The 288,358-nt window shown below is 41.5% G+C and overlaps 2 protein-coding genes across 6 annotated transcripts; one reads left to right on the plus strand and one right to left on the minus strand.

The window, feature by feature from the left end:
* The first annotated feature begins 35,541 nt into the window (after positions 1–35,541).
* SHC3 (SHC adaptor protein 3) lies at positions 35,542–127,454 on the plus strand. Of its 4 annotated transcripts, none has more exons than XM_048850313.2 (14): positions 35,542–35,599; positions 36,425–36,558; positions 36,891–37,986; positions 73,602–73,672; positions 89,467–89,530; positions 91,817–91,936; positions 94,435–94,488; positions 98,904–98,955; positions 103,423–103,549; positions 105,223–105,376; positions 108,289–108,385; positions 111,058–111,252; positions 111,996–112,291; positions 116,493–127,454. In XM_048850313.2, the coding sequence occupies exons 3-14, from the start codon at positions 37,447–37,449 to the stop codon at positions 116,619–116,621; spliced, it is 1,899 nt and encodes a 632-aa protein (XP_048706270.1). In that variant the 5' UTR covers positions 35,542–35,599; positions 36,425–36,558; positions 36,891–37,446; the 3' UTR covers positions 116,622–127,454. The 4 variants fall into 4 exon arrangements, with proteins under 4 accessions (XP_048706270.1, XP_048706269.1, XP_048706271.1 ...); XM_048850312.2 differs by lacking the exon at positions 35,542–35,599 and adding an exon at positions 35,607–35,911; XM_048850314.2 differs by lacking the exon at positions 35,542–35,599 and adding an exon at positions 35,607–35,911 and having other exon boundaries at positions 36,468–36,558.
* A 3,492-nt stretch (positions 127,455–130,946) lies between these two features.
* Positions 130,947–141,789, minus strand: S1PR3 (sphingosine-1-phosphate receptor 3). Of its 2 annotated transcripts, XM_048851380.2 has the most exons (3): positions 141,432–141,789; positions 140,805–140,967; positions 130,947–134,609 (listed from the first exon to the last, which is right to left on the minus strand). In XM_048851380.2, the coding sequence occupies exon 3, from the start codon at positions 134,437–134,439 to the stop codon at positions 133,297–133,299; it is 1,143 nt and encodes a 380-aa protein (XP_048707337.1). In that variant the 5' UTR covers positions 134,440–134,609; positions 140,805–140,967; positions 141,432–141,789; the 3' UTR covers positions 130,947–133,296. The 2 variants fall into 2 exon arrangements, with proteins under 2 accessions (XP_048707337.1, XP_048707336.1); XM_048851379.2 differs by lacking the exon at positions 140,805–140,967.
* Between the last annotated feature and the right edge of the window lie 146,569 nt (positions 141,790–288,358).

The following is a 288,358-nucleotide window of genomic DNA, read 5'->3' on the forward strand; positions in this document are numbered from 1 at the left end:
AATAAACACCAAGGACCAGCTTGTCCCCTCTTGGGTAAAAGCCACAAGAGAGGACAGCCCTGCATCATTGTGTCAGGGTTTTCCTGCCCATGGAAAAGCTACCCCCAAATCTGGCAGACTGGCCCTTCCCTTTTATCACAGGATGGCTGCTGGCCCCTGTAAATGAAGCAGGTCCAGCTTCCTTGTGTCAGAACAGGTGCTGCCAGTCTGGTGAATTAAGAGGGTGGGGCTGCACCTGGGGCTATAAAGAACCAGGGAGAGCCCGAGGGCTGGTCTAGACTACAAAATTAGGTTGGCTTAACTACATGGATCAGGCATGTGAAAAATGTCATGTTCTGTGCAATGTAATTAAGCTGACCTAAGCCCTGCTGTAGATGCCTCAGAATTGACGGAGGAATTCTTCTGTTGACTTAGTTTACGCCTCTCAAGGAGGTGGATTTCTACAGTGGCAGAAAAGCTCCCTCCATCACTATAGTAAGTGTTCATACTAAATTGACACAGTTGTGCCACTGTAGCATTCCTAGTGTGAACATAGCCTGAGAGGGAGAAGACTAGCTGATTCAGAAGTCTGTGAAAATCATCAAGAAAAGGGAGCTGGCAGAGAGTCAGGAGCGTGGAGCAGGTCTCTGGGGATCTGGAATTCCTCCCTCCCCCTACCATTCTCTCCCTGAAAGAGGAAGGAATTATCAGGAAGCTAGAGGAGGGGCTAGCTTCTTATCCCCCTGAGCCAAAGAACCCAAGGGCAGAGAAGGCCCGTGAGAACTGAATGTTTAGAATAGCAGAGAGAGATGCCTGCTAGCTTTCAGAGCTGAAGGATGAGAGTGAGGCAGTACTGCAGAGCTGGGGCATGGTGAGGAGCTCTACGTGACGTACAGGACTACTTAGACTATTTGGACTACTTCTAGGGGCTCTGAAAGAGAAATTGAGTCAAACATGCCTGTTGTGCCCTGGCTCGCTGCACAAGAGTGCTCCAGGAAGGGATGCCTTCTGACACCCCTATTCTGAGCATGGCGCTAAAGTCAGCTTGGGCTCAAAGATGAGTCAGCCATTAGCAAACTGGTCCATTGCTGAAATAAGAGTCTGAGCGTGGAATTGAGGACTAATACATTACATCTCACTGTCAGTTTTTCCTAGTATTTTTGTACCCAATCCTGCTCTGGTTGAAGTTTAAGGGAATTTTGTTTCTGAAGGAAGAGTAATTGGAACCCCACTCAATCTTGCTTTTCCTAATTTAATTCCATTATTTCTTATTATACTTTTTACTTATACAAGCCTAAATTCCTGTCTGACCTTGGTGTTTATGCCCTTCTGGTATTGATTGTTATGTCCCCCATTTAATTAATTTAACCAAAGTATGCATATTTAGTGTCTTTAATCAGTACTCCTAGTTATTTTTAGTCTTCTTTGAGCTCCCTATAGTTTATCAACCTATTTCTGGTAATAACTTGTTCTGGAACTGAATACAATGTTGCACCAGAGCAGCACAGGGAAGGGACCATTTATTCTGTTCTTTGGGGCAATGCCTGTGTATGTATAATACCGCATAACTGTACTGCCATTTCTGCTGCCATATCTCATGGGAACTTGTTTAATTTATTGTTCTCTATGACCATGAGATAATTTTGAGTATTGCTCATTTGCAGGTGCCTTTCTTGCATTGAAGATCCATTTGAAATCTTTTTTTCCCAGTGTTGTATCTTGCATTTTTCATGTTAAATCTCCTTTTTGTCCTCCCATATTTCTCAACTTGTTAAGTCTCTTGTGGCTCCCTGCCTTTTCTTAGTTGCTAGAGCTGTCATCTCTTGTAGGAGAAATACAGAACCTTGAATTTATGCCTTGGAACCATTAGCAATTATTCTTTAAGAACTCATGGAGAACGGGTGAGGCCCCAGAGCACTGAAGAAGGGCAGCAGTAGTACATATCTTTAAAAAGGGGAACAAAGAGGACCTGGGAAATTATAGACCAGTTGGCCTAACTTCAATACCTGGAAAGATACTGGAAGAAATTATTGAACGATCAATTTTGTAAGTACCTTCAGGATAACAGGGATATAAGAAAGAGCCCACATGGATGTGTCAAGAACAAAAATGCCAAACCAACCTAATTTCCCTCTTTGAGAGGGTTACTGGCCTAGTGGATAGGGGTGAAGCAGTAGATGTGATATATCTTGATGTTTTTAGGAAGGCTTTGACACAGTCCTACATAACAGACTCACAAGCAAACTAGGTAAATGTGACAGGTTTCAGAGTAGCAGCCGTGTTAGTCTGTATTCATAAAAAGAAAAAGAGGACTTGTGGCACCTTAGGGACTAACAAATTTATTTGAGCATAAGCTTTCATGAGCTACAGCTCACTTCATCGGATGCATTCAGTGGAAAATACAGTGGGGAGATTTATATACATAGAGAACATGAAACAATGGGTGTTACCATACACCCTGTAACGAGAGTGATCACTTAAGGTGAGCTATTACCAGGAGCTCTCCTGCTGGTTATCAATGGCTTCATGTCAAACTGGGAGGGCATATACAGAGGTCAATCATAGGTCTGGTACTTGTCAATATTTTTATTAATTACTTGGATAATGGAGTGGAAAGTATGCTTATAAAATTTGTGGATAACACCAACCTGGGGGGTGTTGCAAGCCCTTTGGAGGACAGGATTAGAATTCAAAATCACCTAGACAATTTGGATAATTGGTCTGAAATAAACAAGATGAAATTCAGTAAAGACAAGTGTTAAGTACTTCACTTAGGAAGGAAAATATCAAATGCACAACTACAAAATGGGGAATAATTGACTAGCTGGTAGTACTACTGGAAAGGATCAGGTTATAATGGATCACAAATTGAATATAGGTCAACAATGTGATGCAGTTGCAAAAGGCTAACATCATTCTGGGGTGTATTAACAAGAGTGTCATATGTTGGACACAAGAGGTAACTGTCCCACTGTACTCAGCAGTGGTGAGGTCCCAGCTGGAGTATTATGTCCAGTTCTGGTTGCCACACTTTAAGAAAGATGTGGACAAGTTAGTGAGAGTCCAGAGGACAGCAACAAAAATGATAAAAGGTTTAGAAAACCTAACCTATGAGGAAAGGTTAAAAAAACTGGACATGCTTTTTCTTAAGAAAAGAAGGCTGAGGAAGGACCTGTTAAGTCTTCAGATATGTTAAGAGCTGTTATAAGAGGATGGTGATCAATTGTTCTCCATGGCCACTGAAGATAGGAAAAGAAGTAATCAACTTAATCTACAACAAGGGAGATTTAGGTGAGGTGTTAGAAAAAATTTTCTAACGATAAGGATAGATAAATACTGGAATAGGCTTCCAAGGAAGGCTGTGTAATCCCCATCATTGGAAGTTTTTAAGAACAGGTTTGACAAACACCTGTCAGGGATGGTCTTGGTGTCCTTGGTTCTGCTGAGCATAGAAGAGTGGACTAGATCAGTGGTTCTCAACCAGGAGTCTGGGTCACCCTGGGGGGCCACAAGCAGGTTTCAGGAGGGCCGCCAAGCAAGGCCAGCATTAGATTTGCTGAGGCCCAGAGCAGAAAGCTGAAGTCCCAGTGCATGGGGCTGAAGTCTGGGTCCCTGAGCCCCCCCAGGGCTGAAGCCAAAGCCTAAGCAATGTAGTTTGTGGGGGCCCCTGTGGCATGGGGCCCCAGGCAGTTGCCATGCTTGCTACCCCCTAATGCCGACCCTGGCTTTTATATGCAGAAAACCAGGTATTTTGGCCCATATGGAGTTTTTATAGAATGTAGGGGTGTGGGGGAGTCAGAAAGAAAAAGGTTGAGAATCTCTGGACTAAATGACCTCTCGAGGACCCTTCCAGACCTACATTTCTATGATGTCTCCCCTTCCCCCCTTTTTTGAGTCATTCTATGTAGACATCTGATTGAAATCTTACTTGATGGCGCTCTTCCAGTGGAGAACATCTACATATTTTCAGGATATATAGTAAACCTCTGTGTGGAATAGTCTGAATTTAATAAAAATTAAGCAATGCATAGTTCAGCAACGATTCAGACAAACTGATTCAGCTAGCTGTATAGGTATTAAAACTTAATGCCTTTGTCTTGTTTTTAGCAACACATCAGTGGAGTTGTCATGGATACTGAGTTGAGCCCTGGTTTTGCAACTTGCAGATGTGTTGAAAAATGTAGGGGTTTTTTATTTTCATTTTTGTTGCTGTTTTTTGGTGTGTTGGTCTTTTTGTTTTTTCTGCTCTAATCCTACAGTCATCCCAAGTTTATGGGCTTGATCCAAAGTCCCCTGAAGTAAATGGAAAGACTGTTCAACTTCAATGGGATTTGGAGAGGTCCCTACATGAACAGTACAATTCTGTAAACTTACTATTTTAGGGTAATTCCCAGAGATCTACCTAGTTTTACCATATCTTATTCCACTTTTGGAATACTAATATTTTTTATCTATGTTCAATTCTTTAGTGACAGGAGTTCATGAAGGGGAAGCATTCTGCTGTACTAGAACATCCCAAATTAAAACTGCTGGCATATTGAATTCTTTGTAGTACATCTCTTCCCCTAGTTTCCACAGATGGAGCACATGCAAATATATTAATCCACAGATTTCTACCCCAGTGTTACAAAAAAATAATTTAAAAATTAAATATTTGGCAATTATTTCCTTCTTTACTAACCTGTTCCATTCTCCGTATTAGAGATGTCACCAGCTGTTGTAGGAGAAACTCTGAGCCCTGAATTCAGGTCGTGGCAGATAAAATGCTTTCCATTTCATGTTTGAATTTTTTTTCTTTTATAACCTTGTCTATCCATTGTCATGTATATCAATGACAATATAAATAAACAATAAGCCACAATCCTACTGAAATCACAAATGCAAGAGTGGTATTCTACATAAAAACATTTGTATTTTTAGCAGTGAAAACCACATTGCATTTCTTCAAAGGAGAGACTGTTTAGAATAGCATTTCTCATATTAATGAACTACTGACATTTGTTTACAACGTTGCAAGGAGTAAATGCAAAGTCCAACTTCTAGCTTGAGTAGGTGGGCCAGGAGGAGAAATCCTCCCTCCAGTGGTTCCACTTGGCTGAGGTAGGCACTGTGGGACCTTTCATGCTTTTGCCTGCTTCCATCCAAGTAGGTCCGTTAATGTCATCTAGCCAGACAAGGTTCTGTTTCCTCCTCTCCATTGCCACACTCTGCTGCTGCTAAGGGGCATTCTGTGAAGAACAGGACTGAATTTGCCTTTAAATAACATGGGGAGTTGTGAACTGGTTGATGAGCACTGAGCTGTAAAGCCTAGGCATCAAAACTGTCAGTTCAAGCCACTGCAAGTTCTTGAATTTTATTTCAAACTGCAGGATTTAATACATTTTAAAAACACAAAACTGCATTTTGTTAAAGCAAGCTCATTTTTTCCCACTACATTGTCTTTTTAATTTAAAACAAAAAAATCAGTGGTATTTTTTTTCAAAGTAATCCTGCTCCAGGGTGTTTTTCTTAGTGTTTGTGCATGTTTGTATGTCTTAGTTATGCCTCATGAGTCTGAAATGTATTTCTTCAATACGTGTTATAGCATAGCAAGCGTTACCATGGTACCTTGTAACATTTCTTCAATCAGCAGATGGAGCTACATGGAGAAAAGGGTTTTGCTGGTGCAGAAATTTGAAACAGAATGCTAAAATAAATTTGTTACAAAAAATCATGCCTCATATGATTGATGATACATTACTGGATTATTTGCTTTAATGTATCATCTGGCAGTTAAACATGTTCCCTCATTTATCTGATATTACATGAGAAAATTCAATAAATCAAAATTAATATCAGAACGAATGACAAGCTTTTCTTAACCCTAAACAGCTTTCCCCAAAACATTTCTGGGAGGGTAAATTTCCCCTCCCCCCAAAGAAGAAGTTAAAAAGTATAGCTAGTGAACTGGATGGTTGAGGATAGGGGTAAAAGAGAGCTTTTTACCTATAGGTCAGTTCACATCCAGCTCAACTCAGAGTGTCTGAAAATTTTAATCTGTTTGGTGGTCATTTCCCATGGGACTGGGACCAAAACTAATCCCTACCGAAATTAGTGCTGTTATCGTTGTTGAGAGTGTCAGCAGAGAGGTCAAGATCTGAGTGGGCCTGGAGAATTAATTACTATTTAAAGAGACCCCTATGTCTCAGTTTTCTCGGGAGCATCGCATAATTTTTTATATGCTGTCTTGGTGTCTCAAGAACTTTTTGGAATGACCTGGTTTTTCATAAAATTTATCCAAAAGTTTGGATATTTATAACTACATAATGCTACACCACTACAGAAACTTTTGTATGTGCTGTTTCACTCTTGTTACGTAGTAAGCAGGTGTTCTGAACCATCCATTGTTCAAGGCCAAAGCTCGTCAGGCACCAACATTGCAAATTGTAAGATGAGTCAATGACACAGACTAGCCAGTGCAAAACCCCTGCTTTGGACCTCAAAAAAGAAGGGGAGGGAGTTGGACAGGAAGGTGGATAAGCACCTGGCAGTCCTTCTGTATCTCACTTTTTTCCTTTTCATGGTCACCAGAACCATAGATAGTATGGAGGTAGGAAAAGGGAGTGCAGAGCAAGAAATCAACCTTGCCTTGATCTATTCCATGGCTCCAGTTGGAGCTTTTTCTACCAGGTGAAGCAGATCACGGAAAGAGGCAGAATGCAGAGCACTTGAGTATTTTATACCTGTAAAAATGTTGCCATGAAACTGTCCTGGATTTTGGATTCGAAAAAAAGACTCCTTAATCTTATGCTTGGGAGGTGATCCTTTTAGGTGAGCGTTGAGGCCCTGTCAGATGGTGCAACTTGCATGTTTCACTGACAATGTTAAGTCTCTTCTATGGTTAAATAGAGGATTTCAGTTTCCAGGGCTGTTACTTAAACACCTTTCAAGAGTACTAAATATACACATGCACACATTAAATGGCAGAGGGTAATTACAAAGCTTTGCCTTGCCTTCAGTACCAGGAAAAAATGCTGGAAGCTGTTTGGATTAGAGATGAAACTGTCAAAATCAAGTGAAGTATCCTCAGTGCATACAGAGACTGGCCACAGCTCTCTAACCTTGTTAAGATTCACACTCATGAAATGCCAATGGCATCTCCGGTGAGGGACGCCCTCCTCAGCAGTAGCTGTGGAATGGTCTGTGGCTGATCCGCTCTGCCCATCCCTCCAGTGGCTGAGTCTATGGCTCTTCCCATTGACTGATCCATATGGTAGAAGCAGTGCCAGTGCTAGCCCATTGTGGGGGCCCTATGCAGGAATATGTCCCCCCTCCCCCGCAGAAGACATGCTAACAATTAAAAGGGGCCCTCTTCAGCTGGCTGGGGCCCTAAGCAATTGCTTAGTCTGCTTATGCCTCGCACTGGCTCTGGGTGGAGGAATTACCAGGGGAGTGACATTGTGGAGGAGGTGTCTCCCCACAACATCCCAACATGGGGGGCAGGCTCCCTTCTGTCTCTCTGCCAGGGAGACCCTAAGGGCTAAGAATGCCCACATCCAACCAGACCCGGAGCCAAATGAAAGCATCTGCCTCTTGAGAAAGGAACTGGTTGATCTCTTCCACAACCCAGGCAATTGGGAGGGGGAAAGCCATCACGTTTTCCACTTTCTTGACTTATCCAATTCCCTATCCTCCAATTAAGATTTGAAGGTACTGTCTGAACCCCTTTCCACTCTCAGCTGCCCAACCACTTGGTCCCTCTCTCTTTCCTAGACATGGATTTTAATTTGGGTTATTGCTGTCCTTCTGTGTATCTCTTCCGGATCTCTCTCCTGAAAAGTTCAGGATCTGTGGAGACCTGCTCAGGTGCAGATCATTTGAATAAATTGCCTGCACCCTTCTGGATCTTCATGAGTCTCTACTGCACTAGCCTGAGTGTCCTCTCAGAATAGATCAGGTCCCTATGGAGCTTCTTCTGAACAGGATTTACTTAAGATTGTAAGCTATTTGAAGAAGTGACTTTTTGTTCTGTTTGTACAGTACCAGTACAATGGGGTCCTGGTCCATGGCTGAGATCTCTAGGCACTACCACAATACAAATTAAAAAAAAATAACAATATGGATAAGGGACATCTGCAATTAGCAGGATTGGGCTCTTTGTGTTTCTATTTCTAATATTTCAGTGAATTTTAGTGCTTGTGTATGTTGCTGGACTGACAGCCCCGGGAAGTGATGTCCTCTTTTCATCCATAGTACAGGTGCAGAAAGGTATCTGAAGAACAGGCCTCCCTCACATTGCTCTGCTGATGAACATCAACCTTGACCTAGGGGGTGAAATTGAAAATGCAGGTCCTGATTCTCAATTACCTTGCACCTTATATAGTCATTTACACCTGAATAAAACAAGGCATAATGAGTGTAAAATTCTACCCAATGAGAATAGTAGCATCTTACACTCACAAGTGTAAATATCTACACAAAGTTAAGGTAGTGGAGAATCAGACTTTGTAGTCTTTATGCTCAACTTTTTCTTCATCTCTCTACAGAAATGGCCAACAAAGCTGCTAATTGTGAGAGACTTCTGAAAAAATGATCTTGTTGTTTCCTCAAGATGGTGACCAACGAGAAGGCTAAGGGTCTTTACAATGTACTTTAAAAATAAGCTTTCTAAAGCAAAAAGGATTCTGGTAAGCCTTCTACAGTTTGTGCATCAGCATCACTTTAATTGACTTCATTGGAGTGATTCCTGACTTTAAGTGAGAGGAGAACTAGGCCTAAAATGTACTTGTTCCCAATTTTCATTTTAGCTACATTTTAAGGAAAAGTGTTCTTTTCCTATTGTAACTCTTCTGCCAGTCAGAGTTGATAGCAAGGGCCGGATTCAGTATGTAGGGGTTCCTTTTCAACAATACACAAAACTGGCTTGAGCCCCCGCCCAGTGACTTGGGACAATTACACACCACCCCCTGGATGCCTCTAAGAGGCAATACTTCTCCTCTCGCACGCACAGAGTCTGAGTGTAGCAAAAAAATTTTTAATAAAAGGAGGGAAATAATGCAGCATTAATTTAGGGAAACACCACAAACAGGGTTTATAGACATAAACCATGAGCAAAAGACCCACCACCAAGTAAGTTGGGCAGTGTCCTTTTCCCCTCAGGTTCTTCAGTCCAGCAACCCAAAAGTCCCTTTAACGTACCTGTCCCTTCTCTGCACTCACAGTTGCTGTCCTTTGGACAGTGCAGACCCAGAGTTCAGAGATGCATCTGCAGAGTTCACCTCCCCACCCTGGGGGTGGGGTGGGGAAGATAAGGAGGCACCTTACTCATTCTGGTGCTCAGGCATTGACTCGCCACAAGTCTCTGCAGGGCTCTGCTCTGGTACTCTCCACCAGCCACCCTGCTGGCTGCACCTCTCTGCCAGCTGCCCTGCACCAAGGTGTCTTCAGGGCCCACCACTTAACACAGCTCTCTGTGATTTCAGCTGTTAGCAGGGGAGCCTCACTGCTGATGCACACTGGGCAGTCTCTTGCATCAGAGACACTATCCCAAAGTAGGTCTAATACTTAGACCTAGGTATCAGTGACTTTATTACTCCTGCCTCAATAACAAGGAGAAAGGGGATCCCACACTAGCCAAAAGTGACCAACTGGGCAAGCAATCCCATCATGCTGAGCACCTAGGCAGGGTGGGTGTGCCCATGCAAATGAGATCAGCTCCTGAAATCCCTTTCTACAGCTCACCACTAGATGCTAGGGGAGAGCTCATTCAGACTCTGCTTACACTATTTTACTGACAACAATAAGTAAATAAAATTAAAGTAAGGACTGAAATAACATACTGATTCGTGCTTGAGAGAAAGGTATTTTAAATTTTATTTCATTTCTTTGTATTACTATAGCTTCCAATACTTTTATTCACCTGAATATATGAACCTTCTGAAGAGATCATAATCTAAAGCCCTCAACCCACAGTGAACTGTGTACAGAACCCCAGTAAAGCCATTGAGTTTCTGTGTGAGTATGCAAGTCCACCTATGCATAGTTTATTGCAGGATTGGGGCTTAACTACATCCATGATACAAGAGGAGCAGGGGGGAGGGGATGGATAGGGGTTATATCTGTGAGAGTATGTGGTTATTCAGTAAGGACTAGTGTATAGCATGGTAGGCAGAATTTTTTTTAATATCTAAAAGAAATACCTGATATTTCTTACAGGCATTACAGCGTAAGTTGGTGTGGAGGTTTTAAGGAGTAGGTTAATCTGCATAGACTATGTAGTTTATGTAGAGCTCGAGCTGTGATGAACCTATCCTATCATCATAGGAAATTCACATTTTTTTTCTTCAGAATATAAATTTGAGTAGCTGGATAATTCCAGTGACTTAGTTTATCATGAGATAATTATATCTAAGGATATTAGAGTTCAGCAAGTTTTTGTTTCTTGAAGAGGCTCAGGGCTGTGTTTACAATAATCACAATCACTATTTTTGCCTTACTGTCTAATTATAAATTGGCTAAGAAAACATGTATTATATGCATCAACTGGTTAGTCTCCAATATTAAATCTTTTTTAAACTGTTGGTAGGTGAGTAGAACGGGTATAAAATATACGGCATTAAAGTTGACTATTTCTTGTTTCTTTCTTAGCATTTTCCAAGTCTGGCGATACCATCCTGTAATTCAGTATAACTTCCAACAGGCTGTTTGTCAGAGGTTCTTCAGACCCTCTCAATAAACTCTGTAGAATAAAGCTAGGCAACTGGTGGTGCTTTTATTTCCTGCCCTGTCTCTTCCTAGTGGGTGGGGGTTGAAGATCCCAGCAGATCCTCACCCCCAGAGTACACTGGTCTACTGACCGAGGTGGGTGGACAAGCTACTCACCCACTTGCAGATACCTGAGAAAAAACTTAAACAGGTCTACCTTGCTGCTCTCCCAGAGAAGCAAGGAGCTCATCACCAAGTTGCCACATAAGGAAGAGATAATGGGAAAAAACAGCCTTCTCTTGAAGACAACAAACATTGTAGGGAGAGGTGATTAGAAGACCGCTGGGCTACTTTCTGCAGAAAAAACTAAAGAGAAGTGCGCGTGGGAGGGAGATACTAATATGAAGGAGGATAGTATAATAGCTTATTTTAAAGATTGGATGGGATTTATACTTGGTGTTCTGAATATTCATATATTTGGACCCCAAATATGAAAATTATCTGAGTCTGAATTATGCATTAGGAGACAAGCTCAAACAAAACAACAGAAATACAACTTGAGCTTTGAACCTGGAAACCTCCCACATGCAGCATGTATATATAGCAACATGTCAGCCCTGAGTGGGCCTGGAGAATGAATTACTATTTCATGTAAGGAGACCCCCTATTTCTCAGTTTTCTCCTTTCCAGTTTTTTATTTGCTTGATATCTGAATAAGATTATGGGATGACCTGGTTTTTCATTTAATTTATCCAAAAGTTTGGATATTTATAACTACACAATGCTACACAACATATAGATTTGTAGCCACAAAAAACAGGTGAACATAACTAAAGTGTCATTCAGACACCTGGATTGTTATCCAGTTGCTTTGGTCTAAATCTTTTGGATAAGAAAATCAATGCACTAAATTTATATTTCAGTCCTGTTCGATTTCCACCCAGCATTTATTGAGGTCATTATGATGCCAGGTTGATAGTGATCTTAACTGAGCTGGCAAATATTTTAGTGAAATTGGTACTACCAATCCACCTTTTCGAGTGAGTTTACAGAGATTTTTGCTATTTGTTCTTGGGAACTTATTGTGCTATGCAAGTTTAACAATTCTTGTTTGAATTTCCGTTAGAGTTCTTTCTGGTATCCATATTGGTAGGGCTTGAAACAGGAAGTTATTTTTTGTTGACTAATTCATTTTTACCACAGCTATAGAGCCAGGACAAGACAAATATAGTTTTTTTCTGTTCAGAGAAATCATTTTTCTATTTTGAAATAATGAAAGGAAAATACATTTCATAGAACCAATGGCGGTTAGGAGAAATATTCAGTCCTAAGTGCTTATTTGTTTATACCACACAAACTCAAATGTATTTTGTAGTTATTTAATCATACATTCCTCCAGTCCTACATTTAATATTTCAGATTTAGTATAATTTTATAACATGATATATCACTGAGTTCATTATTAACATTCTGAATGCAAGTCATACATTGTAGTGGATTGGTTTCCATTAGAACTACATCATCTGCCTACAGCTCAATTTTAATGTTATCTTTTATTAATGGTAACCCCTGTTTTGCTATTATTCTGATGTATTTTTGGGTCAGAGGTTCAATAAAGAAGGTGAACAACAAGGGACATAAAGGACAACCTTGTCTGATTCTTCTTTATTTGTAGTTCTTTGCTATATTCTCCATTAACTTTTATCCTAGTAGAGAAAGAAAGTCATATAGTTACCCAAGATGTCATATCACCTCCAAAATCCGTCGTCAAATGCAGTGTCTTTAGGAAAGACCACCCTACTTTATCAAAGGCATTCTCAGTGTCAAAGGATAGCAGTAGTCCTTTTAAAAATTCTGTATATCATGAATTACTCTAATAATTTTTCTAATGTGATCACTCAGTTTTCTGTTACATATGAACCCTATTTGATCAATGTGTATGGACTGAGGATGGACTACTTCTGTTCTTAGAATCATAGAATATTAGGGTTGGAAGAGACCTCAGGAGGTCATCTAGTCCCCTGCTCAAAGCAGGACCAACACCAACTAAATCATCCCAGTGAGGGCTTTGTCAAGCCGGGCCTTAAAAACCTCTAAGGATGGAGATTCCACCACCTCCCTAGGTAACCCATTCCAGTGCTTCACCACCCTCCTAGTGAAATACTGTTTCCTAATATGCAGCCTAGACCACCCCCACTGCAACTTGAGACCATTGCTTCTTGTTCTGTCATCTGCCACCACTGAGAACAGCCTAGCTCCATCCTCTTTGGAACCCCCCCTTCAGGTAGTTGAAAGCAGCTATCAAATCCCCCCTCACTCTTCTTTTCTGCAGACTAAATAACCCCAGTTCCCTCAGCCTCTCCTAGTAAGTCACGTGCCCCAGCCCCCTAATCATTTTCTTTGCCCTCCTCTGGACTCTCTCCAATTTGTCCACATCCCTTCTGTAGCAGGGGGGACCAAAACTGGACACAATTCTCCAGATATGGCCTCACCAGTGCTGAATAGCAAGAATCTGGCAAGAGTCTCTGAAAATATTTTCATGTCTACATTAAGAAGCAAGATAGCAGCTTGTCTTTTTGTAGCATTGGTATTATTACTATATCTGCCTCTTTCAGTGTATATGGAACCTCCTTATTCTCTACAAATCATTACATAGAGTAGTTAATTTACCTGCAGTGATTTCTGATATTTTATAAAGCTCTACTTAGGATGCATCTGTCCTAAGAATTTGTGTGTTGACATTGATTTATTCACCTCTGTAACCTCCTCTTCCCCTATTTGTCTTTCTAAATCAATCAGTTGTTTCTGAATTAACCCTGGGATGTTATCTTCATTATTATATTCCTTAATTTTTCCCATAGGCTCTTTCTAGTTGAAGATATAAAGATTTGTATAAAACCTCCTGAATTCAACAATTTCTGTGATCTTATATTTTCCTTTTTTTATTTGCTTGTATTTGACTTTTCCTTTTCTTAATCTATAGGCGAGGAATTTATGAGCTTTATTCCACCACTCATAATACTCTGTTTCAGCCAGCTGAGAGACGCTTTAGTTTTATCAATAAGAATGGCATTTAGTTATCCCTCTGAGGAAGGGGAGAGGTGTTTAATATACTTCTTGACCCAGTTCTTGTATACAAAGGTTGCACTTTTTCAATTTCTTGTGTTTTTGCTTTTTCTGCTTCCCTTTCTTTTTTCCTCTTAGTTCTGTTTTATAAGCATCCTGGACAATGTTTGACCTTTATCATTAGTATCAAAATAGAACTGAGTTTCTGTTTACTACAGCATTGAAAATAACAATCTTTTGTTAGAGGTATTCAGTCTTTTCTCCAGGATCACCATTATTGATTTTTAAATAGGGTTGCAACCATTGCTTGGTCTGTCCAGACTTGGGATATAATATCTAAATCTATTACATATACTACCAAAGATGATGAAGCTGGATGTAGTCGAGCCTGGTATCTAAACTGCATAGTTAGGAAAAAAAGGTATAAATCTCTCAGAGTGGTGCTTTTGCCTCTGGGTATGTCAAAGCCTAGCTTGATGATATTTTTCCTTGACTTTGATCCTATATTATGGATTTTTAAAATTTGTATTAGCTGATTTAGTCATGTTGGGGGAGTTCATTTTTTCCCTTTGGTTTTAGAAGTAGGTAAGCAAACAACAATTATATCTGGAAAGACATACAATGAGAAGTGTTAACAAGGGCTATGATGTGTCATGTCAAAGATGGATATCCGAATGAGTAAAAGTGGTGTATATACCATGGAGTATATAGAGAAAAAAGGAACTATTTAAAGGACAGGAAGACTTTCAGCTTTTAAAAAAGACCCAACAGAGGTTTTTAAAGTTATAGTGCTAAGGTGCCTTGCTACAGGTTTTATATTTCACAATATAAGCTGCTCTTAGATAATATTTTCTCTTCATTTCTGTGTGAATTGTTGAATAGGTGATCAGCATCCATCTGTTAGGTTTTTTTTTTTAAAAGTCTGGAAGAGACTATTTAATCACAAATTTAAGAGAGAGAGGTTAAAAGAGAGGGAGAGTTTTCACTTTAAGGCAAATATTTGCAAGTCATATTGGAGAGTATGAAGAAAAACTATGACAAAGAATATACTTTTTTTATGAGCAGCTTCAATGTTAGTCATCAGAACTGTAACTCATCTCAGTATAACATTAACCACAGGCTGTATATACACCTACAGGGCAGCATTTTGTTCTTTTGTTTGAAATATTGTACTGGTACAGGTTTCAGAGTAGCAGCCGTATGAAGTGAGCTGTAGCTCACAAAAGCTTATGCTCAAATAAATTGGTTAGTCTCTAAGGTGCCACAAGTCCTCCTTTTCTTTGTACTGGTACAGTTACAGTTCTTTCCTTCTTGTCTAATGCAGTTCAGTTCAGCACTGGATGCTGCAGTCTCCTATTGTGGTGCAGGTCACGTAGCAGTGAATGAACAAGATTGCATGAATAATGCGTTCTTTATTCAGCGATTGGGTAAAAATGAATGCCCTCAACACCTACGTACATCCAATCTCCACTGCTTCCTGTGTGCTTATTCTTTCTGAAGCTTTAATTATTTATCCTTGGAGAGAATTTGACAGTTACAAGTAGTCACGACTCAGCAGATTAACCCTACAAGCACTGACTTTCATTTCCATATCAAGCAGACTCAAATGATAGTTTTGAAGTGACATGATTCCTAATTAAAATGAAAAGCAAGGCAGGCTTTAAAGGCTAGTTATTTGTAAGTGTATCAGGCTTCCTTTGATGAAATTAAAACTGATTTAATATTATTGCTAATTTTAATGTGCACACTTTAAAGAATTAAAAGAGTTTAATATGCTCTAAACACTGATATGGGCATTCTGCAGTGAATATGTATTTTAAGGAAGTAATGGGGAAAGCAGGGTTATATTTACTAGTCAAGTACAATATATTAACGAGAAAATAAACTGGATTACAGAAGAAAATGTTCACTAATTTTGCTATTCAGTTCCTTGTAATCGGAGCTCATAGATCACATCTTCGATCAAGCTATATGTATAATCGAGTCAGTTAATCAACATAGCTTAAAAGGAAAAGCTCTTAGAAATAAACTGGCAATATACTTTTTTAAACTGTATATTGTATAGTTGTTTTGAGTGAGAGAACCATTAAACCTACAGTAGATAACATGATCTTAAATGCTAACGTTTTATTTACAACAAGGATTTGTTATGACTGCATTTTAAAAAGCAATCCCCTAAAATGCCAATATTAGAATACACCGCCACAATTAGTTCTTTAGCAATAATAGGGTTTTTTCCCCCTCCAATAGTGCCTATGATACTTTCTGAAAAATTTCCATTCATTCTTTAGATATGATTTTTATATGTAACATGGAAGCCTTAAGTATTACTAGTACATTAAATGCCTTGATATACAGTAATCAGAAAACAACGGTAGCAAAATAAGATAGCACACATCCAAAACACAGAGACTAGTATCCTTTTTTACTTTTAGATTTTGTCCAAGTTCTGTTAACATACTATCGTCATTTGTCTGATGCAAGTGCATGAATCACTCGGGGTGGCCAACCTGTGGCTCTGGAGCCACACGCTGCTCTTCAGAAGTTAATATGTGGCTGATTGGCGGGGCTGAGCCGGTGGGAGCCAGGGTGGGGGAAGCTGATGGGGGGCTGCTGACGTATGACTGTGGTTCTTTGGCAATGTACATTGGTAAATTCTGGCTCCTTCTGAGGCTGGCCACCCCTGCACTAGATATACATCATTCTGCATCAAATGTCAACAAAAGATTTTCATATTAAAATGTTGTGAATATGATTGCCAGGTCATATTCTGAAGTCCTATTTTAGGTAAGATATACATATAAACAAAACAATGTAGTGGGGAACTAACCACTGGAAAATTTACCAAGGGCTGTGATAAATTCTCCATCACTGGCAGTTTTTAAACCAAGGTCCGGTGTTTTTTTTTTTTCCTCCCTTTCCTAAAGGGGATGCTCTAGTTCAAACAGGAAGTACTTTGGAGAAGTCTTGCGTTATGCAGATGGTCAGACTAGACCACCACCACACTCCCATCCGGACTTGGGATCTGTGAATTGAGAATATTAAGGTTAGGTTTTTAATCCTAGTGCTAAACTGTTGACTATATAATATCATATTTTGTTATTAGAGAATTCTCTCTTGGTGGTAGTCCGTTTGCCAGCAGTAACGGAAGTGCAACTGGATTACTGACTGGGTTTTGCCAAAACACTAAGGAATCCTGAGGTTTGAATACCAAACAGTAATCTTAGTATGGTTCTATGAATTTTTGACTGCCAGACAGAAATGGTTGGTAATAACTTTAATATGTGGAGCTTTGGGAACACAGTGCACACTAAAGACTTGTGCACATGGGTGGTTTAAACTAGATTAAGTGGAGTGAATCTGGTTTGAAAATGCTTGTGTACACATGACAATTCAATATAGCACAGACCCTGTGCTTGGACATAGCAGAACTTGATGAATGGTGCATTTGGTCTGTCTTCTGTGGGTTATTTGACTGTTTGTTCTCTAAGTACAGGCACTGATTAGAGTGATCTGGATTTCTCGGTGACCTGGACACAAGTGAACTATATGCTTTTGAATACAACTAAATGTAAAAGTGTACATCTAGGAACAAAGAACGTCAGCCATACTTACAGGATGGGGGACTATCCTGGGAAGCAGTGACTCTGAAAAAGATTTGGGGATTGGGGTGTTTAATCAGCTGAACATGAGCTCCCAGTGTGGTGCTGAGTCCAAAAGAGCTAATGCGATCCTAGAATGCATAAACATTGGAATCTCAAGGAGGAGTAGAGATTATTTTATCTCTGTATTTTGCATTGGTGCAACTGCTGCTGGAATATTTGTGTTCATTTCTGGTGCCCACAATTCAAAAAGGATGTTGATAAATTGGAGACGGTTCAGAGAAGAACCATGAAATTGAGTAAAGCATTAGAAAACAGACCTTATAGTGATAAACTAAATAGACTCAAAGAGCTCAGTCAAAAAGATTAAGGGGTGAGTTGATCACAGTCTATAAGTACATAGATGGGAAATAAGTATTTAATAATGGGCTCTTCAATCTAGCAGAGAAAGCCTGCTATCTGCTCTCTCTCTGTACCTCCATAAGCAGCAAGATTCATCAGAGGCTGAGCAGAAGGAGGCCAGTGAGGAGATTCCCCCTGGAAAGCTAGGATCTCTTCAGGACTCAGGACCCTGTGGCCAGGCAGGTAGAAGACAAGCCCAATCCTTGCTCCACAGCAACCAAAGTTGGGATTGAGGCAGAACCTCCTATGGAGGGAACCTTGACATGTAAGTATCTGTCTCTACCCTTTATTAGTGTGCTATGCTGCCATGTTAGCTTCTGTTCTGGGTGCCGCATGTCTGCAGCCATTTTCGGTGGATGTGAGCTAGGAGCCTTTCAGACTCCTAGGCCCCCCACTTTCCCTCCCTGCCTTGTCCCATACTGTCCATTTGGCACCACCATACAGGTTTCTAAAACGGCAGTTGCTCTGGCTGGGCAATTGGCCTCTGTCTCATGGTAAACTCCCCACATCTGACCATTTTTAGGCCTATGATATGTAAAGTATGTGCCCATTTATCCATTTTCCTTCCCCAGCCATCTTCTGTCCTGCCCAGCAAATGCATGTCCTCCTCCCTGCCAACCCTGTTCGTCAGTTCAAAATGACAGCTGGAAACATGGCACAGCTGCAGCCTCTACTTCATCCCCTTAATTGGGATAACAATTTTAAAACCAATAGGACAAAGGTTTAGAGATATGGTGAGACATATTCAAGTCAATTCTGTTTAGCACTTATAGCAGACTTATCCCACCTTTCAAGACAAGTAGAGGTAAAAATTTTTTTTTAAAAGATAGCCATATTTTATCAGCCAGATTATTAGCAATATTAGGATTTTAGAGCAAAGAAATGAGGTTTGAGGCCCCAACATTGTATCACAACTTAATGCAGTTTAAACCCTTAAATCTGAATACTATTTGATGTCGTGATGTGGTGTCACCACATTGCAACTCCATGACAACACCACTCATTGTTAACCCTATGTTGCTGATGTATTGTAACAGTCAGAATCACAGGACCGGAAGGGACCTCGAGAGGTCATCTAGTACAGTTGCCTAAACTCATGTCTGGATTAAGTATTATCTAGACCATCCCTGACAGATGTTTGTCTAACCTGCTTTTAAAAATCTCCAGGGATGGAGATTTCATAACCTTCCTAAGCAATTTATTCTAGTGCTTAACTATCCTGACAGTTAAGTTTTTCATAATGTCCAACCTAACCCTCTCTTGCTGCAATTTAAGCCTATTGCTTCTTGTCCTATCCTTAGAGGTTAAGGAGAACAATTTTTCTCCCTCCTCTTTGTTACAACTTTTCATGTACTTGAAAATTGTCATGTCCCCTCTGTCTTCTCCAGACTAAACAAACCCAATTTTTTCAATCCCTCATAGGTCATGTTTTCTAGACCTTTAATCATTGTTGTTGCTCTTCTCTGGACTTTCTCCAGTTTGTCCACATCTTTCATGAAATGTGGCATCCAGAACTGGACACAATACTCTAGTTGAAGGCTAATCAGCATGGAGTAGAGCAGAAGAATTACTTCTTGTGTGTTGCTTACAACACTCCTGCTAATACATCCCAGAAGGATGTTTGCTATTTTTGCAATAGTGTTACACTGTTGACTCATATATAGCTTATGACCCCCAGATCCCTTCTGCAGTACTCCTTCCTAGGCAGTCATTTCCCATTTTGTATGTGTGCAACTGATTGTTCCTTCCCAAGTGGAGTGCTTTGCATTTGTCCTTATTGAATTTCATCCTATTTACTTCAGACCATTTCTCCAGTTCATTTTAAAGTTTAATCCTATCCTCCAAAGGACTCGCAGCCCCTCCCAACTTGGTATCATTCACAAACTTTAAGTGTACACTCTATGCCATTATCTAAATCATTGATGAAGACATTGAACAGAAATGGACCCATATCTGATCCCTGCAGGACCCCATTTGATATGCCCTTCCAGCTTGACTGTGAACCACTGATAACTACTCTGGGAACAGTTTTTGAATGAGTAATGCACCCACCTTGTAGTAGCTCTATCTAGGCTGTATTTCCCTAGTTTGTTTATGAGATGGTCACGAGACTATCAAAAGCCTTACTTAAGTCAAGATGTAACACATCTATCACTTCTCCCCTATCATGTATCTCAGCTGGGTACCTCCATGGCCGAGAGTTTTGCGGTAGAGGTTGGACCACCCACAATAATAGAAAAGAAACATCTTCATAAAAAATGGCAGCACAAGAGGAAGGAAGAAAGATGGTAATGTAAGAACAGTCAAAGCGAAAATGCAAGAGGAGGGCATGGTGGCTAAGACATTAGGAAGAATAATTATTTTCTGCATAAAGAAGGATCAGAGAAGGAGGTTGAATGTTATTACAAGACCATTCATTAAGATTTGAGTCAAGGAAATGATGAAATTGTCCCTATGACTAACTTCAGGACAGGAACATTTATTTATTTTGACAACACACTTGTTTCAGGGGGAAAAAATCTGATAATCTATAGAAGTAGTGCAGGTCACATTAAGGACCTGAGCAACTATTTAAACAATATTATTTTATTGGGTCATTACTTTAGTAAAACTACTGACAACAGTAGGGCTGGACTACTTTTGGTAAACAACTTTTGTTATTTATTATTTGTATTACCCTGGTGCCTAGGAACCCTAGTAATGGACCAGGACTAGCCTATTGTACTAGGTACTATACAAATAGGGAACAGAAGATGGTCCCTGCCCCGAGGAGCTTACAGTTCAAGACAAGAGATGACAGAAACAATGCAACATTACTGGTGATAGGCAGTGCCACAACACACCAGCAGCCTAACCATTGTCAAGATTTGTAAGCAACATGGCAAAGAAGAGTTTGAGGAGGGATTAGAAGCTGCATAATGAAGTAGCTTTGCAGACATTTACTGGGAGCTTGTCCTAAGTGTGAGGGGCAGCATGGGAGAAAGCATGAAGGAGTTAGTTTGAAAACGTAACAAGTGGTTGGTGGAAGCTGGCATTATGGGCTGATCGGAGGGAGGGGTCCAACAGTTTGAGAGCGAATGAGAGAGGATAGGTTGGGTGGGGATAGGTTGTGGAGGTCCTTGAAACTGAAACAGTTTGTTTGGAGGAGTCTGTGGAGGTATGCAAAGAGGGCATGCCTTTCCTTAGTACATTGGCTAGTTTTGAATTTAAGACAGTAGGAGTTGAGGGTTCTCAAACTAAAGCACTTATTCAGGTAACAGATAAAACAGAACTCTTTCTCCCCAAGCTCTTCCCTCCTTTCTTGGTCCCCGTGGATACCACCACCATTCTGCCTGTGATTCAGGCCTGTAACTTTGGTGTCATCTTTGACTCAGACCTCTCTAGGTGCTCGCATCCAGGCTGCATCTAAATATTTTAGATTCTTTCAGTATAACATCTCTAAGACATGGCCTTTCCTATCCATTCACGCAGCTCAACCTGTCATCCACTCAGTCCGAGTCCCTCCATGGGCTCCCTCTCCTCTATCACACCAAACATAAGCTACTTATCTTCAGTTCTGAGGCCCTTCAAAACTAACCCCACTCTACCTATTTGCTCCCCTGCCTCTGACTGGCCCACAATACCAGCTTCCATCACCCACTTGTTAAATTTCCAAACAAGTACCTTTGTGCTTCCTCCAGTGTTACCCCCCCCACATTTGGAAGGAGCTCCCAGGAAATTTTTGCAAAATTAACTCATTTTCTATCTTCAAATCCTTCCTGAAAATGCTCGTTTTTTTGCCAGGATACCTACAGAATACTTGACCACAATTAGGCTATTACTGTGCTAAGACCACTGCCTATCATGTTGACTAGTATTGTCTCACTGATGGGGGAATACAAGGAGACAACCTGTCTGTATCCAGCTGTCTCTTTATGCTTGGATTGTAAGCTCCTTAGGGCAGTGACTGTCTTTTTGTTTTGTTTGTCCAGAGCATAGCACAATGGGATCTTGGTCCATGACTAGGGCTCCTAGGTACTAAAGTAATGCAAATAATTGATAATACTAATAAACCTTTAACCAACAGACCATTTCTCTCTTAAGGTACGTTCAGGGTGGCATTTGAGCTGGCCTTTGCTCCTAGCAGGCTAGAAGGAGTTAACCTACTCTGTAGCTAGCTGCCTGGATCCAAGCTTGGGCAGCTAGCCCCATCCACCACCAGTGCTGTAACATCCAGACTAAGGTCTGGTCTACACTGAGAGGGTAGGGGAAAAAAAAAGTCTAACTAAGTTACCCAACTTCAGCTACATGAATAACGTAGCTCAAGTCGACATACTTAGATCGACTTACCATAGTGTCCTCACTGTGGTAAGTAGACGGCTGATGCTCCCCCGCCGACTACGCCTGCGCCTCTCGCTCTGGTGGAGTACCGGATTTGACAGGAGAGCACTCGATTTATCGCATCTAGACTAGAAGCGATGCATCGACCCCTGCTGAATCTATTGCTGCCCGTCAATCCAGAGGGTAATGTAGATAAGTCCTAAGACTTTTAGCACTCTAGTCTGAGTTTAATTAGCACAAGTCTGTCCATCTGTGCTGGGAATCACACCTCCCAGTTGCAGTGTAGACACACCCAATCCCTATGCTTTCTTCCTCCTTTTACACAGCAGAGGGAGCAAGTAAGTCTTCTATGTTTGTATAAGTTTATTGGAATATGGAATGTCATCTTTTATCCATGAAAGGGAAGATGAAAGCACTTTTCAATTTTTGTGACTTCTGTAGGATGAAACCAGTTAAATACAATCTGCACTTTTTTTTTTGCAATCACCATTGCCATCATAGTAAAATAATTCTTGGGGTACTAAACTCTTCGTGTTTCTTTTGAAAGAGACATTTTTGGTCAGAAAACATTAAAACAAACTAAAATTTTATTAGCAAGGATAGAAGGAACAGTGATTGTAAGTGTTGCCAGTCCACCCACACATCATAGCCCTAGCCCCTTTTAATAGGTTTCCTTTCCATTAGATGATTGTGGTGTGCACAATGTACATTCCCAAGGTTATTTGAGTGTCCTGTCTCTGTGCATGCATTACACAGTCTTGTGCACCCAACCATTGTATATCTGACAGCAACCATGATAAATACTAATTTTAACATTGTTGTTTTCCCTGCTGTTTCAAGTAAAAATAAAGCTGCCTTCCATAAAGGATTCAGGCTGAAATGAGTAACTGAGGCACTTTTGAGTCTAAGAGGAACTTAGAGTAGGAATGAAAAGACATAATTTCATAAATCCAAAGGGGAGAATGCATTATCAGAACTTTCTGATGAAAGGAGAATGATGGTTGTGGGCAAAATCGCACATATTAGAACATTAAAAATGAGACTAAGCTAAACTTTTTGAAAAAAGGAGCTTAGGAGGTGAGTTTTAGATGCTCAATCAGGGTCCAGGTGGTCTGCTGAGGATAGATAGGGACTCAGCCTATTTACACGTATTAAAATGTGAGCAATCATGTTGATTATAGTCAGGCAGGAGATAGGCTCTCGTATCTCCAAACTGACATTGTTAATTAATGTGTTAAATGTCATTATTGCTCGGATACCATCAAAATGCATTTATCACCAGTCATAGGTTATTTCTCAATGAACTGAGCCTTGGAGCATAATTTTATACCTTAGGCAAGCACATAGGAATAATCAAATGTAGTCCATAAATCTATAAACCCTTTATACCTTTTATTTTTATTGACACAAAGGATTTGGGAGGACAATAACCACCTATCAGCTGCCAGTATCCTGGATCTCTCTGTCAGACTTTTGGAGAGGGCATCAGACAGACAACGCACTTGTTACTCTGGTGGATTACCTCCTCCTGTCCAAGAGCTGTGCTGCTATTGGCCACTCAGTAGCAGCACCAGAAGGAACACTAAGAATTAATGCTGTTTTTGCTCCTGCACAGTTTGAGGTCCACATGACTATTGCTTTCCCCTTCTACACAGCTCCTATGCAGGGGTGGGGGAGCGGCGGATCTCTGTTCTCATGCAGTTTAGGTTCTGGGAAGGAATAGAAATCACTGCAATCATGTGAAGCTCCTACACTGCTCACACTGCACTGGAATAGTACTTCTCTCTGGGAGTCTTAACTCTGCATAGTGGTTTTTTTTCCACATGCTAAGCCTCCCCTTCTCCATCCTGGTTCACTAGTGCTCTTGCTTCTTTAGGATCCCTTCCTGTTCTTTGCTCACAGATCCGCTTAGGAGCTTTGAGCACCTCTTCCTTCCTTGTCACAAACATTCCTCGTAACACAGCAGATTCCTCCTGCTCACTATCTGTCCTTCCAACTTAAAGGAGTGTCAGCCCCAGTCTCATGAGCCCTCAGCCAACCTCCCATAGTTTTACACTGGCTAGGCATACACCAGGAAGAGTATCTCTACTACATTGTAGATGTAGACTGTTAATATTTTCATATTGTGAAGTATTTTCAGAATTCTAGAAAAGTGTTGTAGCTGTGATGGTCCCAGGATATTAGAAAGACAAGGTGAGCGAGGTAATATCTTTTATTGGACCAACTTCTGTTGGTGAAAGATGAGCTTTTGAGCTTACACAGAGCTCTTCTTCAGGTCTGGGAAAGGTACTCAGGGTACCTGTGAAAGCTCCAAAACTGGTCTCTGAATGCAAATTCAGAAACATTTAAAATTTCTGTAGTTGTTACGTTATTACAGCACTAATATTGGTTGGTGTAAAAAGAACCAGGGTGAAATCCTGGCCCCACTGAAGTAAATGACAAAACTCCCATTGACTTGAGTGGGGCCAGGATTTTACTCCCAGTTTTAAAAGAGAGCAAATAGAACTGGACTAGTTTGTAAATATGTCAGACTACTTTTCAAACAAAAACAGGCTATAAACACAGAGGATAAAGAAAGTAAACAGGAATAGAGCAATGAAGCTGAACAGGGAATTACTGAATTATTTAATATATTTAATAAATAAAAAGGAATTGAATGGTGTGGACTTGACTACTAGAGAGAGTTATTTTTTTTCACTACACTTAAACAATAACCAGACTGCAAATATAATCACCTAATAGTTGCTTTTCTCACTAAAGCTAGTTTTTCTAAATCTAGGACATCTCAAGTGGTTTTACACCAAAATGGTCATATTGGAGTAGAGTAAGCCTCTGCACTAGGTTTCCAGAAGTAGCTTGGTTTCAGGGACATTGTCGTGGGGCAATGACTTACCAGTGCAGCACCTCCTGTTGGTCATCCTGGGAATTAGCTCTTCCAGCCAGGAGCACCCTCTGCAAGCCTGTGTCTCGCCTGCCCCCATGTCCCTCCCAGACCTCGGTGCCCTCCTCGTCAGAGTTCCACCCCAGCAGTAATCCACAATCCAAGTCTCCCCACCCAGGGTGTCCCCAAACCCTCTAGCCCCACCTTGTCTCAGTGGCCACTGCCAGTCACCCTCTAGCCTCCGCTCCTTGGGGCAGACTGTAGAATATGAACCACTCATCGGCAAGGGTGGGGTTGGACCAGCTGCCCTCTGCTTATCTCTGGTTTGCCCCTCTGCAGCCCCAGTACCCTTTCATAGGCCTTCAGCCTGGGGCTTTGCTAGGCTGGAGCTCCCTAGTTCCCTCTGCCCTTCCCCAGCACTACTCTACTTCAGGTACCCTGCTAGTACCTTTTGTGTGTCCTTAACTAGGCCTGCAGCCTGGGGGTTTGCTCAGCTGGAGCTCCCCAGCACTGTTCCATCTTAAGTACCCTTCTTAGCTTCCTAGGTAGCCAGATTGTTTTGCACTCGCTCACGCTCTCTCTCTCTCTCTCTGAAACTAAAGAGAGAGTCTGTCCTTGCTTCTAGCCCACAGCCCTCTTATAAGGGCCAGCTGGACCCTGATTAAGCTGGCCACAGCTGTGGCTGCTTTCCCAATCAGCCTGCTTTCCCTATTCACAGCCCTCTCCCAGGCTGCTTTAATCCCTTCAGGGCAGGAGTGGGGGTAGTCATCCTACTGCAGACATGTTTTAGCTCCAAGGCAGAATTTTACAAAAATCTAATGTTTTGTCTCAGTTGTTATCTTGCATCTTTTTGGCTTCTAAATTTTAATGCAAGTCAGGCAGTGTGGGCAGTACATGTCCTGTCTCTTTGACGATTGTGATAGTGGCTGATATTTAGCATATGAATACATATCTGCCCACATGGAACTACAATTTCCAGCAGGGTGAGAGGCTATGTAAGAGGAGGACACAGAATATGGGGTCATTATGAGGTTGTAGGGTGCAGCACCGACTGTGATCTTCATGACCTTAAGTTTATGAGTATAATGGGAGGCAAGGTAGAAGGAGAGACTCGAAAATCTGTGTTGCAACCAACAGAGCTCCCATCTAGTCTTAGATATCAACTTGGAGCCTGGAGCAGGAGACTTCCTGAAGTCTATGAAGTCTTGACTGGGCCTGCACTTGGAAAAGAAAGGAAGAGAATTTGAAAACTCATAAAAACAGGAAGACACAGTATAAAGGTCAGAACTCAAGAATAAAAAAACTAATAGGGATTTAAGAGTAACAGAGTAGGAGTAGGACCTATGGGGAAGGTAGGGAGGAAAATATTTCCTAATGGAATTTGGACTAGGGGAAGGAGGGAGAGACTCAATTAAGTAGTTTTGAGGGATGGAAGAAGACTGAGGAAAATGTGTTGCATCTTGTGGTTTGATTTTTGAAAATACGGTCTCCCTATATTGTTGATTCTTTTTTCTCCCCTCAATGGTTTGTGATGGAGCACGTAAGAGTTAAGAAAAGAAATTAATTCTTTATCAGAGATGGTCCTGTGCCACAAAATGCATATTTAGAGCTAGTTCTGGCCCATCTCTACTATTACCTTTTTACATAATAATGGCTTTTAACAATAGGACAATAAGAGAGGATCCACTAGTGGAGAACAATGAGTTACAGCTTTAATTTGCTTACCAATTTTCATAAGCCATCTCACAGAATTACTTGTCTTAAGAGTAAAAGTATTTCAATATCTTGCAACAAGAGCATTATCATGTAAAATACAAACTTTTTGAGGAAATACTCTGCATAGGAAGGAAAGCGATACTAATTTAGGGCCAACTTCTGATCTCAGACTGGTTTAAAATTTGAGTAACTCCACTGAAGCCAAATTACACTGCTGTGACTGAGATCAGAAGTTGGCCCTTAAATAACAATATTTCCACCAACCTGGCCTTCCACAGGATCAACTTACAAAGCTCTACACAGTACTCTGATGTATTCACAGGGCCCAACCTTAGCAACCAGGTTACCATGGAAACACAATGAAACTCTGGGAGGGGTGGGGGGAGTTTGCAGGAATTTTTCATTGAAGCAATTGAGTTTGAATTTGTGAAAGAGAAAATGCAAAAGGATATTTTTTGCTCTCATTTCCTTTTGGCATAGGGTAATATAAACATGATACTGTATTAGCTCTGCAACCACCAAATGCTCAGTATGGAAAATCTAAATGATGTGAACCCACACCATGTTTGTTTCCTGCAAAAAGAATTGAAATAGAGTACAGTCACCAGTTATTGCTTACAACACTGATGCGGACTGTGATTCCTCTGAATATTTACATCAGCTATCTGATTTGCCTTTGAAATTTCATAGGGTCGTGTGTTTCTGCGTGAGAGAGAAAGAATATGCTATATCAGAGATATACCCTTAGAATAGATACATTGAAGTTGTTGTGGGGTTTTTACTTTATTAAAAAAGCCACTTCTCTTCCCAAGAAGATGAGATCATAACATTCTTTTTCTTGGTTATAGCCATGCTACCTGAAGTTGTGATCTCATAAATTAAGTAGGACTGTACCTGGTTTGTACTTGGATAAGAGATAGCTGATCAACTCTAGGTAGGGTAGAAAATGGATTCAGTAAGTGGCATTTTTCCTTCTTGTTGTGAACCAATGTCCCCATAGGGTGCCAGAGGGCTCGGTAGCATTGGAAGTGCTGTCTTTTATTTGAGAAGTGAAACCGAGGCATTGAGCAATCATTTGTGGTCATTAAAAGTCCCATGAGACATTTTGCAAGAGTAGTGTGTTAACCTTAATGTCCTTGTCGGATTACAATTTGAAAATAACATTCTGTCTACTTAAATACTCTGCAGTCATACTTTCCTGAAATGCCAGGTATCGGCAAAAACTGCTCCCTACAAGAATGAAGCTATGGAAAAATAGGTAGTTTAACCAATGGTAAAAATATTTTGCAACAGTTTCGTATAAGAGCTCTAGCACTCCATTGTTTGGAGCAGGGACTTGAAATTTAGCAGAAATGGTACTGGGGTCAGAGAAGTATCTTTTACTGACCCAGGATAATAACTCAGATTTGGCTAAGTTATAAGTCCCTGAAAATCACCTCTTTCACATGCTCCGTAGAGCCTCTGAGGGTATTTCTACACAGCATTTTAGAGTGAGCCTCCCAGCCTGGGTCAACACACTTGGGCTAGCTGGGCTTGTGCTAGTGCTCTAAAGATAGCTGTACAAGACAGTGCTTGGAAGTTGTGGTTCAGGCTGGAGCTCCGGCTCTGAAGCCGAGTTATCTGGATGTTGCAACTTCAAAGCACTGGTTAAGCCCCACTACCCCAAGTTGACCTGGCCTGAGAGGTTCACTCCCACCCTCAAAGGTTTGCTGATAATCTCTCTGAATATTCCACCTGCACTGAGCATGCCCGTGGCCTCTCTTACTTTCTATCTGCATTGAACATACTCCCCGGCCTCACTGATCCATCATTTGCACTGAACATGCCTCGTGGAGCTTTAGCTCCAGAATGAACAGGGAAACAACAGCAGCTACCACTCTTTTGGCCTAGGGGATCGAGTGCTGTGCTGGGTGGCAGAAGGAGACCAGCTCTTCCACTGTCTGATATTAATAATTCTGTGCACTTCACATCCCTTATTGAGCAAGACCTCATATCCTTCATTTATGAGAAAGTTAAGTATTATTCCCCAAGGTGTACAAAGTCACATTTGATTGAGATGGGAATAGAACGCTCTCTCTAATATAGCAGATGGAAGTTTCATCTACAGCCACAGTGCCTTTCAGAATGAATGTGCCAAGTCTCTATGTACTTGGCTTCTCTTTGTAACCACTAGATCAGATTCCCTTAGAGAACCCAGAATAGAAATCAAGAATCCTTTTTGATTCTCAGCATACTACTGCTGTGTAGCAAATACTGGTGAAATGTGTTTCACCTCCATCTCTAGTTCCATAGTTTCATATTATAGAATTTGTTTGATCAGTTTTCTTTTAAAAATACATAGGAATTTACTAGAAAAACGTTATTCATAAAAGAATGTTAAGATTGCAAAGTCAGGCACTCAAAAGTTATGAAATGCTAGAATTAAAGTTGTCCATGCAACATTAATTTGGTTTCTCTTGTGGAGATGTATTATGATAATCTCTAATTACATGATCACATCCTATTGGTTCTACAGGGACCCCTGTCTTTCAGTGCACAGGATGGGCAGCAAATGAAGTAGAGAGCACTAAGAAGAGAACAGATGTTACTTAGGGCACTGGACTGGGCCCCAGGAAAGGTAAGTTCTATTCCTGGCTGTACCACAGACTTCCTGTGTGAGGTGCAACTAAGGCCAGTTTTAATTCTGAAATTTTTTGACAAAAGTACCATTTTTTGACATTTCACTATGCAATATTTTTATTCGTTTTAATGTAGATTTTTGTTTGTAATAGTGTCTATATGCATAATGGTAGAATTATCGTTAATCAGGTGGAAGTGTTCAATAAATATTTCTGGTGTGTGTGTGTGTGCAACAGATGATTTCATCATATCACATCACTGCAGTAAGTTGACAGCTGACCCTCTCCCGTCGACTCCGCTTGTGCTTCTCGTTCTGGTGGAGTACTGGAGTCAATGGGAGAGTGCTCAGCGGTTGATTTATTGTGTCTATACTAGACTAGATGTGATAAATCGACCCCTGCTGGATCAATCGCTGCCTGCCGATCCAGCGGGTAATGTAGACAAGCCCTAACTAAACTTACTACCAAAGTTTGATTAACTTTTGAAGTGCCTTGCGCTGTCGCTTGGACTTTCAGGTTGTCCTTGAAATATTGGTATTACTGTTGTCAGGAGCCCGTAAGTCCATTTGTTCTGGTGCTGTCATGTCCTAAGGCTTGGTTGTTTTGAACTGTTGTGGTTGTTGCCTAACTGAGACCTTCTCAGGCAAAGGGGCAAACTCAGTGCCCCTTATTTTTCTCCCTTCAGGAAGCTGGAGAAGGCATTGCCTATTCTTCCTCAGTACATGTCTATCTGGAATGACAATCTTGTAAGACACTGGGGCAACCTCATATGAAACCACTGCTGTTTGTGACCACTGATTTCCATGCGAGATGCACACTGCATTCTGATCATGAAGTACCAGCTTCCGGGATTCTAAATCATGTTGTTTTTTTGTTTAGCTGTATCTGTCTCTAATACTTTCGCACATCCCCAGTTCTTCTGATGTCAGTTTCTATCTTTACAGTTATTCTCATTCTCAGTTTTCTGTTAAACAAAATGTCTGTAGGTGACCAACCACATTTCATTGGTGCTATCCTGTAATTTCACAATGCTAAGTATTGATCAGAGTTTGACTCTGCAGCCATTTTTAGTAGCACTTTGTTATTTTAATATCATTTTCCACCAATCCATTGAACTGGGGATAATGGGGTCTTATGGTTACATGTCTAAACAAAATCTTAACTGTAAACTGCTTAAAATCATGCTCACTAAACTGTGTCCCATTGTCACACATTACTATGTCAGGAATATGTCTTGCAAAAACAGATATGATATGCTTGATCACCTATTTAGCCATAGTATCTTCTAGTAAAACTATCCCAGGAAAGTAAGAATATTAGTCTAGAATGAGTACATATTTTTTTCCAAACAACATAAACAAATCTACACCTACTTTGCTCCACAGGGCCAATTTTTCCTATGTCACCAACATGGGCTCTTTTGCTTCACTTGGCCTGTATTTTTGGTATGTGTGACAAGCCTTAATAATTTCCTCAATGGTGCTGTTCATTTGAGGCCAGTATAAAACATCACTTGTCCTTCTTGTAGATTTTCTATCTTAAGTGCCATCTATTTATGCTCTTTAACATATTTTGTCTTAACCTTTAGGGCTCACCATCTGATGTCTCTAAACAAAATCCCATCTAAGACTGAGAGCTCCCCCTTTAGTTGGTGATAGGGGCTGAGAACATGCTGTTCCACCTACTCTGTGCTAATGACCTTACTCCCTTTCTGAATGGTCTCATCCTGAGCTGTTGCAATCACAGTCAACGTTTTTTCTGAGTGGATAGGTTTTTTAAATCAAATTCATATATTCACTGTCTAACTCTGAACATTGCTCCACTGCTCTTTTGTCAAATGCTTTACAGTGTGTGTCTGCAGCCACCAAATCTCTACCAGATTTGCATTCAATTTGCAAATCATAAATTTGTCACCGAAAGAATATCTATATTCTCAGAGAGATGTTTGTTAGGCCCGTTTTGGCAATGATAATAAGTGGTTTATGCAGTGGCTTATGGGCTGGATCTGGCCCACAGGATGATTCTGGCTGACTCCTATGCAAGGTGCCATTCTGTAGGAAAAAATGGTGTCCTCTATGCAGCATGATCATGATGCCTGGAGGATGCCATTTTGGACCACCTAAGATATGCAAGAGAATTGTTGCATGCCTTACTAAAACTGTCCTGGCATGCCACTGGGTTTATGGTCAGAGCACTGTCCACCCTCAATAAATTTCATTCTGGACTGGGTGACTTGCATTGGTTGGCAAATTCTAATTGCCTTGTCAAGGTTTAATTCTGGGTCTCCCAGTAGCTTCTCTGAGGTTTTGAGGATTCCAATCAGAATCCAGTCTCTTATCATTAGGCTCTTATCAAAAGGTTAGATTTTTATTGGTAAACGTTGATAAATGTTGATTTCACCAACCACACACAAACTGATGAAAAAATTATTTTTGTAGATAATAATTGAATTTTTCAGATAGGCAAAGTAAGAAAAAAAATCTGCTTGAGGAGTTATTAGAGGGTGATTTAAGGTTGTTTTCTCTGAATATTTTGACATATGAGGTTGATCATTTGTTTTCAACTGTTACAAAGCTTTAATTTTTTGAATCCTAATGTCTAGCGTCATTAAATAATTATCTGATCCCAATTCCAAATGAAATTGGAATTCTGCCAGACTACTTATCATGAACTCAGGTATCCCCTTCCCCCTACAAAAAAATCAAGATTGGTTCTTAATCCTTCAATCAGTAAGAAAGACTTCTATCGTTTCACATTTCTTTTTGTACCCTCAGATTAAAAAAAAAACTCCAATTTTTTTTTTTTACATGTCAAGGAGTACTCCTCAAATTTTTGTAATACAGTTTCATGGTAAGCCTCCTCTGCCTGAGTTACATGAAAATTGTTAAATCTGCTATTGTCAGCAATAAGGTTACCTTCTGTCTTTGTGCTGGCACCTATTATTTGCAGTGAAGCATTGTTTTAAATCTCTTCCAGTTATTTTTCATATTGCCAGAGAGTTTCAGCCCTGGAGCTTTTAGCTGCTCCTTTCTTCCACTCACATTTTTTTCTTTAATTTCTGTTTACTCCCAATAGCATGTGGTGTTTAGTAATCACATTGGGACTAAGGTGCTTGAAAGAGAATCTCTTTATTCTGTGATGCAGTTTCCCAACTGCCTCTGCATTGTAGAATGCAGGCTTCTGTAGCGCACTCCCACAGACTTCCTGTCTGGGAAGCTAAACCACTTTAAGGTACAGTTCCCAACACCATGAGAGGTTGAGGAGAAAAGTAAGAGATTCGGTGATAGCAGGGGTAAGGGAGGTTAGAAGATGAGAGGGGATGGGGCCACCTGGGCAGAAAGAGGGGATGGAGGAAAATAGTGGATAGGAATTCTTAGTCATTGAAAGGAGAAAAGGAAGGGCATGTACTGGGGGAAAGGATAGAAGGGGAAAAGTGGAGGGGGAGGTCATGCTGGATCATATTAATTTTTTCTTTAAGAAATCAGCAGGATCCTTTGCAGAAAGGGAGGAGGGAATAAGATGTGGGTAGGGCACGAAGGGAGAGTCAAACATGTGAAGAGTTGGTTGGGGTTGTAGGTGTGTGATTCTACAAAGGAGAAGTAGAATACTTTGCCTAAGAAGATGGCAGAATTAAAGGGGGAATAAGTGTAATTTAGTGGAGAAAGTTAGTCTTCCAGTTTGATTTTTGGGGTGAAATTAGCATATCAATATTTACTTGCAGAGTTCTTTTGATTCTATATATTGTCATCTTTCCATAAGACCCTCTCCTTCTGGATGACTTTTGCACAAACATTCGCCCTTTGTGAAGAGTGTTTTTTGAATATTACAGATTTCAGAGTAGCAGCCGTGTTAGTCTGTATTCGCAAAAAGAAAAGAAGTACTTGTGGCACCTTAGAGACTAACAAATTTGTTTGAGCATAAGCTTTCGTGAGCTACAGCTCACTTCATCGGATGCATTCAGTGAATGCATTCAAAAACATAAATTTGTTAGTCTTTAAGGTGCCACAAGTACTCCTTTTCTTTTTGAATATTAATTATGTTCTCACCCCAAGTGGTCCCTATGTTTATTCAGTCAGAAATCTCAGGCATCCTGATTTTTATACACACATGAATTAAATTATTCATTGCTGTTTGTTTATCAGACAGAGATGACCCGTGCCTGCTGATGGGGGGACGGAAGCGGGGGCAGAGGGAGGGCATCTGGCTTCAGCAGTGTTACTGAGCATGCTCAGTACAAGCCAAGTAGCAAATTGGGGGGGGGGAGGTGTGACACCCCCCCAGGTTCCTTCCCATGTGTCGCCTCTGATATCAGATATGATTCACATTAGAGGGTAGCTCACTGTCACAAGTGAGTTGGAGCAAATCTATGGAGAATTCTGGAAATTAGGAGGGCAATTTAGAAATGAATTCAAAGACGAATAAGAAACCAATTAAAATGTCAGAGTGTGCAGACATACCAACTGTCATGCATCTTGTGTGACACGCACTTATACATTTAAAGTCACCATTCAGTGGTGCTGTGAGTATGCGAAAGGGCCATGGCTGTAATTTATCCTGGTTGAAGCAAGGAGTCACTGTGGTGCCTGAAGAGCAGGCAGCCAGATGTATCTCTCTTGTCTGTTCCCCACTTTTTCGGCTGGTTCTCAACCAGGTGGAGCCTCCCCCGGGTCCCAGCAGGGGAGGTGAGGAGTTACGGGGGAGAAAGGAGAGACAAGGGTTATTGAGAGGAAGGAAGGTGGGGCAGGAGCTACTGCCGCTGGTGGGAGGTAAGTGAGGAGCAGGAGCCATTATGTGGAGCAGAGGTAAATGAGGAATAGCAGGGGAGACAGGAGAGGGATAGTAACTAATAGAGAGGACCAGTGCTAAAGGGCCTAATGCCATCCCTTAGCAGCCACCTCTCAGGTTCCCTTCTGTCTGACATCTACACCCCCTCACTCTCCATAGGTTACCCCGAGCTTCCCCCAGGGTGCTTCTGCTTCCTGCCAAGTCCTTGCCTCCTCCTTTTGAGGGGTGCATGGAATAAGGTCCTACCACCCACTGTCAGGGAGCCCTATAAATGGAAATGTACTCTCAATCCAACTCCTTTCACTGGCACTGAAGCCACACAGTGTCTCCCAAACTGATGTTTATGGGCATAGGTAAATTATCACACATGGAACACCATAAAATGTGGCAGGTTATGAAGATGAGGGTAACAAATTACTGCTTCCTGGAGAGAGAATAGTTTAAACCAGTTAAACCATTAAACAGTTATTAAGACTTGCGTCTCATTTACAATAAAACTCCATTACACTGCTCTGTAAAGTGGTCTTACTTTAATTGTAATTGTAATTTATGCCCACTTGAAGGCCTCTTTATAGCACTGCCAGGGCAGTATACAGGATTCTTAGTGTAAATGAGAATCAGACCATCCTTCAGGAGTGACTTTAGATCACTATTCATCTGAACTGGATTAGAATCAATTGTGTGGTTGAAAGATTTATACAATTATCAGTCCCAGGAGCTAAGTGGGGACAGATTTTCAAAGTGCTCACTACTTATAATTGAGGCCAGATTTTCAAAAAGGCTCAGTTCCCATTCAACACTGAAATGAGGTCCAGACTTCCAAGTATTCAGCACTCAGCAGCTCTCAATGCAGCACCCAGGACCAGATTTTCAAAAGAGCTAGGCCTCCATTAGTTGCTTTGGTAGCATTTCTATACCTTCTAGGTCAGTTTCAGAAAAGGATCTTTGGTCACTGCATTAAAAGTCCATAAACTCTCCCTCTCTACCCCTTCCCCTGCCTCTCTCTTTCACTGGACTACAGATGACACTATTTTAAAATACCCAGTTTGCAAAAGGGTAAAATATTTAGCTCCATTTTTTCAAAGGGCTAATAAGAACCAGAGAATCTCTGAAGGCAAACCTGTAAAAATTGGAATCTGCCAATGTACATTTGTCGCAATCAAAAAAAATCAAACAAAATGTGTGCATTCATGTTGCTGTCCTAGATGTAAAAGAAACAGCTGAATGAATGTCTTGGGGTGAAATACACATTCAAGAAAACAGTTTTGCTCACACCCCCTTTCTAATAAAAATCCCTTACATTTAATTGTGAAATATCTTTACTGCAAAACAATTGTGCTAGTCATCTTTAGATCACTGTAAGCAGGCTTTTTTTCTCAGGTTGTTGTATGAAAGATCCCGCCTGTGTTTGAAATGGAATCTTCCACTATTTAGCAAGTCTTTGTTGAATGAGTCATCCAAGCTGTTTCTTATTGGCTGGGATGGTTAGCACCCAAGGGATTGCCTGGCAGAGGCTGCAAGGCCTTGCTTCATTCACAGAAATGTTGGTATGCTAGCCAGTCCTTTCATTCACATACACAGAATTTCATTCACATTTTGCAGGTTTTTTTTTATCTGCTTCTAATGAAGAGAGCCATTTGGAAATGACAGGGTTTTCTGTGTATTAGAGAACAGTAGAAATAATCTATGATGTGTATATTTGCTGTTGCTATGCTAGCAGGATGGAGAGAAAAATGAATGCTGTGTGGATACTGTAGCAGGTTTGCAGTGGGTGATGAAAGGCTATTCCGCAGATCACTAGAAATCTGTTTTTACACTGAATAGGACATTTCCATTATTCATCACTGCTGGGATAAGAGGTGCTGACTTAACTTAATGTGTCATAAATTATACTAATTAAATACCTGTATTTAAAGCTGTTTTAGTGTATTTGTACTTCATGCACTGCAGCCTTAGTCATGGGGGAAGGGAGGGAATCCCTCAAGATAATTCCTTCAAAGATATGCTGCAGCTATACTGATTCTTTTAAGAGAACTTGCACCGTTAAACTTCTTTTGTCTGAATTCCTTTTTTACAGTGCAGTATAATGTCCAAAATCCATAATTTGCAAAGCAGACCGACTGACAAAAAAGAGCCATATGGTTTATAATCTGCATTGTATTTTCATTATACTGTACATTTTGGATTTTTACAATAAAAGGGAAAAGAGATTCAAATTTTCAGTATTTATACCTATTTTCTTATTCCTCCTAGGTGTTTTTGACTGGCATTTATGCTTCACAGGAGCTAGTGCATTTTATATTCTTTACTGCAGGGCATCAGTATGCTGATATAAGGACTTTTGAATATTTCTCTGGTATTTAATTTTTCAGAGTTAAGCCAAATATTCAGCTCTACTGAAGATCCATTTTACAGTTTTTGCTTTAGAGTGAAGATCAGTGGTGAACGAAGGCATATTTCGTAAGCCTGCTGCCGTACATCAGAATTTTTTTTTCTTCAGACACAGGTATTTCATGTAACTGCATTAAAAAACAGAAAAAGCTTGCTCTTGAATAATATAGGGCAGAAAGATTTGTTTCTGTACAAAAACTGTGATGTAACAGTTTTTGTGAGAAACGGCATTGGCACAAAGGCATTTGTTAAGGCTGTTAGGCTGCTTTTGTGAAAGAAAATGAGTATAGTCTTTAGTGTAGTATGTCCACCCAATTTTTTGAATGCTGTTGTATGTCAAGATTTTCTGAAAGCCTTCAAGATATATGAATCCTGTTTTGTTTGTATATGTTGAAGCATTGTTATAATATCTGATACCTAACTGTGACCTTTTTTTTTTTTTAACAGATTGACGAATATGTGATATGGAAGAATGTTTTAACAGAAGAATAGAGTGGAGTGGTTTTCTTTTAAAGTTAGTCCAGATATTTAGAGGTATTTGTTTTTGGTAACAAAAAGGGGAAAAATTAAAGATTGGAAGGAAATATCTGTTTGAGAAGACAGGAAAAGGAAATTTGAGAATTGATTGGTGCTAGTGTGCTGTAAGTGGGTGGATTTTTTTTTTTTTTTTTTGCTACAGGAAGTGATTTGCAGTGTTCACTGAGCCTTTTGTTGAAAAGGGTCCTTCTCATTTGTGTGAGTCATGCTTTTGCTGTGAGCGACTTGGCAGCTCTAAGCAGGACTGGGATCTCTGTCATAGAAAACTATTACTTCACCCAACCTTAACGTGGAACCATACATTTATTTCAAAATTATTTTGCACTTCCTTATACTCTTTATTCTTTTTAAGCCAAAATTTACTCTCTATCCTCATTATTATGAATCTCCTGCTATGTTAGCACAGGCATCTCCTGCACTGGCATCAGATTTGCCAGAACATATGCAGGAAACCAGATAGAAGGGCATGCTTCAGCGTACCAAGTATAACCGCTTCAGGAATGATTCCGTGACATCAGTTGATGATCTTATTCACAATTTGTCCATGAACAGCAAAGTCTCAGCAGTTGCTACGACCTCAACAGCACCTTCATACCTGGTCTCGCCTGAAGTTCTCCGCAAAGACCAAGAAGATGGACCCACCACCTTTTGTACCCTCATCCATAAGGTGTCCCACTTGAAACTCTCCAACACAGGCAGCCTTTTGGGTATCAAAAATCTCTCCTCTGCAGTGAAGGAGCTTGCTGTCTCCAAATTGCAGGGAAGCTCGAGTGCTTCTAGCTCAGCAGCAGGGGCTTCAGACAACACATGTAACCTTGTCTCTGCCACTCCGTGTTCTCAGCAGGACATGAGCAAGATGAGTACAGGAAAAAAAACACGGTCAGAGGAAATGCACCTGGGAGGTGAAGACTGGAATCAAAGTAGCAGCTTTGTCAATAAACCCTCCCGAGGGTGGCTGCACTCGAATGAGAAGATCCTGGGACCTGGTGTGACGTACATTGTGAAGGTTGGTCTGCTTTCCTTCCATTCTCTTTTTTTAATCAATGAAAATTTCTCTGCAGGTTTTGATGACAGACTAGTGAAGCTGAAAGGATCTCTATGTGTATGTTCTTTTTTCTGTGGAATGCATGGAATGTAAATGTAGAAAGGCAGGATTAGAAAGCAGTGTTAATTTGTTATATTAGAGAAGAGGAAACAGGCACGTTGGCTCTATCAGTTAGCATGTTTTACAGCTATGAAGAAGATCTTTTTTCTCAAGATAAAAAGCTGTTTTTCTTACATTCGGTATTTTTCTTAATTCAGATTTTTGATTTTATCTGCCATATTGTGTATGTCTCCGATACATAGATTTTCAATATGTCTGGTGCAATCTGTAATACAGGAGGAATGAGAAACACCTTTACGTGAGACCTGTTTATCATGCACCACATTTCAAACTAAAAATTACTTCAAAGAAAAGTGCATTTTTGAGTGAAGTTGTATTTGCAATCTCATGGTGAGAAATCCACAGATTACCGTTTTGTCTCATTCCATAAATAGGAATATTGTTTATCTCAGTAGTGCAGACAAAATGCAGACTTGTTTTACGTAACAGGGATTTGGCTACCTTAAACATTATTTCTCTTTTCAGTTCATTGATGCTTTATGTCGAGAGCAGTGAACCATAGATGTCCAGGCTAATACTGTTGTATTTTTGAAAGCATTTAAAATGTGCAGTAAAAAGGATGGTACCTTTGGTAAGAAGGGGGTGCATGCAGTTTCTCTGTCATGGAAGATTCCAGTTGATGTTGTCAAATATAGCATATAGTAGGTATAAAAATAATTATACTGTTCAAAATTCCCTCTTAAATCACAAATTCTTACATATGTAACAGCTCTGATGCTTAAGAGTTAAATTACTATGTAACAGTGTTAAGCAGAAGGTAGATCTATTTTTATCTCAGTTTTTTCAGCGTGTAAAAAATTACAGCATAAAATTTAATCCACAGTGTTTTAAATGAGTTAAAGCAACACTAAATTTAGAGTAATGTGAGGTAAACAATATTAAAAACAGAGCACGTTTTTAACAATTGGAGTTTTGAGAAGTAGGTTTTTGATTGATGATAGATTTAACAAGAGATTTAACAGTTCAAAACCCTTTTTTAAAAGTACTGTCATTCTTTGTCAGTCTCAAACTTATCATGAGACATAAAGGAAAATGAATTAGTATCAGCTTTTTGAATGCACACTGCTTTTCTGTTACTATACAAGAAGTCTCTTGGTAAAATTGACACCTGGATGTTGGGTGTTAAAGTAGCGGGCCTCTGTTGTTCTCTTGCATTACAATATTCTGGTTAACAAAAGGTCATATACTGTCCTCACTTTTGCTCATGAAACTTATTCCATTTTTTTCTGCTTAAGACATCATCAGAAGCATGCAGTTACTGGCTTTTGGAATTCACTGTTACAAGTGCAATCAAAAGTAACAATTATGAAGCAGAACAAATACTTATTTTCTTGAGCTAATATGTTGATTGATTGACCACAAACATGCTAGAAGAACCTGAAAAGTTTGAGTTTGATTGAAAAGAGATGAAAGAAATGATTTTTTAAAATAAAAGTGAACTCTAAAAAACTAACCAATATTTAATGTTGGAACTATGCAAAGATTTCTCTCTATGCAATGAGTATCACATGCTTTAACCAGTCTATTGGGATATTTAAAAAAAATAGCTTTAGCATTAAACAGCCTATATTTCAATTGGGTTTTACATGTAATCAGAATGTATAACATTATGATGTTTAGCATTTATTTTAAAAATAGGATGATGAGATCTTTAACTTTTTGCTGTCTGGAATACTCACTTATAGATACAAATGTATTGTAAATGTCAAAACCAAAGTTTAAAAATGGTATAAATAACAAAGGATAACGTATGAATGAAATTAAAACCCATCATAGTTAGTTAATAATTTGCCTGTTCATTAAGTCTCTCTGAATTTTTTCCTCAGCAACTGCAGTATTCACATAAATAAGAACAGAAGTGCAGTTCCCACATCATTAAACACTGTTAGTTCCCCGGGCTTTTGTGCATTCAAAACATCAAATCAATACATAGATAATGTACATTGAAGGGAAACAGTCTTTGGATACCTCATGGCTATATTGAATGTCTGGGGGACTTGTACAGTGTTTAATTAGTACCATATGCCTTGCTGAGCATTCCATATGTCATTTGTTAAATGAAACAAAAATTTGATTTGCTGTTAACCAGAAAAGCTTTTATCATTGTATGTGTGTACTGGCATAGGGTTAGTATTTTTCATTAACTCACATCAGAAATGTGGAAATTATTCACGGAGGAGGGCAAAATGTCACCAGTGGACAGTTTGATGTAAACCATGTTGGAACATCTCCAAGTAGACTGAGCAATATTCCTATGTTGACTTGAACTGTACATGTGTATTATATACAATATAAAATATATGCCCTTTCCTCAATTTCCTTTTTTTCAAGTCCACAATTATAAACAACATATAATTTGCAAAAGAAAAATGGGCAAATATTTTCCTCAGTTATGACAGTGGTCATTTTTTTGCCAGACTTTATTGCTATCTCAGTTTTTTAAGCTTGAGCACATTGTCCATTTTGAGATGGACTACGTAAATGCAATATTTAAAAGTGGGTAGGATATATATTGCACAGGAGTTGTGATACAATATTCTGTTGCGGTGGAATTTTTTTGGACCTAAAATTACAGGTGCTATCTATAATCTGTTTTTCCTGTGAATTTCATGTGGATTATGGATTTTTTATGGTAAAATTTCATCACAAACACAGTGAAAAGGTTGTGTAACAAATTATAATTGTTCAAACTATATTTGACTTTTTAGTTCATTTGCTTGACATCAGACGTGTATGGAGACAGAATACTGAAGGGTGCTGGTATTCTACTTACACCATTGGTGAACAATTTGACAACTTGTGGATTAATGAAAACAATGAAAGAGAAAATGGCTTGTAGTAATAGATGTCCTTGAAGATCTCAATTGTTTGTTACAGAGCCTACATTTAATATAGAGTGATTATAAATGTTCGTGTTGTTAGAAAAATAAATCCATGCAATAAAACAGTGTAAAACTGCATAATCTAACAACTAACAGCAGTTAAGTGTTTCAATGAAACTCATTTGTTTCAAATTATAGAAGTCTGCTGATTATCTTAACTGTGATAATGGCATCGGTGTTTTGTTTATTTGTAGATTTAACTGACAACACAGTCAACAATCATGATAGGAAGTAAATAGACGTTAGCCTTTAAATAACCTGTGGTTCAGTCTTGTAATAAGTACCGATGAGATTAAAATAGTGACCTTCAGCAGTTTTAAAGTAAAACAAAACAAAAATGCTATTATATTGCAATATAATCCATTCTTATATTCAAAACATTTCATGCAGTGCACGCAAAAGTGCTTTGCTAGGCATAAAAACAAGCCAGTTAATGTGGATAAACCATAGAAAAAGCAGTACGTAAACCAGGTCTTTAAAAAAAATAAATATACAATCAGTCTTTCAGATCAAGGGACAAGAATTCCAGATATAAAGAGCATGACACCACAAACAAAAATTTGAATGATAAAACATTGTAAAGTACATTAAAATCATATTGCAAAAATACGTACGTGCAATACCTAATTGGCAAGGATATCTAATAAATTTGGTCATCACTCACACTGCAGTCTTGAGTGGGAGAAAATTTTTAAATCTGATAAGGAAACTGGTGGATACTTTTTTGTGTAGCAATTTGAGAGTGTAACCAAATTTAGGTCCCAATCCTACGCACACTATTACACACATGCTTAACTTTACTTACAGGAGTGGGTCCCAGTGAAATCAACGTGACTACTCTCATACGAAAAATTAAAGCTATGTGTATGTGTATGTGTTTAGAGGACGGGTAATGCTTATACATCATCGTCCATTTAGATGTTATTGGAGCATCCATGTCAGACCACAGGCAGGTTATATGAGATTTTAACAGCATTCTGCAGGCAGTTGTTGAATTTAAGGAATTATTTCCGTCTTTTGGGACTAAATCATAGCTTTAAGCACAGCTCTGAAAAGGGATTGATGTGTAAACTGCACCACCCATTGCATTTCCATGGGAGGCGTTGTACTTAAGGGCTCACTTCTGAGGCACAATTCCCTCTCTTCTTCCCCTATGCTATAGTGGGCAATAATTTGCCAATGGCCTACACCAGCAGCAGATTATAACAGCTTCTGTAGCCATTTAGTTGTTCTGGTGAGTCTTTGCCCATTAGGAAGCTCACGCAGCAAGGGAAGGGGTATTCTTACTCTCCCTTGCTGGGGCATATAATCAAAGTTACAATCTAGCCCTTAGTTTTATTTGTAGAGTAGTAAAATTAAAACATGACTTTTTGGTTTGCTTTTGTTTGTTGCAGCCTGCTGTATATGGCTGATGATAAATTTGTTTCCCTCCTTTATAACAGTATTGTTTGGGGTGGTTTTTTTTTTTATTTTTGGTCAGCTTTTCATTGCTCCTTATGTCCAACATGATGCACCTGTACTAACTACAGAATAACTAGTACTAAGCATGTTAACTATAGATCCAGTTTTCAGTGGTGGCCTCTAAATTATTACAAGCCAGATTTGTTTATTTGTGTATTCAATAGGCATTTGTACATGTAATTCAAGTAATTAGGCACATAATTCCCAAATATCCAATTTGCAAATCCAAATGTGGGGTTTGTGTGCATGTTTACAGGCCAAGTTTTAAATGTGTCCTTATGATAATAACAGGGATGAAAGTGAATTCCTTATATTTAAATTCCACTATTGCCACCCCCTAAGCTTTGAAAAATCGTGAGCCAGGACTCAAAAAAAAAATCGTGAGTTTGACTTTAAAATCATGACATTCAAATATGTTTTGGGTGCTTTTTGTCTTCTGTTTTTTGAGTCTTTAGGGTTCATGTTTTCAAGTTTTTCTCAGCAACCATGAGAACTAGAAACTTACATGAGAATCTCAGCTTTCACTTAAAGAAAAACTTTATCACATGACTCCAGGTGCTGGAGCTTTATGAAAAACATCAGAAGGGTGGCAACTCAGTTTGTTTTCTGAATTCAAAAACTTGGGTGGGGGATAAGGCAGAATTAAAAAAGAACTACTTTGATCTCAGAGATTAATTTTTCTAATGTTCTACAACCCTTTTGTGGTCAGTCTGTAGTCTTTGCTTTTGCTGGAATGGCAAGACTGTCTACAGTTAAGTAAACCCTGTGTTTCTTGCTCAGTCCAAATTCCCATTGAGTTTATTGATTCTGATCTAGTGTCTATGGACCTGATATGAAGATTATTGAAGTCAATGGAAAGATGACCACTGAGTTTGGATCAGGCCCTATGGGCAGAAATCATAGATGATAGCCCATAATGGTAGGGTTGTTTTTATTCCATCAATCAGATATTATTACACACTAGGGACCTTTGCTAACAGCCATTTAGGTCAATAGCAAAGCACGCAGAGACTTCATTAATGCAGGATCAGGTCTCCAGTGAGAACTTTTGATTCACAAAATGCTGTAGAAGTTTCAGCATGTTTCTTCATATTTATGATTCTTTTTACAGGTGGTGTTAATATTTATTTGATTAGTGAAGTCTCAATTATATATGTTTAAAGAAAGGTCAGTAGAAAATCCTGCTGATTATTTACAATATAAACTACCCAAATTTACTAACTAGTTTAGGTGGCAAATCGGCACTCAGCTGCCCTTTCACCCCCCCCTTTGGAAATTAGACTTTTGATTACTTTCACTACATTCAGATAACATCACAAACACAAGAGTAATTCTGTGCAGGTTATTTAAATATCTGTTGCTAAAAATTAAAAGAGGCACAGCCCTCCACTTATATGAATGAACCAAGATCTTTAGGGATATGGACCATGGAGCTTTCATGCAGAGTCCCTTCCTTTCCTCAGTACCACTGAAGGACCCATGCCCTTGTCCCCTGGCAACATACCCCATTGAGGAGCCCACTTAGATTGGCAGACTACCTATACCTTATTCTCACTCCATTTTAAGGCATAGAGTGGAAGCTAATGCTGAAAATGTCAGTGTTAAATCCTTCTGACGTTTCCACTGGAAATGCTGCAGGTTTGCCAGAAGATGTTATCACACAGTGCAGATATCTTACCAACTCTTACGTTTTTTCAAAACTGACACAGCCGACCCTGTCCATGGAGACTCAACTGCATGATGCTACCAGGGAATGAATTTCAGAGGTCTGAAGGAGAGTAGGTTGGCACTGCTCCTACCTCCACCTATTCCAGCCAGATCTAGTGTAGATTCCATTCATTCTGTGCGATTGAAGATCTGATCTGTCCCAGTATAACCACATGGCACGTATCATTTTGCTATGGCTTAATATCTGACTAACTATTTGGAAAGTGTGCTTTAAAAGGGGCCTAAAGGAATTAGGCCCCCCAAATCCCACTGAAAGTCAATAGGAGTTAGGTGCCTAACTTCATCAGCCTGCTTTAAGAATCCTAGCCAGCACTGAAATGTATATAGTGAAATCAGCGTAAACATTTAAAGATCGCTACCTTGCGGCAAACAAGATACATTAAGATAAAGGGCAGACAAAGACAAGGAGCAGATCTAAAGATGATAATGTAAGAGATAAGAAAATCATTAAAAATCTCTTCCCCTTGACATCATCACATTTATATTTGCACAGAAGTTAGGGATTTATTTTTGTTTTTTTTTATTTTAAATCAAATCTAGGAAATACATTAAATTATACAAATCCAGGAAGTAAGAAAAACAAGAACAAAAAAGAAAATAAATCCTATCTGTTCTCTGAAGGACTTCTAAATGCCAGACACTATATAGTATGCATGCTGCATGTACCTCGATGCTGATCTGCTTTTATTACCCTTTTATTTGTTAGTACAGAATTATATTCCAAGAAATGCCTTTATTGTTTGTAAAGTTTAATATCTTCACTATCTCCGACACCATATCACCACAATAAGGTAATTGTAAAAAGCAAAACTCTTTTTGTTGACTTGCACGGGAACCTTGTAAGCAGCACAGGTACTGTAGTCCAAGCATTTTGAATAGATCCTTTTCTCTTTACCGCCTCCGAAACCTGAATGATTCATACTGAGGGCAGATGCCATGTTTTATAGTAAAATAAGACATCAGCCATTTTAACTTAATACTATCTAAAATCTAAGCAGCAGTCAGGAGAAAAAGATCAAACAATTAAACTGCACATCTGTGAGTCTCCTTCTAAAAAAAGTTATTAAATGAAGAATTGTGTTGCAAGCACTATACAATGTAGTTAAAACAGTAGCAGCTTGATGTTGTGTTGAGTAGCAGAACCCAGTCTTCTGAGACTTAATTCACAGTGCTCTATCCACTAGGCCACAGTGCTCTCTAAGTTTTCTTATACTGCCAGAATAGAGAAGAGTGGTTTTATTGTAAATGAGAATCAGGCTCAAAGATATTCTCATGGCAGAGAAGGAAAAGCTAAATACTTCTAGTGTTTCACTGAAGTCTGAATTAGATTTGGGCCCAGGATAGATAACTTCTCCTAAATGTTATTTATTTTATTTAATTCATGTTAAGATCAGTTTTATTTGCACATCTGTGTGTGTGTGTGTGCGCGTGTGCACTTACGTGTACTGAAAGCACTTGATTGTTAGCATATCAGACTGACGTTGGTGTAAGAACTGGTGACTGGTTCTAACACATCGAAAAAGACAAAAAGGCAAGTTCACCTAGCCAGGGTGGATTTGATTTAAATCATGATTTAAATCACTAGTCAGGAAGACTCAATTTAATCATGGATTTCTACATAAAAGTGCATTCCTGGTGGTTGTTATAACCTTAAGACACATTCTTCACAACTCAGAGATGGATATGGGTTTCATTTTTAGAAGGTACACACTATATATTTTTAAAGTGATGTATTTTGAAAATTTTTCAGATTAGTTTTACAGCTATATCAGAAAATGAATGATTGTTTGGTTATTTCATTTACGAAAGGTAATTGAAGCAGATATCTATGAAGTCATTGGGAGGTGAACTATCTCCAATTCAACAGGTTAATCATTAATATTTGGAGGATTTTCTTGCCATGCTGTATTAGGAGGAGAACATCACCAGACATACATTTAAATTGTTTTATTTAACTAAAACAATGTTATGTATTTTGGATTTTTTTTCTTTTTCTTCAACGGCAAACATAATATTTTAACAAAACAAGCATGAATTTTTGAATGTAGTTAAACATTCAAGTTTTTTAAAATCAGGTTTGTTTTTGTTAGAATTGTTTTTAACTAAAATAGTTAAATAAAATATTTAAAAAAATCAAAAATCGACTATATCAGCCAGGTCAACATGAGAAACTTAAAATATTGGCTTCTGCCGCTAACTCAGTCGTCTTCACCTTCATTTTCCTGTTTGTTCATAATCTGGAACATTTAAAGACATTTAAATTTTTTTCCACAGTGTGTTATATCTTTTACTGCTACTTCTTGTAAGTATTCTGCTGGGTGTGCATTTCCTGTTGTACCAATTGTTTCTGTAAGGAAGACATTCCCTTCTTCTGTTGTCACACAAGCACATAAAACAGGATCATTGTGGACATTGCTCCACCCATCAAGACTCAGGTTAACAATTTCACCCTCTAGATCTTTTGCACACTGCTCAATTTCTCTTTCATACACTTTATCCAACAATTTGCCTGCGACATCTGCTCTGTTGGGTGGACTGTATCATGGTCTTAATGACTGAACCATGTTAATGAAGTGTGGGTCTCAATCATATGGAAAGGAGAGTTTGTTTCATAAACAAACCAGGCAATTTTTTCATCAATTACCTCTTTTTGTAATCTGCTGGTTCTTATCACAAATTTATCTGTGGTTGTTTCTGGATGATAGAGATGTTTTTTTTCTTTTTGCTGCAGGTGATATACTGTGGCTATGTGACATACATGATGTGGCAGATAACTCTGAAACTATAGAAAATGATGGTGATCTTGAAGGTAGATAGTCTTCAGAATCCTGTATGTTGAGGATGGATTCTCCTAAACAAAATAAGTCAATGCAGTTATTTAATTATTATTACCATACTGCTCATTTAGTAGTACTCACTGCATTCACTGACACTCAGTACTACTTTAAAGGTGAAATTGTAAAAGGAAGATCTGCCTATTTCAGCTATTTATTTTTTATCAGAACTGCATCTAAAATGATAGTAACATAGCATAACAACTATATTTTTTGCTTAACCATGAGAATTCAAGAATAGTCCAGAAGGAAGACAGGCAGTCCTTAAGAAAAAAGTATGAAATAAAAAAAAGTTTACCAACCTGAAGATCCTGCATGTTCAGACATGTTCCTTTCACCATCTTCAACACAGCTTCCTCCTGAGAAGGAACACTTTTCATGATGTTATTTCATTTGGGCAACCAGGCGTTGCATTTCTTTGTTGCACTGTTTGCATTTTGCACGCATGCCTGTCTTACCCACAGGCAGAGGAACTTCATTAAAATATTCCCAAACTGAGTTTCTTTTACGACCTGCTGCCATTATAGGTTTTCCCTTCTAGTGAGAATGGTATGGTAGATAACAAATCAATGAAGGCTACACTCAGAAAGACCTCAAGACTTCTGGAATATGCTGCTCAAACAGTTTCACTTTTGTTTCTACTGCCTGTCCCTCCCTTCTCACATTTATCTCCAGACCAGGTCTATTCTGCCCCCAACAATCTACTTTTTGAAACTTTGCACTTTTAGAGAGAGGTAAGGGATTGACTCTGTGTACACAAATTTGCAGAGGGACAATAGAGTTGAGGTCCATTATTTCTCACATCTATATATTAATTTATTTAAAAACAAGTTTGCTGTTAACAAGAATGCGATCTCTGGAGAACTGTAAAACTAAGCATCTCTGATGGTATCTTCTTGACTGAGCACTGAGTCCCATTGGGTAGATAGAAAGATTAACCTAAATAATCTATACAGAAGACTTTGGAGCCCCATAAGATTGGGTCCCTAATCCATGAACTATTGGCACTCATTTACAAGACTTTTCTTAAACATTTACATGAATATATTGTCTCATACTATAGAATTAGAATTTATAATCCCTATTCCATAATGAGATATCTTTGAGCTATAATGTATCTTAATTAAAACTATCTTTAGATAGATTTTTTCCTCAAAAAGCATTTTATAAAAAAAATCCATTTTTAATCTTTTTTTTAAAACCATTGATTTTTATCCAACCATGACCCAGCGTAAATTGGTTTAATGCCATTGAATTTAATAGGGTTTCAACAGCTTACACTAGAGCAGTGAATTTGGCCAAAGGTATACAGCCAAGTTGTTGTGATGTGGAACTAAAATTTTTGACTGCCCTACATGGGTAACACATTAAAAAGGCGTGCTCTCTAACAATTTTTGTTTTTGCCAAATGAAGAAAACTGACAAGAATTTTGCAAACCATCTGAAGTATGAGTACAGGCTGGATTTACATATCTACATTTGAGCTGCATCTATGCTGGCACTTTCAGGATCCAAAATTAATGATGACCTTTGAAGCTACCTTGAAAGTAAAAGTGGGAGAGATTGTAGCACAGATAGGACTCAGGCATTTTTGCCACTGTATTGTCTGATGATGTTCAGAATAACAAGTTTATATTAGAGCAATACCAACTTTTTGTTTTGTCTTTGTACATCGCCTAGCACAATAGGGTCCAGGTCCATGAATAGGGCTGCCCGGTACTACGGCAATACTAATACTAAATACATCTAGATATACTGTACACTATTTGTGGTTTGACATATGTCATTAGGATCTTCTATTGTAGCAAAATGTTTTGGTTGCAGAAGCTTTTGCATGTTCATATTAAAGGATTCCTGATGCGTGACAAGTTGCTAGAACTAATCTACACAGTGCTTTTAAGAAAATATATCTTGTCAGAGATGGTTGGTGGGCAACAAAATACTCTGACAAGTGTGGCAGAGTAGTTCATCTTATTTAAGTATGCATTAATGAAGAATAAACAATGCACTGCGATACAGTATTGCATAGGGCATATATTTTCATTTACACTCATTGATAATCAGAGTGATGTGAAAATTGCATCAGTAACTTGGTACATTAAAGTTTTTTGCATGTGCAGTTTTCCACAGGTGATATTTGTGCAGAAAAACTTGGATGCATGATGCAAAATGCATTTGCTTACATAAAATAAAATAGGTAGATCTATAGCTGTCCAATGTATGCATGTCAAACTCTACACTAAGTTTTTCCAGGCAAAAACGGGTGAAAAAATGCACAAACAAAAGTTTGCACATGCAAAATCGTGAGTGCAGTTATAGAAGCAGCTAGTGAAATTGTGACCCATTACTTTTTGTACTGCATGTGTATTTTTGAGCTATAGTGATAGTGATTTTAATTCATGGACACAAGCATAGGAAATACAAAAAGATTAGAATCTGGTTCTGAAGCGTTCCTGCCAAATTTTTTTTTAACATGTATTTATCCACACTAATGAAGATTAGAAATTTTTCAGAACTGGGAGCTGAAATTTGCTTCTTAGCAGTACTTCATCTCTAACATGCCAGAAATGAAACCTTAGTGTTGACTTAGAGGAATTGCCCTTTTGGGATGAGACAAAATGTACTCTCCATCCATTAACCGACTCCATGGCCTTGCTCTTTTAAGTGGTACTGAATTATTATATGTGTTGGTTTTGAGATGGTGTTAGAACTTTTCACTGGGGACAAATCTAAAACCACTAACTCATTATAAAGACCTGAGGTTGTAATTAGAGTTGCAGAGATATACTAGTTGGTAAAGGGTCTCCGCAGTTCTTGAGGTTTACTGGATAGCCCTTTTGTTCCCTGATAAGCCTCTGCTCGTGTGCGATGTAGTGACTTCCTTAACCAGTCTGTTCTCCCCTGTCTGCATCTGCTGACACAAGAAATGAAGGACAGGATTTAAATTTCAGCAGTTAAGAGCACAGCCAGGTGTGGAAGAAATGAGTAAACAGCCTGACAACATGGGGGAAAATGTATTCAAATGTATGGTGAAAATATTCTACATCACTGCGCAACAATTCTTATGGGAACTTTTCCCCCAGTAAATGGAAAGGTTCTACTGAATAAAATCCTTTATGCCTGATTATTCATGAACCATATTACCAGACATGAAAAGTATTATTTATTAAGCATACAAAACTGCCACTGGCATGTCCTGTTGACATTGAACTATGTGCTGTACCTACCTCTTTATTATCCAGTGCCCAGTTCTGTGAGGTGTGCTGTATTTCCTTTTTGCACTCTCTTCTCCCATTGAAGTCAGCGAGAGTTAGAGTCACTCAGTACCTTGCAAGAGGTGCTCACTTTCTCCGGTGCACACAATTTTATATGAATTATCACGTATAGCGGAAGGAGTGTACAGATTAGCTAAATTCCATGGAACAAAATAGCAATTTTGAGCGTGCTTTTGCATCCTGGCCCATCCTGGCTAATAGCCACTGATGGACCTATCCTCCATGAGCTTATCTAGTTCTTTTTTGAACCCTGTTATAGTCTTGGCGTTCACAACATCCCCTGGCAATGAGTTCCACAGGTTGACTGTGCGTTGTGTGAAGAAATACTTCCTTTAGTTTGTTTTAAACCTGCTGCCTATTAATTTCATTTGGTGATCCCTAGTTCTTGTGTTATGAGAAGGAGTAAATAACACTTCCTTATTTACTTTCTCGACACCAGTCATGATTTTATAGACCTCTATCATATCCCCCCTTAGTCGTCTCTTTTCCAAACTGAAAAGTCCCAGTCTTATTAATCTGTCCTCATATGGAAGTTGTTCCATACCCCTAATCATTTTGTTGCCCTTTTCTGTACCTTTTCCAAGTCCTATATACCTTTCTTGAGATTGGGCCACCAGATCTGCACACAGTATTCAAGATGTGGGCATACCATGGATTTATATAGAGGCAATATGGTATTTTCTGTTTTATCTATCCCTTTCCTAATGAGTCCCAACATTCTGTTAGCTTTTTTGACTGCCGCTGCACATTGAATGAATGTTTTCAGAGAAGATCTCTTTCTTGAGTGATAAAAGCTAATTTGGACCCCCATCATTTTATATGTATAGTTAGGATTATGTTTTCCAATGTGCATTACTTTGCATTTATCAGCATTGAATTTCATCCGCCATTTTGTTGCCTAGTCACCCAGTTTTGTGAGATCCCTTTGTAACTCTTTGCAGTCTGCTTTGGAATTAACTATCTTGAGTAGTTTTGTATCATCTGCAAATTTTGCCACCTTACTGTTTACCCCTTTTTCCAGGTCATTTATGAATATGTTGACTAGGACTGGTCCCAGTACAGACCCTTGGGGGATACCACTATTGACCTCTCTCCATTCTGAAAACTGACCATTTATACCTCCCCTTTGTTTCCTATCTTTTAACCAGTTACTGATCCACGAGAAGACCTTCCCTCTTTTCCCATGACAGTTTATTTGATTATTTTGATCCTCTTTAGGGTTTTAGTAAATCTTGATTTCTTAATAAGTGGATATCTCACTTATTAGTACCAAGACATAGCTTTCTCTCAAATAGTAAGATAGTTATATATATTTATGTCTATTTTAGAAGGACAAAAAATAGTTCTGTTACTCACAAAATTATTCTTAATAAGCTTTTTTAGGATCCATGACATAATTTTTTAAGATACCTGACATCATTTGTGTGTGTGTGTGTGGAAGTCCATATATTAATTGAAGGAACTTATAGTTTATTTATGATAACTTTTTGCATTGTCATAGGAGGCTGAATCTTTTTATCATTTAAGCAACTAAACCTGCAGGGTTTGTATGTAAGATAGGACAAAATGGTTGTCATTCTTTGGTCAGAAGCTGTTTCAGTAGATTAGTCATAAGGTAGATTTATCTCGACAAAACCATTGTCTAGTCATTCAGTATCTATTATTATTGATATCATTCTTATTGAATATTTATATTCTAGTAGAGTCCGGAGATCCAAGTCAGGATCAGAGCCCTATGGTACCTGAACAAACGCGTATGAAGACAAGGTTCCCATCCAAAAGAGTTCACAGGAAATTAATTGTAGAAGCTTTAAAGCTATTTAAAGCACAGCCTCAAATAATATACAGTGACTCACAGTCATGCAGAGAAAATTTTAAAACTGGCACTGATTTTTTTTTTAAAGAATTTGCACATTGAGTATTAAACAAATACTAAAGTTCCTAGTGCTGTTGTCTAGATCCACTGTTTTATAAAGTGAATTTAAAAAATATTTTGGACTGATTCAAAAAAAATTTGGAATCTCTCTTTTTTTCTCTGCAGTCCATTATGAAAAGGCTGTCTGTTTCTACTGTGCTAATTAAATCTAGAGCTTATGAAGCATACCTCTTATCCATAACAATTTTAACAATATAATTTTAGCAATGACCTCATTATCAGAAAACGAAGCAAATAGTTCAGAGAACAAAATGGAGAAAGTGTTGAATTGTAGACTTCACAGAAAACCCAAATGAAATTAATGAGGTACCATTTAAAAAAAAAAGCATACATACACTATGGAACGTTTGCAGCAATTGATTTTTTAAAAAGTGATTTCTGGGAGGCATTGAACTCATCCACAGGACATGCATCTATGTCCCTGTAGCGGGGTCGTTACCCACAGTGGCCCTGACAGGGCTGGGGCTGTGGTGAAAAGCCCAGGCTGATTAAGGGAGCAGCTGCAGCTGTGGCCAGCTCAATCAGGCCCAGCTGCCCCTATAAGAGGCTGTGAGCCAGGAGTCCCCCCTCAATCTCCCTCTGCCTGTAGAAGAAGGGGCTGGCTGCAAGGTGCGGAGCAGAACACCCAGATTGGAGCAGGACTGGGGAAGGGCCAGAGGAGCTGGGAGCTCTGGCCTGGAAAGCCTCAAGCTGCATGCTTGACTATAGGCCGAATAGGTGCAGGGTTGCAGAGGGGCAGCCCACGAGTAGGCAGAGGCAGCAGGTCAAAACCCCCTTGCCTGTGATGAGTGGCGTACACACTGCAGTCTACCCCCGATACAAGGGGCTAAGTGGGGAATGGCAGTAGCCAAGGCTGAGGTGAAGTGGGGTTAGAGGGTGAGGGTTCCCCTGGGTGGGGAGACCCAGAACCTGAGAGTGTGGGAGTACTGCCAGGGGGGCAGCACCCCAGAGAAAGGGGCACCGGGTTCTGGGAGGGACATGGGGGCCAGCAGTAAGGCAGATCACCAGCCTGCAGAGGGAGCTCCGGTGGCTGGACGAGCTAATTCCTGATGACTATCAGCAGGAGGCGCTGCAGGGGTGAGTCTGAACCTTTACAGTCCCCGAAATCCATTTGCTATTACAGTTGTGCAGAACTACCCTGGCATTCAAATAGAATGTAGCAGTCAAACAATAGACTGTTATTCACCAATTAAGGATTAATAAAGCATGTGCCATATAGATTACATTCTTTCTAGCTGTAGTTAGCACAAGCTAGTAACTGTATTATGTACAACTTTAGTTAGTAATCAAAAACTAGTTCCCCTTTTCCAGACCTGCATCATCTGTTAGCTGACTGCATTTTTGTGATAGTTTTCTCCATTTAAGAGGCATGAAAAACTATTGACCATAATATTTAATGGTGGTTTAAACTAATGTAGAAGTACTGCAATATTGCATTATTTGTTTAGAGCAATTTGTGACCATAAATTCACAGCTGAAGGGGTCAAGTCTTATTTGTTGTTGAACTTTAAAGGCTACTTGTTTTCAGATTTTCTGTTCCATTTCTATTCAATCAATATTTACTTAGAGTTTTGTGTCTGGGATAGAACATGCATTCTGTACAGTTCTTAATGAGAAAAAGAAAATGAGAAATTGACTCATTGTAAACTTGTGTATGATTACATATTGCTCTAAAATTTACCAAAAACTGCAAACGTATGGCAACACTAAATAGTACTTTTTTGCATTTTCAACTACAGTGTGTTCCATGCTGCTATTTTTATACTGTAAATATATATGTTGACACTTGTTTTACTATTAAGCAAGGCCAAGATAAATGATTTTATCTCACCCAGAGTGAGGCTGTGAACATCTATTAATTAACACAATATTAGTGAGTGCATGGTTCAATGAGGTGCACAGGGAGGGAATGGGAATGCACAAGAAATCTCCCCCTATCCTGTGCAAGAGCCTGTCACAGTGCAGTCCCTATGCTTCCCCCAGTGTACTCTGTGGCACCCTATTCACCAAACAGGGAGGAAGTGGGATACAGCAAAGCCCCTGGAGTATGCTGCATTGCCTGAAGGAATGTAGCAGCCAGCTCCCTCTCCCGGTACCCTCTGTAGTTGCAGGAGGAATTCTGCCTGGAGCTCCCCTGGATTAGGTGCCCCTCTGCATTGCCCCCCAGAGCACAATGTGAATATAATGCATGGCTGAACCCTTCGAAAATATGCTGAAGTCTTGATATGAATACAAAAAAATGTCAAGTTAAAAAAAGTCGTAACTAATCAGCTCTCTTCAAATTTATACATTCCTTTACATGAGGCAGAGTGCATCTTTTTGAAGAGGGACCATTAGAAGTCAAGGAATCTGACTGCATGAATACTTTGTGTTACTATATAATGTACAGTGTGATAAAATATATATATATATAATTGGACTCAAAATAGGGGAGACTTCAATACCATCTCACTTAGAACCTAAATAGAACATTTAAAGCCAAATATTTACATCTTAAAGCACCAGAAAAACTAAATTCTAAGTGCTGACCTAAAACAGTCTGGCTATTACTCACCTGCATTTACTTCCTACTCTCAAACCTCCACTCTTACTTCTACCTGCAGTACTTTCTAGTGTTGTTGCATCATTTAGCATACATCACGTAATCAGTCTCAATAGGTCCAGTCACAATCTGGGTCTAGGCCCATATTCCGCCCACTTTAAAACATCCCAGATACAAATTCCTCCTAATTGTTATAGAACATTTGTTTCTGTTCCAAATGTAGCACCAGGTTGTGTGTGGGTTCACAAACGTGGGAGGTAAAGAAGAGTGCAGGGAGCTTTCTTCCCCTTACGCCTTGTGCGTGGGCTAGAGTGTGATGTAGAGTCACTGTTCCATGCTGCTAGTGGTACTAGCCATCATGGAGTCTAATGGCAAGGGACAGGGTGAAGGTGAGGCCATGTCACCTACTTCTTCACCAGAGGAGGTGCTAGCCAGATGCAGGGGAATGAACACTATCCATTTAAAGTGTGACAAAGTGTTGTTGCATCATACGTTCCCTAAGAACCTCAGGAGGGAGATTGAATGAATTAGCCAGAATTCTTCCTGGGGTTCCATAGCTCCTCCACATCTCATCCAACTCAGACATGCCTTTTAAGGCTCAATTTAGCTCTGAGGAGTGAGGGGACAAACTCCGACTTCCATGGGAGGTTGCCTAAGTAAGAACTTCACAATTTACCTGTTAAAGATTATTTCCCACAAAACCGATCAGAGATTCTCCTATTCTGCTTTATCTGGAGTGCCTGTAAAGCACGAGTTCTCATTCTAGGGGTCATGACCAATCTCTCTTTTTACACTGGCTGGATGGAAGTAGGGTCCCACAACTGTGGAGGAGGGAGTCCTAAAAATGTTCTTTTCTTATAACATAGGGTCACAGGATGGAAAATGTGGGGAACCAGTGCTTTAAGGCATATCTATGAGGAATCATCCAAGAAAAATGTGTCTCAAATAAATTAAATGGTTTTGGATAATCATTTGGGCCTGATTTGTGCACCCCCCCTCCCCCGTCACAGTGAGTAATGCTTTAATTCATGTGTCATCCCATTGATTTAAATGGGACTAATGCCAGAATAAGTTATTACTCAAGTAAGGATGCAGACTTGGCCACGTAAGAACTTAAAGCAATTACACATTCTTCCTTGAGACAATGGTGTACTCCCAAAGCTCTTTCAATCTGGAGTGAAAGAGGTATCTATTTTCATAAGTAGAGCAAAATACCCTGGAGGGAATAAAACGGGTCACCTCTTTGCTAATTATTTGAAATTTTAGAAATCCATTTCCAATATTATTGCCATCAAAACTGTCAAAGGATATATTGGCTCTGTCACAATCCCTCAGACAGAGACAAATACCTACAAGATCTTTATCAAGCATTCTTAAAACTACAATACCCACCTGAGGAAGTGAGGAAACAGATTGACAGAGCAAGACTGGTACCCAGTAGTCACCTACTACAGGACAGGCCCAACAAGAAAAATAACAGAACACCACTGACCATCACATACAGCCCCCAGCTAAAACCTCTCTAGCACATCAGCAATCTACAACGTATCCTGGAAAACTAACCCCCCACTCTCACAGGCCTTGGGAGGCAGGCCAGTCCTCGCTTACAGACAGCCCCCCAACCTGACGCAAATAGTCACCAACAACTACACACCACAGAAATACTAACCCAGGAACCAACCCCTGTAACAAACTTCGTTGCCTACTCTGTCCCCATATCTACTCTAGCGACACCATCAGCAGACCCAACCACATCAGCCAGTCCATCAGGGACTCATTCACCTGCACATCTACTAATGTGATATGCCATCATGTGCCAAGAATGCCCCTCTGCCATGTACATTGGCCAAACCAGACAGTCTCTATGTAAAAGAATAAATGGAAACAAATCAGACATCAGGAATGGTAACATACAAAAGCCAGTAGGAAAAAACTTCAATCTTCCTGGACATTCTATAACAGATTTAAAAGTAGTCGTACTTGAATCAAAAAACCTTCAGAAACAGACTTCAAAGAAAGAAAAGGAGGACTTGTGGCACCTGAGAGACTAACAAATTTATTTGAGCATAAGCTTTCGTGAGCTACAGCTCACTTCATCGGATGCATTCAGTGGAAAATACAGTGGGGAGATTTATATACATAGAGAACATGAAACAATGGGTGTTACCATACACACTAACCAGAGAGATCACTTAAGGTGAGCTATTATCAGCAGGAGAGTGGGGTTGGGGGGGACCTTTTGTAGTGATAATCAAGGTGGGCCATTTCCAGCAGTTGACAAGAACGTCTGAGGAATGGGGGAGGGGTAGGCATAAACATGGGCAAATAGTTTTACTTTGTGTAATGACCCATCCACTCCCAGTCTCTATTCAAGCCCAAGTTAATTGTATCCAGTTTGCAAATTAATTCCAATTCAGCAGTCTCTCGTTGGAGTCTGTTTTTACAGAAATCAGTGGTTTTCCCCCTAATTCTCCACAAGTTTAATTGCAATGGCTATAGAAGGGTTATGTTACTGAGACATCATTAGTTTTACAAATACGTTGCAGAGTTTTACTAGAAAGATATGCTATGAAGTATCATGAATATTTGAAACTAAGCAATGATCTGCTTGTGAAGTGAATGACCAAATGTATTTTGTGATCCATTAGCTCTACTTTTTTTATGTATTCTTACTAATTGGCTAAATTCAGTCACTTGCAATGTATTTCCCAATTGCCATCAGTACAAATTAGTGAGATGTTCAACATAATAAATGTTAAGTTAAAACAACAATTTAAAAACATTAATTACCAAAATAGTTTTGTGGCTTGAGTACAAAAAGGGTGGCAACCTGTTGACTATGCTTCCAGGGTGGTGGTCTAGGCAGGACGCACTTTAAGCGCAGTTGTACTATGAAAAGGGTCTGTAAAAATGGCATTGCATGGCAGTAAGCTTATTGTTTCTCAATGACATCAAGGAGAAATATGCTCATTATATAAGATGTTTGTAACTGCTCAACCTGGGACCTGAGAATTAGTCTGGATTCGCTTATTCTCGTGTATCAACACCAGCTGTAAAATGCATACTGCCCAAATTAACAGGTTTCAGAGTAACAGCCATGTTAGTCTGTATCCACAAAAAGAAAAGGAGTACTTGTGGCACCTTAGAGACTAACCAATTTATTTGAGCATAAGCTTTCGTGAGCTACAGCTCACTTCATCGGAGCTGTAGCTCACGAAAGCTTATGCTCAAATAAATTGGTTAGTCTCTAAGGTGCCACAAGTACTCCTTTTCTTTTTTCCCAAATTAGGCTCTCAGTTACACCTGGTCAACCCTGTAGCCTTTAAATTATGCCCTGAGTTACACACTTATAAGCCTTTTTTCAGATTATGCACTGCCCCCTTTGTGACCTTTTCACAACCCCGTTGCCTTTTAACTATTCATGATGGTCCCTGCAGCTAGAATTTAGTGAACAATCTTGTTGATGCACAAAAAGGAAGCAAATCCTTTTCATTCACTTAGTCATATTGTGTAGTACTAATAAGAATAAAATGCAGCACAAGCTCAATTTAATAATGAAAGTCAAGTGATATCACTTTGACTACACACAAGGAACAGATGTGGTGAGTACGTATGTGCCATTTTTACAGTATTTTCCAAAATAGAAATATGCTTTAAGCCTGAGCATCAAGAACTTGTGCTTCTAGTGGGCTTATTACAGAATCTGTTCCAATATATTTTAGACCTTTCTTCTTTCAAATATTAGATGTAGTTCAACCCAGAACCCAAGAACATTGAGGCTACTTCACATCACCACAGAGCTATCGTCAGTAGTTTACACAACTATAGCAGCCTCTACATGTGTTAGGATCTGAAGGCACTGGGGTGCTTAAAGGCTATATATGGCAGGTGCACGTATTATTTGCTAACACAACCATGCTATCTCGGACATAGTTTGTACATGGTGTTGTGTACTGTTGGTGCAATCTGTAATGTCATGAGCTATGGGACTTCATTGAGGACAATCCTCTTCTTAAGCAAATGTTGCTAGTCCATTTTAGCTCATTAGGAAGACCTGTATAGTACTGGTGAGCTAGGTATTGATGTCCCAGTAGTTCAGCTGCAGAGGTTGGGAGTTCTAACCCTGTTTCGGACTGATTGAAGGGGGTTGCTCAACATTTGTGAGACAGGTATGCAATATATAGTCTGCCACCTGCTATTCGAAAATCTGGTAGCAGCTATGGGCAGGCAAGCTTTATCCATCTATGTATGGCCAGGAGGCTCTGGGTATTTTTCAGGTTCAGATGTTGCACCTGTCGTCCGTGTCTTTGTCACTGCCAGACTAGACTGTTGCAATCCACTCTATGTGGGGCTACATCTTTGTATATTTTTATTAACAATACTGGTATTTCTAATGCCAGATTCTGACTCAACAGTAACGTGCATATTTCTTGGAGTGGAGGATTTCTTCCAGAAATGTAGTGTGATTAAGCCTATGAAACACGGAATAATAATTTTTAACATTCACTTTGAGCAAAAACTGGCTGATAGTGCTTACACTCTTTTCTCTTCACTCCAAACACTTGATTACACTGAACATTCATTCCATGGAACCGTTTTTTCCCCGTAAACACAGAAAACTCTACCCTGTCTAGCAATAAGTCTTGACTAAACATTTTCTAGTTAGTTAAAAAACATTGATGTAAAAAAAGAGATACTTCAGGTGGCCTTAAAGAAGTTCTGAGACATATGGCCACTCTTTAAAATCTATCCAGAAATTACAGCTTGTTTGTATCCATTAGCAAGCAAGCTGTTGAATTCTATCTTTCCAGCAACATGAGATGTCATGTTTTGGGATCTGTACTAGCTACCTTCTAGGTACTGGGTAGAATTTAAGGTGTTGATTTTGATTTACAAAGCCCTAAGTGGGTTGGGACCTATCTATTTGAAAGGATGCTTCTTTCTCCAGGCCAAACTGCCACAGTTGCTTGACAGAGGGGCCAGCCAGCATCACATTGTTCACAAGAGTCCCATAGCTTTGGAACATGCTCTTTGCTAGTTCAGAAATAATCTTACTCCAGTATGTGCTGCAAGACCCATGAGCTTTCCTGAGTTGTAAAGTATTGGGAAGACTGGTGGAAGCTTGTTAAGGTTATCCGTATGTTTTAGCTGCTAAGTATTGGGTGAAGGGTGGAGGTTACAGGATAGTCTGTTTTTTATAACTGCATTTTTTAAGTGTTTCATTGAGTGCTGGGAGCAAATGATAGGCTCTTCTTTTCAGTGAAAGTACAAATGAAAATGTTTTGTCTTTGGTTTTTTTTGTTGACTATATCTTTTGGTGGATCTTTGTATGTATATTTCAAGTGGATATTTCTCAGAGGTCAATATTAGTGTTGGAGTGGTTTGAGGATGACCACATATGAGAGATACATACATCCTGCTGTTGGCTTTGGGGACTTTATCTGTACTTTCTGGTGGCAGTTAGTTAGTATTTACAGCCATCTTGTTGTTTGCAAACGTGATGTTTAAGGGTTGGCATCTTCTGATTTTAAAAAAAAAAGTTGGGTTGCCATCTTAGTGTAACCCTTCTGCCCGTCAGAGTTGGCAGCAACAAGGGCCGGGTTCAATATCTAGGGGTTCCATTCCAATAACACAATGCAAACCGGCTCGAGCCCCCACCCAGTGACCTGGGACAAATATATACCACCCCCGCTGGGCGCCTCCAAGAGGCAATACTTCCCCTCTCGCAAGCACATAGTCTGAGTGTAGCAAAAGCCTTTTAATAACAGAGAGAAACAATGGGGCATTATGTTGGGGAAACACCACCAACAGGATTCATAACACAACCCATGAGCAAAAAAAAAAGAACCCACCCCAGGCAAATTGGGGCATGCCCTTTTCCCTTTGGTTCTTGAGTCCAGCAACCCCAAATCACCCAAAGTCCCAAAAGTCCAATGCCCCAAAAGTCTCTGTCCCTGGTCAGGGCAGCCCCAGAGTTCGAAAGTTTATCTGCGGAGCTTTACCTCCCAACCTGGGTGGAAATGGGACGGGGGTAAGAGGCACCTTACGTGATCTGAAGCTGACTGCTCCATAGCGGCACTCCGCTCCGCCAGCCGCCCCACAAACTCCTTCGCTCAGCTGCACTCCGCTCCGCCAGCCGCCCCACGAACTCCTTCGCTCCGCTCCACTCTGCCAGCCGCACACTGCTCCGCATCGAACTGCTTCACCAGCCGTCCCGCAAACTGCTCCACAATATATCTTCAGGCTCCCCCACTACTTAACACAACACTCAGTGATTTCAGCTCTTAGGTGAATTCAGCTTGTAGTAGGGAAGCCCCAGTGCTGGTGCACTGTCAGCCCAAAGTGAGCTCAGCAGCCTATAACTAAACTTCTAATGAAATCAAAATTAGCTCTGATATTCCACAGTGGAGAGAGGAGGAAGTGCAATTAGCATGTAAGGCCCTCACCAAGGGGCCCATGCCACCAAGTATTAATACTTGTCCCCAGCCTCTCTCCATTCACACAGTTTTGGAACCCATGACCCTTGCCTAGCGAGTGCTACTTAGTTGATGGTGAATCCCTCCATCATAACAAAAGGCCACGTACAGTTCCAAGCACAGTTCCCATAATCAGGGTAATAACAATTTATTCTTCCTGCCCCAATAACAGAGACACTGGGGACCCCCACAGCAGCCAAAGTGACCATTTGGGCAGCTATGGTCTCATTCTAGGTGGGGTGGGTGTGCCTATGCAAATGAGATCGGCCCCTGAAGTTCTTTTCCACAACTTGCCACACCTCACCACCAGATGTCAGGGTGGAGCTCATCCTGACACTGCTTACATCCTCCCCCCAGCCGAGACTTTGTCGTCCCGACAAATCACACTCCCTTTATACCAACTCATTGGTTTCCTCCAAAGGGCCTCAGGAAGCCCACTTTAGCTTCCACAAGCCTGTGTGCTAAATGTATTGGCTCCTCACTAGTCACCCCAGGTGCATCATAAGTTAACCGTTTCACTGGTCTTATCACCCTGTCTCGTCTATTGAGAATCTCTGTTGTCGAGGTAGGGGGAACATCCTCTTGAGTGACGGATGGAGAGGTTTCCCTGGAGGGTCCCTCGGCTACTGGCGTAGGCCCCTGCACTCCTAGTTCTAACGCTGGAGGGTCCAAGGTGCCCAGGACATCCTCTACCTGTCTGTCCCCATTGTCCAATAACCTGTGTGTGTCATCACAGGGGGGTCTCATCAGCAGCACCGGGGTATCAGAAAGGGGCCTAAATAGTTCCGCCATTGGGTTTAGGGCGGAAGAGGGAAAACTCTCGTTTGGTTCAGCTGATCGAGACTGAAATCTTGTCTCCATCCCAGGATACACCAGGGTTGTGTCTTCCTCCTCAGACTCACTCTCAGATGTGCAGAGTAGGGGTAAGTTAGCTGCAGGGGGCCCACTGTCTGTGTTGGATGGCGGCTTTGGTCTAGCACCTCTGTTCTGCCCGGCGGCCCTGCCGTGGCCCATCTCACAAGGGGTGCTTACCAATTCCCCCACAGGGAGCAAAAGGTTTCTATGCACCGTCTTTATTTGCCCTGGACCGTCTTCAGGTTTGATCTTGTAGACCGGCAGATCTCCCAGCTTTTCCATCACCAGGTAAGGTATTGCCTTCCATCTGTCAGCTATCTTGTGTTTGCCAGCAATACCCAAATTTCGCAGCAGGACTCTGTCCCCCGGCTGGAGCTCCTGCGAACGCACTCTAGCATCATATCGATGTTTGTTGCGGTCTGCGTTCTTCCGAGCCGCAGCGGTAGCTAAGCGATAAGCATCCCGCAGCTTTTCTCTTAGTCGGGATACATATTGCTGATGAGTTTCATAGCTATCTCCATCCTCTGATACACCAAAGCACAAGTCTATGGGTAATCTTGGTTCTCGCCCAAACATCAAGAGATATGGGGTGACTCCCGTAGCATCGTTCTTTGTGGCATTGTAGGCATGCACCAGAAATGCGACATGCTGGCTCCAGGTTGCCTTCTGCTCTGGTCGCAAAGTTCCCAACATATCTAATAGGGTTCGATTGAACCTCTCTGGCTGAGGATCACCTTGGGGGTGATAAGGCGTTGTCCTAGACTTTTTAATTCCTGCTATCTTCAGCACCTCCTTCAGAAGGTGACTCTCAAAATCCCGCCCCTGATCAGAGTGTATCCGAGCCGGGAATCCATAGACTGAGAAATATTTGTCCCACAATACTCGAGCAACGGTGGTGGCCCTCTGATCACGTGTGGGATATGCTTGTGCATACCGTGTAAAATGGTCAGTCACTACTAGAATGTTTCCAACATTCCTCTTGTCTACCTCTACAGACAAGAAATCAATGCATACCAACTCCAAAGGTTTGTTGCTGGTGATGTTCTTGAGATATGCAGCCCTCGTGGGCAGAGTTTTCCTTTGAACACATCGAGCGCAAGTCTCACATTTCCTGCGAACATCTTCAGCCATTCGGGGCCAATAGAACCTACTACAAATAAGTTCCAGGGTCCTCTCCATCCCTAAATGCCCAAAGTCATCATGCAGGGCCCTCATGGCCAGGGCTCTGTACTTTTTTGGCAGTACTAGTTGTGCTCGTTGTTTTTGTAAAGGGTCAGTGGTCATTCGGTGTAGCACTCCCTGAATCAGTTTTAGTTTGGTCCATTCTCTCAATAGTAGTTTACCCTCCGGGTTAGGTGGGACAACCGCAGCTGGGCTTCGCCCCTCCCTTTTGGCAAGTAGTGTATCACGAATGTCAATATCTTGCCGCTGGGCTTCTTGCCAGTCAGCCGCATTGAGCATGGGCAAAGGAGATTGGTCTAATGCAATATAGTTCACCGAAGCAGAAGGCATGCATTCAGGGGGCAGGCCCAAAGCTTCTGCAACACATCCCTGAAAGCCCTCACGGGCCTCTGGCTCTCGGCGACTCACACTGCAAATAGCTCTCACTCCATCTGTGGGTATCACAGCAACTTCTGGAGCCTGCGGACGCCTGGACAATGCATCTGCATCTACATTGCTTCTCCCTGATCGGTACTGAATGCTGAACTCATAGCTAGCCAAGGCGGCCACCCATCTCTGCCCTGTAGCATCCAGCTTAGCACTTGTTAACACATAAGTCAGTGGATTGTTGTCTGTCCACACCTGGAACTGAGCACCATACAAGTAGTCTCGAAATTTCTCAGTGATGGCCCATTTCAAGGCCAAAAATTCCAGCTTGTGGGTGGGATAGCGAGTTTCACTATCAGACAATCCTCGGCTGGCAAAGGCTACAGGTTTACATTTGCCTTCCACTTCCTGGTACAGGACTGCTCCCAGACCCTCCAAACTGGCATCAGTATGCAGGATAAATGGTTTGCTTGGGTCAGCAAAAACTAGGACTGGAGCATGAGTTAGGCAAGTAATGATTTCTCGAAAAGCCCTTTCACATCTCTCATCCCACCGTGGCCCAAATGGTGCAAAGGGGCCATTGTGTCTCTGCACAGGAGGCTTTGGGGACCTCTCCTTATTCTTGGACTTAGATTTGTTCTTGCTGGACTGATGTCCCCTGGTAAGATCATTCAGAGGCTTTACAATCGTAGCATAGTTTTTCACAAATCTGCGGTAGTAGCCACTAAATCCAAGGAAGGTCTTGAGTTCTCTGTAGTTACTTGGACGTGGCCACGTAGTGAGTGCTTCTATTTTATCAGGATCAGTACTCACACCTTCTTGGGACACAATGTGACCCACATACTTCACTGAGGTTCTGCAGAACTGGCATTTGTCAATTGAAAGCTTCAGACCATAATCCTCCAACCTATCAAGCACTTTAAGAAGTCTTTCTTCATGCTCCTCTAAGGTTCTTCCAAACACAATCAGGTCATCCAAATAAACTAACACTTGCAGTAAATTCATGTCTCCCACAACTTTCTCCATGAGACGTTGAAAGGTGGCAGGTGCTCCAGAAATCCCTTGGGGCATGCGTTCGAACTGATAAAACCCTAATGGGCAGATGAAGGCTGTCTTCTCCTTATCTTCTTCTCCCAGAGGGATCTGGTAGTATCCACTTCGAAGATCCAACACAGAGAACCACTGGCTTCCCAGCAAACAGTCTAAGGCGTCTTGCACTCGAGGCATAGTGTACTGGTCGACCACAGTACGGCTGTTTAGGGTGCGGTAGTCAATACACATCCGGATTTTCCCATTCTTTTTGCGGACTACCACAATGGGTGAGGCGTATGGGCTGCGGGACTCTGTAATGATGCCATTCGCAGCCAGCTCCTGAAGATGATGTCGCACATCTTCCATCTCAGAGAGAGCAATCTTCCTAGATCTCTCCCTGAAAGGTCGAGAGTCATGTAGTCTGATATTGTGCTCTACTCCTTTTGCACATCCCACATCCCACTCATGCAGTGAGAACACCTTGGATCTTTCACAAAGTTTCTTCCTCAGGCGATCTTTCCAGTCCTCGGACACTGGTGAATCTCCAAAGTCAAACTTTGCTGGGTCTATTGTCGGAACTTGAGTTTCACACTGGGGTTTTACAATCGACTCAGGCTCAAAGAGGTCTGCTATCTTTTGTCCTTGCTTCACAAAAATATCACGACTCGTTTCATTAGCAATCAGTATAGTCACCCTTTCCTGGGCTTCAGCAGGTAGGGTTATGACTCCACTGGGGACCAGCACTCCTTCAGGGAGCTCTCCTCCCATTGGCTGCTCTATCATTGCTAACGTCCCTTTACTGCCTTTCAGACAGGTACTCATGACAAGCACTTCTTGCTCCGTCCTTGCAGGCACTACTAAGGGGGTTGTGCCCGCGTACTTCAGTGCCCCAAGCGGTAGCTCAGATGTGTCCCTTTTAGCGCTCTCAATTTTCCTATAGGCTTCAGCACAAAGCGTATGGATCATCAGGGTATTCAGGTATTGGTCCCCAGCCCGCCTTCTGCAGTAATCCGCCAGTACCTTGAAGAGACTGGAGTTGGTTCCTATCAGCACAGACACATCAGAAGTCCCTTTAGGGTCAGGGCATATTAAGGCAGCTGTGTCTACCTCTTCTCTTACCCCAGCAACCTCCTCTGGGAATTCCAGGTGCACGATGACATACCCTTGGTAGGGGTATTCATCCATGCTGAGGCCACACAGGCCAAGGCCAGTCAGTGGCTGTATAGGCAGGTGCCTAAGCATCTGTTGGTAGAATGACTGAAATATAATAGTCACTTGAGATCCAGTGTCAAGCACTGCTTTACACTCCACCCCTTCGATCCTCACCTTGACCTCTGCTCGAGGCCCTATCAGTCCTGCAGGGATCCCAGCTGGACAGTCTTTTCTGGGGGAATCTTCAAATCCTGCAGACCTGGGGGGTCCCCGTCCCCAGACCCTTTGGCAGCTACCGGATCTCTCCCAACTGATCCTCAGCTTTCCATACACTAAGGAGGGGTTTTCTTCATTACGGCACTTGGCAGCACTGTGTCCATCCTGACCACATCGGTAGCAGAAGAATTGACCTTTCCCCCTTCGCCTGGGGGGGATGGTGGCTCTAAGTGCGGGCTTCTCAATCGCCACAGTTTGAGGCTTCTTATTCCTGGAAGTCTTAACTCGGTCAACGGTACTTTGCAGCTCAGCTATCCGTTCTGTCAGGACCTGCATTTGTTGGGCAAGTTCCTCTCTGGTGCTCACCATCAGTACACTGGCCGTTTGCAGTGGTATTGTGCTGGCTGGATCCGATGTTTGGGCTTCCCAAAACTCACTGGCAGCCTGCCTTTCTTCCTCCTCTCGGACCTCTTTTATCAGCTGGGAGTAACTTGGGGGATGTTCCCGTCGTTCTCTTAGCTGGAGATGAAGTAGAATCGGGTTCTGATACTGAGTTCCTCTTACAATTTGAGCCAGTCTGGTCTGATCCATCTGCTCAGCAGTCACTGCTCCCCTCATGACAGCTCTCTGAAGCAGTCTCTCCAGTCTCTGTATGTAGGCTGAAGCCTTCTCGCCCTTTTGTTGTCGGGAATTAAGGAACTTACAGTAGCTGTCTTCAGGGCCCTCTACGCTCCCAAAGTTGTGTTCAAGGGCCTCTAGGCAGTCTTTCACACTGACCCCAGGGTCAATGAGCTTCAGGGTGCGAATCACATCTAATGCTGGGCCGCCAAGGCTCTCTATAAGACATCTTCGCTTTTCTGCATCTGGTACGGCCCACTCTTGCAGCATTTCAGTGGTATGCTCTAACCAGGGTTCAAACTCCTCCTCCCCAGCAAATAATCTTAACTTACGACAAGAGTCTGACTCAGCATGGGGCAGCACAACCTTTTCCAATATTTGCCCCAGAGCTTTTGTCCAATCATCAGCCGAGGCTGCAGCCTCTGAGCTAGAAGCTGCTGAGCCAGGGCCCAACAAACCTGACATATTAGCCATTATACAAACAGTAATTTCCTCAAAATATAAGCACAAACAAAAAAATATAAATTGTTTCCCAATGTAGTGGATCACTCAACAGGTGCTTGCGAGGGGTACTGACCCAGGCGATCCCGGACGAGCCCCCAAAAATGTAACCCTTCTGCCCGTCAGAGTTGGCAGCAACAAGGGCCGGGTTCAATATCTAGGGGTTCCATTCCAATAACACAATGCAAACCGGCTCGAGCCCCCACCCAGTGACCTGGGACAAATATATACCACCCCCGCTGGGCGCCTCCAAGAGGCAATACTTCCCCTCTCGCAAGCACATAGTCTGAGTGTAGCAAAAGCCTTTTAATAACAGAGAGAAACAATGGGGCATTATGTTGGGGAAACACCACCAACAGGATTCATAACACAACCCATGAGCAAAAAAAAAAGAACCCACCCCAGGCAAATTGGGGCATGCCCTTTTCCCTTTGGTTCTTGAGTCCAGCAACCCCAAATCACCCAAAGTCCCAAAAGTCCAATGCCCCAAAAGTCTCTGTCCCTGGTCAGGGCAGCCCCAGAGTTCGAAAGTTTATCTGCGGAGCTTTACCTCCCAACCTGGGTGGAAATGGGACGGGGGTAAGAGGCACCTTACGTGATCTGAAGCTGACTGCCCCATAGCTCCATAGCGGCACTCCGCTCCGCCAGCCGCCCCACAAACTCCTTCGCTCAGCTGCACTCCGCTCCGCCAGCCGCCCCACGAACTCCTTCGCTCCGCTCCACTCTGCCAGCCGCACACTGCTCCGCATCGAACTGCTTCACCAGCCGTCCCGCAAACTGCTCCACAATATATCTTCAGGCTCCCCCACTACTTAACACAACACTCAGTGATTTCAGCTCTTAGGTGAATTCAGCTTGTAGTAGGGAAGCCCCAGTGCTGGTGCACTGTCAGCCCAAAGTGAGCTCAGCAGCCTATAACTAAACTTCTAATGAAATCAAAATTAGCTCTGATATTCCACAGTGGAGAGAGGAGGAAGTGCAATTAGCATGTAAGGCCCTCACCAAGGGGCCCATGCCACCAAGTATTAATACTTGTCCCCAGCCTCTCTCCATTCACACAGTTTTGGAACCCATGACCCTTGCCTAGCGAGTGCTACTTAGTTGATGGTGAATCCCTCCATCATAACAAAAGGCCACGTACAGTTCCAAGCACAGTTCCCATAATCAGGGTAATAACAATTTATTCTTCCTGCCCCAATAACAGAGACACTGGGGACCCCCACAGCAGCCAAAGTGACCATTTGAGCAGCTATGGTCTCATTCTAGGTGGGGTGGGTGTGCCTATGCAAATGAGATCGGCCCCTGAAGTTCTTTTCCACAACTTGCCACACCTCACCACCAGATGTCAGGGTGGAGCTCATCCTGACACTGCTTACATCAGCTTAGATACATAGGGAATACTGCAAGTCTTACCATTTTGCTTTTAGTAGTCCCCATGATTTTCTATTACCATGCTGGTTTTCTGTGATTCAGGAAACGTCCAGTCATCTTTCTCGATTTTTCCCTTTTAGGTAGTTTATAAATAGATAAGCATCAGTGTATTGTAGAATCATCAGGCATAATTTGTAGAAAATAGAAAAACAAGTCCATTGAAGTAAGATACGCTACTTTATCGTTTGTTCCTACAGTGCCATGTGCTTGTTAATTTACACCTCAGAGTTTGGTTCTAAATAATTCCAGACACTCCTCAATATGCTGCACCAAAGATCTTTAGCTGGTGTATATTAGCATAGCTTCATTGAGATCAGCTGATTACTTGAATGGGTTTTAGGTGTTTGGCCCCCAGGAAAATCAAGCCACCTACAGAGGTATCTGAATATAAATTTAGCACCTTAACTTTATGCTCTAAAGCGTGAAAATGTTGTTGTAGGTGTCTGGGTTGCACATGCAAAATATGTGGATACAAACAGGTCATGGTAGAAACATGAAGTTGGGGTCTCAAATATATTTTGCATTTTTAATTTTAGGTGGTTAGGCCAGATCCTCAGTTCGTGTAAATCAGTGTAACTCCACTAAGTTCTGTAGAGCCTGCTCATTTAGAACAGCTGAGGATCTGACCTTTAAAGTTTGGCTTCATATTTGCTGACACCTTTTGCATCAAGATTTTAGAAACTTCAAAACCCAGAAGGTGAGATACAAGTGAAGTGAAAAAGGTTAAAAAAAAAATATTGAAACAAATCTATCCTCCAAACTGTAGTTTCTTATACTACAACAACAGAATCAACCAGCTCACAGTAGTCACTCAATCTTTCATTTTACTCCAAGCTACAATGACGCCAATAACATTTTATAGAGAAATTAAAAGACAATCTATGCTGGCATATGAAAACAAATAAACTCTCTATACTTGTATGCTCCTTTATAAGACACTTTGTCAAGATTCCAGATAATGTTAATAGCAACATAATAGGGCTGTCAAGCGATTAAAAAAATTAATCGCAATTAATCATGCAATTAATTGCGCTGTTAAATATTTTATTTATTTAAAAAACGTAAATAAATGTTTAAAAAACATTTATTTAAATATTTTTGGATGTTTTCTGCATTCTCAAATATATTGATTTCAGTTACAACACAGAATACAAAGTGTACAATGCTCACTTTATATTTTTGATTATAAATATTTGCACTGTAAAAAACAATAGTATTTTTCAATTCACCTACAAGTACTGTAGTGCAATCTCTTTGTCATGAATGTTGAACTTACAAATGTAGATTTTTTTTTGTTACATAACTGCACTCAAAAACAAAACAATCTAAAACTTTAGAGCCTACAAGTCCACTCAGTCCTACTTCTTGTTCAGCCAATCCTCGGACAAAAATGTTTGGTTACAATTTGCAGGAGAGAATGCTGCCCACTTTTTTTACAATGTCACCTGTAAGTGAGAATGGGCATTCGCATGGCACTATTATAGCTGGCATCGCAAGATATTTACGTGCCAGATGCGCTAAAGATTCATATGTCCTTTTGTCCTTAAACCACCATTCCAGAGATCATGCATCCATACTGATGATGGGTTCTGCTAGATAACGATCGAAAGCAGAGTGGACTAACGCATGTTCATTTTCATCATCTAAGTCAGATGCCACCAGCAGAAAGTTGATTTTCTTTTTTGGTGGTTCAGGTTCTGTAGCTTCTGCATTGGGGTGTTGCTCTTTTAAGACTTCTGAAAGCATGCTCCACACCTCATCCCTCTCAGATTTTGAAAGGCACTGCATATTTTTAAACACTGGGTCAAGTGCTGTAGCTATTTTTAGAAATCTCACATTGGTACCTTCTTTGTGTTTTGTCAAATCTGCTCTGAAAGTATTCTTAAAACGAACATGTGCTACGTCATCATCTGAGACCGCTATAACATGAAATATGTAGCAGAATGCGGGTAAAACAGAGCAGGAGGCCTTCAGTTCTCCCCCAAGGAGTTCAGTCAAATTTAATTAACACCATTTTTTTAACAAGCATCAGCATGGAAGCATGTCCTCTGGAACGGTGGTCAAAGCATAAAGGGGCATATGAATGTTTGCAATACCTTGCAACACCTACTACAAAACTGCCATGCGAACACCTGTTTTCACTTTCAGGTGACATTGTAAATAAGAAACAGGCAGAAGTATCTTCCATAAATGTAAACAAACTTGTTTGTCTTAGCAATTGGCTGAACAAGAAGTAGGACTGAGTGGACTTGTAGGCATTCAAGTTTTACATTGTTTTGGTTTTGAGTGCAGTTATGTAACTGTGACAAAGCTCTGTCCTTGCTTCCGTGGGTCCCACGTTTCCTGGTGGATTTCGCTAGCCTTAGAGGCTCACAGTGACCCTCCATGTAACCCTTCTTTCTCTAGAGACAAGGGTCACAGTCTACTGAGCCATTTTCATCATAAGCCAGCAAGGGAGGTGAGGAAGTTTATCCTTCCTTGCACAGTCTCTGTTGTCTCCGAGTCTCAGTGATTAATCAGGGGGCAAAGGTGGGGTGGCAAGCCCAGGCCCACCCTCTACTCCAGGCTCCAGCCCAGGGACCCTAATAGTATCAGCTATGGTAGCTGACCTTTTAGAAACATGACATGTACAATTCCCTGGGCTACTTCCCCCACAGCAGCCCTCACTTCCTCAAGCTCCACTTCACCCTTACCTCAGAGCCTCCTTCATTGTGCCTGATATGGTGTGTACTACTCAGCCTCTCCAACAGCACAACCTCCTCCCACAGCTCCTGACATGCACACCCACCTGACTGACTGGGAGGCTTTTAACTAGTTTCAGCCAGCCCCTGGTTGGCTTCAGGTGTCCCAATCAACCTAGCATTCTCCCTGCCTTCTGGAAAGTTCTTAATTGGCCCCAGGTGTCCTCATTGACCTGGAGCAGCTTCCATTTCACTTAACCTGGTACCAGGGATTTGTTTAGCCTGGAGCTAATATATCTATCTCCCACTAATTTTCTATAGCCATCTGGCCTTGCCCCGTCACAGTAACAAAAAAAAAAAATCTATATTTGTAAGTTACACTTCCATGATAGAGATTACACTACAGTACTAGTATGAGGTGAATTGAAAAATACTATTTCTTTTATCATTTTTACAGTGCTAATATTTGTAATAAAAAATAATAGTGAGCACTGTAAACTTTGTATTCTGTGTTGTAATAGAAATCAATCTATTTGAAAATGTAGAAAAACATCCAAAAATACCAATTGAAATTTATTAAATATTCTATCGTTTAACAGTACGATTAATCATGATTGTTTTTTTTATTGCGATTAATGTTTTTGAGTTAATGGCATGAGTTCACTGCAATTAATCGACAGCCCTACAACATAATCCTTTAATCAGACATTCATACAAAATTCTTGATTAGACTTTGGGACACCCATCTATCCATTATTCCAAAGAATGCGGGCCTAATTCTCTACTTTGTTACACCAGTTTAACACCAGCATACCTCAATTGACTTTACTGAAATTACACTGGTGTAAAAACAGTGTACTAGAGCAAAGGGGCAGGCCTGTTATCTATAGATCTCTCTTTAACTATGTATTTTTTTCAAAAAATCCGGTGGATAATTGTGCACTTAATGTCCATGTGCTGAGCAGGTGTTTGTTCATGCAAATAACTAATTATAGAAGTGGATTCTCCAGTCTGCTAAGGCCACTTTACTGCTTGTGCAAAGTAGCTTTAAACTGGCCAGAGATTTGCAGTGTATAATTCCCCCTGCGTAGGGGGAATTTATAGCCACCTCCCACCCCTGCTTCCTTTGCATTCCTAGCGTAAGAGGGAGGAGGTGGCGTATTGGGCTGGGGCAAGGTGGAACTGTGGAAGAACTGAGTTCTGTCATGCTCAGTCTTCCACTGGTGGGATACAGGTTGGATCTAATGGAGAATCAGAGCATCTATGTCTAACTGGTCACTTCCACATGGAAATACCTGATGTGGGTTTATAATAATTTGAGAGTTTTTCATGTACAATTATATGCTTTGCTTTCAATCAGGACCGTAATACTTTTTTGCATTTGTCTGAAAGTGATTGGCTTAGCATGACCATTTCCTATAACAGTTTTGAATTCCACCCGTTTTATTTTTTTCAGTTAGATTTCTTTTTAAAACATGATAGCAAGGCAGATTGTATTCAGACAGCCACGTGCTAGAATCTGCTTGAGTAAGATATTTCTAATTTTGCAGGATTATCTTTAGAACAATAGATAGACGGCTGTCCATATGTCTTTTCAGGGGTTTTCTGAGCTGAATTTGCAATCAGCTGATTAAAGGATGAACATGTTGCTTTTCACATCATCTGGTTTATAAAGAACCCCATATCTGTGACCATAAAATAGTTAGGAGTTTGGGAAAGGGCAGATAATGTGTACATCCACTTATTGCAATGGCATGTGCAGATCAGATGTTTGCACATGCAATACTCAATTGTCTTTCTCACTGACCATTTACTCTTCCAAATATCTGATTTGGGGTATAGTTACGTGAAGTTGTATGCCTGACTTTTTGATAATCTGGCCCATAATATATGGATTTGTTTATAACAAATTGATGATAAACATGACAATATCTTGGCATATGTTTCAATTTAACCCCTTTTTATATTGATTTTTTTATTTGTACTTCTTTGCATATCTTCAAGCTTAGTAAAGAATATGAATGTGAGTGAACTACTAAGTAGTACATTATGTACTGTGTATTATGATGAGATTAGGCATAAAAAGATATGTTGACTAAATTGTAAATGAAATGCAGTATTTATAGAGCAACTCTGTGATCCAAAGAACCTAGTTATGAAAAGCTAGCTTACAAACAATAAATCAGATGTAAAACAAAGATTGCACAGTAACTTTTATTGATTGTTCCTTCTCCTAGAGCTCAGTAATGTGTGTAATACATACTTTATAACTTTTCTTTCTTCCTGCAGTACTTGGGATGTATAGAGGTCTTACGCTCAATGAGATCTCTTGACTTCAACACAAGAACACAGATTACAAGGTAAGACTTTTTGCAAATAAATTCACATAGTTAACTCTTGTATTATCTCCAAACAGTCAAGCATATGACTGGAGAAGAGCAAATATGTAACTGAATGTTTAGACTCTTTGGTCCCATTCTTATATTTTGCATTTAAAGGTGGGCATCTTACATTAGTGTAGCTCCAAAGGGACTTAGAGTCTTTTTCTGCCTGTTCTTCTGCCCTTTCAGGCTGCAATTCAGCAAAGCATTTAAGCATGTGCTTAAGTACATTACCATTAAACAAATATTAATACTTCACTGAATAGGGACAGACTGCTGAATTGGGGCCTCAAGGCTTGAAATTCTAAAAAGCCTTCAGGAATTTTGTGTGTGTGTGTGTAATTTTAATTGTTCCTTGTGAAACTACAGAAAAGAAGGGTTAATATTTTTAAAAATTAAAAATCTATAGTACAGAAAATATAAATAGAAAGAAATCAGTAGAATGGTAATAGAAACAAATACAAGCCTATTATTCTTTCCAGAGAATCCATAATAAATAGTACATACGTACACATATATATACTGGGTTGACATTAGAATTTCTAAGCATAGCTTTTTTTAAATTAATCACTAAAAGATGATACTGCTTTGAAAACATTATCCATGAATAATTCTATTTATAAAGAGATTCTTTAGGGAGAAATACAGCAAATGTTTGTTTTTTATACATTCTAGTTTTAGGGCCTGATCCCATTCACTTTGAATCAGGCCCCCCAATGTGGCAAGTGTCTTCTAGCATTTGATAGTACAGCTTCCAAAAACCGTAGCCAAATCAGGCAGTAAACCATTCTGTTTGTTTGAAAAGGAAAAATATAAAATGGGATTAGTGGAGAAGGCTGTTGCCTTTTGAATTCAGGGAAATGGGTTGTGAATGGTGTTCTGGAAAACACCTCCCAGTTTCTAGTGGTCTATCTCAATCAAAAAGAAAAGGAGTACTTGTGGCACCTTAGAGACTAACCAATTTATTTGAGCATAAGCTTTCGTGAGCTACAGCTCACTTCATCAGATGCATACTGTGGAAACTGCAGAAGACATTATATACACAGAGACCATGAAACAATACCTCCTCCCACCCCACTCTCCTGCTGGTAATAGCTTATCTAAAGTGATCACTCTCATTACAATGAGTATGATAATCAAGGTGGGCCATTTCCAGCACAAATCTAGGTTTTCTCACCCCCCGCCCCTTTTTTCCAAAAATCACACACACACAGATTCACTCTCCTGCTGGTAATAGCTCATCCAAACTGACCACTCTCCTTACAATGTGTATGATAATCAAGGTGGGCCATTTCTAGCATAAATCCAAGTTTAACCAGAACGTCTGGGGGGGGGTAGGAAAAAACAAGGGGAAATAGGCTACCTTGCATAATGACTTAGCCACTCCCAGTCTCTATTTAAGCCTAAATTAATAGTATCCAATTTGCAAATGAATTCCAATTCAGCAGTTTCTCGCTGGAGTCTGGATTTGAAGTTTTTTTTGTTTTAAGATAGCGACCTTCATGTCTATCTTAAAACAAAAAAACTACAAAAAAACTTCAAATCCAGACTTGTTTCATGGTCTCTGTGTATATAATGTCTTCTGCAGTTTCCACAGTATGCATCCGATGAAGTGAGCTGTAGCTCACGAAAGCTCATGCTCAAATAAATTGGTTAGTCTCTAAGGTGCCACAAGTCCTCCTTTTCTTTTTGCGAAGACAGACTAACAGGGCTGTTCCTCTGAAACCTATCTCAATCAAAGAATTCATGATATATCTGTTATGAAACTAATACCTCTCGTGCTTGGATGTTCTTGTAGACTCCACGGACCAGATTCAGAGCTCTTGCACATGGGTGTAATTTCAGTGACTTACAAGAGTTGCACCTGCATGCACCAACTTCAAGTTTGCCGCCATGAGTAAGACTACACTGCAGTTGGAAGCTCACTAAAAGTAGCACCATGGCTGTTGTGACTCGAGCTCTCAAGCCTACCCAACCCCCTGGGTCTGAGCTTAGGTGGCTAGCCAGAGTCTTCGCCAGAGCCACAACTTCGGCACTGCTATTTTTAGCATGCTAGCTTGAGCTGAACTAGCATGAGTCCATCTACCTGGACTGGGAGGCTTGCTCCCAGTCCAGCTGCAGTGTAGGCATACCTTCTGAGTCCTTTAACTGGGTGCTCAGATACTATGAGGGTGAGTGGAATAGAGAGAGATGACAGAACATTATATTTTCCTGTCAAACATTCTAGGCCTTAGAAGACATTTGAGAATATTTCTTATAAGCTGTCTTCGTGGTCTCTGTCTGTGTTTCTACAGTATTCACAATAATGGCCTTTTTAAGCGACTTCATGCCAGACAGAATTTTAGTGCTGACACAGGTGGCACATTTGTACTTACCACTTGGAAAGTTAAGTGATACTGGCTTATAAAACAATTTGTAATAGTTGCTTACTTTGTTTTATATCTGAATATGAGCCACTTGTTGGTTGGTGTACACTTTCCTTGGCTTAGCATTGCTTTTTTCTCCAGTAACTAGTTTAAAGATCCACTCTGTCAGTAAAACTCAACCAAATTTGCCAGTCAGAAAGCAGTATAATCTGTGGTCATTTTTACATGCAAAATGTCACTGCTCCAGTGTTCTCTGAGTGCATGGTTATTTTTGGCTTTAACTGTGAAACATACATTTGGAAAGTGACGTTTTTCTGATGAAGTTGTAGCATAGCTGATCACATACTGGGCACTTCCTTGGCTCATATTCTTTTGACCACATCTAAAATGTAAGAAAAGTCACAGGCAGAAAACCTTATGTTGCTTGGGGTTTCTTTTCTTTTCCTTTTTTTTTTTTTTCTTTTTTTAAAATGATGCCACACAGACTCACTCCTCGGATTCATTCACAAGGTCTAATCCAAAGTCCACTGATGTCAGTGGGAGCATCTAGTTATAATGCAACCTTCCTGGCTGGCTGTAAGCATGGATTGCTCTTGCTTTAGTTGATGCCATTTTGGTGTGAGGTGTCCTTGCAAATCCTATAGACTTGAAAGAAGAAATAGCTCCACCTTTGGCCTGACATAACTTCTGACATCAGGTAATGTTTAGTAAGCACTCTAGAGGCCAGTTTGCGAATATGAGCCCAGTCAGAGTCTACAGGATTCTGGAAACCTCTATTTCCCGGGGCCATGCTGAAGGCTTGGTGTGCATGGACAGTAGCATAGTCACTCCCTTTCTAACATTACATCAACAGTTGCTCCCACAGCAGTACCATATCTGTCATTGCACACTCCTCTTCTCTGTGGGCAGATTTTCAAAAGATTTCAGCTCTTACAATTGGGGCCAGATTTCTGAGGAGCTCTGCTCCCATTTAGGCATCACCGTAAGTGGCCACACATTCAAAAGAGATGAGCTCGTTTGAAAAATCTGACCATGTAATTCCTTCCCCCTGACTTTTGCCAAGATCAATAATGAGTAAGGAGAGAAGAGATTCCCGAGGACCTGATCACAAGATTAAGGGGCCAAGGAGTAGCTTTATCTGAGGCACAATAACCAAGAGCTCAAAACATTTAAATTAAATATGTAACTCAGTTATTGCACATTTAAAATAACACAATGGGGTGGAATGGGGAGTGGGGGGGAGATAAAGTTCCTGGACAAGCCATCAGGTTAAAAGATTGTGTAAATGTCATATTTGATGTATATTGTTCAGGTGTCTAGAATTTATCTTTGGGCCAGATTGTGACTCGTTCTGTTGGCAAACTTTTGCTCACCTGAATAGTCCTATTGAAGTCTATGGCTTGTTTGAATAAGTGCTCATTATGATGGTTGTAAAGACTCCACAGTCTTGCTTGTAATCAAAGGAAAACAAAGTTGTAATTCACAGGGAGGTTCTGTTGATCTCAAGGGCAAAAATTTCTAAAGCAGCTTTTAAAATTGTGCCCACGATGTGACACATCTAAGTTTTTGTATATGCAAAATTATATATATTTGTGCATACCTGCTACATTGATGCATGCTTGCGGAGAGGAAGAAAGCTTTTTTAGCCAAACTGCAGAACTGAGTCAGACTCCTGGGTTCTATAGGTTCTGGCTTCTTGTCTCCTGGGACACACCACTTAATCTGTTTTGACCTCACAGGGTTGTGAGACTAAATGTTTGTAAAGTGCACTGAAATCTTTGGATGGAAAGGACTGTAGAAGTGCAAACAATTAATACTGGCTGAGATTTTCAAAGCTGCCTAATGGATTTAGATGCCCAAGTCCCATTAGAAATTAAGGGGACTTAGGTGTCCAAACTCCCTAGAAAGTATTGAAAATCATCCCACCTGTTATTATTTAATCAGTTATTTAGATACACAAATCCAAGTGTATGCTTGGGCAAAACCAAACACATGAAAAACTGGCAACTTTTGAAGGCCCAAAGTAAATACGATTTGCTTAGGGGTCTTCCTTCTCTTAAGGTCACTCGTAAAAAATATAAGGTATTTTCACTGTTTTGCTTGGCGCTTTGTGTGTCTAACACTTAACTTGAATTGTTTATCATTCTTAAAAATTAAAATGTTAAATATTTTAATAGTTAATATACTTTCTATGTAAGTGAAATCAATGAACAGATGCTTCCCTTTACCATGCTGTTAGTAGAAGGGTATCAACAGTTTCAGTGTTGCCCAGAAAAACGTGGTGGTATATTAGTCTGTGGCTATGGCTTATGGAGAAATGAAAAGGTAAGTATAAATAGTATGAGATTTTTCCTTGATCATTGTGAAATTTGAAGTTGCCAGAGGCTTTTACTACAGAACAAATGTGACAATTAGAGTGCTATTGTATTGTCACTTGTGAACCTATTCTTTTGTAATCTCCACATGAATCTTTGAATTTTTAAATGGAAGTGCAAGCAAAAGTGTCAGTAGGTATAGATAATGGTAAAATAAAAACTATCTGAATCCACAAATTGTATAATTAACTGTGCATTGGCAATTCTTGGCACACACCTGAAGTAATGCTAACTTGCTTGGGCAAAGGAAAGAACAGAAGTGTTTCATTCTCAACGTAGAGGAGGAGCCAGACAACTGAACTAACTGCAGCTGGCAACTGGTCCTAAATTCACCATGACTCCTTCCACCATCGCCACTGAAAGGGACCATCTTTAAAGTTTTTTTGGCCAGCCCATTTGTGTCCTCAAACTTTTTATTAAAAAAATATTCAGGTAAAATATTATTGCAACACGTGCAATGTTTACAGTTCATCTAATACACAAGTGTCTACATCTGTGTGCTTACCGTTAAATTTGTTACATTATAATGAGCTTTAGCTACCATGTTGCATGCACGGACCGAATTATAATTATGTTGCATGTACAGTTTTTCATACTACAGGTATCTGGATTACAAACCTGCATGTTCTGTGTTGTTGTTAGCTAATTGAGTGCAATTACTTTAGTGCATGCAGCGTCTGAAAGCCATCTCACCATACTGAGTGAAACATTATGTTGCATGTTCCGTTAATAAGTAGATCCCCATAGCGGAATAACTTATATTAGCGATGGGCCTGAATACAGTCCAGATCCTAGTCCCCCATGAACTTTGTGGGGATAAGGTGCTCAAACCCTGCTCACAGCCCAGATCTTGTGGTTGGACCCTCCCTTCATAAGGGGCTGAACCAAAACCATAAATACACACTTTTCCATCCATTCCCCCTGCCCCGACTTTTGGAAAGGAGGTGTTCAAAATCCAAATCCAAGGTACAGAACTAGGTTCAGGCCCACCACTAAATTGTATTGATGACGTTTCAATTCATATAGTATTTCTTTACATATTTTGTATTCTTTACAGAAACTTATTGCCAGCAAAGATCACCCGGAAGGAAGACATTGGGAGGGAAAAATGGCTCCATTATAGCGTATGAAGAAATTTAGGTAACATGTATTTATTTCAAACAATAAGTCTTATGTAGTCACTGAATTCCCCCTCACCCCTCAGCTATTTGAAAAATATTACTTTTGCTTGGAAAGCACCAGTGTTCTATAGTTTACCTGTGGTTAATGGACCATGGATTTTGCCATCTGGATGGTACTGTAGGGGTGTGTAATACATAGACTCAGATTGTAAGTAACCCCAGCACACCTGTGCATGGACAGAGGGTGATCAAGAAGCTGTGCAAAGGGAGAAAATCTACACAGGGGCGAGCTCTGGGGAGCACAGGGACTGCTTGCTATTACTCCCCTTTTCAGGGCAGGGAGGAGACAGGGCTGTGCTCGTAACCTGTAACAGCAAGCTGAGTAGGAGAGCATCTGCCCCATTTTTATGCAAGGAGGAGCTTTGGTTCTCCTCTTGGGGCAGTGGAGCTCCAGACAGACTGCCCCCTCCTCAGGTCTGTGACTCAAAAGTTACTGTCTAGCCCATGCTTTACATACTCTGAGAACCTTCAATGGATAGCAGATTAGTAGTAGTAGAAGTAGTAATTTATTGTTAATGAGTTTCATACCAGGAAATGTGCCCAGTAGGTGAATAACTGCTACTCATATGCACCAGAATTATGAATAATACCTGGATAATTAATTTATAATACCTGACACTCATGCTTAACAGAATAACAAATACCGATGGGGGAATAATTTACATCTGCCCACTTAGCTCCCATAAAGTAGCATGCAAATGTGTTGGAACAAACGGGCTTTTTAATGTGCTTTACATTGTAAGTATCTTTAATTTTAATTTATTATTATTAATGGAAACATTTTCAATAATGTTGGATTAATTTGATCTATGGTAGTTCAACAATAATGAACAAAAGAGGACAATAATAACTTATTAAGCCTGGGCAGCCTTCCCTGTCTCCTTTTTGCTAGCCTCTGTGAGTAAGAAAGAGCTACAGAGAGGACTGGGTTGGGAGAGAGTTGAAGACAAAATTGCCAGCTTCATGTCTTTGGCAACTCTCCTGTGGATGTAGCTGCACCCTATATTATCAGACAAGAGGTTGATGAACCTGAGCAGTTCTGTTGGCTTTTCTTAGCCGAGATAAATAAATTCAGTTCAAGAATAACTGTCTTTGTACTGAAGTATAAAATGCAAAATGTGTCCTGTCTGAGATATTGATTGTGTGTGTGTGTGTGTAAAGTTTGGAGTTTGTGGCAACTGTGGATTTAGCCAGAGGGAAGCAAAATAAGTGAGACTTCTCAGGGCTATAAGAGAACATCTGGGGACTCATTTCAGTAGTTAGTGTGAAGCAGAGGGGTTTTAGTCCTGCTTTTAAAGGCAAATCTCAGTGCAAAGTTAACTGTGGAGTCATTACTTGACAATTAGGAGAATGTCAAATTTTTAACAGCAGATGGGCCATGGGACTGCAAACACATGGAGAAAACCAAGGTGCAGGGAAGCTGAGTGACTCTTTTTTACACCATGCATAATTAGTCTGTGGAACTCATTGCCACAGGATGTTGTTGAGGCCAAGAATTTATCAGGCAGTAAAGAAGGGATTGGACACTTATATGAATAATAAGGCTAGCCAGTTTTATAATCACTAATCCAAACCCAAGAGATTTTGGAAGAGTTGTAAAAGCTCATGCTTCAGGATTTAAGATAATCTCTAGCAATTAGTGGGAGAGTCACTTGGGGCAAAGATTATCCCGTATCTGTCTAGCAAGCGCTCTGAAGTGACAGGTGTCTGCTCTTAGAGACAGGGTACTAGACTAGAAGAACTTTAGATCTGATCTAATATGACAATTCCTATGTTCCTGTGGCTACTGTGAGCCGATGGCTGAGCTAGGAATAGTTTGTCTTCTGTGTCTCAGTCCATTGTCCTGCCCACTGGTCTACACTTCCAGAGGCCATGCTGGAATAGAGAATGATGGCCTGCAAAGGAGGCTCGAGAATTATGGCTTCTTAACTAAACTGATCTAGACTTAGGTTCTTCCTTTAGTTCAGGGGAGGCCAACCTGTGGCTGAAGAGCCACATGCAGCTCTTCAGAAGTTAATATGCGGCTCCTCGTATAGGCACCGACTCCAGGGCTGGAGCTACAGGCGCCAACTTTCCAATGTGCCGGGGGGTGCTCACTGCTCAACCCCGGCTCTGCCACAGGCCCTGCCCACACTCCACCCCTTCCCGCCCCCTACCTGAGCCTGCTGTGCCTTTGCTCCTCCCCCCTCCGCCCCAGCCTCCTGCATGCCACAAAACAGCTGATTGGGAGGTGCTGGGAGTGGGTGGGGGCTGCTGACATATTACTGTGGCACTTTAGCAAGGTACATTGGTAAATTCTGGTTCCTTCTCAGGCTCAGGTTGGCTACCGCTGCTTTAGTTTGTTGGCATCACTGAACTTATCTTCCAAAAACAATCCCTAAATACAGGGTTTTGCACACACTATTTATGTACACTAAAAGGTGGGTTTTAGAAGCTTGTTTTGAAAATGTACCCCTTCTAATGGCAGAGCGTTTAGAGTCTGTGTGATGCTTAAACATAATGGGTGTTTTCAGAAATATGCACACAACTGTGTGCACAAAAATGAAGTTGTCTAATTGGCATGTACAGTTGCCATAGCTGTGCACAGAATCCAATATATATATAGGCTCCTAAGATGCCAGTTAGGTGCAAAACTGACCCTGTGTGTATGCAATTTTGTGGTTATAAATACAAATTAGGTGTGTAATTGCATGCACAATTCCGAAAATCATAACAGTCAGACTTTTTAACTAGCTTATTAGAAGTAGGTTTTAACAATATGTAATTCTCTGTGCTGCTGGTGTATAAAACAGTAGGATGTTCTGGAGCTCATATTAGCCTAAAGACTTCGGTTTTATAAATCTGCATTTTATTCACATTTTATGTGGAATTTAGTAAATATGTGACTAGATTCCCACAAAGGCTTGATAGGAGTGAAAGGTACTGGTTGTGCTAAGATCTTCTGCCTGGTGTATCGCTTAATAAATATGCATCTATGGAAGTTCAAAAATAAGTGAACACCACTAAACCAAATCAATGGGTGGTAAAAAATCTTTGGCAGTGAAGGGATTAAAAAAGCATCTAAGAATTGTTGACGCAGGGTGCTCTGAAATAGCACTAAGGCTTGAGTACACTGACTTTTGTCATTGATTTAGAAAACACTTTTCAAATGAATATAGAAAACTGAGTGCAAGAGTATTCTGCCAATGCCCTTGAATTACTATTGTGTAGTTCAACATACATCTAACCATATGTTATGTTCTGTAGCTAATCATTTCCAAAGATGTATTTCTCATTAGAGTTGATTACAAAGTCCTGACTGTGTATAGTTTATAAAATGTGTTAAGGATAGAATGGCCAGCTTGTTTTTGTTTTCCCCCTTACAGATCTGTCACACATAGAGAATCCCACATTGCAAGAAACAAACTGAGAAGCTGAAGGGAAGAAAGAAGAATGGTTTTATATCTTCCTGTATAAGTTCACCACCATTTGTCTGCCATATTCATCACCACCAACTTATTCTATAAATCCTCCCCTCTGCTCCATGCTTTCCGTGACCTGGAACAAGTTGGCTAGTTCACATTCCTCTTCTGTGAGTTCACTGTAACCATTTCACATCATTAGGTCCTTTCACCCCTTGTACAAGCAGCTCTGCTCCAGGATTATTCTTTACACCATTTATATCACGAAACCTGTCCACTATTCTTTCCTCATTCTCTTCCATACTCTCAGTTCTATGTTCATTAGCTACTTTTTCATTCCCACCTCTATCAAACCCCACCCATTTGCCTCTCTGCCTTTAAAGCACCACTAACTATCATATGTGAGCACCAGCCCTTAAGGCTTCTTAATCCTCCCTTAACCACTTCAAACACTACAAATTTATTGTGCCTGTTTTGTAAATGAACAAATATTCTGATTATTAAATATATTTCTGAAAGTTTACTTTTGGCCTCTGTGGGATTTATTCAGAATTAAGGTGTTAATATTTTAATATAGGCCATTTTTCTCCTTGGCAGGTGGTAGCTATATAACATGTTTGTTAAAAAGATTGGCAAAGATAGTGTTCAGAAATAAATAGGGGCAGACTGCACAGTTTGTCCAGAAATGTGCAGTTCTTTTTCTAAGTAAATTCATTGAATGTTTGTTGCATACAGTAGTTTCTTTGTTTCCTTTTTTAGTCTGTGGAGCCGCAGGTGTGAGATTCAGGCTGGCAAAGATACAGATGGAAGTGTGGGGTAACATGGATAGACAAGAGGAAAAACAGCAAGTTTTATGGCTGTGGCATGCAAGTCTTTTGTGTGCAAATTGGTCAAGGTTTCTAGTCTCAAAATTGACCTACCAGGTTTTTTTTAATTCAATTGAAAAGTCAATGCAACTTTTCCATGTCTGTCTTTTTCTACAAAACAATAGCTTCAGTACTCTTTTCATAAAAAGTAATAAATTTACATGAATTAAATTTTTAAAAATCCAAAACAAAACAAGCAAGGGTACATTCATGTGATTGTGAAAACAATGTTTATTAAAGAAACAGATTTCAGCTTCCTTAGGGCTAGAAGTGCTCACAAAGTATGATGGTTTAAAGTTATGAAAAACAGGACTATGGCCTTTTACATGGAACATGAAGCCAATATGAAAGGCATGCTTTTCTTTTTCACAATAATGTCAGATCATCATGGAGCACTGTAGGTAAGACTGGAGAAATTCAGTATTGCGTATAGACAACATTTCACTCAGTACACTTGCCATCTAAAATCTATACTGAAAGCGTAGAGTGTGTGTTGTGCTGAGAAAATGACTTCAGATATGACCATCTGCAAAGCAGAAAATATTTAGGGCCAGATTTGGAACTCAGTATGTGGTCCTTAATTGCAAGTCTGCACAGAAACAAATTTTACAAGATATCAAGATAGTACTGCACTATGTGGTACATACCTGAGATCAGTGCCTAGTTACCATAAGGGCATGGGGTGCAGAAAGATTTAAACATATTATTGAAAACCACTTTTCCACATCAAGCAAGAAATTACATTTATGTCAAATTTTTCAAAGTCTGTGCAATTGATTAGTCATGCAAATGTGCCATAAACCTCTATTTTCCTGTTCAGATGAGTGTTTGTATGCACAAGTCAGATAAGTGCATGCTCAAACTAGCAGCTGTATGCACAGTTAATCTGGTTTCATGTGTGCCTATACAGGGAATGGTGGGTGCAAAATTGGAGAGGATGATTAATATGAGAATCAAAAGGTGAGTAAGGAACTAGTTAAAGGGGAAACTACAATGAGGCATGCTGAAAAGAGCACTGTCAGGGTGGAAGGAGGTTATTGGTGGAATTCCTCAGGGACTGGTCTTGGGACCAATCTTACTTAATATTTTAATTAATGCCCTTGGCGCAAAAAGTGGAAGTGTGCTAATAAAATCTGTGGATGACACAAAGTTGGGAGGTATTGCCAATATGGAGGAGGACCGGAATATCATACAAGGAATTTTGGCGTAATAAAAATGGGATGGAATTTAATAGTGGAAGATCATGAACTTAGGGACTAACAAGAATGTTTGCTGTAAACTGCAGACTTATCAGTTGGAAGTGACAGAAGAGAAGACCTGGGTGTATTGGTTGATCACAGTATGACCATGAGCCCCCAATGTGATGTAGCTGTGAAAAAAGTCAATACAATCATGCATCAGGTGAGATGTTTCCAGTAGCTAGGAAGTGTTATTACCATTGCACAAGGCACCAGTGAGACCTCATCCAGATGAGGAATACTGTGTGCAATTCTGGTCTCCCATGTTTAAGAAAGACTAATTCAAACTGGAACAGATGCAGAGAAGGGCTACTAGGATGATCAGAGGAATGATCTTATGAGAGGAGACCTAAGGAGCTTGACTTGTTTAGCGTAACAAAATGAAGGCTGAGCGGAGATATAATTTCTCTCTATAAATATATCAGAGGGACAAACACCAGGGAGGGAGAGGAGTTATTTAAGTTAATGGCAACACTGGCACAAAAACAAATGGCTATAAACTGGCCAGCAGTGAGTTTAGGCTTCAAAGTAGGTGAAGGTTTCTAACCATTAGAGGAGAGAAATTCTGGAATACCTTCCCAAGGGGAGAAGTGGGGTCAAAAAACCTAATTTGTTTCAAGACTGAGCTTGATAAGTTTATGGAGTGGATGCTATAATGAGGTTGCAATGGCATATGGCCCATCTGTGACTGCTGTTAGCAAATATCTCCAATGGCTGGAAATGAGACACTAGATGAGAAGGGCTCTGAGTTACTACAGAGAATTATTTCCCAGGTGTCTAGCTGGTGGTTCTCACTCACACGCTCGGAGTCTAACTGATTTGCCATATTTGGGGTCAGGAAGGAATTTTTCTCCAGGTCAGACTGGCAGAGACCTTGGGGCACAGGAGCTTAATTTCTAACCTGCCGGGGGGTGTTCCCCCCCCCCCCCAGCCACAGCCAGGCCCTGCCCTCACTCCACCGCTTCCTCCAATGCCCCACCCCTGACCTGCTTCTTACTGCCTCCCCCCTCTTCCTAGGCCCAAAGTGGGGATGACCAGCCAGCTGTTTTCTTTCCATCTGTTTATCTAATCAAGGGTCTATATGAGCACCTCCGTACGTGAGCGCTTTCATGCCTACTGACCGAGTAAATGCTACACCTTTTTGCAGCAGCTCTAAGGATCGCTGGTGAGCAGCTGACCCCAGACTTCTCTGGGCTATCCTGTCTTGCACAGGAAAAATTGCTTGGAGAACTTCTTCTCTAGCTCCACTATATTCACCAGCATGCTTCAAAGATAAGCTAGTATGACATTCAAGGCTCCTAATATCACCACCAAAACCATTGTTCATTTTAGAGCTGAGGTTGCTCTCCTGTAGTTACTGAAAAACAAGGAACTTGCTAGTTAAAGCAATACTACAGTCCAGACTAGTTTCAAAATGTCTTATCAGCTCAATATCATAACACCCTAATGCACTCTCGTCCTCCTGAGATCCACAGCACACTGTTTTTCATTTCACACACTCAGACACACAACCTGAACTCCAAGCTCAGCAGGGTTAAGGTGTTTTATGAACAAATGTACCTGCAGTTGGAAGTCTGCAGTGTGTTATTACTGCCTAAGCTGATATGAATTCTGGCTCCCCATCTGTCCTCCATCCCCCTTTCCAGATCCACTTCCCAGCTAAAGTGTGCAGTGTTTCGACTGGCTGGCTATTCCAACAGGAGGCTGGTGATACGACCAGCCAATCCTTCAAGCTAGGTTTCTTCCTCTCATTCCAGTACATTCGCTTCCCCAACCTCAGACCTGATAAGGGTAGCCAGCAGGAGTCCCAATCTGATGGATTGACTGAGTTCCCTCAGTGTAGGGCTCCTCTCTTGACATTCAGTTGCCTGTTGGCAGAGAGGCCAGGCAACCAAAGAAGTACCTACCCTAGCTCAGCATCCAAGATGGAGATGTCTCCAATGCAAAGATGCAATCTATGCTTGGCAGGAAATTTGCCTGCAAACTCTCCCTGCCCCTCCATGCCTTCTGTTGCTGATAGTTGCTGGGAGATTGTAGGAGCAGGCAGGGAGAGGTGCAGGGAAATGTACCTGATAAGCGCAGGTTGTATCTCTGCAGTCAGAGTGGATGAGTAGCTGAAGAACGGCCCAGACCAGCTCTGAAGCACACTGGGAAGGGATAGGGAGTAAGTCTGGGGAGCCAGCCATGGGCTGGGAAGAAGGTCTCCCAGCTGCTGCCCAGTTCTCCTCACTGTTTTTGCAAGACCCAGGGCTTGCTGGGAGCCTGTCTGAGAAGCCAGAGGTGCTCATGGCTGGGCAGCATGGCTAAGGAGGCAGCACTGGATCATAGACATATGTGTTGGCTTTTCCTAGGGTTAATGAAAACAGTTCTTACGAGCAAGGGGAATATTTGCCAGCTGGCCTGATTGTTAACTGCTGTATCTGGGAGTGTTAGTAACAATTTTATGGAAAACACATTGCAGAAAATTCATTGGGCTTCTGAACTGAGGTAGATTTGGAGACTAAATTCAATCACTGGACAGTGAAATGGAGGGATTTAGTCTTGCTTTAAGGGCCTGATCCAAAATCTGTTGAAGTTAATGGGAGTCTTTCCACTGACTTCAGGTGCGTTGGTTTGGGCCCTAGGTCAGAAGTGCCACACAATCTGAACCGGGGGCATGTGCAAGAGGGGCAAGCAGGGGCACGACTCCCAAGTCAACAAAACCGAGGCACAGAACTCCATGGCAGGGAGAGTGAGCTCCTCCTGCCCCAGGCCGCGTGGGAGGTCTGGCTCCCACGGGGGAGGAGGGGGGAGCCAGCTCCTCCAGCCACCAGGGGAGAGCGAGCGCCACAGGCCCCAGGGTTATGGGGTGGAGGGGAGCCAGCACCGCAGGCCACGGGGGGCACAGAAAGTGCCCCTCCAAAAGTGGCCAAATTTTTATTTCTGTACATGCCCCAATCTTAACTATGGAGTCACTACTGATTCCTCCATAATAAATCAATAACTTTGTTCGTTAGGCCATTGTCCGTGTGTGCACTTGCACATACGTGTGCACCCCCTCCCATATGCACACTGGTCACATACCTTCACATAGACTATGGGTTGAAACAGTAACACGGATACTGTGTCAGAGTAGAATTAAAGTAATATTTTGGTTTTTAATGGTGCTTTAGGTTGGCTTTGCGACTTTGGTCATTTCTGGCTGTGTGGGCTTTTGAGTTTGCGGTGGGTTCCCTCCAGTTTTGTTATTTTTAAAAATATTTGGTTGTACAAAAGTAATTTGTCCACTTGGAAGCATACATAGACTATTCTGTTCAAGGCTAGATCCATTACAGCATTGATATTAACAGGACTAAGAAGGACGGTGTGCATGCACGTTTATGGATTTTCAAGAATTAACAATTTGGTTGTTGCATTTGACCTATTGTTTAAAACCTAAAGGGCTTAAAGACATTCACCTGTCGCTGCATGTTCAGCAAAATTTCATTTTGAAATGCAATCCTATTCTTCATTCAAATTCCTCCTGAGTGTATGTTTCTTTCACTTAGCCTGTCAGCATTAATTTACCAATGACACAAGTGTGATTAGAAAACAAAAACATAATGTTTGTGGTATAAAGATATTTGTAGTGATGAGGTCAGGCCACAAGTTATGTGGGTCATAATGAACAAATACCAGTAAAATCCTTACACCACAACACACGTCATATATCTTCTTTACAACATACATTTTACATCAAAATGATCGCAGAAATATTTTAGAGAGTTCTGATACTATGTGAAACCAGGCTGGCTTGGCTCTGCACAAGCCTCAGAGGGGGAGGAAAATAATCATCTCTATGTTCTAAATTTAGGAAAAAACCCCCCAAAATAAATACATATGCTAAAAATGGTCTCAAATGGTGTTTTATAATTAAGAGCTGCATTGTTTTAAGACCTGATATCTCACTAGGATAAAAAAAAAGAGAATTGTGCAGCACATACCAGCTCTCCAATGGTATAAAGAACCAATTTTTATCCTTAATGGTTCTCAAGTTATTGCACCTTGAACCAAAACTGAGTGTTGTACTTCAGAGCAGAGTAGTCTAAATTTGGAGAAAATTCCACATTTGGGAAGGAAGGTAGAAGGGAAATGTTTTTGGCTGGCTGTATTTTTTTTAAAAATGGAGTCTGTTTTAAAGCTGATCAGAGACGATATCTTTACAGGTGAGAAAAGAACTAATTGACTCACTAGTTATCAGGTCTTCACTTGTGACTGAATGCCATAAAGAACTAAGTTGTCAAATATTCCCCTTCAGTGCAATTTGAACATATAATGAAGAAACCAGCACATCCATTTGCTCTAAAGCTTATTTTCTGTCTCCACAGGGAAGCAATCAGCCGTGTTTGTGAAGCAGTACCTGGAGCCAAAGCAGCCTTCAAAAAAAGAAAGGTATTTTTCTTTCTTTCTTGTCAGAGACCCATATTTCCTTAGGTCAGCATAGTGGAAACCAGACACAGTGGGCAGGTGTGTTTTAAGCCAGCCTGAGAACTGCAGGTGCAGAATCTTCCAAAGTCTTGTCTGTGTGCAGCCACTGTTGATTGCACTTACTGCCTTTCCAGTCAGCATCGTTCATAGGAGTTCAAAGTAAGGGAGTGTAAAGATACTCCTTCCTCCCCTACATGGGATATCCACATCATGGCGAGTAGCATAGCTGGGTAGGGAAGTGGCTGGGGAGTGGGTGAAGTCTTGGCTCTGCCCCCACGTTACTGGCCACAGTAAAGGGGGAAGTACATTGTGCGAGGTTTCCAGCTACACAAACTGTTGCCCTCCTGGAGCAAGGAGACTGTGACTCTGAGTGCCAGTACGATCCCGGCTCTACCTCTGGAGCAGCACAACTATGAACTGCCCCAACTCAGGCTTGTGGTAAAGCCAAGTTTAGCTCTTAGGAAGTCTAGTTTGCAGTGACATGAGCTTGTATCTAAAATGGATAGCTGTTGTACTACCAACAGAAATAGAATGTATGAGGGAGGGTTCAGAACAAGAACCCACACACCGTCTTTGCTGAATGTAGCTTTTTCTTTTAGCTGAGAGCCATGTAATACATATTTAGCTCTCATGGTCACAAGGGGGTACTGTATTTAACTCCCAGTGAGACATATGCAAACACTCAAACAACAAATACCACAGTGACAGTGGAATCTGCTTCAGAACAGATTTGTTTTTTCAAAGAATTTCTTCCATATTCAGCCTTTTTAATGGGGGCTTTTAATCAGGAAGTAAAAGAAAGGCAAATGTCTTTTTTTCTTGAAAAACAAAATGCCACAAAATAACACTGGGAAAATGGATGAAAGGAAGTTCCTAGTGCCAAAGAGCCATCTTGCTGAATCAGGGTGTCTAAGAACAGTGTCTCTTGTTTAAATATTAGAATCCGAATACTCAGGTACATCAGTCTTGAAAAATTGGACAGAGATTTGGTTGTGGAAAGCAAAATATATCAACGAGTGTAAATTGTCCCACAGTAATTGAGAATTTAGGGTAGGTTGTCCATTTAGAAAATACAATCCATGAGGAAAGTATTTGTTACTTTACTGACTGTGCTTCTCATCTGCACTCCGGCTTATCCCTCCTGGTATTGTCGATGTCCGGTGATGTTCTATTTAGATGTCCCTCCACCACCTGATGGCGTCCAACACCATTAGTTGCCGCCTCAGCCGAGCGTAGCGTTGACTGATTTTGCATTTTCTCAGCACTCGCTCATACTACTTTTAAAATAAACCAACCCTTTGGGAAGGGAAATGGTGCTGGTAAATCTTAACAACAGCAACAAAAAACACATGAACTTTTGCAGGTCTGTGCTCCACCCTGTCTTCATGGTGACTCTAATATTTTTGTCAGTTTCCTCTCATGTATCTTAATTTACATGGCTAGGGCAAATTCTCGTCTCTAGTCTGTAATATGGATTTATTACATATTAATAAAAAAATTCTCCTATGTGAAGTACACTGGCTTAGTGTATGCAGTTATATCTCCTTCTATCGCTAATGAGAATAAGACTCTGCTTCTTACTTATAGATAACAAAGTTATTCCTTCATCTCAAGTAGTAAGAATATGTGCTTTTGGTGTTGCAAGTCCAGGGTTTGATCCCCACTGACTATTGTACAGTAATAACGTTTTGTAACCTATGGTTTGTTGCTATATTCCACACTTTAGCTTTAACCATTTTGTTAATCATGTTATGAGGAATGACCTACAGAGAAAAGTAGCTGCCCAAATGAAGTGATCACTAGTGTAGAGCAAAAGTTGTCATTCTTGAATAGCAGCCCTTAAGATGTCAGCTGAGCCTGCATGAAGTGTGTCATGTACCCCTTGTACAGGGGAGGTTGGAGGGCTGCTATTAGCAAGTCGGGCTCCTCTACTGGATATAGACTGGCTACAGAGCTTCCTTCTCAGAGGTACACCAGATATGAACCTTCCATAAAGATCCTTTAATGAACTGCCAGGAGTGGCTGAGGTTAGCTTAAATGGGATTTGTTACACACAGTGTCCCCATGTGGCTGAACAGTATAATACAGCAGCAAAGAGTCCTGTGGCACCTTATAGACTAACAGACGTATTGGAGCATAAGCTTTCGTATTGGAGCATAAGTGGGTGAATACCCACTTCGTCAGATGCATGCATGCATAACAGTGAGTTGTTATTGCAAATCAACTAAAATGCATTCCATTACTTCACAGCCACCAAGCAAAGTTCTCTCTAGCATCTTGGGAAAGAGCAATCTTCAGTTTGCAGGAATGAACATAACTCTGAATATATCCACCACCAGCTTAAATCTAATGACTCCTGATTCAAAGCAGGTTTGTGTATAAAAATCCCTAATAAGTCCATGGATGAAGAGTATACCATGTAAGGTTTGCTACTTGATAAAATGCTCCTGTGCTTAAAGTATTATTTCTTTATCAAATAAAAAAGAAATGAAAATATGAAGTGCAATAGATTAATTAGTTTGTTTACACATTTAACATAGATTGGTGAAAATAGTGTTCTCACAGTAATTCTGTCATTACCTCTCAAAAGGTTCACTTTACAATGTGAAATGGCCTTTTCTGGCAGAAAAAGGTCCAGTTCCAAACTCTGGCTGTGTTTGGTTCTGACCCATCTACAGAGATGAATGCCTATTCCCAGTGGTTTTTCTTTCTTTTTCTTATATTGTTTAGAGGGCATTCTATTCATAAGGTGATGTTAAAAATCCTGCTTTGGGGGTTTTGCACTTCAGTGAAATGTCTGCCTTTCAGAAGAAGGAAGCCTTGTCAACCAATCACTTTATTCTTCTCCTTTGCGCTGAAGGTATATACTGACTTTGGGGAATCACTGCAGTGGGTTGTGAATGATGTATGAGATGAGAAAAAATCTTGCTTGCTATGCATATAGAGAAAGCTGATAGTGTTGCATAATCACTGCTGTGCTGTTTGCTGTGAGCTACGTACCTAGATGTGCCTAGATACAGCGAGGGGAAAAAACTTGCTGTGCCACAAGATAAAAAATAAACTAGAAACACACACACCTGAAAGGTTTCTTACTTATTTGTCTGTTCCCCACCCTCTTCATATAAGATGCTGTCGTCTTCTACAGTACTAACTCAAGCACTGTAATAGCAGCACTATGGCATGCTGTAGTGTTTTGGACCATTATTAAAGAATCTGACAGTACTTTTTATAAGGGCATTTGTCCCAGCTTTCACTACTGGCACAGGGAGCCTTCCCTTAGTATGACCCATCTGCAAAACATACAAAAAACTGAAGGCATTTTAAAAGTAAGAAGTCATTTTAAATAAAGGGCCAGAGCCTCAGCTCTGGGTAAAGCAGCAGAGATTGGGGGATGTCAATGGAGCTCTGCTGATTCACATCAGCCCCAAACGTTTTGGCTTCTCTCCACAATATAGTCTCGTTAACTGGAACTAGAAGAGATGGCTGATATCATATGTATCTATATTCATTACACTGGCTATGATGATGGAGGGCTGTGAAACGAAGGGGTCTTTGACAAACCAGCACTCCGGTGGAGGTCTCCTTCATTTCTGGTTTATACTAGGAGTGTTGGATTACCCCAGAGTGCATTCCTGGAACAGATAAAAATGTGGTCTGCTTTCTGTGGCATACCTTTCAGAATACTGAAAACAAGGCTGGCCAAATGGCTTTGTGATTAGTTCTTTATGGTGCTATCCAAGAAAGACAGTCTTAATTCTTGTTCCTCATCTCTTGTTCCTGGATCAGCTTTGGACTGGAAACCATGGAAAAACAGCATTCTTAGTTTGGAGTAGGAAGGTAAGGGACCAATTGAGTTGCTCCATTGAGTTGACTATGTTAGTTAAGAGTGACACTGAGACATGGAGTGAATTACTGTTCAGTCCTCCTGGTACAAAGACCACCATGATGCAGGTCTTTGAGTGGTAGTGGGGAGAGAAACCCTCCTTTGGGGATAAAGAGGAATCCAATCCTCCTTTGAGAATAAAAAAAATTAAAGATCTATTTAAAGGTTACAGTTGGGTGAGCAGCAGGGGCTAAAAGTATTATTAAGGCAGCATGCCTGCGATGGAGGAAACACTTCATCTTATTCTCTAGTGACCCTTTCTAACTCAATGAAGGAACTCCAAGAGACACTCACATTCAGCCTCAAGAGGACAGGTACAGGTCTTTCAGGTGCAAGGGAAAAAGAGGAAAGGAAAATGAGTTGGCTCAGGGAATGCTTCTCTCTATGACTCCAACTCTCTTTCCACTGCTCTGACAGTTAACTCCATTGAGCTAGAGAGTCTATCTGGTGTCCACACTGTTCAAATCCACAGGAGGTTATGGAAGCCCCTAACATTTGCCTTTTATAGCCATGCAGGCTGTGGCAGCTATGTATTTTGGGTGAAGTGTACCTTTTTGCTATATTCATCACCACAGGTGACAAAAACTCACTTCAACAGATTAAAGTTTCTCCAAAATATCTTTAGGAAATTATATTTTCAGATAAGATACTGTATGGCAGGGCTATATAATTTACTTGAATGCTGGGCACATTTTTATGTTCATTCATTGCTATTCTAAAATGTCATTGTCCTTCAACTTAAGGAAAACCTGAATTAGGGATATCCAATATTCTTGAGCTTGTTTACATCAGCAGCATATTCTCTGTGACTAACTCCTCATAGACGAAAGGCAAGAATTAATTCTGATCTTGTTTTCGGCTTTTACTTCACTCTCACAAAAAAAAAAAAAAAGAAAGAAAACCAAAGGGGGTAATCTGCAAAAGAGAATACTGGCTCATACTTTTGGTCTGACTCATACTTTTGTTTTTTTTCTGATCCAAACAGATAATAGCAAATCATCATATGCAGTCTATTTCCTTTGCCTCTGGAGGTGATCCGGTAAGCATTTCTTTAGTCATTTTCTTCCATACATATTGCTATAGGAGGACCTTATACCAGGATTTATCTCATGTCTTACTCAAAGGAAAATATAAGCATGATAGCTTCTGTTTCTTATTTCATAAGCTCTTCTTGACCGTTGCCATCAAGCTCTTTTTGAGGGAAACCACTGACAGGCAGTCACAAATCCTCCTCTGTGAATGAGTGTCAGGAAAAGTGTCAAAGGGCCTGGAGCATTTCATATAAATCTTATAAATCCTGTAAGTAGGGCCCCGTGGTTTTCAAAGGAAGTGCAGTATTTTCATATGGATATCCTTTCACTTTTCATCTGGATTGTTATCCATTTTGCCCTTCCTGCAGAAAAGGACTGAGGATGCGGCTGTCTTTCTAGCATGGTAGCCCCAGGTAATTTTTCTTTCCTTTCTTTTCCCGCAACTCTATCTTATGAAAATGGAGAGCCAAATACTGCCCTCAGATATGTCCATTCCACTCATATGTTTGAGGAGAGGATGTGGCTTTTAGGAGAAGCCCAGTTCTGCATTTTTATACTTGCCATGTTTAGTTTTGCTCTCAGGTGCCTCTGTGCAACTCACATTCAATTCATGCATATCAGAGGGCAGATCTGGGGTTTTTTACTTATCTACATATTTGTTTCAGCTGTCCTCCCAATTTCATACTAAATACGCTTCAGAATATGTCCTATACATGAAGAATTGAAAGAATCTCAAAATAGTAAAAGTCCTTCCTGAGTCTTGAAAGCCTTTACTCTAGATTGATCAACCCAGTCCCTGTAGCCAGGGATAGGTCCACTTACATGGCACATATGGCCCTCTCTACGAACTAACTCTCCCACCTCAACTGCAAGATGAGTTAACTGCACCAGCTCTTCAGGGCAAAATATCCTTGACATGTTTGCAATCTAACTGTTATCCATATGCTAAATGGGTCAAATTCATCCATGATGTAACTCTGCTAAACTCAATGGGGATACAGCAGGGATGTATTTGGGCCATTGTAAAATAGTAATTCTGGGAGTAAAAAATTGATCAACAGCACTTCTGAAATACCACAGATTGCAACAGATGCTGGAAATGAACAATTCTTGCAGCGGGCAGAGGACTGAGTACAGTTGCCTGCCTCCATAAGAAAGTTCTTTGCCACTCCATCTGCCATCCCACATGCTAAGTCCTAGAAACACCACCACCCATTGGCGAGTGATTTACCAGGTGACAGCATTACCACCAGCAGCAGTAAGAGATTTGAATTGAAATAAATAAGGTCTATCAAATGTTTTAGTGAGATGAAAGTCATGCCACTGAGTCACTGAGAAATCAAATCTTACCAAGTACAGGAGCCAACAAGAGCTGGTGAAACTGTAAAGTAGCACAACAAGACCACTATATGATGATCTCATCCTGGGGGTGGAGAGGAGGGTAGGTGTGAGCATCCTTTGACATTCAGCAGGTTTGTCACAGTAGACACCTCGTTGGGAGAACTTTAAATAAAAGAAAGAGCTTGCTCATGTGGTTCCTGTCTCTCAGAACTAAACTTAATTACTGCTTGATACACCAAACGTACCAAACCAGCCTAGCATATATCGCAACATAAATGTGTTTTCTTTCCTCTTCAGGGATGAAATCCATCACCACCCGCACCAGTCATTCCCCATACATCAGGTCACTGGGAGTATTAGATATGCATGAACAGAGAGACAGGGCTATTCTGTTCTGTTCTATACACCTTCTTTTACTACCTTCATCACCGTGGTATCTGAGTGCACTCCAGTAGTGCATTAAGTGATGTGAGTGTCACAGTTTAGGGCAATTGCACCGGTATTCCCCCATGGTGGCCCCTTGAGGGCACTCACTCTAAACTCTCAGCTCCTCAGCCATCACCTCTCTTGGGAAGAGACCCACATCTCTCTCCCTCCTGACAGTGATTATTGCTGGCTGCACAGTTCCCTGCCTACACTGTGATATTTCTAAGCAAGCACATTTATTCTTAAGGTGGAAGCATTACAGAGAAAACTTTAAAATAACAAAAGAACCTACACACATTCTAATAAGTTTGCCAGAGATCACCCCTCCTAACTCCTCATGGCTCTGTTAAGAGTCAGTGCTTCAAACCCCACAATGGAGCTTTTCTGTGGTCACAAATTCATAACAGCCTTAGCTCAGAACTACCACCTCCACAAGCAGGTTAGTCTTTCCTGTATGCAGCTTGGGCCTTTGATCTTGAGACTCCAAGAACAGGTAATCTGCAGATAATGGCCCCTCTCCTCAGGGTGGAACTTCAAAAGACTGGTTTTTTGTATAACTGGAGGTGGGGAATTTGCATTCATCTCCCCTTAGAGATTCCACAGGTAAATCACTTGACAATGTTTGTCCCCAAAAGCCCATTCTTACACATTGTTCAGCAGAGTTCTTTGAAGTTCATAACACTTCCCAAGGTTCACATCATATCTCCCCCCTAGAGCGGTTACATACAATCCCGGCCCACGGTAATACATAACGTTTGCATTTAATACAGTGGACTCAAAAGACGCTTAAACTTAATCCATTAAGGTTTTTTTCAAGGATATTGTAGGAAATTGCCATATCTGTCACTGTGACTAACATCTGCCACAAGTGGTTTGTTCTTGCTCTCATCCTCTCCCCAGGAGAAGAACTGTGTATGCAATATAATGTTTTGTTTTGGTAGGCGAAGTTGAAGAAGTGTGACTTGCATTTGGAGTGGAAGGTGTTGAAGTCTGTGAGATCTTTACTTCTGTGGGATTTTGTTCCACAGTCTCAGACTGGCCCTCAAGAAGGCTCTGTCTCCCATACAGACAACCTTCACTCTTGTGGTGGGAAGTTCCATTGTTCCTGAGGACTGGAGTTGTCAACTATGGTCTTCATGCCAGAGCTTCAGGCATGGGTGGTGGGTGAACATGCTGTTGGGGGAGGCTAGCCTCCAGCCCCTCCCCCTCCCTTTTTGCTCCCTCTCCCCCACCGGAGCCAGGAGCACCCCCTCTGTGGTTGACAACCCCTCGTGCTCTGCCAGCCCCAGCATGCTGGGTGGACAGGCGGTGCAGATGGAGAGTCCACAGACCCAGCGCACCAGGCGGCCAGACTGCGTGGTCAGAGTGCCCTCAGCCCCGGAGTGTCCCCGGCCCCAGCTCCAGCACTGGACAGGTGGGCGGCAAGGCCAGAGCAGCCCCAGCACACCCGGCATGTGAGCAGCAGAGCCGGAGCGCCCCTAGCCCCAGTGCCCCCAGCTCCGGGCCTTGTGCACACCGGCCCCAGCCTCTCAGCCACAAAAGAGTGGGAAGGGAACTGGAAGCAGGCAGGAGGGAGCTTCAGGGTGGAGCGTGGGTGGGGCCACACAAGGCTGTTTGGGGAGGCACAACCTTCCCCTGTCTACGTTACTTGCTGCCCATGGCTTCAGGCAATCTTTTAGATATGCTGGGCCCAAGCCATTGAGTATCTTGGACAAGACCCTGATTCTTTTGTCAATCTGGGCCTCATCCAAAGCCCACTGATGTCAATGTAAGTTTTTTAATTGATTTCAAAGGGCTTTGGAAGAGGTCCTTGCACTAGTGTAAATTAAGGGCAATGGTTTGGAAGTCAGTGGAGTCACACTAGTGTGAAACCAGAGTGAGATCAGAACCAATCCTGTAAATGTTTTTGCAATAAAACAACAGTTGCTTTTGCACATGCTTGTCAGGTGTCTGAGTGGCAGGTGTTCAAACAGGATATTAATACGGTGCTCAACAGGGCATAGGTAGGCTCTGTCCATGTTAAAATTGAACAGATGCCAGCATTAGCTATGCTTAAGGGCAAGATGGAAGAGCTTTTTAAAAAGGAATTTGCTTACCTGGCCAGCATTCCCTAGCCTTATTTATCAGTTAAAGGTAGTCACAAAACATAAAAATGTAGCCTGGAAGACATGTGAAATAAAAATTTATTTTTCCTTATTCCCGTTTTATTTGCATACTTGTGTTAGGTTTGCCTGAGAGTTAGTCTGTAGCATGGTTTTATGTCATGGGTAAACTCTCATATAAGAAAGGACTGCAAAAACTGTCCACACTGGTCAGGAAAACCATGCTGGAAGCCTGCTACAGACTAGCATGCTTAAACATGGATATTGATGGCATCGTGTTAACTATATTGTGAACATGGTCTTCGGCGTGATTCCATACAGACGATGTACTCAGTCATATTGCTGTGTGTAAAATGGTGGGTTAGCTATCTGTCCGACCCTCACCACCAGGCTATCACTTCATGGGAAATACTTATGTGATATGCTCTGCTTTTTTGTTACAGCGTAAGAGCAAATTCATATATTCATTCATAATGAATATATGAATTTGCTTTTGCACTGTAACAAAAGAGCAGAGCATATCATATATATATATATGTCTCCATCTTTTACAGGATACAACAGACTATGTTGCATATGTAGCTAAGGACCCTGTTAATCGCAGAGGTAAGGTATTTTTTATATTTGGTGCCTTCCATTTAAAAATATAAATTCATGTTTTCATTTTATTGGATTTTTCCAGAAAAAGTAAATGCAACACAAAAAAAGTTGACATTAGGGATGATCACTGGAACAATCAGCACAGCAATAATCAGCAGCCACACATGTTACTCCAGCAGATTTTTTGCCATGATTAATATATTTCAAATCATGTGGATGCTCCTCATGCCTGGACTGGACCTTCCTAGCGTCTTTGCTGAATGTTGTGAGGAAGGAGATCATAACCCTCTTTGTCTCTGATCTTGTATTCAAGCTGTTACCTAGTTCTCCTTCTACTTTCCCTGAGATCAGACATTGGTTTCTCTCTAAGGCACCTGTTAGTGAGTGCCTCCAACAATCAGGATTTATGATCCAGTTATGATTCTCATACATAAAAGCAAATTATAGAAAGAGAGCGAAGAAATCATAATCTAGAAGGATAGGTACAAAAGGCTCCCATCTGCTTGTATTACAGAAAGCTTTGTGAGGTCTTAAGTTTAAGTTACAAAATATTATATAATATATTAATAATACATAGATTCTCAGGTAGTTTAAGGCCAGAAGGACCATTAGATCATCTAATCTGTCTTCCTGCATATCACAGGTGACTAAACTTCACTCAGTTACCCCTGTGTAAGTCCAGTAACTTGTGCTTGGCTATAGAATATCTTTCAGAAAAGCATCCAGCCTAGATTTGAAGACATCAGGAGATGGAGAATCCTCTACTTTCCAAGTTCCCAGGGTAGTTTGATCCAGTTGTTAATCACCCTCATTATTTAAAATATATGCCTAATTTCTAATTTGAATTTCTCTCGCTTCAGTTTCCAGTCATTGGTCCTTGTTCTGCCTTTCTCCACTAGATTAAAGAGCCCTTTACAGCTGGGCATTTTCTCCCCATGAAGGTACTTAATAACTGTAATCAAGTCACCTCTCAATCTTCTTTTTGATAAACTAAACAGACTGAACTCTGTAAGTCTCTCACTTTCAGGCATTTTCTCCAGCTCTCAAATCATTTTGTGGCTCTTTTCTACACTCTCTGCAATTTTTCAATAATCTTTTTAAAATGTAGACATTAGAACTTGACACTGAATTCCAGTATTGGCTTCACCAATACCATGTACAGGTGTAAAACCACCTCCTCGCTACTCCTTCTATTATACATCTGTAATGATGCGGTCTCACCTCAAGAGTGCCCCCTTGTGTCAGGAGGCAATATAGCAGGAGTTTTCATATCCAGCATCCCCTTCAGGCAATCACCACCCAGCTCTCTGGCTGAGAAGCAGCTAGTCCAAACCCATTCTAGGGTAACAAAATATCCAAGCGGAGTCCAAAGTATCCAGCTATCTTCTGGGTCCTGTGCTCCAGTGGTTTCACTGCCTTTCCCCAGCTCTGGTGTCAAGTCCTGTCCTAAGTCTTCCTGAGGCCTCTAGCTTCCAACAGCCTCTGTCAGGTGGAGTGAATGTGCCTAACTGGTCTTTAATCTTTTCTTGCCCGTGATGGGGTTCACCCCCTCACAATATCCAATTGACACACCTTTGCTTTAGGAGCTCATGTTCAGGTGTTTGCCCACTGTGACCCTTAAATCCTTTTTTGAATCACGTCTTCCCAGGTTACAATCCCCCATTCTGTAGGTATGACTTGCATTCCTTGATTCTAGATGTATAGCTTTGCATTTGGCTGTACTGAAAGACATGTTGTTTGAATTGGACCCAGTTTAACAAGTGATCTAGAGCGCTCTGTATGACTGTTCTGTTCTCCTTATTTACCACTCCCCCAGTCTTTGTGTCACCCACAAAATTTATCAGCAGTGATTTTATATGTACTTCTACATCACTGATGAAAATGTTTTTTGTTATTTAAAGTAGCACTCACAGCATGCTCCACATTATACACACATATAAGAAGACTTATTCTTTCCCTACAAAGATTAAATGGTACTTTTCCTCTCACAGCCTAATGCTCTCGCTCTTGTAGCATAGCGGTTGTCTGTCTTCCAGTCACCCAGTCTATAACAAACCCTAAAGAAATATCTCTGTGTGAGCCAAACTTCTCGTTCCTTTTATAAGAAACCTAAGGGTGTGATCCAACTTAGCAACTTAGATGCTTAAACTCCAGAGTTAGGTGCCTATGTCTCCATGCCCGTGATTCATGAAACTCCTGCTTGGCTGCCACCTAACCCTGTGGGTGCCTCAACTCACTCGTCACTTAACTTTCTGCTGTAAAAGTTCCCTAGGCGCCCAAGTATTAGACCCTGGGGCATATGCACTGCTGCCTCCCTTTAGGTACCCAGGTACCTATACTGCGTAAGCCCCAAAGTGATTCATGAATCAGGGGAAGACAGGCATTCAGCTGCCTAAGTCCCATGCAAAGCCTGACCTAGATTGCCCACCTCCAGGTGAGTGCTCAATCAGTGGGCTACACGTTGTAAGTTGTAAGTAAAGTGGGCTGCCCCCTTTTCCAGCCATTTTGTATGGAGCAAGGCAGGCACCTAGCTCATTACCACAACACCTCTTTATCACTGACTCCAGGTGGCTGGTACCTGTTTGTGGATCCCTAGTGGAGATAGGCACCTACCTTTGAGAGAGGGGTGGGGCTTAGCACACATCCCTGTTGTCAGTATCACCCATTGACTAGCATAGGTGGCTTCCTACCTAGCATAATGGTTTTTGTATTCCCATTCTTAGGCTCCTATCTCTCCCTATTCATTGTATAGGGAGCCCAAGGGCCTAACTTGGCTTTGTGGATCACAGTGTTATTCCTGTGATTTTCTAGGTACCTAAAAATTAAGCACTGCGATGCTGAGGGTTGCAACACCTAAGTCCCTTTGTGGATCTTGCCTCTACTTCTCACCTGCCCAGCAACCATCCGTGTATCCAAGGAGACAGTTTATCCATTACGTTATTTTTAAAATGACTTAAGTTTCTTTTCAGCTCCCAAATTGTTTAGCAGCAGGCAACATATTCTCTTTAAATACCCACTTCCACTATTGCATGCATACATACTATAGTCCTTTGTTCAGCTTCGCTTCTTTCAGTCCACACGTTTGGAGATGTCTGCACAATGATGCCGAATGCCTAACACAGCTGTTCGTATGGTTTATTCATGTATGGCAAATTCACTTCATAAGCCAGTGGCCTCAGTCTCAGTGTTTATGCAGGTGAAGTGTGCTGGGCTGGGGGAAAAATCCATCTGCAACCCAGGGCCAGGAACATTTGCCCTGCATGACATCACACAACTCTGTGGGCAGGAATAGCAGCCACTGTATCTGCGTAATTGCAGATCTCATGATGTCCTACCCTGGTCTATGCACAAATTCTTCCTGCATGCCAGCCTGTGTGGGGCCACTGTGTAGATGCTCTTCAAGTGCTGTGTGACTGTTACTAACATAATTGTACAACCACACACAAATGTCAGCATCATTCCTAATTTGTATTGCATTAGTCCCTAGAGGCTCCAATCCCCTTGTGGTAGGCACTGGACATGCAATTGTCTACATTGCAATGAGGAAGTGTGATTGCAGCATGTGTAGGCATACTCAAGCCACCTTTGATCCAGCTATATTTCAGGCACAGATTCGTATTGCTCCGTGGAAAGGGAGTGGGTTTCTCGGCCCCAGCAAGTGTAGAGGTGGTATAACCAGTCTCCCTCCACACAGTTCCAGAGTGTCAGCCTGGAAGAGTGCATAGAGGGGATCAGTGTCGAGCTTCTGTATTGGCTGTATGCCACCCAGGGATTTCCCAGCTAGCCAGTTACGCCAATACACCACACCTTTGTGTCACTGGAGCCATAGCAGGGCCAAAGATCTGGTTGGTATCCTGCATCTGAATACCTCCCTCACGCCTCATTTTGGGGAAGTTCAGAACCCCCAGTTGGAAACTTTATCGCACAGGCACACATCAAGATAAGTAGATTAGAAAATCAACTAAGATGGCGATAAAATTATGGAAAACAGATTAAAGAGAAATAAAGGTAAATTTAATTTGGAATGATCTGAAAATGTTCTCTAGTGTCTATCTCCTTATTTTAATAGAAAGCTCAGAATTCTCCTGTAACTTGCTGCACACAGTTACAGTCAGGTGATAATGAATGACATTCATTAAGGTTTCTCTTCTTGAAGGAGCTTTTCAAATTATGGGCCCTGATTCTGGTCTCACTTACACCAGTTTTACACTGTTGTACGATAATTCCATTGGATTGGAGTGGAATCACTCCTGATTTCAGATGGTGTGAGTACGAGGAGTATCAAGCCAATGTCTTAAGTTAGCTGTAGCTAATTGCTATTTTTGTTCATTCAGATTTTAATAAAATCTATACATCATGAAAAGAACAACTGTTCTTGGCCTGGAGGTCCTTGTGCCATTCATTACTGCATCACAATGAAGACTGTATAAATAATGGTGTGTAAATGTCAGCATCTCTCCTTCTTTCCTCTAGCGTGCCATATACTGGAATGCTGTGATGACCTGGCCCAGGATATTATCAGCACCATAGGGCAAGCTTTTGAACTACGATTTAAGCAATATTTACGGTGTCCCTCTAATATACCTGCTCTCCATGATAGGTGAGTAACATTGCAGTAGAATCTTTTCTAGTTCTGCAGTTTCCTTCACCAGCTGGTAAAGTGAGGGGTGAATCTATGGCTGTGCTGTGGATGAAACTGTCTTAGAAGAACTGGATTTTAAACACACTTTAAAACAGGTTCTGATAAATGAGTGAAACATGGTTTGCCTGATCAATGTGGATTGGCCACAATCATTTTAAAATCACGTTTAAACATGGCCTCTAGGCTAAACGGTTTTAAAATTATAACGTCCTGCCCATACTGGCTAGTCAAACGCTTGTTAGAGATAGAGACAGGCGGCCAGATTCAGAGGTGATGTATGCTATAGGAGGTATATGGCACATCGCTGAGTGAAACTAAGGGACACTAAATTGGTATAATTTACATAATGAGTGACCAGAACAAGTTGTAAATTACACCAGCTAAGAGTCATCTATTTGGCCCCACGTCAAAGCACTATTTTAAGCACGGGTTTTAAATGGTTATGCTCTGGCCCATATCCATACTGAAGGTCTTTAAGCCCTATTAGCCTAAATCTGTTTAAAATTTGTTTTTAAATACAGCTTTATACCCAGTGTTGATGGAGCCTTGAAGTAATGCAAATGGAGGAACTTCCCAGGGAGGTTGGAATCTATCCTGCAGGGTTTCTTTGTAAAGTTATGAATGTTCATGACAGATTTTGGTCTGCTCATTTTAGAGATTTTTCTTTTTTCTGCAAGTCATAAAGATCATCATAACCCTTATTTAAAGTCAAAGAAACAGGCTTTCTAAAAACACATAAATAGAGGTTAGGCTGCCCCTCCCATGAAAAAAGTGCACATTGAAGGGCAGAGTGGGAGGAAACCCTATGTGAGATTGTTCTAAAAGGGGAACTGGGTTTACCCCCTACCAAATTAGCCTATGGTTCTGCCTTCATACTGATTTTCACATCTCTTTCCCCCACCTCAGTCTCTGTCTACCGTAACATTTTTAGAAACTTTCCCACCAATGCTAGCACCATATCAGCTCCCTTGGTGTGAGCAACATTTTGGTTGGATGTATTCCTGAAGGTTTCATCACATGACATAATCTTTAATGAAAGATTAATCTTTAATTCCGGGAGACTCCAGGACAATCTTGGAGTTTTGGCAACCCTACGCATAGTGAGTGTGGGTTGCTACCATTCTGATTTGGAAGAATTTTACCTTCCCTTTGCACTGATGTAAATGATAGCTTGATGTGCAGTGAAACAGAAAATCAGGCCTATTGAATTCACCAAAGTCATTCCTGATTCACACCAGGGTTATTTAGATCAGAATTAGGCCCCAAGACATTATGAAGGATCCTTTTTTTTTTATCATCAGTTAATCAATCAATCACACAAATAATACTACAAATAACATGGTAAATGTAACTAGGAAAGGTGTTGTAAAGAAGTTTTTAATGGATGTCATTAATAGGGATATATATATAGGACCTGATCCAAAGCTCGCTGAAGTCAATGAGAAGGCTCCCATCAACTTCAGTGGGCTTTGGATCAGCCTCATTACAGGGATGGAGTGCTGCTTGGTTCATCCTATTTTACTTTGTAAATGTCACTTAATTGTCAAAGGGCTGGGTAGTATATGGCCCATGTAGCTAGTACTACAGTGCTTCGAGTGCTGCAAGATGAATAACGTAATCCCTTTCTACAGGATGCAGAGTTTTGATGAACCTTGGATGGAGGAAAATGGAGAGCCAGCAGAACATCCCTATTACAACAGCATTCCTAATAAAATGCCTCCTACTGGTGGCTTTATTGATGCTAGATTCAAAACTAGGATCCCAAATGCCGCAGATACTGCTCAGGTCAGTGAAATGTTACCTGCTTAGCTTTCTTATTCAATCAAAAATTTGAAAGCAGCATTTTATTTCCAGATCAATGCACTGACAATATTAAATACCTTGTAGCTTTTCATATAACTGAATTGTTCTGTGGCAACTTATTTATTATTGCTTCATGTTCATTCATGTATTTAAATAAGAAATGAAACATGACTCTGTATTGTTTATTATTAAATTCTGGCTTGTCCTGCAATGGTTGTGCTGGGGGAGAAGAGGCTAAAGATGACCTCTTACCTATCACACCTGCTCAGTAGACAGGTAAAATCATAGGCTTCCAGATCACAGAATGCTAGGTGGGAGGCCAACATTTATTGTTCTCAGTAGGACATGGCTAAGTAACTAGGGAGAAATTATAAGGTCCCCACTCCCTGTTAATACACAGAAGGAAAGATAGTGTACACTGTTTCCTTTTGGACCAGCCCTATGGAGCTTTCTGAAAGCCCTATTGTACTATAGATCATTTTCCCTCTTTCTCTGGCCCCATTAACATTTAATTATTCAATTATATAATTTCAGTGGAACAACTTCACTAAGAGCTCCTCATCAGGATATGCCCTGCTCAATGGTTAGAGGAACTCACCTAAGAAGTGGCAAATCCCTGTTCAAATCCCTTCTCTTCATCAGGCAGAGGTGACTTGAACCAGGGGTCTCCCACATCCCATGTAAGTACCCTAACCACTGGGCTAATGGTTATAAGGGAAGTCCTTCTCCTCCACGTCCCTTCCCTGTTGTTTTGTGTGGAGTTGGTGGCCTCTGAGTACACCTAGTGGATTGGGCCCTTCCTGTTAGTTAGGTGGAGTAGTGCCTATCTTCCCCTGGTTCGTGTATCACTAGCAGAGCTAGGTGCCTCCCTGCAGCCTGGGTTTAGGCACCTATCTCTGTGAGGGGGCGAGGCTTAATACCCATCCATTTTATCAGCCTCTCCTATTAGCTAGATTAGGTGGCTTTGTGTGTTGCATTCTAAGCTGCCTATCTCTCCCCATTCATTGAATAGGAGCCGAGGTGCCTAACTCAGCTTTGTGGGTTGTAGTGTTGTTCCTGTGATTTTTCTAGGCACCTAACAGTTAGGTATTGTGATGCTCAGTGTCACAGTTCCTACGTCGCTTTGTGGATCTGGGCCTGGCAGCCTGCAGAGCTATTCTCTTGGCTGACCTAGGCAGCTGGATCAGGTGGATCCTGTTAGCTCTAACCCAGGACATAAAAAAGGTTGAACCTCTGTATGAGGCGCAGGCAGCAGCAAATCCAGAAATAGCCGAGCTCAAGTACATGTCCTGATAGAAAGTTTATTTAAAGAGGTACCATTGCCTTATAAATCACATTCCACCCCCCCCCCCATGCCCCTCGTTATTATTACATGGAACACCTGAGAATGCTATAACTGAACATGCCTAGGGAGGGGACTTTTTTACATATTCTTCCATTTGCTTGCTTTGTGCAACTTATTTTTCGTATAGACAAACTTCGCTATTTCTCCTGTATAGTCACTATCCCCTGCTGTATGTATGACTCTTTCCCGCCACAATAGGGGAGAGAAACATTTTTTGAAACAGGATACTTTGATTCTAACCGAATCAATTGGCAGAGGGACTCATGGGCAGGGGTAGCACCTGAAACTACTTTTAGCTAGTTTTTTAATTGACTAATATTTCAACCTGGTGGTGCCCCCTTAAGTTAACAGTAAAGGAAACCCCAGGAAAGGGTAATTTGGATGCCATCCAGTTGTTTGTGTGCTGGGTTAAGAACAGGGCACTTCAACAGGGCTGCTTTCAACTACCTGAAGGGGGGGTTCCAAAGAGGATGGATCTAGACCTCTTTTCAGTGGTACCAGATGACAGAACAAGGAGTAATGGTCTCAAGTTGCAGTTGGAGAGGTTTAGGTTGGATGTTAGGAAAAACTTTTTCACTAGAAGGGTGATGAAGCACTGGAATGCGTTATCTAGGGAGGTGGTGGAATCTCCTTCCTTTGAGGTTTTTAAGGTCAGGCTTGGCAAAGCCCTGGCTGGGATGATTTAGTTGGGGATTGGTCCTGCTTTGAGAGCGGGTTGGACTAGATGACCTCCTGAGGTCCCTTCCAACCCTGATACTCTATGATTCTTACAGGCCAATCCTACTGTTCTCATTCAGGCAAAAATACAAGGATTGGGCTCAAAGTGTGTGCTCCTTCAAGCTGATTCATGAAGGCAGGTCCCTGCACCTATATGGAGTCCCATTGACTTCAGTGGGGATGAGCAACTATAAGAGGCTGCCCATATTGACCCTACTGAAATCAGTGTGGCTCTGCCGGTCTGAGTGGAACAGCACTCAACATCTGAGCCAAAGATCATAATGTTGGTGGCACATCTGTATTTAATTCCCAGAGATGCCTTGTCTGATGAGAACCCCCTCCCACCATACAGTCAGTAGTTTCCAGAGAGTGAATCTTTCTGTTAATCCTTTTGAAGACGCTTACTCATTCTTGTATTCCAGCTTCTGTTTCCTGCAGAGCATCCTCAATAGGTGGTCAGGGTTTGCCAATAAAGAAGGCTGCACTGGATGAGAATATTTTATAGACACACCTGATGTTGTCATTGAGGATTACAAGGGTGAATAAAAGCAGGAAGGAGTGAGATTTTCATGAAGGTCACTCACACTATCATGAGCTCTAGCTCACGAAAGCTTATGCTCAAATAAATTTGTTAGTCTCTAAGGTACCACAAGTCCTCCTGTTCTTTTTACAGTCAAGACAGAATACTCAATCATAGTGTCATGCATAAGGAATGAAAAGAAGACTAGGTTTAAGTAGAACAGAACCAAAAAAGCCTCAAAGATGCACACTGCATCACAGTGTTTTAAAGGAAGGAGTAGTTGAAGAATTGTTGTTTGTATGTCCACTGTAGTCTGCAACAGCAGCAGGAAGAGAACAAACATACTACCAGAGTCGACACTTTGGAGACAAATTCAGTGAAGATTGGCAGCCTGCTCCTGTTAAACAAGGTGAGTTAAACTTTAAAGTAATTATACTTCTCAAAGGGTATGTCTGCACTGCTGCTGCGTTGTTTTTTTTTTTTTTTTTTTTTTTTTTGAGAGTATCACAGGCTGGGTCAACTGACTCAGGATTATGGGGCTTGCACTACAGGACTAAAATGGCAGTGTAGATGTTCCTGCCAGGGCTGGAGCCTGGGCTCTGAAATCTGGCAAGTGGGGAGGATTTCAGAGCCTGGACTCCATCCCGAGCAGGAACTGTCGATACTGCTGTCTTTAATCCCACAGTGCAAGCCCGTGAGCCCAAGTCAGTTGACACAGGCTCTGAAACTCACTGAGGTGTTTTGTTTTATTTTTTAGTGTAGACATTATGTAGGCCCCAATCATAGAGTTTGACTTGATTGGGTGGATTGGGGCCATAAGGTGAAAGTCTGATACATGGAAATCTTGCAGCAAGACACTATAGTTAATTGATAGTTTCTCTCCTCCCTTAAAGTGAATTTTAGTGTCAGTGTTTGTGACAGGTATTGGATAAACAGCTCTGGGAACTGAAATCCAATGTATATCCTGAAAAACAAACACACACACACACACACTTGTGTGTGTGTGTTTCAGAATATACATTGGATTTCAGTTCCCAGAGCTGTTTATTTAATCAGTGATTTTGGATGCCTTAATCTTTGGCTGCCCAACTTGACACACCTTTAAGGGGCCTCATTTTCAGGAGGTGGGTGGTCAGCACTTTCTGAAAATCTGACCTTTTGAAGGTATCTCCAGTCGTGTCCTACAAATCAAATCAGGCAACCAAAATCAGTAGTTACTTCTGACAATGTAGGTGTGTGTGTGTGTGTGTTATACCCAGGGTACACTCTGGACTGGTGAATAGCTGTGACACCCATGCTTTCTAACCTTTACACTACTTTGCTGTTGCCTCCACTCCTGGACTGCTCACAAACAGCCAGCCTCCACCCTAAACCCCGCTTTGCATCCAGCATTTATAATGGTGTTAGATATATAAAAAAGTGTTTTTAATTTATAAGGGGGGTCGCACTCAGAGGCTAGCTATGTGAAAGGGGTCACCAGTAAAAAAGCTTGAGAACCACTGCTCTAGCATGTAAGTCACTCCCAGCTATGTCTGTGTGCACTTGCAACCTGCTGGTCACAGGCTTTCACTAACCTGATTTACACTGGAAGGTGACCACAGCACACCTCTGGTCCCAGACTTTTCCCCAGAACTGTACATCTTCTACTGCTCACTCCTCTCCTGGACAATACAAGCTAATATAAAGTCTGCTATTTTATTAATAGAAATGATATACACATATCCTGTTATCTCAAATGGAGTTTCCCAAACACTTCAATTCAAACACACTGGTCTATATAAAACAATAAAACAAGTTTATTAACTACAAAGATATAGGATTTTAAGTGAATTCAAGTAATGAGGCATAAAATGGTTACAAGAGAAATAAAGATAAAATGCCTAACTTAACAAACTATGTTATATTCAAAGCAAAGTTTCTGTCATCACATGCTCTCAGTAGTCTTGCTGGCCAAATTTCTAGACCAGGGCTCTCATCTTCTGTGTAATGGCTGCTTCCTTTGTTCCTTCACAGTCAATCAATGGACAGAGAGTAAGAGAGGAGGAGGAGGGGTGTCATTTTTATAGTCAGTCCCCCTCTTAGAAATGTTTCCAGCTGAGAGTCAGGAGACAAAAACTCTAAGGGTATTATATCTCCTGCTGGTTTTCCCACCCGTTGGAACTCCCTTTGTTTTCCGCTTAAATGCAGATTAAGCAGAGCACACATTCTTTTGTTTTAGACAGACCTGTTTGCCATTTTCTGTTTGGGCAGGGCTGTGGTTTGGAACATGGAACTGTACAGTGGAATTTTATAACTTTATGTACAATGTTGTTCAGGACAATTATTGGCCAGTAAATTATGAGTTTTTAAATTATACCTTACAAGGCATACTTTGTACAAAGATTATTACAATAATGGTCAAAGGGTGAATATAGGGGTACAGACCATCACAGTGTCTGTGCTTGCACATATGTGCATATATGAGCTGAGTTGAGCAAATTATATGTAACAAATAATTGATTTCTAAAATTTTCCTGTTTTGCTTTTTGTGAATGTCATGAACAAATCATAATATTCTGAAATATATTCATTATTCAGAATTTTTATGCACGTCTTCATGAAATTTTCCCCTCATTTGACTAGTTTGCAGTATTGTTTCAGATATTTGATATTTAAATTTCAAAACTGATGCTGTGTTGGTTGGTTCTCTGATTGCATGACATGAGTAACTAACCAATGCTGTCCCAGTTTTGAATATTCCAATCAAATACAGCCAGTAGTCAGGCTTAAAATTCACTTTCCTCCTGTATTTGTGCTAGTAAACAATAGGCAGAAAGTGAAGACAAAAGGACCATGAACGCAGTCAAATCAAAATCAGTTTTGAATTTGAATGACTATTCGAGAACGATTTTTCCAATGTGCCAAGCTCTAATAGACAGGCATGTTGTTTGTTGTTTGTCTTTTCATCTCTCTTTCCAGAGACTGTTGAGTCTGCACTTTGGTTAGTGGCACCTCCTATGTTTGTTCTAAACAATGCTGCTTTATCCTTCCAAATGCGATGTTAAAGAGAGGGAGGGGAAATAAGTCTTTTGAATTTTCCAGGGTCCTTGGACATTTACAGCGTGCCAGAAGGGAAGCCTCAGGTAACCCCAACGGGAGAGGTGCCAGCTTATGTGAACACCCAACATATAAACATGGAAGCTCTACTTGCACTTCAGGCAGATGCTGAAAGTGCATTCAGTGGAACAAAAGAGTGTACCAAAGACAGCAGTCCAAGAAAAGATCTGTTTGATATGAGTGAGTTCCCTTTTAACTCTCACCTCTAATAACAGATCTTACATAATTAGTCTTTTATTTTGGACCAATAGAATTGCCATTTATTCATTCCTAAAACGGGTTGAATTAATGAACATGATCCATATCTTTCTGAGTTTGAAATGATGGGTTCTTATAGTTTTGAAGCTAAACCAAGGTAAAAGGTGTTAACCTGCATCTACCCTAGGAAGAAGGCTGGGCTCTAACCTAGATCACACTGATCTAACCTAGACCTCTTTTCCTAATTTAGGATGTAGACTCATGGTCTTATCATAGCATGTAATTAAACATCAGGGATCTTTGTTAAATTAATACTCTGTTTTGAAAAGAGAGCAGATATCTGTGTAATATAAGTGACTATGCAGATTATGCAGTTCATTTAAAATGAATTCCTCCTAACTAACTGGCCAGACAATAAGAGAGATCTGGTCCTGTCCAGAACATACAAATACCAGCTACCTACAAATATATGACCATTAGCAATTACTCCAAAAATGTCAAAATTGTCTCTGATTTTAATATATTTGTTTACAAACAACGTTCTCTAAGTTCTTAATATATTATATAAACTAGTAATACACCATACTGTGTTTGTTCTTCTTAAGGATAAATGGAAGTGGCTATTACAAGAAAATAAACCAGGGTTAAAAAGACTGGAATTTTATTTTTTTGTAATGCAGTTTACCTGTGACTGATCTTGCACTTGTTTCTGTACCTGTAACCAGAACCTTTTGAAGATGCTCTCAAGAACCAGGCCACTGGGCCTGCGCTGAATAAGGCTACCTCGGTCGAGTGTACTAGTCCTCCGTTACCCAGAGCAGCTAACTGCGCTATAATGGATGAACTGCATACAGAGCCTTGGTATCAAGGAGAGATGAGTAGGAAAGAAGCAGAACAGCTGTTAAAGAAATGTGGAGACTTCCTGGTCAGGAAAAGCACCACAAATCCAGGCTCCTATGTGCTGACTGGTATGCACAATAGACAAGCCAAACATCTTCTTTTAGTGGATCCGGAAGGAACTGTAAGTATTGACTCCTGGATGACAGTAAAAAAGTGTCCGACTCTATATATTTTCTGTAAGCCAGAAAATGAACCCTATTTATAACACTTATTTGTTATTACAGGCATTTGTAAGGTTCCCATCACCTAACTTAAATCTCAACTCACGACGCTTAGCTGAAGAACGGCTGCAGCATTTCTACATGGATAGGTAGCTCTGACACCACTTCCTCTAGTCTAGTCCTCAGTGCAGTACAGGGGCGGTCAAAGGTATTAAGTTACTTTTGTGGCCCCCAGATCCCTTGGCTGTCTGGGGAGCAGTCTGGTCCCTTGCATTAGTTAGAACAGCCTTTGCACTGCTCTTATTTCCACCCAGCTGCCTGAGGCCCCAATCAGTTGTTCTGATAAAAGTGATCTCCAGAGAGTAGGGGCGTGACTTCCTTCTCTGGGACTAGGTTCTGACTCAGGCTTGGGAGAGAAATGGCATACTCTGTCTCTCTGCGACCTGAGGATTCCCTTAGCAGGTTAAATTGGCTTTCTAGCAGCAGAGCAATATAAAGTAGCCAGAGCTGGGTATGAAAACTGGTCCTTGGTATTTTTGTAGCTGCCCATCACTGAAAAAGTAAGCAGATGACACAAAAATAGGGGGAGTGGAAAATAATGAAGAGGACAGGTCATTGATTCAGAGATCTGGATCACTTGGTAAACTGGGTGCAAGGAAATAATATGTTTTAATACAGCTAAACTTAAATCTATATCTATATCTATCTAGGAACAAAGAATGAAGGCCATACCTACAAAATGGGGGACTATATTCTGGGAAGCAGTGACTCTGAAAAAGATTTCGGGGTTGTGGTGGATAATCAACTGAACATGAACTCCTAATGTAATGCTAGGGGCAAAAGATCTAATGCTATCGTTGGATGCATAAACCAGGGAATCTCAAAAAGGAGTAGAAAGGTTATATTTGGCACTGGTGCGACTGCTGCTGGAATACTGTGTCCAGTTCTGCTGTCCACAATTCAAGAAGGATGTTGGTAAATTAGAGAGGGTTCAGCGAACAGATTCAAGAATGATTAAAGGATTAGAAAACATGCCTTACAATGATAGACTTAAGGAGCAAAATCTATTTAGCTTAACAAAAAGACAGTTAAGGGGTGACATGGGTGCAGGCTATAACTCTCTTCATGGAGAGCAAATATTTAATAATGAGTTCCTCAGTCCGGCAGAGAAAAATATAACATGATCCAGTGTCTGGAAGTTGAAGCTAGCCAAATTCACTGGGAAGTAAGGTGCACATTTTTAACAGGTGAGAGTTATTAACCAATGGAACAATTTACCAAAGGTCATGGTGGATTCTCCATCACTGACCATTTTAAAATCAAGATTGGATGTTTTTCTAAAAAATCTGCTCTAGGAATTATTTTGGGGAAGTTCTCTGGCCTGTGTTCCACAGGAGGTCAGACAGATGATCACAATGGTCCTTTCTGGCTTTGGAATCTATGCATCTGTGAGTTTGTGAAGGGGCTCCACCTGATATGGGAGGGTGGAAAGCAACATATTTCAGTTCCCTGTTCTGAGTGGCTTACCCGTCTGGCACTTAATACAATACTTTCTATTCCTGTGTAAAATGCTAGTTTAAATAATAAGAATCAGAGCAACAGGTTCCTGACAAAATAGTGTATATGGTATACATACAGAAGGACCAATCCTACTGGGCCTTACTTCTACTGACTTCAACAGAGAAACTTGCATAAGGCCAGCAGGGTTTGATTCACAAAAGCTTTGACTAGAGAAGGCTGCTGTACGTGCTGTCATTGTATTTGCCACAGGAGGGCAGTCAAAGAATATTATTAAGATGTTTTCCATTATAACTGGATTACTCCTGAGGTTACATGTGCTTGTGTCAGCCTCGACAAGCCAGCGGAAATGAGTGCTGAATCTCTGAGATATGAACCTCTTTGACTCACTGACTGAAAGTTTACCAGTGTTTTGTGACTCCTGCAGAAGGGCCTTTTGGTTTATCATACAAATAGCTACCTTTCGAGTGGGATGCCATGAGGATTAAGTAGTAGGGTCCTATCATACCTTTAATGCACAAGCCTGCAATATGGCTGGTGCAGAGACGCAGTGTCCTGGTTGGAGTTCTGGTAGGCAGGGAGCATGGGGCCATTGCTACACAGGGGTGCACCACATATTCCCTTCTGTGCATGACCAGGATATTGGCCTCACATCCCTCCACTCCTTCCTCTTAAGGCAGCATGAGCCTGCTCCCCTCCCTGCATGAAGATCTCCTTGCATCACCTCTCTCACTTGAGTCCATTTGTAATACATCTCTGAGTCACAATGGCTATGCTGCTTCCTCCTTGCTCTGGGGCTGGGGGGAGTAGTAATTTACTGGTGGTCTATATGAATACTTAGCAAATTACAGCACTCACCCCCAGTCCCACCCCTGTGCTTAGTGCCAGCCAGCAAGAAGTGATGGAAGATCCAAGGATCCCTTCCCAACATACCTCCTGCAGGTGAGGAGTAGTTGAGATGTCTTACCTGGTATCTGCTACCCATTTGGGTTCAAGATCCATGTAACCTGTGCAGGGATGGAAGGAGGTTCTGATTTCTGTAACAGGGTAGCCTGCCTCTTTAAGGGCCAGGAGGGCTTGGGTCAGCCAGCTCTGTTCAGTTAGCCCCACTCCGTTGTGCTTATGCTGAGTGTGAGGTTTAAAAGGAGGAAAGCCAGTGGCTGCTTGCTGGCTGGGGAGGAGATTCCCTGAGCCAGAGATGGGTCTTTTCAAACTTGACTCCCCAAGTGGGAGGCCCTGGAATTGTTGCTTGACAGAAAGTGAGAGGCAACTGCAGAGTTGCAGGTGGTAAGAGAGTGGCAGTGAGCAGGAGGTTCCTGCAGCAGAACCTTGACCATGGGGGAGGGCTTGAGCCTAGAAGCCAGAGGCAGAGGGCTGAAGAAAGTTGAGGACCAGGGGAGTAGTAGAGGGGTTTGCCTGCTGACCTCCCAAGCTGGAGAATAGAGCGTGCTGAGAGAGTGCTGGACCCTCTCCTGGGGAAGAAAGGACTACAGATAGGAAGACTAGAAGGTTCCTTCTGGGAAGAGCAAGAGACAGACTCTAGCTAGAAGGGGCTGAAGTGGCTACTTCAGGGGTGAAAGTAACTTAAAGGACTTACTGGTATGCCTGAGTAGGGGGCGAGGCCTCAACCGGAAGGGGCGAGGCCTTTAAATCCCCGGGCCCTTTAAATCGAGATTTAAAGGGCCTGGGGCTGCAGCTGTGGTAGTGGCATCTGGGAGCCCCAGGCCCTTTAAATCATTGCCAGAGCTATCAGCTGCGAAGGCAGTTGGGAGCCCCGGGGCTCCCGGCCACTGTTGCTACCCCGGGGCTCCGACAGCGATTTAAAGGACCCGGGGCTTTGGCCGCTGCTACCACAGCAGAGCTCCAGGCCCTTTAAATCGCCGATGGAGCCCCCGGGGGGGTCCTGGCTGCCAGGGGCTCCAGCAGCGGGGCTCGGGACACCTTACTTTGGGATTAACCTCATTTAAATCAATGAGACTTCTCATGTGGTGATAGACAACTTGGGGTCTACTCAGAATGCAGTTGGTCAGAAAAATGTTTTTTTTGGTTGACAAACACCAAAATATTTCATTAATATTGCCTACATTTTCAGCAGACATGTTTAACTTTTTGATGAAAAACCAAACCCCAAATATTTTTCAGATTTTTGGCAACAACAAATGAAAAAATTTGGGCCAAAAATTGCCTATCCCCAGGAGGTTTGGATTTTGTTTGAAATGTTTTGGTTTCAATTTTTCAACAAAAAATTGAAAATGTTTGCAGAGAGCAGACACTATCTCCAAACTGTTTAATTTGATCAGAAGGTCAATGTTGTAAGTTGTGATGGAAAATCTTCAACAAGGCCTATTCAGAGTGAGTAAATGTGACCAATAAGAGAGCAGACAAAACAGAAGTTTGGAGAGAAGTGAGGGAGCAGGAGACAAAACAACTAATTTGTAGATGGAAAAACCTCCATTGACTCTAATGGGAGGAGGCTCAGACCCTTAAAAATGTGTGTGTGTGTGTGTGTGTGTGCGCGCGAGTGCGCGTGTAAACAGATATAAAAGGAAAATATTTTGTCTTATTTTCAGTTAACTTTCATTTAATGGTAAAGGAAAGATTGGTCTGTACTTAGCCTTTACTTTTCCATGCTCTTCTTTTAAGGTTCGTACAAAGGATCGTGTATTTGACAGCATAAGCCATCTCATCAACCATCATCTTGAGAACAATTTGCCAATAGTTTCTGCTGGAAGTGAACTCTGCCTCCAGCAGCCAGCTGAGAGGAAACAGTGACCCATGGTGACATGTTCAGCATTTGTAAGCTATAACCACTGCAGTGGACACTGCAAACCTAGAAACATGTACATTAAAAAATACACACATCTATCTATCTATCTATCTATCTATCTATCTATCTATCTATCTATCTATCTATCTATCTATCACCAATATGTTTTCTTGAGCTTTAAAAAGCCCCATCCCATACAGTACCATTTGAAATTTCTTACTGCTATATGCAGACATAAGTCTGATTAAAAACACAGACAGATTTCTTAAAATATAATTTCAATAAAATTATTCTGATTCTGTAATGTGAATATTGACACTGTATATACATACATTATATATAAATACAGTAATATATTTATATTTTTCAAGTCAGTCTGTTGAAGGTATGGAACTAATGTTCTGTGCCATGTGTTTTTAACTGAAAAAGATGCCCATTGTGATTGTTCAGATAAAAATAGAATTCAACAGTCTCATTTCCTTGAGAATACAATATTAGAAGTCTTATTTGTAGTTTTATCTAATAAGCACAATTATGGTGAGAACACAGGCGGATTACATTGGTTAAATACCAGTCGAGGGGATTAAATAGTATTCTAACATAGGAAATTTAGCTTGAAACAATTTTTAAAAGCATTATTCAGTGTCACTGAGTTCAAAAGCATTTTCTCTTTCTGATGTCCAGTTTGAATTCTTATATGATGCTACTCAAGATATTTGTAACTTGCTTTGACAATGATTTGGTGTGATCTCTGTGTACAAGGTGTATGCATTTGATTTTTCTAACCATAATATTATTGAACTAATATTCTGCAGCTTTGATTTATTAAATTCAACACTAAGATTATTTACAAATAGTTCACTTCTTGTGCTAAAGAATTAATTGTTTTTGACTGCCAGTCACCAATGAGATGTCATACATTGACTAAAAGGGTTCAAACTGGTTGCTTTTTTTAATATATTTGGTGCAAGATGCTTTGGTCAAAGACATGGCTGAAAAAAAATTTTTCTCATAGAACAATGACAAAAATGAATACCTAGAATGTTAGTCCATTTAAATGATCTAACTTGGATTCACTTAGTTTTTGTGTGTCTCTCCCTAAGGTACAGCTTCAAGTTAACCTTTAGCAAGTGATTGTTTTTATAGATGTATTGGTTGTCTCTAATGAGCAGTGTGGAAAAAACTGATATACATTAAGTTGCTTTTTAGCAGGTATTTCATTAACATTTGGTATTGGGGCGTGTACATTGAAAAGTGCATTCTGTCCAACACACACACACTTCATTAATTTGCCTTTCTTTTGGAATGGACTTTGTCTTTCAGTTATACATATCTAACTGAGGGCCAAATTCAGCTCTCTGTTAATGGATGCAACTCCCATAGACTTCAGTGAAGGTTGCACTGCTGTAACTGAGAGCAAAATTTAAACTTCAGTATTTCTAAGTCAGAAATTCAAACCAAGTTTCAGGATTTGATTAATAAAGGCCCTGATTAAGGAAGGTACTTACACGTATGTCTACCCTCAAGTATATTAGTTCAGTTGAAGTCAATAGGACCTGTCATGTCCTTAAAGTTAGACATGTGCCTAAGTATTTTGCTGAAATGGGGCCAAGTTGACTTCAGGATTTGCTTTAGAATCCATTCCTAGGATGGCAGTTTTAAAACTCCCAAATAATGTCCTCCTTGTGCCATGGACTACGCAAAGGACATTACTTTGCAAGTTTGTTTAGGATTAATCTCTAATTTCGAAAAGGAATCCCACAGCTGGTTTAGAGCTCACTACCTGAAAAGAGCTATCAGAGGAAGAACTGACTTTCAAAGATTTTTGAGAATTTAAAATTACATTTTCACCTCTAATCTCCCCATCTCAGCATGTTTCACTTCCCAATGCATTCCCACAACTAGCCCCTATTTCCCTGTCTACCAGAGGTGAAAGTAAGCCTGTACGGTCCAGTATGACATACTGGCAAGAGCCAGTACGCCGTGCCGGACTGGACCGGCTTCACCAGGCTGGCGCTTTAAAGGGCCCAGGGCTCCCCGCAGTGGCTGGAGCCCCGGGCCCTTTAGAGCACCGCCCAAACCCTGCTGCTGGAGCCCCAGGGTAGCAGCAGCAGGGCTCCAGTGGTGATTTAAAGGGCCCGGAGCTCTGCTGCGGTAGTGGTGGCCGGAGCCCGGGGCCCTTTAAATCGCCCCTGAGCCCTGGGGCTCCCAGCTGCTTCTGCAGCTGGGAGCTCCGGGGGTGATTTAAAGGCCTGGGGGCTTCCAGCCGCAGCTGGAGCCCTGGGGCCTTTAAATCTTGATTTAAAGGGCCCGGGTATTTAAAGGCCCTGCCTCTTCCGGTTGAGGCCATGCCTCTTCCAGTTGAGGCCATGCCCCCCTGCTCAGGAATCCGGAGTACTGGTAAGTCCTTTTAGTTACTTTCACCCATGCTGTCTACCTGAAACTTCCCAGCCTATGTTGATCCCTTCCTGGAACTCTTTCAGCCATTCAAGACGCACCCTAGCTGGTGTCTCACACTAAGTTACTCATCTGGCTTCTCTCTTGGATCCCCACTAATCACTTCCTGACACATCTTTACATCTAGGCTGCAGAGGCTGATTATCACAAGCACTTCCCCGTGCAGCTGTTGTTGCAGCTTCTCTGCATCAGACCACACCCAAATTTTCTTTCCTCACCCCTTCCTTATCTGTGGGAGGAATCAGTTCTTCTTTATGCCTCGTAGTAGGCAGGGAATTATGGCAGCATCTTTTCCTTCTCCTCCTTGCTGTGATGATATAGCTGTTTGCTTCAGTTCCCATCTCCTCTGCACAGAACAGTAGGTTTGGGTGAGAGCAGAGAGCACAGGAAAGGAGTCAGATGCATCAGAACACTCCCCACTGGCATGGATGGAGATCTTCAGCTTAGGTCTGCCCTATTCCATGCAGGAACACGGAATGCTGAAATATGGAGGTACTTAAGTAGCACCCTATCTGGTAGCCGTGACCATGATTTTAGGAAAGAAAAGTCTTGTTTTGCTTTTTCTGTGATTATACTGTGCAAAGTGACTCTGTAAAATTTGCATCTTGTGGTTAGGGCTAAATTAAGGCAATCCAAGGCCCCACGCACACACCCTCCAATGGGTTCCCTCTTTGGGGTAGCAGCAAGTGTCAGAGTGAAGACGTATGGAACAAGCACATCTCTGAGAGTTATTGTTTCAGGCTCTGTATAGACTCAGACAGGCACTGGTTACCTTTGGGTCACAATTTCAAGCTTTTCTTAGCGTTCATGAGGGCTATTTTTAAAATCAAATGAAAGCTGAGATTCTGACTTCCTTGTGTCACTCTAAGAGGTGGGACATGACCCTGATAGTACCTATGCTTTAATCTGGCACAGCCTGTGGTTCTATTTTTATCATCTTTCAATAATTCCATATCACATTTATGAGTTCATTTGTAAAACAATGTTGTCTCTAATTTGTGGCCCTGAAATCTCTAACTGAGATTGAAAGTCAAACTGGATTCTTTCTGGTCTGCGCATCACCGTGCATAGGAAAGATTCAACAGTGAGAATGGTTGAAACTTTCTCGATGAAAATTCTCCTGTCAGAAAATGTGGTTTTGTCTAAATTTCTGCAGAAAAATGTAGATTTAGACAGTTTTTTTGAATTTATGATTGGAGGAATCAAAGGGAAAAAAATTCACTTTGAGTTGACGTGTCAGAATGAAATGTTGGTTTGAAACTAAAAATGCCATTTCAAATGTTGATTTGTTTCATTTATATTAAAGTGTCGAAATTATCTGTTTCAACATTTCCAATTCAAATCTTTTCAAAAATTTTTGTTCCATGACACTTTTTGCTATTTTGACTTTCCGTTTGATGCAGAATGGAAACTTATTGTGAAATGTCAAAATTTCCTGAGGGATTTAGTTAGAATTTAGCTAGCAATTCTGTTTGGCTTATTCTGCTATAACAGAGTGTAACTAACTATCAAAACTAAAGTTGTTTGTACACAATTTGAAAGGAAAAACATGGACCCCAATCCTGCAAACTTTTAGGGCAGGTCTACAATACCACTTAAGTCAGCGGTTCCCAAACTGCAGGTCGGGACCCCAAAGTGGGTTGTCATTCCCTTTGAATGGGATCGCCGGGCTGGCTTAGACTTGCTGAAGCCCAAGCCCCACTGCCCAGGGCTAAAGCCAAAGCCCTAGGACTTCAGTCCTGGGCAGCAGAGTTCAGGTTGCAGCCCCCCCCCCCCTCCACCAGGGCGGTGGGGCTTGTTTGGGCTCAGGCTTTGGTCCTGGGGTCGTGAGTAATTTCTGTTGTCAGAAGGGTGCAATGAAGATTGAGAACCCCTGGCTTAAGTTGATCTAATTTACATCGCTCAGGGGTGTGAAAAAGCCCTCTCACCCCCAAGCGATGCAAGTTTTGCACTGTCCACACCAGCACTATGTCAGTGGGAGATGCTCTCCTGCCGACATAGCTTCTTGCCGAGGTGCAGTAATTATGCTGACAGGAGAGCGCTCTACTGTCAGCATAGTGCATCTTCACCAGACACACTACAGCATCAGTGCAGCCGCACTGATGTAGCACTGTAGTGTAGACTTGCCCTTAGTTATGTCAGTAGCACACAGGAGATAATGCATGGAGACTACTTGCATAAACGAACACTAATCATCTGAGTAAATGTTTGAAGTTCAGATTTCTAGTTTATTTAGCTTTTTTAAAAACAGTCTTTTCCCTCAAAACAACTGAATAGCAATCCATTTTTACATGTTTGTTTATTATTACTACAGCTGGGACACTAAAAGATTTTTACACATTTATTTCACTTTATTTAAAATGCACCGGTGTCTCAACATTTCCTTCTTTAGGTCTTAAGGACTTTGCATGAAACCGCAACACTTTGCACTTGGTACTTTGCACAAGTGTAAGATGATTGCAAAAGTTGTAAGGCTAAGGAGAATCAGGCCCCACCTACTTCCAGCCATCTCACAGGAGACTTTTAGCGTGCTACAACACAGGGAGAAGAGCGGCTTCTGTGGTACTTAAAAGCATACATGATTGCAGAGCTAGGCACCTGCTTAGGTGATTTTGAAAATCCCATTAGGTGTCTATCTGCATCCTTAGCTACCTAAATACCTTTGGAAATTTGGCCCACAGAATAAAGTGACAGGAGATGGTGCATGAATGAAAGCATTTTAAACGTATTAAAATAAACTTGTAAAAGAATCTTTTGCGTTGTCCCAGTTGTAGTCTTCATAAACTGGCAATCAATCAGCTGTATGTAACAGACCCTTTTCCTAACTTACCGTTTTTTAGATCAAATGGGTACAGTGAAAACATGAGAGATTTGCAGGAATATTGTAACCATGTAATTGTAATTGCACACGAACACAACCTTTACTTTATTTTCTGAAATTGTAAATAGGCCCTCTGAAAGCTTTAACACATGCTTTGAAAATCAGCCTTCAGATAGGTGGCAAGGAGACACAGAATGATGGGGTGCTTTTACTGAATTCTCAAGAATATGTTTCATGGGCTACATCTTCCACTATAATTAAGCTACTTTGAGCAGCTTTAGTGGCATGAAGAAGCTGGAAACTTGGCAAATCTGCCCAGCTCACAATTTCCCTTGGTGAGGTAGTACTGGGGTAGGGAGAATTACTAGAGAAAAGGGGGGGCCTGAGCTATGGTGATTCCCAGCTGCTGGAATGGATCCTTGTGTGATCCATCACCTGCTCTTGTTGCTGCTCATTGGATTTGGTCCTGTATGTGAAAATAACAGAATAAGGATATAAATAGATGAATGCAGGGCCCAGTCCTGCTCTCATTAAAATCAGCGAGCAGTTTGCTCATGACTTCTGTGGAGGGAGGCACGATTAAACCTTTCATGATGGGGAGAGTTCAATCCTGTGAAGTGTTTCCAGCCCCAAACATTCAAAAATTATGAGTCAGGCCCAAAAAATCAGGATATGGGCTTAAAATTATGAGATTTTTAAAAAATCATAATTGTGGGTTTTTTTTTCTTTCTGGTGTCTCAGGCTTTAGGTTTCATGTTTTCAAGCTCCCCCTCCCCTCTAAAAAGTCTACTTTTTAGAATGAAAGATGAGATTAGCACATCATCCCATGATTCAAGGAGCTGGGATTTTACAAAAACAAAAACAAACAAAAGAGAGCCAAATTTGTGAGACACATGATAAAACCATGAGTATTGCAACACTGGAGTGTCCTCAGTTTCTTCCTAAGGGGTAGTTGAGGATGTTCAGAACTATGTAGGAAGCTACGGGTACCTTGCAGTAACAGGCCTATTGTCTAGACGCATTCCAAATTATGTGTGAGGACAGCTAGAATCTGCCCATCAGTTTGGTTTTCATTTATGTTACAATTGTGCGAACCATGTGCAATAGACATGCCTTAGGGCCACGTTACTAACTCTTAAGTAAACCAAACGTTTCACATTAATTTTACTGTAGGTGTGCAAGAGTCGTTATTTGGTTGAAATCAATGCAAAATTTTCAGTGAAGTTGCCCTTATTAGTTCTGGCAGCTGAATTTCAGCCTTGTTTCCGAAGTTTCAATCAGACATTTTGGTTGCTGCAGAAATTTCAATCATGTAGATGGCACAAAGAAAAAAATACCATTAGCTCCTGACTTCAATGGGTGTTCTGCCCAAAAAAGTACTCCTGTGCTCATCTTCAATAATGCAAGCATGGGAGAGCTAGGCTGGCCATATCTGGGTGGAGAGCACAGAGGGAGACCCAGCTTCCACGGCATTCTGTCTCCTTGCCTGGGGAAGACCCTCAGCAGAGCTGAAACTTTGTAGGTCAGGTGATGGTGTGTGGCGCAGGAGAGGGCGGAGACCATCAGAATTCCACAGCATGCTGTCCTGCAGACCACACAGATACCACCAATGGGAGTTAATGCTGTCCCAAGCAGCACTAACTTCTACGGCATCTGTCCTAGGGTTTGTGTTAAGGAGCTGCATGGGAAACAGCCAATGGTGCCATTTTTCCTGGGATGGCTGAGCCAAAGCCCATTGAAATCAATGGAATCAGCCTGTAGGTTTGTAGGCCCATGACTTTTGCCTCTTCTACAGCCCCCAGACCTTTCCTCTCTGAGGAGAGTATTAGAAGGAAACTCCATAAGTGTCCTATCAGGGGGTTGCGTGGCCCTCTCATATAGGTTTTCTATGGGAGATTGCAATTTAGGACTGAACAAGGGCTACAAGGTATGAATAGAAAATAAAGCAGTGCACGAAGAAGATGTAGGTATGTACTAGAAATCTGGCAGGTATCACCTGCCAGTTTTATATGTTCTGTGTCTGGGGTTTATTATTTATTCCCCTCATGGAATGGTAGTCTCCTATTTCTTAGCATGATAGTCTCCAGGTTCCCTGCTATGCAGTTAGGAGAGGAGAATTAATAAATATTTATACCCTTGTACAATTATTGCTGGCAGACAAAATGCCAGATGCTAGCTTCAATTTATTCGTAATGGAATTTATACATATTTATATATTTGTAAGTAATAAATGCCCCATTTTAAAGCTGGCACATTTTTGCAGCGTCCAGGCAATTTGCAGCTTTATATCAGGACTTTGCAACTTGTGACTGTTTAATAACATTTAGTTACAAATCCATGTTCCAAACTTTTGTCCAGGGCATCAAGGCAGAGACCCTCAAAGGTATTTAGCTGTCCAACTAGTTACACACTTAAATACCTTTAAGGATCTGGACTCCACTGTCTACTTGATGCAGCGAATAGAACCAAATATGTACAGTAAGTGTAAATATATATAAACAATGCTGTACACTAAGGTGGAATTTTCAAACATGTGCAGCCTTCACCCAACTCTGCTGTCACTAAAGTCAAACTCCCATTGATTTTACTGGGAGCAGAGTTAGGCCAATGCTCAATGCTTTTGAAAATCCCACACCAGGAATACGAAATAAAAGAGCTCACCTCAAACACTTACCAACAATATTGAGTTTTTACTTCACATATTTTTCCAGTTAGAGTTTTGTGAAGGTTACTTACCTTGCTGCTGATCAAAGTAGGGGGAACTGTTCACTAAATCATATATTTGACTCTCACACTTGTGATACCTCAAAATTAAGAAATACAATGGCTAAATTTGAAATGTGTTCATGCCTAACATGAAGATCTATTCTACAACTTTCTCCCCCAGTTCCTCCTCTATCTTCAGTGAGGTTATAAAAAAAAACAACACCCAGGAAAAATTTCATTATAAACCAATGAAAATGCATTATAAACTAACAAAAAATAATGAATATAGTTGGTATGGGAAATAGATTTTTTTCCCGTGTGACTAGATTTGTGTAGTAATGTCTTCTGTTCCAAGTGAAGTTCTCTAGTCCAAACATAACTTAAAGCCTGGCACAAGCTGAGTTTTTTTGGAAGATGAATATGTTCCTTTCAGTCATGAATTTTTTTAAAAAAAACTTACTGCAGTAATTTTTTTTTTTCAAAAGTACATTCAAAATTTATTACTTTTTAGAAACATTTTTGATTGAGAATTGTACAAACTGGTCTCTCTGTAAAGATGAGTGGTGTGTGGAAATACTGTGGTTGTTTATTGTCCCTGGAACTTTTGTGAGTTCAAAATGAAATCTATTATGAAATGTTCTACTATGTCCCAAGATTTTTGCTAGTCCACTGCTAGTGTCCACTTTGTTTTTAGAGCTGAATCGACTCTTAGGAAATCCTTCAGCCACGGAATTTAGTCACTTAGCCCATTTTTGATTTTCCAGCTTGTGCAGGAAGTAATGAACTCACCACTACTTTTATCAGATCTAAGGACTTGTCTACATGGCACAACAAAGCACCCTAGAGAGGAACAGCAAATAGTGGAGTGCTGTAACATGTGGCGCTCTAACTGCCCCATGTAGACTCTTCTGGCATGAACTAAAAGGTAGCTGATTAACTAGGTGCCTTTCAGTTTGTGCCAGCACAACCTATATGGGGTAGTAAGAGCACAGACGATTAGACCACTCTACAAATCACACCCCTCTGGAGAACTTGGCCACGGCATACAGACAAACTCTAAATGTAGGCAGTGGGCCTGATTCTTATCCCCCTTCCACTCACTAGTTTAACTCATTTTTTACTTCATTGAAGTCATTCCTGATTTAGAGCAGAAACAGTGAGATCAGAATCAGGCCCAGTGTGAACCATGGCCAAATTCTACAGGACTTACTTCACTGAGGAAGTGAGTGATGTCAATGAACTGCTCATGTCAGCAGAGTAGGTGGAGTTTGACCCCAATTATTTTAGATTACAACATGCTAGGGAAATAAAATGACAGTTAGGGCCAAATAATGTGTTATGAGTTGGCCGCAGTTACACTGGAGTAGTTTCATTTGCTCCAACAGAGTTATTGTTGATCTACAAGAATCCATGTGAGAACTGAAACAAACCCCATTAATAAGATTTTGCCAGTTACCATTTTCATAACACAGATAATTGCTGCTATATGTCCTGATTCTGGGCCAGATAATATCCTGGTCTGTGTGCCGAGATTTTCCTCTCTCGTCTGCAAAAGGATGGAGTTGGTGGGTTAGCCAACTCTACAGTAACATCCTGTTCCGTCCTTGGACATGATGGACAGCACTCTGAGGGTTGGCATTCATGGAGGAGGAAGGGCACTGATTGGGTGTGCTTGTGGGGTGGGGAGTGGGCAGCCCCATGTTGGATCAGTGGGAGGCTGGGCTGATGCACATCAACCCAGCCTCCCTCTTATCCCACAGATTACTTGAGAAAGGCAGTACCTTGTATTAGCTTCCTTGTAGAATTTCCCTCTTTAAGGGGAGGTCAGAAGTAGCTGTGGCCAGGGATGCTCCTTGCTGCCATAGCCCCTAGGGAGTGTGGATGGGGAACTGGAGCTTTACAAACAGTGGAGGCAGCACTAATGTAGATGCTAGGGGAATCCTTAGGTTTGTGGGCAGGCCCCACAGCTCAGCTCATTCTGTGACTGGGCAAACGGTACTGGCAAAACTCAGAGAAAACTCTCCTTTGAGTTCTCTTCCAATTTAACCTGCTTCCATGGGGTTTACCACTGGAAAGGACTGTCCAGGCTCCTGAGAGAGGCTGAACCTACAGCTCCAGCTGAAGTCAATGGATGAAATTGTGCTCTGATTACATCAGTGTAAATCCCATGTAGTCCATTAAATTAAGTGATGCTACACCAGGTTTGCACTGGTGGAATTCAGCTCAAAGAATATGGTCCAGTGAGAGTTGATCAACCCCTCTCAGGATTTCATAGCTTTGTGGATTTTATGATAGCAGATGGAGTTGCGTGAACATTATTTGTTTTAATTTTTATTGTTATGGCAGGTGAAAATAATGAACTTTTAGGCAATGCTTCACTTCTAATTACAATTGGTTACTGGGAAATGTGCCTTTATTATGAAATAGCATAATTCTGCTTGTGTAGCAAACCCTTAGAGCATTTAACTTAATTACTAAGGATCTGAGCTTGTTCCCACTGAAATCAGAGGCCAAACTCCCTTTGACTGCAACAGAGTCAGAGCCTGTCATATTTGGTTGACATTGTATTTGTGTAGACACAGTGCTTTCAGACATGACTTTTATAATTTAACTAAGTTTTCTACACAAACACACACGCTTGTTCCATTTCTTTGAAAGGTGACTGCTACATCATAACTTTGGTTCAAAGGTTTGAGATTTAAAAAAAAGTTTTCTAAAAAGTTTAATGTATTTAATGATTTTAAAATACTGTAACGCTGTAAGACTGTTGGCAATAAAAACTCTTGTGAAAGCTCTTTTCCTTAGGTGGTTTCTTTTGTAGTCTGGAACAAAAATAAAGGCTCTGAAATAATGAGTGTGAAGCGTGTATTTCTTTTGTGTCTTTTCCTCTATGTACAACAAATCAGCTAGACTGAGGGTCTGATTCTGATCCCACATAAGTGCAACTTTTGGCCCAGTGCAGAACCAGTTATTTGGGCTGCATTCTAAGATATTCTTTGGTGTTTGTGGTGAAAGAATCAAGGATGGATACCCTCCACAGCACCTGTAGTCCCATCATCACTGTCAATCCCCTAGTTTCCCTGCCCCTCAATCCCCATTGTGTTTGCACTGCCAGGTGGGCTTTCTAAATCCAGGCTCCCCTTTCTACAGTAGAGCCATGCTGGTTCTGCAGTGGGCAGTGCTCTGAGTTCCCATGAAGAACAGAGCTAGATTTATCCATTTGTGTATAACTGCCTCATATATTGTAATATTGGCTATTGCACAGGCATGCACAAACTGAGTAGCTAGCTTTAAAATGAGCACAGTGCTGAGCTGCAGGAAGTGAATTCGAATGATGAGTTTCCTCTCCATTGGAATCCACTTCCAGAATGAAGGGGAGAGATCAGGGTTGGGTGGAAGGTTGCCATGTCAACCCAGAACCATGAGGCCCCAAACAGTTGAATGGCTTACATAGCTTGTAAATTGGGCTAACTCAAATAGTTTCTTAGAATGGAATGGGGCATTTAAGCTCAGGCTTATGGACATGTATGTGGGCTTTGGCTATGACAGTAGAACCTCAGAGTTATGAATACTAGAGTTACAAATTGACCAGTCAACCACACACCTCATTTGGAACCTGAAGTACACAATCAGGCAGTAGCAGAGCCAAAAAAAAAAAAGAAGCAAATACAGTATAGTTCTGTGTTTAAATGTAAACTACTAAGAAAAATAAAGGGAAAGCAGCATTTTTCTTCTGCATGGTAAAGTTTCAAAGCTGTATTAAGTCAATGTTCAGTTGTAAACTTTTGAAAGAACAACCGTAATGTTTTGTTCAGAGTTACAAACATTTCAGACTTATTAACAATCTCCATTCCCGAGGTTTTTGTAACTGAGGTTCTACTGCACGTATTTTCATTCTTATTTCAGATCTAAGTATGGAGACACACACATACCATTCTTAACTTGAGGCATGGGGTGAGTTTCACTGCCCTGCGCTTTAAGCAAGGGGGAGCATGTCTGGCTGGCTATGAGAAGAGAGCCAATGCTTTCTGGCTTCTGGGGAGGAGGGGAGATGTAAAACTGCTGGAAAAGCAGTCCGTGTGCTGGATGACTCACCACCTAGGAATGAGGGGTTTAAAAAGGTCAGCCTGGGCCTGGACTCCCCTCATCACTCCGAACAGGCTAGGTAGCACCCATCCTCCCTCCCTATTTAGGTCAGAAATATGCCAGGTAATTAGCTATATCTGCTGTGGGCATTACGCTAGCTGCCCTGTTAAGGGGGACTGGGAAGGAATTTTTCCCTCACCAACATAATGGCCAGGTACAGTGGGGATTTTTTGCCTTCCTCGCAGCAGGTTCAGGTGGGCTCTGTTCATGCACAGCATGATGGGCGGTAGGCCATATATCACAACTCTTTATTTAAGTGTATAGCGGATCTTCAGTTCAGGAACTCCATAATTTAAGGCACAAAAGAACGGATAAATGGCTTGGAAAAGGAATTAAGAAGAGGTGCTTGGTAACTGAGCAAGCCGGGGGCAGTTGGGGACTCCTCTGATTGGTAAAGCCGGGAGCCAACCCCCCCATCATTAGCGTCCACCTTAACCGGGGGTGGTTGGAAAGGTACCAGCAAGGGAATTGCTGGAGGGACCTGGATGAAAAGGGAAGGGGGGAGCTGGTGGAAGCTCCCCGCCCTGGAAATTGGCGGTTCCCGGCAGTGGATCTGCTGGAGGGACATGAACAGAAAAGTGTGTGTGTGTGGGGGGGGGTGCTTGAAAAAAGCACTCCCCACCTGTAGCCAGACAGCCAGCCAGCCCCCCCTCTCAGACAAGCATTGCTGGGAACACAAGGGAGCCAAAACAACAGGGCACTTAACATAAATTCCAGCACAGCCTTTGAAGCTGTGAGAAGCCCAGGTGTGCTGCTCCAATGTGCCTCTGGGAACATATACAACGATTAGGCTCACAGCAGACAGAGAAGCTGTGACAGACATGGCTCTTAGCCCCTACTAAATAGCGTGATGCACACACCCCAACATCCTAGGTGGGAAAATATTTACCCTGATAAAAGGAATGTCCAGTAGTCGACACTTATTGTTTCTCTCCCTTGCAAGTGTAAACTACTCTTGCGAGAGCTGGCATCATCGCCCAGACAGACCAGCCCCAATTTGGCATAAGAAAGGAGAAAGGGAATAAAGGAGTACAGAGGTATAAGTATGGGACCTACAGCACCATGATTTTTGAGTGCTTTTCACTATCTATCTGCTGGTCAGATAAGTGACTGCCTCCCAAGGCTTCTGCAGCTAAGAGGGTCCCTAAGCCTTGTCCCTTATTCGTCTTTCCGCGGAATTGAGTGACCGATCCTGGCTTGGCACCGCTGGAATCGAGAGATGCAAGGAGGGTAAGAAGCACCCACACCTGATCTCCTATCTTTAGTGTACACATATTTTGAAATAGAGCTCTATACTTTATTTTCTTTCTTTGGGATTGTGGCTTCAGTTTTGTAACTTGTTTGTGTGTGTAACATCTCTACATTTAAGTAAGTAGGCACTAGCAATTTTGTAACCACATGATTAGAATCTAGTTTAATAAATTTTGGTAACCATTTGTGCATAAGCCTGACTTGTTTCTCTGGTTTACTGTAAAGCAGCCAACACAATTAAAGAACCTCAAAAAAAAGAACCTCGTTTTGGCTATAAAGCCTGGCCATTAGGTGAGAGTACTAAGAGCCTAGCGTTGAGTTGTGCCGCCTCCACGGGGCAAACTCTTGGGGCGCCTGTCAGTCAATCCTGACTGCCCACTGCGAAGGAGCTCTGAGCTCTAGCAGTTAAAGTCACGGGTGTGGAGAGGCTCTTAGTGCTGCCATTGGGGCACCTGTCAGTCAGTGTTGACTGCCCACTGCGAAGGAGCTCTGAGCTCTAGCAGTTAAAGTCACGGGTGTTTAGGACCTTGGGGCATCCGTCAGCCTAGCCCGGGCTGCCCGCCGCGAAGGGACAGTGCGTCCTAGCGGTTAAAGTCACGGATGGTATAAAACGGGCATAGCTGGCACCTCACCAAACATCCTTGGCCATCGGCTAACACCACCCCCCAGTGAATTGTGGGGGTTTTCTCCTGCACTGCACATTTTATCTGCTGGGTTACTCCCAGACATCTACTAATAAAGTAGCGGCCTGATTAAACCCATATCTAATGTCTCCTGTCATTCTTTCGGCCTAGCCAGACAACAGCCACACTGCTTTCCCTCACACTAATGGGAGTTGAGTTGCTCAAGCCCTTCCTGTTTACAATAGCTGAGAATGAAGCTTTTGGGCTAGGGGAAGACTGGTCATTTAAACAAATCAAACATTTAGAAGAACAGGTAACAGAAGGACTTTAGCAAACATTTTTAATGACACTCCTGTCAAGAGAGCTGTCCAAGACTGGCGAGTATAACCACACATCACTCCAAGATGTAAAGAGATAAACCATGAAACTACAATATAGCCACAGTTCAGTTTATAACAAATACACATACAAATCCTACAGCTTTGATTCACTTCATAGCCACAGTTCAGTTTCCTATGTCAGTACACTTGTTTTCTTGCCACTCTTTGCCAAGATTTTCTTTCAAGTGGCTTATAAATTCTAACTCACTGCATTGGGAAGTCTCTGTTTTATACAAGTCATTTCATATTTATTGGTATCTTCACAGTTGCTGCAAAATCAGCCTCTTTCTTTTTACAGCTGTCAGAAGACTACTGACATTTTTACACGTAGACTCTTACCTTGCACTTGACAATGAAAAGGCAAAACGGTATGTGTCGAAAGGCTTTTGCTACATACATTACAGGGTTTATGCACTGTACATATTTGGACATATTCTTTAAACACAGCTGCTTTAATTAAGAGAAAGAAAACTAAGCACCAGTTTTTGTAAGTTGTGAATTAAGAAGAGTTATGATTTTTTGAGGATTACGATACCTTACTTAGTGATTTCCCTGCCATTGCAGGGGCTTCAGGCAGTGGTGTGCCCCTTTTTTCCCTACGGCACATAATAGTCTAGTCTCCTGTGGGCTGTAATACTTTGGTCTAATTTTGGTTGTTGGATTTAATGTGTGGGTGCTAGGTGGGGTGGGGGACTGTGATATACACTGAGACTAGATGATCTGGTGGTCCCTTCTGGTCTTAAACTCTATGACTCTAATGCTTGGTTTGATTCATTGAGTTTAGGCTGGTCTTTTCAAATGGGTCCAAGGGAGTTAGGTGCTCAACTGCTATTGAAAGTCAATGAGAGCTAATTTGAGCACCTGATTCACATAGGTCCCTTTGAAAAAATCCCAGCCTTAAAGCACAACTCCTTTATACTTGTGTGTAAATTAGGCATGCTGCACTGACTTCAAGCAAGCTATGCTGCTTTAGACCAGCTGAGGCTCTGGCCCCATGTATTTATGAGCTGTTAATCACAATTGACCAGACTACCTCCTCTTGGGATAACACATTTGGAAGGGGATTGCGGGGCAGGAAAAGTCCACAAAGTCCTCACAGGGGATAGATTTGGGGTGCCAACATGGGTGCAGAGGGCCAGGTCCCCAGTGGACTCATGGGGAGCCATTCCACATCCAGAGGAACAAACTGTAATATGCCTTCTCTTGTGCAGCATGACTCCAAATGAACAGTTCTGCATCAGCTGGATCTGTCCCTAGAAGATGTTAATACAGCTCCACGCTGTACTAGCTCCTGGATGGGACTCCAGAAGTTGTGCAAGGATTTTGTCAGGGTCCATTGCCTTTTTAAAGGAAGCCTGTTTTAACTGTGGAAGAATGCCACTTTGTAGAGACTTTCACAGGTTTGACATACTGTTTGCAATATATTTAAAAATGTAAGTAAAAATACATGCATTGGAAAAGTACCTACCCTTGATATATGTGTGAATTGTTAGATCATATTTTAACTACCTTGAATAACAAACATATATACTTACTTTTAGTGGTTATTCGATACAGTTTGCATAAAATAAACTGAAAAAATTTGGCCACAGCCCTAGTGATCATACTGTTACTATGTAAACATGAGCAATCTGTGATTACTGGTTGCAAGAAAAACTACTGAGTAGACATAGCATCTTTATCTGCTCAGTTCAGGATTACTACTTCATACATTTTCAAACATACAATTTGAAACTTCTACATACTTGTATAATCTGTATTATTGCATTATATACTGTAATACTATGCATAGCATAATACAAACTTTTGCTATACAATTACTATTTAATAAAGAAATGTACAAATATACAGTTATTTATACCACATACATGTAAGGCTATTAACATAACAGCAAAATATGTATAGAGAAATATAATGCACTTTGTATAATGTAAGTAACTTTTCTCCCAATTAACAATAAACAGGATAGTGGGATACGTATAATAGCTGATGTTTCTTATAGGTGATGTAGATGTACTGTAAGATCAGACTTTACCAAATACACTGATGTCATACATGTCATCATGACACAAGGATTTTGTGCAGACTGTTGGGTAGTAGAAAAAGCTTTCCTGAGTCAGATCTTTTACAGAATTAAAACCCAAAGCAAAACAAGTCATGTGATAAATAGACACTCAGTTAACTAAGTGGTTAGTATCTTCCCCTTGATTTAAGTTACAATTTAAGTGCATGAAAATGGAAAGCTTGTAATTGAATCCTACAAAGCCATAGATGAGTCCTTGACTTGCAGAGTCCTTCATTTGCACAAGTTTCCATTCTGAAATGATGATTTATCTTTTTCATTTATACTTGAGGGAACACTAATCTGTGGGAAATCATCCTTTGGTTTCTGTGCATTGCTGCTGCTAGACTTACTTCTGCTTTGATCTGGAGTGGGCTGAATAGGCAAAGATCTAGCCACATTGGTCTTCACTAGACAGCCACAAACAAGGCGAAAGAAAGCCCGACGCATTTCCTTGCTGGCTAAAGTGTAGATGATGGGATTCATCGCAGAATTGAGGACAGCCAAAGCAATGAACCAGTCAGCCTTGTATAAAATGGCACATTCTTTTACTCTGCAGGCTACATCTATAAGCAACAGAATAAATAATGGAGACCAACAAGCAATGAAAACACCAACTACAATAACAACTGTCCTAAGTAGTGCCATAGATCTCTCAGAGTTACTATGATTAGTGACGTTACGGCTACTGGATTTTACCAGTATGTAAATACGTGCATAAAGGATAACAATTGCCACCAAAATGGCTATGAAGATACTTATGCAAAATACAACATATTTCTTGGAATAAAGAGGCAAAATTGTTGAGCAGTCTGGTAAATTGCTGATACAGTTCCAGCCAAGGATTGGTAAGGCACCGAGGGAAACCGAGATAAGCCAACATGTTCCAATAAGAAGGAAGACCCTGTACTTTTTATTTGCATCATAAGGCCTCATTTTGATCATAGTTAAATGTCTCTCAATGGCTATGGCTAATAAGCTTAAAGTGGAAGCTCCTAGGGCAACAAACATACTTCCTTCCCTAATAAACCAGATTGTGTAGGACAGGCTCAGAGTTCTTTTTCCAGACATAAGAATGTTTACTTTGTAAACAATTCCAGCCAACAGATCACAGAGAGCTAGATTGCCAATAAAAAAGTACATACGGTTGTGAAATTTGTTATTTTTCCATATGGCAATCAACACCATCAAGTTTTCCAGGACTATGAAACTACATATGATCAGAAATGAAACAGTTGTTAACCCTATGCGATCAGTCGCCTTTTCTCTTAGAATAAGTTTTCCTGTATAATTATAATGTAGCACAATTACAGAGTCAGATTCTTCATTTCCTGGAGTGGTGAACGTAGCAACAAATGGCATAGTAACTGTCGCCATAATTTGTTTGTTTTGTTTTTTAAAATCATGAAAGTCTAATTCCAATATCTTTCCACAAGAGGGAACTCAAGTCACATTCCCCAAAGCAGTTCTCTGAGTCGTTTGAGGATGCCCCAGGCTTCAGTAGTTGTTGCATGTCAACATCCAGCAGTGGCAGTGAAACCAAGAACCTGGGGGAGAAAAAAAGTAAATAGAGTCAATATCACTGTCTTTATATAAAGCAAATCCTATGTATATGCCTTATAATAATTTAAAGGAACATTAAATTTGTGGGGAACATTAAATATATACCAAGGATTGATGTTACAGTGGGTTTGATCATTTGGAATCTGAAAGCCAACCACCTACTAACTAAAACTTTAGTCATATAATTTGATTATAATTCTACTGATGAAAAAAGAGGGAAATGGCAGGTATTGACTCCCTGTGTTGTCGGATCCAAAATAACTATTGCTGAGTAAACAAAGTACTTTACGCGGAACTGAGGAGTAGGGAGGAAGGTTTAGCACAAACACCCAACCAATCTCAGGGAGTTTAGTAACTACCTAATTTTGACTCTAAGCAGGAATAATTGTAAGTAGTTTTACTTGAAATCCTCCAAAGCCAACACAGTTTTTAAGATAACAAATCAGATCCTCAGCTCCTGTTATGCTCCCTGGGCCACTGAAGAGGTACAAAGTGACTTTGCACCATCTCTAAAGTGTTGATGAGCATGGGAGAATCCAGAGGTGATGATGAGGCAGTTTGGGATAGGGTGGAGATATTCTGGGGCAGGTCAGGAGTGTGACAGGGTCTAGGCAGCGGTGCTTGAATGCTATGTGCTCTGCTGATGTCAAACCAGTGGAACATCCCTGTGACTGTTAAAAGTGGCTGTGGGAGCTGTTTTGGTCCCTGGCAGCCCTAGGATTAGAAAAGGTATAAAGGTGGATTTTAGCCACTTGTGCTCAACTTGTCAGGTACCCAGGCCCCAGCTGCTACTGTAATAGATGTGTTATAAATGTCTAAAATAGTTTCTCTCTCTTAACATGGCAAAATTATACTATTTATAGTTAAGCTGGTGTCTGAAAACCCACGAGCTCAAAGACAATTCTACTAATTGGTTGCATTAGGTAACTTTTCCGTATCATTACTTTATATACAAATTAAGTCCAACCTTTATTTGTGCCATCTAATGAAAAGAAATCAGTAGTTCATAGCATGTAACTTCAGAACTACATTAGTTTCTCGATTTAATTATACGTGAAAGATTAATCAGACTTTATATTTTACTAATACTTTTAAATACAGCTTTGATTTTTCTTTCTCTGTCATGGCTTTGAATCATCACTAGTTTTTTCCATGAACTTTGATATAATATAAATTCACAATAGAGGACCCGAGGCTCATATTTTTTTATTATGGCATACAAATACTGCAAAAGGACTACATGACTATGCAAAAATAATATGTGATGATGTAAGTATGGTGGTGCTTCAGCCTTACGATTTTGCAGGAATTGTTAGAACTTAGATACTGCATGGTCAGACTGGTACCAGCACTTAGTTATTAGGTACTATAAAAAATACATACATTGTTCAATAACACTGTTATAACTTGGGCCTGATCCTTTTCCCACTGAAGATGGGAGGCAAAACTCCCACTGATGTCACTGGAATAGGATTGGACCATTAGGTTGCCAACAGTTTTTCTGAGGCCCTATAAATCTGAACCTTTTAAACAAAACAACTTTATTCTTAGCAGAGGCTGACTATCATAAATAATTTACAATCTGCACACTGTATTGCACTGAAACTTTTTGGATGTTTCTCCTTCACTATAAAAGTCATTTCACATTGTCCACATTCACTGTAAATGCCTTCCCACTATAATACATTTTTATGTGTGACCACAGAAGAAATCAGCTAGCCATAGTTCGATAGTTAGATCAAGAAAAGATATTCATCACTGGGCACACAACAAAATGATTAGTTGATGTTTACATATATGATATAATGGAAACCTACTTACAGTATCACAGGCAACAAAATAAATATTTCAGTAGTAACTATTTTGTGAGTAGAGCCATCATTTTGTTATGTAGAAGAACAAATATGTTGCTTTCTGTCCCCTGTGTGACCAATGAAATATTAAACTTTATCAACCAGAACCTCAGCTGGTGTAAATCAGCACAGCTCTATTAAAGCCAGTATTAGCTACACCAATTTACACCACCTGAGGACATGGACTATATATTTAATCAACAAAAAAGACACAGGATATCTTCCATTGTTCTTAACTACCTATTGTTAAAATTATGATCATATGCAGTATCACAATCAACGTAAATCTTTGCTTGCTTTGGACAGTGTATTGGACAATCAACAATAGAGTTTCCTGCTGAACGATGGATTTTATCAACATGATCTAAAGTAAGCAGTATTACCAGTTAGGACCTACAGAAAATAAATCTCACTGATGAACCTTTTCAATGTTTATATTAATAATAATGCAATAAATAATTTAGGAAAATGCTTGAAAATTAAAATTTAATCTGGAAGCAACATTTAAAAATAATGTTTTGGACCATATTATGCTATTGATTTTTAAGCAGAACTTCCTGTTTTTCTGCTTAAAAATCAATGGCATAATATGGCCTGCTAATTTTTTTTAATAGTTAGTTGAATATTACTATAAGAAGACATTGTCAGATAGAACATTTTACAGGACACTTCTTTGTCAACATAGCACTACAGATATAGACATTCTACAAAATGTCTTAATGTCAGTTACATACAAATGACTGGTCACTGCTTACTAATCCTTCTATTTCTCCTGTTGTCCATAGAATGTTCCAAGTAAAATAGGGTAGATGAGACCAACTTCTAATGTAACAAAGAAACAGGACTTTCCCACTCTCACTTCCTCTAAATAAAACAAAAGCCATTCAAGTCTTCTTCATACATCATAAATTAAAGAAACAAGAAAATCACAAAGCCCTAATATATTTCCAGGTCTCCTTTAAATTGCCCTAGCAGAAACTTGTTTCCAGCTAAACAATAACAGCAGGAAAGCTGTGAAACTTCTCTCTCTCCCATCATATTCACAACAATGTGATATCCACTCACCTTGAAAAACTGTATATGGAGATTCATGTGAACGTCTTACTGAGAACACTTAAATATCAAAGCTTCATCTACATGTCTGATTCAGCTGTTCTCAGTACAGACCTCAAGGCAGGGGGCAAAGATGGATGTATACCACCTTTACACCTCACTTTCTCCCCCAAACACCAGTGCTGCTGGGGGCCAGTTTGTCCCTATATACAAAGTATAGCAGCCTCCTTTGCTGCTCTAACTCACACCAGCAGAAATGGCTCCCCAGCACCCACTAAATTGGCCTGGGATCCCAAAGCACATCAGGGTTGCCCATATACTCTCTATGTTGAGAACAGAGGAAGTAGCATAGAGTCAGTAATGTGGCTGTGGTAGCTGGGGATTTTCCCAAGCCAGGGAAATACCTAACTGCCCAATTAATACACTTTGTGGTCTCAGTGTGCTGCTGGAGTGGTTCATGGGACTGTATGGAAGCCAAAGATCTGCTCCAACATTGTTGGTTCCAGTCTTGCACCACTGAAATCAATGGAGCAGGAGCTGGTCCATTACACATAAGTAATGTGTTGTTCTATCTTGCAAAGTGCTAAGCAACACCTGCAAGACTCCCATTGGGAACTGAGGGCTCTCAGCACCACAAAATAGACACTCAGCAACTTGCAGTAGACTGAAGAAATAGTCATCTAGGAGTTATATTATCTGGAACAACAACAGAATGACTTTGCTTTCTGTTACACCCACCCTGAAGGCAAAGAAGTGTTATGGGTATAAAGGAGAAAAGAGTTTGGCTCATTGTTTTTGTGTTCTCACTCTTACTTTTGTCTATACAAGGACATATTATATTACACAGTCACATTGATAACTGAATTATATCTCTATCCAGTCCACCACTGGAATTGACCTTTTCCTACATTCCAAGCAGCAACAAAAAACCCTCTTGAATAAAGGGACTGGAGAGACACTCCACACATTCCAGGTCTCCATCCTTCTCCATATGTAGCCATTTGCTTTACCCACAAATGACAATTTTAAGAAAGGAGAAGGAAAAGAAAAGAATATGTGTACGATGCCAAAGTTTCTTCTATTTTATTTATTTTTAAAGCTTTTCCAGATGATGAGTAAATGTGTGTAGTTTGTCAGGCATGCCCTGGGGGCATTAAATTTAAGAATATAAAAAGCTTTCTGGGAACATAGGTGAATTTTAATCTACATTCCCAGTTTGCAATTGAATGGCTCTAGCTGCAAATGGGATTTAGACAACAAACATCAGCTGCAGAACAATATTTCTTGGAAAGCACAAACAAATGAGAAATTTAAAAGTTTTTTTAAATAAATGTGCTGGCAGTTTTATGGCTTCGGCCAAAACCTTTAATAAAGAGTTATTTTTCTTGGCTTCTAGTTTTTAGACAACAGCATTTTGCATTAGTAATTCTTCCAAGTAGCAAGCGTGCAACTCTCATATAGGAGCTCTGGGTGTTTTGAAACTTGGCTTTAAGCATATTGGCAGAAGTTATCTTTACTCTTTTCTCCTCCTCACTCCCTCTAGCTGCCCTCCCTCCTTGGAAAGCATCCACTGTTCAGTTTCCAGATTCTAAAAGGTTGCAGTGACCCCGACTTTCACTCACTGTGGGTCAAAGATCTTTCTTTTCTAAACAAAGAACTAAAGGTATGCAGGGAGTCACTTTTCTAAACAGGAAGTAATTTTCTAATCGGGAACAACTCTCATAACTTTACCTGTTTAACCACTCTCCCGAAAATTCAATCAGTGTGACAGTGAGCCTTCACTTTATATATCAAACTAATTTCCTTTCAAGGATCTTTCCAAATAAAGTGGCAACAGATAAATCTAAAAAAGCAGCAAGTGGCACCAACATATACTTTTTTTCCAGGTTATCTAGTATCTATAGTAGTATAAGGAAACCTTAGAAATTACATTAAGTATAGTACATAGGACAAAGAATTGATTATAAAAGCTGACAAGGGAGTTGTATAACTTTAAAAAAGCCTCAAAGACTGATCACTACATGAGAGTATTGAGGAATAAAATATGACAGGTACTAAAATTTGCAAGAACAAAATTAAATAACTTTTAATGAAATGACCAGAGAAATGCAGCGTTCCCGCAGCATATAACTTTGCCCAAGCCAATGTAACAACCAGCTGTAGGTGGAGATCCACATTTGTAATTGACTCCAATATTACAAGCTCTTGGGCTGTAATGATATTTTCAGTTTCAGAACTTGCTCACCAACCTTGATACTGTACTAGCTCCTTCAGGACTGTTCACTGGAACTGCCCTATCACACAGCCCTCTTAAATCGTGTTCTTAGCACAATGGAGGTAAGGCTGGCTGGGGCTTGACTACTTCTTCAGGTGAAATTCGTGATAATTAATCAACATGGAAATAGGACAAATAATATGACGTCTTATAACTGGGACTAGCAAAAGTGACGGACTCGTTGTACCACAATTCCAGCCCTCTGACTTTAGTTGAAACGTTTAAATGCAAATTGGTCTAAAAATCAAGACTAAACAAATAGACTAAACAAATACGTCTGGATCTGCCCAAACTAGCCGATCTCTCTCTCTCTCTCTCTCTCACACACACACACACATACAAAATCCTTTCCTCGCAAAGCATATCGCAGCCATCAGACTAGTGCAAGTGACCTGAGCCCATAAATAGCAACGCTACCTCAGTGTCCTTCCGACACAGTACACCCACCATGGCGTAAAGGTCAGCCCCTGGCATTCAGGTTCAGGATAAAGTACTTGGTACGCCTCTACACCGCTAACTCCAGCTAGCTCAGAAGAGTGAGACTCCAGTGAAGAAGAGGTGGCATGCAATGTGCAGTTGTTGGCCCCACCTCTGTAATTGTCTATAATGTCTAGTTTCAGAGTAGCAGCCCTGTTAGTCTGTATTCGCAAAAAGAAAAGGAGTACTTGTGGCACCTTAGAGACTAACCAATTTATTTGAGCATGAGCTTTCGTGAGCTACAGCTCACTTCATCGGCTGTAGCTCACGAAAGCTTATGCTCAGATAAATTTGTTAGTCTCTAAGGTGCCACAAGTCCTCTTTTTCTTTTTATAATGTCTAGGTAGGTGTTTATTTCTGTAAGCACCACTTTATACATAAGTGCCTCCTCAGAGTCCTGTTTTCTGCTTCTACCCGTCAAAATAGCACGCTCCGCTTTAAACCCCCGCTCTGGATCGCCTGCCCTTTGTCTGACTAGAATCTACCCCGCGTCGCGTCCGCCTCCAGCTGGAGCAACAGACCTGAACGTTCGGATTCCGGAACGCGAGGGACCAGGTGACTCGAGAGCGACAGCGAGGGAGGTGGGTCCCGCGGTCGGGAGCTGGACCGCTCGCCAGAGCTCACTCTTGTGCATTCGTTAGAAGCCGACACAGGCTAGAAACCAGCCAGCTCGCACCCCGCCGCCTGCAGGGTTTGCAAGGAGAAGTGAGACCCGTTAGAAAAGCGCCAGGCGAGCCGCGAGTTTCCAGGAAAAGCCAATCGGAGACTCCAAAACTTTCCCAAACTCTGCAGCCGGCTCTCCGCAAGGGGAGGACTGAATGGACTCACAAAGCCGGGTGCGGGGATGTGCGGGGCTGAATTCCAGACAGGAATCAAGCATCACATCCCTCCCCCCCCCCTTTTTAAAAACACCCCTGCCCGAACCAGCGCCAAATAATCCAACCAGCCAACAGATACCTCACTACCGACCTATAGCCGGGCAATTAAAGACGATCGTGACTCTGATTGTGAGTCCTGTTGTTATTATTATAGACACCTCCCGACTAACAGCCCCTGCAGCGGGCAGTTGAGCGTAACCAGGTTTCCAAAGAGAGTTTCCTGTAGTTTAAAGGTGCGGAGATCCGCGGTTTAGCTTTGTTTGTACTCACGTTCTACACCCGAGCTATTGCCTGCACGCTCCCAGATCGCCTCTGCCGCTTGGGGGCATTCGGGTATCCAGCATCCTGGAGAAGATGGGGTGTCTCCGTGGGTGTCCTCCTAGTCCTCTGGGTGGGGATGACGGGTCTAGCGCGGCAGTAACTACACTGGTCTCAGGCAAATGCCCCCGAAGCCGCTTCTTTCCGGTTTCCTGCTTTCTCCACTCTCCGACTCTGTTCCGGGCCAAGCAGGGACCAGCCAGCAAACGCGTCAAGTCTAGCTGAACTTCCCCCCAGCCGCCCCATGTGACTCTCCCCTGCAGCGAGTCAGAGCTTTGCGGTGTCTCGGGGATGCTCAGCACACTTTTCGGGCTGCCTGGGAGGAGCCGCTGCACACCGCCCCGCTTCACAGCGCCTCCCCTCTGTGTCGCCCTCCTCCCATTCCCAGCTCTCTGGTCCTTCCACTCCCCTTTGTCCCTCTCAGCCGCTGTCCATCCCCCTCCTCTCTGCTCCTTCTACGTCCTGTGGCCCACTCCTACCTGGGCCTTCCACCTCTTGCCAATATTCTATTCCCCATCCTCCCGCCATCCCTGCCTCTCCTCTTTTCCACTCCACCTTGTCCCTCCTCTTTCTCTTTCTGCCAGCCCTTCATTCCCTGAGCCTAGCCTTGTCCCTTGACTCTTTCTTCCTAGGCTGGTCTTTTCATTCTCATTTCCCATTTCCTCCCACCCTGCCCCTCCACTCCTTTCTCCCTCTCAGTTTTCCTCCCCTGCCCTTCCTCTCCTCTTTCCTTCACCTTTCCCCTCCCCCGTTTCCTTCCAAGTCCCATTTCTAGACCTTTTCTCAGGTTTGTCTCAATATTGTGCTCTTGTGGTGAGGACTGAGGCTGGCTGGCTGCTGTCCCTACGGTCTTACTGCTGTCACTACCAGTGTCTGATGGGACAATGCCTGCCAGGGAAAGGTAGTGACAGGAATGGGAAAAACAGGTGTAAAGGAGGATGGCAGAGGAGAGCCTTGAAGCAGTGAACTGCATTGGAATCAAACAGTTTGGAGCAAAAAAAATGCTAATATTTTCCAAAAATATTGGATAGTCCTTACGATATTGGAGCTTTTGGCATTCTTGAGTCAGAGCCATACTCTCCTTTGCTCAGCCTGTCTATGTCACTATGTTATTTGTATTAGAGCAGCACCTACTGGAGCCAATAGGAGCAACACGAACATAATGTGAGGAACTGCTCTTCTCTAAGGAGGCTCACAGCAAGGATACTACACTGTCCACCTCTAACTTCCTCTAGAATAGGTTCTTACACAAGTCCACACTGACAATGGCAGGGATACTGACTGAGAAAAGGGAGTTCTGGGATCACAGAAATGAAGGACTGGAAGGGACTTTAGTATGTTATCTAGTCCAGTCCCCTGCAATGAGGCAGGATTAAGAATTATCTAGACCATCCCTGACAGGTGTTTGTCTAACCTGCTCTTAAAAATCTCCAATGATGGAGATTCCACAACCTCTCTAGGTAATTTGTTCTAGTGCTTAACTACCCTTACAGCTAAGAAGTTTTTCCTAATGTCCAACTGAAATCTCCCTTGCTGTAATTTAGAACCATTACTTTTTGTCCTATCCTCAGGGGTTAAGGAGAACAATTCATAGCCACATAACTTCTAGATGGCTCTATTACAATATGTGGAAGCAGCTGCTTTTGAAAATATGCAAACATCTGGTCAAGAGGTCCTGAGTACTTTAATGTATCAGGAGTTCCAAAAAGTACAAACATGCTTGTAAGGAGTCTGTGGATGCATCAAAACTGTTCTCCCAAAGACAGCATTGTTAGGTAGAGGTGCTGAACTTGTAAGAATGAGTGATGCAACAAACCACTTCCATCAATCAATTTCCCTGTAACAGGTCCATTGCTAAGTGCAGACAGTCCTGTAAGGTTGCCAACTCGTCTCAGCTACAGTAACTCAGTATTTTTCTTGGGAGTCTCCTCCCTGGAGTTGAGCAAAGCCACGCTGGGATTTGTGCCACATGCTCAGCCATGCAATACTTAGGTCTGTCGTGTTGTCTGCAGTTTTGTTACTGAGAAAGTAGAAAAGCAAATCCTGGAAAACAGAATAATTTTCAAGCATTGAGAAAGCTAGAAGCACAAACAGGGGTGGAGTGGCAGAACAAATGGCCTTTTCAAAGTCTGATTTTTATTTTCTAAATTCATAAAAAAATATGACAAATATAACTTTCCTCTAACACTAGGCATAATAACCCTTTGGGGTAATGGGACTATACAGCTGTACTTATATTTGGGCTCATTTGTTCACCTTACACAAAATTGAAACAATATTTGTTCCTCACATGATGGCCTATTACTTAGTCATTGTTTCTTAAGGCCTTACCCTGCCTCCAAACAGAACATTACAAACTTAGGCTCTGATCCAGCACCTGACTTCATGTGGGCAACACCTTATACTTTTTGTGGAGCCTCACTGATTTCATAGGGCTCTGTGGAGGTGCAGGGGTCCACATCATATTGTCACTTGCTAGACTGGGGATTTCATTGCTGCAGTGAAAATCCTACCTATCCTTCCTCTCTGTCAACCAATCCTTTGGTCATTTTTATGGGGCCAATGGTAGTTCATTCTTATTTTCGTCTTTTTGCCACTCCCACACTCACAGCCAGTCAGTGACTGACCTCTCAATAAACTGAGCAAAATAAATTGCCTGATGGGCAAAAGCATTGTCGTGCATGGTTTTGGGTACATGTCGTCAGGCTCCCCTCCCTCCCTCCGTTAAAGCAATGGCAGACAATTGTTTCATGCCTTTTGTCCTGGATTACCTGTGCAGACACCATAGCATGGCAAGCATGGAGCCCACTCAGCTCACCGCTGCTGTTGTGAGCATTGTAAACACCTTGCGCATTATCTTGCAGCATGTGCAGAACCAGGCTAAGAGAAGCCAGCACGAGGACAATTGTGAGGAGGACATGGACACAGATGTTCCTGAAAGCACGGGCTGTGGCAATTGGGCCATCATGGTGGCAGTGGGGCTGGCTGATACAGTGGAATGCCGATTCTGGGCCCGGCAAACAAACACAGACTAGTGGGTCCGCACAGTGTTGCAAGTATGGGATGATTCACTGTGGCTGCAAAACTTTTGCATGCGTAATTTCACTTTCCTTGAACTTTGTGAGTTGTTTTCCCTGCCCTGAAGCACAGGAATACCAAGGTGAGAGCTGCCCTGACAGTTGAGACATGAGTGGCGATAGCCCTGTGGAAGCTTGCAACGCCTGACTGCTACCTGTTAGTCGGGAATCAATTTGGAGTGGGCAAATCTACTGTGGGGACTGCTGTGATCCAAGTAGCCAATGCAATCACTGACATTCTGTTATCAAGGGTAGTGACTCTGGGAAATATGCAGGTCATACTGGATGGCTTTGCTGCAATGGGGTTCCCTAACTGTGATGGGGGGATAGATGGAATGCATATCCCTGTCTTGGCACTGGACCACCTTGCCAACCAGTACATAAACCGCAAGGGGTACTTCTCAATGGTGCTGCAAGCACTGGTGCATCAACGTGGGATGGTCGGGAAAGGTGCATGACACTCGCATCTTTAGGAACTCTGCGCTGTTCAAGCAGCTGCAAGAAGGGACTTACGTCCCAGACCAGAAAATTACCATTGGGGATGTTGAAATGCCAATAGTTATCCTTGGGGACCCAACCTACTCCTTGCTCCCATGGCTCATGAAGCTGTACACAGGCAGCCTGGACAGTAGTAAGGAGCAGTTCAACTGTAGGCTGAGCAATTGTAGAATGGAGGTAAAAGGTGCCTTTGGACGGTTAAAAGTTCGCTGGTGCTGTTTGCTGACTAGGTTAGACCTCAGCGCAACTAATATTGCCATTGTTATTGCTGCTTGCTGTGTGCTCCATAATATCTGTGAGAGTAAGGGGAGATGTTTATGGTGGGGTGGGATGTTGAGGCAAATTGCCTGGTGGATGATTTTGAGCAGGGCAATTAGAAGAGCACAGCTAGGCATGCTATGCATCAGAGAGGCTTTGAAAACCAGTTTCATGACTGGCCAGGCTACGGTATGACAGTTGTGTGTGTTTCTCCTTGCTGCAAACCCACCCCCTTTGTTGATTTTAATTCCCTGTAAGCCAACCACCCTCCCCCCTTCGATCACAGCTGGAATAGGAAATAAAGTAACCATTGTTTTGAAAGCATGCATTTTTCTCTATTAATTAAAAAAAAAGTGAGATAACTGACTTGTGACTCTACCTAGGGAGGTGGTAGAATCTCCTTCCTTAGAGGTTTTTAAGGTCAGGCTTGACAAAGCCCTGGCTGGGATGATTTAACTGGGAATTGGTCCTGCTTTGAGCAGGGGGTTGGACTAGATGACCTTCTGGGGTCCCTTCCAACCCTGATATTCTATGATTCTATGATTCTATGACAAGGTAGCCTGGGTGGGGTGGTGGAGGAGGGAAGGACAAGGCACATTGCTTATTGTAGCCACACTACAAATCAAAACTGTTTGAATGACAGCTTTCTGTTGCTTGGGCCATCCTCTGGAGTGGAGTGGCTGGGTGCCCAGAGCCACTTCCCTCCCCCCCCAACGCATTCTTGGGCATCTGGGTGAGGAGGATATGGAACTTGGGGAGGAGAGCAGGAGGTTATACAATGGAAGCAGCGGGGGTCTGTGCTCTTGATGTCTTTCCTGCAGCTCCACCAGATGCCTCATCATGTCAGTTTGCTCCCCCATTAGCCTCAGCATCGCCTCCTGACTCTGCTCATCGCAGTCACTTAATGCTTCCCTGGCCTCTGCCATTGAATGCCTCCATGCATTAAACTGTGCCCTATCAGTGTGGGAGGACTGCATGAGCTCAGAAAACATGTCATCGCAAGTGCGTTTTTTTTGCCTTCTAATCTGTGGTAACCTCAAGGATGGAGATGATAGGGGGAGCATAGAAACATTTGCACCTGGGGGGAGATAAAAAGGGAGAGTAAAATTTAAGATGATACATTTCTGAGAACAAGAGTGAGACTCTTTCACAGTGAATCAAGCAATTCAATCAAGTGAATCAAGCAATCACAGCAGACAGCACATGTGCTTTAGGTTCAAGGTCACATTTTGCCTTTTATGTTGAGTGCCTGCTGGTATGGTGACACATCACACACAGCTGGGCAACAGAATTCAGTTTCCAGGCAGCCAAATGGTACGTGGGCTTGGCTTCTTATGCCTTCATAACATGTGGGAATGGTTTCAAACTGCAGCACCCTCCTTTCCCATGGCAAGCAATGCCAGTTGGGTTTCACATTTAAAAGGAGGGGCTGCGGTTTTTGGGTGGATGTGCAGCACACACCTCCTTCCACCCCACCGTGTGGCTATTCTCTAGGATGATTCCTTTTAGCCAAGTGCAAACAGCCCAGCATGAACGGCATCCTTTTACTGTTCCCTTACAAAAATTTCCCTATTTCAACCAGGTGACCATGAATGATATCACTCTCCTGATGCTAACACAGAAAGATATAGACCAAATGTTGCTTGAATGTGACCAAAACCCAGGACCATTCACTGCCATGCTTTGTGCTTCAGTGATTCCAGTGATTCTACTTGCTACTGGCTTGGCATGGTAAAGTGTCCTACAGTGGAGGGTGAAATAAGGCAGCCCTCCCCAGAAACCTTCTGCAAAGGCTTTCAGAGCACCTCCAGGAGAGCTTCATGGAGATGTCCCTGGAGGATTCCCACTCCATCCCCAGGCACGTTAACAGACTTTTCCAGTAGCTGTATTGGCCACAAATGCATCCCAAATCTTCAGGGCAAATCAAACATTAAACACTATTGCTTTTAAACCCTGTACTGTACTTACAAATGTGCACTCACCAGAAGTGCCTTCTCCAGCTTCAGGGTTGGGGATCTCACCTTGGGAGGGTATTGGCTCAAGGCTGATTAAAAGGTCCTGGCTGCCGGGGAGAACAGATTTACTGCTTGCCTGCTGCGCATTCTCCTCCTCCTTCTCCTCCTCTTCCTCATCCACAAAATCGTCCTCCCTGTTGCATGAGACTCCCCCCTTGCAGGTGTCCACAGACAGTGGTGGGGTAGTGGTAGGGTCCCCCCTAGAATGCCATGCAGTTGATCATAGAAGCGGCATGTATGAGGCTGTGACCCGGAGCGACCATTTGCCTCCTTTGTCTTTTGGTAGGCTTGCCTGAGCTCCTTAACTTTCACATGGCACTGCTGTGTGTCCCTGTTGTAGCCTCTCTCCACCATGCCTTGTGTGATTTGGGCATATATATTAGCATTTCTTCTTTTTGATCGGAGTTCGGCCTGCACAGATTCTTCTCCCCATACAGCAATCAGATCCAGTGTCTCCCTTTCATTCCATGCTCGAGCTTGTTTGCGATTCTGTGGGGACTGCGTGGTCACCTGTGCTGCTGAGCTTGCCATGCTGACCAAACAGGAAATGAAATTCAAAATTTCCTGGGGCTTTTCCTGTGTACCTGGCTAGTGCATCCGAGTCCAAAGTGCTGTCCAGAGTGGTCACATTGGAGCACTCTGGGATAGCTCCCAGAGGCCAATACAGTCGAATTGCGTCTGCACTACCCCAAATTCGACCCAGCAAGGTTGATTTTAGCCCTACTTCCCTCATCAGGGAGGATTACAGAAGTTGATTTTAGAGCCCTGTCAAGGTTCCTTCCCCACTCTGAACTCTAGGGTACAGATGTGGGGACTTGCATGAAAGACCCCCTAAGCTTTTTCTTACCAGCCTAGGTTAAAAACTTCCCCAAGGTACAAACTTTGCCTTGTCCTTGGACCCTGTGCTGCCACCACCAAGCATGTTAAACAAAGAACAGGGAAAGAGCCCACTTGGAGATGTCTCCCCCCAGAATATCCCCCCAAGCCCTACACCCCCTTTCCTGGGGAAGGCTTGATAAAAATCCTCACCGATTTTCATAGGTGAACACAGACCCAAACCATTGGATCTTAAGAACAATGAAAAAGCAATCAGGATCTTAAAAGAAGAATTTTAATTAAAGCAAAAGTAAAAGAATCACCTCTGTAAAATCAGGATGGTAAATACCTTACAGGGTAATCAGATTCAAAACACAGAGAATCTCTCTAGGCAAAACCTTAAGTCACAAAAAGAGACAAAACCAGGAATATACATTCCATTCAGCACAGCTTATTTACCAGTCATTTAAACAAAAGGAAATCTAACGCATTTCTAGCTAGATTACTTACTAACAAGTTCTAATACGCGATTCCTGTTCTGTTCCCGGCAAAAGCATCACACAGACAGACAGACCCTTTGTCCCCCCACCCCCTCCAGCTTTGAAAGTAACTTGTCTCCTCATTGGTCATTTTGGTCAGGTGCCAGCAAGGTTATCCTAGCTTCTTAACACTTTACAGGTGAAAGGGTTTTGCTTCTGGCCAGGAGGGATTTTATAGTTCTGTATACAGAAAGGTGGTTACCCTTCCCTTTATATTTATGACAAGCCCTTTAGGTCAACAGAACAGGGTTGGTTGTGTGGATGCATTCATTTTAAAATCGACCTAACACGGCTAAATTCGACCTAACCCCTGTAGTGTAGACCAGGGCTTAGTCTCACTCCTCAGAATTACACTGGCTTGTTGCCTAGGATAGGTAAAACTCTCATTGGCACCAATAGCAGGTTTGCTATATAAGCAGACCACAAATTTAAACTGATCTCAGGACCTTGGAGGATTAGAAACAGGTGCTTTCTCCCATTTAGTGGTCATTCCCAGCTTCCCAATAGGAGCCAGCATTCACTTTTAGATCAGGAAATTCCTGAGATTTTGGACTTTAGACTGGGGACATTTGTATATTCAGAAAAGCTATTTCAGATCATTTTTAGAGGTTTCTGTTGCATTCCCCTGAGCCCTGAACACTCGGACTCATAGTACCATAGGATCCTGACTTTATATGGAGTGGGATACAAAAATAGTCCCAATGCATTTTTTTAAAACTCTCTAAATCATTCCTTACTTTGTTTTTCCTGTAATATGTATTATATACAATATACATGACGGCAAAACTTCCATTGACTTCAATGGGATGAGTATACAGAGACCGATAAAATGTTCACTGGAGTCAGTGGAACTCCTTGCATTCATTTCAGGTGTGTTTTGGCTACAATTCAGGAAAGCATCTCTGTTCAGCAAAGCATTTAAGCATGTGCTTAGATCCCTTTGAAGGAAATGAGACTTCAGCACATGCTTAAACAAGTGCTTACATGCTTTCCTGAATTGGAGCCCTGGTTTGTAGTTAATATGAAATTATCCTCAGATGACATTTATAGTAACATCCTATGATAGATAGAACAGCTCTTGCTGACTAATGATATCAGTTAACCTCCCCACACATTAGTTATGTCTAATGTATCACATATGAGGCTGTCCTCCTTAAATCCATTAACAGCTCCTTCTTTCCACAATCTGTTTAGGGCATGCTGACATATTTTTCATTTTCTTCTACCAACATTAAAAATTCATACCATCAGCATCTTAATAGTGTCTCAGTTATATTTTCCTCAGACTAACATTATTCAATCAAATGCTTCTAAAGGTTTGACATTGATTCTTTTCATCTATTGATTATATAGGTCTTTGTTCTTGACTGACTTTTCAGTGCACACGAGGTGTTCTCAAAAATTTTAAGTAGGTTAGCCTTGTCTATGACAGGGGACAGCTTGTAGGTGGTCGGACCTACTAGTCAGAGTCCAAATGCCAAAGATCAAGATAGGAATCAGAGCCAAAGGTCAGAACCAGATTACCAGGAGTCAGGGAAGGCCGGGGCAAGGCTGGGGCAGGACTGGAACCCGCTGGGTGCAGGCAGAGTCTAGGCTGGAGCAGTGGAGGAGCAGGGCTTAGTAAGAGAGATAAGCACAGAGAGGTAGAGAATCTTTGGACACATGGATTGAGCAAACTACTGCTGCAGATGGGCTTAAGAACCATTCTGATAGCTTTCCTCAGCCAATCGGGAAGGGCGGTCCGTCAGGCAGCATTAGGCTGTCAGGAAGACTTAACAGGCCCAGCTGCAGGGCTTTACTCCTAACAGTCGAAAACCAAAACAGTAATAATGTCATTTTTAAATTATAATTCAAAATAGAATGAAATTGACCAAACTATATTAAATAATATTTTAGTGCTCTACTACTTTTCATTGCTAATGATTTTATTCTTTTAAATCTTAACTATAAATAATAGGCATTGTTTTGTCTAAATAATGAATTATTGTGGCATATATGCTTTTCTAACATGTCGCCTATACTTATTGTCTGCAGTTTGCTTTTAATGTTACACTGTCTGCAACATGGTTTAATTCAGAAAGCTTCAATGAAGGACTTCTTTTGGATCCTAAAGTATGACAACCAAAATAAATTTGGTTAATATAGTGAGGCAATGAGGCCCCAAACAACTTTTGTCACAGGTTAGGTTTAAGAAAGGACCGTTTTGCAAATTGCAGAAATGATTAGCCCTTAACATTTGTCATCTGTATCCAATTATTTTGCACTTGCACAATTTTACTGTCTTCTGGCCAGCCTTCATTTGCTGTAAAATTTTGTGTTATTTTTTTCTTTCACAAAGCAATTAACTTTGATAGTTTACTTGCAGGAGCTCCCAAACTCCATTCCTGTATACCCCAAATTTCCATTAAATTCACCTGAGATTTTTGAGAATGCAAATAATGTAGGATTGCAGCCTAGGTCCACAAAATCCTACATATTTATTTTAAAAAATCCACTTAACGCTAACATTAATAGTAGCAGCTCACATTCTGACTATGTATTTTCAATGAATGTATTTATTTAGTGATTTCTAAAGAAATAAATATCTTTGATTTAGAGAACTTTAAAAATATGAATGTTGCTTTAGTGATCTAAGTTTTGATAATACTCTTAGAGCAATCTGTATATAGAGTATTCAATGACAGTTACATCTTTTGCCATTACTGGTGCTTCAGATTGTTATTTAGGATGTCCAAGCCAGGCTGCTATTATCTTAAAAGCTAAATGCAAGATCATGTGACTTTTGTGGCTTCTGTTATCCTTTTTATTATTCTGTGTGAATGTACTGACATTTCAAGGATATGCATAATATGTATTTGTCTACCTCAGTTACATACTTAGCTATGCCCAAGTATGGCTGCTTCTGCAGAGGTGCATTGGGGAGGGGCATAGGGTGCCGGCGGCCCTTCCCTTCAGTGCTCTTAAAGAAGACAGGCATTTTGTATTTATTATTATTCGTAACACTCACAGAGTCAAATCAGGGTAGAGACCCCATTGTACTATGTACTGTACAAACACATTGTGACATTTTGGGGTTCACCCAGGCCAGTAAGGGGTTTGTTCACTGTTTGCCTTGTAACTCTGGATATCTTGTGGCTGTGCAGTTTTGGTCCAGAGCTCTGACTCCCAAATGACTGCCAGCAGCCCAGAACCCTCACCATGGCTTTGCCCAGGCTAGTTACGCCTTGTAGACTAAACTTAGTACCCTTCCAGCCCCAGATTGTCCCCCAAATCATCCTGCTACAGAGACCAGTTCCTCCCACTGGACCCTCACAGAAATGGTAAAACACTCCAACCTGTCAGCATACTAGAAGTACACACGTTAGTGAATTTACACAGCACTGATGATTCAATGAAAGCAAAACAAGTTTACTGACAAAAGAACATGGATTAAGTGACACCAAGTAAAAGGGATAAAGGTAGAGATGGTTACAAGCAAATGAAAGAGGAAATACATATCTTTTGGACACAGTCTTTGTTCAAGATGGTTTTTCTCACTCACAGCCTCCTTTCCAACTTTTACTGGCCAGCCTGGACAGGATCCATAACACGTATACTAAGTGATAGTTGGTGTCATGAAGACCTTACAACAGTCACAGCAGACCTGAGGCAAAAAGTAATGCAACAAACAAAGGGAAGGGAATGGAGAGGGAAAGATGAGGGTACAATGAGACATCACATGGTTATTCAGGTTTCTTGTGTGTGGTTCTGTGGTTGAACAATATAAATACAAATTCTAGAAAGTCTCATCTATTTAATGTTTAGCTTTTCTTTTCCCCTTTCTCTCATTTTCATTTCTCCCCCAGCAGCCCATTGTCACTGAATTCTTGTCATACCCCTACATTTTGCCTCTGGGGGTAAAGACTCTGTCCTGTTCCATGTGGCTCTGAGATGGGAAGGGAGCATGGTAAGTGCCTTAGGAGCTCTCACTTTGGGGTCTGTGGGTGAGTGGAGTCCCCTAACATTCAAAGGGATTTGGATTCCAGGATTTGCTTTTGATTCACTTCTCATACTGTATGGATGGGATAGACTCTTGTTATTAATGTGTTTGTTTCTAATATTTTCCTCAAAACCTGATCTCTGGGGAAATCCCACAATATATGTTTATATAAGTCAGTTGCTTTATTTCATCACAATCATAGTTAAGCATGACTTCTTTCCCCAGAATAAAAATAGGACCAGATCCTCACCTGGTGTAAATTGGCATAGCTTCATTGAAGTGTTCATTAACTGAAGCTCCATTGATTTACACCAGGTGATATGGCCCATTTTGTTCAGCTCAGTAGCCTGAAAGTTCAAGTGGTAAGAAGCACTTCTCTGTATAAACAACCAGGAACCATATTGGAAAAGCACTCTTTAGTTACAAGCGATTTCTTGAGCCTAGTGTTACTTGAAGCCCTCATGCTAAAAATGGACAACCTTTAGTGCTAGTGAGGAAGCACGGTGCAAGAAACCAGAGTTTCCTTCTTGTTTTCATACTGACATAACAAATGATTAAAGGTATTGCAATATTTAAACAATGAATGTTTTATTGAAATATTAAACAACCATGTTTTCCTCATGATGTTTAAACCAGCAAGCACAGTATTAAATTACTACCATTATACTTTGAAACATTCTGCTGTAACAATGGCATCCTAGTGTCTATGTTTATTGTGTCTCAGTGACTCCATAACAAATTTTTCAGTTTATAAGTAGCATGTTTTTTTTCCAGCTGACATCATTGCAAGCTTACCCTGGGAACTGAAATTTAGGCTGTGCTCTTCAGGGCTTATTAACCGTGATCCACATAACAGTTATGGTAGATGTACAACTCAATTACACCCTGGGTAATCTTCAGCTGGGATAAAGTTACTAGTGATGATCATGAGCCAGAAAGGTCACAGCTTGACTTTCAGATCCTAGGTCAAGATTTTAGTGATAGTTGTCGGAGGGTAGGGGGAGATACCTTTGTTTGTAACTTGAGCAAATATGGGGCTCAATCCTTTGAGGTGCTGAGCATTCTCAGCTCTCATTGAAGTCAATGGGAGTTCAGGGTGCTCATAACCTTAAATGATTGAGCTCTGGATTTTGAGCCACTGAGACAGTAAATATGGAATTTACTTCAATTTTTCAGAGTAATTCTTTAGAATTCATTCATTCTTTAGAGCAGAATGATTTACGATCGGGGTTAGACTAGACTGTCAGTCACCCAGAAAATTGCCTTTGAGATGGGTACTAGCATGGACTGACGGACCATATGTTACTGCTGATTCCTCAGCAGCACCAACAGACACATTGTGTGGAGTGGTTCCTATGCCAAATCACAGTGTAAGGAAGAAAAAGTCAGTGAAGGAAGGGAAACAGGAAGGAGAAGGAAAAACAAAATCAAGGAAGACATTTTTTTAAGTGTATAGGCCTGATTTTCAGAGCTATTGAGCCTTTCTAATTCTCAGTGAAGTTAATGGGAGTTGTGGGTGCTCAGCGGCTTTGAAAATTAGGCATCTTTATTGATTTTTAAAATACTGATTCAAAATCATACATGAGTAACACAAAACAAGCACCTGTTGGAGTACAATTAAAAACAACTAAATATCAAGGTCCTAAAACTGAGACACACTCTCAAAATGCATTCACAGGAAAATGTATAATGAAGTTTTTTGTAGTGATTCACAAACAAAACTGGACTTTGAACAAAAAACCCATGTTTACAGAAGCTAAGAAGTGTTGACATTAAAGAATCATCATGGTCTTCATAACTCTCCTTCACTTTCTAACAGATTAAAGAGTAGAAGGGGATAACATATACTGATTTATAGCTCTGAAATATAAAATGAAGAATTGTTAATGGTAAAATTAAGAGATTTGATATCTATATTTTTAATTATGGATAGTGAATGAGTACAGACGAGGTAACACTTAGATCAAGGTCTTGCTGGCAAACGTGTGGTTTTGCCAATTTTGCTTTTATGTAGAATTGCTAATCTGCTTGAAGTGGTGATATTGCAGATGGAACAAAGATAATGGTTTCCTGGAAGTTTATGGGTGAAAATAAACAAATCTGTAACAAGAATCCTTTTTTACTGAGAAGACCTAGGGCAGGATGACACAAAAAAACAACATGACACCGAAACTGCAAAATCAGCAGACAAAATGCAGAAGTTGGATATCTGAATCTTGCCCATGCCTAATGTATGGGTTACCTAAAACCCAAAGGTTGATAAGTTAAAATCCAATTGGATAAAAATTAAGTAATCTGCAATGTAGAAATGAATAAAAGATCTAAGTTAACATGGGCCTAAATTGGAGAAACACCAGACCAGAAACTGAAGGATGGAACTGAAGATCAGACAAAGTGATCAGGGCAGACAACAACCATCAAGAAGTATAGGAGGACTTCCAGGTGCCTTGGAATATGGTAACTTGGGCCCTTTACCAATTCTGTCTTGTCTGTTATTATTTGTCTGCCCTAAATGTATGTCCAGACATTATAGCTGACAAATAATACTGTCTGAAATTGTACAAATAAAGGCAAAATTGATTAAGCCTAAATTGGCTGGATTTGTGACTCAGTTTCCCAACTTTTACCCCAACACACTGTACAAAAAACAGCCCCCTGATCTGCTACCCAACTTCCTAAGTGAACTCATGTCCAGAGCACTTGCACATCTGTTTTTCTTTATATAAGAGAGAAATTCTTCCCATAACACATGAAATTCTTTATTGTCATTACACAGAAACAAGATGCTCATGTGAAGCAACTTCTGCCAATTCAGTGCATCAATCTTTTAAAACATCTAAGCACTTAGGCAATGTTTGTTATTTTATAGAAAAATTAATGCCAAAATGTAATGATAAAAATACATGTAAATAACACACCGCTTATAATATGGGCCAGGTTCTGATGTCCTTAGCCACATTTAGTAACAACGTACTCCCTAACTAGTGCCATTGAAACCAATGAGATTGCTTATGGGGTAAGGTACTAATCAAGGAGAGCAAGGGTGTTACAATTTAAAGATTCAGCCGCCCACTGAACAGCTTGAGTCCTGGCCCCGTACCCAGGGGCAGCCTCCCCCCTTACCCTCAGTCTCCACTTGCGGAAAGCAGTAGCCCCTCTCTGCAGTGCCCAGCTGTTGCTCCTGCCTCTCCCTGAGGGGCACAGCTTGCAGTACAGCTCGCCTAGCCTCCAAGGTCACTTGATTGGCTCATCTGTGCCAGCTGCCGTGCAGGGAGAGGGCCTGGAGACATCATGTGACCGAGCAAGGCCGGCTGCTAGTCAACAGGAAACTCACATGTGGGTGTGGAAAAGCCCCACCCTGAGTCCCTGGAGGCTGGGTGATTTCTGGCTATGGCTTCGAAGGCCTCCCTGGCTGGGGTCTCCTGCACATTAGCCACCCCATGCCCTGGTTAAATTCCCCCAGGTCTCTGTGCGAGACTTGAACAAACCCTGGGGCAGGTACCTGGCCCCATGGGCCAGTTGTGACCTCACAGGAGGTCCAGCCCTGCAAGCCTTGGGCAGGTGCAGAATTTACCCTCAACGTGTGGCCCTGTTGGCCTGGCTCAGTGCTTAATATATGCCAGGGCTGAGCCCGGGCACCTCTAGGCGTGGTAGTTCATAGCTCTAGCACCTCTGGGCTTGCTGCATCAGTTATGAGTGTAATATAATTGCTTGAGCCCTGGCACCTAATTGCTTGAGCCCTGGGGCCTCTTTCATTATAAATTAAGCACTGGCCTGCTTGGAGGGTTGTGTGGGTCAGGCATGAAGGGAAAAGTAAGTTGGGGTTAAGTGGGGAAAGAGTAGATTGACAACCTCCGCATGCACTGACCAGTGTGAAGGGTGGTGTTATATGTTGCTGGCATAAACAAATAGCAAGTTATTGCTCCTTACCCCAAGCAAAGGGGAAGAAGGGAGGAAATTGTATGTCTCTGGGCACAATGTCTTTTGGCGTAGTGTAATTTATATCCCACCCCTTGCTCCAGGCTGTGTCTAAAAGGCCCGTCGAGGCTTAACTGAGCTTAAATGTAGAGATCTGTGGTTTTGGAACAGAAAAACTCTTCAGTTGTCTCTTCACTGATAGTCACATAGCCCATGTAGCCATAGAACTGGTACAATTACAAGGTGATTTCCTTAGTTTCTTTTCTTGGCCAGAGAGGGCCCTGGAGAGACAGAGAGAGAAAGAGACAGTAAAAAGAAAGATATTATTTTTATTACAGTTTATCTAAAACAAAATACTGTAAAACATACCAAAAGTATGTTTTAAAATCCAAACATTTTATGTTTATCTCCCAGTCAGCTGTCCATCATATTTAGATTCAGGTGGACCAGGGAAGAAATTAAAAGCCAAAGCAAAGGGCCCCTCACTGAAAATACCTTGCCACCAGCTCTCTCACATTTACATCAGGAAAATATTGCTGGCTGAAGTAGCTCAGATGACCTCAGCTGTTGTAATTACCCATTACTACACACAAACACACATAGAGGCAATCTCTCAAACAGCGGAACCCTAAGCTCCAACTCAGTTAAGTCATGTTTCACTGAATTCTTACATTGGCGTAGGTGACCTCAATAACACATCCCAGGCTTGCTGAAAGGTCTGTAAATCTTGGTGCTTCTGGCATGAGTTTTAGGTGTGGATTGCAACCCTAACAGTAGTATTTGGTGATCTTGCACATAGCACATCTTTGTCCAACCAACTCCTACTGAGCATTTGCTTACACCATGGGTGGCAGGAGCAACAAAAGAACAGAACCACCTTCATAAGAAACAGAAATAGCAATAAAATCAATAATGCACCCCTTTTTTGTATATTCAATCCTTAGTTCATGCACCTATCTACCCTTACTGGTGGGAACTACACATGCACATAGAGGGGGGTAAGTACCCTACCTCTTCAGATGCAAGAAAATGGTTATACCCATTCTTTTGCTTCAGCACGTACATTATTATATCATGTGGATCTCCAGACACAGTTCTCCTTCTCCTGCAAAGGAGCACAAAGTTACACTGGAAAACAATTTGCATCAGATCTTTGTATTTGGGTACTTTGGAGATTTGTTTAGATGTATTGGAATGCCAGTTTTGTGCAGTGAAATGAGTATATGGTTTTTATTTAATTTCCAAATTCTCTTTGTAGAAACAGAACACGATATGTTTTCCTTTTCACCAACCGGTTTGATTATAGTGTACAAATTATAGGTTCACTCTGTTTCGGGACCTGGAAAGGACCAAAATTATAGCCAAGACAGCATTCTTCCCTTTTCCCCCAGCCCAACAAATGCACCTTCATTTCCATTTGGAATCAGGAGACCTGGGTTCTACAGCTAGCTCTGTCGCTGACCTGTGATGTGACCTTAATTTCTGTGTGCATCAGTTTCTCTACCTGTAAAATGGGGATAAGAGTTTTCTATAGTAAAATGCTTTGAAAGCTATAGATGAAAAGTTCTATATGGAAGCTAAATGTTAGCATTAGTAGTAGTACTCTGCATATTCAGGACTTCATGGATCTTGGAGGGACAGGCCTGGGGTGGGTAAGCTTGAGGCAGGAGATAAGATACTCTCTGCTGCATGCTCCTTTAAGATCATGTGGATTTCCAAGAAATCTGAGCAGGTGATAATATTGCTAAAATAGCATTTCCTCTCACATATAATCTCCTCAGTAGCTTCCACTGTGCATTCATGCATAGGGGGAAATGTTATAAGATCTGTGTTGTTTAGCTCCCTGTTTGGTGTTTCTGATATTTAGTTAAATGGGAATTCTGGCCATAGTTTTACAAATGTCCATGTTATTTTTTTTTAATGAAATATTGCCACTATATTGGTTTTTATTGGTACATCTCTTCTCTGTATCTCCCTTCCTCATACAGTGGCTATTCCTACTGGCTAATGGACAGGCTGGCATCAAAATAGTATCATAGCCTGTTCTCATATTATTCCCAGGAGTGACTGGACCAGGAACACAAAATGAAAGTGGCCAGGAACTAGTCTATTTTGAAGAGAAGGATATCACATGAGCAGGGATGGAATGAGTCTGATTCAAATTAAAAACATTCTCTCCTCTTTACATTATAGTCCAGACTCCATCAATGTTCATATTACATATCTGAATTTTCAGGGTTTCACAGGGTTTTACAATTTGCTATGAGTTGAAACTTGAATTATTATATGGTCTTTTCAGCATAAGTCATAAAAATCAGAGCAAAAGTTGCTTTCTTCACATCAGTGTTAGCTAACAAGCACTATGAACATAACTTTGAGTTTCCTGACTTTGTTGGTTCTTGTCACAACTCTAATGTTATTTCAAAGCAGTTTGAAATGGTGCAAAATCTTCCTGTCGACTTCTCCTTTATAATTATTTTCTGAAAGATCTTGTAAAAGTAAAGAATTGTACATGAAAGCTTTTTGCCTAACAAAGAAATTCTGAATGCTACATAATTATTTGGAAGCTAGAATTGATTGAACTACCAGGTATTTAGATTTTCCAAACAAAGAGTGGAGTGCAGCACTAGGAGTTCCTGACTCCAAGCCCCACTACTCTAACTGCTCTACTGTTGCCTGACTCAGGAACAGCACTAAAAATGTGAGATCATTGTTTTTATGACACTGTAAAAGCAACCCACTGTCTCAACAGTGCTCTAAGAATTTAGCAGCAGTGCGTGCTCCTGTGAAAGCAAACTAGCATGGTAAAAATATAAGCCTCTGTACTTAGGTAGGTCCTTACTCTAGCATCATTCACGTCAATGGATTTCTACATCAGCTGAAGATTTGTACCATATATTTTATTTTAAAAAAAGAAAAATACACTGTTTTTCTTAGGATCTGTCACCCTCAGCTCTTGTGACCTTTGCCCAGGAAAGTTACAATGGATTCTTTTAGGTCTTACTTGATGGACATACCATATGAGAAGTAGTGGAAAGTGATGCATAATAATGAATGACAGACATATACATGATGGGGCAACACAATTGCCTAATGTTATCTGCCCTGAAACCCTTCATTATTGTAGTTTAAAAGCTGAGTTGTATGATCACAATTGTTATTCCCCCACTAGCTAATTGTTCACTCAAGCAGCGAAGCTTTCTACATTCCCCCAGTGATAAGAGGTTTGTAAAGGCTCATTTCTTGAACATTCAGTTAAACTTTTGACCTCATCATATCAGTTAAAGCTCTCTAATGTGTAGGCAATGCTTGTTTGGTGTATCTTAAAATAGGTTCTGTTTGAATCAAGTTTTGAATGGAAAACCAAAAATGATCTGCTAGTGCTGAAGAAAAGGACATGATCACTGATTTAAAAGCTCCTGTTTAATGTGGCACCACTCCAGATAGATCCATTTAGCAGCTGTTTAAAGGAAAATGAGCCTGAACCTTTGTTCAGGTGAATGCTGAACTGTAGATGCTGTGAAGCTGCAGGAGTATCATCCCTTTACACTTCAGGTATAAGTATTTTTCCCTCCAGGAGATTTAGGAAAATGTACCTCCCCTACTCAATTTCATTTTACCAAAGCATTCCCTTTCAAACCATCCTATGCAATGTCTCCGTTCTCCTAATGGGGCTGTTGCAGCATGTAAAATGAGGACAAGAGTGTCCATGGGGAGGACAGAACCATTTGAGGAGGGAGGAGGGAGGACTGAGACAGTAAGCTGCACAATTGTAGCTGTATCATGAAATAATTACAAGATGCACAAGGGAATATCTGTCAAATGACCATCACTCAAAAGAATGATCTGAATAACAGGTCCCTCCAGGCTCACGGACATGATACAGTTCTGTGGTGACCTAGAATCCTACTTTCGACGTCTCCGACTCAAAGAATATTTTCAACACACCTCTGAACAACATACTAACCCACAGAATCCTTTCTACCAACACTACAAAAAGAAGGATTCTGGGTGGACTCCTCCTGAAGGTCAAAACAACAGACTGGACTTCTACATAGAGTGCTTCTGCCGATGTGCACGGGCTGAAATTGTGGAAAAGCAGCATCACTTGCCCCATAACCTCAGCCATGCTGAGCACAACGCCATCAACAGCATCAGGAACAACTCTGACATCATAATCAAAAAGGCTGACAAAGGAGGTGCTGTCGTCATCATGAATAAGTTTGAATATGAACAAGAGGCTGCTAGGCAGCTCTCTAACTCCACATTCTACAGGCCCTTATCCTCTGATCCCACTGAGGATTACCAAAAGAAACTACACCTTCTGCTCAAGAAACTCCCTGAAAAAGCACAGGAACAGATCTGTGCAGACACATGCCTAGAACCCCAACCAGGGGTATTCTATTTGCTACCCAATATCCATAAAGCTGGAAATCCTGAATGCCCCATCATCTCAGGCATTGGCACCCTAACAGCAGGATTGTCTGGCTGTGTGGACTCTCTCCTCAGGTCCTACACTCCCAGAACTCCTAGCTATCTTCCAGACACCACTGACTTCCTGAGGAAACTACAATCCATCGGTGATCTTCCAGAAAACACCATCCTGGACACTATGGATGTAGAAGCCCTCTACACCAACATTCCACACAAAAAAGGACTACAAGCTATCAGGAACAGTATCCCCGATAATGTCATGGCAAACCTGGTGGCTGAACTTTGTGACTTTGTCCTCACCCACAACTATTTCACATTTGGGGACAATACATACCTTCAAGTCAGCGGCACTGCTATGGGTACCTGCATGGCCCCACAGTATGCCAACATTTTTATGGCTGACTTAGAATAACGCTTCCTTTGCTCTCGTCCCCTAATGCCCCTACTCTACTTGCATTACACTGATGACATCTTCATCATCTGGACCCAAGGGAAGGAGGCCCTTGAGGAATTCCACCTTGATTTCAACAATTTCCATCCCACCATCAACCTCAGCCTGGACCAGTCCACACAAGAGATCCACTTCCTGGACACTACTGTGCTAATAAGCGATGGTCACATAAACACCACCCTATACCGGAAACCTACTGACCGCTATACTTACGTACATGCCTCCAGCTTCCATCCAGGACACACCACATGATCCATTGTCTACAGCCAAGCTCTACGATACAACCGCATTTGCTCCAACCCCTCAGACAGAGACAAACACCTACAAGATCTCTATCAAGCATTCTTAAAACTACAATACCCACCTGCTGAAGTGAAGAAACAGATTGACAGAGCCAGAAGAGTACCCAGAAGTCATCTACTACAAGACAGGCCCAACAAAGAAAACAACAGAACGCCACTAGCTGTCACCTTCAGCCCCCAACTAAAACATCTCCAGCGCATCATCAAAGATCTGCAACCTATCCTGAAAAATGATCCCTCACTCTCACAGATCTTGGGAGACAGACCAGTCCTCGCTTACAGAAACCCCCCCAAGCTGAAGCAAATACTCTCCAGCAACCACACACCACACAACAAAAACACTAACCCAGGAACCTATCCTTGCAACAAAGCCCAATGACAACTCTGTCCACATATTTATTCAAGTAACACCATCATAGGACCTGATCACATTAGCCACGCCATCAGGGGCTCATTCACCTGCACATCTACCAATGTGATATATGCCATCATGTGCCAGCAATGCCCCTCTGCCATGTACATTGGCCAAACCAGACAGTCTCTATGCAAAAGAATAAATGGACACAAATCTGACATCAGGAATCATAACATTCAAAAACCGGTAGGAGAACACTTCAACCTCTCTGGCCATTCAGTAAAAGACTTAAGGGTGGCAATTCTGCACCAGAAAAGCTTCAAAAACAGACTGCAACGAGAAACTGCTGAGCTTGAATTAATATGCAAACTAGATACCATTAACTTGGGTTTGAATAGAGTCTGGGAGTGGCTGGGTCATTACATATATTGAATCTATTTCCCCATGTTAAGTATCCTCACACCTCCTTGTCAACTGTCTAAATGGGCCATCTTGATTATCACTACAAAAGTTTTTTTTCTCCTACTGGTGATAGTTCATCTTAATTAATTAGCCTCTTACAGTTTGTATGGCAAATTCCACCTTCTCTGTTTGTATATATATATCTTCTTACTATGTTCCTTTCAATGCATCCGATGAAGTGGGCTGTAGCCCACAAAAGCTTATGCTCTAATAAATTTGTTAGTCTCTAAGATGCTACAAGTACTCCTGTTTTTTTTTCAGAGTAACAGCCGTGTTAGTCTGTATTCGCAAAAAGAAAAGGAGTATTTTTGGCACCTTAGAGACTAACCAATTTATTTGAGCATGAGCTTTCGTGAGCTACAGCATCTGATGAAGTGAGCTGTAGCTCACGAAAGCTCATGCTCAAATAAATTGGTTAGTCTCTAAGGTGCCACAAGTACTCCTTTTCTTTTTGCTGTTTTTTTTTTTTTGCGAGTACTACAGATGTGAGGGAACTGGATGGCTTAGGTGGTTGACAATGGGGTGAAAGAGACTGTGCTGCAGAGGGCTACCAGCCGGCATGTATACCTGTCTTTCTCTCTATACGTCTGTTGGACAGTAGAGTGCCTCAAAGCATGGTGCTTGGAGGAGATTCTGTAGCTGTCTTTTCCTATGTTTTCTGTCCCTTTCGCATACTCTTTTACAGAAAAAGCTCAGCAGGCTTTGCTGGTGGGAATTGTCTTTTGATTTTCTCTCCCTTCCAGATGGTTCACTATCCTCTGCACCTATTCTGGTTCTGTGGAATTGTGTTGGTTTTCCAGTTCAAACGTTCATTCTTGTTTAGGATTTTCCTTATTCATTAGTACTGTAGCTGAAGCTCTGGAATGCTTCTAACTGAATGCAAAGCCCCTTCATGTTAGGCATTCTACATACACATAGTAAGGCAGTTCTTGCCCTGAAGAGTTTGTGGTGCTAATCTAATAGAAAAACTAATGCTGAATAAAAAATAATATGATAAGTAGGGTATAAATGAGAGAGATAGAGTGTAGTTTCAATTATTATTGTTTATTAGCATGTTTAGCATCTAGATCAGAAAGGACAAGACAAATAGACACTATGAGCCAGATCCTAACAAGTGCAAATCAGCGTAGCTGAATTGATTTCAGGGAAGCTATAGCCATTTACACCAGATGAGGATTTCACTTTATCTCATGAGAGATTTGAAATGCATCTTACACTAAAGTTCTTCTGGTTAGTGTATGAATACTGGGGGCTGAATTCACCTGTAGTTCCAACGTAATTGTTCATCTGAAAGCCAAAACTGTCTGAAGATTTTATTCCCCTCAGTCTATTTTGTTATTTGTGCTAAACAATTGGAAAGTCACAAAGTGTTTCATTTCCTTTCTGTTGTTTCCTATAGGCCTGTTAGATTTCTACTATGTACTAAAAAGCCAAAGACAGTTCTGGTGAGAGTTTTCAGGTCTATTTAGAGCAAATGACTTATATACTGGTTTGCAAGTTGGCTGAGGTGATAGAAATTTTCAAGATAATATGACATGAAAAATTAACTTACATTAGTTCTCATAGCATATATTTTAAAAAGTGATACAAACAAAGTCAAACCATCACAATCAATGATAAACATCTAGGTCTGAATATCTTTCACAATTACAAGAAGCCCCATAAAAATAATTGGAATTAGGCATATTGCAATTCTGGGGTGGGCCTAGTACCCTGTGGTGAGTGCTGCATACTGCCATATGAGAGAGACCTTTGTTCAGTTCTTGGATCTGGTTTACTGGTCCTTAAACTGTTGGGGATGTGAACTTGCCATAAAGGTAACTTGTTCAGTCTTTGCAGAGGAAATGCATGGTGCTACATGCAATGAATGACCTTTCTGGCCAAAATAGGAGTGATCTACATTAACGTGGATATCCCTTCCAACCAGCCCTCTTCACTTCCTTGAAGGATCAGATAGGATGTGGAAATGGACTGTGAGGAAGCAAAGCCTTGCTCAAACACAAATATATTCAGAAGTTAGCAAATGTGGCATCATGTGTAAAAGGTGTGAAAGATAAATAAAATTAAGTATGAGTTATTTTAAAGTTCTCCTCAGCGTAACAATTGTACTTCAGTTCTGTGTACTTCATAACCTGCCCTTGGATTAGCAGAGATGACTGAATAGGCACATGGTGGCACCATGTTGTTTATCACAATGATCTGCACAGAGCTCTGGTGCAGGAGAGAGTCTTGCCCTGGGAACTGTAAATTCTGACTTTTTGTTTGTGGAATTGGTGATCATTTTTATACACTTAGATATAAAGAGAAACAACTCCTCAAAATCATGGACCTTTGAACTTGATTTCATTTTAATACAAAAGAAGGGGAGGTTTGATTCAACAGTAGGTGTAGTCTTCATGTCTTAAACTCTGTTATTTGGGCGATAAATTTTGCCCTCTTGCAGGGTGTGCGGAATGTGGTTTGGAAGAATGCCTCTTCTCATCTGAACTCTGGACTCAGGCATTCAAATGTCTACATAAATGCCAATCTACAATAAATTTCAGACAGAATGCAATTACGTCTGAGCCTCTTTCTTCCTGGGAATGTGCTTGTGTTAAATATTTATGGAATTTGATCTCTCAATGAATCACAGATGTTAGAGATTTACCCTTTGCCTTAGATTCAGTGCTGGATGGGAACTAACAGGTTTGAATAACTCTCAAAAGCTGTTTTCATGTATGATGAGGACTATGGAATAAATGGCAAAGAAGAATATAAATCCCTTATGCATTTCAAATACTTACTGCAATGTGCTTCATTATGAGCAAGCAAAAAATTAATGGAAAGCACCAACAGCCCCTTCCAGGGAGTCCTGGCAAGAAGAATTTCCTTCCATGTTTTTGTAAGCTGACCTGGCTCTCATATAATGAAACCACAGCAGGTTTCTTTCCATTTGGGGATTCATTTGGGAAAATTTGGAATTGATTTGATTTGAAACAAATACAGATGGGACTGTTGCCTCTCAGTCTTCAGAGATACACAAAGAAATGATTGTGGTGATCAGTAACATGTAAAAGAATGCAACTGGAAAAGTTTCTTTTACATTTTTAATGTATTATGGATTTTAAAATGTATTATGGATTTAAGCTTGCAAGTATCCACCAGCTTTCAGACATATTTTCAATCATGTTAAACAGCACAGTTCCTAAATAATTCACCTCTTGTTTTACTCACCAGGATCATACTACAGAAAGGGCATGTCTTGACTAGGAAAATTGGTCGTGTTTAAAAATGTGCTGGTTAACTCATTTTAATTAACATGTTTTCACTACTAGTGAAGAGAACAGCAGTTCTCTTTAATACTTTTAACACATGTTAGCTGGTCATAGTTACCTTAGACTTCCACATTTTTAAGTTGCTGAACCCTGTCTACCAGAAAAGGGGGAGCCATGGCCATGGCCTCATCACTTTTAAAAATGGGTCGTGCGGGGGTGGGGGGTCACAGTTCAGGTGCTGGTGGCTCCCTCCACTTTTAGGAAGCCTCCGCCACTCCTGCCTGTCTACCCTAGTGTTTAAAAACATATTAGTTTAAATGAGTTAGCTAACATGTTTTTAAAGATGACCTAGTTTAGATAGGGCCCAACCAAACAGCCGCTGTCCTAGTAACCACGCAAACAGTGTGTGTTTTAATACAACTAAAAGTAAATGTATTCATCTAGGAATAAAAGAGCATAGGCCATACTTACAGAATGAGGGACTCTATCCTGGGAAGCAGAGACTCTGAAAAAGATTTGGGGAATCAGCTGAACATGAGCTCCCAATGCGACACTGTGGCAAAAAGAGCTAATGCAATCCTGGGATGAATAAATAGGGGAACCTTGAGTAGGAGTAGAGAAGTTACTTTACCTCTATATTTGGCATTGATGTGACTGCCCCTGGAATACAATGTCCATTCTGGTGCCCACAATTCAAGAAGGATGTTGATAAATTGGAGAGTGTTCAGAGAAGAGCTACAAGAATGATTAAAGGATTAGAAAACATACCTTATAGTGATAGACTCAAAGAGATCAATCAATTTAACTTAACAAAGAGAAGGTTAAGGGGTGACTTGATTACAATCTATAAATATCTACATGGGGAACAAATATTTAATAATGGGTTCTTCAATCTATCAAAGGTTTCAGAGTAACAGCCGTGTTAGTCTGTATTCGCAAAAAGAAAAGGAGTTCTTGTGGCACCTTAGAGACTAACCAATTTATTTGAGCATGAGCTTTCGTGAGCTACAGCTCACTTCATCGGATGCATACCGTGGAAACTGCAGCAGACTTTATATATACACAGAGAATATGAAACAATACCTCCTCCCACCCCACTGTCCTGCTGGTAATAGCTTATCTAAAGTGATCAACAGGTGGGCCATTTCCAGCACAAATCCAGGTTTTCTCACCCTCCACCCCCCCACACAAATTCACTCTCCTGCTGGTGCTAGCCCATCCAAAGTGACAACTCTTTACATAATCAAGTCGGGCTATTTCCTGCACAAATCCAGGTTTTCTCACATCCCCCCCACCCCCATACACACACAAACTCACTCTCCTGCTGGTTTCAGAGGAACAGCCGTGTTAGTCTGTATTCGCAAAAAGAAAAGGAGTACTTGTGGCACCTTAGAGACTAACCAATTTATTTGAGCATGAGCTTTCATGAGCTACAGCTCACTTCATCAGATGTATACCGTGGAAACTGCAGCAGACTTTATATACACACAGAGAATATGAAACAATACCTCCTCCCACCCCACTGTCCTGCTGGTAATAGCTTATCTAAAGTGATCAACAGGTGGGCCATTTCCAGCACAAATCCAGGTTTTCTCACCCTCCACCCCCCCACACAAATTCACTCTCCTGCTGGTGCTAGCCCATCCAAAGTGACAACTCTTTACATAATCAAGTCGGGCTATTTCCTGCATAGATCCAGGTTTTCTCACATCCCCCCCACCCCCATACACACACAAACTCACTCTCCTGCTGGTTTCAGAGGAACAGCCGTGTTAGTCTGCATTCGCAAAAAGAAAAGGAGTACTTGTGGCACCTTAGAGACTAACCAATTTATTTGAGCATGAGCTTTCGTGAGCTACAGCTCACTTCATCAGATGTTTACCGTGGAAACTGCAGCAGACTTTATATACACACAGAGAATATGTATTCGCAAAAAGAAAAGGAGTACTTGTGGCACCTTAGAGACTAACCAATTTATTTGAGCATGAGCTTTCGTGAGCTACAGCTCACTTCATCAGATGTTTACCGTGGAAACTGCAGCAGACTTTATATACACACAGAGAATATGTATTCGCAAAAAGAAAAGGAGTACTTGTGGCACCTTAGAGACTAACCAATTTATTTGAGCATGAGCTTTCGTGAGCTACAGCTCACTTCATCAGATGTTTACCGTGGAAACTGCAGCAGACTTTATATACACACAGAGAATATGTATTCGCATATGCTGGTAATAGCTCATCTAAACTGACCACTCTCCAAGTTTAAATCCAAGTTAAACCAGAACATCGGGGGGGGGGGTAGGAAAAAACAAGAGGAAACAGGCTACCTTGCATAATGACTTAGCCACTCCCAGTCTCTATTTAAGCCTAAATTAATAGTATCCAATTTGCAAATGAATTCCAATTCAGCAGTTTCTCGCTGGAGTCTGGATTTGAAGTTTTTTTGTTTTAAGATAGCGACCTTCATGTCTGTGATTGCGTGACCAGAGAGATTGAAGTGTTCTCCGACTGGTTTATGAATGTTATAATTCTTGACATCTGATTTGTGTCCATTTATTCTTTTACGTAGAGACTGTCCAGTTTGACCAATGTACATGGCAGAGGGGCATTGCTGGCACATGATGGCATATATCACATTGGTGGATGTGCAGGTGAACGAGCCTCTGATAGCATGGCTGATGTTATTAGGCCCTGTGATGGTGTCCCCTGAATAGATATGTGGGCACAATTGGCAACGGGCTTTGTTGCAAGGATAAGTTCCTGGGTTAGTGGTTCTGTTGTGTGGTATGTGGTTGTTGGTGAGTATTTGCTTCAGGTTGCGGGGCTGTCTGTAGGCAAGGACTGGCCTGTCTCCCAAGACTTGTGAGAGTGTTGGGTCATCCTTTAGGATAGGTTGTAGATCCTTAATAATGCGTTGGAGGGGTTTTAGTTGGGGGCTGAAGGTGACCGCTAGTGGCGTTCTGTTATTTTCTTTGTTAGGCCTGTCCTGTAGTAGGTAACTTCTGGGAACTCTTCTGGCTCTATCAATCTGTTTCTTTACTTCTGCAGGTGGGTATTGTAGTTGTAAGAAAGCTTGACAGAGATCTTGTAGGTGTTTGTCTCTGTCTGAGGGGTTGGAGCAAATGCGGTTGTATCGCAGAGCTTGGCTGTAGACGATGGATCGTGTGGTGTGGTCAGGGTGAAAGCTGGAGGCATGCAGGTAGGAATAGCGGTCAGTAGGTTTCCGGTATAGGGTGGTGTTTATGTGACCATTGTTTATTAGCACTGTAGTGTCCAGGAAGTGGATCTCTTGTGTGGACTGGACCAGGCTGAGGTTGGTGGTGGGATGGAAGTTGTTGAAATCATGGTGGAATTCCTCAAGGGCTTCTTTTCCATGGGTCCAGATGATGAAGATGTCATCAATATAGCGCAAGTAGAGTAGGGGCTTTAGGGGACGAGAGCTGAGGAAGCGTTGTTCAATCTATCAAAGAGAGGTATAACACAATCCGATGGCTGGAAGTTGAAGTTAGACAAATTCAAACTAGAAATAAGGTGTAAAAATTTTGACAGTGCAGGTAATTAACCACTGGAACAATTTACCAAGCGTTGTAGTAAATTCTCCATCAAGCATCAGTCATCAAACATCAATCAAGATTGGATGTTTTTCTAAAAACTCTAGGGATAAATTTGGAGAAATACTATGGCCTGTGTTATACAGAAGATCAGGCTAGATAATCACAATGGTCCCTTCTGCCTTGGAATCTATGAATCTATGTGATGCAGTTGCAAAAAAGGGTAATATGATTCTGGGAGGGGGTGTATTAACAATGCTGTCATATGTAAGACATGGGAGGTAATTGTCCCACTCTATTTGGCCTCAATAAGACCTCAGCTGGAGAACTGTGTCCAGTTCTGGGCACCACACTTTCAGAAAGATGTGGACAAATTACAGAGAATTCGGAGGACAGCAACAAAAATGATAAAAGTTTTAGAAAACCTGACTTATGAGGAAAGGTTTTAAAAAACTGGGCATGGTTAGTCTTGAGAAAAGGAGATTGAGGAAGGACCTGATAACAGTCTTCAAATATAGTAAGGGCTGTTATAAAGAGGGTGGTGATCAGTTGTTTTCCATGTCCACTGAAGTTAGAATAAGAAGTAATAGGTTTAATCTGCAGAAAAGAGATTTTGGGTATATATTAGGAAAAAAATTCTAATTATAAGGGTAGTTAAGTTGTGGAATAGGCTTCCAAGGGAGGTTGTGGAATCCCCATCATTGGAGGTTTTTAAAAATCAGTTTGGACAAACACCTGTCAGGGATGGTCTAGGTTTGCTTGGTCCTGCCACAGTGCAGGGGGCTGGACGAGATGACCTTTCAATGACCCTTCCAGCCTTACATTTCTTTCATGGTACCGAAGAATTATTTATAAAAGTAAAATGTTTGACAAATATCAGTCACAACTGAGACCATAAATCCCACTCTGTGACCTACAAAATGTCTCAGTTTCTGCATTTTGGATATGGCTAGTTAGTAGTTTGAAATTAGAAGTAGTCACTAAGCCGTGATTTTAAGAGTAATATTATTGCTAAAAATTCTTGGCTACACATCTCTTTGGTCTTTTATAGCTCTCCATCCTTGCCCACCTCTTTCTAACAAGACTGAGTAGGAATGGATTCATATATCTGGCAAATACATCCTCAATGGATATTTTAAAATACATCAGGCCACACTTTCCTCTGTTTCCCCATTAAAGTCAATGGGATTATTTTGGCATTGAGAGGATAATTTGACCCATCCTGATCATGTTAGGTTGAACTGGCAGTTTTCTGTCCTTCTCAGTTGCATTATTTGGATGGCATCTGAACACCATAAATGTGCAGCACAATCCCTCTACCTTAACAGCAGGGGATATGAGGACATGCAGAATGTATTGATACATGAAAATTACTTTGTTTTTCTGCTCTTAGATTCCATTGTATGCATTCTTACCTGTCTGCCTTTTGGTATTCAGTAATTGGCCCCAGCCAAACTACTTTGAAAGGTGAACTTTAATAACATACCACTGCGTATATCTCCCACAATCATCAGAAGCTCACCTGAAGGCAGAATGTGATGCAGTAAGACTACAAATCCAGAATTAATCCACCATCAAACCATCAGCATTGAGTAAGTTTCTAGGTTTCTTAAGATTTATATTAACAACTGCCGACAATCTGCCCTCCCTCTATCCCTGCTACACTGATTCTCTTGCCCACCCTTTCTCTCTCCTCTCCTCTCGCTATGCCTTCCTCCATTACTTTCCCTGTTTGAGATTCATGCCAAAGCACTGTCAGAGGTCTACAAAGGGACTTGTTAATCCTACGCAGGGGAGTGATGTCCACAAGCTCCATGAAGATAGCTGTCTTGATTCTGAACTATACCTAACTTAATAGAAGGCTGATCTGAACTCTACCATGCTGTTGCTGTCCCTGCCACCAGAGTACTGCAGCACAGGATAGCCAGAAAGCAAAACCTGCCTTTCTTGGTTTAATTTGATTTAATACACCTTCAATCACAAAGAAAAGATATAAAAGTGCCTCACACGTCACAAATCCACAGTAGTATCCACTTCTCTCTACATGAGAGCATTTTCTCACTGCTCGCTCAAGTTCAGAAATATTAAACTGTGTATAGTAATACTTTTGTTTGTTTTTCTTCAAATGAAAATACACAAAAACTGATAATTTTAGGGAACCAAAAAAAACCCCTTTAATTTTGCCAGCAATAATTGCAAATGGAAAATGGGTCCGATGATAGTCTTATATAATTAATGCAGGTTACAGGTCCTATTTGCTTTTCAGATTCATAGGGGGTTTACTGATGCTTCAAATGCTCTGCATACAAAATGTTAAATGAATGGATTTGGCAAAAGAAAGAAATTCTAACTGCATTTTAATTTTGATTCTTGACAGAAGATCTCACTCTCACAGCTTTGGGTGTCAGAGGCAAAGGTTAACATTTTCACAACCATCAATAGAACATAGGACCTTAAATCCCATTTTCCAAAGTGACTTAGACACTTTGGCCAAGTCCCTCAAAGGGATTTAGGTGCCCTACTGAGTGAAGTGCCTAAATCCCTTTGAGGATCTGGGCCTTGGGCCCAGATTTTTAAAGGTATTTAGACATCTAACTCTGATTGTTTTCAATGGGAGTTAGGTACCTTAATACCTTTAAAATTCTAGGCCTTACAAACCTACATCTCACTGAAGGACAATGAGATTTAGGTTCCTATGTGCCTAAGTCTCTTTTGAAAATGAACTTAGGTTCCCAAGTCACTGAAGTGCTCTTGAAAATTTTACCCCAAAACCATATAAGTAACACAGAGCCCCATTCTCCCCACCTGCTTGTTTTATATAAACTATGAGGGATCAGTTCCTATGAAATTATAATGTATCATGTATAAGTCGAACAGTTTTACAGTGAGATAGTTTTCTTCTACCTTTCCACAGATGGGTAAGCTATTACTTGTTGGAGAAGGTATCAATACCGTTATATGTCTATGGTAAACCACATAGACAGACTAATTTTAATAATCAGAGTTAGATTATTCTCAAACAGGGACTAAGCCATTATGAGAGGCATCAATTATGGAGCAAGACCCTGGAGGTTGGGGCAAGATACCTGGTCAGTGTCATAGTGACTGCTGGCCAATGGCAGCCCTCCTTTGTTAAAAGGTCTGCTATTGACAAACCCCAGCACTCTTGATATGGCATGATAGGCAGTGCTGTGTGGCCTCTTCCTACTTCACCCTCCATGCTGCTCTGGACATAGTTTGTTTAAATAAAAGCTTTGATAAAGCTGAAGTCATTTGGCCCAAAGTCTGGTCTTCATTCTCACTGGCCCATTGCCATTTGCAGACAGACATCAGGATTATGGGAGTTAGCGGTCATGTAAGGAGATCGTAGCTGCTCTCCGTTGCAGAGATGTTTATAAAAAAACATAATGCTTGAGCCATAGACCTTAAGCCATGACTGAGTTCATCTGGGAACTGCAACAGATACTGAACAGTCAGTATTTCTTTAGTTTTAACAATTGGTTTTAATCATGGAGTGGCAGGAAAGCGATAGATCCAGATAGTGATACTTTTCTGTTCTTTCAGTTTATAAAATCCCCCAAATGCTCATCCCACAAGGCTTTGGTCACCCTGACATCAATTTGACACCCTTCACAGTATAATTCACATGCCATACAAGGAACTCACTCTCCAGCCCCCCAAAAATAACAAACTCCTCCCCACAGAAGTGAAATCCATAGACCCACCAAAAGCCTCCCAAAAGCCACACAGTCCACACCGAGCCATCTGTCCAAAAGTACAGAAAACAAAGATGGGGTTACAAGGTTAATGAATCTTGTCTTGGCAGATAAAAAGAGGAGTTGATCTCAACTGAGGCCTGGTCTACATTACCGCTTAAGTTGATGTAACTTACATCGTCCCGGGGTGTGAAAAAGACACCCCCCCCCCCCCGAGAAAGGCAAGTTATAGCGACCTAAGTGCTGTCCGCACCAGCACTATGTTGATGGGAGATGCTCTCCCGCTGACACAGTTTCCACCTCTCATGGAGGTGGAGTAATTATGCCAAGGGGAAAGTGCTCTCCCAGATGTGCTATAGTGGCACAGCTGCATCAGTGCAGCTGTGCTGATGTAGTGCTGTAGTCTAGACTTGCTCTGAGCTATTAGGGCATATGAAGATCTCTAAAGCAGCCTGGTTCCAAACCAATTTAAGGCTTGATAGATCACAATCAACACCTTGGATATCATGGGCAGCCAGGGCACTAGAGTTATGTGCTCTTGCAATAAGCAATCACTTAATTGTCAGAGACAAACTGTATTATGATGGAGTTAAAGCTGTGAGTACATATCTGTAATTTAGGGTAAAATGCATTACAGGAATGTTGTATTATCCAAAAACAAAGCATCATAAAGCCAGGGAATTCCGAGTTAAGATTAAATTTAAAAGAAATCCAAACATGGAGCACCCAAACAACCTTAATTCTGCCCTAGAGCAATCCAATACCATGAACAGACAATTATCATTAATGAATAATAGTGTTTGTGGTACCAGATTATATGAAATAGATATTTAAAGACACATTTGATTTTTTTCATTTTTCCCCCTCGTGTCATTACAGAGCAGAGTTAAGGCTGCTTGTTTGCTCCAGAAACCTCTGCAGGACTTTGGAGGGCATATCCCATAGTCATTAGTTATTAAGTTTCTCTGCTTGAATCAATATTTCCCAAGCAACTTCACTGGGAGATTATTTTTTCTTCAGAAGGGAATGGAGTGGGTGGATGCCAGTTTATTTAATTATTCTCCATAAGCAATCCTCCACCCCACCCACTCCACCCAAAACAACTAAATAAAACATTCATCTGATATTAAAAACATGAAGGTTCCTCAATTATTCATTGAAAAGGTTAAGCTTTTGATTAATACGCAGAGTCTGTAATGAAGTGTACTTCCTCTGGCTATGTCTTAAAATGATGCAGACTGAGGGGTGATAACCACATCCTATCTGTAACAGTCTTTAGGTCTTTTGAGGTTTGTTTGAGACTCTTCATTGTGAATATATTTTTTCAAAATGAAAGTCTTCTGGCTTCCTTGCTTTGCTTAATGTTTACAAAAGTTGCAATTGTGTGACAGCGAGGGAACTCATTCATAAACAGTGTATCTGCATTGAAACTGAGCCAATATGTTTAACAAAGTTCTTGCAGAAAATGAGTAGAGCCATGTTGGTATGCAGCCCACTCAAATTAGCTACATATAGTTCACCAAGTTTCACATTCTTTCACACCTCTTTCTCATTCTCTTTGTTTTAGATGTCATAATTTCCCTGCTGTATAGGTCTACCTGAGTACTTCGTATGTAGCCATCAATGTACATTATGATATACAGCAATATGTGGTTTGCATTCACTTGTAGTTCACGGTTAGTGGTTTCACATATTTGTTTTCTGGTATTTGGATCATTTCTGGTTTTTATGTTCCAGGATGGGTTCCAGGCCTATTCTGTGAGGACCGCCACTGGGGAAAGACATGCAAATAGATGGGTCTGTAAACTGATGGAATGACTTAGCAAACAAACAAAAACAGAAATAAAAACCAAGCAAACAAAAAGGTTTTCAATAGGATCTTTGTCTTCAAGAGTTAATGTTTAGAGCAAGAAAATAAAATAATTTAACATAATCAGAAAGTAAATAGAAAAACACTCAAGTTTATAGCATGAGCCAGTCATCTGACCCTGGGTGTGGACTGTTGTGAAAATTGGGTAGGTGTTTGGGATGTTACTTTTGTATGGTCACAACATTAATTGTATTTTGGGTTAAGGGTTTGGTTGTGAGGGACTTGGATATTCTTGTTGTACATCAGCTTACAAAAGCTCTTCAACATTCATTCAACACTCATACAGAGAAAATAAAAAGTAAACACTTAAACTAGTTCAAAATAAAAAAATCCAGTAAATCAGAGTATTAACCATTTCCCTTACTTCCTTTCTCTATACTTCTATAAAAAACAAAAAGAAGTCCTTGTGGCACCTTAGAGACTAACAAATTTATTTGGGCATAAGCTTTCGTGGGCTATAACCCACTTCATCAGATGCATGGAGAGGAAAATACAGTAGGCTGGTATAATTACCCAGCACATGAAAACTTGGCAGTTGCCTTACCGAGTTGGGGGGGGGTCAGTGCTAACAAGGCCAATTCAGTTATTGTGAATGTGACCCATTTCCAACAGTTGACAAGAAGGGGTGAATATCAACTGAGGGGAAATTACTTTTTGTAGTGCTAAGGAGGCCAATTCAATCATGGTAGATGTGGCCCATTCCCAACAGTTGACAAGAAGGTGTGAGTATCAACAGAGGGAAAATTATTTTTTGTAGTGACCCAGCCACTCCCAGTCTTTATTCAGGCCTAATTTGATGGTGTCAAGTTTGTAAAGTAATTCCAGTTCTGCAGTTTCTCGTTGAAGTCCAAACACCACCCTATACCGGAAACCTACTGACCACTATACTTACCTACATGCCTCCAGCTTTCATCCAGAACACATCTCACGATCCATTGTCTACTGCCAAGCCCTCAGATACAACTGCATTTGCTCCAATCCCTCAGACAGAGACAAGCATCTACAGGATCTCTATCAAGTGTTCTTAAAACTTCAGTACTCACCTGCTGAAGTGAAGAAACAGATTGACAGAGCCAGAAGAGTACCCTGAAGTCACCTGCTACAGGGCAGGCCCAACAAAGAAAGTAACAGAACGCCACTAGCCATCACCTACAGCCCACAACTAAAACCTCTCTAGCGCATCATCAAGGATCTACAACTTATCCTGAAAAATGATCCCTCACTCTCACAGATCTTGGGAGACAGGCCAGTCCTCACTTACAGACAGCCCCCCAACCTGAAGCAAATACTCACCAGCAACCACACACCACACAACAGAACCACTAACCCAGGAACCTATCCTTGCAACAAAGCCCGTTGCCAACTGTGCCCACATGTCTATTCAAGGGACACCATCATAGGACCTAACCACATCAGAGACACCATCAGGGGCTCATTCACCTGCACATCTACCAGTGTGATATATGCCATCATGTGCCAGCAATGCCCCTCTGCCATATACATTGTCCAAACCGGACAGCCTCTACGCAAAAGAATAAATGGACACAAATCAGAGATCAAGAATTGTAACATTCAATAACCAGTATGAGAGCACTTTAATCTCCCTGGACACTCAGTAACAGACTTAAAACTGGCCATTCTTCAACAAAAAACCTTCAGAAACAGACTTCAATGAGAAACTGCAGAACTGGAATTAATTTGCAAACTTGACTCCATCACATTAGGCCTGAATAAAGACTAGGAGTGGCTGGGTCACTACAAAAAATAATTTTCCCTCTGTTGATACTCACACCTTCTTGTTAACTGTTGTGAATGGGCCACATCCACGATAATTGAATTGGCCTCATTAGCACTGACCCCCCACTCGGTAAGGCAACTCCCATGTTTTCATGTGCTGTATATTTATACCTGCCTACTGTATTTTCCACTCCATGCATCTGATGAAGTGGGTTCTAGCCCATGAAAGCTTATGCCCGAATAAATTTGTTAGTCTCTAACGTGCCACAAGGACGCCTCATTGTTTTTGCTGATACAAACTAACACAGCTAGTCCTCTGAAACCTATACTTCTATAGTCTTTCAGCCGGAAAATCTCCTGCTTGAGAATCTCTCAGAGGATATTAAATTTCCATGTTGGGAAAAAGAGAGGATCCATTTTATGTGGTTGCTTTTGGCTTTCAGATTTTATTATTACTGTTTAATATTTATATTGTAAGAGTGACTAGAGACCCAAAGCAAATTCAGGGGCCTACTGTGCTAGGCACAGAACAAAGACAAACAGTCCCAGCTCCTGGTGATTGAGGCTTTTGTTTGTTCTGTTTCATCTTAAAACAAAACAAGACAAATGCAGACAAAGAGGGAGAGAGAAAAGACTGGAGGAAAATGCAGCTTCTGTCTCTAATGCTTTCAGTTCATTTGCTGGATGAACACAGACCCAGCTTACAGGAAAGGCCAATTAGTCACTTTCAGAATTAGTATGGGGAAATGCTGAGCAAGGTTGCTCTTATTTTCCTGTTGCCAGGTTGTGGGAGGTAATTTTTTTTTTTTTTTAAACACAAGCCTGGCTGCTCAGAATGGCCTTTGATTTGCCAAATGGGCCACAGCAAAGTATTGCAAGTCAAACTCCCTAATGAACAGTTCAGACAACCTCGGCTGAGGCTATTCTTGGACCCCGTGCTGGGCTTTCTTTCAACAATTTTACATTACTTTGCTAATATGATTAAAAGATACGCTGTCATCTTTCACCCAGCTGGGACAATTTAAGATTTTAACTATGGCAGAGTTCAGCACAACAGGAGGCCCTCTTGCCATCCAAAAGGCATTTCTCCTCCTTATCTCCCAAGCAGCCATTCTTATAGCCCTTCCCCTGAACACCATGCAAAGTGAGGGGGAAGCTCATCTTGAATTAACCCTTTGTTCACCAGTAACTCCTTCACCCTGTCATGGGGTCCCGCCTGTAGCTCTGAAGATGGTGAGATTCAGATCATCCCAATATCTGTGAGGAAGGGAATTCCATAGTCAAGCATCTGCTGCTGAGGAAACCCTGCCTTCTCCCTGAGAGCTTCATCATTATCAGTTTCAGAATCCTCAGCAAATTCACCTGTTAAGGTAAGTTGCAGACAGAGAAGTGAACTTTGAGATAGCCAGGGGCCCTTTCCAAAGAGGGCTGCACAGGTTAGAAATCCTTCCCTTTGCTTTCATGATGCTTCTTCCTCCTCTTCCTGCACTGCTCAGCCTTGACTGGTGGCCAGTCATCATCTCTAGGACATGACTTTTGGGTCAGCCTCTCTTGATTATGGAAAAGAAATAACTGAAAGAAAACACTGAAGTGCATGATAAAGTTTTGGCTGAACAGACAATAATTTAAAAGGTAGAATTTTCTTTCAAATGATATTGTAGTACAATAGCTCACTCTGTCATCGGGAAAACTGCCTTTAGACTGAAATTGCAGCAGATCAGAAGCAGACTTGAATCATGAAGAAGCATGTGGGATGACATAAGCTATGGTCAACTAAAATATGTGTGGCTCCTCATTTACGGACTTGTGTGACTCTAAACTTTTTAGAATGGCCTGAAATATGTCTGCTAATGATTTCTTATATATGCATGTCTAAGAATAGATCTGAGTCCTCAGTGATGAATGTGTTATATATACTGTGACAAAGTTCCTCCTCTGCCTTGGTGGGTCCTGCGCTTATTGGTGGATTTGCTCACCTCACAGGTTCACGGCAGCCCTCAGTTTGGCCACTTTTGTGGCTCAAATCTGCCGTTCACTCAGTTAGCCTCATCACTAGCCAGCATGGGGAAAGGAAGAAAAACAATCCCCGCAGTCTCTGCTGATCCATCTAGTGGATCGGGGAACAGGCCAGAGACCTTCCCCTCTGGTGGAACCCACAGTCCAGGTCAACTCCTCCAGTATCAAGTAGGGAGTTGGGGGAATAGAGGGATAGGGGGAACCTGGGCCACCCTCTACTCTGGGTTCCAGCCCAGGGCCCTGTGGATTGCAGCTTTCTACAGTGACTCCTGTAACAGCTGGATGACAGCTACAACTCCCTGGGTTACTTCCCCATGACCTCCTCCCAACAGCTTCTTTATTCTGACCACAGGACCTTCCTCTTGATGTCTGATAATGCTTGTATTTCTCAGTCTTCCAGTAGTACGCCTTCTCACTCTCAGCTTCTTGCACCTCTTGCTCCCAGCTCCTCGCATGCACCACAAATTGAAGTGAGCTCCTTTTTAAACCCAGGTGCCCTGATTAGCCTGCCTTAATTGATTCTAGCAGCTTCTTGATTGGCTGCAGGTGTTCTAATCAGCCTGTCTGCCTTAATTGTTTCCAGAAAGTTCCTGATTGTTCTGGAACCTTCCCTGTTACCTTACCCAGGGAAAAGGGACCTACTTAACCTGGGGCTAATATATCTGCCTTCTGTCACTCTCCTGTAGCCATCTGGCCTGACCCTGTCACAATACATACAAATAAATAGCAGGATGGTGGGATTTAAAATTCTCCTCTAGGTTGCACCAACGCAACGCTAATGAAATGGGATTTCCCTTTATATTGATATGGAAGCCAATGGACTTGCATTGGTATAACCGAGAGCAGAATCTGGTCACCAAAATGGAGAGAAAGATAGAGATAAATATTAATGAAGAAGAATGAGGAAAGGATCTGGATGGATAATGAATTTGAAAGTCAGATAAAATTAAAGTTGATTAAATGGAAATTGCTTCACAGAGCACCTCCAATAATTGTGTGTCTCTATCTAAGGCTTTTTTATAGCCTGTCATAGAATCATAGAATCATAGACTATCAGGGTTGGAAGGGACCTCAGGAGGTCATCTAGTCCAACGCCCTGCTCAAAGCACGACCAATCCCCAACTAAATCATCCCAGCCAGGGATTTGTCAAGCCTGACCTTAAAAACCTCAAAGGAAGGAGATTCCACCACCTCCCTAGGTAACGCACTCCAGTGCTTCACCACCCTCCTAGTGAAAAAGTTTTTCCTAATATCCAACCTAAACCTCCCCCACTGCAACTTGAGACCATTACTCCTTGTTCTGTCATCTGCTACCACTCAGAAAAGTCTAGATCCATCTTCTTTGGAACTCCCTTTCAGGTAGTTGAAAGCAGCTATCAAATCCCCCCTCATTCTTCTCTTCTGCAGACTAAACAATCCCAGTTCCCTCAGCCTCTCCTCATAAGTCATGTGTTCCATGACTGTCATAAACATACAGCTAAGGGTAGCATAAAATCCCTCCTTTACCTGTAAGGGGTTAAGAAGCTCAAATAATCTGGTTGGCACCTGACCAAAAGGACCAATAAGGAAAGAAGATACTTTCAAATGGGGGAGGGGGCATGGAGGTTTTGTTTGTGCTCTCTTTGTTTGTTCTCTCTTGGACAGGGAGGGACCAGGGCAGGAAAAAAAAATCTCCTAAAACCCTACCTGAAATAAGCATATAAGATTACAAAAATTGTAAGTAAAGGCAAGAAAATGCATTAGATTATCTTTTGTTTTAGCTTGTGAATTTTCCCTGTGCTAAGAGGAAGGTTTATTCCTGTTTTTGTAACTTTGAAGTTGAGCCTAGAGGGGAATCCTCTGTGTTTTAAATCTTTATATTACCCTGTAAAATTACCTTCCTTCCTGATTTTACAGTGGTGCTTCTTTTACTTTTTTCTTTATTATAAAGTTCTTTTAGGAACCTGATTGATTTTAGTGTCCTAAAGAAAGGGTCTGGTCTGTACTTTTATTAAACACAATTGCTTGGTATATTATTCTCAAGCCTCCCCAGGAAAGGGGGTGAAATGGCTTGGGGAGATATTTTGGGGAAATAGGAACTCCAAGTGGTCCTTTTCCTGAATCTTTGTCTAAATCACTTGGTGGTGGCAGCAATACCATCCAAGGACAAGGAAAGGATTTGTTCCTTGGGGAAGTTTTAACCTAAACTGGTAAAAATAAGCTTAGGGGGTCTTTCAAGCGGGTCCCCACATCTGTACCCCAGAGTTCAGAGTGGGGAGGGAACCCTGACACAGGCCCATTGCCATAAAAGCTGAATGACTAATTCCTAAGGGAATATGTCAGGTGAATGCAGACTTGTTAATGCAAGTGAAAGTATCAAACAAGGGATTGTGTAATAGTACTGGGCTTGTGACTGTGGAAGTTCAAAGCAGCATCAGAACTCATCAAGGAAAAGATGGGACATCATTCTGTGTGGACCAATCCCAAAATACAGGATATTCTCCTAAATGCTAACACTGACTGTAGTAAGATATTACAAAGCCTCTGAAATCCCCACTGTGGGTGACTGCACAAGGATATTGACAGACATATCCAACAAGGAACTTGGGTTACACCACATACAGGAACTAACAAGATGTGAAAAAAGGGAACATGTTATCTATGCTGTTTGAAATGTGTCTTAAAGTATAACTTCTCTAGAAGATAGCTACAAAAAGGATAAAAATGGAAAACAATGTACTATCCAAACAGCACCTTTTTGGCTTAAAATCTGTAATGCTGGAATGTTTTTCTAAATCAATAGAGCTCAGAATGGAGCTTTAAACATTTTCTGAAAAGGAGCTGAATTAGGTGTGACCGATAATTTGATTTTACTTAGAAAATCACGTGGTCCCTAGTTCAAAGCTGGCAATAAGCAGACCTCAAACAAAACCTCTCTGTATGGCCAAAAGTGGCAGAAAATTCCATTCAGTTGCTTTGCGTTAGATAAAATCTATACAAAACTTTACTAACATGCATCTAACCACAACTTTATTGCAAACTTTAATACCTATGTATTTCTAGAGTTCTAGTGGAGGAGGATTCAGAGGGATCTTCAGTTGAGCTAATCAGGACTAGAGTCTACTAGAGACTACAGAAAAAAGAGGGGAGGGTTGGAAATACAACAACAGACTTCTACTTTTAAAAGAAAACAGAAAACTCAGACCACCAGGTTTGCTGTTCCCTATGTGCCTGGGAGACTTGGACTTTGTTAAAATATAAAAACATGGGAAATTTAGATGGGAGTTGGATTGCCTGGAGCTGCCAAACCAGACCCCCATTACATTGAACCACAAATGACCAGAATGCCAGTCATTTCATGACTACGCAGGGCACAACAAACCTTATGCCTCATTTCATTGTTACACAATAGTTCAAATGTTATGCGTAGTTTTCTTTGTGTTCAGACTTTATCACTCGGCCAGAAGCATGATAAAATTCCTTGGTTTCAAGCCTTCATAACTTAGCTACAGTTGTTGCTAAAACCCAGAACACAACTTGAGCAAGAGTTAAAAGCATATATAGTTTATTAACATTCCTTAAAATATTAAACAATTACTTTTATTACTAATTGTTATTATTATAAACAGCCCAGGCTCATGCTCAATGATATCTCTATGGATATTTGCCTGCACAATGAGATTAGTTCTTCTTTTCTCTGAACCTCCCTTATCATACTCCATATAGGACATAAAGTTGTGGACTTCTTCAGTGTTGCTAGCACTTGCAATTTTAATTACAGGTTTCAGAGGAACAGCCGTGTTAGTCTGTATTCGCAAAAAGAAAAGGAGTTCTTGTGGCACCTTAGAGACTAACCAATTTATTTGAGCATGAGCTTTCATGAGCTACAGCTCACTTCATCAGATGTATACCGTGGAAACTGCAGCAGACTTTATATACACACAGAGAATATGAAACAATACCTCCTCCCACCCCACTGTCCTGCTGGTAATAGCTTATCTAAAGTGATCAACAGGTGGGCCATTTCCAGCACAAATCCAGGTTTTCTCACCCTCCACCCCCCCACACAAATTCACTCTCCTGCTGGTGCTAGCCCATCCAAAGTGACAACTCTTTACATAATCAAGTCGGGCTATTTCCTGCATAGATCCAGGTTTTCTCACATCCCCCCCACCCCCATACACACACAAACTCACTCTCCTGCTGGTTTCAGAGGAACAGCCGTGTTAGTCTGTATTCGCAAAAAGAAAAGGAGTACTTGTGGCACCTTAGAGACTAACCAATTTATTTGAGCATGAGCTTTCATGAGCTACAGCTCACTTCATCAGATGTATACCGTGGAAACTGCAGCAGACTTTATATACACACAGAGAATATGAAACAATACCTCCTCCCACCCCACTGTCCTGCTGGTAATAGCTTATCTAAAGTGATCAACAGGTGGGCCATTTCCAGCACAAATCCAGGTTTTCTCACCCTCCACCCCCCCACACAAATTCACTCTCCTGCTGGTGCTAGCCCATCCAAAGTGACAACTCTTTACATAATCAAGTCGGGCTATTTCCTGCATAGATCCAGGTTTTCTCACATCCCCCCCACCCCCATACACACACAAACTCACTCTCCTGCTGGTTTCAGAGGAACAGCCGTGTTAGTCTGCATTCGCAAAAAGAAAAGGAGTACTTGTGGCACCTTAGAGACTAACCAATTTATTTGAGCATGAGCTTTCGTGAGCTACAGCTCACTTCATCAGATGTTTACCGTGGAAACTGCAGCAGACTTTATATACACACAGAGAATATGTATTCGCAAAAAGAAAAGGAGTACTTGTGGCACCTTAGAGACTAACCAATTTATTTGAGCATGAGCTTTCGTGAGCTACAGCTCACTTCATCAGATGTTTACCGTGGAAACTGCAGCAGACTTTATATACACACAGAGAATATGTATTCGCAAAAAGAAAAGGAGTACTTGTGGCACCTTAGAGACTAACCAATTTATTTGAGCATGAGCTTTCGTGAGCTACAGCTCACTTCATCAGATGTTTACCGTGGAAACTGCAGCAGACTTTATATACACACAGAGAATATGTATTCGCATATGCTGGTAATAGCTCATCTAAACTGACCACTCTCCAAGTTTAAATCCAAGTTAAACCAGAACATCGGGGGGGGGGGTAGGAAAAAACAAGAGGAAACAGGCTACCTTGCATAATGACTTAGCCACTCCCAGTCTCTATTTAAGCCTAAATTAATAGTATCCAATTTGCAAATGAATTCCAATTCAGCAGTTTCTCGCTGGAGTCTGGATTTGAAGTTTTTTTGTTTTAAGATAGTGACCTTCATGTCTGTGATTGCGTGACCAGAGAGATTGAAGTGTTCTCCGACTGGTTTATGAATGTTATAATTCTTGACATCTTATTTGTGTCCATTTATTCTTTTACGTAGAGACTGTCCAGTTTGACCAATGTACATGGCAGAGGGGCATTGCTGGCACATGATGGCATATATCACATTGGTGGATGTGCAGGTGAACGAGCCTCTGATAGCGTGGCTGATGTTATTAGGCCCTGTGATGGTGTCCCCTGAATAGATATGTGGGCACAATTGGCAACGGGCTTTGTTGCAAGGATAAGTTCCTGGGTTAGTGGTTCTGTTGTGTGGTATGTGGTTGTTGGTGAGTTTTAGTTGGGGGCTGAAGGTGACCGCTAGTGGCGTTCTGTTATTTTCTTTGTTAGGCCTGTCCTGTAGTAGGTAACTTCTGGGAACTCTTCTGGCTCTATCAATCTGTTTCTTTACTTCTGCAGGTGGGTATTGTAGTTGTAAGAAAGCTTGACAGAGATCTTGTAGGTGTTTGTCGTTCACCTGCACATCCACCAATGTGATATATGCCATCATGTGCCAGCAATGCCCCTCTGCCATGTACATTGGTCAAACTGGACAGTCTCTACGTAAAAGAATAAATGGACACAAATCAGACGTCAAGAATTATAACATTCATAAACCAGTCGGAGAACACTTCAATCTCTCTGGTCACGCAATCACAGACATGAAGGTTGCTATCTTAAAACAAAAAAACTTCAAATCCAGACTCCAGCGAGAAACTGCTGAATTGGAATTCATTTGCAAATTGGATACTATTAATTTAGGCTTAAATAGAGACTGGGAGTGGCTAAGTCATTATGCAAGGTAGCCTGTTTCCTCTTGTTTTTTCCTACCCCCCCCCCCCCCAGATGTTCTGGTTTAACTTGGATTTAAACTTGGAGAGTGGTCAGTTTAGATGAGCTATTACCAGCAGGAGAGTGAGTTTGTGTGTGTATGGGGGTGGGGGGGATGTGAGAAAACCTGGATCTATGCAGGAAATAGCCCGACTTGATTATGTAAAGAGTTGTCACTTTGGATGGGCTAGCACCAGCAGGAGAGTGAATTTGTGTGGGGGGGTGGAGGGTGAGAAAACCTGGATTTGTGCTGGAAATGGCCCACCTGTTGATCACTTTAGATAAGCTATTACCAGCAGGACAGTGGGGTGGGAGGAGGTATTGTTTCATATTCTCTGTGTGTATATAAAGTCTGCTGCAGTTTCCACGGTATACATCTGATGAAGTGAGCTGTAGCTCACGAAAGCTCATGCTCAAATAAATTGGTTAGTCTCTAAGGTGCCACAAGAACTCCTTTTCTTTTTGCAATTTTAATTGTGAGTCTCACAATATTTGGTGCTTTTTGTAAAGCCTTAGCTCCTGGAGATATGCAATCTCAGCTTTTATTTTTTTAAAAAGGACATTTTAGCCCTCATAGTTGCAGAAGCAAGTTTGAAAACACCACCTAATTGTATGTGAAAGGTTCGGAAACCAGAAGGTAAATAACAAGAACTCAAAAGGTATTATATTTTAAAAATCTCATGATTTTTAAGTCAATCTCATGACTATTTAGGGCCTAACTCATGAGTTTTGAATGCTTGGGGTTGGGAATGCTGTTTTTTGATTTACTGCTTTCTCTGAACAGGCATGTCTACACTAGACTTTTGTACCATGAGTTAATTGTTAATCATTTCACCTGAAGTACTTAATATGTTTGTAAAAGCTAGTGTGGATCACCTCACTCTCTCGCTCTTGTTTTGTTTTCACTAGAGATTTAACTCATTGTGCACCATGAATTTTCTTTTTAACCTGCTCCACTTTTAGCCACAAATCCTCCCCGGGCAAGCTATAGTTGTGCTGCACCACAAGGCAGCTGAGATGGCCTGAGGTGGAAGACAGACCACGAGTTATCTTGTCTCACTTTTTGCTAGCTCGAGGTGTCTGAAGTGTTTTGCTAACTCAAGGTGCCTGCAGTGAAAACACATGACCACAACCAATCACAACAACTGATGGATTACGGTCCTGCAGTCCCTTCCCACCAGCACCCAAGCACCCAGTTCTGTATCCTATCTTGCCATCTACCTCTGCTCTGTCCCCTAACTGGAAGTTGCTTACCTTCATATGCTTCCTCTCAGAGTCCTTGGTCCCTCGCTGCTTGCAGAACCTTCAGTTTTAGTCATCTCTGGTCTCCAAAACAGCCATGAGATGTGTGTCTGGCTAGAAGCCCATATGTCAGTATGGAGCAACTGGGCTGGAGGCTGATACCAAAGCCTTGGACAACCTTTTGGGCTGAAGTGAGCTAAACCTATGACTTTGGGACCCAGAGAAGGAATGCCTAGTACTATGATGATACTGCAGACCAATCCTGGGATCAATCAGACTGTACAACTGTGCAGGTGAAGCTATAAAGGGCCTCAAGGTAACCCCCTGGAGGGCCAAGAATAACAATTCAAAGTCTGATGCTGCTCCAAAAGATCTGTCTGTTTTACAGACAGCTGGACCATATGCTTAATACTACCCCAAGCCTGGATCCCAGTTTCAGCCTGGAATAATCTGTGGAGGCAGGCTGAGGGTGGATTCAGAGCTTTGATGTCTGTGAGGACTTGGAGCCCAACCACTCAGCTGTGGAGAGCTAGGCGGAGAGGACCTTTGCCCCACATCATGGGATCCCTTTGGTGAAATGCTTCCGGGACCCCAGGGAGCACGGTGAGGAGCCCCACACAGAAGAATGAGAAGAGGTCACAGCATCTCACCCAGGTAATCTGGGTGCAGCCATTATTGTTATTATTATAAAGGATATTATGAAATGTGTTCCTGGGTTTTAACGTCTAATCTCAGCTCTCACTTAAATTTTAGGTGGATGCAGCATAATTACAGAATTCCTCCTGACTGACCATGCTATTCAATATGGCAGACAAGCAGGGGGAAAAACTGTAAAGGAGTAATTTACAGCAGCTGATGAACGAAGCAGTTGTTGTTAAAAAAGCACTGCATGGGTGTTAAAAGCTTTGCAGCCATTACCCTGGCAAAATATAGTCTAACCAAATACAGCCCTCAAAGACTCTACCAAGAATATCCCAGGACTGGACAGCATGTTAATGGAACATGTGGAATTGCCCGCTCATTAGTGCTGCAGCTGGTTGATTGCAGATTTCATTTTGCTTCAGTCCTAAGTAGTGATAAATTAAATTTTTTCACTTTGTGGAAGTTCCAGAAGTCTATCAGATTTCAGTGCAGTGAAGTCTCCCTCTGCCTCCCCTGTAACTCAGAACCATCTCCAGTTCATCTGGTACAAGATACAGAAAGATTTCCCTGGCATAACCAGAAGGTCTCCATTCTGAGGTCTGGAATAACTGCTTTCTCTTCTATTCTGGGATCTTCACCCAGGATTATAATCATCGAAAGCTACCCACAGCAGTCTGGAATAAGTTTGAAATAGTCACCAATGCTGCCCTCGTTCACCCCCTCCACGCCTTTAAAAAAAGTCTCGCCTGTGAAAATAAATATTTTGGGGTGTGCAAAGGTTCTGGTTACACACCATCCTTTTCCTGGAAATATTCTGCAACTGAGCTTGGAATCCAGGAGAAGCTATAGGAATGGTATTTGAAATATAAGATATAATTTTTTCTTTCTGGCCACATGGAGAAAATATAAAACCATATGGGACTAACAGACATTCACAAACTTTTTTCATTTGTTTGGAACCTCTGAGTCAGCCTCAGATTCAGTCAGGGAAGGGAAGATGCCACAGAGACTGCTCTTTGTGACCCAAAGATTGCATGATGTGAGGGCCAAGTGACAGAGGACCGGGAACAATCTGCAGCTGGAGGTGCACAAGGACTGCTCCGGGAGGTCAAACCAGTTCCACAAAATAGAGCTCAGGCAGCAGCTGGAGGATCTCCAGATGGTTGCAAAGTGAAGAAAGGTGGCCCTTGAGTTGGAGGAGAAGTGAACCTGAGATGAAAGGGAGCTTGTCCGAGTAGCTTTGATATGATTGGCAGATGTAGGAATGAGACACGACGTTTCAGAAAGACAAGTTCAGAAGACTTTTTGAGATCTTGAGCCAGTTGGCAAAAAGGTCTTCTACCCAAACCCACCCATGTTCTGCCCACCCATGCCCTGTCCTGTTGCTTTGCCTCCACAGAACCAAGTCCACCAAGCTGTGGAAAGCTGTTGGAGGGAGCCAGTCAATGAGCCCTGGAACCCTGAACCACTAGCAGTATCTGCTGCATACTATGCCTGCTGTAATGAAGGGGAAAGAAACCAGATACCTAATTACGAGCAGCTCCATTATCTGTAACACCACATGTCATATTTTATTGTAGTTTGCTCTTTAGTGCTTGGAATGTTTTGCACTGTTAGACCTGTTGCTGTTTTGCACTTGTTTGTTTTACACACCTGTTCAACTTTGTAATGGTGACTTGACTGCCCAAATATGTTTACTTTATGTAAAGCTTTATTTGGTTTCAGACTGAGGTCTGGAGTTACAATAGATAACTGCAACAAATGGAAAATGACACGTCCACCATAGAGACAAGATGGATGAACCAGAACCTAATGTTAAGCACCTAAATCCATATTCTGAGACACTGAAACAAATGGCCTGATTTTCACAGATACTAAGCATCCACAGCTCCCACTATCGGTGCTTAAATATAGATTTAAATGCCTATATGTAGGCACCCAAGTTTGTAAATGTTGGCCAAAGTTTCCTTTTGATTACTTTGAAACAGCATATGGATAACTCAGCTATTGTAAATCAAGGTTCCTTTGTACTGGAACACAGTTTGAACATATTCATTGCTTTTTGACATACTTTCTATGGGCTAAACCATGAAGAATGTACTGAATTATTGTTACTCAGATAGAACTCTCACTTAGGCCAATAAGGACGTCAGGATTTGGCCCTGAGGGTTTTATTAAGCTAATATTTAACTTGAGACTATTTTTAACATGTGTGACTTTCACATTTTTTGGGGAAAACTATTTTAGTGATAAAAATAAATTAAAAATCTAAGTCCAGTGTCTGTTCCTATTTTAGAGATAAAAATAAGTTAAAAATCTATGTCCAGTGTCTGTTCCTACATTCTAAAGCTTCTGGGAGCTTTTCACCCAACAAGCCTTCCTTTGTGTTAGTGGTATTGGGGAAAAAATCCTTACACAGGCCTGGTTCTGCAGTGGTAATTGCTGCAGTGCCATACAAATCAACATGCTAGTTCAAAGACAGGTTAGGTGGTCAATATATGCCACCGTCTCACAGATGTCTGTGCTGGGATGAGAGGTATCCATTATTCTGGTTTTTTTGATCGCCAAACTATAGTCTTCATCAAATTACATTAACATAATTTCCTTTTGAATAACACACTGTGGTAACATGGTATCCAGAGATTTCCATTGGCCACATATTATTTCGTATCACATATCATCTGCAGAGTTATGCCTTAACAGATAACCCTGGGACCATACTAAGACTTACTCAGACTAGGGCTGTCAATCAGTCGCAGTTAACTCACGCAATTAACTCAAAAAATTAACGGTGATTAAAAAAATTAATTGTGATTAATCACACTGTTAAACAATAGAATACTAATTGAAATTTATTAAATATTTTTGAAAATTTTTCTACATTTTCAAATATATTGATTTCTATTACAACACAAAATAAAGTGTACAGTGCTCACTTTATATTATTTTTATTACAAATATTTGCACTGTAAAAATGATAAACAAAAGAAACAGTATTTTTCAATTCACCTCATACAAGTACTGTAGTGCAATCTCTTTGTCATGAAAATGTAACTTACAAATGTAGATTTTTTTTGTTACATAGCTGCACTCAAAAACAAAACAATATAAAACTTCAGAGCCTACAAGTTCACTCAGTCCTACTTCTTGTTCAGCCAACTGCTAAGACAAACAAGTTTGTTTACATTTATGGGAGATACTGCTGACAGCTTCTTATTTATGTCACCTGAAAGTGAGAACAGGCGTTCTCATGGCACTTTTGTATTTACGTGCCTGATATGCTAAACATTCATATGCCCTGTCATGCTTCGGCCACCATTCCAGAGGACCTGCTTCCATGCTGATGATGCTCGTTAAAAAAAATGCATTAATTAAATTTGTGATTGAACTCCTTAGGGGAGAACTGTAGGTCCCCTGCTCTGTTTTACCCACATTCTGCAATAAATTTCATGTTATGGCAGTCTCAGATGATTACCCAGCACATGTTCATTTTAAGAACACTTTCACAGCAGATTTGATAAAATGCAAAGAAGGTACCAATGTGAGATTTCTAAAAATACCTACAGCACTCAACCCAAGGTTTAAGAATATGAAGTGCCTTCCAAAATCTGAGAGGGATGAGGTGTGGAGCATGCTTTCAGAAGTCTTAAAAGAGCAACACTCTGGTGCGGAAACTACAGAACCTGAACCACCAAACAATAAAATAAACCTTCTGCTGGTGGCGTCTGACTCAGATGATGAAAATGAACATGTGTCAGTCCACTCTGCTTTGGATTGTTATCGAGCAGAACCTGTCATCAGCATGGCCACGTCTTCTGGAACAGTAGTTGAAGTGCGAAGGGCCATATGAATCGTTAGCGCATCTGGCACGTAAATATCTTGCGATGCCGGCTACAACAGTGCCATGCAAATGCCTGTTCTCACTTTCAGGTGACATTGTAAATAAGACGTGATTAATTTCAATTAGAACACAGAGTACAAAGTGTACAGTGTTCATTTTATATTTATTTTTATTACAACCTAATACAAGTACTGTAGTGCAATCTCTTTATAATAAAAGTTGAACTTACAACGTAGAATTATGTAGAAAAAATAACTGCATTCATTCAAAAATAAAACAATGTAAAACTTTAGAACCTGCAAGTCCACTCAGTCTTACTTCAGCCAATCACTCAGACAAACAAGTTTGGTTACAATTTGGAGGAGATAATGCTGCCCACGTCTTATTGTGTTTAACAGTGCGATTAATCGCGATTAATTTTTTTAATTGCTTGACAGCCCTAACTCAGACAAATAGTAAACTTTTCAAAACACACAACTACTCTTCTCAGAAGCTGAATCTCAGCTAGATTGACTGTTTAGAAGCAGTTTTGGTTTGATTCTTGAAACACTTACATGCACACACAACTAATTTTATGCAAGTGATTAGACCCAATACATTCAATGGGATTACTCACATATGCACAATTATTCAGGTGTATAAGTGTTTGCAGGATCATGACCATAGTTTGTACAGTACCATAAGATACTTTTCCATTATAAAGACTACTTTCTTACAAAACGTTTATTTAACAATACGAAATTTATGGTGTCAAGTTTAGGGAAAGTAGCATCTGATGCTGCAAGTCCAGTTTCCATCCATTTATTTGCAGCACTGAAAATAACAAAATACACTTCAACCATATCCTATAAAACCATAGCCTCTCCCTCTCCCAGAACAGAACAAATCAAATTACAACTACTGGCAACATTTCCTCCCACTGGACCTGAGTAAAGACTCAGGTAAAACTCTCACTGAAGTCAATGAAAGTTTGACATGAGTTAAGTATATTCAGTATCGTTCCTTGTGCTATTTGAAATGGCTCAGGAATTAAATCTTGCAAAGCAGGTTTAGTAATGAAAGTCAGCTCAACCTTTAACTCTTGAAACAATTGAAAGAGGGAAAAGTTAGCATCTCTCAGATGGATTATTCTTAAAGTGTATGACATTGCTAATGAATATAGATCAAACATCTAAAACTCTAACCCTAAGTGCTTTAGCTAATGGCTACAATGAGCTGTGCAAATCCTGGGGTTTGCAAGCAAAACCTTGGGAGTTCTGTCAACAAGGATGGCAGCAAAACATCCCCCATAGATTTGCTTGGAAGTTCAAGTTCAGTGAATTGACTCTAACCTGTCCTCTGCTGCTCTTTCTGCCAACACATCCCCAGAGAGCCCAACCTTAGTTCTGATGTGTATATGGGGGGGGGGGGGGGCTAACAGCCAGCTCTTATTCACTCTGGTCCTGGGGACAAGTGGCCTTTGCCACACTCCAGAGCTTTAATGAGACATTGGGTGGCCACTCCTTCTTCTACCAGGCTAACTGTCAATCAAGTGTGGGCCACTTCTCTTCTATGAGGGTCTTCTGGAAGTAGGATGTGCCCTCCATCACAGTGCAAGCAAGCAGCAGCAAATAGGCTCCTCTTGTTGTCTCTGCCTCAGGAACTGACTACAGAAACAGAGATGCCATATTATTTCTAGCTCAGTAGCTAGGAAACCTCAGGGGATTCCTTAGCAACCTTCCAGAGGGGATTATGGGCCATCTCTAAGTCCCAGATAGCTCATAATCATAGGTGTCATTTTCAGTGAGCATGCAGAGATTCCCTACTTACCATGGTTGTGAAGCTCCATCAAGTGCACAGGGTTGTCAAGCTTTATTAATGGAAGGTTGAGAAAAAAAGCCGCACTGAAACACAGCAAAATCTTTTTTCATAAGAAGGAGACCAACAAATGACTTCATTAAATGACCAACTAACAATTGGTCCTGTGCCCTTTTTGCTTCTTCATAGTGTATAAAGAAAGGTTCCTTCTTCTCAGTCCTGACAGTAGGTGCTGCTCCTTCTGTACTACGACACTGTAGCTGAGAAAGTGGAGTCCAGTAATCCTTTCTTCTTGCCCCCCCCCCAAATTGTTTTAGGATAGGAGGGGCATGAATATGTACCAAGTCCACTCCTACAAACAGCATCATAGTAGGAGAGGACAGCCACCTGGAATCCCTGATACATCAAAGATAAGAATATATGATCTCGGGTCTAGTAGGAGCTGGAGGGAGACCAGCTGTGGGTAGAGGGGTTGTGTGAATATGAACTTCAGCCCACGTTCATAAACTTTTTGAGAACATGAGGTAAGGTTTGCAAACACAGGAAACCCTGCACTCCAAGCTAAAGTAGAGTGGGTCTTGGGATCATTGTGAATGAGTCACACAGTCCTAGTTGTAGCAAAAAAGAGAAAAGGCATATGGAGCATGTATGAAAGGGGAAGAGAGTGAAAACAGAGGAACTGCCATACTGGATCAGACCAGTGGTCTATCCAGTGTAGTACCTGTCTCCAGCATTGGCCAGTATGTCAGGTAACTCAAAGTTTCCCAACTGAGTTCAAACTCAGTAAGATTTTCTAATCAAGACAAGCCATGCAATAAGCTGCTCAGCATGCTTTGGAGTGTGGGGTTTGTACAAGTGATTGCCGTCAGCTTGACTTTGTTTGATGTTGCCATGAAATATAAAGCTGTACACTTACAGCTCACCTTTTACCAGTGTATATAAAAGGGATCTGTTCACAGTTAGCTGACTGGATACCGAACGTACCTGACTGCTAAGTAATGCTTGGCACTGCGGCAGCTAACTCAACTGTTCACAACTGTGTTCAAACACTATAGGGTTTTGTAGTGTTCACCAGGCCTCAGTGTCTTCTTGCTGGGTTTTGATCAAGGCTACTGTGTAAGAGTAACAGTTTGAGGGTATTTACTGACCTGCAAGAACGTCACTTCCTTTTAAAGACAAAGGTCTCAAATACCTGTACTTTAAGAACAGGCCTACCTTGGGCCCTGTTAGTATTTTCAACCCTTCAACTAATTCAGATATAAAACATGATATCTTAAGTCAATCAATTTTGCTACTTCTGTGTAAAGTAGAATTCAGTATCTTCGCCCCTTCTTAGATGACTGTATGGCTGTTCCAGATTTTCTTTCCTATCTTCTACTTTTCTCCCCACTTCCATCCCATTACATAGTTATCCACAATTTCCATCTGTCAGTATTTTAACAGCTTGCAGAGCCTCTCTGTGTGATGCATCCTCACTCACAATATTAAGACCAGTAGCAAGAGGGAAGTAACTACTCCTTGCAAGTGCCTTTACGAGCTGTGCTTTCAAACCTAGATTGTTTGAGCAATGACACGAAAAATTGCACCTAGATTTAGTCACAGCATAAGAAGGCGAAAATAACATGAGACCTGACAGTAGTAAAAGCACTAAATCATACTAGAAGTCAGATAAGAGATACCATGCATCAAAATGCCAAAAGAACTTCAGAGACAAGGTATGTGAGGTAATATCTTTCAAGCTCGCAAGCTTGACTCTTTCACCAACAGAGGTTGGTCCAATAAAATATATTACCTCACCCACCTTGTCTCTCTAATATCCAGGAACCGACACTGCTACAACAACACGGCATAAAAGAAGTTGACACTGAGTGCTGTCTACTAATGCTACATTTTCCTCTCCTGTCTTTCTACAGGAAAGATGCAGTCAGGCTGGATGGCTGTAGTTTTATGACTTTAAAACAATGATATCCTGTTCCCATAAAAGATATTGCAACCCTTTCACCCTTAGGAAAATTCATACTGTATTTTTTTCTTAAGAGAGAAATCAGTGAGAGATTTATTATATCAGGATGACAAATACTGACACCCGCTACTCTAAGCTGGTGTCAGTTTAAAAAAAGGCAAATTTATCTCCTTTTTACTAAAATGGTTTATTTCACTACAATTCTCTGTAGGGTTTTCATCTGCCAATGGTCTTATTTGAGATCATTATTCATTCATAGCAAGTTGATTGAATGTATAATTCAGGAAATTACTTGCTCATGATATACCCTAGAAAGAATCACATATGAATTTAATGAAGCAAAAAATAATGCTGTTTGAGATATAGGGCCTGGCCCACTACAGTTCCTCACATTGTGCAGTCTTTTGCCCCAGTGCAAAGTTGGTGTAACTCATTACCATTCTGATGTAGTAGTATTTTATACACACTTTGCACTGGTGACTTTGCACATGGCATCCTAAAATAATGCTGGTTGAGAACACAGGTATTCTCCAGCTTGGAAGCTAGGACAATAGTTTAACCTTTACATGGTGTCTAGACAGAAGCAATTAGTAGCAATTAGTGGTTGCATCTACTGTCTGCTGTGTCCATAACAGCTCAATGTCAAGGAAATAGGGAAGTTCGCTGGATTTCACTGCTACACAGATACTTTTCACAGTAGACCACTGTCTTGCGTTTCTGTATTATAGGTGCCTATCTTGCTTTACGGTTCTGTTTTAAAGAAGTCTAAGAGACTCTTGCCTCAGCACTGGAGTCAAGTCAATAAATAAATACAATCAATTAACATTAAACAATTTAATGTGGAAAAAAACTTTTTGGCACTTTGCTGATTATTCTCACTAACAATGACATTCACGGTAAGCCCCAGTTCAACTGGATCACGTTTCACAGAATGTTCTCCAAAAGAACTTCATTATATATGTGCAACACTACTGCCATTGATGGGGTTGCACTGGTATAATTAACCCCAAAATACAGCTCCATTGAATAGACTCTATAGACTATGGCTCACATGTGGTTGCATGCTGTATTGTCTGTTCCTCATGGTAGAAAAGAGAGAGGACTCAGTTGTAAGGAATATAAAAGGGATTCTTTATTGAAATCGCGAATCTTAGGAAAGACCTTGTAATTTTCCCTGTAGCTCCAAGTTCCAAGTTAACTAAAGACAGCCTATGGTTCCAACTGTCATCACGTAGGCTCTTCTAAATCCGGGCCTGGACTATACAGTCATGGAAAGGACTGTTTACTACACTTCATACATGTATAATTGAAAGCAGAATATAAAAAAAACCCCTTTGAAATCTACTTTCAAATGCCTATAAATATACATACACATTTAGAATCGTGTACCCCATTTGCAGTGGCTTAAGTACGTTTAAGAATGTATTTGCAATATATTTGTTCATATTATAACTATTTAGTTACCTGATTAAAGAGACTTGTAATGGATTACAACTCCTGTCACTGGTGTCATTTATAGCTGTCTAGCATCAGAGTCTGGAGCTGGTTATGGCTTTCCTAACCCCTCACTCTCTCCTGAGCCAAGCGGAGCTCTAGAGAAGGAGAGAATCTGGCTGACTGCGTTTCTGTGGCATTCAGGAAGATGCATTCCAATGCTCTCACAGCTCATTTAATACCTGCACATTGTTAGTAATGGAAGATTCTGAAAGATGCTAGGTTCCCATCATACAAAGATATTCTTTAACTAAACGTTCTATTTTTTCCCCCATCAGACTGATTATAGATTTAGGCTCAAAAGCACCAAAGTGATCTCGAAGCCTGAGTCCCATTTTGAGACATGACTTAGGCTCAGATCCTTACAAGTATTCATAGATTCATAAATTCCAAGGCCAGAAGAGACCATTGTGATCATGGACTCTGACCTCCTGCATAACACAAGCCATAGAACTTCCCCAAAATAATTCCTAGAGCAGATCTTTTAGCTATGTCCATCTGCCTTTTTTGGTACCTAAGTCCCCTATTGAGGTGCCACTGACATTTTCGCAGTCGCTGCTCATCTGCTACCTAACCTTGAAGGTGCCTAAGTCCTTTAGGTGCCTCAATTTCCATTGGTTGGCATTTGCTTAAGCCCTGACACCACCCTACACCTAATGGACTTCTTGGAGCCCTTGCTCAAACCAAAGCCCCAGAGGCCCTGAAGTAGGATTCTCAAACTAAGTGTGGGGCTGTCTATCTCACCAGCAGGGCCCGATCACATAAGTGTGCTCTGAGCAGACCTAAGACCTGATACCTGTCAGGCCCCACAGCAAGAGGCCAGACGCAGGCCCTCAACGGTGGAAGGGGACAGGACTGCACCCACACAAAAGACAGTCATGGCAAGAGGTGAACATAAGGCGAGCATGAGACAGAGAGAGCTGGTTTTGGCTGCTAGGTGACCGGGTTATCTAAGCAGCTGACCTGACTTATGTGCCTAGCTCCAGGAGAGGGTTTGTGGCTGAGCATCCCAAGCAGAGGGAGGCACCTATCCCTGCCTCAGTGCAGCGGGTACGGTACTAGACTCAGTGACCTCTTGAGGTTCCTTCCAGCCTTATGTGTCAATGTTTCTGTGATTAGAATATTCTATACAGTAAATTAACAAAATTTAATTCCCACATTAATTCTGTATTGGACATTAGAAACAATGGTTGAAAACAGAGCTGGTCAAACAATGGCAATTGCTGACTGTGGGAAATTTTGAAAAAAAAACACCCTTTTCTTCTAAATTTGATGGATAAATGTTTTGGTTTTTCAATTTTAAAAAACTTAGTAAAAACAATTTGGTTTTCTAAAACCGAACCATTTTACCAAAAAATTTCATTTGGATTGAAAAGTCATTTGTTCTTGAAAAAATATTCAAAAAACCCCAAATCAGTCAGCTGTAGTTACAGCCCATGGATTGATTGCTAGTAGTCCAAGAAATCCTTTCAGGGGTCTGCTAAAATTATCATTCTGAGAGCCACGTGTGGAGGGACAGAGCTGATATTGGGAATGGCAGTGGAAATGTGAACCACAAAGGTCCTCAGGTGCCTAAATTCCATTTTTAGGCACCAGTGAGATCTACAAAACTCCCACTCGGCTACTGCCTAATGATGTAGGTGCTCAAACTTACGCCACACCTAAGTTTTTGCAGTAAAAATTCACTAGGCGCATATGTTTCTACCTCTGGGCACGCACAATGCTGCCTCCCTCTAGGGGTCTGGATGCATATCTCCCACTAAGCCCCAGAGGGATTCACAAACCAGGGAAAAGAGAAGTGTTCAGCTGTCGAAATCATGTGTGGGGGCCTGCTATGGTAGGTATGCTCAGAGGCCGCCTAACTCCACACAAAACAGTGGGGAAGAGGAGGGCTTCCCATATAACCTTTAGCCTAGTGGTTGAGGTACTCACCCAGGATGTGGGAGTTGCCCACTTCAAACCCCCAATGCCTGAGGAGAAGAGATTTGAACAGAGATCTGCTCTCTCTCAGGTGAGTGTCCTAACCACTGGACTATAGAGTCATTCTTACTCTTTCTCTGGCTCAATTAACATTTAATTATTCAATTATTTAATTTAAGGGGAACAATGTCAATAGGAGAGCTTGAGGGAGAATATCAGAATATCCCAAACCTTTTAGTAAGGCAACCCACCAACTGCACATTGTTCTTTTTTATGACTCACCAGGGTCCAGATTCATAGTTGAGAGAAGAAGGGGGCAAAATTATTAGGGCAGCATCCTTCTCCTCCTTGCCTCACCACGGGAGCACTGACCACCCACAGCAGCACCCTCCACCCTGGCACTGCAAACCCTAATCTCATTCCAGTGCAGAGGGGAGGCCCTGGGGGGAGAGGGTTGGAGAAGGAGCCTGCCCCACACTCACCCCACAGCAGTGGCTCCTGCCCCTGGGGGCTGGACTTGGGTCCCTGCTCTGGGTCCCTCTGTTATGATGGAGGGATGGCTGGGACAAATTTGAGCAAGTGGTGCTGCAAACCTGCATTCCATATTGCCACAACCGGAGTGAGGAGCTAGGCCAAGCCCCACAGGACAGGAGCCATCACTGCAGGATGTGGATGGGGACTCTCCAACCTCCACTCTGAGGGTTTCCCCCCTGCACCGGGCCGGTGACCCACTTAGAACGTGCCCAGGACTCACTGGTGGGTTGCAACGCACCATTTGGAACTGGATTAGGGCACTCACCTGAGAGGGTCAGATCCCTGTTCAAATCCCTTCTTCTCATCAGGCAGAAAGAGGACTTGAACTAGGGGTCTCCCACATCCCACGTGCATACTCTAATAACTGGCTAAAGGCTATAAGGGATGACCTTTTCTTCCTCCCCTCACCCCCCGCACCAATTTATGTGGATTTAGGCAGCCTGTGAGCACTCATACTGGATTGGGCCCTGACTGTGATTTAGGCAGATGAACACCTATCTTCCCCAGGTTCATGAATCACAAGCAGAGCTAGGCATCTCCCTATAGCTTGGACTTAGACACCACACTCTGAAAGAAAGGTGGGGTTTAGCACACATCCCTCTTGTCAATATCTCCCAATGGCTAATTTAGGTGGCTCTCTGCCTAGCAGGCTGGCTTTGTAGATCTCATTCAAGGACACCATTCACTCTATAGGAACTTAGGCACCTAACTTAGGCTTTGTGGGTCACAGTATTGTTCCTGTGATTTCCTTGGTGCCTGAAAGTTAGCTGTTGTGACATGCAGCATTGCAACACCTAAGTCCCTTTGTGGATCTGGGCCTGGGTCCTTAAAAGGAACTTCTATTTACAAGCTTGTCTGCACAGTGAAATTGCTGGAGATGATTGTGCTAGGCAAAAAGAAAAGGATTACTTGTGGCACCTTAGAGACTAACCAATTTATCTGAGCATAAGCTTTCGTGAGCTACAGCTCACTTCATCGGATGCATACTGTGGAAAATACAGAACATGTTTGTTTTTATACACACAAATCATGAAAAAATGGGTGTTTATCACTACAAAAGGTTTTCTCTCCCCCCACCCCACTCTCCTGCTGGTAATAGCTTATCTAAAGTGATCACTCTCCTTACAATGTGTATGATAATCAAGGTGGGCCATTTCCAGCACAAATCCAGGGTTTAACAAGAACCTCCGGGGAGGGTGGGTTAGGAAAACAAGGGGAAATAGGTTACCTTGAATAATGACTTAGCCACTCCCAGTTTCTATTCAAGCCTAAATTAGTTATATCCAATTTGCAAATGAATTCCAATTCAGCAGACTCTCGCTGGAGTCTGGATTTAAAGTTTTTCTATTGTAATATCGCAACTTTCATGTCTGTAATCGCGTGACCAGAGAGATTGAAGTGTTCTCCGACTGCTATATGAATGTTATAATTCTTGACATCTGTTTTGTGTCCATTTATTCTTTTATGTAGAGACTGTCCAGTTTGACCAATGTACATGGCAGAGGGGCATTGCTGGCACATGATGGCATATATCACATTGGTAGGGGTCGAACGAGCCTTTGATAGTGTGGCTGATGTTATTAGGCCCTTTGATGGTGTCCCCTGAATAGATATGTGGGCACAGTTGGCAACGGGCTTTGTTGCAAGGGTAGGTTCCTGGGTTAGTGGTTCTGTTGTGTGGTATGTGGTTGCTGGTGAGTATTCGCTTCAGGTTGGGGGGCTGTCTGTAGGGAAGGACTGGCCAGTCTCCCAAGATTTGTGAGAGTGTTGGGTCATCCTTCAGGATAGGTTGTAGATCCTTGATAATGCGTTGGAGAGGTTTTAGTTGGGGGCTGAAGGTGACGCTAGTAGCGTTTTGTTATTTTCTTTGTTAGGCCTGTCCTGTAGTAGGTGACTTCTGGAAACTCTTCTGGCTCCATCAATCTGTTTCTTCACTTCCGCAGGTGGTTATTGTAGTTGTAAGAATGCTTGATAGAGATCTTGTAGGTGTTTGTCTCTGTCTTAGGGGTTGGAGCAAATGCACATTGTAAGGAGAGTGATCACTTTAGACAAGCTATTACCAACAGGAGAGTGGGTTTGTTTGGGGTGTGTGTGTGTGTGGGGGGAGAAAACCTGGATTTGTGCTGGAAATGGCCCACCTTGATTATCATACACATTGTAAGGAGACACAATCTTAAATTATATTTAAGCATAGTTGGCGAGAAAGAAACAGAGAAGACAGGATGAGATTTTTCCAAACATTCAAATATCTGTTTTGGTCAGCAGCTCCCATTGGCCTCAGGGGAATGCATTCATTTGAAGCAGTTGTGGTCAGTTATATAAACATAAGATTTTTAATAGGACAGCATGGTCAAAGTTAATAGATCTGACCCACACTGAATCCATAGGACATTTTAGCTACAAACTGTAGTGTAGCATCCAGAGGCTCAAGAAACAATAATTGAGAATTTGATGAAATCTGGATGGGCAGTGGCTGTTTGCTAATTTGTGGCATATTTGATTCAACTGTGATTTTTTTGTTCACTTAGGGTGAAATTCACCCTGTCCAGAGAATCAGGACAGGGCTTATGCATCACTTAACAAGGGAACCGCCTCATTCCACATGAATTTCAAGTTCTGAGTTGATTTAATGGGTCATCTCATATAAAACACATTGTCGTAATCTAATCTCAGTGTGATGAGGCTTGGGTCATGTGAAATGGTCACAGATTTCTGGCCAGACAGATGAAAAAAACATTCTGGGCGTTGCTGTTATGTGACTATCTAAACAGCATCAGAGCACCCCAAATGCAACAGTATCCGCAGACTATGAAATATCATAACAAAAATAAGCACACAACCTCAATTAAAGGGGGCAAATATAATCTTCACTGAATAGTGCTTTCCTCCTTTTATATTAGCCCTGTGTTATATGCATAGAGTTCAAAGTGCAAAAAAAAATTGCTGAACACTTATGTTGTTCATAAGCCTTATGTTGGCCCAGATACTACAATGAATTTCACCCTTTGAACATTGACAAGGATCCATGGAATATATTTACTATACTCAACAAGCCAGGTCAGTATTAACTGTGAGGAAAAGGCTTGTATACAAACATCAGTGATTGGCTCTTCTTCGAAGGTTTAAAGAAAGTAATTCCAGCTGAGTTCCCTTTAATAAATATTCAAGTTCTTTTTTAGGGCACACACACACCACTGGAAAGCACTTGAGCAGAGCCAATCATTTTGGCTTTTCTTTCAATGGTGGATATCTGGTACATCATGTAGAAGCCTTAAAATAAATCAGTTTTGTGCAAAAAGAATTGCCTCTCAAGTGGCAAAGATGAACAAACCCATTAAAATCCGAAGTGGGAGGCAAACATTCATTCATCAACATTTCATCAAACACTTGGCTAATATTGGGAACGGAAACTGCCACAAACCGCAAAATGTAAGGAATTGGAGCACTCCTTATGGATATGTGATATATGCTGTACAGGACACAATTGGAGATGGGAAATGCGATTGCAACCCAGGAATCTTATTCCACCCAAAAATAAAATATTTATTATGGGCTCAGTTCTATGAAAACCACATCCACAACTCCCACTGAAAATAATGGGAGCTGACAGCTCTAAACAACTTGCAAGCTAGGGCCCTATTGGAGGAGTTTCCTCCAAATACAATGTTGGCAGTTTCACCAGCTATCCTTTACACTGTACTTTCCCCCTTCCAATATAGGATACATGTTTCTTTATTTCTAGTTCTTTGTTTTTCTCTTAATGACCCTGAAACCATTCTGTGTATAGCTGCTCAGAACAGTCTTCATTTGCTGAATGTATCCCACCTTATTCCTCTTTCAATAACTAGAACACAGCTTTGGTTCTTGATGTTTGTCTCTCTTCAGTCCTACACCTCCTCCTGCACCACCCATCTATTTTTACTCCTCCACAGCAAATCGAAACACTCTGTCTAATTTAAATTTTTTAATGCAATGTAGAGTTAGCATTATGTGGTTCATCCAAGCTGTAAGGTACTGTATAGAGTATACTCTTACCTTGGTCCAAACAAGACACACTAATTTATGGTCCTCATTTTGTCAAGACTTATGAATAGGACCTATGGTTGTAGATAATCAGATGAAGATACAGTTAGAATGGACATAGAACCAGAAATCATTGCTGGTTATTGTGCACCAGTTTCTTAAACCTTAACTTCCTGTGGGAAAAGATCCATGCTTTTTAATAAAAAGACTTATTCCTTCTGTGTAATATTTCTTGAGGTCTTGAACACTATCATTCCATAAAAGAGCAATAACTGTTTTTACAGCCTATAAAAGTTAACATTTCAGTGTGTAGACACATCTGCTGTTTGCAGTCTCTGGCAATTTTATTTCCCATGTGTGTCACATCGTTGCTTGAAGGCAGACAGGAATTATAAGTGGAGGAAGAGTTATAAAGCTGCATTAATTTCTTAATAGGGTCCCACTTACTGGACTGTAAAATATTCATGCAGTAAGTGTTAATCTTTGATTTACAGTGACTCCTGCAATGCTAAGAATATTTACTAAGACAGTACTAAAGACAAAAAGGAGTTGTTGTTTTTCTGAAAAGCGAGGACAAAAATTCTTATGTGTACATTTCTCTGTGCCCTGACTCTTCCCCTCAAAGTGAGCACACATACAGGTACAACAAAACACATGGTCTGGGGATGAGGTTTGCTTGAGGTTTTTTGATTGACATCTGCACATGATATTCTGAGTAAATGTCAGAAAAAGATTTTTTTTTAGGGGTGATCTAATTGCTACATTTCAGATTGTCTCAATAAAAAATCCAGATGATGTCAGTTACCTGGAAATTGACTAGTTCATTAGCAAAGACATCTGTGTCTAATGAGGTGACAAGTCAGACTGTTTACCAGCTGCTTGTTGAATGCCAGCTGCATTTTTTGTCTTGTGCCCTGACCTTACAATCGACTCCGCATGTGCAGACTGCTGTATCCCCCTGGAGTCAATTGCAGAATCAGGGCCTTAGTTTGTACCATGGATTCTTAGTTTCATGTTTCAGTAATAAAAAGAAAATAATAAACAGTAAGTGTTTAATACTGATCTAATAAAAAAGAAAAAGCACTCCAAACATTCACACCCTTATTTGGGGCTGCTTTATTTTCTCTCTCTCTGCCTCCTGTTCACTCACTCACCCCTCCCACCAATTCCTCGAGTTCCATGTGGTATATACGAAATGGGAAACAAGTTTGTGGGATAACATCCTGCTGCTGTTGCACAATCTTGAACACAGCCCCTCCTGGAATTGTTACTCTTGTTAGGCCCATAATGCATGTTCTCTGCCACGTAGTTTAGATCGCTTATTGTATGATACATATGCGGAAAGGAGTGACATAAAGGACTATTTTGAATTTGTAACCTTGTCTAGCTTTCTCTTTACAAAATTAACAGAAAACTTAACCACTTACAAAACGACAGGTTTCAGAGTGGTAGCCGTGTTAGTCTGCATCAGCAAAAAGAACAAGGAGTACTTGTGGCACCTTGGAGACTAACAAATTTATTTGAGCATAAGCTTACGTGGGCTACAACCCACTTCATCGGATGCATGCAGTGGCAAATACACTAGGAAGATAGACATATATATACACAGAGAACATGAAAAAATGGGTGTTGCCATATACACTATAAGGAGAGTGATCAGTGAAGGTGAGCTATTATCAGCAGGAGAAAAAAACCTTTTGTAGTGATAATCAGGATGGCCTATTTCCAACAGTTGACAAGAAGGTGTGAGTAACAGTGGGGGAGGGGAATAAACATGGGGAAATAGTTTTACTTTGTAATGACCCATCCACTCCCAGTCTTTATTCAAGCCTAATTTAATGGTGTCCAGTTTGCAATTTAATTCCAATTCAGCAGTCTCTCGTTGGAGTCTGTTTTTGAAGTTTTTTGTTGTTGTAATATTGTGACTTTTAGGTCTGTAATCGAGTGACCAGGGAGATTGAAGTGTTCTCTGACTGGTTTTGAATTTATTTCCCCATGCTTATTGAAGTGTTCTCTGACTGGTTTTGAATTTATTTCCCCATGCTTATTTCCACTATGTCTTTTGTCTTTCTGTGCCTCAGTTTCCCCAAAATGATTACAATCACATTTACTTAAAACAGTACCTCACCTGGGTGTTGTAAGGCTCAATAGATGAAGATTTCTAAAGCACCCTTAGAACTGGTTGAACTTGGATGAAAAGAATAGTAGAAGTGGAAAGCTTTTGAAGTTTTAGCTTCTTAATAAAGTTGCTCAGATGAGTAATTATAGTGACTGAAATGAAGAATGAAATTATGGTAAATGAAAACTGCTGGTGCAATAGGTATTTTAATAAGATCCTAGCATTTTGCAGCTCCACAGTAGTGTTATAAAACTCCAGGCAATTAGTATTATTTCGCAGAAAATGAATGGAAGTTTACGTGACTGTAACATTAAATGTGACAAAGCAGAAAGTCAACAGGCAAGTATTTTAAAAAGCACAGCCAGAACACAAAAAGGCAAATGCAGAGGTTACCACAGGATTTTTAGTGTTGACTGAGAGGAAGTTTTCTTCTTTGTTCAGGATGCCGCTACTCCTTCTTTTGCAGCCTCTATTTAGCTATTGTCATGACAGTAACAACTATTTTTGTATTCTAAATACAATCACCCTGATTCTCATCTCAAATACACTCGTGTAAAGGAGGCATAAAGCCACTGCAGCCAACAGTTACATTAGGGTAAAACTTTGGTGAGACCAGACTCAGGCCCAGTATGATACTTTCATAATTCTGTGTGTCGCAGTCTGATACTATAAGGCCAAATTCTGCCAGCTTTACTCATACTGAATAATATCTTACTCCTCCAAGAGTCCCATTGTGGCTCTTCTATGATTAAAAGTCAAATGACTTTGCTCTTGAGAAATGAAGTACTCTGAATAATCCTTCTGAGAAGGACAGCATAGATGTGAAAAGCATTGAATGTGGTATAGGTACTTTTCCTCTTCATGCCTACTGTACCTCATAACAAGCTTGGTCACCAATGGCTCAATCCTGTAAATGCTGAGCACGCCGCCCTTAATTCAGCACATGCTTAACTGTAAGCATGTGAGTTGTCTCATTCCTCTGTGACTAGGCAGAGGACTTTGCTGTCCCGAGACATCAAGCCAGCACCTTTCATGAGCACTACACTCTGACGAGCATCTCTGACAATTAGTTTACAAGAAATATTTAATTTTGCTATTTTAACAGTTGAGTCTCGCAAGATGTGGAGTAACATCAACATCCACTGACGGTGCTAGAGATTTAGGGCTGTCTGGTCAGCACCTTTCCAGAACTGCTCAGCCCCTCAAATGTCAGGCCCTAAGTGGGAGGAAAGAAAAGAACTAAATGTTCACTGTTGGGTAAAACGTGTTGGCATTAATGAATCTGCTTAGCAATACCACCTCCTCCCTAAGCAAATCAACAGATTCCAAACGGCCAGATCATCATTTACCGGGCCAGCTGGATCATATCCTGTGTCTGAGAAAAGTTCACTCCAACAAACAGCACAATTTATTTATAGTGAATACAACAATACGTTTATTATCGAAGATTCAAGAGATAGTAATTAGGGATAATGAAAACAAAAGGAGATGTATGTATGAAACAAAATCATAATATGCTGTCAAGAGACTAAACTTAACTCATCAAGCTAAACTCCTATCTAAAGAAGGATATTTCACCTCAAATGTCCTCTGTAGTGTTTCAACCAAGACTGGTTGAGATCCCATTTTCATAAGTGTAAAAATACTGCCTGTTTACTTCTAGGTGCAGGATAAAGGGATGTCTTTTTGCCTTCTTAAATCCCCAAAATTCATTGTCTGTCCTCTAAGTCAGGATAACCCTGTCTTATATTCCTGCATGCTGCTGCCCTGTTGATTTCACAACCCCCCTTGTGATTTCATATGTAGATGGATAGCCATTGTGTTGCTTTACAATGCTTAATTTGCACACTGACAGTGAGACAGGTGAATAAACATCTTTTGTCTAAAAGAAAACTTGTGTGTTGATGCTGTCTTTACACAGGCTTTAAAATACATTTTAGTATGTATACATAACTCCTTACATAGTATCTGTACGTACATTTCACAACAATATTAATGAACAACATGACCCTGGCTTTCTTTTAAGATGATATTGTTTGATTAACCTGAATGTACATACTAGGACCAGGATATTCTTGTAATCCCCTTGCAGTTGGCACTGAGTGGTTTTTGGGTCACACCGGCATGGTCACATTCCCTCTGCAGTCAATGTATGCAAGTGTCCTCATTGAGTTGTCTTGTTTTCATTTGCCAATTATTCAATTGCTTCTGTATTTCCTGAAAAGCTTTTCGCTGCAGGTCAGCAACTATTCTCCTAGGTTATTCACCAAGATTTTTCTAATTTGAACAGGAGAAAAAAAAAGATGTTTTTTTACAATGGGATTGGAAAATTGCCACCAATTTGTATGAGAAATCATTTAAAACTAAAAGCCTTTCGGAGAGTAGATGGGAGCAGTGGGTAATACATTAAAATATTCAATACAAAACCCAATACATCAATTAGCATGTAATAATAACCAAACAACAACAACAAAATGGGTTATGCAATCTGAAAAGGCATTAAACATTATAAATAGACTATTACATGTATTTAGAGTTACTATCCTTAATTAATAACTTACTTCTGTAGTGCAGTCTTGATGATCAAAACTACAATAGTCCACAACTTCCTATTATTGAAGACAGAGTTATGTTTTCCAGTGTTCATTAATTAGATTGAACATGTTGATTATCAGTTATAAAAGCAAATTCAGAGTCCCCCATGTTGATAATTAGAGTTTTACTGTGTATAGCAACTTTCATCCTACAAATTTCCAAGGTGCTTCATAGACTTAACAGATGACAAGAACTGGCTGGAACACAGAAAAGAAAAGTTCACCATGTTGATGTAAAGAGCATAGATGGGAATTTAAAGAATCAGATGATTATAGTGAAAATGATTGCAAAACAGACCAGTATTGGTGGAGTCTGTGTCAAAATATTACAAAGCCCTTCAAACTCCCTTCATAGCTGCGTCCAAGTGTTTCTCACTTGACTGAGATCATCTTTAGAGTGTTCTTTTCTCTCTGAGATTCTTTCAAGCATGAGGGAGGAATATAAAGAGAATATGTGGCAAGTAGTCATAGAATTTTAGATGTTAAAAATTAAAATGACCTATTAGGTCATTTCTGGTATACCTCCCAAAGGCCATATTAGAAATGTTCTTTACAGCTTATTCTCCAGTGTGTTTCCATTCCAGGTTTACATGACTCAGACGATGATGCTCCTATTCCTTCCCTTGAGATTGTTTTTCACCATGGTCTAATAGGCTTCGCTAATAGGGTTTTCAATGTAATATTTTCCTGTCTTTTTTCATCCCATTTCTTTTAGTAATGCCCCACCCTAAACAATTCCTGCTGGTGTTTACACACTTCAGACACTATTCTTGTATGTAGTTGTCATGTCCCTCTTAGCTGTCATTTAGCCAGCTATACATATTGAGTTATTTCAATCTTTCCTCACTGATTAGGGCCTAGTTCCTCAAAAAAACAAACAAACACTGAGTTAAACATCTAAATACCTTTTAGTATCCAGGCTTTGTGTCTCTGCTAACATTAGGTCTGTTTCATGTCTGGCTACCGATGGGCTATCAGAACCAGTGGTGGCTTTTTGAGGTGAGGCAAAAATCATAAGATAGCTATCCCCACCACAATGTATTAGTTAATAGCTATTAAAAGCTTATCTTATTGATAGTGAAGAAGCAGCGGAGGAATAAGGGAGCTGGAGCCATGGTACAGAGGGTGGAGCATGAGGCAGGCCCAGGGCTCAGCAACAGCTCCTCACGCACATACACATGGGGCATGCCCCATGGGGGAGGGAACTGGGGAGACACAGGGTGCAAGCCCCATCTGAAAACCCCCTACAGCCAAGCTTAACGGCTACAACCTTGCCCTGGCCTCACCAAGCAGGGATTACCATAGTAACACTTTTAAAAAGTGATTCCCGTGCATGGTTAATTGCCAGGATCACAAGGCAGCTTCTTGAGGCACTATTAGCTCTACCAACTTTTGAGCCTCACGTAGCACTACATTCTTCAAACTTTCCAGCATTGCCTTTTGCTATCGGAGAGAGTGAGTTGTGACATTGAAATCAAATCACAATTGGTCTTTAAATATATAATTAATCAACTAAATAAAAAAAATACTAGGCAACCTGTATATTGTAGCTTCTGGGAAGTCTTGGTTAGGCCATGCCTAACTGGGCTGATGAGCCTCCCATGATGAAACCAGTTATGCTAAATTGGCTCTACGTAGAAGAGAGATGGGTATCATTTTATCTGGGTAAAGAAAACAGGATCTAATGGTTGACAGAAAGAATATTTATCCCGTGAAATGGAATTTGTAGAAAATTACCTAGCATCAGCAATTTATATGGTTCTTTGGCTTATTTTTAAATCGGACCGTACCTACTTGCCCCCATCATTGGGTGACTTTAGTCTGCATTGCTGGTTCAGTTCTCTTAATTTCTAAATGTTTTCTTTATAGAGTCAGAGTCTCAAAATCCTCCCTAGTGTAACTCCAGCATTCCCACGCCTATGAAACTTACTCAGAAGACCAAAACACTTTAGTGGACAGTGAAAAGTTAAAGAACTACTTGTACGTTTACTGTCCTTAGCTATGTCTGTATATATTCCAGCCTCTGTTGTTTAATATACAGTACATATTGCTCAAGCAGTTTATAAAAATAAGTAAGATAAATTAATTCTGTGACCCAAGGGCCATGTGTTTTAGATGGATCTTATAATCCATGGATGTACTTGTTCAACAATAAATCACACTGGGCTGTTATATAAATGCTCCAAAAATTCTTGCAGTGGTTTCCTTATCAGATTTATGAAGATCCTTGGAAAAACAAATTCTATCTGGCGAAGTAGCTTCTTCAAAGATTCCTCATGATTTATTTAATTTATTTCCCTATTGTTTCAAACCCAGGGGACATTTTTTATAGTCATTATTACCATTGTATGTTGACTGTAATTGCTGGGTGGTGCTAATATACAAAAAAGTCAAAGACCACAGGGTTTGCTTGGTTTTATCCATGTCACAGATGCATTGTTTGGTGTTTGTGATACCTTCATTAACACTGACACAGGGAACAGAAAACCTTATATTCTGGACTTGGCAGCTAGCTGTTTTGAAGTGCACTATGCATTAGTCCTAAACCTAAAATCAATGATGATGCACAAGTTTTTATATTATTGTCCTGTTAAAGGCCCAAATGACGCAAAAAAGTTCAGCATCAGTATGTTCCAGCTGCTGTCAATATTGGTCAATCACCACACAACAAAAACACTAACCCAGGAACCTATCCTTGCAACAAAGCCCAATGACAACTCTGTCCACATATTTATTCAAGTGACACCATCATAGGACCTGATCACATTAGCCGCGCCATCAGGGGCTCGTTCACCTGCACATCTACCAATGTGATATATGCCATCATGTGCCAGCAATGCCCTTCTGCCATGTACATTGGCCAAAGCGGACAGTCTCTACACAAAAGAATAAATGGACACAAATCTGACATTAGGAATCATAACATTCAAAAACCGGTAGGAGAACACTTCAACCTCTCTGGCCACTCAGTAAAAGATTTAAGGGTGACCAATCTGCAACAGAAAAGCTTCAAAAACAGATTACAATCTGAGAAACTGCTGAGCTTGAATTAATATGCAAACTAGATACCATTAACTTGGGTTTGAATAGAGACTGGGAGTGGCTGGGTCATTACACATATTGAATCTATTTCCCTAAGTTAAGTATCCTCACACCTTCTTGTCAACTTTCTAAATGGGCCATCTTGATTATCACTACAAAATTTTTTTTCTCCTGTTGATAATAGCTCATCTTAATTAATTAGCCTCTTACAGTTTGTATGGCAACTTCCACCTTCTCTGTATGTAAATATCTACCTTCTTACTACAGCTCACTTCATCGGATGCATACCGTGGAAACTGCAGAAGACATTATATACACACAGAGACCATGAAACAATACCCCCTCCCACCCCACTGTCCTACTGGTAATAGCTTATCTAAAGTGATCATCAAGTTGGGCCATTTCCAGCACAAATCCAGGTTTTCTCTCCCTCCGCCCCCCACACACAAACTCACTCTCCTGCTAGTAATAGCTCATCCAAAGTGACCACTCTCTTCACAATGTGTATGATAATCAAGGTGGGCCATTTCCTGCACAAATCCAGGTTCTCTCACCCCCTCACCCCCCTCCAAAAACCACACACACAAACTCAATCTCCTGCTGGTAATAGCTTATCCAAAGTGACCACTGTCCCTACAATGTGCATGATAATCAAGGTGGGCCATTTCCAGCATAAATCCAGGTTCTCACGCCCCCCCCACCCCCATACACACACAAACTCACTCTCCTGCTGGTAATAGCTCATCCAAAGTGACCACTCGCCCTACAATGTGCATGGTAATCAAGGTGGGTCATTTCCAGCACAGATCTAGGCTTTCTCACCACCCCCCCCCCACCGGGGGGAACACACACACACACACACACACATAAACTCACTCTCCTGCTGGCAATAGCTCATCCAAACTATGAGTGGTCAGTTTGGATGATCTATTGCCAGCAGGAGAGTGAGTTTATGTGTGTGTGTGTTCCCCCGGGTGGGGGGGGGTGAGAAAGCCTAGATCTGTGCTGGAAATGACCCACCTTGATTACCATGCACATTGTAGGGAGAGTGGTCACTTTGGATGAGCTATTACCAGCAGGAGAGTGAGTTTGTGTGGGGTGGGGGGCGGGGGCGGAGGGTGAGAAAACCTGGATTTGTGCTGGAAATGGCCCAACTTGATGATCACTTTAGATAAGCTATTACCAGCAGGACAGTGGGGTGGGAGGGGGTATTGTTTCATGGTCTCTGTGTGTATATAATGTCTTCTGCAGTTTCCACAGTATGCATCCGATGAAGTGAGCTGTAGCTCACGAAAGCTCATGCTCAAATAAATTGGTTAGTCTCTAAGGTGCCGCAAGTACTCCTTTTCTTTTTGCAAAGACAGACTAACACGGCTGTTACTCTGAAACCTATCTTCTTATTATGTTCCATTCTATGCATTCAATGAAGTGGGCTGTAGCCCACGAAAGCTTATGCTCTAATAAATTTGTTAGTCTCGAAGGTGACACAAGTACTCCTGTTCTTTTTAAATGCGTTTCTGTTACTTTAGCTTTTAAGACTTTGAATGGATGCACTAAACATGATGCTATTGTCTTCCACCATCATTTTAACTGTATATGTATGTTCTGCTAAGGATTCATGTTGTGTTTCTTATTCAAGCAAAATTCCTGTTGACTTCAATAGGAAATTTATCTGAATAAAGACAACAGGATAGAACCCTTAAGGATTTTTAATCTTACATACCATTTTTTAAAAGCTTTTTCCACTACCTTTGTAGGGCATGACTTTTCAATATAAACCTTTTCCCAGGAGTTCCTTTTAAAACTGGAAAAATATCATCTGTAGCAGAGTATACATTCACCATAGAGCATTAGCCTCATTTTTGCCATCTCACTTATGAGAAGTAGTGGGGAAGAGAGGCTACTCGAAAGAAAAAATATTAATAGAACCACCAGATATGACTGAGCCTTGCTGAACCTATTAATGATCATCATTTCTTATGTCATGTCAAAGGTAGGCCCCAATCCTGAATTTGGATCTGTATGGGCACATGGATCTGCCTGTACAGATCCATTTGCAGGAATGGGTTCTGTGGCTGTAAGCTCTTTGGGGAGCTCTGTTCAGCAAAACTCTTAAGTATGTGATTAACTTTAAGCACTTGGAAAAGGCTCCACTCATTCCCTGGCTACCTGCTCTAGGAAGGGATTAAGTGGGTGAGTAGCCCTGCTCATTTCTAGGCACCTGGACCCGAGGACTGAGTAGCTGTGCAGGAGGTTGTAAGGTGGGGTGGTCTTGCTCTCTCGTATGGGCATATAATCCGAATCACAGTCTAGCCAAACATGAAGATTTAAGGCTAAATCAGCCAGAATGAAGGATGTGGTTGTTGGTTTTTTTGTTTATTTGTTTGTTTTACAAAACATTTAACTGAAATTCAGACAGCATTTAATTTGATTTTAGAAAAATGACAGCTTTGGTTTGTAGAAAGAGTCAGTATATATTTTATCTGGGAAAACAGTGATTTACAAATTTAGAAAACAGGAAAGCAAACATAAGTGTGAGACACTGTATCTTCCCACGCTTTTGGAATTAAAACTGCAAGCAAGCCAAGCAACCTGAGACATATAGTTAGCAATGAGGCAGAACATTGTGAGAAAGATCTTTTTTGTGGGTTGAGGAATAGGCTCACAGAATCTTTAAGGGGTGAATTCTGCAATTTTACACCTAGAGAAGGCACTTAAAAACCAGAAGAGTAGAGAAAAATGAAGGACCAGTATTTGCATGAGTATATATTATTTGTAAGTTATAGAAAAGAAATGTTCATCTTGTAGTATCTGTGGCTTTGAGAAAAAGGCAGGTTCCTTTTGGTCTTTTTAAAGAAACAGTTGGAGGTTTTATAGGCAAATTAAGGACCTCACTTAGGGTATGTCTACACTATGAAATTAGGTCGATTTTATAGAAGTCGATTTTTCGGAAGCGGTTTTATAGAGTTGATTGCGTGCATCCCCACTAAGTGCATTAAGTCGGCGCAGTGCATCCACAGTACCGTGGCTAGCGTAGACTTTTGGAGCAGTGCACTGTGGGTAGCTATCCCACAGTTCCCGCAGTCTCCATTGCCCATTGGAATTCTGGGTCGAGCTCCCAATGCCTGATGGGGCAAAAACATTGTCGTGGGTGGTTGTACATGTTGTCAGTCGCCCCTCCCTCTCTCCCTCCCTCCATGAAAGCAATGGCAGACAATTGTTTCGCAGCTTTTTTCCTGGGTTAACCACACAGATGCCATAGCACTGCAAGCGGGAGCCCACTCAGCTCACCATCACCACTGCTGTTGTGGGCAAGTCTACTGTGAGGGCTGCTGTGATCCAAGTAGCCAATGCAATCATTGACATTCTGTTATCAAGGGTAGTGACTCTGGGAAATGTGCAGGCCTTTTTAGATTTTAGGTGCATCATATTCCTGTCCTTTGTCACTGGCGAAGAAGTCTTGCTGGTACACATTCCACAGGAAACAGCTCCAGGGCACCTGCTCTTTTGCCTTGGCCACACAGCAGCAGCTCCTGGGTGCCTTCGCATCAATGGTGAACGGCTCCACTGCTTCCGCTGCAACTCTGCAGCAGACGGTGCAGTAGGACTGCTAGCCGTCCTCATCAATGGTGTTTTGCTCGCTCCACCGCTTCCGCTGCAACTCTGCTATCCTGATCTCCTGCGAGCTGGAGGCTTCTGCCTCAGGCTGGTCTCCCAGCCGGCAGCACCGTGCAGTTTCACCTACCCCAGCCTACCCCTTGCTCCCATGGCTCATGAAGCCTGGACAGTAGTAAGGAGCAATTCAACTATAGGCTGAGCAAGTGCAGAATGGTGGTAGAATGTGCCTTTGGACGTTTAAAAGCTCGCCGGCGTTGTTAGTCAGACCCCAGTGCAACCAACATTCCCATTGTTATTGCTGCTTGCTCTGTGCTCCATAATATCTGTGAGAGTAAGGGGTGGGGATGTTTATGGCAGGGTGGGATTTGAGGCAAATTGCCTGGCATCTGATTTTGAGCAGCCAGACACTGATTAGAAGAGCACAGCAAGGCACGCTGCGTATCACAAGAGACTGTGAAAACTAGTGTCATGACTGGCCAGGCTACGGTGTGACAGTTGTGCGTGTTTCTCCTTGATGCAAACCCGCCCCCTTTGTTGATTTTAATTCCCTGTAAGCCAACCACCCTCCCCCCCAAAATCAAGTAAAGATTGTTTTGAAACCATGCATTCTTTATTAATTAAAAAAATTGAGATAACAGACAAGGAAACTGCCAGTGGTTTTGGGTACGTGTCATCAGTGACCATTCCCTCACTCCCTCCCTCCGTGAAAGCAATGGCAGACAATCATTTCTCGCCGTTTTTTCCTGGATTGCCCGCGCATCTGCCATAGCACTGCAAGTGGGAGCCCGCTCCGCTCACCGCTGCAGTTGTGAGCATTGTAAACACCTCACATTTGCCCTTGGAGATTTTGGCATATTTATTGGCATTATGTCTTTTGGAACGGAGTTCTGATAGCACGGATTCATCTACCCATACAGCGATCAGATCCAGTTCCCCCCGCTTTCAGGGGACTGCATGGTCACCTGTGCTGATGAGCTCGCCATGCTGACCAAACAGGAAATGAAATTCAAAAGCTCCCGGGGCTTTTCCTGTGTACCTGACTAGTGCATCTGAGTTGAAAGTGCTGTCCAGAGTGATCACAATGGAGCACTCTGGGATAGCTCCCGGAGGCCAATACCGTTGAATTGTGTCCACACTACCCCAAATTCGACCCAGTGATGTTGATTTTAGTGCTAATCCCCTTGTTGGGGAGGAGTACCAAAATCGATTTTAAGAGCCCTTTAAGTCGACAAAAATAGCTTTGTCATGTGGACGGGTGTAGGGTTAAATCAACCTAATGCTGCTAAATTCGACCTAAACTCGTAGTGTAGACCAGGGCTTAGTTTTGAGTTGTTAAATAACTTGGAAAAAGTGGAGGACTGAGTATAAGAAGGCATTAGGGGCTTGATCCTGCCCCACTGAAGTCAATGGGGATTTATACATTTACTTCAATGGGAGCAGGATCAAACCCTAATTCCAATGCAAAGCTCTGCCTATGCATCTCAGTGCTGACATGCAGCTTCCCAGCTATTGTATTCCTAGTCCTCTCCTAAGGGGCAGTTGTCAATCAGGCTGTGTTATATGCTTTGTGATGTGAACAATTTCACAACACTGGCTATATTAACAAATAATGGTGAAATCCTTCTGGCCATGGAAAGTTTATAATGCAGCAAAACCATTGCAGAATGCAGATGAGATATACTGAAGGACTGACTCTTCAGAGTCTGCTGCACCATGGAGCTAAGCTCTATGTTGACTCCACAAAGATGCAGGATGGTGTGTGGTAAGGTCAGTGGGTCTGTAAACTGCATGGATCCACTGGCCACAGCTCTCACTTGGTGAGGAGCAGTAGTTTGAAGATTCTACAACAGTCCATAAACTGTAGCAGTGGCTGCAGACTGACTGCATGGTTTTCTTTGGCCTGGTCCTGGCCTTCAGGAGGATTTAATTCTCCTGAATGCCTGCATTGGTCCCCTATGACAAACCCATTCACTCTGGCTTTGTGCAAGGGGGAGCAGGATTTCACCCCATGTCCCAGTACGTTGCTTGTTGGAATACATGTTTAGGTGGATTTTGAAATTTCCTGAAATCTACGAAAAAATCAATCATCTGATAATTTGTGGGATTTAATTGATTTTTTTAAGTCAAGGTGACAAATAATAGTGCAACTTCATGTGACATTTCTATTCAAATGTGGAAGTGGAGGAGGGTAAAGGAGAACAGGCATTGCTGTCAACGTTATTATAAAATCAGTCTATTTGTGCTGAATTTAACTTACAGATTCACTGACCTACATTGCTGTAATTCATAGATACTAAGGTCAGAAGGGACCATTATGATCATCTAGTCCGACCTCCTGCACAACGCAGGCCACAGAATCTCACCCACCCACTCCTGTGAAAAACCTCTCACCTATGTCTGAGCTATTGAAGTCCTCAAATCCTGGTTTAAAGACTTCAAGGAGCAGAGAATCCTCCAGCAAGTGACCTGTGCCCCATGCTACAGAGAAAGGCGAAAAACCTCCAGGGCCTCTTCCAATCTGCCCTGGAGGAAAATTCCTTCCCGACCCCAAATATGGCGATCAGCTAAACCCTGAGCATATGGGCAAGATTCACCAGCCAGATACTACAGAAAATTCTTTCCTGGGTAACTCAGATCCCACCCTATCTAACATCCCATCACAGGCCATTAGGCCTATTTACCATGAATATTTAAAGATCAATTAATTACCAAAATCATGTTATCCCATCATACCATCTCCTCCATAAACTTATTGAGTTTAATCTTAAAGCCAGATAGATCTTTTGCCCCCACTGCTTCCCTTGGAAGGTTATTCCAAAACTTCACTCCTCTGATGGTTAGAAACCTTCGTCTAATTTCAAGTCTAAACTTCCTGATGGCCAGTTTATATCCATTTGTTCTTGTGTCCACATTGGTACGGAGCTTAAATAATTCCTCTCCCTGTCCGGTATTTATCCCTCTAATATATTTATAGAGAACAATCATATTTCCCCTCAACTTTCTTTTAGTTAGGCTAAACAAACCAAGCTCCTTGAGTCTCCTTTCATAAGGCAAGTTTTCCATTCCTCGGATCATCCTAGTAGCCCTTCTCTGTACCTGTTCCAGTTTGAATTCATCCTTCTTAAACATGGGAGACCAGAACTGCACATAGTATTCCAGGTGAGGTCTCACCAGTGCCTTGTATAACGGTACTAAAACCTCCTTATCTCTACTGGAAATACCTCTCCTGATGTATCCCAAGAACGCATTAGCTTTTTTCATGGCCGTATCACAATGGCGGCTCATAGTCATCCTATGATCAACCGATACTCCAAGGTCCTTTTTCTCCTCCATTACTTCTAATTGATGCGTCCCCAGCTTATAACTAAAATTCTTGTTATTAATCCCTAAATGCATAATCTTACACTTCTCACTATTAAATGTCATCCTATTACTATTACTCCAGTTTACAAGGTCTTCCAGATCCCCCTGTATGATACCCCGGTCTCTCTCTAAATTGGCAATACCTCCCAGCTTTGTATCATCTGCAAACTTTATTAGCACACTCCCACTTTTTGTGTTGAGGTCAGTAATAAAAAGATTAAATAAGATTGGTCCCAAAACCAATCCCTGAGGAACTCCACTAGTAACCTCCTTCCAGCCTGACAGTTCACCTTTCATTAGGACCCGTTGTACTCTCCCCTTTAACCAATTCCTTATCCACCTTTCAATTTTCATATTGATCCCCATCTTTTCCAATTTAACTAATAATTCCCCATGTGGCACAGTATCAAACGCCTTACTGAAATCTAGGTAAATTAGATCCACTCTGTTTCCTTTGTCTAAAAAATCTGTTACTTTCTCAAAGAAGGAGATCAGGTTGGTTTGGCAGAAGCTACCGTTTGTAAAACCATGTTGTATTTTGTCCCATTTACCATTGACCTCAATGTCCTTAACTACTTTCTCCTTCAAAATTTTTCCAAGATCTTGCATACTACAGATGTCAAACTAACAGGCCTGTAGTTACCCGGATCGCTATTTTTTCCCTTTCCTAAAAATAGGAACTATGTTAGCAATTTTCCAATCATACGGTACAACCCCTGAGTTTACAGATTCATTAAAAATTCTTGCTAATGGGCTTGCAATTTCAGGTGCCAATTCCTTTAATATTCTTGGATGAAGATTATCTGGGCCCCCCGATTTAGTCCCATTAAGCTCATTAAGTCCAGTCATGACTACTATTGTTTGAGTTTCGCTTCTACCTCAGATATGGTAATATCTACCTCCATATCCTCATTCCCATTTGTCATGCTACCATTATCCCCAAGATCCTCTTTAGCCTTATTAAAGACTGAGGCAAAGTATTTGTTTAGATATTGGGCCATGCCTAGATTATCCTTAACCTCCACTCCATCCTCAGTGTTTAGCGGTCCTACTTCTTCTTTCTTTGTTTTCTTCTTATTTATATGGCTATAGAACCTTTTACTATTGGTTTTAATTCCCTTTGCAAGGTCCAACTCTACTTGACTTTTAGCCTGTCTCACTTTATCCCTACATGTTCTGACCTCAATAAAGTAGCTTTCCTTGCTGATCCCTCCCATCTTCCACTCCCTGTAGGCTTTCTGCTTTTTCTTAATCGCCTCTCTGAGATGCTTGCTCATCCAGCTTGGTCTACAACTCCTGCTTATGAATTTTTTCCCCTTTCTTGGGATGCAGGCTTCTGATAGCTTCTGCAGCTTTGACTTAAAGTAATCCCAGGCCTCCTCTGCCTTTAGATCCATAAATTCTTCAGTCCAATCCACTTCCCTAACTAATTTCCTTAATTTTTGAAAGTCAGCCCTTTTCAAATCAAAAACCCTAGTTGCAGATTTATTTTTGTTAATCCTTCCATTCAGTTTGAACTGAATTAGCTCATGATCACTTGAACCAAGATTATCTCCTACAACCATTTCTTCTATGAGGTCCTCACTACTCACCAAAACCAAATCTAAAATGGCATCCCCTCTAGTCAGTTCAGCAACTTCTTGATGAAGGAATCTATCAGCTATCACATCTAGGAAAATCTGAGCCCTATTATTGTTATTATTACTAGCACTCGTCCTCCAGTCTATATCTGGGAAGTTAAAGTCTCCCATGATTGTGCAGTTTCCATTAGTATTTACTTCATTAAAAACATTAAAGAGGGCTCTATCCATATCCAAATTAGATCCCGTCGGTCTGTAGCACACCCCAAGCACTATCCCAGGGGAGGCTCTAATAGTTTTCTTCCCCAATGTAATTTTTGCCCAGACGGACTCTGTCTTATCCATTCCATTGCTTCTTATTTCTTTACATTCTACCTCATCATTGATATACAGTGCTACTCTACCACCTTTACCTTTATTTCGGTCTTTCCTAAACAGCACATACCCTTCAATACCTGTAGTCCAGTCATGACTACTATTCCACCAGGTTTCTGTTATCCCTATAATATCTGGTTTCACTTCCTGCACCAGTAGCTCTAGTTCCTCCGTTTTGTTACCTAGGCTCCTCGCATTGGTGTACAAACATCTTAATTTTTGCTGTTTGGCCTCGCTCACATTCTGTGCCCTATTAGGCACGGTCATTCTACAGCCAGTATAACCTGTTAGACTGGTATCCACACTGCCCTTCCTCCTTATATCCATTCTCCTACCCACGGCTATATCCTTTCTTACTTAGTTTTATTCCCTCTCAATGCTAAAATCTGGCGTGGAGATTACCTGGACATCTCCCAACCATCTCCCCCAGATTCCTAGTTTAAAGCTCTCTTAATCAGTTGTGCCAGCCTCCATCCTAGAAGTCTATTTCCTTCCCTACTCAGATGAAGTCCATCCCGAGAGAACGTCCTCTGTCCATGAATGCCTCCCAGTGGCCATACATCCCAAAGCCCTCCTTATAGCACCACTGCCTAAGCCATCTGTTGATATTCATAATCTTGTCACACCTTTGTTGCCCTTTTCTAGGAACAGTCAGAATCCCACTAAAGATTACCTGAGCCTCGATTTCCTTAAGCGTCTTCCCCAGCCTAGCATAGTCTCCCTTAATACTTTCCAGCGAGAATCTAGCCGTATCGTTTGTTCCCACATGAAGGATAATTAGGGAATCCTTTCCTGCTCCCTTTAGGATCCTTTTCTACCTCAGGTCTACATCCCGTATCTTAGCACCTGGAAGACAGCATACCCTTCTATTCTCTGGATCAGCTCTGGTTACAGGCCTGTCTATTCTTGTCAGTAAAGAGTCCCTGATCACATAGACCTGCCTTTTCCTGGTGACAGTGCTATTCTCCAGTCTATACCCTGTTCCCTCTGGCTGCAAGTTCTTTCCATTCCTATTCTCCCTTGTAATCCTCTTCAACCCATCCTGTAACCTCCTGGGGCTCATATTTGGTGTAGTCTCCATTGACTCTTCCCCTTTTCCTATAGGACTAGCCGCTCTTCTCTTCTTCCTTGCCCTTCCACCTTCAGTGACTACCTGCTGAGCCCCTTCTTCATTTTCCAACTCTGCAAATCTGTTCTTGAGCTCTATTTCTCCTTCACTAACCCGTCTTTTCCGCTGCCTGGTTCTTTTAGTCACATGCTTCCACTGACCACTTTCCTCACCCAGTCTCCCCTCAGAATTCCTCAGTCCTGCTTCCATCTGCAAGTCTAAACTTTTCCCTTGAGATACCTCATGTCTTTGCTCCATAATCTGCTCAAACCCCTTCCTAAACTCAATCAGACTTTCCACCTGCATCTCCAAACCTCGGATCTTTTCCTCCATCAGCTCTATCAGATAGCATTTCATCCAGACAAAACTCTTACCAGGTACCCCCTCCAGGATCGTGTACAGACCACAGCTTCCACATCCAGTCATCTTCATTGTGTCTTCCACGACATGAGTCACTCCCACTGCTGCCTCTGTATCTGTCATAGCCTTCCCACCTAAATCCTGTTAATCTGGGAAACACAAACCACACCTAACCACCACCACCCACAGCAAAAACAAACCCCAACAAGCACCACAATACAAACTCCCCTTTCAAACTCCCCTGTTTACAGCTCTGTTGGCTGGCTCCTGTGCTGCTGCCTGACTGGCTGGCTGGCTACCTTTATAGGACCCCTAGTCAGAGAAGCCCCGGCCCCTAATCAGGGCTCAGCTTCTCTCCCAGCACAAAGCCCCTACAAGCCTCTACACATACAAATACAAAACCAAATACAAATACCTTCTCCTCCAACAGAGCTTCCATGCAAACTCCCCTGTTTACAGCTCTGTTTGCTGGCTCCTGTGGTACCTCGCTTACTCAAACAAACATATAACCAAAAGTCAAAGTGACAGGACCAGAGTCTGTTTTGTTGTTTGAAAGGGTTTGATTTACTCTTTTGCTTGTCTTATGTTTTCATGGGCTTCGTGAGAGCTGCCATTTTAGCCCAACACCAAAGATTGAATCAGGGACCTATAGAGCCAAAAACACAAGATTTCACAGCTTGATCTAATGAGCCAGGCTCCCTAGCCAAGAGCGAAAACAGACTCACATCCTTTGTGAATCAGGCACACATAACACACACACTGAGCAATGGGTTCACTTCCACACTCCCTAGGTTTGGCAGGAATTATAAATACTAAAATTCTGTAACAAGTTATTCCTGGTATACTTGAGACTTGGCCAAAACTAGTAAGTACTGAGAGCCAGATCCTCAGTGTTTGTAAATCAGGGTGGCTCCATTGACTTAGCTGAGGATATGGCCCTGCAAGTCTAATGAGGAAGCTTATTCTTGGAAAATTCTCAGACTAACTTCTCAAACAAAGAATTTCAGAAAAGGTCAAGTAAATCTTTGGGTGCTTATCTGAACCCAACTTTGAAACCTTTGGAGTAGAGCTAGGTGCATTGTTCACTAGGGCTAATATTTTTTTATGAAGCAACCCCATTTTATGGTTAGTGAATTGTCTGAAAACTATTCCTGATTTTCTTTAAAGGTATTTATTGTTTGTAAGTATTCACCAAATAGTTTGGAGAAATAACTTTCAGACTTACCGGGCTAGGGTGTGGACATCTGAGCTCTGTTCCTGGAGGTACCAAAGACTCACTGGAAGACTTGGGCAAGTTACTTTACCATTCTGTGTTTCAGCTTTCCCCTATGTAAAATAGTGATTAAATTACTTAGACAGATTTGCTATGGCTTAACTAGTTAATGTTTGTGAATTGCGTTGATAGCCCCTGATGAAAGGTATTATCAGTGTGCAAAGAATTATTATATTAGTCATTGCAGTGTACTATTATACTCTCTAAAAGTAAGAAATTACATTTTCTCAATCATGGGTTGCTGAAGTTCCCAAACGGAATGGAAAGTGCTTACACACATATTATGGCAAAGTTTAATTTACATTTCATGTATGGTTCTATCTTTGATTCAGTGCTCAGCTCATTTAGAATTTCATTACTAAGTGGCAATATTAATAAAAGTCAATATTTATTTTGTGTTTCAGTTCACTTCCATATAAAGTCTTCTGGGGGAATGAGCCTGAAGCCAAATGATGTTTCGCCAGAAGTATCCTTATAGGTGCCAAAGTCTCAGATCCTTTCCAAGTTCCTTAGATAGAGGAATCCATGAAGAGTAAAAGCTGAATGAAAGGGTGAGCAGCAGACAAGGCCAGGAAAACAGTAGAGAAAACAAAAGAGTGAATGGAGAAGGGACAAGAATGGATGGTGGAGAATTGAGAATTGTGGACTAGTGCAGGCACAGAGAAGACTGGGAAATATTAAGAGACCCTGATAAATAGATGAAAGTAGCAACTGGGAATATTGGAGGGTTTAATACAATGTCAGAGCACCATGTGGAAGAGCTGGAGTAGTGGCCAACAGGTTCAGGAAAGCTTCAAAGAAGAGTTTTAGAAGGGTTCCAAATTCTGAACTAAGGTCTAGGATCCTCAAAAGTATTTATGATCTTAACTTCAGTAGAAGTTAGGAGCGTAATATCTTGGAGGATCTGTGCCTAAATCTCTACGTATGACTCTCTTTGGTGGGAATTTCTCAACCTGATAAGATCCTATAATTGTTTTAATATTATTTAAATGTAGAATTAAATGTAGGATACAAGCCTTTTAATGTATCTGTTATTGGCTTGATGTTGTCTGTTGGAAGCTCTTTAAAAACAACATTCTAGAATCTATGTATATAACAAAGGTGACCCAATAGTATCATCTTCTGTGAGTATATTTATTATAAGCCTCTGGCACCACTGAAAGCACAACTTGGTACATTTACGGTGGATGGTTACATTTTTTGTGGCCTCACCTGTACAATATATATTGTCCATTAATCAGGATGAGCACCCAACAATAGTTGAAAAAATAAATGCCGTTTAAAGGATGCTCTTCTTAACAGGAAATGTATGTTGGTGTGAACCTCTAAAGAGGGAGTGAGGAGAATCTTTCTAAAGGCCAGATTTTGCCTTTTGATTTGTACACAACTCACATCAAAGTCAACAGGAGTCATGGTATATAGTGTGGAGTGTAATCTAATTTCATAGAAGCTATGAGCTATAAGCATCTGGCCAGCAGAGTGTTCTGCAGATACACAGCATATGAGCTGGGCATGAAAGCTTTATTAATAGTTTAGTATTATCTTGCAAGGATTGAACAAATGAAAATATTAAAAGTATGCGGAAAAGCTTTCAGAACAAAACAAAAGCTTCAGTATCATCACAATTAGACAAAAAAGAGTACACTTATGCTTTCAGTCAATAATTGAGCCTTTTCCCATAAGCATGGGAAATGCTTAAGAATGGAATCATAATTCCCTTTGATAATGCAATTCAGCGGAAGGTGTGGTTGCATTTTAACTTCTTTTCTGGTAAGTTATTATACCCAGAAAGCCATTACATTGCTTTGTGTTTACGAAGTGGCTACAGCATGTAAAATTTCAGTGTTTATGTGGATTTCTGAAATAAATCACTTGATTCCTTGATGTGTAAACTTGGAAAGCTTGAAAATTTGCAATAGTTTACGTATGTGTCCAGCTGCTTGCATCACACTAGTGTACTTAGGGCATGAACGAAAACCCATTGAAATGAGTCAGAGTCTTTCCACTGATTTCAATGGGCTTTGGATCAGGCCTTCAGAGATCACAGATCAACAAACAGTGAAGGAGACTAAGGAAATCAATGAATGGGGGTGTAGCTAATTATATACAAACATGTCGTTCATCCCAGGCAGAGTTCAAACCCTGATCTTTTAGTTATTATTTTACCTATGAGAGTGTTGTGTTTGAAATGTTTAGTGACTGGCTGTATTTCAATTCTCTTGTAGTAAATGATGAGCTTGAAGTATAGGGATTTTCAAAATCACTCTGTTGCACAACCCTCTCATTCAAGTCAACGAGAGTTTTGTTACTGATTCCGCTGAGGCAGAATTGAGTTGCCACTGAGTGCTTTGGAAAATTCCACTCACACAGACTAATGTAGTAGTTTCTCTAAACAAAACCTACAATTCTTTCAGGAAACTATAAACAGAAACCAAGACAAACAGAAACAGTACATATCTTGGATGTTCAGAGGGATTGAGCTCTAAATGAGATCGTCTGAAGCTTTATCATGAGGCCCAGTACTGTATTCTTTGCACATCCATCTCTCCAATTGCACACAACATACCTCATCTTCTTCCTTGTTTTTTCCTAGTTCTCCTTTTACCTTTCTGTCTATTTCCTTAGCATCATTTTGGAGAGGTCTTCTATGGGGTCCTGAGCTTAGGCCTGAGCTCTCTCTGCAACCTCTCTTTGGATGACTTCATCTGCTCACATGGCTATAACTACACTATCTATGCCAAGAACTCATACATTTTCGTTTTCACTCCTACTCTGGCTCCCTCCATCTAATCCCACATCTCATCCTCCCTCTGACTTCTTCTCCTGGATGTCTTGCTATTAGCTTAAACTTAACATAGCCTAAAAAACCCCCACACTCATCTTTCTTCCCAAGCCCTCCTTATTCCCCCTCACACCCAATTATATATAATGGTTGACATCACAACCATAACCCTGGCCACTTTGTTATATCACCAAATTATTCCACGCCTCAGAAAGCACAATCTCTCTTAGGTCTTCTTAGTGTGCATGAGGGAGGGAAGGGTGGTCATGGGGTGAGGGGTGAGGTTTTTACTCTGCATCATCCATAAGGATGGCACAAATTGCTCCTTTTAGTCAGGCTTCAGAAGCCAATGCAAAATGGGACAGAAAAACAGCATCAGTCAAACACCTCCTCAAAACACCTCCTCAGTCCTTTCTGGGCACTTTGCTCTTATGCTCACATGGTCTGCTATTGTGATCTTTCTTTGCTGAGCAGGCACAAACATGGAGAGGCTTCTTTTGTACTCACTCTTTTCCTACCTTCCCCTCCATCCTATTACACAGCATGCAAGGGTAGATTACATATGATCTTGAGAAAACTAGAGGGATTCAGAAATAAATTGTTGGAGAGATGACCAGCCTGGAGTTAGGGGCAGGTCCAAAACCTGGTCTAAAAAGGCAGTTCAAATCTGGACCAGCCTCTGATTCAAACTTTTCATAGAATGGTTATTTTCAGGCATTCCAGTCCTGCGCTGGGATATTCAGAGACACAATGCAGTAAGCGTAGCTATTGTTTCATTGTTCTCACGTCCCTATCCCCACAGTATGAGAGAAATGTCATAAAAATACATTTGATGGCAACGTAAAAGGACGTGTAATTACTCCATCACCATTCCCGCAGAATGAAGGCCCAGGGGTGGGCAATGAAGGAGCACGGGATGAGGTATGCACAGTCATAACCATACATTGCCGTACTCTGGAATCTGAAAATTACTACTACCCAGAGCATAAGGTGTGAAGGCTTATTCACCACACACAATCCCTTTGCGAAAGTGCAATCTACTTGAAGGTGAGAGTAGAATTAAACTGTTTCACCAGTGCCAGCCTAGTGACTTTAACGAGCTGCAATGACAGCTGAATTTGGCCATTTAAGAGCAAATTCAGAGATGATATAAGTGGCAGTGCGACAGGTCAAGTATAAGCTAATCAGAAAATGTATATAAATAGGCCAGATTATCCCCTTCAGATACAACGCTGAAAATCTAGACTCCTCTGATTTCAGTAAAACTACTCTGGATTTACACCTAGGAAGCAGAGAGCAGAATCTGCCCCATCCTTTCACTCTTAGTGGAGTAACTTGCAACTTAGTGTTGTGGGTGTGCAAAATGAGTGTCTCTTACACTATTGTTCTTAAATTTAGCCCAGAAATGTCCATGAGAGTTTTATCTGGTTTGAAGTTGTCCCTTTATGATTTGTACATTTAAATCAGTTAAAAAGAAAAAGAAAAAAAGATAATGGAAAGCAATGTCTAACTTAAAAATGACTGACTGAATTCCTTAAAAGTTACACATTAATCATTATAAATAGATAAAATGTATATGAATTAAGGTATATAATACATGCAACGTGTGGATTTATATATCTCTGGGGTGAATATTCTATGACACATTAATTACAACAGTAAAGTCTCAGTGACAACTTTTGAATGTCAAACATGATTTCTGATGCACTTTACATGCATGTTTCCTTTAATCAGATATCCATAATGTGGAACGTGAAATACAAACAGCTCTTCTTTAATATATTAATTGCCTGGATATTACAAAGGACCTGCTGAGTAGGATGCACTGTGACACCTCTTTATTACATGACACCTCTTTATCAATTGTTAATATTATGCTGCATTTAATATTTGATAAGTTCTAGCATTTTTCATCACTTTCTAAACTGTCATAGTAATTGCGAGTGATCGTGAAAGGGGGACACTACTAGGGAATTGTAGACCCAAATGTGCCATATAAAGTTCATTTGTGAAGTTTACACTACTTATCTCACTTTCTTTAGAGGTGTCTTTAACATACCTCAGAATCGACACATAACTAAGAAAACTATTCTCAGCCACCAACACGTTGTCCTAATGGAAAGTTGATGACCATTGTAACACTTGTGGTAGGTGAATATATCAATAGATATGTGCATGTATGTGACCGCTTCTCTCTAACAATACCCATAGTGTACAGCAATTGCTCATATGCTCCCCGAGCTCTTTCATGTGGTGTACTGGAGGGCTCTATTAAGTTGTTTTTCTTGTTTATTTTGTATGTGAGGCTATGTAGTTGATCAGACAGCTGCCATCAGCTCTCCTTCCCTTTCCAGTTATGATAACACATAATAATCTGATGAATATCAAACTCAGCAAGCTCAAATTTTCCAAAATGGCCTCTGAGTTTGGTTACCTCCGTTTTTGGGTGACAAATGTCAATACCAACAGGAGTCATAGATGAAGCCCTGCAAATTAGGGATCACTTTGAAAACCTGGCCACCGTATTTGATGAAAATAATTGCAAATGTGGATTTTTAAAAAGATTTAATTTGATGCTGTCAACACTGTGCTCTTCTGATATAAAGAATAGAGAAAAGGAAACGTTCTTCTCAGCCTGAAATTGACCTCCCTACAGCATCTGCTGTACACTTAATGTGAATTTCACTGAAACATATGGTAAGGAAGTCACCTTTTATATTTTAAACTGCTTCCACACCAATCTTGTATCTTGAAAGGCAAAGAGGGACAACAAGAGAGGGATTAGAGTTTTCCTCTAACCCTTCTGTGATATATGTACTTGGACAATATGGAGTCTATTAAAGACTTTGCATGACGAGCATATTGTATTCTAGCCAATAGAGCTATTTCATTCTTGGATGTAGTGCCAGACAAACCTACATAAAGTGCTTTTGCAGAAGTTGGAACATGCTATGGGAATATGATCCCAGTCAATGAAGGATTCAAGACTTCCTCAAAAACTTTAATAGAAATAGCTATCCAGAGCTTCCCTGAAGAATTGAGGACATTTCCTCTCCCCACATCCCTCCCATCTAGTAAAATAGCCATTGAAAAATTGCAGACTTTGCAGTGTTTAGGATTAGCAAAATACTCCACAGATGTTTTCACTGTCCCAGAGCGACAAGCATTTGGCTTCTTTTTTTTTTTTTGTTTGGCACCACCACTCCTGTGTTGGTGGAGTTCACATAGCATTTCTTACCAGACACTCTGAGATACAGTGGGTTTCACAGGAAGTATGCGTCACAAGAGATGACACATTTGATCTCTGAGAGAGTTGAACTGCCCTGCTGTTCAACATATCCTGCTGGCTGACACATTGAGCACCATTGGGCTGGCTTCATGAAGAAATGCTGACTTGTTTCTCTGAAAGAAGTTAACTATCCTAATTGTCAGTCAAAGTTAGAGTGAAGCTTTCTGTAAAGACTGCGGATAATGCTGTACTAAGCTCTCTCTAAAAAAGAAAAGGAGTACTTGTGGCACCTTAAAGACTAACCAGTTTATTTGAGCATGAGCTTTCGTGAGCTACAGCTCACTTCATCGGATGCATACCGTGGAAACTGCAGCAGACTTTATATACACACAGAGAATATGAAACAATACCTCCTCCCACCCCACTCTCCTGCTGGTAATAGCTTATCTAAAGTGATCATCAAGTTGGGCCATTTCCAGCACAAATCCAGGTTTTCTCACCCGAGGGCCCATAAATATGCATCATATTACCAGCAGGACAGTGGGGTGGGAGGAGGTATTGTTTCATATTCTCTGTGTGTATATAAAGTCTGCTGCAGTTTCCACGGTATGCATCCGATGAAGTGAGCTGTAGCTCACGAAAGCTCATGCTCAAATAAATTGGTTAGTCTCTAAGGTGCCACAAGTACTCCTTTTCTTTTTGTGAATACAGACTAACATGGCTGTTACTCTGAAACCTAAGCTCTCTCTGTTAGTGTCCCCTGGGTATGTCTTACCTGGGGGGGGGGGGGGGGGGAGGGAGAGAGAAATTCAAAACCAAAGCTTTTGGCAGGTATCAGGTACTTAGATAAGAAACAATTGGTAATGTTTGTATTCATGGAGTGAAGACTGGGAGCATTGGTTGGATGGCGGAATAATGCAGATTGAAGCCCTCCACACTCATTCAACTCTGCAAATACACCTCTCTTCTGACACACAGTATCCCATTATCTAGGGCTGGTTAAAGTTTTTTTGATGGAACAGTTTCCAGTGGAAAATGCTGTTTTGTCAAAATCTAAATGTTTGGTAAGAACATTAACGAGACAAGGTGGGTGAGATAATATCTTTTATTGGACTAACTTTTGTTAGTGAGAGAGACAAGCTTCAGAGCTTACAAAGAGCTCTTCTTCAGGTCTGGGAAATGTATGCAGAGTGTGCATGTCTACAAATTTCAAAACAATTCAAAATTGAAGTGAACTTTTTGTTTTGACTTTCTTCTTTAGTTTCATTCCAAGTTTCTCACTTCATTTCAATTTGACTTTGTGGTATAATTTATATTATCATGTTTCATCATTACTGAAACAAAACATTTTGATAAGGTCATTCCGATGTTTCCAAATCAAAAATTTGGAATTTTGATTGCATGAAATATTTTGAGGTCTTGACTTGATTTGGAACAAAAACAAATTTCCAGAAGTCAGAGTTCCTCACGGGACAGAAATTCTGTTTTCAAACCAGCTCTCCCATTATCTTTCTGTTGAACTACATTTTTTAATTTAAAAAAATCATTAATACTGTATGTGACATTGCACTCCATATGATTTATGAAAATATGCTTGGAATGTGAATATAATGTAACTGGAATATGCTTTATGCAAAAGGTCTCTTGTAAGGTATCATTACAAAGCTTATAATTTACTGTGTGTGTTAATCCTATTTGTATGAATGTATCATTCTTGTAACTGAAACTAGAAATATGAAGTATTACTCTGAAGTCCTATTATAATTATGCAAAGTGTGGACCATTAATGGTGGTTTAGAATCTTGATGGCTCCCATTAACCAGGACAATCGGTTGTAAATGGCTCTGTTTACTTGTAAGCATTCCTGTGTGAGTCAGACTGGACTATCACCAGCAGGAGAGTGAATTTGTGTGGTGGGGTGGAGGGCGAGAAAACCTGGATTTGTGCTGGAAATGGCCCAACTTGATGATCACTTTAGATAAGCTATTACCAGCAGGACAGTGGGGTGGGAGGAGGTATTGTTTCATATTCTCTGTGTGTATATAAAGTCTGCTGCAGTTTCCACGGTATGCATCCGATGAAGTGAACTGTAGCTCACGAAAGCTCATGCTCAAATAAATTGGTTAGTCTCTAAGGTGCCACAAGTCCTCCTTTTCTTTTTGCGAATACAGACTAACACAGCTGTTACTCTGAAAACTGGAAAGAATGGAGGCTTGGGGTCTCACAGGACATGTGAGTTGCACTCCAAATGACAGATAGGGGGAGGGGGGAGAGACCCAGGGAAACAAAAGATTCCCACCTTATGCCAAAGATATAAAAGGCGGAACAGAACAAAGGGGGTCCCAGTCATGTGAAATCCCCTGCTTTTCACCTAAGTTGCCTGCTGGAACTAACAAGAACTGTGTGACGTTGCACCCTATAATTCTTTATGGAAATATGCTTATGAATGTAAATATGACATAACTGGAATATATTTTATGATACATGGGCCATGTGACATATCTCTGCAAAGGTTATGATCTACTGAATATATTCATCCTATTTGTATGCATGTATCATTTTTGTATTCAAAGTTATGAATATTGGCTGTGTACTTGTTTGATATTAAGTAGCCTTACTAAGGCATTTCTAAAATTCTTTAAAAGGAATTTGCAAGTTAAGTGCCCAGTCAAGAAACACTTAATGGACAGAAGTTATTTACTACAGGACAGGCCCAACAAAGAAAATAACAGAACGCCACTAGCCATCACCTTCAACCCCCAACTAAAACCTCTCCAACGCATCATCAAGGATCTACAACCTAGCCTGAAGGACAACCCATCACTCTCACTCTCACAGATCTTGGGAGACAGTTGCCAACTGTGTCCACATATCTATTCAAGGAACACCATCATAGGGCCTAATCACATCAGCCACACTATCAGAGGCTCGTTCATCTGCGCATCTACCAATGTGATATATGCCATCATGTGCCAGCAATGCCCCTCTGCCATGTACATTGGCCAAACTGGACAGTTTCTGTGTAAAAGAATAAATGGACACAAATCAGACGTCAAGAATTATAACATTCAAAAACCAGTCAGAGAATACTTCAATCTCTTTGGTCACTCGATTACAGACCTAAAAGTGGCAATGCTTCAACAAAAAAACTTCAAAAACAGACTCCAATGACAGGTTTCAGAGTAACAGCCGTGTTAGTCTGTATTCGCAAAAAGAAAAGGAGTACTTGTGGCACCTTAGAGACTAACCAATTTATTTGAGCATGAGCTTTCGTGAGCTACAGCTCACTTCATCGGATGCATACTGTGGAAACTGCAGAAGACATTATATACACAGAGACCATGAAACAATACCTCCTCCCACCCCACTCTCCTGCTGGTAATAGCTTATCTAAAGTGATCATCAAGTTGGGCCATTTCCAGCACAAATCCAGGTTTTCTCTCCCTCCGCCCCCCACACACAAACTCACTCTCCTGCTAGTAATAGCTCATCCAAAGTGACCACTCTCTTCACAATGTGTATGATAATCAAGGTGGGCCATTTCCAGCACAAATCCAGGTTTTGTAACCCCCCCCACCCCCCTCCAAAAACCACACGCACAAACTCACTCTCCTGCTGGTAATAGCTTATCCAAAGTGACCACTCTCCTCACAATGTGTATGAAAATCAAGGTGGGCCATTTCCAGCACAAATACAGGTTTTCTCACCCCCCCACCCCCTTTTTTTAAAAAAAAAAACACACACAAAAACTCACTCTCCTGCTGGTAATAGCTTATCCAAAGCGACCACTCTCCCTACAATGTGCATGATAATCAAGGTGGGCCATTTCCAGCACAAATACAGGTTTTCTCACCCCCCCACCCCCATACACACACAAACTCACTCTCCTGCTGATAATAGCTCATCCAAACTGACCACTCTCCTTACAATGTGCATGATAATCAAGGTGAGCCATTTCCAGCATAAATCCAAGTTTAACCAGAACGTCGGGGGGGGGGGGTGTAGAAAAAAACAAGGGAAAATAGGCTACCTTGCATAATGACTTAGCCACTCCCAGTCTCTATTTAAGCCTAAATTAATAGTATCCAATTTGCAAATGAATTCCAATTCAGCAGTTTCTCGCTGGAGTCTGGATTTGAAGTTTTTTTGTCGTAAGATAGCGACCTTCATGTCTGAGATTGCGTGACTGATTGACTGTGATTGAAGTGTTCTCCGACTGGTTTATGAATGTTATAATTCTTGAAGTCTGATTTGTGTCCATTTATTCTTTTACGTAGAGATTGTCCAGTTTGACCAATGTACATGGCAGAGGGGCATTGCTGGCACATGATGGCATATATCACATTGGTGGATGTGCAGGTGAACGAGCCTTTGATAGTGTGGCTGATGTTATTAGGCCCTTTGATGGTGTCCCCTGAATAGATATGTGGGCACAGTTGGCAACAGGCTTTGTTGCAAGGATAGGTTCCTGGGTTAGTGGTTCTGTTGTGTGGTATGTGGTTGTTGGTGAGTATTTGCTTCAGGTTGGGGGGCTGTCTGTAGGCAAGGACTGGCCTGTCTCCCAAGATTTGTGAGAGTGTTGGGTCATCCTTTAGGATAGGTTGTAGATCCTTGATAATGCGTTGGAGGGGTTTTAGTTGGGGGCTGAAGATGATGGCTAGTGGCGTTCTGTTATTTTCTTTGTTAGGCCTGTCCTGTAGTAGGTGACTTCTGGGAACTCTTCTGGCTCTATCAATCTGTTTCTTCACTGCCGCAGGTGGGTGCTGTAGTTGTAAGAATGCTTGACAGAGATCTTGTAGGAGTTTGTCTCTGTCTGAGGGGTTGGAGCAAATGCGGTTGTAGTGCTGGAAATGGCCCACCTTGATTTTCATACACATTGTGAGGAGAGTGGTCACTTTGGATAAGCTATTACCAGCAGGAGAGTGAGTTTGTGTGTGTGGTTTTCGGAGGGGGGTGTGGGGGGGGGTGACAAAACCTGGATTTGTGCTGGAAATGGCCCACCTTGATTATCATACACATTTTAAAGAGAGTGGTCACTTTGGATGGGCTATTACCAGCAGGAGAGTGAGTTTGTGTGTGGGGGGGCGGAGGGTGAGAAAACCTGGATTTGTGCTGGAAATGGCCCAACCTGATGATCACTTTAGATAAGCTATTACCAGCAGGAGAGTGGGGTGGGAGGAGGTATTGTTTCATGGTCTCTGTGTATATAATGTCTTCTGCAGTTTCCACAGTATGCATCCGATGAAGTGGGCTGTAGCTCACGAAAGCTCATGCTCAAATAAATTGGTTAGTCTCTAAGCTGCCACAAGTACTCCTTTTCTTTAGACTCCAATGAGAGACTGCTGAATTGGAATTAATTTGCAAACTGGATACAATTAACTTAGGCTTGAATAAAGACTGGGAGTGGATGGGTCATTACATTTCTAAACTATAAGTAAAATTATTTTTACTTATAGTTTAGAAAGTAAAACTATTTCCCCATGTTTATTCCCCTTCCCCGCCCTGCCGTTCCTCAGGCATTCTTGTCAAATGCTGGAAATGGCCCACCTTGATTATCACTACAAAAAGTTCCCTCCCCACCCTCACCCCCCCCACTCTCCTGCTGGTAATACCTTACCTGATCACTCTCGTTACAGTGTGTATGGTAACACCCATTGTTTCATGTTCTGTGTGTATATAAATCTTCCCACTGTATTTTCCACTGAATGCATCCGATGAAGTGAGCTGTAGCTCACGAAAGCTTATGCTCAAATAAATTTGTTAGTCTCTAAGGTGCCACAAGTACTCCTTTTCTTTTTGCGGATACAGACTAACATGGCTGCTACTCTGAAACCTGTCATTAGTGGACAATAGATCTTGAAAGGCTCCAATCCACATTAGAAGTCTACCTGAGGATGGTCAAGGTAGCATGTGAACAATGGCTGCTACTTGTAAGTTCTGAGTCATGCATGGACATGGGACTTGCCCATGTGACTCCAAAACTCCATCTTGTAGATGGGATTCTACACAGGGGGAGGGAGGGGTCTCCATCCACAAGAAAAAGTCTATTTAAACACCTGGGAGACCCCTCCATTTTGTCTTCAGCTGGCTCAAGAGATAGTCTCTCCACCCCCAAAGGATACCCGAAAGAAACTGGAACAAAGGACAGTAACCACCGGGGTGTGAGTGATTGCTGGACCCAGACTAGAAGGAGGCTAGTCTGTAAAAGCAGCTTACTGGAACATCTGAGGGTGAGGTTTAATTTGTAATCACTTTTTTACTGTATTAGGCATAGACTTGCATATTTTATTTTGTTTGGTAATTCACTTTGTTCTGTCTGTTACTACTTGGAACCACTTAAATCCTACTTTTTGTATTTAATAAAATCACTTTTTACTTATTAATTAACCCAGGGTATGTATTAATACCTGGGGAGCAAACAGCTGTGCATATCTCTCTATCAGTGTTATAGAGCGTGAACAATTTATGAGTTTACCCTGTATAAGCTTTATACATGGTAAACCGGATTTATTTGGGGTTTGAACCCCATTGGGAGCTGGGCATCTGAGTGTTGGAGACAGGAACACTTCTCAAGCTGTTTTCAGTTAAACCTGCAGCTGTCAGGGGAGGTGGTTCAGACCTGGGTCTATGTTTGTAGCAGGCTCGCATGTCTGGCTCAAACCAGTTAGGGCACTGAAGTCCCAAGCTGCCAAGTGAAACAGGCTCAGGGATAGTCTCAGCACATCAGTTGGCAGTTCCCAAGGGGGTTTCTGTGATCCAACCATCACAAACTGTACCAGGGGAAAGGATTGGGCCCAGATGAAGAAGGAGTCTAGTCTGTGAAAGAAGCTTATTGGAACATCTCCGAGGGTGAGATTTACCTGTATTCAGTTTCTTAATGTATTAGGCTTTGACTTGCATGTTTTGTTTTATTTTGCTTGGTAACTTACTTTGTTCTGGCTGTTATTGCTTGAAACCACTTAAATCCTATTTTTTATACTTAATAAAATCACTTTTGTTTATTAATTAACCCAGAGTAAGTGATTAATACCTGGGGGAGCAAACAGTTGTGCATATCTCTATCAGTGTAATAGAGGGCAGACAATTTATGAGTTTACCCTATACAAGCTTTATACAGAGTAAAACGGATTTATTTGGGGTTTGGATCCCATTGGGAACTCGGTGTCTGGGGGCTGGAAATAAGTGATTTGCTGAGCAGTTTTTGGTTAAAATCTGCAACTCTGGGGCCATGGACAACAGGCTAGCATGTCTGGCTCAACAAGACAGGGTTCTGGAGTCCCAAACTGGCAGTGGAAAATGGGCTCAGAGGTAATTCCAGCACATCAGGTGACAGTCCCAAGGGGGTCTCTGTGACCAAACCCATCACACTGTACTTAGGACTTTCACAGTCCAGCATTTTGCATACATGAATCTCAGAGTGCTTAAAAAAAAGATATGTTGGTATCCTTATTCCCATTAATACAGATGCCAGGAGGGGGAAGAGGAGGTGGGGACTGCAGACAAGTTAAGAGATTTACACAGGGTTAGACAATGGAAGAACCTGTGAATAACCCCAGATCGCCTGTCTCAAGCCTAGTGGCTGATCTGCCACGTCATCATGGAGCTCCTTTTCCATTGGCCCTCCCCATCTGGCAAGCTCATTCTCTTCTGCTCATTCTGTTCTGGGGATTGTTTTAAACTTTGTTTCAAATATGTTTTTGTTTAGGCATATGAGAAGGTTATACTATTTAAGCATTTATGAGACCACTAAAAGCTCTATGCGACATTCTGCTTTAGGGATGACTGCCATCATCTCTGACCACCAAAGCTAAAAACTGAGTCTCTACTACTTGAGCTAAAAAGCCTGACTCTGTAGTGGAGAGCTGTAACATACTACATGCTCCACAGAAGAGAGAGACATATAATGCCTCTAACCAGTGTGTTAGACTTTCATTTACATTAATGTAAATCCAGACTAATTCCACTGAAGTTGGGAGTTAGTCTGGATTTCCACTAGTGTAAATGAGGGCAGGATTTGTCCCCCTACTTTACTTTTTAATCTTATCCACATCTCAATTTCGGGTATGGAAAGGCCTTTATCGGTTGGCCAGGTTAAAAAAATTTTAAGTTTCTAACAGGTGCTCATGCACAATGGTATTTTATTTTTCAATTTTTCAGTTTTCCTTAATAGCATTTTAAAATGAATTCCTATTCTTACAGCTTATTCTGTACTGTGACACAGCATCAGTAGTGGAGGAAGAGTACAGTACTTATTTTGTATGAAACTGTTGTTCAATCCTGAGGGCAAACTTCTGCTCTCATTTACACCTATGGAAATCTAGAGTAACTCCATTGAAGTCAATTCATTTTAGCATAAATGACAGCAGAATCTTGCTCCATTACTCCAGAGGCAGATGGCTAGCAACTAGTGGCACCCAGGCCTCTTCTATTCTCCCTTTTTCTACCCCCCACCACAGAAGTTTTCTATAAGCAAATTTCCAGACACAAATGCCCAGTTGCAAATAGCTGTGCATGCAAACTTGCAAGAATAAATTTAAGGTGACTTTTGAAAATCTGGCCTAACATACTGCTTGAAAGAAATATCAAAAATGGTTGCTTTTTATTAGGTAAGTCCCCATTTTATCTTATAAGGAAATAATCCAATTGATGACCCTTGTGAATTCTCCCAGAACAGTAAATGAGTACGTGTTTTTATATATTGCCTTTTTTGTAAAAAGGAAGATATAGTGTAAAAAATCAACTCTTTTGCAGCATTCGATAAAATATGAAGTCACACTCTGTCTGTATCGAAGAAAGAAAATGAAAGGACTAATTCAAGGGCTTGGACCTTATTCCCCCTTTGCTTGAACCACCACCAAAACAGCACAAGTGTACACTATAATTCTCAGTATAAGTAGAGAGAAGGGGTTCAGAACTATATCATTTAGTGAGAGGGATATGGCCAGGCGCACAGTGCAATCTGGTATACATTGTCTTTAAAGCTGCTTACAAATCATACATTTTCAAATAGTTATGTGCTGTTTGCTAGTGGTTCATGTGGTCTGGAATAAAACAAAATTGCATACATCTGCATTTTATCACTCTCTTTTGATCTAACATATGGGAACACAAAAATGTTTTTGCTGAACTTTTCAAACCATTAGGGAAGAAACAAAAAGTTTGCAGAGAGATTTAATTTGGTGCAGTATTGATTTATTAATCTAACTTTCCAGGCACAGTTTCCCCTAGAGCCAAAAATAACCAGAGGAAGAAATAGTCTTTGAATTTGATATGGGAATCAATTACAGTACAGAGTAGTCACACACAAAAAGCAGAAATAAAATGCATTTTATTTTTCCCCCCAAATATTTTTGATAGATGTTACATTTCACATTGATCTTAGGGCATGTCTGCACTGGAACTGGAGGTGTAATTTCCAGCTTGGGTAGACATATGCTTTCTAGCTCTGATCAAGTTAACTTGATAAAAATAGAAATATAGCTGCAGTGGCAGGATGAGTTAGCTATCCAAATAGGTACCAACACCACCAGGGCTTCAGACAGAACTTTATTTGGGGTGGCCAGCCTGTCCTGCCACTTGTGGCTACGCATCTATTTTAGCACCTAGCTCTGCCAGAACTGGAAATTACAACTATCTCCAGTGCAGACATAGCTTTATACACAATACGCAGGGTTTTTCATAACGGACTACACTATTAGAAATGTTAGCAAGTTTGTATTTTGGGTCACTTTGTTTTCTGCATTGCTTACACAGAACTTGAGCATGCACTCATTGAACTCACTGAAATTCTTCCGCTTCCCTTCTGTTCTGAAACTGCAACATCTTGACAAATAGAAAACTTCAAAAGTTTTGTGAATTCCCTAAAACTAAGTAGTACTTTGCTGAAAGTTATGGGCTGTATGTAGATCTTAACCAGCTTTAATTTTGTATTTTCAAGTCACTGCAAAAGACTTCCATTGACTTGAATGGCAGTAGAATTGGGCCCACTGAATTTTTCACGTGGACTATTTCGTCTCTTTCCACTGACTTGGACAAGACAAAGGGACTGCAGAACAGCTGCAAGGTCTCAATCAGTGAGCATCCCCAGTGAACACGGCCTCTGTACCCCTCCTGCAAGAGGGATCTAGTGCAGAGGGTGTGCTAGGATATGAGGAAACACATCTGGGGCATTCCTTTGCTTCTGTTATTTCCTGGCAGCCACACCACCCATAGGGGCTATACGGCAGCCAGGGCATAAGTTAAAGAAACCCTTAGGGTTCTAAATGTACTTCTTGAATGCCAGTGCAGTGTAACCTTGGTTATCTGGATATCCTGGAGACAAGGAATACTTTTGGATAATTGGGGTTTTAGAAAATTGAATGAATTTCTAGTACATGTATTCCTACTTTGGAAAATTGAGGGCATACCATGTATAGGTCATTCAGAAGAGCTATAAACAAAGCATTTCACATAGTACTGCAGAGGTCAGGACACTATAAAGTAATACCTGTGAGAGTTTATACAACTATTCACTCTGGCCATTAGCCAAACTCTCTCAAAACACTGCTGTTACTTTTTTAGATTACACTTCCTCAGATCATCATGTTGCTAAGTTCAACATCCAGTTAAGAAAAAAAAAGCCTAACTCCAATGAAGTGTGTAAATCCATACAGCAATCCCAAGAGGAATATGTTTTTAGGTTGTTGTAATTGTTCATATAACAGCAAGTACAGAAACAGACCATTATGTCTGTGAAACAAGCACAGGACAGAAGCCAAGATTCTTCTGAAGATTATAGCCCAGATTTTCAAATGTGGGTTGCAATTTAGGATGCCTCCGTTTTTGACTTCTGTGGGCCTGATTTTCAGAAGCATTGAGTATCCACAACACCACCTGAAGTCAATGAGAGCTGCAAGTGTTCAACACTCCTAGAGTGTCCGGCCCTAGGAGGCATATCCTATGCCAAGTGGTGCTCAGTGCATCTGGAGGGGAGTGGGTGCAGCATTCCCCTGATGCTAGGACTAACCTGTTGCAGGAACAGTCCCCTAGTGGTAGTTAGAGCAACTGAAGTCTGCAAGCTGCTCTAACTTAAGCTAGTTGCCTAGGGGCCAGAGAGGGGTTTCCTGCTTTCTCCATGAAAATCTGTTCAGATTTGGCCAAATTATAAACTTCAGAAAAATCATTATTTGCACACTGTTGTATATTTGCTGTTTAGACAACAACCCTATTATGAAGGAACCACCCAGGCCTGACGGGGTCCAAATAACTGTGTTATCTAACTATAGACAACATGCAAGTCTACATATAGATACTACTGCTCTGGCAGGCATCTGGTGACTTCTAAAACACAGAAGACAGGCAGTGAGGGCCACTGGAAGGGTCAAACTATTTAAAGGACTATTACCTAGTTCCTATATACTACATACATGCTCAGGAAAAGCTGTTAGATCCTCGCTCTTAACTTTCTGAGCATTCCAACTGAACTGAGCATGCTCTCAGTACCCACTGATCTTCTTGCACAGTTTCTGAACAACTGCACAGGCCCACAGCTGCAGAGAAGGGCTGCCATTGGAGTAGCAGCAAGTTATCTTTTTGCCTTAGTGAAGGTATAATGGGCTGGAAGCCAGGAGACCACAGTAAGCAAGAGATCCTAACAGCCTCCCTTACTCTAACCACTAGACAATATTTCCTTCCCAGAGCCAGGAAAAGTGCCTGGGAATCCTAATCCCAGTATTCTACTAGTCTGGGACATGGCTGCTTACCTCACTAGCCATTTTGCGTCCCCTTCTAATTGCTATCACATGGTAGATGACAGTTTACTACTGCTATCAGGTAAGCATTACTCCTTTAGCTAAGGTGGCAAAGGTTTGTGGTATGGCTCTGAAGTTTCCAGTTCAAACCCTGATGATAACCCATGCAGAAATCACTATAGTTGTATGTGATGGATGGTTTTTTTTTTCTGTTAAACCAAGGTAATGCTATTTTTAGAAAACTATGCATTCAGAGTTCATTATTAAGGTTGCAAAGTCAGGCACTCAAAAGTTATTACATGCCAGAATTAAGGCTGCTTGAGCAACCTTAATTCAGCTCCCTTGTGCATATGCATTAAGAGACACTATTTTTCCATGGACATTTTTAATATAGTTTTTTGTATCGAATGTCAATATACAATATTACAAAAAATTCTAAATCTCAGTTTTTAACCTCATCCCTCTTTCTGCTCTGTCTTGTCTCTTGGCCTACCTGTCCCACACATGGGGGAACTGAACAGACGGAGATCAGGAATAGTGGTGCACAGCAGGTGGAATTCATTTCTTGTAGCAGCTCTATAAACTCTCTCTCTCATGAAGCAGGAGTTTTGTTTCTGGGATGGGCTATACCTTTACACACTAGGCCAACTTGTCCTCTTATTAGGTTGGTTCAATTCAGAGTCAGCACATCTGGCCTTCACACAGCTCTAGATGGCAGTGTGACATTTCTTCTGAATAGGACCTTAGAGAGTCATAGAGTCATAGACTTTAAGGTCAGAAGGGACCATTATGATCATCTAGTCTGACCTCCTGCACAACGCAGGCCACAGAATCTCACCCACCCACTCCTGTAATAAACCCCTAACCTATGTCTGAGCTATTGAAGTCCTTAAATAATGGTTTAAAGACTTCAAGGTGCAGAGAATCCTCCAGCAAGTGACCTGTGCCCCACACTGCACAGGAAGGTGAAAACCCCCCAGGGCCTCTGCCAATCTGCCCTGGAGGAAAATTCCTTCCTGACCCCAAATATGGCTATCAGCTAAACCCTGAGCATGTGGGCAAGACTCACCAGCCAGCCACCCAGGAAAGAATTCTCTGTAGTATCTCAGATCCCACCCCATCTAACATCCGATCACAGGCCATTGGGCATATTTACCGCTAATAGTCAATGATCAATTAATGCCAAAATTAGGCTATCCCATCATACCATCCCCTCCATAAACTTATCAAGCTTAGTCTTGAAGCCAGATATGTCTTTTACCCCACTGCTCCCCTTGGAAGGCTGTTCCAGAATTTTACTCCTCTAATGGTTAGAAACCTTTGTCTAATTTCAAGTCTAAACTTCCTGATGGCCAGTTTATATCCATTTGTTCTGTATCCAACATTGGTACTGAGCTTAAATAATTCCTCTCCCTGTCCGGTATTTATCCCTCTAATATATTTATAGAGAGCAATCGTATCTCCCCTCAGCCTTCTTTTGGTTAGGCTAATCAAGCCAAGCTCTGAGTCTCCTTTCATAAGACAGGTTTTCCATTCCTCGGATCATCCTAGTAGCCCTTCTCTGTACCTGTTCCAGTTTGAATTCATCCTTCTTAAACATGGGAGACCAGAACTGCACACAGTATTCCAGGTGAGGTCTCACCAGTGCCTTGTATAATGGTACTAACACTTCCTTATTTCTACTGGAAATACCTCGCCTGATGCATCCCAAGACCGCATTAGCTTTCTTCACGGCCATATCATATTGGCAGCTCATAGTCATCCTGTGATCAACCAATACTCAAGGTCCTTCTCCTCCTCTGTTACTTCCAACTGATAAGTCCCCAGCTTATAACAAAAATTCTTGTTATTAATCCCTAAATGCATGACCTTACACTTCTCACTATTAAATTTCATCCTGTTACTATTACTCCAGTTTACAAGGTCATCCAGATCTTCCTGTATGATATCCCGGTCCTTCTCTGCATTGGCAATACCTCTCAGCTTTGTGTCATCCGCAAACTTGATTAGCACACTCCTACTTTTCGTGCCAAGGTTAGTAATAAAAAGATTAAATAAGATTGGTCCCAAAACCAATCCCTGAGGAACTCCACTAGTAACCTCCTTCCAGCCTGACAGTTCACCTTTCAGTATGGCCTGTTGTACTCTCCCCTTTAACCAGTTTCTTATCCACCTTTCGATTTTCATATTGATCCCCATCTTTTCCAATTTAACTAATAATTCCCCATGTGGAACCGTATCAAATGACTTACTGAAATCGAAGTAAATGAGATCCATTGTATTTCCTTTGTCTAAAAAATCTGTTACCTTATCAAAGAAGGAGATCAGGTTGGTTTGGCATAAGCTACCGTTTGTAAAACCATGTTGTATTTTGTCCCAATTATCCTTTTGACCTCAATGTTCTTAACTACTTTCTCCTTCAAAAATTTTTCCAAGACCTTGCATACTACAGATGTCAAACTAACAGGCCTGTAGTTACCCGGATCACTTTTTTTCCCCCCTTTCTTAAAAATAGGAACTATGTTAGCAATTCTCCAGTCATATGGTACAACCCCTGAGTTTACAGATTAATTAAAAATTCTTGCTAATGGGCTTGCAATTTCATGTGCCAATCTTTCATATTCTCAGATGAAGATTATCTGGGCTCCCCGATTTAGTCCCATTAAACTGTTCAAGTTTGGTTTCTACCTCGGATGTGGTAATATCTACCTCCATATCCTCATTCCTGTTCGTCATCCTGCCATTATCCCTAAGCTCCTCATTAAAGACTGAGGCAAAGTATTTGTTTAGATATTGGGCCATGCCTGGATTATCCTTAACCTCCACTCCATTCTCAGTGTTTACAGGTCCCACTTCTTCTTTCTTTGTTTTCTTCTTATTTATATGGCTATAGAACCTTTTACTATTGGTTTTAATTCCCTTTGCAAGGTCCAACTCTACATCGCTTTTGGCCTTTCTAACTTTATCCCTACATGTTCTGACCTCAATAAGGTAGCTTTCCTTGCTGATCCCTCCCATCTTCCACTCCTTGTAGGCTTTCTGCTTTTTCTTAATCACCTCTATGAAATGCTTATAGAGGAAACCCCCCACAGATCTGGAAACAAGATGTTGCTGAGTCCTAATACAGATACTATTACTCAATTATTATTAGTATAATTATTTATTGTGATATAATATTGTCTCTTTCATATGGTATTTATTTTAGGAGTTTATTTCCTTTGCTGTTATTACTTTCTGCACCAGGAAACCAAGCGCATTCTAAAGATATTAGTAATGGATTTAAAGATACCCATATGTAGTTTGAGAGAATGGTTTAAAAAGTCCATTAAAGGGACAGAGGGCAGTTTTACGCACTTTTTTGCTGTTTCCCTAGAAGAAAAGAACATGAGTGCCTGGCTTTAACTGCCATATATGCTGATGTCTGTTTAAACTGGCTTTTTGCTCAAATTTCCTACATTTCCAGCACCACAAGAATCCTAATGAATCTCTATAGAATGCCCCATCGCATCTCAGTGCTTTTTGGAGGAATTCCAAGAAAATTAATTATCTCTGAAACTTTCAAACTACTTTTACATGGGAAATCACTTCATGAATGAATTCCATAAGAAGCAAGAAGGACTTCTGGAGTCATGAACGTCCATGACTACTCTGCATGAGCAGCTTTGAAAAGACACTATCATTCCTCTCTTATGTTGGTAGTTTGTCTTTTGTTCTTTTAACAATTGTAGATATAAAGAACATTAATCACAGCCATTCTTTGACTATGTTTCTTGAGTAGTCACCAAGATGATCAGAGCTGGGGATTAAGACAATATGACTGACAGTATCAACAAAGCCTACCCGCAAGCAAGCAACCATTTGGAGCCCTCAGATTCTGGGATTATGTGGTCCCATGAAAATTCTGCAACTGAAAGACAGAATTGGAGGAATTTCTTTGTCACCTGTCTCGGAGAGCAGGAAAGGTCTTAGGTCCCCACAAATGGTAAGGTGGCCATATGTTCAACTGGAAAAAATGATAAGGGGATGTTCCTATGGCAAAAAGACTAGAAAAAGAAAAATGACCTCCCAACACAGACATTGTGTCTCATAACACTCATACATGTGATGTGATCCTTCATATATTCACTCTTCCCCCCACAATTCCCTTCCCTTTCACGTTATAGAAGATTCACAGATGAACCTAAACAGAACCCATGTGTGGTTTCAAAAGCAATTCCTCACAAAGCAGCTACACCAACATCACACACTGATTTATCTACTCTAGGAGCAGAGGTCTAGATTTCTTTTCTTTCATGTGTCCAGTTGTCTATACAATTAAGGCCTAGGCAAAAATCAGTAGAGTTAGCAAAGCCCAATATGCCACCTGAGTTCTATCAAAGGGAGTGCAAGAACTTCTGTTTTTACATCATCTTCCTTGTGTTAATCCCATTAAATGGGGTCTGCTCTGTAAGTCCTCTCCCTCCAAAATGCTGTTCAATGCCATATCCTCCACCACATCACATGCTAAAATGTTTTGCTTTATGACATCCCACAACTACTACTTGGGGTGACCTTTCCAGTTTTGTCCTTCAATATTGATCTGTTGGAATCTCTTACCCACATAGTTACCAGGACTCTGCTTAACATCATCAAACTGTCTGAGCCCTCATTCCTTTTTTTGTTTGTTTATGGAAGTTACTTTGAGCATCTCTCTAACATACACATTCCTCACATGATCTTTCTTGCTAACACCACTCATCCACCTCAACATTCACATTTCTCTGGAATAGATCATTTGCTCCTGTTTCTCCTTTGTTGCCCAACACTCAGCACCATACATTAAAACTGCATAAGCCACTCTTTTGTAAACTTTCTGTTTTAATCTTACTGATATCTTTCTATCACTTACTAGACCACTTTCTCTCCATTTGAGCCAGACATTTATTATCCTGGCTCTACGCTTGTCCTCCATTTCCCCAGATTCTGGAACCCAGATACTTGAAATTTTGCATTTTCAGTACAGTCTTCCCACCTAATTTCAAGGACAATTTTTTCAGTGTTCACATTATTGCAATTACATATCATATACTCTGCTTTTCCTCTGCTTATTTTTAGCCCATGTCTCTCCAACACTTCTCTCCATTTATCAAGATCCTTTTCTAAACTATATTTCTCCTCACTGCATAGAATGATATCTGCAAACAGCATGTACCAAAGTGCCTCCTTCTGTACGGTCTTTGTGAAGGTATTCAGAACCAGGTTAATCAAGAAAGGGCTGAGTATTGATCCCTGATGCACTCTCACCTTTACCAATAGTTCATCTATTTCACCACGAGACGTTCTGACTGTTGCTGGTGCACCTACATACATGGCTTACACAAGCCACACAAAGTTCTGGTACCATTATACATCTCCCTTATACACCATGAGAAGACTTCTCTGAGAACTTGATCAAAGACCTTTTCCAGATCCATGAACACCATATGAATATTTTTTTCCTTTTCTCTCTAATATTTTTTCCATTTTTTCCAAAAACAACATCTACTGTCTAACTTCCGGGCATAAAGCCCTATGGATTTGTATTAATGTCTACATCGCTTGGTCTCTTATCAATATCACTGCAAAATATCTGTGTCTGTACTGAAAACTATGTTCTTAAGGGAAGTAATTAGAAAGTGACATGTCTCACACAGTTTCCTTTCAAGAAGTTGGTAATCCGTGCTTTTATCTGTGTGCATTGGGGACTCTGTCTAACAATGGATACCTGTTTGCATAGTAAGCCAAATGTTAATAAAAAGATTGCAAAATCTTCAATAGAGAAATTTACAGGAAGAAATAAACAGGCAGACAGGATCCTGTTTAAGACTAAAGACAATGGATTGTTAGGCTGAGTCTGGGAATGCAGATGTATGCCCTAGATCCTTCATTGAGGAGGAAAGCAAACTGCATGTTTGTCTCATGAATGGAGGATCACAGCCAAACCTGGCTGTAAAATGCTGGAAAGACTTTGGGTGACCACTTGAATCTTAACAGTTTGTTAAATCAACTTACTTTGTTTTCACTATAACCATACATAAGTGATGTGCATTAAGGGGAGTGGTGATCAGAGGTGTAACTGGTAAGCTAAAGGCTGTTATGAAAAAGATGGAGAAAAATTGTTCTCCTTTTGCCATAGAGGGCAGGACAAGAGGCAATGGGTTCAAACTACAGCAAAGCAGATTTAGATTAAATCTCAGGAAAAATTTCCTAACTGTTAGAACAGTAAGACAATAGACCAGGCTGCCTCGAGAGGTTGTGGAAGCTCCTTCACTGGAGGTTTTCAAAAGGAAGCACAATAGCCATCTCAGGTGGTTTAGATACAATAAATCCTGCATCTTGGCAGGGGGTTAGCTTCTAATGCTATGATTCTATGTATTGCTTCTTTGGAAGCAGCAAATCTGTGAACAGTGTGAGCGTCCAGTGGACCAGGGGCTAGATACTTCAGGGAGATGTTGGAGGATTTGGGGGTTGAGGTGTGCCTATCACTAACCTGTAGAGAGAGAATGGGGCCTGCATAGGCCTAGAGGGAACTGCTTGTGTTGCCTGTGGCCAGTGGAACTGGGGAGCTGACCCACACCAGATACAGACAAGACTGCCTTACACTAAGGGTAGGTGGTATCTAGGTGCCCCACAAGCATCACACATGCATTTGGTATCTTTTCCTATCTCACTAGTGACCTGAATAGGGATGTCAGCAGATGGATGCCTTCCATCCCAAACTTTTTCCATGTCTCAGTGGGGATTCTGTCTGGGTCTAGTGCCTTATTATTTTTCATTTCTTTTACAGCATTTGCCACTTCATCTGGTATAATCGGCGCCACACCAAAGTTCGTCATTTTGAAGTCACATTGCTTTCTTATGTTTTCTTAATTTAAAAGCAGTTCACCATTTATGCCTCTCCCTTCCAACATGTCCATTGAAGGTGGCACTGACAACTGTTTTCTCATGTCCTGGAATTTGCTGAACTGCAGTGTCTAATGTTTCCCAGAAATGTATCTTCTCATCTGTCCCACAACCAGACAAGGGTGCTTATGCACTAACTATGTTTAGCGAGCCACATTCAAAAGCCAACTTGACCATCGTTATTCTGTCAATGATTCTATTTATTGTCACCACTCTTTCGTTTATTTTGCCATCAAGAGCTATGCCTACTCAATTTCTTGAGTTGGAGGCCCCACCGTAAGTTATTCCCCAATATTTGGCCTTCTCTCCTTTCTATTTTGGTTCCTGGAAGCATGCTACCTGTACCTTCCTCCTCTTCAGCGTCCCTTCCTCTTAGAGTGCCAATATTCCAATTTGCCAGTTGGATCTTACTTTTCTGGGCTAACTTCTTCATCTGCAAGTGTGCAAAGTTGTACTGTAGCCCTCACCTGCTTTCTAGCACACAATTCTTATATCATTCAGAGAAATAATGAGCAAGGTTCTCCAGCTCACTCCATACCCTTTGTTCCTTTCTAGCAGCACAAAGTGAGTGGAAAGCATCTTGATGTCCCCTGCAGGAGATTCTCTTGGTGTAGGGGGCACCAGGTGTGGGAATAGGGGGACTTCAAAAACATGCAACATTTTGTCTGCCCACAACTGGCAGATGTCCATGTAAAGGCCATACATAGCAGATGTAGATTAGAAGAGCTTTCAGGCTTCTCTAATCTACTCCAGAGCTAGAACTAGTAAAAAATAGGCCCCAGGATTAAGGGAACCATAATCAAATCCCTTTTAGTTCCCTCTCGCAGTTGCAACAGCAGAAGCTGAGTGCCACTGAGAATCTGACCCAATGCCTCGAATAAGGACAAGACGTCTTCATTGAAAGCACCTTTCCTGAATGCAATTATTGCAAGCCTGATATCATTCAGGGTGGCAGTGCCTGCAGATCCATGTCTAGGTACAGTAGCCAAGATATTTAACTTGCTTGCTGGATGGTCTAAAAGGTCCTCAAGTTCCGAGAACCTCAATGTGTGCTGCCCAAACTCCAATGTCCATACAGCACTATTGAATTTTGTTTCTATGAATGTGGGTTGAGTAGATACAAAGGGGAGGATATGGCTCAAATGAAATGCAGCCTGCAGTAAAGAGCATAACGAGCTGCAGCTGGCTGCTGGTATAAAGGACTGGCATGTGCGCTAATTACATCATGATGAAGTATTCCTATTGGTATGTCACCACTGTGCTTTTAGTACAAAATATTGCAAACAACGTCTATTAATAGGAAAAAAATGAATCTGCTATCTTCCTTATTCTTCAGATTAAAACAAACCTCAGACGAACATGCCTGGGCTGCAGTACACAGAAATGGGTCTAAACTGCAACCTTTACCCAGCCCATGAACTTTGGTGGTTTAGATTGAATGGACCCAGATCCAGACTATTAGGGAAAGGATATGGGATACATGTTACCACCTCAATCTTCTCTGGTGGTGATGTCATCCTCGCTCCCCAGCATGCCAAGACAAAGGAGAGGGATGCAACATTCAAAATGGTTCTCCCTCTCCTATCCTTCCAACCACTCCCAATCTCCATCACACCACAAGCAGATTTCTGATAAGAGATCCTGCCTCTGCTCCCTGCCTACTTTTCTCAAACTGACGTAATCCTAATATTTGTTCTAGCTGTTAAGAGCTAATGTAAAAAGCGGCCAGTTGCAGTGCATGGCAACAAGTGGTTTTGCTCCTACAAAATCCAGGAACTGTGCTACATATATTTGAGATCCATTGATTGGCATTTTTTCTATTAAATAACTATTTACATATATACAGATAGAGCACTCCTGTAAACATTAGCAGCAAAATCTAACATTCAAGTCTATCATTTCATGCTTCCCTCCAAAATTTTCTTCCACAAACTCCTTATCCTCCAGTTCTCTCTTCTCATGTTTGACACAATGTGTAGCACCCCGCAGTAGCAAATTTGGACAGATGTCTGTCAGCTATCTACTGTACCAGAGCTGGGGATGGGGAGCTGGACACTGCTCTCTTTTCCGCCTCACATATCGTCCCCCAGGGGTCTCCAGAGAAGTATGGTCTTGGGGCAGTACACACCACTCTGAGCTACTATTTCAGACTCTCTGCAGACTCAGGCATAAATTGCTGCATCAGTTACACTTGAATCACATTTTCAAGCTTTTCTTTGCCACCACGAGTGCTAGAAAATTAGTTTTAAAAATGTAATCCGAGATCCTGATTTACATACTCTAAGGTCTGGGGCATAGGCCTATAATACCCAACACTGAATGACAGATTGGGAATTGAGAAAACAGAAAAATTGGGGTAATGCTAGACATGGAGGAGAGGTGTTAAGACCAGGGGCTAACAGAGAAAAAGAACACAACACTGAAAAAGAAAGAAGTTAAAGGGAAAAATAAGTGAAATAGAGGGCACTATTATTATATAACATAGAGAGAAAAAAAGAAGAAGATACACCAAGAAGGAAAAGGGAAAGAAAAAAGTAGTAAAAAATGGAAAAGGGGAAAGAAAAGGAAGAACACATTTAAGGGAGACAAAGCAGGTTTACTATACATTATTCAAAAGAGAGCTTAATGGCAAAGTGTTTGAATAAGCAACGCAGTGATGGAGGCATATATTAAAATTAATCTATGGCAACAAAATGACTAAAACAAGCTCAGTATCCCACATCTCATTCTCCACCTTACCTTTCTTTTTCGAGCAAAATTCTCATACCTTGTCTCCTTCACCTTTTTAACCGGGTTCCACATAAATAGGAAACATCACTGGTTTGGGTTTTACAATACTATACCATGGCCTCCTTAGTCCATCTCTAAAGATTTTCTGTAAAATCTACCAAAAGATGAAAGGCCACTGTCAAGATTTCGAGGCCCTAGGTTTGACTTCCCATTTTTGAAGATCCAGGCAATGCATATTGATCTTTCAAAACAAATGCTTTAAAGAAAACCATGCATGCCAATCTCCCAGCCTTTCAGAGCAGCTCCACAGCAATAATCCAGGGTGTGCATGGCTAATGGAAGAATAGCTAAATGTTTGAAATGTACCAAACAATAACCCATTATGATTTTTTTTAATTATGGAAAACACTTGAGTCCCATCAAAGTAATTGACTTGAGTGCAGCTGGATTTCACCCTTGGAGAATTTCCACTGAAATACTTAGGGCTTGGCTACACTTGCGAGTTACAGTTTATTAAAGCAGCCCTGGGCGCCCTAGCTCACTACCCATCCACACTGGCAAGGCACGCAGAGTGCTCTGACTCCATGGCTAGAGCGCTCCTGGTACTCCACCTCTGCGAGAAGATTAAAGCTTGCTGCGCGTTGGCTGAAATGCCCGGGCATCAGTGTGAACGAGATGTTGCATTACTGCCCTCTGATCAGCCTCCAGAAACATCCCATAATCCCCTTAAGTCAAGTGGCCACTCTTCTCATTGTTTTGAACTCACTGTAGAAATGCGGATATCCCCTTTGAAAGCTCCGTTTCTGACAGCCGGCATGCTTATCTGCTCCAAGACAAAGCAACCATTACTGTGGAATATTGTGTGTGAGAGAGAATGAGGAGGGGGAGGGGGAAAGCTGCTGCTGTCTGAACTTACAAGACAGCATGCTGACACGCTCTCAGCCCCTCTAAAAACCCACGCTCTTCCCCCCACATACACACAACACACTCCCTGTCACACTCCACCCCATTTGAAAAGCACGTTGCAGCCACTTGAATGCTGGGATAGCTACCAAAATGCACAGCTCTCTGTGGTCGATGCAAGAGCTGCTAATGTGGCCATGCCAGTGCGCTTGTGGATGTCAGTGTGGACAGATTGCAGCGCTTTCCCTACTGCGCTCTACGAAGGCTGGTTTAACTCAAAGTGCTCTACATCTGCAAGTGTAGCCATGCCCTCAGTGAAGTCAAATATCCCCTGTAGAGATTAATTGAATCAGCTGGGAAAACTTCAGGTTTTTCCAAACCAGACAGTGTTTGGAGATTCCTGGAAAAGCTGGATAATTTGCTACTCACACTCTTCCTTACCTAGTCCTACCACTAGTTTAATGTCATTCTGAAGTCCTTCCTCTGGCATGTGATCAATAGCATTTTATGATCAGTGGCTTTTAGATGCTATTCAAGAAATTCAGATCAATTTATTTAACAGCACATGGATTTGGTGAGAGAAGATAGCAAGGGGCTTGGAGATCTGAGGTGCTGATGACCAGCACAAGAAGCAGAAGGATAGAATACTGGGGTTCTGCCAGGGATTGTGTGTGTGTGTGTGTGTGTGTGTGTGTGTGTGTGTGTGTGTGTGTGTGTGTGTGTGTGTGAGAGAGAGAGATAGGGTGGAGAGACCCCATCCTTCGAGTAGCTGTCTGTCTCTAGGTAGTGAGACCAAAGGCTAAAGTAGATAGTGTTGCCCTGATCCACAGGGTGTTAAGGCCTAGTGGCCAGAGTCCATATAATATCTCTGATCCACAGGGCAGTAGGGACTTGTGGCCCAAGTCAATGGGGTAGCCCTTCTCTGCAGGGCAGCATGGCCTACCAGCCAGAGTCAATAAGGCTACTTTGGTTCACTGGGCAGCAAGGCCCCAGTGTCCTGCAGAGAGGTAGGCTATTATTGCAAGGGGCGGGGGGAAAAAGAGAGGTGGCCAGGGTAGGGGGACCCGGGCCCTCCCGGCTCCACTGGGTCCCAGCCCAGGGCGCAGCAACAAGTGAGTTTGCCACCAAGTCAGCAGGGATTCAACCGCAAAGTGCTGACTATGCTTGGGAATATGACTAGTCCCTCCCCTGGGCTACTTCCTACTGTGATTGCGGTGTGTCTGGTCTGGGTGACTTCGTGTTTCCTCTGCCTGGACTGGTCCCAGTGGCTCCGAAGTCCCTGGGGTGTTTGCAGGTATCCGGGCATCTGCCGGGGTCTCAGCTCCTCTGGCTTCCATGTTCAGGGGCTGCCACTGCTCTGAGGCAGGAGCCTGCATTAGATGTCCTTCCCCACTGGTGGTCAGCCCAGACTCAGCTGGGCTGCTCCCTTTTATACTTGTGCTGCACTTGGTGCGTGCGCAGTAGGGACATGGGGACATGGCTTTCTCAGTCCACAATGAGGGGTTAACTCCTTCCTATCCAGTTGGAGTGAGTGCACCACATCACAGTGTGAAAGAGAGAGAGAGAACAAACAAGCGAGCACACGTAACTAGAATTCTAAGTGGGAAATCCATCTAGTCTAGAGTCTTGTGATACTGAGGCTGTGGGATTTTTTTTAATTATATATTTTATTTGCTTAGTTTGGAAACAGAGTATTCTGAGTACTCCTTTTCTTTTTGCTCTGAAACTTGCAAATGCAATGTTTTTCCATTTTTGTACTTCTTCTGTTCTGTGAAACAGAACTTTTCAAAAAGTCCTAGAGCACTACGAATTTTCTCAGGTTCCCTCCCGGCCTTTTAAAACATGATCATGTTAGGCCTTTTCAAGGAGTACTTGACCTTTTACTCTGTTCAAATGAACCAGCGCTACCAGACAGAGGATAAAATGGTTTTAGACTGGATTTCTTTTGGAGCTCCATTTGCTGTAATCAGTAGTAGCATTAAGAACACTGAGTCCCTTTCACTCAAGACAAGGTTATCTGAAGGGCATAGGATTTGGGGGCAAGAATGTTTGTATATCTCTCTCCATTGCTCCTGCACCCAAGCCCTGTGTGCAAAAAAATGTATGGGTTTCTTTAGGTCTGAAACTTATCATCAGTGAAGCAAAACCTAAGGGTTTTTTAAATTAAATTTGTTTTTTAATGCAAACCACATGTTGCCTCAAATGCTCTAGCCTGAGAAGCAGCAGTGAGCTGATACAAGTGTCAGGATGTTGAACTGCAAGGAGATAGGTAAGATTAACATATGTGTGGTACTATCTGGATGACGTGTCAAGGTCATAAGTCTGAAAGATGCGATTCACTAAAGTTTACAGATTTATCACAGATACCGATCAGACAAACAAACATTTGGAAATAACGTACGTTGCCAATTTAGAAACAAAGAAATCTCATTTAAAAACTGAGATGTCCAGTCTGCAGTAGATGAATTTTCCCATTTGCCATGCTGAGAAGTGGTTTTTTTAGTCCAGGTACAAGGCATGAAGATTGCAGACCATATTACAATGCAAGCAGCATTGTGCTTAGGGCAGAGATCTTTCAAAACCAGCAGTCTGATCTTGCAAGCTTGTACGGATGGGAACATTCACAATGACGAATACAAAGATTAATTGATGAGTGATTTTTCATAATGCGTAGCAAATCATCCAACCATAATTATTAAGCTGTAACACTTACACTGAGATATTTTTCTATGGCCAAGTTTTCTGCCACCCTTACTCACACTTTTCAGAGTAACAGCCATGTTAGTCTGTCTTTGCAAAAAGAAAAGGAGTACTTGTGGCACCTTAGAGACTAACCAATTTATTTGAGCATTCTCTAAGGTGCCACAAGTACTCCTTTCTCCTTACTCACACTGAGTAGCATCTGATCTACACTGGGGGGGTGCCGAGCTAAGCTGGTCTAAGTTACGCAACTTCAGCTAAGAAAATAGCATATCTGAAGTTGACGTACTTAGAGCTACTTACTGCGGTGTCTTCACTGTGGTAGGTTGATTGCTGATGCTTCCCCGTCGACTCCGCCTAAGCTTCTCGCTCCAATGGAGTACTAGAGTCGACGGGAGAGCACTCGGCAGTCGATTTATCACGTCTTCACTAGACATGATAAATCGACCCCTGCTGGATCAATCACTCCGGAGGTAAGTGTAGACATGCCCTTAACTCTGTGAGAAGTGCCAAATGAGTTAGACTGCTTGTGGAGTAAGGCACTATTCATTGTGAAGGTGGGAGAATCTGGCCTCGGGTAAACAATTCTAGAACTATTTGTTGAAACCCCAAAGCAGACCAATCAGTACAAATACTGTTGTAAGAGGCAGTGCTTGCTGGTGTAACAGACCATCTGCTAAAATAAGGGAAGAATGTTTGAAGGAAAGAGACCTGTATGGCTATGAGGTTAGTACTTGCCCTCTCAGAGTCCTGGGGAGATTCCCACTATAGAAGCATGTGGTCCTTTTCTCCAATCTTCCCTATGGTTTGGTGGGTGGAGGGGAGGGAAAGATGAACATCAATGTTTCCTTTCCTTTCCCTGTCCCTAAAGCAGCTGGTGGGAATTGCAGAGGCAGCCTACATTCAGTGTAGGGATTAGGGAGTTAAGGAGTGTTTGGGCAGCCCATTGGTTTCAGATTTACAAAGCAAGAAAACCATGGAGAACAGCCAGGTTTAACCATAGAGAAGCTGCATGTACAACAGATGATCAAAATAAGCTTAGTCTCAAGAACTCTCAACTAGCTTGGGTACTCCTTCAAACTGTTCTCATGGACAGCTGACAATGGCCTGCCCTACTGATCTTCACATAGGTCATCGTACCATGTCATGAAAAGACAAGCAAAACACACTGTGACAATGATCTTTCAATTACTCCTAGAGAAAATGATGTTTTATCATGTGAGTTTTCCCAACTCTCATAGGAAATTGCTGAGCTTTTTTATAACCACATCTGCTTAGCATCTGAATGTCTAAATAACTTGAAATTAAATAAAGCACAATATTAACCCATGAGAGACTATAAATCTATGGGTCCTTTGCAATTTAATTTTAAATGCTTCAACTGTTTTGCACTAGATCAGTTACTATTTCCCTATCACATTTCATATATATTCTCAGAACATGTAGACATATGGAATTCAGTTCGACATGAACTGTCACTATATATTCGTATGTATGACACACTTTAGAAGAGTTTTAGAGCTGGGATTTATCTTCACCAGTTAGGGGAGGATATAACTGATCATTAAAGATGACTAGCCATCAATGTGTTGCAAGTTATACATTACATAGTGTGTGTGTGTGTGTGTATATATACACACACACACACACACACTCACACACAGAGAGAGATGTATACATCAAAACAGTTCATAAGTAGGTTTTGTGTGGAAAGCTAAAGTTGTTACTGGAATATGGAAAGTGAATTTTCAAATATGGTTCTTAAATAAAGGTCTGTACAGGCAAGGGAACCATATATTAATCTAAATGACTGAAACCAGTAATTTATTTAGCCTTTTTCGATGCTTAGGATTTGTTTGTTTTTTAATAGTAAGACTGTGGTTATGTCTTTTATACGTTATCTTAATTACTTTGGCAACCTTAATTCTACATTAGCATAGATTTTTGGTGAGACTATTCAGGGATCCAGATTCTTAGCTGATGTAAACTGGCATAGCTTCATTGACATCAATAGAGCCAACTTACATCAGCTAGCCCAAGAAATTGAAATGCAGCTTATATAAGGAAAAAACTGACAGTGTACCAAATTTTAAAATGAATGCTCATTTCAGCACTATATCACCAGGTATTAGTATCAACTCTATTGAGATAAGGAATAGGAAATATGATTGCTCAGAAGCTTTTGTGTAATCTATCTGTATTGTGACAAAGTTCCTCCTCTGCCTTGGTGGGTCCTGCTCTTATTGGCGGATTTGCTCACCTCAGAGGTTCACGGCAGCCCTCAGTTTGGCCACTTTCTTGGCTCAAATCTGCCTTTCACTCAGTTAGCCTCATCACTGGCCAGCATGGGGAAAAGGAAGAAGAACAATCCCCGCAGTCTCTGCTGATCCACCTAGTGGATCGGGGAACAGGCCAGAGACCTTCCCCTCTGGTGGAACCCACAGTCTAGGTCAACTCCTCCGGTATCAAGTAGGGAGTTGGGGCGATGGAGAGATGGGGGGAACCCGGATCCACCCTCTACTCCAGGTTCCAGCCCAGGGCCTTGTGGATTGCAGCTTTCTACAATGACTCCTGTAACAGCTGCATGACAGCTAAAACTCCCTGGGCTACTTCCCCATGGCCTCCTCCCAACACCTTCTTTATTCTCACCACAGGACCTTCCTCCTGATGTCTGATAATGCTTGTACTTCTCAGTCTTCCAGTAGTATGCCTTCTCACTCTCAGCTTCTTGCGCCTCTTGCTCCCAGCTCCTTGCACGCACCCCACAAACTGAAGTGAGCTTCTTTTTAAAACCCAGGTGCCCTGATTAGCCTGCCTGTCTTCACTGATTCTAGCAGCTTCTTGATTGGCTGCAGGTGTTCTAATTAGCGAGCAAATCCGCCAATAAGCACAGCCTTAATTGTTTCCAGAAAGTTCCTGATTGTTCCCTGTTACCTTACCCTGGGAAAAGGGACCTACTTAACCTGGGGTTAATATACCTGCCTTCTATCACTCTCCTGTAGCCATCTGGCCTGACTCTGTTACAGTATATACATATTCCATTGTAATAGATGCTAATAAAAATAATATCAGCTTCATGGGTATACTACAAAAAAGCTATAGCAAATGAACTAAGGTCAACTTCATGACCGGGCTAATCAGCATAAAGTTGACCTTAGTTTATTTGCATACTGCAATGTTATTTATTTTAAAAATGCAACAAATATAGCTACAAACTATAGCTTTTTGGTTAAAAAAAGCTTTTTGAACTTCAACATCCTTCTTGAGTTATGGATACCAAAACTGGACATAATACGCTTGTGTGCCCGGATCCAAGATCTGGGAAACCACCAGAGAAGTTTGGAGGGGACCAAGGAGGATGTCTTACCTTGCCTTGGATCTGCATGCAGGCATGTAGTCCAACGAGCAATCAGGCTCAAGACTTTTGTATTCCATTGCCAATATTTTGTACAGTCCTATTCAGAATGCTAATTTTAAGGAACAGATTCTGTTACAAACTAACATGATTCTATTGTTATCCATGTGACAATCTGTTCTAGAAGCAGGAAGTTATCAGAGACAAAGCAACTCTTATTTTGATTGCTCAATGTTCTATAACAACTTACATCCAGACTAGCTCTGATTTTATCTTGGGGGTCATGGTGATGACGTTAAAAAAACCACACTGACTTGACAGTCTTGATTTATAACATCACCCGAACATCTCAGTTAAGGTGCCAGCTTTGAGCAGATGCAAGAAGATTGTCAAAGTCTATAGGATTTTTCTTTAAAAGAAGGGGATGAGGCATTATGAGTAATATTTCATAATTTAAAATATGCCAGTCAAAGGTGGCAGAAAAATTTGCAATGTCTGGAAAAAAAAACAACCCAGTATGTGAGAAACACACAGTAAACATGCAATTAAAGTGACATCATCATCTTGAAATTTAGTCACTCTTTATGGAAGAGTCCTAGAGAACTTAATAAAAAATTAGAACTCTTATTTAAAAGATTCAAATCATCCTGTAGAATTTAAATAGAAAAAATTATATCTCTGCTAATATTAGTCTATAGGTTGGCTAAAATGTATCCTATAGAAAGATTATCAGTCTCTATTAAATTCTATAGGTTCTTAGGATAATTTATAGAAACTATGTTTACTTACCCTACAATAACTGTGGTTCTTTGAGATGTTGTAGTCAGTGTGGATCCTACTGTTAATATGCAAATGCCTTATGGGTAGGCCCTACCAAATTCATGGCCATGAAAAACGCGTAAGGGGCTGTAAAGTCATAGAATCATAGAATCTCAGGGTTGGAAGGGACCTCAGGAGATCATCTAGTCCAACCCCCTTGCTCAAAGCAGGAGCAATCCCCAATTTTTGCCCCAGGTCCCTAAATGACCCCCTCAAGGATTGAACTCACAACCCTGGATTTAGCAGGCCAATGCTCAAACCACTGAGCTATTCCTCCCCCCAATCTGGTATACCTTGCGAAATCTGGCTATTGTGGGGTGGGTGGGGTCACGGTATTGCCACCCTTACTTTTGTGCTACCTTCAGAGCTGGGCAGCTGGAGAGTGAAGAGCGCTGGTGGTTGGCCAGGTGTCAAGCTTTGAAGGCAGCACCACTGCCAGCAGCAGCGTGGAGGTGAGGATGGTATGGTATGGGGGGGGGGGTCATCACTTTCTGCAGGGGGCAATGCCGGCCTTATGGGTGGATGACGTAGGCAACTGCCCAGAGTGCCATGGTAGGTGGGGGATAACAACCTTAGGGATGAACTTGGAGTGTGGTCTCAACACCACCTTGTCCCTATGGAGGGATGTTTAAAGAAAACCTGCAATGAGGGCTTGGAATTTGCTGTCTTTTTGTACTGAAATGATGGCCAACGAAAAGACCAACTTAAGGGTAAAGTGGTATACTGAGCAATCTGGTTCAAAAAGGAGGATTCCTGAGTTTTAGGAAAGCAATGTTGATATTCCATGTGGGAACTGGGCCTCTACCTGGAGGATGCTAGTGCTCAGGCAGAGTGATACTCTTACTCATGTTAGATTTCTCTTGTACTGCTGACACAACTAAGGAGCCAGGTTGGGGTGCATGTAGAGATACAGGAGCTGGTATTGCTTCTCTGCCTGTTTTGAAGTGGGTATTATCACAGCCAGCATCTGCCACAAGGTTTTTACTGGGTCAAGCTAAGGAACTGCAATCCTGGCTGGACCAGAAGCTGACAAGAAGTCAAATAGCTTGTGAGAGTTCTCTGATAAGCCTGAAGTCTCTATTTCCAGAGTCTCAGCAATCCTCACAAGGAGTACCTGGAAGGATCTAGTGGCACTGGAACTAGTGCTGAAGATACAACTTTGTCAGGGTGACGACGATAGGCCCTTTGACGGTGATATTTGGCACTGCTGTTTCTCTTCTCACAAATCTGGTTCTTCATGGTACTCTGGCACAGGTGGTCTGGCCAGTGATGCCAAGAGGCGGGAGACTGACCTCTTCTTCGAATGTGGTGGAAACCAGTTTCTCAAAACATGGGATGGTGGACCACAGACCTCCAAAAAGGGCCATGGTGGCATAATGTAGGAACATGGCTGGCTCATTTGATATTGCCAGTCCAGTGCTATCCCTGATAAGATAGTGATGGTAGTCTTAGCTGTTCCTGGTCACTAAGGGTAGGTAAAAAATATTTTAGACAAAAGTGGTTAAGCTGACAGTGTCCATTTAAAAAGCACGCTTTTCTCTGTAATTTTCTTACCAGCATTTGTCACAAGTAACGCTAAATTACCAGATTAGAGAGGGGAAAAACTCTTCCCTATTATTCAAGTTCATTTACGTGATGCATTTGACTGACAATTGAACCAATTAATCTTGTCCCATACTGCATACTTATTGTCACTGTTACCCTCTAATGACCAGTACTAGCCACACACTTGAAAAGATCAGAAAACAAGAAGAGTTCTTTAATTGGTGAAGAGGTTTATTTAGGGAATTAGCTCTGGTTATCACCATCTTAAACAACTGTCACTCTACAACCCATTTTAGTAATTTGTCTCACTGAACTAGCCAGAATAAGGATTATTTTAGCTTGTATTTCTTTAGTCTTTTTCAGAAATCAGAACTTTTGAGGCAGCAGTTCCTGTTTATGTATCAGGCTGAACAGGGTCACAGGCTGAGTCTGAATATGGTACTCTGCCTCACCAATCACATCTCATAATCTGTTATCATCCTGAATAGCCCCAGAGTGAAACAATCTGGTTTCTTGGCAATCTACTACAATCATGACATATTGGCCAATGCTCATCAGTGAAATATTAGTTTACAATGGGCTTGTGCATTGTTAGCCCATAAAACAAGCAATCCATTCAAACTCCCTTCTCTGGTGACAATACTGCATTAGCTAAGCTTTAAAATAAAGTAACAACAGAATATTAAAATGGCTTACCATTGTCCTGAGACCCTGTAGCTGCAAAGTACTAGCTGTTGAACAGAGAAGGCCAGGTGATTTTGCCGACAGGCAGTGGAATGAATAGCATTTTAAAGAAAAATGTTAAAATAAAATAGATATTTTCAAAGAGAGCCAAAGTTGGCAGACTTAGCTAGGCTAAAAAAGGCTTTTACATAGTCACCTGATATCTCCAGGTTGTAGTGACAACGTTCTTCACAATGATACTTTTGTATATTTTTCCTTCTGCTCATGGGACGCTAACATGGAAGGCCAGGCTGCCATGTCTGATGTTTGCTCCACACTTAACACATCATGGGGACCAACATTTTGGTGGTTTCTTTAGGGAAATAGATTCTCAAAGCAGGCCCTGATGAACCATGTGGAAAAAGAAAAAGGAAGTCATTTTTGGATTCAATAGGTCACTTTTGGGTAGCAAAGATTATTGAATACTCTTAGGACAGGGAGGAGGCCAGAATGGAAGGAAGAAAGAGAAAGAGAAAGATATGTTACTGTAAAACCACAAAATCTGTTGGGAAAACTCAAGGGGAAGTGTATTACATGGAGCTACTCAACTCATTTTTTTAATGGTTAGATTTCAAATTGGTAGCGTCATGCAGAAAACTGGCACACAGCAAAGGAATGAGGGTAGGGAAATTTTAGCTAGGGACAGTAGGGCAATCTCTGTTTTTCCTAAAACTGTTATGGGATCCTCAATCTCTCAGGGGTTTTTAAGAGCTCAACTGAACTTTCCCCCAATCACGCAGTAAACTAAGAAAGATAAAGGGCAGAATAGACCTTTCTGGGATTCAAACCTATAGTACCAGGCAGTCAAGAAATGTCACATGTCATCTCCTACTTAAGTGGCTTGATAGAACTAGTTCAAACCAGTATAAACCTGTTAAATATCAGAGTTTAAAGTGCAGTACATCTGTTGTTTTCAGAGGTCAATTTGCTAAACAGATATAAAATCCATTTGATAGGTTTGAACTTATTACACTGTAATAATAAAAAAATGCACACAGAAAATATGTTCATTTCATAGGTGTAGAGCTTAATTTATCTGTTTATCATATTTTAGATGGATGGTACAGCTATAGCAGACACACAATACATAAACATTACATTGTAGCCGGGCATGAGGTGGTAAAGTTACACAAACATCATTCTGTAAAGCTATAGCTACAGAATGAAAAAGACTACATCAAAATGCAGAAAGGCTCTAAAAAGGCAAATGCTGTTTTCTATACCAACACTAATTTAGTTATGTATTAGAAATGCCTGTTGTCTGCTACTATGAAAAGTTATTATGGATCTTTTTAAAGAGGGTTACAATAATGTTATGGGGACTATTTCTGTATTTCTCCATCTCAAAAGCCAAGAGCCTAACCCTATAGAGCTCAGAGGGAGCCATGAAGTCTCTAAAATTACCAAAAAATAACTTTCTACAAGTGTGAATTTCACAGCTTTGAAGTTCAATATCTCAAATGCTTCCAAGATACTAAATTGCTCAAGATAGTTAAGACCAGCGCAGACTGAAGAACTTCAAAAAGATCTCACAAAACTAAGTGATTGGGCAACAAAATGGCAAATGAAATTTAATGTGGATAAATGTAAATTAATGCACATTAGAAAAAATAACCCCACCCATACATAGAATATGATGGGGGCTAATTTAGCTACAACTAATCAGGAGAAAGATCTGGGAGTCATCGTGGATAGTTCTCTGAAGACATCCACGCAGTGTGCAGCGGCAGTCAAAAAAGCAAACGGGATGTTAGGAATCATTAAAAAAGGGATAGAGAATAAGACGGAGAATATCTTAGTGCCCTTATATAAACCCATGGTACGCCCACATCTTGAATACTGTGTACAGATGTGGTCCCCTCATCTCAAAAAAGATATACTAGCATTAGAAAAGGTTTAGAAAAGGGCAACTAAAATGATTCGGGGTTTGGAACGGGTCCCATATGAGGAGAGATTAAAGACGCTAGGACTTTCCAGCTTGGAAAAGAGGAGACTAAGGGGGGATATGATAGAGGCAGTAGCGTAGCCGGGGGTGGGAGTGGGGGGAGCAGCCTCTCCCCCTCTGAGCACAAGTGGTGCCTTTTTAATTTATAGGCGCCTTTTTTAATTTTTACTCACCCTGAGGCGCTCTGGGTCTTTGGCGGTGGGGGCCTTCATGCGCTCCGGCTCAGCGGCATTTCAATGGCATGGGCTTTCACGCGCTCCAGCTTGGCGGGGGCCTTCACTTGCTCCCGGTCCTCGGCGGCATTTCAGTGGCAGGGGCCTTCAGTGCTGCCGAGGACCTGGAGTGCCGCCCAGTGAGTACAAGCGGGTGGCACCTTTTTTTACGTCCGCTGCCCCTGTTCGCTCCACCTAGCTATGCCACTGGATAGAAGTGTATAAAATCATGAGTGGTGTGGAGAAAGTGAATAAGGAAAAGTTATTTACTTGTTCCCATAATATAAGAACTAGGGGCCACCAAGTGAAATTAATGGGTAGCAGGTTTAAAAAACAAATAAAAGGAAGTTCTTCTTCACTCAGCGCACAGTCAACCTGTGGAACTCCTTGCCTGAGGAGGTTGTGAAGGCTAAGACTATAACAGGGTTTAAAAGAGAACTGGATAAATTCATGGAGGTTAAGTCCATTAATGGCTATTAGCCAGGATGGGTAAGGAATGGTGTCCCTAGCCTCTGTTTGTCAGAGGGTGGAGATGGATGGCAGGAGAGAGATCACTTGATCATTACCTGTTCGGTTCACTCCCTCTGAGGCACCTGGCATTGGCCACTGTCAGTAGACAGGATATTGGGCTGGATGGACCTTTGGTCTGACCCAGTATGGCCATTCTTATGTTAAGACTAGAAGCATGTGCATTGCCCCACTGGGAACCTCTTTAATGTATAAAACTATCATTTCTAACCCTGGCATGAGTTGGCATGAGATATTGGATGGCATGAGATATTGGAACTATAATCTGTCACTCATCTTAAACTGAATATTTCCCCATGTTAGACCAATGTAATATTAGGGAGAATATATACATTTGAGATAAAGGAGGAAAGTTTTCTCTAGAAGATTAGAGCAAAGAAAATCAGTCTTTCTTCCTGTTGAAAATGAAATTTAAGCAGGCTATTTACTAGATGTTAATCATGATATAGTATTTAAGAGGAAAACTAAACTCAAAAGACAATTTGAAGGGATTTTCGAAGGTTGGCATTTTTGGAGAATCAGGCTCCTTTAAGGTGTCTCAAGTTGGGAACTGACAAATGGAGGCACTCAAAAATCACTGAGCATTTCTAAAATTTTTGGCAAAAAGTTCTTAGTGGCATGATTCATTTAAAAGTTTCCATTCATGACACAACATTATATTTTCAAGCTCCCTAAGTAATACAACTAACTGAATAATAAATTGTTGGATTCACTTCCTTGTTGTAGCACCAGAATACAGAAGTCTAAAGAAATACAGAAGTCTAAGGAAGTGGCATACTACTTTCTCTTCAAAGTACTCACTAGTGAAGTGGTTGTTTTTCAGCACTAATAACCCCTTGAGAAGTATGTGATTAAATTCTGCTGACTTGTTGATATTACCAGATGTATTGGGATGGGGGCAGGTTTTGAAGTTAGGGTTATACAAGGGAAATCTAGACTCAACTGTTTGTTTAGTTTCAGCCTGGGGGGTGTGAAGGGAAACAGCTGGGTCACTGACCTTGTCGCTACAGCGATTTCTTGTTTCAGTAGTGTTCCAGTTTACTGTTGTGCATGTTAATCTGCTTCTGATCCATTGAGGGATGCCCATTTAGAAGTGTCATTCTGCATCTGGGCCAAGGGTACAACTAGTCTTAGGTAAACAGAAAAGAGGGTAGACAAGAGAAGCAATTCCTTAGTCCACATTTCTTCTATCTTCATCTACTCCTCCTTTCCTTCCCCTCAAAAATCCCCTTGCTTTCCTGGCATATGGGTTACTGGCAATTAGCAAAGACATGTGGTTACTATTAATGGGATAAATGGATACTGACAAAGAAAACTAGGCTAGGTGAATGAAGGAAGTGATTTGATTATGTGATGAATATTATCTCTGTTCTAGGCCTTGAATTTTTTCCTCTCAAGAGCCAAGAATTATTATTTCTCTGCATTGGAAAATATTTTAATTGCATATCAACAAGAACAGCAAAAAGAACCTTAAATTGAAGTGATAGTTCAACTACTGTTTAAAAAGAACTAGGTAAACAAACCCAACCCCAAAGGGTTGTTTGTTCTTAGTCCTGTTGAACTTAGCCTTTGGTTTTACTCCCAGGGTTCAGCATTCCTAGTAGTGGTAACCTGCAGTCAGTGCTTAATTTGTAATGAAAGAGGGGCCGGGGCTCAAGCAATTTTTTTACATTCATAACTGATGCAGCAAGCCCAGAGGTGCCAGGGCTACGAACTACCATGCCTAGAGGTGCCAAGGCTCAGCCCTGGCACAAATTAAGCACTGCTTGCAGTGGTGTGATAGGCACAACATATATAGACTGGATGAGCCTCATTCTCCTCTCATTTGCACGGCTTTTATGCTGGGGCAGGCCTCATTTATCATTGCCTCGCACCGTGTGTCATCATTTACACCGGTGTTACTAAATCAGCAGGGGTGTATTCCCTCCCCCCCCACCCCCCATTTTGCACAGGTGTAATGGGACACACATGGGGCAAAGCACTGGATAATCAAGCCTTTCTATCTTCATTTAGTGGAGTTACACCTGATTTACACTGGTGCAATTGAGAGGAGAATCAGACCTAACAGCCTTCGTTTCCACTTTGGAGTAATGCAGTGTTACTCAGACTGCTCCTATTGCATATAAGTATCTAATAAAACATGAATTAAGATAGCTGTTCCTGTCAAATTCCCTTCTTCCGTTAGACTCCCTCAGTGCAGCTGCCTCACTACCACAGCCAATGTGTTTCACTCTTTCTTAAGGGAAGCCCCCACCAATCATGGCTTCACTGGAATATAGTGCAGAGCATTTTCAGCAATATTCAGCTCCTTAAAACTCACCGATCCATCCCTTCATCTCTCCCAGTCTCCCATTTCTAGTCTCTAAGGAGCTATAAAGGCTATCTTAGCACATTGAGAATTACAAACATTGACTCATCATGCTGATCCTTGCCAGCATCTGCTGACTAGCATCCAGTCATGTATAACTCAGTAAAACATATTTGCCATTATGGAAAGAGTAAACATTTTAGGATGTAACAGGCCCAGCCCTTCATGGGTTTGCAAGGTTGGAGGTGGTGCAAAGAGCCTCTCTACCTTTACACCCTGTGCAGGGGCAAGGCATAATTGCAGTTCTTGCTCAGGGATGGCACAAGTCTACTGCTGCTGCTTCCTAGTGGTACTAGGACCATGGCCTTGATTTCCCACCAGCCAAGGTATCTGATTCTATGCGATGGGAGTACATGCTGGGAGTTGAACCTTAAAGGCACATGTCTGTCTTTACATATAGCTCTTTGGTATTTGGTCACATTTTATGTATTTAAAATGCATTGTGACAAGATATGAAATGTATTTAAATTATGACAGAATTAGCCTTTTTCATGATCACATTATGTCACTATATTTTAAATAGCTAGAATGTGGCCAATTTTGGAAAAGACAAATCTAATTCATAGCTCATCACACAACATATGTGAGGAGCTCGAGCTGTTTTATCTTATCAAAAAGATCAAGAGGTGACAATTACAAGCTTTATGTACTTACTTGAGAAGAAAATACCAGGTACTCAACAGGGCTGGCTAGAAAACAAGAATTCCATTCTGTGAAAAACTTCCAGGTTTTAAAATTTGTTTTTGTTCTGATGTGGAACAAAAATGTGGGGTTTTGAACTTTTTTTTGTGAAAAACAAGAAAAAACCATGAGAGAGAGAGTCTGATACGTACCCCCGAACCCAGAATATACAATAACCCGGTAGTTAGAGCATTCACATGGAATGCTGCCTGATTCAGAGCCATGGCTTGGACCTACATGCCCTAACCACTGGCCTGTTGTGGGGAGGATCTCTCTCTCTCTGAGCCAGAAATTCCAGATTGGACCTACAAAAGTTTCTGCAAAGTGATACAGTTCCGCAAACAGTTTTGATTTTGAAGAATCTGGATTTTCCCAACAAAAAACTTGTCATTGAACAATTCCTGACCACTCTGGTAATAAAGGGCTCTCGAACCTAGTGGGAGAAAAAAGGCATAATATGAATCAATGGCTGAATGCTGAAGGTGGTCAGATTCAAATAAAAAATAAGGCACACATTGGTTAACATAGAGGGAGGTTAACCATTTGAACAAATTGCCATGGGAAGAGATGGATTCCTGAAGTCAAAACGGTATGCCTTTCTGGAAGGTTTGCTTTAGTCAAACAAAAGTTATTGTATTGAGTAAAGAGTTGAAAGATTGTGACCTGTATTAATTATGCAGGAAGTAAGACTAGATGATGTAATGGTCTCTTCTGGCCTTTAAATATATGAATCTATCAAAACATTTGTTATAGCATGTAACTGCAAAATACATAAATCCTACAGAAAATGTCACAATGCCCACTTGAGTGTTTTGACAACTAAACAGTCCTCAAGATAATTTATTAAGGACACTGATGTCTCATTTTTGGTGTCAGTCATCCTCTTTCCTGTTTTTCCTTTTTAATCTGCTATATTTTAGTTTTCTTTTGCATTTCTGCCTTTCTTTCAGTTAAGTCACTACCTCACTACCCTGCTTACTACTGTTTGGGGATTTTTAGATCCAAAGTTTGTGTCCAGCCTCTTAGAAAGACAGAGACCAGGTATGAAATTCAGATCCATCCATATCCACATTTGAATTCTGAATCCCCTTCCAAAGTTGGTGGTGTTCAAAATCTGGAATTTTAGGTTTGGGCCCCTCCTAATATTAGTCTTTCCTTTCTTATGTGCTTATGGGGTTTTGGTAAAAGTTATCAAGTTTCTGGGTTGAAGCCTGCAGCCTTTATCCACACTGGAGCAGCACTTCTCCTATTTGCATATTCCTATTAAGTTCAGTGGGGCTACTCACATGAGTAGGCATTCACAAATATTAGGAGAAAAGAAACACTTCACTGGGAATTCCTAGTCATTCAGCTTCCAATTCCTGCTCTGCCTCCACTGCTAAACTCCTGAGTAAACTCTGGCTGACTGTTTCCCAAAATGCTCATATCTCATCTTCTGGGAAAATCATTTGTGGTTTTAAACTTGAGTAAGGATTTTCTATTACTTATTTGCAAGTTGACATTCTTTAATCCACACAAACATATACTGTTTTCAGCTTAACTGGTTTACCCTGACAATCCTAAAACAATCACACTTCAGATGAACAAAGCCAAGGAGAAAACTGCACTGGGAAGAAGGGGAGGCAGACCAGTTAAAAAAGGGGGCAATCACTTGGGACTGGATGGATGTCCATTTCTATGTTCCCAACATTTCCTATGTTCTTCATTAATATTCTAACTCCCCTCCATCTCACTTTTTCTAAAGAAATTCAGAATTGCTTTATTTTATAGACTCTTTTGTAGACTGTGCTAAGTTTTTGCTATGAAACCTAAAACCACAGGAAATTTTACTTGAGATTGAGTATCATTACAGACTTATCACTGAATGTAGGTTTGTTGCAAGGTTTGCTAATTTCATTCACCACTTAAGTATGTGGTTAACAATTTCTCATCAAACCATGAGAACCTCACAATTTTGCATATCTCTGAAGAGACGCAGGGTGCAAAACAATGGTTTTGAGTGATATCAGTAACGGACGAATGAGATAGAAGTATAAAAATGAATGTATGGCATGGAGAAGATATTTCAGAAAGCTCCATTCACACTGTTTTATAACACAAGAACATGGGGATATTCATGGAAATTGCCAGGTGGCAAATTCAAACCTGCTGAAAAGAAATACCTTTATATACAATGCACTTTTCACCTGTGGAATTCACTGCCACAAGGTATCACTAAAGTCAAGTCTTTAGCGGGATTCAAAAAGGGGATTAAACATTTGTATGGATAACAAGAATATTGAGAATTATAATAAATAGGAAAGAAAAGGGATAAAAAGCCTCAAGCTTCTAGGTTTTTGCTATGAAAAAGCAAAAGGCAGGGGTAGGCAACTTATGGCGCATGCAAGCAGATTTTCAGTGGCACTCACACTGCCTGGGTCCTGGCCACCGGTACTGGGGACTCCGCTGCTGGCCTGGGGTACTGGCCGCCGGCCCCCTGCCAGCTGGGATTCCGTCTGCTGGCCCTGCTCAGCCCGCTGCCAGGCCCAGGTCCCGGCCACTGGTCCAGGGGGCTCTGCTGCCAGCCTGGGGTCCCAGGCGCTGACCTGGGGTTCTGCAGCTGCCCGCAGCTGTGGCCCACTGGCCCCAGCCTGGGGCAGTGAGGGGTGCATACAGGGGTAAGAGGGAGCGCAGCTCAGCACCCCCACCTTAAAAATTGTTCCAGCACCACTGTACTGGGATATTTTAAAGTCCTGTTTTGCTGCTTACATTACTATCATGCCACGTGGAACAGCACACTGCATTTGACGTTGAAATTAGAATGTACATGCAAGAACTGGAATCAGAATTTTCTGACAGATTTCAAGATTTCCAGCGATTTGGCCCAATGCTTTCTTTTCTAATTAAACCTAAAAAGTTCAATGAAAGTGACTTGGATTTCTCTGTATTTCAGTGGATGTGTGTTGAAGATTTTGAAATGCAGCTCATTCAGTTAAAAAGCTCAGAACTGTGGGCATCAAAGTTTAGAGATCTGCGGAGTGCACTTGAAGCTACCGAGAGAGATCATGGGGCCTCTATTCTGACCTGCTGAACGTCCCTGCCAGTGAAATTTAACTGAAGAAAATTGCATTTGCAATGCTTTCAACATTTGAATCCACATACAGGTATTTTCACACATGAAATCTGTCCTCTGTCCCTCTCGGAGCCAGTTAACAACTGATCACTCAGAAGCCTATGTGCAGCTTAAAGTATCCAAACACATGCCAGACATTGGAAAACTCAGCAAGGAAAAGCAAGGGCAAGGATCACACCAAACTGATAAGATCTGCATTTTAAATGAAGCTTCTTAAACATTTTAAAAACCTTATTTACTTTACATACAACAATAGTTTAGTTATATATTATAAACTTATAGAAAGAGACCTTCTAAAAACGTTAAAATGTATTACTGGCATGGGAAATCTTAAATTAGAGTGAATAAATGAAGATTCGGCACACCACTTCTGAAAGGTTGCCGACCCCTGATATAAGGTATAAGCCAACCTCTAACTACTAGGGGTTAGCAGGTAACTTTGCCTGGAGAAAGCTTATACCTCAACTGCCTACTGCAGTATTTCTTCTTCTGAAGCAGTGGGCGAAAGCCACTGTAGAAGACAATACTGGACCAGTGCTCTGAGTACAGTTCCTGTGAGAGTTAGGATCCCAGGATTTCATTTTGGATTTGACAGTATTCCATTGCATGAGTGAATTAGAAATGCACAGATGGATTCTCCAAACTCTCTCTCATCTATTTGAACCCCAAACTTATTGAGGGGGTGAGCAATGTAATCCCATGCACACCAAGGCCAAGAAGAATATTTGCATGACTCCCTCCAAACAGAAACCACTGTGTTTTGAATAGCACTCTCTCTCTCTTTCTCTCTCTGATGTATTGACTAATGGTCTTTTTAGCATAAACATCTAAACAGACAAGGTTTACTCAGGCCAGACAGTGCAAATAAAATAGATGGCGTTCCTCAGGTCAGGCATGTCTTGTCTGCTCAATGTCAGTGAACTTTCTTTTCTGAAGCGGACTTCTTTTTGCCTACTGGGAACAGAAAAGGATCGTTGTACACACAGTTGGGGCTACTTACCTGACAAAACTGTGGTTTCCAGAACAGTTATACACTAGGAGATTGGTATGAGGTCAAAATCAATGTAATTTTACTGACTTCATTGGAGTAACTCTTGAATTAGTGAGATCAGGCCCGAAGTGCAAGAACTATGAATGGAAACAGTGACAGGATGACTGCTGTTAAAATGTCTGTACTAGCATTTCAGTTTTAAATAAAATGCTAGTACAGGCTGTAGTTTTTGGAGAGGATCTTTCTGGAACAGATATTTCAATCTCTCTATGAAAGAAAGTAAATAGCACCTCAAAATGTAGGAGAATACACATTTTTCATGATCAGTTTTCCCCTTTTTAGTTTGGTAAATTAAGATAGAAGTCCTCCCCCCCACACACACACATAAAGGTGATCATCTCTCTCACCGGCTGAACGGTCCGAATCACAGCACAGCATACATGAGGACATACCACTTAAATCAGAATGCCATCTTGTGATCAGTCTAAAATAGATCAAAGAACTGCTAAGTAAAATTGACAGATAGACCAGCTCTGATATGCAAGAGAGATGATACTCTCATCTGAAAAGAAAGAAAAAAACAACCACCATACCCTCTCAACTCCAAACATTTCTATTCATGTGCGATATCATGTGCCAAGTCAGTTACAGATTGGGGTCCATGTCTGTGTATTTAATAATCAAATCTATAATTTCAATGGTGGTCCTGACCAACTTTAAAAATAACATTCACAGAGAACAAAAATGAAAGACAGAAAGAGAATCAAGAGCCTTTATGCATCACAGTGCATATGATGGGCCACAACAATGCCTAGGTATACATTTCCAGAAGTGTCTTGTTATTTACTTTATACACCAACTACACATTTATAATGCATGAGCTTTAAATTCAAATACATTATGGCCAAAATGTTCAAATTTGGAAGTCTTAAGTCAGGCACCTAAACAGGTGGCCAGATTTTCATGGGTGTTACCACTACAGCTCTCATGGAAGTCCATGAAGGTTTGTGTGCTCAGTACCTCCAAAAAGTTGGGCAAAAGGGTTCAGATTCTCTCAAGTATTTAGGCACCTAACTCCTACTGACATCAATGGGTGACAGGCATCTTAAATTCCTTTGCAGATCTGGGCAATGGTGCCTAACTATAGATACAGGTCCTTAACTTTAGACACTCAAGTGTTAAAATGTCGGCTTGTGTGTGAGAGAACATGAGTAAATGATCCGAGTAGAAGAATGAGACTACAACCTTGGGAAACTACAACCTCCAAAGCACAAATGGGAGTTAGGCATCTAACTGACACTATTATGAAATGGTTCCTGTGACCCTGACACCTCACACAGGAGCGCATAGTGACCACAGCATTATTCCAGCCTATTATTTCAGGTTACACTGCAAAACAACATTATGGGACTCTATATTTATTCTCTCCAATGACTTCCGTATTAGATTATCTTCTAACTTCAATTTAAACCTGGCATCTGGGGGGGGGGGGAGGGGGGAGGGGGGAGGAAGGGTCAAGCTACATTTTTATTTATTTATTGTTTTTTGCCACTCATATCATTGTCACTAACAATAAAGATTCTATGATCAGAAGTCCTGGAACATTTTTATTGACAGTATATGAGGCAGAATAGAATCCAGCTCACTTTTCCATAACTGCGTTGGCTCTGCAGTGCCCAGAGTACTAATAGCTTATTACAGGAAAGTAAAAATATATGACAGACTTGCCTGGAGAAGATATATGGAGTGAGAAGTTGTGATTTTTACATAGTTGCTTTTGAGCATGGCAACAGGCTTAATATGGGTAACAGGCCATCCACAAATGCAACGCCATGGATCTGAATGGGGTTTCATGGGAATAATGATGATAGAATTTGGCCCTATTACTTAGTAACCTGCACATGGAGATTTGGAATCGATTGTCAATGATGTCGTATCCATCTCACCAGAGCACAATTCTGACTGTTCTCCTTATATTTCCTTACTTTTATGTCTAAATGACATTTCGTAATGGCAGTGAGACACTCCAATTGTGTGTGTCTCATTGCAACTATTCAATTTCTTCTATGGTTAAACTCACTCATCATGTGATTTTATATCACGTTTTAAAAGGTGTGCTAAAATCCCCTAGAAATGCACTGCCTGGCTTTCATTGCTTAATTATGGCCTCTCTGTTTAACTATATACAGCCTTAATCAACTTGAAGGAAGATATGCACATTTAGGGCACAGTTTCTGGTGAAACAGACTTACATAGCAGTTACATGATCAATAATATCAGGAATGCTTGCTTTGCCAGGAAGATTTTGTTCCTAATTTACCAATTAATTTGTATTTCACAGATCAATACTTATTGTCCAGACCTCTCATTTGTTTACCTCTGAATTTGATTTTGAATCAGGTTAAACATTTTTTCACATTTATTTCTTTATCTTTATTAAAGAAAGGTGTCTGTTCTGGGCTTCTGGCCTGAATACAATATAAAATATATATATATATACACACACACACACAATGTGAAGAATCAGCCATGACTTTTGCTTTTCTACAGACACTGTCAGAGTAATTGCTATACCCCCTCCACAGCATGGGACAATATGTAGACATTGCAGTGTGCCCTGAAGAACACCAAACTTGGGTTCTATCAAGCCAAAGGGGGAAGCCAGTTTCAGAGCCAAGCGCCTTTCTCTGAAAATGCTCTACTTCCCCATTTGAACCAGGAAACTGCTTGCCCAGGCAACTTAATAACGCTAAGAAGAGGCAAGTAGGAAAGAGTTGCACATAACCTTGTCTTTGGATACATTTACTAATGCACGGGGTCAGGACAGTGAGAACAAACTTCCAGTGCTTTGAAAATTAAACAAAGACGTGAGAGATGATGCTTGGACATTTTCCAGATCTTTACGATCTTCAGTACCCTGAGAAAAAACACCACATTTGCACATAGGAAGTAAAGATTACCCAAACATTTCTGCCACATCCTGTTGACTTTTTAAGCCAACCCACGACAAATCCACTCACCTGCAAGTGCTATGGTAGAGAGGTCCTTTACAAGCATTGCAGAAGAGGACAGAGCCTGTCTCTGCAGCAAAATTCAAGAGATGCTCAAGATACTTCTAAACTTCCCAGCATATATGTGGTGGTGAGACTTTGCTGTGGGACTCCTGAGCTCTGCAGCAATAGGGGCAGGGAGTTTTGCGAAGCTGGAGGGGAGTTTCCTAGAGGAAAAACAAGCACTCTCCACCAGACCTCAGGAGGAGGGGGAGAGGGAGCCATTCAGTTCTCTCCTTCTCAACCTTGCAGGCACCTGTGACAAGCAGGGGACATCTTTGACTAGCCACCTTCTGAATAATTTGTTGCAATTGGTTGTTAAAACCATGCTGAAGCCGCCCTAGAGAGCAGTTTATGTGCTTCCTCTCTTTCCCAGTCAGATACATCTTTATAAAATGTGTGCCAGAATGTTACTTTGTTGGCTCCTTTTCCAGGAAAGTCAGTAATTTCTGTTTGCAATGACTATATTACAGTGCCTCAGCTTCTTATTGTAACAGCCATTCCAGAGCTCATTTGTTCTGTTCATTAGACGCTGCTGAGAGTTTTTATTGCAGTTAAAATCCTTGCCACTAAAAGGAGCAGCAGCACCAGAGCCCTTGCTTCACCTCACACTCATCACACAATGAGATCTTTGCTTCCCACATCAAGTAAAGTAAAGCCACTTATTGATCAATTGCTTGAGTAATCTTAGTTGATTGTTTGTGTCATGATTGAGTTTTAATCTATTATTTCTCCCATAAAGCCCGTCCCTACTAAATTCCATTGCTACATACCCAGAGTTTAGTTGAAGAAAAACGACTACATTTGCAGTAAAAAGGGGAAAAAAAGGAAAAAATAAAACAGGTTGGATTTTTTTAAATGGCAGAAGATGTGAAAAATACGTTCAAGCCAAAACTAAGAAAGATTTCAATTTTTGTGAAACTGATGGAATCATGACGTCTTTTTGCCAGTTTCATTAGCACCGTAAATAGATCCATTTAATGTACACCAGAGTCTACCACAGTTTAGCCCAAAATTATAAAAATTCAACTAATGTGTCTCAATCCAGATCTGAATACAGAATTCTAGAACAAGTATACTCCTTTATAGAGAACCTCTCTCTCCAGCCAATCTCCAGGTACCTAACTATTCTGATTTTTCCAGGTAAGCATTCACTTGCTGCAGTTGTCTGTCTTAAACCGACAGAAGCATTTTCGTCTAGGTTCAGAGTGAAGTTTTACCTAATGCAAAAGGCCAGCTGTTAGAAATCACAAGCTTTTCTCTATTACAATTGTATTTCAGCAGGAAAAGCACTGACCTATCAAGCATTTACCCCCTAACTTGACTATCATCAAACTTTGTGTGCATACTATTTTGCATGCTCAAAGCATTGTACAGATATAAGCTTCACACTACCCCTTCCTGAGATAGGTGGATATTAGTAGCCTGATTTTACAGATGAGGAAACTGAGACATAAAGGTGATGTGTCTAAAGGTACACAGCAAGTCAATGGCAGTGCCAGATTGGAACTCAGGTTCTCCTGTGTTCATTCCTCCAGACCAATCATGCAAAACTTTATGCTGGATGACACTGCAGAAAAAGGAATACTGTATACAATTCAACTCATTTTTATGCATGCCACCTCAGCCACAAGCACTCTTTCTATTCACTGATTATTTCCCTTACTTCTCCTCCTAACTCCATTTATCATCTGTAGCTCTAGTATTATCAGTGAGGAAAGAAATAAAACCATTAGAGGGAGTGCATTTCCTTCCTATTGGGTGCTTAATTTATAAACACATAAATTGCTGTGCATTGCAGTTGGCCTGCTGTACCATAAATAAGTAATTTCTTGATTTCTTCAGTTTCCTCCTCTTGCACAATTCAGAGCTGTGTTTAGTGTTTGCCCATGAAAGGTTCTCAAGGCACACAGGCAGAATTCATCACTTCGACCAGCTATCATTCCATCTCCCTCCACTGTCACTTTTTCATTTCACAGTTCCCATTAGCCTTGCTAAGAGATTGTCAAAAGTTAGTATTAAACATGCCTGGGGACTGGCATAAAAAGACCCTAGCTCTCAGTTTGATGTTTCACTGTGGTTATCATTCTTAAGCTTCAAGGTATTCCACTTAAAACAAAGAGCAAGACTGAAGAGAAAACTCTGCACAAACATTCCTGGTCTAGCATGACTGGGTTTTGTTGTGATAACACACAAAATTAGAAGTGACTAATGTTCAACTTTAGAAATGTTCAAGCCACCTTTCCTACTCAGAAGGGATTACAGACTTTACAGAACTTGCTCAGGGGAAAAGCTTCCTGTGGTGAAAAAAAAAAAAATTACATGAAAGATTAACACAAATAATTTCAGTCGGTAGAATACGATTGCTCAGATGCTACAGTGAGATAGACAAACCACTGATAGCCAGATATACTACAAGCACCGTTTCCACATACTTCTGTAAAATAGGATTAGATAGTTATGGATAAAGCACTGAAATTTAGGTATGACCTCTTGTTCCACCATTTTTCCATAACACACTATGGAGCACTACCCTGAAGACTAGAATATTTGTTGAATCAGCGTGAAGCCATGGAAAATGCTCTTTTTGTTTAGAACATCACCAGGTTCGATCATCACTGGGATTTGTGGCCTGTTATCCAATTTTTAAAGTTCTCAGACTTTTACACTTTATGAGTTTCAACCTTGCAGCACAGGCTTTCAATGACAGTAAGGCGGGTATCTGTGCCATGCCAAGAGTCTTAGATATCAGAGGGGATTCTACCAATCGCCCTTACTCTATAGCGAACTCGCATGCAACAACGTTATTGGTTGTGTGAGGGAGTTCGCACAGATGGAGGATTACTTGGCCCACCTGCCACACCAGAGGTGGGCAAACTACGGCCCATGGGCCACATCCAGCCCACAGGACCCTCCTGCCTGGCCCCTGAGCTCTCAGCCAGGGAGGCTAGTCCCTGGCCCCTCCCCTGCTGTCCCCCTCCCCCGCAGCCACTCTCCTGCATGGCCAAAGCAACTTGCACCTGCCCACCTCCCAGGCTTTCCAATAAGCCCGACCTGACGCTCTGAGCAGCCTGGTAAGGGGGAGGGGGCAGCGGGGTTGGATAAGGGGCAGGAGGATGAGGCGGAGGTTCGGGGCGGGCGGTCAGGAGACAAGGAGTAGGGGGGGTTGGATAGGGGGTGGGGTCCCGGGAGGGGGGGGGGGGACAGGGAGCAGAGGGGGTCAGATAGGGAGTGGGGTCCTGGGGGGGGGGGGGGACAGTTAGGGACAGGGGTCCCAGGAGGGGGAGGTCGGGGACAAGAGTGGGAGCGGGGTTGGATGGGGTGAGGGTCCCGGGAGGCCTGTCAGCGGGTGGGGGTATGGATAGGGGTCAGGGCAGTCAGGAGACAGGAGCATGGGGGGGTTGCATAGAGGGTAGGGTTCCAGGGGGGTGGTTAGGGGTGGGGGGCCTCGGGAGAGGGCAGTCAGGGGACAAGGAGCGGGGGGGGCTGGATGGGTCAGGGGTTCTGAGGGGGGCAGTCAGGGAGCGGGAAGTAGGAGGGGGCAGATAAGGGGTGGGGGCCAGGCTGTTTGGGGAGGCACAGCCTTCCCTACCTGGCCCTCCATACCATTTCGCAACCCCGATGTGGCCCTCGGGCCAAAAAGTTTGCCCACCCGTGTGCCACACCCATGTGACAGCACAGCCTTTCAAGCTACTAGGTTAATGTAAGAGTATAACTGACTGATGATTCACAGAGGGTTTTGACAGAAATAACTGGAATATAACCTCTCAGGGATTTAACCAATAAAATATGTTGTAATTAAATTGACTACCAAAATTCTTACAGCTAAAAATAGCATTTCATAACTAGTACATTTCAAATATTATAGATGGCAGCCTTGATGACGGCTAACGTTGCCTAACATTTCCTATTATGTGACCTAATTTTCAGTTTTTTATGACTTTGTCAAACTTTAAGCATTTGGGCTGAAGTTTCCCATACTGGGTGTCTGCCTCAGGTTGGATTTTTGGGGACATGTCAGCAAAAACAATTGTTTCTGAGAATGAGGGGAGGGAGGACGGACATTTTCCCTGTGTTCAAAAAAGCCTGTTTCGTTGAGACTGTCTAGCAGCTCCATGTATTCGAGCAGGGATTTGAAATAACTCCCCAAAATTGGCCAAGTTTTAAGCTTTTGGAAAACTGCTTATCCCCTAAAGAATCAGGCTTTATGGGAGCTGGGTTGGCTCTTTCACACGGAAGCCATGTGCACGCAAAGCAGGGACGCAACACATGTTCAGTCAACACTTTTACGAGCAACCTTATGTTCTCTGTGTATATAAATCTCCCCACTGTATTTTCCACTGAATGCATCTGATGAAGTGAGCTGTAGATCACGAAAGCTTATGCTCAAATAAATTTGTTAGTCTCTAAGGTGCCACAAGTCCCCCTTTTCTTTTTGCGACTACAGACTAACACAGCTGCTACTCTGAAACCTTATTTAGAGTGGTATACAATGGGATGGAGGAGGACATGAATAGTTTCATGACACTGAGTTTTATCATGGTATGGAGCAGTTTCCCAGAGGAAGTTTTACTTGTGACTTCCCAGGAAAATGTACTGTAAGGAACAATCCTGCATTGACAGGGAAATAAAGGAGCAGATTAGATGAAACCTAATATACTTTTTCCATCTCTAATTTATATTCCCAGACCAAAAAAAAAAACCTATAATAAAATGGAGTTAAGGCTGAGAATATATATCAGAAATTTAGGGTAAAATACATTACAGTCATGGTATAATTATTCCAAAAACAAACATTATAAACCTGCAAAAATGATAGTTTAACTCTGCCCTGTAGCAATACAATATGACATTAGCCATAAGTTTGTGATTAAAGCATTTCAGTGTCATTAGTCCCAAATTAAACTGAACTGATTTTTAAAGATGAAATGCAGATAGGGCAATGCTGAAGCAATATTATGTACAATTGTTACACTCCTCTGCTTCACTTTTTGCTTAAGTACGGGTCAAAATTCTGTCTTTTTGGGACCTTTCAGAAAGCATTACACAGAGTTAAACATTGGGCTATTGTATGTAAAACCCTGAAAAACACATGTTAATAGTTCCCAGTCAATTTCAAAGAGAAAGTACCAAACTTTCTTACTAAAACAAACATTTAGTGGACACAGAAAACACTGTAAATAGCATTTGGAATACTATGAATAACTTTTAAACAAAAGCTATTAGACAATAAATCTAGTGGTGTTCCTTATACAAACTTCCCCACTTTCCTTCTATTACATATATCAAATAGAATGTGTCTACAAAACATTTCCTATACGTTAGCACACATGTATCAAAACACATTCCCCTCTGATCTTCTCTCACTGGCCCCACTCCGCCTGCCCACCTGGTGCTCCTGCTGGGAAGCAGGAAGCCCCCACACTCTGACTCTGCTCCCCTGAAGAGGGCCAGGCAGGTGGGGGTGGGGTGGGGCAGGGCAAGACCCCATGCCTCAACCCCATTTACCTGGCAGGACCACTGGTGGGGAAGTGTGAGGGGGAGGGGAACTGCAGGCAGAAGGGATGGGGAGGGGCTCCACTTGTTCTGGCCCAGGGCCCCACAAACCCCTAATCTGCCCCTAGCTGCAATAGCACTCACCTGTATCCAAAGCGAAACGGTGTTAGGACCCAGACCTCACAATAGACACATCTTTTGGTCTTGCATCAGTCAGTCACTGAATCCACAAGACTGGCTTTAACTCCTACATTTCTAACCTCTCTTTCCAACTCAATGTTCTGATTGGCTCAACTCTTGGAGGTTGATTGGATGTGACCTCCCAGGTGGATTGCCCACAACAAAAACTTCCTATACAGTTTCAGAAACAGCTGCTGAGCATGTTAAGTATTTGCCACACCCTATTTTGGATGTTCTGGCCCCTTGTAGCTGAATTGCCTTGCCCTGCTCTCTGCTTCTCTCCCTTGTCTATGCTATAATATAAAGGATGTGGGTTACTAAGATACATTAGGCTTATTTTTCTATTTTCCTTATGGTGTTTTTAGAGCAGAGTAAAGGTAGTTTGGTTGCACTAATTGTGTATTTACATACTTTAACGTGTTTGTTAACATGAGTTAAGTTTAAAATTAATTCTGCATTTTTTGGATTTATAGCACTGGGTCTGTCTTGTCTATTTAGACTGTAAATTCTCTTACTATGTGTTTGTACAATGCATAGCACAGTGGGGCCATGAACTCTGGATCACTTGCTAAGCTGGGCAAAATCATAAAATATGAGTTTTAATAGCCAAAAAGTTATACATCTAGGGATAAAGAATGAAGGCCACACTTACAGCATGGAGTGCTCTATCCAGGGAAGAGGTGACTCTGAAAAAGAGTTGGAGGTCATGGTAATGAAGTAAACATGAGCTCCTAGTGTGGCAAAGTGACTAAAAGGAATAATGCAATCCTTAGATGTATAAACCTTGGATATATGAATCTTGAGTAGAAGTAAGGAAGTTATATTACCTCTGTATTTGGCACTGTTGTGACTTCTGGTGGAATACTGTGTCCAATAGTGATATCCACAGTTCAAAGAGGATGTTGGAGGGGGTTCGGAGAAGAGCCATGAGAATGATTAAAGGATTGGAAAACATGCCCTATAGAGACAGATTCCAGGAGCTCAATCTGTTTAGCTTAATAAAGAGAAGGTTAAGTGGTGACTTCATAAAAGGCTATCAGGACCTACATGAGGACCAAAGAAATGTGATAAAGCGCTCTTCATTCTAGCAGATAAAACATAACAAGATCTAATGGCTACAAGTTGAAGCCAGATAAACTTAGACTGGAAATAAAGCACACACTTATAACTGTAAGAGTAATTAATCATGCAAATAATTTACCAGAATTAATTCATGGAAGTCCTATGGCCCATGTCATACAGGAGGTCAAACTAGATGATCACAATGGTCCCTTCTGGCCTTGGAATCTATGAATCCATGAAATTCAGTTGCAGGTCTTTAGCTATCATGAGGAGGAGAAGAAGCAGAAGAAGAAGAAGATTTCAATGAGTTTTCACTATAGGAAATTTTGAGGCACTTTGTTACTTACTTTGTTACGGAGATCACTCAGGATATAATAGTGTTACATTTTAAAAATGGAAATTTAGCTAACTCATTGTAATAGTGCTTCACAATCTTCAATGTGTATTTATCCTCACAAGACCCCCTGGGAGGTAGGGAAGTAGTATTATCCCCATTTTACAGAGGAAAGAACTGAGACACAGAAAGACTAAGGGCCAGATTTGTAAAGGCATTTAGGCACCTAACTTCCATCACTTTCAAAATTTTGGGCCTAAGTGATTTGCCCAAAGTCACTCAAGAAATCTGGGACATAGCAGGGAATTGAACCTACAGCTGAAGTTATCATCATACTTACTGGGCAATCCTCTCTTTTGGCTTAACTCAACTTTAACTGAATCTAACTAACATGATTTACATGGAAATTCCCAGAAATATAATTAATTAATTCTCTACTCAGAGTTCCTGTTGTTAGGAATTTCTACTCCAAATTTCCACTACATGCATCCGATGAAGTGGGACTCTGCCGCTGTTGTTAGGAAGTACAGGCTGCATTTTTCATATAGAACAAAGATATTGAATCCTTCTAAGTGCAAAACTCAAATCAGCCTTAGCCCTGGATCCACAATCAGTGCCTCCATAGCAGAGATAGTTAGAAAACAGGAATATTTTTCACAATTATTTTGTGAAAATTGTGTCCCTTGTTGTGGAAAAATTTCAAAATTCAAAAAATGTCGACCAGCTCTCTTCCATATTGATTACAATATCTCTATATAAACTTCGGAAATAACATGAAAGCCCTGGTGAGTGTCATGCCATAAATGCAGAGTGAATGAAGTGACACAGACATTCTGATGCAGATATGTTAGCATGCAGATGCTACAGGCTTGAGCACTATAGAAACTCTAAGATTGAGTAGCAGCTGCTGATGGATCCTGAACACTCACACACACACTCTGCCCCTCCCTGCCCCCGACCAAACCCTCTGCTTTCTCATAAAATCCAACTAGGATTTATTTTTAAATTTAAAAATCAGCCAAGAATGTTCCAGAGCTTCTTTATTGCCAATTATTTTACATGAAGGTAAGGGACATGTCCTTCCACAGCTCATAAATTTGACATACTGTAGTTTGAAATCTCATTAGCCTTTTGTGTCTCCAGCTATAACTTACAAACATTTAGGAACTTGTGGACACAGTTTTATACTCATAGTTGCTATCAGTGCCATTTTTTGGCAACCATATGTTTTGTATTTGTCCTTTTCATGAACTTTCCATTTTGCTTAGTGACTACATTAAAATATTTAACTACGGCTTTTTAAACTACCTTGGGGCTCTTTGGATGCTTGGTGCATGCTCAGAAAAGTTGCACTTATGTTACTGCTCTGTGGGAATACATCAAATGTCTACATCTTGCATTAAAAGTTTATGGTGGGTGCAGTCACTGTGGGAAGTCTTATTCAGCTTCTTTGTACAGTGGTGACATGTGATACTCAAGGAGGTACGTGAAATTAGGATTTTGGCTTAAACTTGGTAAAAACAAACGAACTAACACAAATCATCCTTAACTCAATGGCTGTGTCTACAGTGGCAAAAATGGGATCAGTAATTGACCATCAGTGAACTGAAAGTTCTCTTCTTTTCAAACAGCTCTAGCGAAGACTTAAGTGGATGACATTCATTTTACATAGAATCCAACTTCCTGGAAATGGGTTCACAACCTTGTATGGGACTGTTTACAAGAGATTTTGTTTTCAATGCCATGAACATACATGTATTCCTGTAGTGTTTGTAAATCCTTCTTTTTTTTTTTTTTAAACACACAATATTTGGATCTATTCTATTTCTCCATGTCCATTTTTAATGAAGCTTTCTTCTGTTCTCTAAGCAGTTAAGGCTTGTTTAAATTAGAAAGTTTTGCCAGAGTAGTATGTAAGCTACACTAATGTAGTTAAAGTCGTAAACCCTCCTTTGTGCGAATACAGTTATATTGGTATAAAGTTTCTTATTATAGGAGGGACTGATAGCACCACCTCTACTGCCCAACACTTCCCATTATAAGACCATGTTTTCAATTGCTTATAAATTTTATGAAAATAACTTTCAGCTGAAATTTTCCTTGCTGGGTGTCTGTTTCAGGCTGAATATTTCTGGAAAATCTCAGCCAAAATGGTTCAGTTGTTTCTAAGAATGAGGCTAGAGGAAAATACTTTGTTTTGCCCATGTTAAAAATTCTTGAATTTTTTTTTCTCTGAACAGCTCTAGCACTCTCAGGCTTTAGAGCAGGGATATAAAATTTGTCTGGGGCCTGGGCTTTGTGTTGGTGATGTGTCCTTTGCTGTTCCTGTGAATATCTGCCCAAATTTAGCCCAGTTATAAGCTTTTGAGAAATCTCAGTTAGCATGTACTCAATAGAAACGTCATTAATTTTTAGCAATTAAATCTCCAAAAGTTCCATTCTCACTGAGCATGCCCAAGCCTCTCACAGGCTCCTCAGGCAGGCCAGCCTGTGCATGCACCATCCCCGCAGGGTGATTGAGCATGCGGTAGCCTAGAGACGAGGCTTGATTGTCTCTGTAATTGGTACCCCCAGTTGCTCTGGGCTATGGTAGGAATGGGTAAATGAAATTAGGAGCAGGGAGTCTGTCTCTTCTGTACGCCCAGTAATGCCCTACTGGCACCCAGGAAGTGTGGGGGAGGAAGCCGTCTGATTTGAATATAGGATGGGACAAAAGCCAGACTGGGGGGCAAGGAAAGGGACTGAGACAAGGAGTCTGGTGAGACAGGAATTGGAGGGGAAAAGAAGCAGGGAGATGGGGGTTGAGACAGAGACTTGTTAGGCAAGGAGATTGGGACTGGGAGCCAGGGGAGACTGGAACTGGGCAGGGTTGGAGAAAGAGACTGAGACTACAAACCATTGTAGAATGGAATGGAAGCTAGGAGGAGAAGGAGAGACCGATCTGACAAGGAGCTAGTGTGCTGAGGAAGAACTAGAATTGGTTGGGCAAAAGAGACTGGGACAAAAAGCCAAGGAGAGGATTCAGCTGAGACTGGCTCCCAGTCTCCCTCTTCTTCTCCAATCTCAATGTGGAGATGGGTGCCAGAGAGATTGGATAAGAAGCTGGGAGGAGGGGAGAACTAGGACTGACTGGGCAAGAAGGCTGGGACTGGGTGTGAAGAGGGGCTGCCAAGGTTTCTCCCCCACTCTGAACTCTAGGGTACAGATGTGGGGACCTGCATGAAAAACCTCCTAAGCTTCTCTTTACCAGCTTAGGTCAAAACTTCCCCAAGGTACAAAATATTCCACCCTTTGTCCTTAGATTGGCCGCTACCACCACCAAACTAATACTGGTTACTGGGGAAGAGCTGTTTGGACGCGTCTTTCCCCCCAAAATACTTCCCAAAACCTTGCACCCCGCTTCCTGGACAAGGTTTGGTAAAAAGCCTCACCAATTTGCCTAGGTGACTACAGACCCAGACCCTTGGATCTTAAGAACAATGAACAATCCTCCCAACACTTGTACCCCCCGCTTTCCTGGGAAAGGTTGGATAAAAAGCCTCACCAATTTGCATAGGTGACCACAGACCCAGACCTTGGATCTGAGAACAATGAAAAAGCATTCAGTTTTCTTACAAGAAGACTTTTAATAAAAATAGAAGTAAATAGAAATTAAGAAATCCCCCCTGTAAAATCAGGATGGTAGATATCTTACAGGGTAATTAGATTCAAAAACATAGAGAACCCCTCTAGGCAAAACCTTAAGTTACAAAAAAGATACTATTTCTGTCTGTGTTATTCTATTCAGCACAATTCCTTTCTCAGCCATTTAAAGAAATCATAATCTAACACATACCTAGCTAGATTACTTACTAAAAGTTCTAAGACTCCATTCCTGGTCTATCCCCGGCAGAAACCAGCATACAGACAGACCCACAGACCCTTTGTTTCTCTCCCTCCTCCCAGCTTTTGAAAGTATCTTGTCTCCTCATTGGTCATTTTGGTCAGGTGCCAGCGAGGTTACCTTTAGCTTCTTAACCCTTTACAGGTGAGAGGAGCTTTCCCCTGGCCAGGAGGGATTTCAAAAGGGGTTTACCATTCCCTTTATATTTATGACAGGGGCAGAGACTGGGACGGGAGGGTAGAAACTAGGACTCAGACAGCAAGCCCAGAGGGAGAGACTAGGACTGGCTGGGCAGTGGAGAGCTCAGAATGCGGGAGAAAATGCAGCATGACAGATGGGAGCAGGATTCTAGAGGCCCTCCCAATACCAGTTGATAGAAGGATCAGTGAATATGTAATTCTGTGGATTCCCAAATGGAGAAAGCATCATGTGTGGCATCTGCTGTAGTCCCGAGATTGCTGTATAGATCCACGGGGAGAGAGGTAATGCTGCTTCACCGAGGATTTTTATATTTTGAAATTTCATTTTGTTCAGATTTAGAACAAACCCCTGAAATTTTGAAATGCTGCACAAAAGGAGGTGAAGGCCTGGCTACAGGGCAGTCCATATGGTGCCTGTTCTGGAGCTGCAGACATTGGAAAACCTGGAGTCCCCAACTCTGAGGCAGTCCACATGGCAGGCTGCTGAGGAGCCAGACAGGTGAGGTGTCAGGAAGCCAGACAGGTTCTGAAATCTTTTTATTGCAAGGTTCCATCGTTCCCGGCCTTGGTTCCATCACAACTTTGTGGAAATCAAACCATCTTCATGGAACATTTTGATTGACAAGTCAGTAAATTCTGGCAAAAAAATGTTTCGTCTGAATTTTTCTGACCACTTCTGTGGAGCAGATGCACTGGCCTGCTACTCTTCAGCCATCAGGGGAGGATTTCTCTCCTCCCCCAATTCTCACAGACAATCAGTCTTCAAACTTGGGCTTGGTGAAGGGTAAAGGATTTACCCCTTTGGAAACACCGTAGAGCAAGACCAATGCTTGGGCTCGTGCACACTGGAGAAGATAAAGTTAGTTTGCTGAAAGAGTCGTTAGTTTTTCAGAACGTCTTCCATTGTAAACCTCCATACAGGAATCTCTCTGCCTCCTGAATCCAATTCCCTTCCATGGGAAGATATATATATCACAAAAACCCATCTGCAGACCCCTGGGGTTAAAACTTTAACATATGCAGTTTCCTAATACTGCCAATCCCTCGGATTCTCAGAGAAGAAATACATTATAGAAGTCATCTGTGATCACGTAGCAAATACCTTTGTGAAATCAGAGGGGAAGATTCCACTGTAAAGTGATTCCTGTGAGGAACAAAGGATTTCTTTCTTTTTTAAATAAGCCAGCTAACAAATAAATAGCCACTGGTCACTCCACTCTGCTTCTCAGAAATAAGCCTTGAACAAAAATATGCTGAGCCTAATTCTCCTCTTGCATTGCTTGTACAGTGGTGTGTCTCCTTTTAATTCATTGACATTACTCTTGCATTATTCTAGTGTGACAGAGGAAGCAGGGCTTCCACTCTGTGGATTAAATTGCCCTGGCTTTCACACCAGATACCATTTAGATGAATTGCAGCTGTGCTAACACAGATTAGCATTTGTGGGTTGGGTTTTTTTTGTTTGTTTTTTTAAGTCTTTAGCGTGTCAGAGAGAAGAAGCTTTCATTCGAGATGGACTCTCTGTGGATCGTCTGTTATGATTCCTTTTGCATCATTTCCGAAAGTACCATTCCCAGAAAACCATACTGGGCATGATGATACGAGACAGATTTACTGTACATAGTAGTGTCCAAAATGTTACTGTTTGGCAGAGATGAATAAATACCCATAGGCTTAGGTATCAATGTGATAGGTACTGTAAAGTATCTAAAATAGATTAAATAGATGCCTAAAAATTTCTGTTCACCAATCTCCATTATTAACCCTTTAGTCCCAACACACCTATGATGAAATATGTCAGGCAGAGATGAAAGGGTTGCAGCCCTCCTCCTCCATGGTTGCTTTTCACAGGGTCATCTCTCCACTGTCTGTTCTGTGGTGCATCTCTCAGCTCATGGATCCTCTCACAATGCTCATCTCCTCACTTCCACCTTCTTCAGGAGTGCCAGCTGCTTCCTGCTGGCATACAAATGTGTCTCCTCCCCGTGTTAGTGCGTACAGCTCAGACTGTTCAGAGTGTCCTGCTGGCTATCTAGCTGTTCCTCAGCTTACTGCCTTCCTGACTCCCCTTGTTGCTTCTGTTCTCCTACACACCTTCCTCTCTAAGCCTTGATTCCAAAAATCACATCATCCGAGCTCCAGGTCTTTCATTTAGATGAGTTAATATAGGTTTTTTTGGTTGGCACGCCGAGATCAGACTATTTCTAGTTGTGCCATTTCAAGCATGAAGGTTCAGTGTACCCCGGGTACACAGGCATTTTCATAGAATCTCAGAATACCAGGGTTAGAAGGGACCTCAGGAGGTCATCTAGTCTAATCCCCTGCTCAAAGCAGGGCCAATCCCTAATTTTTGCCCCAGATCCCTAAATGGCCCCCTCAAGGATTGAGCTCACAACCTTGGGTTTAGCAAGCCAAATACTCAAACCACTGAGCTATCCCTCCCCCCCATCATGAATTTTGATGGGTATTCATGGAGATTAGAGAGTAGCTGGCAGAACCAACCTTAGCATTTCCGAGCAGGCCTGCAATACATAGTGTGCCTTCTTTCCAGAAATGTAACTGATTCCTGCCCACTATTTCCATGCTACTGTGCATAGGGCTGACCTCAGGGTTTGGGAACAGAGTAGAAAAAGGACTCTTTTGGACAGTCCCAAAGTTAACAGATACCTTTGATATAAAAAATTGTGTGTGTGTGCATGTCCCTCTCTAGCTTCCGCCCCAAATATCCTGCCTCTCCTAGCCTGCTGCTGCTGCCCAAATGCTTATTCCTGCCAAACTTCACATCCGTTTTCATTTTCTTTGATACATTTGAAAGGAAGAGAGCTAGAAACTTACTTTTAAAAGCATAGAATGATCTCTTTACATTTTTCCCCAAATCACAAGAATCTAAAGCCACAAGTTTCTTGGGACTTAAAGGCTAGCTCTGATAGTTTTCATTTTGAATCGAATCCAACTTTAAATGTATAGTGATTTTTATCCAGATAAGAAGTATTAATAGAGATTGACTTAGCACAAAGCCACTTTGTCTTTTTTGTGTATCAAGAGTCAGGACACAGCACATTCACCTTAGGTGGTAATTTCACTGTAGGGGATGTTATCAAAGTATCAGGCCGTTGGCTATGTTTATGTTTCAGAAAGGCAATTTATGCCATATATAAAGCATTCTTGACCCTTAGCCTTGACTCCAAGTCTTCTTATATGTTGCAAACATATCTATAACAGATGTTTCTTTGTTTCACGCCATCCACTGTAGACACAGCTGATACTCTTCAGTGGACATGTTTATTGAATCTTGCAGACAAAATGTCTCTATCACCTGGTAAGCATTTTAATTTGAAATATGTAGCCTGGCCCTTTTTCTCTTCTTCTGTTTTCTAGATGAAGCTTGCCTTTCAGTCCCTCTCCCCTCCAACCAACAAGCAAGAATCCTGTTATACATTGACTCTGAACACACTGACTGCTCTTGTACTCCACAAGATTTTATGAATTAAAAAACTGATAAATAAGGAGGTGTAGCGGGGTCGGATTGGAAAACCTGAGAAGTGGGCAGGTGCAAGCCCACCCACCGCTAAAGGTCCCTCCCCTAGCCTAGCGGGAGGGACCACTGGACCCAGGGACCAACTGATGACGGGGGACAACTTATGAAAAATAGGGACCGGAGTGAGGGTCAGAGGTTCAAAATGAGGATATCGGATGGGGACACCGAGCAGAGAACCCTGGACAGCGCCCACTGCTCCTCAAAGCTGTCGAGGGAGCCAGCGGATGCCACCCAGTGGAACTCTGCCCGGATGCGTGAAACTAGGGAGGAACAGAAATAGGCCCTGCAGTTGCAGAGCACCCCCTTGTCCAACCTCCTGGTATTGTAGATGGAGACTTTGGCCAGAGCCAGGAGGAGGTTGACGAGGAGGTCTCGCAACTTCATGGGGCTATGGATAGGGTGTGCAAAGAGGAACAAGTGTGGGGAAAAGTGCAGCCAGAACCTCAACAAGAGGTTCTGGAGGAGCCGGAATAGGGGCTGCAACCTGGCGCATTCGAGATAGGTGTGCACCAGGTTCTCCCTCACTCTGCAAAAGGGGCAGGCCTCAGGTGTAGGGGTGAACCGCGCCAGGTGCATGCCCGTACTCATGGCTCCATGAGGGAGCAGCCAACTAATGTCCCCGGTGGGCTGTGGGACCAAGGTGGAATCAAGGCTGGCCCACCGGGGCTCCTCACCCTCTTTAGGTGGAAGATAGTCCCACCGTTTGGTGTCGGGGCGGGACACGAGGGTGAGGAAATGTAACATATGGAGCACAAGTGTGTACAGATAGTTTCTGGACACGATTAGAAACTGGACCGGCTGCAGGGTATGCAGTCGGCTCGGAGTGTGGGAGCGGGGAGGCAGGGGGGGCTCGTAGAACAGGTGCCCAAGAAAAATGTCTGGAGGGCCAGGGGTGAGTGGGGAATGCCCTCTCGCAGGGCTCGCCGCAAGAAAGCGAGAGAATCAGGTGACAAGGAGGCCTTCACCTCCTGGAGTACGCGCCTAGGGGTTGGAAGGGTGGAAAGCCCCATGCATCATCCTAGCGTGCGGGGCTCCACCCAATCCCCCCTTTGTCGTAGTCCAGGAGGTCTCCGACTCTGGTGGTTTGTGCCAGGACCAACCTCCGACACACCGAGGGAAACTCCGCCACCTGCACATGGAGATCGAGGTTGTGTAGCAGGGGCTCCACGAGGAGGTCCGCTCCCTCGGTGGCCACAAATGACCTGGTTGCCGAGAAAAGCTTCCAGGTCCGGAGGAGGTCCTGGTAGAAGACCGGCAGCTCGGAGAGGTCTCGCAGAAGGCCTCTCAGATGGAGAAAAAACTGCTGCCGGTCATATCGGAGCTCTCTGAGGCGGCGGAGGAAGGCATGCGCCAACGTGCTCCATGCCGGACTACCTGCATCGTAAAGGAGCCTCTGCAGGGCCTGGGGTAGAAGACATGGACCTGGCTGCGCAAGCAAACCAGGCCCTGTCCTCCCTCCTCCAGGGAAGGACTCAAAGCTCCTGCAGAGACCCAGTGCAGCCCTGGCCAGAAGAACTCCAGAGCCATCCTCT

Source organism: Caretta caretta, chromosome 5 (assembly GCF_965140235.1).
Source record: "Caretta caretta isolate rCarCar2 chromosome 5, rCarCar1.hap1, whole genome shotgun sequence".
Taxonomy (NCBI): Eukaryota; Metazoa; Chordata; order Testudines; family Cheloniidae; genus Caretta; species Caretta caretta.

Coding starts and splice junctions, on each gene's coding strand:
- SHC3 (XM_048850313.2), top strand. CDS start 37,447: ATGCTTCAGCGTACCAAGTATAACCGCTTCAGGAATGATTCCGTGACA. Junction 89,531..91,816: donor CAGCCTTCAAAAAAAGAAAG/GTATTTTTCTTT, acceptor ATTACTTCACAG/CCACCAAGCAAAGTTCTCTC. Junction 112,292..116,492: donor TAGTGGATCCGGAAGGAACT/GTAAGTATTGAC, acceptor TCTTCTTTTAAG/GTTCGTACAAAGGATCGTGT.
- S1PR3 (XM_048851379.2), bottom strand. CDS start 134,439: ATGGCGACAGTTACTATGCCATTTGTTGCTACGTTCACCACTCCAGGA.